This window comes from Rhizophagus irregularis, chromosome 9 (assembly GCF_026210795.1).
Source record: "Rhizophagus irregularis chromosome 9, complete sequence".
Taxonomy (NCBI): domain Eukaryota; kingdom Fungi; phylum Glomeromycota; class Glomeromycetes; order Glomerales; family Glomeraceae; genus Rhizophagus; species Rhizophagus irregularis.
Window position 1 is genome coordinate 4,072,594 of NC_089437.1, and position 205,785 is coordinate 4,278,378.

Below are 205,785 nucleotides of genomic sequence, written 5' to 3' on the forward strand. Positions count from 1 at the left end.
TCCAGAATACAACAAAAACGAATATATTTTTTTACCTCGAAGCCGTATAAGAAGCTACGCAAATCGCCCACAAATTATGCTCGAACATTCAGGAACAGAAGATTTGAGCAATTCTGATTATGAACAACATACTGATACTTCTTCTTCTGATGGCAATGAGTCAGATGATGGAACTTTTGCCGATACTTTTGAAAATTATTCACCGCCAGATTTTAAGTCATATCAAGAGGAAGAAAAAATAACAATAGATGATAAATTTTCATGGATTTTATTGTGGATAATGACCTTTCGAAAAAAGTTCAATCTCCCTGAAACAGCGACCGAATCTCAACTAAAATTCATGAAAATAGTGTTAAAAGAAATCGGTGAAGATATTTACGATAGCTTTCCTGACTCTCTATATCTGGCAAGAATTCAACTTGGCCTGAAAGATCATTTCCATAGTTTCGTGCCATGTCCGAAATGTCATAAATTATATAATAAGACAGACATGGACGAAATTCAAAAAAATGACAGTATCGGTATCATAAGATGCAGTCACGTCGAATTTCCAAATTCTGCGTCTCGAAGGACGAAATCGTGTCAAACGGTCTTGGCTGAGAGAGAGGTTAAAAAGCCAGAATTAATATATCCGTTTGTACCGATTCATCAACAATTGGAAGCTCTATATCATCGGCCTCACTTTGAACGGTTACTTTGACATTGGTCAAATCGTCGACAATTTAATAACATACTGACCGATATATATGACGGTCAAATCTGGAAAACATTCAGAGAAACTGACGATGAAAATTCAGCCAAATTTTTCCGACCAGAAGTAGCCGATTCACATCTAGGACTAATTGATTGATTCCAGCCCTACGATGGTACATTTTATAGTATCGGGGTAATTTACGCGGCTATCTGTAATTTACCCCGTGACATTCGGTTCAAGCGCGAAAATTTGCTGGTTCTCGATCTACTACCAGGACCGAACGAAGTAAGCTTGCACAAGATTAATCATTATATTGCGCCTATTGTCAATGAATTAGAGTTACTATGGAGTGGAATAACTTTAAATCGAACATTTGAGTGCCAAAACGGGAAAAATATTCGTGCGGCTTTAGTACTAATTTCGTGCGATATCCCTGCTTGCTCGGAAAATATGCGGGCATATTTCAGCTTTGGTTTCTTGCCATCGGCGTAGATTTGAAACGAGCAAATTATGAAGACCACCAACATAATTTTGCAGGTATGGAGGATATGGAGAATTGGTTCATTACTCGCGATTCGACCAAACATCATCGGAATGCTCTTGCATGGCGAAGTTGCAATTCCACCAATTCAAGAAAGAATTTCGTTAGTGAAAAAGGGGTTAGGTGGTCGGAGTTACTTCGATTGCCGTACTTTGACCCAATTCATTTTATTATTGTAGATCCAATGCACTGCTTATTCTTAGGAATTGCGAGGTGGATAATGAAGAGGATTTGGATCGACGAGGGTGTTTTAACCCCGAACGATCTAAAGAAGATTCAAGAAAAAATGAATCAATTCAAAATACCGGCTGATTTGGGACGAATTCCCGGAAATATTGAGCGCGGAGAAGGGTTTTCGAACTATACAGCCGATCAGTGGCAAATTTTCTTTATGATCTACGCAACTACCTCATTGTGGGAACATTTACCGTCAAAAGATCGAAAAATCTTGACACATTTTGTTAGAGTTTGTTCTATTTTAGTAAGCCGAATTTTAGAAATTGAATTAATGGAAGAAGCTCATGAGAAGCTAATTAAAATAATTAAGCTTATTGAAGTACACTATGGAAGAGTAAAAATTACGCCTAATCTTCACCTTTCGCTCCATTTGTGCGATTGTTCGAATGATTTTAGTCCATTATATGCATTTTGGTGTTTTTCATTTGAGCGTATGAATGGAATACTCGGTAAGATATTCTTTTTTTTTACTTTTTTTACTTTATTCGGATGTTTACATTGTTAGTCTTATTTTTAATAATTTTTAAGGCTCGTTGCTAACAAGTAATAGACAAATTGAACCGGAAATAATGCGTCAGATAATGAATGATAATCGAATTGGAGATATCATTAGTTCTGACATTCAAACGAAAGGTTTAAAATTGCTTGAAGATCGATCCACAACTGGTTCAATATCGGCTGCGGACCAATTTTCTTCAGATGAACTAAAGCGATTTTGGCTAAATGCTAAAAACATACAGGAATCGACTATTACTGGATGCGAGCCATTTCCTGGAGAAATGCTGAAGCTCTAGTTCCGAAGCAATAATGACCGAATCAATGCTCGAACTGATGGTTGCTTTTTATAATGCTTCTTATATCGAAATGTACAAGTTTCGCAAACCAGCAGATGAAATTATCCAAGATTCTATAACAATTCGAGTAAAGATAAATCAATTTGGAAGATGCCGAATTGGTTCCGAAGTATTTGGCTCCGCAATGTCAGTTCGACATACAAAAAGCTCGTATGTCCTAGCCAAATTTATAACTAGTGATGGGGAAGTCGACAGTTATCCTGGACAAATTCAATACTTCTTCAAACATACAGTCGACTTGCCAAATGGACAAATAGAACATAATTTGGCATATATTCGTTGGTATCGACCAGCTAGTACGAGTGAAAGTCGATATTATTTTCATATTGATGATGAAGACGAGAGCTGTAACGTCAAGTTGTGGAAATCTGAATTTTATGATGAAAGCCGCGATTGTATTATTCCTGTACATAATATCCTTTGTCGATTTATACCATCGAAAATATCGAATTTCTACTCGGAGTAATGCTATTGAATATTTGGCGATTAATCCAATTAATCGCAAACTCCAAATTTGTTAATAATTAAGTGTTTTTAGTAAAAATCGGCCGAATTATTATTATTTTTTTAAAAAAAAAAAAATTTCATAATTACTTGTCGAGAGACACGTTTATTAGACGAAATTTCATTTTTACGAAATTTTTACGAAATTTCCAAATAAAGATTCTTTTGTAGTATTTTTATTATAATTTCTTGACGAAAGACGAGTTGAAATTCATTTTTACAATTAAAATTTTTCGTTAATGATTATGCACTGAATATAAACAATGTAAACAAATATAAATTCGAATTAAAAAAGAACATATTTTTTTGATTTTTTCCATTTGGCAAAAATGTGTCGATTTATATGACCAATCGGCAAAATTTTACTGAACGATCTCAAGTAACCATTTTTCGTATAACAATCGGTATAAGTCAATTTTTCACCAAAAGACTGAACGAGGTTTCGTTTAACAATCAGTATCAGTCGATTTGTGATTGATTTTACCGATTTTTACCATTGGTCAAAAAATGTGACGAATCACATGACCAATCGGCAAAATTTATGCTGAAAGTTCTTAACGGTCGAAAGTTTTGATTTCGACCAGTGATAGACGTATCAAATGCATAAGGCGATTCAAGAACCGATAATGTTGAGTTAAGATTTCCAGATCTTTAGGGACCTTAGGAGTATAATTGTTGCCAATAGTAAAAGAAGGTAAAGTAGCGTTGGCAGACTTAAGGATTCGTAATTGGAGATATTCGCATATTTGATTGATATGCCAAGAGGAAAAGGTTGAAGGTGAGATATCACATAAAACATCAGTTTTGTCAGTGAATTCCGTCCATTGGGTATCAGTAACAGAATCAAATTTGAAGACGCGACGGGTTTGGCGCTTAAGTTGTCGAACGCGAGCCAATTTGGTGGAGGCAACAAGTAAAGACATATCATAATATGAGATGACAGGGTTATGATCAGATGTGCAAATGTCTTGAGCATCAAAGATGCAAGCAGTAAGGGCAAATCCTTTAAGAAGAGGGCAGGACCAAACATAATCAACACGAGTAATTTGGTCATTGCGATGAAATGTACCTAAGGAGCTGGAAAGATTAATAGGAGTATAATCTTCATATCTGTGAGAAAGGAGATGAAAAAACAATCGGTGAATATGTTTTGAAGCAATTTGAGGTTGATTAAAATAAATGGGATAATATTTATCTAGATGCATATTAAAATCACTATAAACAGCATGGTAAAAACCAGCTTGTTTAGTAGTGGTAAGTTGGTGAATAAGCAAATCAATAGTGTCAGAGCGCAAAACACTTTCAGCAGGAGGAGGAATATAAATAACAAATACACGCAATTTAACATTGCCTTTAAAATATAAATCAACAGAAAGTAAACGTGAAGAATGAGATTTAAAATCCTGTACATGTGAAGCAAGAGAGTTTTCAATAAAAAGAGAAATACCACCAGAAGAAAGAATTTGTTTAGAAGTATCCAAAGTAGAAGAGAACACAGTATAATTGGAAAGACGCTAGGATAAAAACTTCATTTGCTTGGGGTGGAGATGAGTATCAATGATACCACCAAAAGAAATATGTTTTAAGGAAAAAAAAGTTGAAATTTCTTCTAATTTAGTTTGACCATACATTCTAAGGCCATTAACATTAAAAGAAGAAATATTAAATGAATTGGGGATAAAAGAAGTGTTACTAGAGGAAGAAAATAACGATTCATGTGAAAAAATTTCAGTAACATCATCAGGGTTGGGAGGGTTCCGTACAAAGGTGTCATAATTAAAATTATTGTCCGACATTAAAACACAATGATAAAAACAGTCGGGAAATTAAAATTTGGAGAAGAAAATTAAACAGAAGAAGCTGAATCAGCTTGTTCCAAGGGAGCACCACCAATGGAGCTAATGAATTGTTTAATATGACCAGTAAGTTAGTCCAATTTACTTTCAATAACAACTCTACTATTTTTGAGATCGTTAATTTCTTCTTGCGTGGAGGAAATAGGGGTAAAAGGAGGAGCATTTGGAGAAAGATGAGAAGGAGAAGGTGACGTGTTAGGAACAATAGTGGTAAAAGGCGGAGGTCACGTCAAAATATTTCTGGGGGTAAGGGAGATTTAACAGAAGGTTGGATGTTAAGCGGAATATGGGATACAGGGGCATCATCTTGCATGAGATCCAGGTCAGGCTCATTAGGTATAGGAAGCGGATCTAGGCCAAGGTGTGATTCGATTCGAGTCATCCGTTGGTCAGCAAGTTCAAGAGCAGAGATGCATTTATGAAAATTAGCAACTTCGCATTGCAATTCGCATAAAAGGTTTAAAATGTTGTTGGCATCATCAGAAGAAAGTGCAGAATTTGGAGTTTGTCGTGGCAAGGGACGTGCTATAGAACGAGAGGAGAAAGAAAAGGAGACTGATCGTTCTTTATTATTATGCTAGGCACGTTGGGAGGTATTGGGATTGGGTTTGTTATGATTATTAACATTATTATTGTGGTCATGAGAACTGTTATTAACACGTCTGGAATTAGAAGCTGATCGATCTTTGGATTTTGAGCGAGATTGGGAGCGAGAACGTGAATTAGCAGCATTAGGATTAGAGCGGCGAGGAGGTTGATTGACATTAAAACGCTCTTTGAATTTTACCACAGGGTCGCGAGTATGACTTCGTCCTCTAGTATGTTTGAGGGGACAAAAATTCAGGGCGCAACCTAATTTGCCACATCTGTGACAAAGTTTATTAGTATTATCTGGGGAGGACCAGAAAAGCACCTTGCCTTGGAAGCTGACAGTTTGTTCCATAGCAGCATCCATGGTTTTTTGGGAATTGAAAGTGACGTAGGCCCATCTTTTAGGTTTGTAAGAATTTAAAGAAAGCGGTATATTGACAGCTTTAGCGCCAAGGTCACGAGTAAGGAGAGCCAAATTGATATCCTTAACATTGAAGTTGGGTGAGAGTAGCGGCAACGTATTCGACGGCGCTAGAGGTAGGCTCGAATCTGGTCCAATCGGTTGGCATCCTGTGATCAATCCGTCTAATAGGCGGATTCGGATTGATCGATGAATCCGTCAAATGACTACATATGATAATGGATATCCGATCAATCCTATACGGGATCAACAAAAAATTTTCCTTTTTAGCAAATTTTATGTTACACGACCGGAAACTAAATTTAGAAAAACTGGTTTTTGTGGAACGGGTATCGCCAAAAATGGAAACGATCGACATACCCGTGCGTCACGTGACAACAATTAAATACCTAATCATAAATTCCGGCTGAAATTAAATGATCGGCAAAATTTTTCCTTTTTAGGATTCTTGTGAACGTCAAAATTTCATTTTTGCTGGGAAACAAAATTGCCTTTTTTGGATTCGTGTAACGTTACTTATACCCTAAAAAGGATAATTTTATACCGATTACTTAATTCCGGCCGGAATTATAATCAATCCGGTCAATCCGCGGATAATCCGATGATCCGATTTTTTTAATCCGGATTGATCGTCAACGATGATCATCGGATGACGGATTGACTAGAGATTCATCCGGGGCGCACCTCTAGACGGCGCGCAGCCTTTTGATCCATGTATAGGGCACGTGGAGTAATCCCGAGACAAAGGTGGAGAAACAGTATACAGCCTCATTGATCGGTAAAATGAGCAATCGAGCGCTACGATCATAAACGAAACAAGTTTCGCTGGACTTTGGCATTCGTGGAAAAGAGGCGGCAAGAGGTAATGTTTCCAAATTTTTTAAAATAAGCCATTAGGTTATCCTTTTTAATGAAGAAAATGATATCGGTAACTTGGATAGCGAGATCTTCATTAGATCGGAGTTGGCGGGGTAGGCCATGCGATGAAAAGATCAAGTCAGGGGAATCGGGATGAGTGGTACCAACGCACAAATTGCGTGCTTCAGCGGTATGGAAGTGAATAATGAGGCGTTTGGCTTCGCCAGAACCAGTCATACGCGCTTTTCCAGTGTAAGACTCGTATGTTTCTAAAAAAAGGTTGTTAATAGCCTCAATAAGAGCTTTATTGGTAGGGAATTTTTAAGAGATTCGGGGGCGGCATTTGGCGCAGTCGCAGCCTGAAAATCATCTCTGATTATGGCAAGGGTCGCGGCTTGATCGGGAGTAAGATCGCCATAGGGCGCTATTGGTATCCAAATTGGGTGACGCGTTAGGGGGTTGCTGTAAGTCTTTGTTAGAAGGTGCATGCATGGACGCGTCCACGTTACCAGAAGACGCGACGTGACTGGGCGCAGTTGGCGCAGCAGATTTTTTCGGGGAGGAGGTCAAAGTATTTTCGCCAGAGATATTTTTTTGAGGAGAAGAGGAAGGTCCATCTACTCCAACGTCAGCCGTCTGGTCATCAGCAACGTAGTCTTCATCCATAGAATTTTCAATAATCATACGGTTACGTTTCTGCTGGACAGTGTTTTCACCATCGGAGCTTGAATTATCGGAGTTATTATTATTTTTTCTTTCTTGACGGGAAGCTTTCCTACTGTTAGTTGGCGACTTCCACGCCTCTCGGCATAGACAGCATAGTGAGGAGCCAAGAGACAGTGATGAGCCCCATACAGTCACACCCTATACAGTCACATTTCTTTATAAGAACTCGATTTTGAGAAACGGTTTTAAATACTATCAAATTACCCCTCTATAATCACAATTTGACTATAATCACTATCACCGCATAATCCCAAACGGATATATCATTTCTATTAGTGATTAGACCTCTATTAATCACATTATAATTTCGGCCAAAAAGCAATTTCGCCCAGAATTACGAAACATATAATTTTTTTCTTTCCTTTTTAGGAATTAATGTTACACGACATTCCAACACAAAATCGGCAAAAAATTTTTGTGGAACGGCTATCACCAAAAAAGGAAATATCCATAGTGATCACATAATTTTATAAATTATAATTTACTAATTTCGGCCAAAATTAAGATATAGTATCTGTATATAAGCACACCCCTATACAATCACTGATTTTATGGGAACCAATTAGGTGACTATATGGGGGTCTGACTGTATATAAAATATAAAATTTTATTAGTAGCTTGTATAATTTTTTTAAAAATAATAAAAATATTATTTTTGTCGGAAAATTTCATTTTGAAAATTTCAGGAGAGAGTCACTACTGGTCAAAAACTAGGCAAACATGGCATAGTAACCTTTATCTTTATTAAATTTATTTGAACTTTACAATTTACAAAAAATAAAAAGAAAAATATAAAAATAAAACTAACTAAAAACAAAGCTATATAGTCTCCTAAAAAAAAATAAAGTAAAAAAATTAATCTAAAAAAGAAAAATCGCATTACACTAAATTTCCCCAGATCTTCCCCCTTGATATATTCCAACCAAAGTAGAAGCAACTATGCTAACAAAATAACGAATAGCGCGCCCACTATAAAAATCGACACTCCATCCCGCAAAAGCTGTTATTAAGTAAAGCACCGTTAGACGGCCATAAAATCCAAAAAGTGATTAAAGCGAAATGCAAACCATATTTCATCGAGTTCTTTAACCAATCGGTTCCGGAGTCACGTGAATCGTGTAGGGTCGGAGGAGGTAAAGATGAATAAGGTATGTACGTTGACAATGGCAAATTAGATGGCTTCAGAGTAGTTTTCAACTTATAGGTAATATTCATCGCGTTTTCCTATCTACATTTTTCATAAGAACACAGATTCCAAATTTGTCTTCTGATTTTTTGGACAAAATTATTATGAATAGCAGTGATAACCTTCATCGCAGAAAGCCTTGGAATGGATAAACTGACAAATAAGTCAATAAAGAGCTTGGGTAAACAACCCCGGACCAGGGCATAGGAGGACCAATTTGTAGAAGAAAAGGACCAGCATGAAAGAGAAGTGAGTTTAGTAATAAATGGAGTGGGATCATTGTCAGCCAATTTACCGGCTTCCAGAATTTTGGAAATCAAATGATTTTGATAAGATTGAAGAATTTGTCGCATAGGTAAATGACGTCTTTTGCACATAAAAAGGTGCATCAGGTCCTCCATGCGGTCGATACAAGAACGGCAAGTTAATTCGTCCATGTATAGATCTGGTCGAGTCCGTTTAAGCTTTTCCAATGTAGGTAAATCATCCAAGAAAAGTTTGAATTTAAAGGTTAAGTGTCTTGAAGCGTGATCAGGAGTAAAGGATGCATCATGAGAAGGCTTGAAATTCAAAGCGAACCAAGTAAGATCCCAATCAATAACATAATCTATATTAGATGATAATAAAGAAGTAAAATGAAACCGTGTTAAATTTAACAAATCCCGCATTAACTGCATTTGATAATATTGTTTGAGGAGGTGTCGCAGATTAGATTCACAGAGAACATTATTGTCATAAATTAAGACAAAATCATGAGCAGAGGCCAGGTCCATTCTGGAAATCAAAATACTAGATGACGCAAGATGAGCAAAGCCACAAGAGTCAGCAAAGTCGTTCAAATAATTGCCAGAATGAGCTTTAACTTTGACAGGAAAAACGGTCAAATTTTTGGAGAGAATAGTTCGCTCGATAATAGCCCAAAGCTCAAAATTTGTAGTTTTGTAGTACAAACGACTATTTGAATAGACAAAGGAAGAGCAACTTTGAAGGCCATCAATGGCAGTTTGCGAGTCAGTATAAATAATAACTTCTGAGTCACGAGGAGAGACGGTTAAAACTGCATAAATAGCAGCAGCTTCAGCTCGAGAAGAAGAAGGATTATCTCAAATAAGGCCGTGAGCATAAGTGGCGATTGAGTTAGAAAAGCCTGCATCTGGAACGATTTGCATCCAGGACCAGCCCATAGAAACATCAGGAGTGCCTAAATTAATAAGAGACTTATTAGTGAAAAAAATATAATGCGAATCCGGAGAAACGACCAACAGGGAGTTTGTAAAAACAGCAGCAGCCGAGGATTCAATAGTGACAGGAGTAACGGGAGCTACAATAGTATCGACAGAAGGGGAATCAGAATCAAAATCCAATCTACTATAGTAAAGACGGACACCATCTTCAATATCAGCCCAAGTAAGGGGCGTGCCAGAAATTACGTGATTTAGTGGGTGGGTGGGGGATCAGGTCCTGCAATCAGGTGTCACAATATACCTTTTATGGTAATAGTATATCTTTTATAGTAAATAATATATAATTTGTTTATTAAGAAGCTTTTTTGCAATTATCTCACCATCTAAAAGTCCAATTTTAATGAATTTTTTTTTGTTTTATAAAGTATAAAGAGAGCTATAAAATAAAAAAAAGTTTATGCAAATTGAATTATTGGATAGTAAAATAATTGTATTATAATATATATATAATACTATATAGTAATTTATTTATTAAGAAGCTTTTTTGCAATTAACTTACTATGTAGCAGTTCAATTTTAATGAATTTATTTTTGTTTTGTAAAGCATAAAAAGGTCTATAAAACAAAAAAAAAGTTTATGCAAATTGGATTATTGGATAGTGAAATAATTGTATTATAATATATATATAATATATGATAATTTATTTATTGACAAGTTTTTTTGCAATTATTTCACCATCTAGCAGTCCAATTTCAATGAATCTTTTTTTATTTTATAAAGCATAAACAGGGCTACAAAACAAAAAAAAGTTTATGCAAATTGGATTATTAAATAGCAAACTAATTGTATTATAATATATATATTAATATAATATATTATATATTATACTGTATATATTTTTTTAGCCAATCAGAATTCAATCACATGGTGGGTAGGGGGTCAGGTCTCTAATTGAGCATAATCACGTGATTTCTGGCACGCCCCTAAAAGGGGAAGTCACTTCAGAAGTATTACTTCTGATCCGCTCGTTGGTAGTGGGCAAAATAAGCGAATGTCGTAAAAAGACCGTAGGTGTACAAAAGGTTAAATCAGCATTCCGCTTTTTGGAAGGAGGTAAAGGAATATGAGCAACACAGCCAGGGTAAGGAGAAAGTCTAATGAGATCACCAGGCGAAGATTCACAATCAGGAGAAACTAAGGTTGCCTGCCGAAACTTATTTGGCCCAATGCCAGAAGTAAAAACTATTTACATAGTGCCGAAACTGCCGAAACGTCGAAACGCCGAAACCTGCCAAAATGCCGAAACTTGCCGAAACGCCGATACCTGCCGATATGCCGATACCTGCCGAAATACTATAATGCGCAGTATAATTTAAAATAAATTTATTTTTATTGTCAAATTATCAAATTGTACGAATTACATTTGACAAGAAATTATTAATTTATAATTATAGAAATAATTATTTATTTTTATTTCACAAAGTGAACAAAATTAAAAAGACTTAAAACTAAAACCAAAAGTAATTCAAAAACTGAAAACCGAACAACTACAAGCGCGATGTCAACTTTGTGGTAAAATGGGAAATGGAGGAGTTCTCAGAGCCCACCAAAGTATAAAGGATATCTGAGTTTTTACTTTATCAAAATGGATACTATACCGTCTATACGTAAATTCTGTCAGGTATAGAATGTTGTATTTATATAAAAGTCCGTCGCTGTTAATTTATAATTTATAAATATATATTAAAAAAAAATCATTTATCGCAAATTTTGATTTATTAAAGTAAAAATTTATTCATCTTCATAGTCTTCAACGTCTTCATTGATGAATTCGTCCAATAACTTCTCTACGTCATAATCATAATTTCCTCTTCCATCGCTTTCTTGTTCTTCGTCATTACCATCATCCGTATTGATATGTTCGTATTCTTCTTCAGAATCATCCAAAATATCATCTGGAATCTCCCCAACTTCTTCAATTACTAATTTGTGTGATAAATCAACAAATTTATCGATCCATATATGTTCTATTAAGACAATACAATTATCCGGAGGAATTGTAATTTGATTAGGTAAACTTTCATTCAATAAAACATCACATTCATCATCATCATCATTAGTTTCTGCTAGAGCCTTCGCAATCCGAAGGTTCATTTCAGTTTCACTAATACGAGTATTATTTTTTTCTATACCGTAAAAACCAAGTTCTTTTTTAGCATTGGACTTCCAATGCATGATCATTTTACCCATGGATTCTAATTGATTTATATTTAAATTTAAACGCTGATCATTAAATAGCCAGCCAAGAGTTGAAAAACCTCTCTCGCAGCTTGCAGAATTTGGACAAATAGCTAATAGATGGCGCGCGATTCTTGGAAGACTATTCGGTTGTGGATCGGTATCAATCAAATTCCACCAATTTAGAGGATCATCTAGAGAGCAAGATTCATCATGATCAAAGGGCGGTTTATTATCATGGTAATCTTTAATTTGTTCACATAGGGCCCTGGATTTTCTGAGATCAGATCCTAAAATTTTTTACCGATTGTAGTGGCGCACCTTACAATTCTCGAATAAGCTTTGTCTTTGAGAGGCCTATTCCTAAATCGGGGATCTAGAAAAAAGCAAGTAATATATTTGTCATCGTCAAATTCTTTGAATCTTTCATTCATCACGGTAAAACAATGATTACGGAAGTTTTGATTAAATGATCTGGGTAATTTTTTCAAAACTGCTGATAGTCGTATTAAACTTAAAAAATAGTCCCCAAGCGTCGCTGATCGGGATTCCAAAGCCAAGACAGCTTTTCTCAGTGGACTCAAAACGAACGAAAGGATTCGTAAATCAGAAAAAAAATTTCGTGTTTAGATAACACGTTTGACCTTATCATTCAACAAATTACTGTTATTAGTAGCAATTTGTTCTAGTACCGGTTCTAATCTAATTATTGAATCTACCAATTCACTGGCAGTTGTCCAACGTGTCTTGCAATAAAGTTTCATTCCTCCTCCGTGAATACTATTTTCTTTGATTAATTGTGTAAGTCTTGCACCAGCTTGATGAGAATTTTTAAAAAATGAACCTAATGTATTAACCTTTCGCAATAAACGATCACCAAAACTTTCTTTAAGAATATCACATGTGATAAGATTGATTGCATGAGCTATGCATCGAACATTTTCAATATTAGGGTATTTTTCTTCGATTATTTTGCGTGCATTTCGAACGTTTGAGGCGTTATCCGACACAACAGCTGATATTTTGTTTGGTCCAATCTTATCAATTACTTCTCCAATTACTTCAGCTACGTAATTGCCTGTATGCGAATAGTCGGACAAATCTTGAAGTTTAAACAAATACTCCTCCCTTGAGGGAGTCATAATAACAAAATTCCAGATAGACCTGTGTGTAGGTGACGTCCATCCGTCAAATGCTAAATTATATAATATTATTTAATTAAATATGCATTAACAGTCAAGAATATCGTTTAAAAAAAAGTGCAGACAAACCTAATGTTAAATTAGTTCCATTTTCAATGACGGATGCAACAGTTGAGTTTACCATCGCTAATTCCCGTTCAAGTAATTGATCTGACAAAAATTCTCTGGTTGGTGGCTCGTATGAAGAATTAAGCTCCTTTACGAAGTTAATTAAAAAAGGATGTTCCACTACTCAGAATGAAATACCACATGCAACAAAAAATTTGGCCAAGGCACAATTAATTCTAGTTATTCTAGCATCAGGAATCTTCGTGGAATCATGATAGTCCGTCATAGTTAATTGATTGTTTCCTACAATCTTTCTTTTTTTATTGATTTTGTCTTCACGTTCTAATACTTTGGTCAAATATTTTCTGACAGTGAGCGCTGGAGCTTCTGAGCAATGGTTTGCAAGGTGCTCCTCAAGTTTTGTGACATCGCCTCGCGACCAGGAAAAATTACAATATTTACAGGTGGCATGATATTTTCCTGAACCAACGTGATTTCCTCTAGTAATGTCCTCCCAAATGGAACTGGGTGGCCTTCCTCCTTTGTTTTTAATTTTTCCTAAGTCTAAAGTGCTGGTCATATTGAAATGTGTTTATTTTTATATGTATTTAAATAAAGAAAGTAATGCGAAATGAACACGAAAATATTTATAAAACATGACGGATAATATCATATGACTTGAGTGAATTACAGGATATATAGTTTTCTAAAGATACAACGGTTGGAAGTTAAAGTCTTAAAAACAGATAAAAAAAAAATGAAAGTAACCTTTATGATTATCTTTGATATTGATTTGATGTGTTCAGATATGATTGGCTGTAGACTTGTGATCATGTGGTAGCTTAGATTTTATATCGTTAGTTTGTTACACTATTAGAAAAAAATGAAACAATGCCGAAACTATATTTGAATATTAATGTTTATAATGCCAAAACCATGCCGAAATGCTGAAACTGTTTCAGCATTTCGGCAGTTTTGCAGTTTCGGCATTTCGGCATTTTTTGTTGCTTGCCGAAACCTAGTTTCAGCAGTTTTGACAATTTCGGCATGCCGAAACTCCCTAGTTTCGGCAAGCAACCTTAGTAGAAACCTAATGAACAATAGAGCAAGTACCACGACTTGCTTGGATCAAAAGTTGTTTGCCAAAGATGGAAGTACCAAGATCGTCTAACGTGACAATCCAATTTTTGGTAGTAGGAGGAGAAAATAAACAAGGTTCCAATTCATAAAATGAAGAATCATTCGTATGTATAGTAATAAATTTATCCAGCAAACGATTATTGGAGTCAGGAACGGTGGTAGATTGTTGGATATCTATGTACCAATAAGGAATACGGCTAGGGCCACGTCGTCCAACCAAATTGTCATAGTAAGCCTTCCAGGAAATTAAATGAGTTCCTTGAGGAGTAACAAGCTGAGATAAATAAAACAGCTATCATTTACGCAGAATGGGAAGATAAGCTTTAAAGGCTTTAAGTGTTATGCATTCAAATAGAGGAATGCGTCCGTCTAACAGGGATAAGTTCGAAAGGTTCGAAAGTTGAGTATGAAGCAAACGAAAATGAGTAGAAGTTAAGAGAGCAATAGTGCATGCGATATAATCTTTCTTAAAGGAAAATAGAGAAGACCATATAAACCAGTCCTTAATTAAAAGAGGAGAAATAGGAATCAAAAAATTATATTGAATCAAACACAATCTATAAATAAAAAGAGATTGAATAAAAGAGGAAGAAGAATTAGCCATTGAAAATAAATTAGTGATATGACATTGTCGTTGATGAGCAAACAAATTAATCAAGCCCAAGGCTTGAGATAAAAATAGAATAGGATTGGGTAAAGAACGAGAGAAATTTGCTTTGTGCTTTACAACAGATCGTATACTTCTCGTTATTAGGTGGCAGTCAGATTCGAACAAGTGGGTAACTTGCATCCGGTATTCAAGTTTTGGTATAAGAACAGCATTATGTAAATACACGACTTGTTTGGGAGAGAGTTTTGCGGGTCAGATGGTCGCAGCAAAGAAGCAGCATTCGCGTTTGAGTTGCTTTTTGACAAAATCACGGGAGCTCTTGATGTTAAACCAGACACCTAAAAAACGAAAAGAAGTTGTCATGGAAATAGGGGTAATAGTAATGGAAGGCACACTATTTAAAGAGGATAAATCCAAATTAAAAGTAATAGGGGATAAAGTGGAATTCGAAGTCAAAAGCAACGAATTAGTAATTAACACATATTTGTTATGATTGGCAGAAGTGTTATTGATTTGGTAAAATTCTTCAGTAATGGATAACATGAATTCCATGCCAGCTTTTGACGAAGAAATAAGAGTAGAGTCATCCATAAATACTAAATTATTAATCTTCAAATCAGAAAAAAGATTTGGAGAATCAATTAAAGACGGTGAGGAAAGAACATAAGGGTCCTTTATTTCATTCTTCAAAACAGTAAGTAAGGGATCTATATAGATGACTCATAAAAGAGGAGAGATAATTTCGCTTTGGTCAATACCAATACGAACCCTATAAGCAGGCGTAGATCCATGAGTAGTGAAAACGCGATTAGTGCGTTTCGTGAAAAGAGAAAGGATAAATTTAACAGCGGAGTCTGGAAGACGTATACGTTCTAGGGCAAAACGTAACATTGTCAGATTGACCGAGTCGAAAGCTTTAGAGATATCTTGGGAAAGAATCCAAAGTGGGCTTTTGTTGATATCAGCATCATGGATAATAGATTCTAGAGTAATGATAGGGTCGCGGCAAGAACCACCAGGAAGACCAGCGAAGTTACCGCTTTTTAGAACATCATGTGAAGCCATAATAGTGGACAGGCGATTATAAAAAAGTTTGACAAGAGATTTCCTAATCACTTCAAGTAAAGTAATAGGACGAGTATTTTTTAATTGACATTTCCATTCGTGAGGTTTGGGGATGGAAAAAACCATTGCTTGTCACCATAAGTCAGGAATATCGGCTTTGGAAAGGCATGCATGAATTAAAATAAGGAGCAAAGCTGAGATACGGGTTCCAAGATGTTTGAGCATTTCATAGGTAATCATGGAAGGACCAGAGGCTTTACCATTAGGAGTGAAAGAAACGGTGGATAGCCATTCATAAAGGGTAGGAGAATTCATTAAAGAATCATAGATAGAGGAGGACACATCATCCATAGGTTGATAGGCAGAAGACCATCTATCAGGTAATGTGTCGATAGATACAGGGAGTCTATTCTTTTGTTTTCTTTAGTCTATTCTATTTGGTTTTCTTTAATACGGCGAGAAATTGGTGTTTAGTAATAGTGGGAGAATGGTACTACCTGGGATGTGCGAGACCAGTATTCGATAGTACGTAAAAAAAAATTATTTTTCGTTAAAAATGTGTCAATATTAAATATTAATTATATTCATAAATTTGGTGCAACTAAGAAACAAAGTCGTGACGAGACCGGAGAGGATTTGATAGGTACAAAATTTTGGAAATGGTTAACAACAGCATCATCTACATCCTTAGGATCAGTTAATAACTGGAGTTGAGTAGGGTGGTCGATAAAGATACGGTCCAAAGTGATATGGCGACAGGAGCGAGAGAGTGCTGAATCAATAAAGGAAGAAAGATCAGTCTCAAAGTTATTATTCCTATCGTCCAAGTGAGCACGAATGGAGGAGTCTTAGAATTCTTTTTCTTGAAGTAAGTGAAATCCCCGTAAGGATTTCGAAATATTAGATAAATCATCAAGAAGCGACTTGAAATTGTCTTGTCGACATGATGAAAGAGAAAAGGGCAGAATAGGAATGAAAGTAAAAACTTTCTTGTATAATTGAAGAATGTTTTGAAGTCTATACAAATGTAGAGACCACTTATGTTCATGAGCAACAGAATAAGTTAAAGGATATTTGCGCAATAGACGTATCGAATGCATAAGGCGATTTAAAAACCGATAATGTTGAGTTAAAATTTCCAGATCTTTAGGGACTTTAGGAGTATAATTGTTGCCAACAATAGAAGAAGGTAAAGTAGCGTTGGCAGCTTTAAGGATTCGTGATTGAAAATATTCGCACATTTGATTGATATGCCAGGAGGAAAAGGTTGAAGGTGAGACGTCACATAAAACATCAGCTTTGTCTGTGAATTCCGTCCATTAAATATCAGTTACAGAATCAAATTTGAAGACGCGGCAGATTTGGCGCTTAAGTTGTCGAGCGCGAGCTAATTTGGTAGAGGCAAAGAGTAAAGATATATCATAATATGTGATGACAGGGTTATGATCAGATGTGCAAATGTCTTGAGCATCAAAAATGTAAGCAGTAAGGGCAAATGCTTTAAGAAGAGGGCAGGACCATACATAATCAACACGAGTAATTTGGTCATTGCGATGAAAAGTACCTAAGGAGTTGGAAAGATTAAGGGGAGTATAGTCTTCATATCCGTGAGAAAGGAGATGGGAAAATAATCGGTAAATATGTTTTGAAGCAATCTGGGGTTGATTAAAATATATAGGATAATATTTGTCTAAATGCATATTGAAATCACCACAAATAGCATGGTAAAAACCAGCTTGTTTAGTAAGGGTAATTTGTTGAATAAGCAAATCAATAGTGTCAGAGCGCAAAACACTTTCAGCAGGGGGAGGAATATAAATAACAAATATACGCAATTTAACATTGCCTTTAAAATATAAGTCAACGGAAAGCAAACGTGAAAAATGGGATTGAAAATTTTGTACATGTGAAGCAAGGGAATTCTCTATAAAAAGAGAAACACCACCAGAAGATAATATTTGTTTAGAAGTATCCAAATTAGAAGAGAACACAGTATAATTAGAGATACGTTTGGACAAAAACTTCATTTGTTTAGGGTTGAGATGAGTATCAACAATATTACCAAAGGAAATATTTTTTAAAGAAAAAAAAGTAGAAATTTGTTCTAATTTAGTTTGACCGTGCATTTTAAGACCATTAACATTAAAAGAAGAAATGTTAAATGAATTGGGGATAAAAGAAGTGCTACTGGAGGAAGAAAATAACGATTCGTGTGAAGAAAATCTAGTAACGTCATCGGGGTTGGGAGGGTTCCGTATAAAAGTATCATAATTAAAATTATTGTCCGACATTAAAACACAATGATAAAAACAGTCGGGGAGTTAAATTTGAAGAAGAAAATTAAACAGAAGAAGCTGAATCAGCTTGATCTAAAGGAGCACCACCAATGGAGCTAATGAATTGTTTGATATGACCAGTAAGTTGGTCCAATTTACTTTCAATAACGACTCTACTATTTTTGAAATCGTTAATTTCTTCTTGCGTGGAGGAGACAGGGGTAAAAGGAGGAGCATTTGGGGAAAGATGAGAAGAAGGAAGCGATGCGTTAGGAACAATAGTGGTAGGAGGCGAAGATTGCGTTAAAATACTTCTGGGGGGCAAAGAAGATTTGGCGGAAGACTGAACGTTAAGCGGAACATGGGATACAGGCGTATCATCTTGCATGAGATCCAAATCGGGCTCATTAGGTGTAGGAAGCGGATCAAGGCCAAGGTGTGATTCGATGCGAGTCATCCGTTGGTCAGCAAGTTTAAGAGCGGAAATGCGTTTGTGGAAATTAGCAACTTCGCATTGCAGTTCGCGTAAAAGGTTTAAAATATTATTAGCATCATCAGGAGATAATGCAGAATTAGGAGTTTGTTGGGGTAAGGTACGTGCTGTAGAACGAGAGGAGGAAGAGAAAGAGACCGATCGTTCTTTGCTATTATGCCGGGCACGTTGTGAAGTATTAAGATTGGGTTTGTTATGATTATTAGCATTATTATTATGGTTATGAGAATTGTTATTATCACGTCTGGAATTAGAAGCAGATCGATCTTTGGATTTTGAGCGAGATCGTGAGCGAGAACGTGTATTAGCAGCATTAGAATTGGAGCGGCGAGGAGGTTGATTGACATTAAACTGCTCTTTGAGTTTTGCCACAAGGTCGCGAGTATGGCTACGTCCTCAAGTTTGTTTGAGTGGACAAAAATTCAGGGCGCAACCTAATTTGCCACATCTGTGACAAAGTTTGTTAGTATTATCTGGGGAGAACTAGGAAAGCACCTTGCCTTGGAAGCTGACAGTTTGTTCCATAGCAGCATCTATGGTCTCTTGGGAATTGAAGGTGACATAAGCTCATCTCTTGGGTTTGTAAGAATTTAAAGATAACGGCACATTGACAGCTTTAGCGCCAAGGTCATGAGTAAGAGGGGCCAAATTGATATCTTTAACATTGGGGGAAGTTGAGTGAGGGTGGCAACGTATTGACAGCGCGCAGCCTTTTGGTCCACAGTATAGAAACATGGAGTAATTCTGAGACAGGTGGAGAAGCAGTATACGGCCCATTGATCAGCAAAATGAGCAATCGAATCGGCATTATCATAAACGATATGAGCTTGCTGGACTTTGGCATTAGGCCTGGAAAATAGGCGGCAAGAGGTAATATTTCCAAATTTCTTAAAATAAGCCATAAGGTTATCCTTTTTAATGAAGAAAGGGATGTCAGTGACTTGGATAGCCCAAAGATCTTCATTAGATCGGAGTTGGCGAGGGTCGTGTGTATGAAAGATCAAGTCAGAGAACTCAGGATGAGTGGAACCAACGCACAAATTGCGTGCTTCAGCGGTATGGAAGTGAATAACGAGGCGTTTGGTTTCGCCAGAACCAGTCATACGCGCTTTTCCAGTGTAAGACTCGTATGTTTCTAAAAAAAGGTTGTTAACAGCCTCAATAAGAGCCTTATTGGTAGGGAATTTTTGAAGAGATTCAGGGGCAGCATTTGGCGCAGCCGCAGCTTGAAAATCATTTCTGGTTATGGCAAGGGTCACCACTGGATCGGGAGTACGATCGCCATCAGGAGCACCATTAGTATCCAAATCGGGTGACGCGTTAGGAGGTTGATGCAATTCTTTGTTTAAAGGTGCATGCATGGACGCGTCCACATTTCCAGAAGATGCGACGTGACTGGGCGCAGTTGGCGCAGCAGATTTTTTTGGGGAGGAGGTCAAAGTATTTTCGCTGGAGATATTTTGTTGAGGAGAAGAGGAAGGTCCATCTACTAAAGATGGTCATCGGTCCTAGAAGACCGCGGTCCTCCATAAAAAGACGGACCGGTCCGTCTTAGTGTAGGACCACGGTCTTTCAGTCCTGTATCACATATAATAAGACCGTCGGTTTTTTTAAGGACCGCAGTCTTTTTAAGACTGATCGGTCTTTTTTCTTTTTTTTGCAAATAAAAAAAGATTTTCTTCCCTAACTTTATTAGGAATAGCCTTGTTTTATAAATGAACACTAATTGGGATAATTTTTAATATAAAATTTTTTTTTTACAAATCAACTGGATATATATCATCAAAATTTAAAGCTTTGAGAAAAAATACTTCAAAACGCAATATCTCGCTATCCAGTGATTATAAAAGGATGATTTTACCACCATTCGAATCGTCTCGCTGCGGCGTGTCGAATGGTATCAAAATCATGATTTTGGAATTGATAAAAAAAAAATTACGTCGGCAAAACTATTTGATAATAAATTCAATAATTACCGACTATCTATCGATCCTAGAAACATGATTTAGTCACCATTTGACGCGTCTCGCTGAGACGATTCGAATGGGTGTGGTTTCATCCTTTTACGATCACTGGATAATAAGATATTCCGCTTAAACGCTTTTTTTGGAGTTTCGAAGTTTCAGCGTTTTGACAAGCAACTCTACAAGTGGGAAGAGTGATTGTCATTATTTATTGGTTTGGAAATGGCTGGTCTTTATATTATTTTATGAAGACCTTTGTCAGATTAATAGGTTTATTTAATATAAAAATCATTTATTATATGAAGACCGGTATGAGGACTGGTCAGTCCTCAGGACCGGTCCTACTGCGCCACAAAAAAATGCAAGACCGCAGTCCAGTCCTACAAGTCCTAGGACTGACCGGTCCAGGACCGAGTAGGACCGGTAGGACCGATGACCATCCTTACCATCTACTCCAACGTCAGCCATCTGGTCATCGGCAACGTAGTCTTCTTCCATAGAATTTTCGGTAATCGTACGATTACGTTTCTGCTGGACAGTGTTTTTGCCATCGGAGCTTGAATTATCAGAGTTATTATTATTTTTTCGTTCTTGATGGGAAGCTTTCCTACTGTTAGGGTTATGACTTCCACAGCCTCTCTTGGCATAGTTACCAGCCATAGTAGAGGGCTTTGAGTTGGGAATATATAAAATATAAAATTTTATTAGTAGTTTGTATTATTTTTTAAAAATAATAAAAAATTATTTTCGTCAGAAATTTTCATTTTTTGAAAAATTCAGGAGAGAGTTACTACTGGTCAAAAACTAATATATTGGGTAGCAGATATGTATCAGATATGTACCTGATATGTATAGTATTAATGCTGAAAATCAGGTACCCAATATGTATAAGATATGTGTAAATATATATATCGTCTACATATCATTTACATATCATATACATATCAGTACCCGATATGTATATGATACACATATCTTACATATATCGAGTACCCGATTTTTAGCATTAATACTATACATATTAGGTACATATCTGATACATATCTGCTATCCAATATATTAGTTTTTGACCAGTGAGTAACTCTCTCCTGAATTTTTCAAAAAACGAAATTTTCGACGAAAAATATTTTTTTTATTATTTTTAAAAAAATAATACAAACTACTAATAAAATTTTATATTTTATATATTCCCAACAAGCTGGCTACTACGCATATAACATTACCAAGAGAGGCGTGAAATCACTAACCCTAACAGTAGGAAAGCTTCCCGTCAAGAACGAAAAAATAATAACTCCGATAACTCAAGCTCCGATGGCGAAAACACTGTCCAGCAGAAACGTAATCGTACGATTACCGAAAATTCTATGGAAGAAGACTACGTTGCCGATGACCAGACGGCTGACGTTGGAGTAGATGGATTTTCCTCTTCTCCTCAACAAAATATCTCTGGCGAAAATACTTTGACCTCCTCCCCGAAAAATCTGCTGCGCCAACTGCGCCCAGTCACGTCGCGTCTTCTGGAAATGTGGACGCGTCCATGCATGCACCTTTAAACAAAGACTTGCAACAACCCCCTAACGCGTCGCCCAATTTGGATACCAATGGTGCTCCAGATGACGATCATACTCCAGATCCAGTGGTGACCCTCGCCATAACCAGAGAAGATTTTCAGGCTGCGGCTGCACCGAATGCTGCCCCTGAATCTCTTAAGAAATTCCCTACCAACAAAGCCCTTATTGAGGCTGTTAATAATCTTTTTTTAGAAACTTACGAGTCGTTTACTGGAAAAGCACGTATGACTGGTTCTGGTGAAGCCAAACGCCTCGTTATCCACTTCCATACAGCTGAAGCACGCGATCTGTGCGTTGGTTCCACCCATCCTGAGCTCCTGACTTTAATCTTTCATGCACATGACCCTCGCCAACTCCGATCCAATGAAGATCTCCGGGCTATCCAAGTTACCGATATCCCTTTCTTCATTAAAAAAGACAACCTCATGGCTTATTTTAAGAAATTTGGTAATATCACCTCTTGCCGCCTTTTCTCCAGGCCTAATGCCAAAGTTCAGCAAGCCCGCATTGTTTACGATCACGCCGATTCTATTGCTCGTTTTACCGACCAATGGGCTGTGTACTGTTTCTCCACCTGCCTCAGAATTACTCCATGTTCTTATTCTGCTGGATCAAAAGGCTGCGCGCCGTCAATCGTTACGCTTGCCACCCTCACCCAACTTCCCCCAATGTTAAGGATATCAATTTGGCTCCCCTTACTCGTAGCCTTGGCGCTAAAGCTGTCAATGTGCCGCTTTCTCTAAACTCTTACAAGCCCAAAAGATGGGCTTATGTCACCTTCAATTCCCAAGAAACCATGGATGCTGCTATGGAACAGACTGTCAGCTTCCAAGGCAAAGTGCTTTTCTGGTCCTCCCCAGATAATACTAACAAACTTTGTCACAGATGTGGCAAATTAGGTTGTGCTCCAAATTTTTGCCCACTCAAACAAACCAGAGGTAGAAGTCGCACTCGCGACCCTGTTGCAAAACTTAAAGAACGATTTAATGTTAATCAACCTCATCGCTCCAATTCTAATGCTGCCAATGCTCGTTCTCGCTCTCGATCTCGCTCCAAATCTAAAGATCGATCCGCTTCCAATTCTGGACGAGCCAATAACGTTTCCCACGACCGCACTAATAATGATAATAATCATAACAAACCCCCTCCCAGTACCTCTCATCGTGCCCGCCATAATAGCAAAGAACGATCGGTCTCCTTTTCTTCCTCCTCTCGTTCTAAAGCACGTCCCTTACCTCGACAAACTCCTAACTCTGCATTATCTCCTGATGATGCTAATAACATTTTAAACCTTTTGCGAGAATTACAATGTGAAGTTGCCAACTTTCACAAACGCATCTCCGCTCTTGAACTTGCTGACCAACGGATGACTCGTATTGAATCACACCTTGGCCTCGATCCACTTCCTCGTGCCCAATGAACCTGAACCGGACCTCATGCAAGAAGATGCCCCTGTAACTCATGTTCCGCTTAATATTCAGTCTTCCGCTAAATCTTCACTGCCCCCCAAAAGCATTTTAACGCGACCTTCGCCTACATTCACTATTATTCCCGACACATCACTTCCTTCTTCTCACCTTTCTCCAAATGCTCCTCCTTTTACCCCTATCTCCTCCACGCAAGAAGAAATTAATGATCTCAAAAATAGTAGAGTCGTTATTGAAAGTAAATTGGACCAACTTACTGGTCATATCAAACAATTCATTAGCTCCATTGGTGGTGCTTCCCCTAGAACAAGCTGATTCAGCTTCTTCTATTTAATTTTCTTCTTCAAATCTTATCTCCCCGACTGTTTTTATCATTGTGTTTTAATGTCGGACAATAATTTTAATTATGACACCTTTGTACGAAACCCTCCCAACCCCAATAATGTTACTGAACTTTTTTCACATGAATCATTATTTTCTTCTCCTAGTAACACTTCTCCTATCCCCAATTCATTTAATATCTCCTCTTTTAATGTCAATGGACTTAAAATGCATGGTCAGACTAAATTAGAAGAGATTTCTACCTTCTTTTCTCTAAAACATATTTCCTTTGGTGGTATTGTTGATACTCATATCCACCCTAAACAAATGAAGTTTTTATCCAAACGACTTTCTAATTATACTGTGTTTTCTTCGAATTTGGATACTTCTAAACAAATTCTCTCTTCTGGTGGTGTTTCCCTATTTATAGAAAATTCTCTTGCATCACATGTACAAGACTTTAAATCCCATTCTTCACGACTGCTTTCTGTTGATTTATATTTCAAAGGCAATGTTAAATTGCGTATATTTGTTATTTATATCCCTCCCCCTGCTGAAAGTGTTCTGCGCACTGACACTATTGATTTGCTTATTTAACAACTTATCCTTACTAAACAAGCTGGTTTTTATCATGCTGTTTGTGGCGATTTTAATATGCATTTAGATAAATATTATCCTATTTATTTTAATCAACCTCAAATTGCTTCAAAACATATACACCGATTACTTTTTCATCTCCTTTCCCATGGATATGAAGATTTTACACCCATTAATCTTTCCGATTCTTTAAGTACCTTTCAACGCAATGACCACATTACTCGTGTTGATTATGTATGGTCCTGCCCTCTTCTCAAAGGATTTGCTCTTACTGCTTGTATTTTTAATGCTCAAGACATCTGCACATCTGATCACAACCCTGTCATCACATATTATGATATGTCTTTACTTTTTGCCTCTACCAAATTGGCTCGCGCTCGTCAACTTAAGCGCCAAACCCGTCGCATTTTCAAATTTGATTCTGTAACTGATACTCAATGGACGGAATTTGCTGACAAAGCTGATGCCTTATGTGATGTTTCACTATCAACCTTTTCCTCCTGGCATATCAATCAGATGTGCGAATACCTTCAATCGCGAATCCTTAAATCCGCCAACGCTACTTTACCTTCTTCTACTGTTGGCAATAATTATACTCCTAAGGTTCCTAAAGATCTGGAAATTTTAACTCAAAATTATCGGTTTTTAAATCGCCTAATGCATTCGATACGTCTATTGCGCAAATATCCTTTAACTTATTCTGCTGCTCATGAACATAAGTGGTCTATACATTTGCATCGACTTCAGAACATTCTTCAATTATATAAGAAAATTTTTACTTTCATTCCTACTCTGCCCTTTTCTCTTTCATCATGTCGACAAGATAATTTCAAGTCACTTCTTGATGATTTATCCAATATTTCAAAATCCTTACGGGGATTTCATTTACTTCAAGAAAAAGAATTCCAAGACTCCTCCATCCGTGCTCACTTGGACGATAGGAATAATAATTTTGAAACTGACCTTTCCTCCTTTATTGATTCAGCACTTTCTCGCACCCGTCGCCGTATCACTTTGGACCGTGTCTTCATCGACCATCCTTCTCAACCTCAGTTGTTGACTGCTCCTAAGGACATAGATGATGCTGTTGTTAACCATTTCCAAAACTTTGTACCTATAAAGTCCACTCCTCCTGTATCTATCGATACACTACCTGATAGATGGTCTTCTGCCTATCAACCTATGGATGATGTGTCCTCCTCCATCTATGATTCTTTAATGAATCCCCCTACCCTTGATGAATGGTTATCCACCGTTTCTTCCACTCCTAACGGTAAAGCCTCTGGTCCTTCCATGATTACTTATGAAATGCTCAAACATCTCGGATCTCGTACCTCGGCTTTACTTCTCATTTTGATTCAAGCATGTCTTTCCAAAGCTGATATTCCTGATTTATGGCGACAAGCAATGGTTTTTCCTATCCCCAAACCTCACGAATGGAAGTGTCAATTAAAAAATACTCGCCCTATTACCCTACTTGAAGTGATTAGGAAATCTCTTGTCAAACTTTTTTATAATCGCCTTTCTACCATTATGGCTTCGCATGATGTTCTTAAAGGTGGTAACTTCGCTGGTCTTCCTGGAGGTTCTTGCCGCGACCCTATTATTACTTTAGAATCTATTATCCATGATGCTGATATCAACAAAAACCCACTTTGGATTCTTTCCCAAGATATTTCTAAAGCTTTTGATTCTGTTGATTTAACGATGTTACGTTTCGCTTTAGAACGTATACGTCTTCCAGCCTCCGCTGTTAAGTTTATTCTTTCACTTTTTATGAAACGCACTAATCGCGTTTTCACTGCTCATGGATCTACGCCTGCCTATAGGGTTCGCATTGGTATTGACCAAGGCGAAGTTATTTCTCCTCTTTTATGGGTCATTTATATTGATCCCTTACTTACTATTCTGAAGAATGAGATGATGGACCCTTATGTTCTTTCTACACCGTCTTTAATTGATTCTTCAAGTCCTTCTCTTGATTTGAAGATTAATAATTTAGTATTTATGGATGACTCTACTCTTATTTCCTCGTCAAAAGCTGGCATGGAATTTATGTTATCCATTACTGAAGAATTTTATCAGATCAATAACACTTCTGCCAATCATAACAAATATGTGTTAATCACTAATTCGTTGCCTTTGACTCCGAATTCCACTTTATCCCCTGTCACTTTTAATTTGGATTTATCCTTTTTAAATAGTGTTCCTTCCATTACTATTACCCCAATTTCCATGACAACTTCTTTTCGTTTTTTAGGTGTTTGGTTTAACATTAAGAGCTCCCGTGATTTTGTCAAGAAGCAACTCAAACGCGAATGCTGCTCCTTTGCTGCGACCATCCGACCTGCAAAGCTCTCTTCCAAACAAGTTGTGTATTTACATAATGCCGTCCTTATACCGAAACTTGAATATCGGATGCAAGTTACTCACTTATCTGAATCTGATTGTCACCTAATAACGAGAAGTATACGATCTGTCGTAAAGCATAAAGCAAACTTTTCTCGTTCTTTACCTAATTCCATTTTATTTTTGTCTCTACGCCTTGGGCTTGATTAATTTGTTTGCTCATCAACGACAATGTCATATTACTAATTTATTTTTAATGGCTAACTCTTCTTCTGTTTTTATTCAATCTCTTTTTATTTATAGATTGAGTTTAATTCAATATAATTTTTTGATTCCTATTTCTCCCCTTTTAATTAAAGATTGGTCTATATGGTCTTCTCTATTTTCTTTCAAAAAAGATTATATCGCATGCACTATTGCTCTCTTGTCTTCTACTCCTTTTCGGTTGCTTCACACTCAATTATCGAAGCTTCCAAATTTGTCCTTGATAGATGGATGCGTTCCTTTATTTGAATGCATGACGCCTAAAGCCTTTAAAGCCTATTTTCCCATCCTGCGTAAACGACAACTGTTTTATTTATCTCAGCTTGTTACTCCTCAAGGAACTCATTTAATTTCCTGGAAGGCTTACTATGATAATTTGGTTGGACGACGTGGCCCTGGCCGTATCCCTTATTGGTATAAAGATATCCAACAAGCTACCACTGTTTCTGACTCCAATAATCGTTTGCTGGATCAGTTTATTACTCTGCATACGAATGCTTCTTCATTTTATGAATTGGAACCTTGTCTATCCTCTCCTCCCACTACAAAAAATTGGATTGTCACGTTAGACGATCTTGGTTCTCCCATCTTCGGCAAACAACTTTTGGTCCAAACAAGTCGTGGTACTTGTTCCATTGTCCATTGGGTCTCTCCTGATTGTGAATCTTCGCCTGGAGATCTTATTCGACTTTCTCCTTGCCCTGGCTGCGCTGCCCATATTCCCCTACCTCCTTTCAAAAACGGAATGCTGATTTAACCCTATGTACAACTACGGTCTCTCTACGCCATTCGCTTATTTTGCCCACTACCAATGAACGAATTAGACGTACTACCTCTGAAGTGACTTCACCTTTTACCTGGGCTGATATAGAAGATGGTGTCCGTCTTTATTATAGTAGATTGGATTTTGATTCCGATTCTTATTCTGCAGATACCGCTATAGCCCCTAATACTCCCTGTCACTATTGAATCCTCGGCTGCTGCTGTCTTTGCAAATTCCCCGCTGGTCGTTTCCTCGGATTCGCGTTATACCTTTTTCACTGATGGGTCTCTTATTAATTTAGGCACTCCCGATGTCTCTATGGGCTGGTCTTGGATGCAAATAGTCCCTGATGCAGGTTTTCCTAACTCTATCGCCACTTATGCTCACGGCCTCATACGTGATAATCCCTCTTCTTCTCGTGCTGAGGCTGCTGCTATTTATGCAGTTTTAACTATTTCTCCACGTGACTCGAAGTTACTATTTATACTGACTCGCAAACTGCCATTGATGGTCTCCGAAGTTGTTTTTCCTCTATTTATTCAAATAGTCGTTTGTACTATAAAACTACAAATTTTGAACTTTGGGCTATTATCGAGCGAACCATCCTCTCAAAAAATTTGACTGTCCTTCCCGTCAAAGTTAAAGCTCATTCTGGCAATTACTTAAACGATTTTGCTGACTCCTTGGCCAATACTGCTCATACCGCGTCAACCAGTATTTTGATCTCTGGAATGGACCTGGCCTCTGCCCATGATTTTGTCTTAATTTATGACAATGATGTTGTTTGTGAATTTAATCCACGACACCTCCTAAAACAATATTATCAAACGCAGTTAATGCGCGATTTGTTAAATTTAACGCGATTTCACTTTATTACTTTATTATCAATTAATATAGATTATATTGTTGACTGGGAACTTACTTGGTTCACCTTAAATTTTAAGCCCTCTCATGATGCATCTTTTACTCCTGAGCACGCTTCAAGACACCTAACCTTTAAATTCAAACTTTTCTTGGATGATTTGCCTACACTGGAAAAGCTTAAACAGACCCGACCAGACTTATACATGGACCGAATTAACTTGCCGTTCTTGTATCGACCGCATGGAAGACCTGATGCACCTTTTTATGTGCAAAAGACGACGTCTGCCTATGCAGCAAATTCTCCAATCTTATCAAAATCATTTGATTTCCAAACTTCTGGAAGCGAGTAATTTGGTTGATACTGATCCTACTCCATTTATAGCTAAACTTACTTCTCTTTCATGCTGGTCCTTTTCTTCTACAAATTGGTCCTCCTTCGCTCTTATCCGTGGTTGCTTACCTAAACTTTTCATCGACTTATTTGTTGATTTATCCATTCCGAGAACTTCTGCGATTAAAGTTATCGCTGCTATTCATAACAATTTTGTCCAGAAATTCAGAAGACGAATCTGGAATCCGCGTTCTTATGAGAAAAGTAGATGGGAAAATGCGATGAACATTACCTATAAGTTGAAAACTACTCCGAAGCCATCCAATCTGCCTTTGTCGATGTACATACCTTACTCATCTTTACCACCTCCGACCCTACACGATTCACGTACTCCGGAACCGATTGGTTGAAGAACTCGATGAAATATGGTTTGCCTTGGTTTAATCACTTTTCGGGTTTTATGGGTCGTCTAACGGTGCTACTTAATAACAGCTTTTGCAGGATGGAGTGTCGATTTTTATAGTGGGCGCGCTATTCGTTATTTTGTTAGCATAGTTGCTTCTACTTTGGTTGGAATATATCAGGGAAGATCTGGGGAAATTTAGTGTAATGCGATTTTTTTTTTTAGATTAATTTTTTACTTTATTTTTTCTTAGGAGACTATATAGCTTTGTTTTTAGTTAGTTTTATTTTTATATCTTTCTTTTTATTTTTGTAAATTGTCAAAGTTCGAATAAATTTAATAAAGATAAAGGCTACTATGCCACGTTTGCCTAGTTTTTGACCAGTAGTTTTTGACAAGTAACCAGTAGTAACTCTCTCCTGAATTTTTCAAAAACGAAAATTCTGACGAAAATATTTTTTTTTTATTATTTTTAAAAATAATACAAACTACTAATAAATTTTATATTCCCAACTCAAAGTTCTCTAATATGTCTGGTAACTATGCCAAGAGAGGCCGTGGAAGTCATAACCCTAACAGTAGAAAAGCTTCCCGTCAAGATCGCAAAAATAATAATAACTCCAATAACTCGAGCTCCGATGGTGAAAACACTATCCAGCAGAAACGTAACCGTACATTTACCGAAAACTCTATGGAAGAAAATTACGTTGCCGATGATCAGACGGCTGACGATGAAGTAGATGGTCCTTCCTCTTCTCCTCAACAAAATATCTCTGGCGAAAATACTTTGACCTCCTCTCCGAAAAAATCTGCTGCGCTTAAGGTTGCTTGTCTAAACCTCCTCAAAATCCTACGATTAGTTTCGTCAAAATTTTACTATAGATTTATTATAGTTTCGGCAGAGTTTCGGCAGTTTCGGCATTTATAATAAGTTTCAGCAGTTTCGCCTTTCTCCAAAGTTTCGCCAGTTTTTTAATATAACTTTAATATAGTTTCGGCAGAATTTCGCTTTTCGGCAAAACGCCATCTTTCCTAAACCCCTAGGTTTCGGCAAGCAACCTTAGTTGCGCCAACTGCGTCCAGTCACGTCGCGTCTTCTGATAATGTGGACGCGTTCATGCATGCACCTTCAAATAAAGGCAAGCAACAACCCTCTAACGCATCGCCTGATTTGGATAACAATGGTGCTCCTTCCGGTGATCATACCCCAGATCCAGTGATGACCCTCGCCATGACTAGAGATGATTTTAAGGCTGCGGCTGCGCCGAATGCTACCCCTGAATCTCTTAAAAAATTTCCCACTAATAAGGCTCTCATTGAGACTGTTAATAATCTCTTTTTAGAAACCTTACCGGTAAAGCGTGTATGACTGGTTCTGGCGATGCCAAACGCCTTGTTATTCATTTCCATACTGCTGAAGCACGCGATTTATGCGTTGGTTCCACCCATTCTGAATTCCTTGACCTAATATTCCATGCACATGACTCTCGCCAACTCCGATCTAATGAAGATCTCTGAGCTATCCAAGTTACTGATATCCCTTTCTTCATTAAAAAGGACAACCTAATGGCTTATTTCAAAAAATTTGAAAACATTACCTCTTGCCACCTCTTTTCCAGGCCTAATGCTAAAGTTCAGCAAGCTCGCATTGTATATGATAACGCCAATTCGATTGCTCATTTTACCGATCAATGGGCTGTATACTGTTTCTCCACCTGCCCCAGAATCACTCCATGCTTCTATACCGTTGATCAGAAAGCTGCGCGCTATCAATACGTTGCTACCCTCACTCAACTTCCCCAATGTTAAGGATATCAACCTGGCTCCTCTTACCCGTAACCTTGGTGGAAACCATGGATGCTGCTATGGAACAAACTGTCAGCCTCCAAGGCAAAGTGCTTGTTTGGTCCTCCCTAAATAATACTAATAAACTTTGTCACAGATGTGGTAAATTAGGTTGTGCTCCAAATTTTTGCCCACTTAAGCAAACCAGAGGATGTAGTCGTACTTGCAATCCTGTGGCTAAACTCAAAGAACGCTTTAATGTCAATCAACCTCGCCATTCCAATTCCAATGCTGCCAATACACGTTCTCACTCCCGATCTCATTCAAAATCCAAAGATCGATATCTTCTACTTCAAGATGTGATAATGATAATTCCCGAGATGACAATAATAATAATAATAATCATAAAAGACCCAATCCTAATACTTTTCAACGTGTTCAGCATAATAGTAAAGAACGATCGGTTTCCTTTTCTTCCTCTTCTTGTTCTACAGCACGTTCCTTGCCTCTAAGGTTGCTTGCCAAAACCTAGGAATTTAAGCAAAATGGCGTTTCGCCAAAAAGCGAAATTCTGCTGAAACTATATTAAAGTTATATTAAAAAACTGGCGAAACTTTGGAGAAAGGCGAAACTGCCGAAACTTATTATAAATGCCAAAACTGCCGAAACTCTGCCGAAACTATAATAAATCTATAGTAAAATTTTGACGAAACTAATCGTAGGATTTTGAAGAGGTTTAGACAAGCAACCTTACTTGCCTCGCCAAACCCCTAATTCCGCCTTATCTCCTGATGATGCTAATAATATTTTTAATCTTTTACGCAAGTTACAGTGTGAAGTTGCTAACTTCCATAAACGCATTTCAGCTCTTGAACTCGCTGACCAACGGATGACTCGAATTGAATCACACCTTGGCCTTGATCCGATTCCTTCACCTAGTGAACCTGACTTGGATCTTATACAAGAAGATGCTCCTATATCTCATGTTCCGCTTAACATCCAACTTTCAGTTAAATCTTCCTTCCCCCCAAAAGTATTTTGACGCGGCCTCAACCACCATTTTCTTCCATTGTTTCTGACACATCGCTTCGCTCTCCCCTAGTGCTCCGCTTTTCATCCCTACCTCCTCTACGCAAAAAGAAATTAACGATCTTAAAAACAGTAGAGTCGTTATTGAAAGTAAATTAGACCAGCTTACTGGCCATATCAAACAATTCATTAGCTCCATTGGTGGTGCTCCCTTGGAACAAGCTGATTCAGCTTCTTCCGTTTAATTTTCTTCTTCCAATTCTACCTCCCCAACTGTTTTTATCATTGTGTTTTAATGTCAGACAATAATTTTAATTATGATACCTTTGTACAAAACCCTCCCAACCTTGATCTTGTTACTGAATTTTTTTCACATGAATCTTTATTTTCCTCTTCCAATAACACTTCCCCTATCCCTAATTCTTTTAATATTTCCTCTTTTAATGTCAATGGCCTTAAAATGTATGGTCAAACTAAAATTGAACAAATTTCTTCTTTTTTTTTTCTAAAACATATTTCTTTTGGTGGTGTCGTAGATACCCATCTCCATCCTAAACAAATGAAGTTTTTATCCAGACGAATTTCTAATTATACTGTATTTTCTTCTGAGTTAGATACTTCTAAACAAATTCTTTCTTCTGGTGGTGTCTCTCTTTTTATAGAAAATTCTTTTGCTTCACATGTACAAGATTTTAAATTCCATTCTTCGCGTTTACTTTCCGTTGATTTATATTTTAAAGGCAATGTTAAGTTACGCATATTTGTAATTTATATTCCTCCTCCTGCCGAAAAGATTTGCGCTCTGATACTATTGATTTGCTTATTCAAGCTGGTTTTTACCATACTGTTTGTGGCGATTTTAATATGCATTTAGATAAATATTATCCTATTTATTTTAATTAACCTCAAATTGCTTCTAAGCATATTCACCGATTACTCTTTCATCTCCTTTCTCATGGATATGAAGATTATACTCCTATTAATTCTTCCAGTTTTCTAGGCACCTTTCATCGTAATGACTAAATTATGCGTGTCGATTATGTATGGTCTTGCCCTCTTCTCAAAGGATTTGTTTTGACTGCTTACATCTTTGATGCTCAAGACATTTGCACCTCTGATCATAATCCTGTTATTACATATTATGATATGTCTCTACTTTTCGCCTCTACCAAATTGGCTCGCGCTTGACAACTTAAGCGCCAGACCTGCCGTGTCTTCAAATTTGATTCTGTTACAAATTCGCAATAGACAGAATTCACCGACAAAGCTGATGTTCTATGTGACGTCTTACTTTCAATCTTTTCCTCTTGGCATATCAATCAAATGTGCGAATATCTACAATCACGAATCCTCAAAGCTGCCAATGTAACTTTACCTTCTTCTACAGTTGGCAATAATTATACTCCTAATATTCCTAAAGAACTGGAAACATTAACTCAACATTATCGGTTTTTAAATCGCCTTATGCATTCAATACGTCTATTGCGCAAATATCCTTTGACTTATTTCGCTGCTCATGAATATAAGTGGTCTATTCATTTAATTAGGCTACAAAACATTCTTCAATTATATAAGAAAGTGTTTACTTTCATGCCCACTTTACCCTCATCTCTCTTATCATGTCGAACAGATGATTTCAAATCACTTCTTGATATCCTATCCAATATCTCAAAATCCTTACAGGAATTTCACCTACTGCAAGAAAAAGAATTTCAAGACTCTTCTATCCGTGCTCATTTGGATGATAGAAATAACAACTTCGAAACTGACCTGTCTTCTTTTATTGCTTTAGCACTTTCTCGCGCACGTCGTCAGATTACCTTGGATCGTGTCTTTATTGACCATCCCACTCGTCCTCAGCTACTTACTGATCCCAAGGATATAGATGATGCTGTGGTTAACTACTTCCAAAATTTTGTGCCTGTAAAATCCACTTTCCCTAGTCCCTACTTCTATTAACTTACTACCAAATACATGGTCAAACGCCTAGCAGCCCATGGATGATGTGTCCTCCTCCATCTATGATTCTTTAATGAATCCCCCTTCTCTTGACGAATGGTTATTTACAGTATCTTCCACTCCTAATGGCAAAGCTCCTGGTCCTTCCATGATTACTTATGAAATGCTTAAGCATCTTGGACCACGTACTTCAGATTTACTGCTTATTTTAATCTGCTCCTGCCTCTCCAAGGCTGATATTCCCGATTTATGGTGACAAGCTATAGTCTTTCCCATTCCTAAACCTCACGAATGGAAGTGTCAATTAAAGAACACCCGTCCTATCATCTTACTTGAAGTGATTAGAAAATCTCTGGTCAAACTTTTTTATTTTCGCCTTTCAATTATTTTGGCTTCGCATGATGTATTGAAAGGAGATAACTTCGCTGGTCTGCCTGGTGGTTCTTGATGTGACCTGATCATTACTTTAGAGTCAATTATCCATGACGCCGATGTCAACAAAACCCTGCTTTGGATTCTTTCTCAAGCTATTTCCAAAGCTTTCAACTCGGTTGATCTAACAATGTTACGTTTCGCTCTTGAACGAATACGTCTTTCTGCTTCTGCAGTTAAATTTATCCTTTCACTTTTCATGAAACGCACTAATCGCGTTTTCACTGCTCATGGATCTACTTCTGCTTATAGGGTTCGCATTGGTATTGACCAAGGCAAAGTTATCTCTTCTCTTTTATGGGTTATTTATATTGATCCCTTACTTACTGAGTTACTGTTTTGAAGAATGAAATGATGGACCCTTATGTTCTTTTTATACCGTCTCTAATTGATTCTCAAGATTCTTCTCCTGATTTGAAAATTAACAATTTAGTATTTATGGATGACTCTACTCTTATTTCCTCGTCAAAAGTTGGCATGAAATCTATGTTATCCATTACAGAAGAATTTTATCAAATTAATAACACTTCTGCCAATCACAACAAATATGTGTTAATTACTAATTCATTCTTTCTATCTTCGAGTTCTACTCTTTCCCCTATCACTTTTAATTTAGAATTATTCTCTTTAAATAGTATTCCTTCTATTGCTATTACCCCAATTTCTATGACAACTTCTTTTCGTTTTTTAGGAGTTTGGTTTAACATTAAAAGTTCCCGTGATTTTGTCAAAAAACAACTCAAACGTGAATGTTACTCCTTTGTTGTGACTATTCGACCTGCAAAGCTCTCTGCCAAACAAGTCGTGTATTTACATAATGCCATTCTTATACCAAAACTTGAATATCAGATGCAAGTTACTCACTTGTCTGAATCTGACTGTCACCTAATAATGAGAAGTATACGATCTGTAGTGAAACACAAAGCTAATTTTTCTTGTTTTCTGCCCAATCCCATTTTATTTTTATCTCAAGCTTTGGGTTTGATTAATCTGTTCGCTCATCAACGACAATGTCACATTATTAATTTATTTTTAATGGCTAATTCTTCTTCTTCTTTTATTCAATCTCTTTTTATTTATAGATTGCGTTTAATTCAATATAATTTTTTGATCCTTATTTCCCCTTTTTTAATTAAAGATTGGTCTATATGGTTCTCTCTTTTTTCTTTTAAGAAGGATTATATCGCATGCACTATTGCTCTCTTGAACTCTACTCCTTTTCGTTTGCTTCATACTCAACTTTTGAAGCTTCCGAACTTATTCCTGTTAGATGGACATGTTCCGTTATTTGAATGCATGACACCTAAAGCCTTTAAAGCTTATCTTCTTATCCTGTGTAAACGATAGCTGTTTTATTTATCTCAGCTTGTTACTTCTCAATGGACTCATTTAATCTCTTGAAAGGCTTATTATGACAACTTGGTTGGAAGACGTGGCCCTAGCCGTATTTTCTATTGGTACAAAGATATCCAACAATCTACCACCGTCCTCGACTCTAATAATTATTTGCTTGACAAATTTATTACTACGCCTGAGATTGGCTCTTCCTTTTATGAGTTGGAACCTTGTCTTTCTTCTCCCCCACTACTAAAAATTGGATTGTTTCGCTGGATGACTTTGGCTCTCCCATTTTTGGAAAACAACTTTTGGTCCAAGCAGGTCGTGGCACTTGCTTCATTGTTCATTGGATTTCTTCTAATTGTGAATCCTCGCCTGGTGAACTTATAAAGCTTTCCTCTTGCCCTGGTTGCGCTGCCCATATCCCTTTACCTGTTTCCAAAAAACGGAATGCTGATTTAACTCTTTGTACACCAACGGTCTCTCTACAACATTCGCTTATTTTGCCTACTACCAATGAGCGGATTAGACGTAATACTTCTGAAGTGACTTCTCCCTTTACTTGGGCTGATATAGAAGATGGTGTCCGTCTTTATTATAGTAGATTGGATTTTGCTTCTGATTCTCCTCCTGCAGATACCACTGTAGCTTCTGCTACTCCTATCACTGTTGAATCTTCGGCTGCCGCTGTTTTTGCGAACTCCCCATTAGTCGCTTCTGTGGAATCACGTTATATCTTTTTTACCGATGGGTCTCTTATTAATTTAGGTATTTCTGATACTTCTATGGGCTGGTCTTAAATGCAAATTGTACCAGATGCTGGCTTTCCTAACTCTATTGCTACTTATGCTCATGGCATTATTCGAGATAATCCTTCTTCTTTTCGAGCTGAAGCTGCCACTATTTACGCAGTTTTAACCATTTCTCCTTGCAACTCAGATGTTACTATTTATACTGATTCGCAAACTGCTATTGATGGCCTTCGAAGTTGTTTTTCTTCTGTTTACTCGAATAGCCGTTTTTACTATAAAACTACCAACTTTGAGCTTTAGGCTATTATCGAACAAACTATCCTTTCCAAGAATTTGACTGTCCTTCCCATTAAAGTTAAAGCTCACTCCGGCAATTACTTGAACGATTTTGCTGACTCCTTGGCCAATACTGCTCATACTGCGTCATCCAGTATTTTAATTTCTGGAATGGACCTTGCCTCTGCCCATGATTTTGTCATAACTTATGATAATGATGTTGTCTGCGAATCTAATTTGAGGCTACTTCTCAAACAATATTATCAAATGCAGTTGATGCGTGATTTGTTACATTTAATGCATTTTCACTTCACTTCTTTATTATCTTCGAATATAGATTATGTTGTTGATTGGGATCTTACTTGGTTCGCTTTAAAATTCGAACCTTCTCACGACGCATCCTTTACTTTTGATCATGCTTCAAGACACTGAACCTTTAAATTCAAACTTTTCTTGGATGAACTACCCATATTGGAAAAGCTTAAAAGGACCCGACCAGACTTATACATAGACGTTTTAACTTGCCGTTTTTGTATCGATCGCATGGAAGACTTGATGCACCTTTTTATGTGCAAAAAACATCGTTTGCCTATGCAACAAATCCTCCAATCTTATCAAAATCATTTGATTTCCAAGATTCAGGAAGTCGGAGAACTGGCTGATATTGATCCTACTCTATTTATTACTAAACTTACTTCTCTTTCATGCTGGTCCTTTTCTTCTACAAATTGGTCCTCCTACGCCCTTGTCCGTGACTGTTTGCCTAAACTTTTTATTGACTTATTTGTTGATTTATCTATTCCAAGGAATTCTGCGATGAAGGTTATCGCCGCTATTCATAACAATTTTGTTCAGAAATTCAGAAGACGAATTTGGAATTCGCGTTCTTATGAAAAAAGTAGATGGGAAGACGCGATGAATATTACTTATAAGTTGAAAACTACTTCGAAGCCATCTAATTTGCCATTGTCAACGTACATACCTTACTCATCTTTACCACCTCCGACCCTACACGATTCACATGATTCCAGAACCAATTGGTTGAAGAACTCGATAAAATATGGTTTACCTTAGTTTAATCACTTTTCGGGTTTTATGGGTCATCTAACGGTGCTACTTAATAACAGCTTTTGCAGGATGGAGTATCGATTTTTATAGTGGGTGTGCTATTCGTTATTTTGTTAGCATAGTTGCTTCTACTTTAGTTGGAATATATCAAGGGGGAAGATCTGGGGAAATTTAGTGTAATGCGATTTTTCTTTTTTAGATTAATTTTTTACTTTATTTTTTCTTAGGAGACTATATAGCTTTGTTTTTAGTTAGTTTTATTTTTATATTTTTCTTTTTATTTTTGTAAATTGTAAAGTTCGAATAAATTTAATAAAGATAAAGGCTACTATGCCACGTTTGCCTAGTTTTTGACCAGTGTATCATATCCAGGGCAATTATTGACAGTTCTAGGGAGATCATATCCTGTTCTACTCATTTTATGTTCAGTTACAAGAATTCTGCCATATTTGTAACAAACTGTATCTGGAGAGATATTTGAAATAAATTTAGACATTTTAGTGTTTTATAGCTGATTTACAGAGTTTATCATAGTATTAGTATTATATGATGATTTACAAAGTTTATACATCATATTAACAGATTCATTTTTGTCCTGCAGTCCGCAGAATTGAAATGGTTAATCTGATAAAAAATTGAGAAATAATTGGCGTAAGATAACAGGTAAGTTTACCACTAACCCTATGCAGTATATTCCACTGTGTAATCCAGCCAAGTATATACACATTTATGATAGGGCAACAGGTTTTATTACAGTCAAGAATATGTCAAAATAGAGTAATAGGCGTGTTTGATTACCCTGAACTTTGCGAATATCTGGAATTCTGATGCTAGAGGTCTGGAGTGACGATCAACAACTAAATGTTTGTTTGAGCCACAGCCCTGTGGAAAATCTTACCACACCACTCTTGGTTACACAGTGATATTTAGCGTCACATTATCACGTGATATCTGCGTTCGCATTTTTTATATTTATCTGAGGGGCAAATGTATTCTTCTTGACCGGTCAGGTGCTATTTTCTTGACCCATCAAAAAATATGCAAGTTTATGCACCCCTTTCACATTTTTTTCTTGACCACATAATAAGTGATAAAATCGCGTCATCACTTTATATTTTTTCATCGTAAAAAAAAAAAAATTTTTAAAAATTTATATTGTAAATCTCTTTACGTTGGTAAAGCAAAGCTGGAACTATTGTGGTGCCAAGCTTATTTTACACCTTAATACATAATGAATAATGAAACAACCGTTAAATATTTTAATTTTATTATTACTAAAAATTATAATGAATATATTTATTCAATAATATGGTAACAGTGTTGAATTATTGAAGAGAATTAGAAATTAGGGTAAGTTACTTCTGTTTTCAACATTTGAGAATGAATTATTGTTTGAAAAAGAATTAATTGAAGAAAATGTAGGTGAGAAAAATGAGTTTTAGGAGTTAGGAGTAAAATTTGACTATGAATGTAACATATTAAGTGAGTTTTGGGAGTTAAGAGTATAATTTGACTGTGAATTTAACATATTAAGTGTTTCGTGGAATTGTAAATTTGTAGGTAATGAACTAGGAAAATTGGTTAATGGTTGTTGAACGTTGGTAGAAAAATCTATATATGATTTATATAAGGGTGGCGAAATGCTAGTAGAAGAAGGAAAAATATATGGTTCTTGCTGAGAGTTTGTAAAAAAATTCATATTGGAATGAATAGAACTTTCGTTATATAGCAAGTTGTTTGTGTTGTAGTAAGGTTGAAGCTGTTGAGTTTCTGTAGGGGTATAAACAAGTACTTGTTCTTCTTTACCTTGTTCCTAATAAAAATAATTTCATTAAGTAATGTAAAAGTGTAAATAATATTGTTATAAAATAAAATGATTGTTACTTTAGTAATTCAGATATTTTTTCTTATTCTTTTAGTGTTTCTTTTTTCTGAAGCAGATGAGTCGGGTTCATTATTAGAATTTGATTGAAGGGTTTGAAGAATTCGTGATGGTTTACGCAGTTTTGCCATAACTTTTGGTGGAACCCCTTTATTAGAAGTATCACGTTTACTCAATTCTGGTGGTTTAAAAGGATCTGAATTGCGTTCAGAAATGTTATTCCTTGGTAAAAAGACTGATCCTCCTAATTTTTAATAAATAAATATTATAAAACTATAAACCATAATTTTTTAAATGAATTTTGACGGATTTTTACCTTGTAAATAATAAAGTCTGATTATTTCATTATATGCTATATCAGTGTCTTCTTCGTAAATTAATCTATTTTTGTTTTCAGCAGCAACCACTTTTTCTTTACTTTTAAAATAAGTGACAAATTTTTCTTTTGTTTGTCTAACAAATAATTCCTTGTTTAAATGTAGATTTGCTTCATGAAAAAGGCGTGCTGCATGAACATGTTTGCAAACATCCTGAAAAGGCCCATTCCAGATATAATCGTAACAAACCATACATTCACCTGTCAAAATATTTGTCAAATAATATCCCTTTCTACACAGAGCTTTATCCAAATGTTTTTGTTCTAATTTTTTAAATAAAGGTTTTAAACTGTCTATTGCTCCCTTATTTAACTCAACATATTTTCCATTATATGGTGATTCAAATATTTGGGAATTATCAGACTTTCGAACATAAAAATAATCTGAATGATTTGAAGGTTCAACAAACTCCAGCAAAAAATAAAGCCTTCCGTGATTAAGTCTTCGAAACTTATCAGATGATAATTTTTTTGGACAATTTTCCTAAAATACATATTTTATTTAATATTAATATTAAATATTAAATAATGCAATTAAAAATAAAAAACACAACAATACTCACTTCTTCAACTGATTTCATATCAAACAGTGTTGCTAAGCCTGCTTCAAATTGCATTTGTCCTGTATTTTCAGTTATATTTTCTCGCTTTAATTTCACTCCATATAATCGTTCAACAAAATGTACAACTGTTTGAATTCCACTATAATTTGCTTCTATTGTTCGATTTAATCTTTCTGTAAAATTATTTGTAGTCATTATGCATTCAAAATTTTGTAAAATACGTCCAGCATTAATAAAAGATAATCTCCATTCATCACATAACCAATTTTGGTTTAAATCAGCTATTAATTTTTGTTTGATATTATTTGGTAATTTTAGTGAGTTAACAAAATTCTGATAAAGTAAACCAAGCTCCTTGGATTTATTTTCAGTTCTACTTCGGCCAATAATTTTAAATGCTAATGCTAAAGGATATCTAAATTTTAAAGTAAATTAATTTATGTTTTTTTAAATATATTATTATATTAATTTAATATAGATATTTACCGTAATGACCATGGAATATTCCATTGATTAAAATTTTCTCCAATTGTTTGCATTATATGAAACCAACACAGTATAGTTCCACGTAAAATATTTGTTACAGCAATTTTAGATGGCCTGTGTTTATCAGTCATAATGAAAGGATTCCAATTAAAAGAATTACATTCTCTTACTCTTTCAAATTCCATTCTATTTGGTAAATTAACGTAATTCCATTTATGTTCACAATCATCCCAATCACATGGAATATTTTTTTTTATTGCTATTATAGATTATTTTATTGTCCATTGGTTTTCTTTATTACTTAATCCTAAAACATAAATATATTTATTATTTTTATTTATTGTTTAATACATTAAATTGTGTAAAAATAATTATTCTTACCAAAAGCAAGTGGTGTTCCAGAACCAGCATTATTTTCAACAACAAAAACCAATACTGGAACCCTATCATTATTTAAATCATGTTTTGAATCCATTCCAATACATTCTTGACCAAATTTTTTACCATTTCATAACCAAAATTCATTAGATAAAGTAAGCTGATAAAAATGCTTTTCATCTTCAAGTTGTGAAAGATCAGGTTGTTGGTAGAATAAAACATATCCCTTTGGTTTTAATATTTCTATTACCAAATAATGCAAAATAGTCCATGGATCAGCATTTTCTTTTAATCTGCGATCATCACGCATTAAGAAAGATCTAAGTTTATCATGATTACATATTTGATGTTGATTTGTTAATGCTTCTTTTAATACATTTTCTTCTGCTCCATTAAAAGGTGCCAATAATTTTGATTTAACTGAATTAGCTGTACGATGATCTGATCTACGATCAACTATAATATTATCTCGAACTTGTCGTGATAAATTTAATCTAGAAATTTTTGGGCTATGTATTGGAATATTTGTTGGTAAATGCAATCCAACTATTTTGATTTTAAGAGGTTTTTCTTTATTTAACCAGGAAAGTTTTGATTCTGAAATAACACGAACTTTACATAAATGCATATCATAATAATTTTTTACATTATTTTTAAGAGAATAATTTGTACATGTTTCTTTACAACTACCAATTCCTCCACATTCATGTTGACAACTATTTCTTTCTCCTGAACAATACTACATGACCCAAGACCAACATATTCTATCTTTTTTTTCTTTATTTTCTATTTGTTTAATATAATCTTCACCTTTAGATGTTAATTTGACGATATCATCAATCCTATGTGTTGATTTTATTTCACCATCTTTCGTATTCCATTCAATAAAATCAACTGCACCTTCTACCCAACATATTTTAATAACATCTGCTTTAATTAATTCTGGAGTTCTTTTTCGACTTTGACATTTCAAACGAATATTTTTTAATAATGGATGGTTAAAAATATACTATTCGGCAACTCTTCCAAAAGGTACATTAACACTATTATCATCATTATATTAAATTAAATGTGCAAAATTTTCTTCCATTATAAAAGAAAATTTTTTGTCTTATTTGAAATTTAAAATACAATAAAATAAAGTAATAAAAATATAAAATAACGAAAATACTAATAACAGAAGGCTTTGTTTAAAAAAAAATGATGAGAGGTTTTGTTTGAAATTTAAAATAAAATATAGAAAAGTTTCGTTTAAGAAAATAATGACAAAAAGTGATAAACAAATAAAAGTAATAACGCGATTTTATCACTTATTATGTGGTCAAAGAAAAAAATGTGAAAGGGGTGCATAAACTTGCATATTTTTTGATGGTATTACGGAAAGGAGTATGGTTGGGTCAGCGTGATGAGTAGAGTATGGTGACATTTGGCGGTGTGTAACATAAGAGTGCTACGGAAAGGAGTATGGTCGGGTCAGTGTGATGAGTAGAGTATGGAACTCTATGTGACAGTTTACTCAAGTGATAAATAACACGACAGGCCAAACACGTGATTTGGAGTGGGCCGAGATGCTATACATTACCTGCGTATGGTTCACACCCCTTATGTTATACACCGCCAAATGTCACCATACTCTACTCATCACGCTGACCCAACCATACTCCTTTCCGTAATACCGGTAACATAAGGGGTGTGAACCATACTCAGGTGATGAATAGCAGCTCGGCCAACTCTTAATCACGTGTTTGGCCCGTCTTGTTATTTATCACTTGAGTAAACTGTCACACAGGGGTCCATACTCTACTCCTCACGCTGACCCGACCATACTCCTTTCCGTAAGAACTCATTTTTTGATGGGTTAAGAAAATAGCGCCTGACCGGTCGAAGAATACATTTGCATCTAAGGGACTTAGTTTTTTTTTTACTAGCCTGATCTCTATTTGTCACGCACCTCAGACATCACACCCCCAACAAATATTTGTGTAACCGAGGGTGGTGTGGTAAGACTACCCCAGGAGCAAAAATTACCTTCTTGTCCCTTCTCGTATTACTTTCTTGACCCAGTCAAAATATGCATGATTATGTATGACAAAAATGTTCCTTTCTTGACCTGAAAGTCTGAAACGCGATTGTGATAAACAAAAAAGAAATTTTATTTTTTATTTATATTTAACAAAAATAGCGTGCAATCTGTCTTTTGCGAGTTGCGAGCATGGTCAATACTTTTTTATTTCTACAATATTGATAAAATTAAAATAATTTTATTTTATTTACAAAAGATAGCTGATAAAAAGATTACATTTAAGAGAAATACATTAATTAGGTAATAAATACTAGCATAAAACTAAATATTAAAATATTAAAATAAAAAAAAAAAATTATTTTGTCATTTAATCATTTAATCATTAATGATAAAAAAATTTAATCTTTGTGTATATCTCTTGAAAAATTATGAAAATAAGAAAAATAACAACGCGTTAATGTTTTTTGCAGGTCAAGAAAAGAACATTTTTGTCATACATAATCATGCATATTTTGATCAAGTCAAGAAAGTAATACGAGGAGGGTCAAGAAAGTAATTTTTGCACCCCAAGATAATCAGATTGTTTAACCATGCGTGATGATCCCTATCAAATGGAGTGTTTTTCCTAACCGCAGTGTTAATCCCATTTAACGTGGGAAAGGGGTATTTTGAAATTTGAAGTATAAATACAAGAGAGTTAATCTTTGCATTGAACTGTTAATGCAAAATGTCGAACGTCATTCGTGATGTTTTCTTGAAGGTGTAGAAGAGCCATTTAAGTATTAGTCGACAAGGCTGATACAATTAAAGGTCTAAAAGAGTTGATCCTAAGCAGGATGAGAAGGGTCATTAACGAAAAAAATATCGCAACAGATGAATTTAGAATTTGGAAAGTGTCCGTTCCTGTCGATAAAGTGGATATTCTACGAGAAGACCCATCCAAGCTTTTAAAGAATATTAAGTTACTTAGAGACGAACAAAATATAACATCCATTGGAAAATTTCTCGATGATCATATTCAGGTCTTCATGGGCCATCCCGATTCGATGATAGAGATTTTTTGTCCTTCGTTACAGAAGATGAGTCCTGGGTAGCTGATTCACACAATAATTTCTTTTCCCTATTCCTCTGTCTAATCTCATTGTTGACCCTTTTCTTATACACCTCACCTAAGAAATTGTCTGTCTCCCTTTCCTCCATTGACTTGATGTTTGTGTTATCACTAGGTGCTCTATTTATAGGCTGATCGATCAGAAGCATCTGGCTGTGGTACAGTTGTTACCTCTGATACCTCTTCTCCAACAGAACATGAGTTCTGCATGTTAGTAACGTGATGTGGTTGCTGAGGCCTCGTGAGATTGGAGGAATCGAAATCATATCTTAGTTTGGCTAATTCAGCTTTAAGTTCAGCATTTTCGGCTGAAATATCTACACTATTTTCTCCAATTCTTCGATTCTGACCTTGTGTTCGGCATTCTCAGCATCACGCCTGGCATTCTCCTCAATAATCTGTCTCAATTTCGCATTCTCATTCTTAAGCTCACCATTCTCGCCCTCGATTTCAGCAAACTTCTTTCTGAGTTTGGCAATCGCTTGGCATTTAATTCTCTCAATGAATCAGTGGATTGCATGTTTGATGATAATTTTTTATATAAGATGGAATAATTCAAAAATTCGTTAGCATAGATAAACCGTGACAAAATGCCACGATCAGAATTACTGATTTATTGATGTGAAAAATAAATTACAAGATTCGGTAATATATAGACTTGTTTTACAAAGTGAAGTAAAGTTTCTATACTAATGCCTGCAGACCACACCAGCTTTTCGCTTGCCTACACTACTAATACACATTATCCCACTCCATGATCCGGTTTCATTGACGGTCGCCAGTTATACTTAGTCTGCAGTGTCAGAAAATAAATCAATGGATAATAACATTAACCTTACGCCGAAATTTTATGTTGTTTGCAATCCGTGATTCTTTACAGAATACAGACCGGTGAGATCGGTGAAGATATCGTTAATCAGATCCAGTGTCGTATAGATCATTCAAAACAAGCCACCAACATAAGAAAAAAAAAATTTAAAATTACGCACGAATTTCAGGCACAAAGGAAAAATACTAGAAAAAGAAATTAACAATTTAATTTTTAGTAAATGTAAGAATGTAAATTATTTTCTATTGATATCCGAATGAAAGTTCCTTTTAAACCTACATCCATTTCTTAACATTAATTTTAAGTCCATAATTGAACGGACTTTACAAAATTTGAATCAGAGAAAAGTGAATTGTGTGGTTAAATACTTAAATTACAAAATAATCGGCATAAATTTTAATAATGTGAAAGACCTTACACATTGTTAAGCAATGTGAACATTAAAAAATATTATTTTACAATATTTATCCCATCTTTAGGGAATAAATATTTGAGAAAATCAATAATGAATTAAATAATGGCAGTTATTTGAACATTACAGAATTCCCACACCTTACACGCCTTCAAACTTTATGCTTGCCATTTAATATCGAAGGTTAATAATTGAAAAATCTGGCGGGAAATTTTAGAAATTGATTCATGTCATTCACTTAAGTTTTTAGACTATCTAATCGTGAAATCAAATCACTGTTCAAAATTTGACCCTAAAAATCTCAAAATATATTTTATAACAAAACCCAATGGAGACAAACTATTAAAAGTTATGAGCAAGGGGCAATCTAATCAAAACTCTGAGTAAATTTGAAATAATTTATGGACCTTTTGGAATACCTACGAATATTACCTAACTTGCCTCTTTCAGTAAGAAAGAAAAACTACTGTTCTTGAAATATATCAATTCCTATAATTCCTATAAAATTTTACAGAAAAGTTAAAAAATACTATTGAATCTACCACTTTTCTTAATCAAATAGTATAGATGAGAAGTTTTTTAAAAGTAATTTTATTATTTAATATTTAACATTTATTTATTCTTTAAAGTACATTTTTATCATAATTCCAAAATACCTTCACCGGCTATTATCACAAGATCCTTTTCATGATCCTGCAATATCACCTAATAAAATATTCATGATCCTAAAACACCACTGCCATCATTTCAAGTTCTCAAAAAAAATTAAATACGGAGCCCGTCAATAAATAATTTTATACTGTATTAAATAAAAAAAAAAAATTTTTATAGTTCTCCTTTATATTCCTAAGTTTCCTAAGTTTGTAAAAAATCTTACAAGATATTTATATTTAATAGAGAAAAAACGCGTTTTTATTTTCAAAACAAAATAGATTACAATATATATTTAAAGACGAAATTACAGAGGTGACAATTGTGAGCTATTTCATCGATACTATTTTTAGACTAGTACAAATTCACGTTACCGAAAATTTTCAACAATGGCAATATCTTGAATTGGCAGTTACTGTTCGGTTATTTTTTTTTTTTTGCATAAATGCATCAGGAAAATTCTGTACTGTGCGTGTTGACCCAATTTTATTAAGTACGAATAAAAAATTACTTTTTCATACAAAACAATTATACATCACTACGGCTTTTATGTTGTAATATTACAATACTGGCACTTTGGCAAATCAATTTTTCCGAGACATTTGGGTCAAATAACAAAGTCTTAAATAAATATGAATAAATAGCTTGAATGTAAGATGATAAAGCTTAATGATAATAGAAATACATGTGACAGTAAACTTTATTAGAAAAGAAACTCTATTCTACAATCACAATCATGCTAATGCTATCTATATAATAACCTTTAGTCTCCGTGCATGTGATCGTGATTCTATAAATATCGATGGTGACCCAGTTTATAAAGCAGATCCACACCTTAATTTTTGTGGAATGTAATCCCAAAATATTCAACATAAAAAGAATTATTTACATTTTAGGAATATGTTTTATAATTGTAAATTACGTATCGAAATGTAAATAATTTCACAAATTACAATAATATTATTATATTTGAGTTAAATTTTCGTTCGCAATTAATATACATTATCTAAAGAATACACTCTTAATTTCAATAATATGAGTAAATTACTACAAAAACCGAAAAAAATGTCGTCCATGTTTTCTACTATATTTTTTTTAATGTGCGCTTGCCTTTTGACGCTTTAGAATCTTCATTCATTTTTCTACTTCGAGTAATTACTTGGATTTCCTCCTCATCCTCGCGTTCTTCGCCATCTTCATTATTATTTTCGTTTTCACTTGAATATACCAGCTCTACACCATTTTCTACATGTCCATTGGCGTCCCCCTCGTCATCTGTATCTATATCACCATCTCCCAGTTCTTCATTATTTCTCGATTTTCTTGCTCTTTTAGACGTTAACTCCTTTTCCATCTTACGAAGGTTTCTATTAAGAGCACGCCATTCTTTCATTAAAGACCTGAGTTCCTCCTCGGCATCATCATACATTTTTTCCTTTGTTTCTGAATCCAATGTAGGATCGTCGAATTTGAATCTGGTAATATTTGTTTGAGCAGCTTCGTTTAACTCTTCTATAATCAAAGGTGGTGATGTCAACGGCGTTGCAGATGGAACATTATCTTCCTCCATAATTTCTATCAACGGTTCGTTGTTTTTTCCCGTTGATGTTTCAATTATTGTTTCTGTTACATCTATAGCCATTTCTACCAATGTTTCAACCATAGTAGACGTCGCATTAGGTGTTGTGGGTGAAGGTACCGTAGGTTCTTCATCCACTAATTCGTCCGCAGAAACACGCTTAATTTTCCGATTTCTCGAATTATCTTCATCTGACTTGTCTGTTAGACTGCTGCGTCTTCTTTTTGGACTTTTATTAGTCTCCACGTTTTCTATCTCCATATTATCTTTTGTTGTACCAGTATTAGACTGAGAATCTTGGGAATCCTGAGAATCAATATTTTCTGTCTCAGATTTTCGCCTACGGCCTAATGATGGTGGACTTGCTATACATATATCTATAATGTTCTCTTCTTCAGATGGTTCACCTTCCTGAGAAGCTTGAGAACTATGGTTCCCACTATTTGTTATTGATGATTTGCTTTTTATTGATGAGCTATTGCGACGTATTGGCGATTTATTTTTTTCCACTTCCGCAGTTTTATAATTGGATTTTGATCCACCTTTAGACGTACTTGTCCTTCTTTTAGTTGAAGACATTGTAGTTGTAACTGGAGTAAGTTCTTGATTCTCCCCTAACGGTCTTTTCCAATAATCCCACTTAAAAGCTTTATTGGGTTCACCTTTAATTTTACATGTCAAAGCTCTACGAACTCCAATATGACTTGAAAATTTATCACAAGTATTTTTAAATGTAAGAAAGGGTTCTGCGTCTGGAATAAAATGTTTAAGACCTTTATATTCGACCACTGAGCTTCATATAATAATTAGTCAGCATTGAAATAATACTACTTATAAGAACATAAAATAACACGTAAAGATTTTAATACATACTACGTCATATCTTCAAAATATCTTACAAGAAATTTTCCTGCAAGTAAATTTTCTTCAAGTTTACCATCAACATCCATCGATTCATCAATTTCGTCGTTAGGAACGATCTAATTTTTTTTAAAAAAATTATAAGTATTATTGGTTTGTATCATCCAAATACAAATTATTAATCGGTACCATTGCCGGCCACCAAAATTCAGCTTTATCATCTAATGGATCAACTAAAAGAAATGAAAATAAATTGCAATAATTTAAATGAGAATAAATTCAAAACTTGTTGCATCGCGAAGCTTTTAAGTAACCATACCAAATACAATGTCTCGACCTTTAAAATCATGATCCGGTTCCCAATCTTTTGACCCTTTTGTTGCCTTTCGCTGAGACTTTCGCGTTTGAGGTTTTTTAGGTGCGATAATTACCCTAAGCCTTCTTGTGCTTCGTGTTAATTTACGAGCAGCGATTACTTAATGCAAAATACTTTATAATTTTAGTAAAATATTTAAAAAAAATAAATATTTTATTGTAAATTGAATTACCTCCTTCTTCCTCTATTTCATCATCGTCTTCACTTTTAAGTGCCTCTAATTTTTCGTTATTCTCTTCTGGGTGTTGTGATTCTTCTTCGTAATTACTTTCATCTTTCGATTTTTTCATATCTTTTCTAGGAGTTTCCTTAGTCTCTTCCAAGTCAGGAAAGTCCGTAATAAGCCCCGGAGAGTCATGCAAAGGTAGTTCCGGTTCAAGTAATTCACCTTCCATGATATGATCTTCCTCTAGCTGAATGTTTTCTTGTTCGACATATTGTTCGTCTTTGTCAATTTGCACTGTTATTGGGTTAGTTTCGCTGTCTTCTTCGGTTTTTGTGTTCTGACTTTTTTGCCTTCTAGTTATTCTACGTCTCATATTCGTTGTTTTTTTGTTTCTAACACTGTAAAAAAAAGGTTATATCAGTGAAATTTGTTATATATGTATATAAGAATAATTATTAATGAAAGTGAATTTATTGTACTTGCGTTGTTAAATCTTCTAGTATTTGATATTTTTCTTGTGGCTTGTTAATCTCGTCGGCGCGTGAGTGAACTGCTCCCTTTTGTCCTTGACTAAAAAACTCCCAGCGTAGGCGTTCGTTTGTACAAAACCACGGTTTGTTAGCACCGTTCTATTATCAAAGTAATATAAAGTAAAAATAAAGTAAAAAGTTTGTATCAATGAGAATAAGTGATAAGTGCAAAAATAAGTCAAAAACAATGAAAGCTCACAGGAGACGGCGACACAGAGGTCATAACTGTGTTCACGAGCTACTTTATGCGGAATAATATTTGAGCAATATAAGTAAAGTAATTCCGCTTGAAACAGAGATGGCGAGAACCTTTGTTTCGTGGCTTCAAAAGGAAGAAGGAATAACTAATGGGAAAGGAATGATGCCAGTTTTTTTTTGACTATTTTATACCATTCGATAAAGATTTTTGATTGGTCAGTTTAATAATTTGTTGTAACACAATTTTGCAGTAATAATCATAAATAAAATTTGTTTGATTATTTGAAATATCACATTTTATGATAAATAAAAAACCGAAATACCCAATCTCTCGTAATTTTGGACGAATTTTTTTTAACTTTTTTTTTTTAATAAAATTATAATAAAAATGATTAATTTTTACCACTATATGGAAAATATTGGATAATGGAAAATGGATATAATATATTTGGTTGGATCAACATCTTCAACTGCGCTTTTGTTACTTACTAGGCGTAAGGTTAAATAAGCCACCGAGATTACTGATGCGAAATATAAAAGGAAGTACCTATCCTTTGTTATTAATTAACCTTTTGAAAAACACATTATTATTTATTTATTTTTTCTTCTAATTATTTCAACTTGAAAATGTTGAAAATGAGTGAAGTACAACAATGTCAAGGAGCTGGCTGTACAAAAGAAGCAAAATTACAATGTCCAACATGTTTAAAACTAAATATTTCAGGGTCTTTCTTTTGTTCACAGGATTGCTTCAAGAAAAATTGGGTACGCATATTGTGAATTGTCGTTAAATCTTGTAATAGTATTGACGCGAATTATTTTCCAGCCTACACATAAATCGGTACATCAAACTTTATATATACCTAATTTTCCATATACTGGAACTTTACGTGCATTATACCCTTTATCTCCAAGAAGACAAGTTCCTCCACATATAGAAAGACCGGATTATGCCGATCATCCCCAAGGTTTTTGTTCTCTTTCAACGTATAGTTATTTATTTATTAAGAGAAATATTTAAACTTTTGTCCTTTATAAATATTACAGGCATTTCAAAGTCTGAAAAGACTGCAAAGGCTAAAGCATTCATAAAAGTGTTGAATAAAGAAGAAATTGAAGGGGTGCGAACAGTTTGCAAGGTTAGAAATATTTAATCACTTATTATAATTATTCTTGTCATGCTTCCGCAACATTAATTTTTCTTGGATTATTAGCTTGCACGCGAAGTTTTAGATATTGGCGCCGCTACAGTAAAACCTGGCGTAACAACCGACGAGATTGATCGAGTTATTCATGAAGCTACTATCGAGCGTGACTCGTATCCGTCGCCTTTGAATTACTATGAATTTCCGAAATCCTGTTGCATGTAATAATAAATTTAAGTCACGTGATTTATTTAAATTGTTTTGGTTTAACATAATATTTCACTTTAGTTCAGTGAATGAAGGTACGCAAAAATCGTGAAACAATTCATCGTAACACAGCTGACGTCATATTAAATAATTACTAGTTATTTGTCATGGAATTCCGGATCGGCGAGAACTAGTGAAGGGAGATATTGTTAATCTGGATGTGTCTTTATATCATAAAGGATTTCATGCAGATTTAAATGAAACTTATCCGGTTGGAATTATCGATGAAGAAAGTATGAAGTTGATCAAGACTGCAAAAGATTGTTTAGATAAGGCCATCGATTGTGTGAAACCAGGATTTTTGTATCGTGATCTTGGAGCAGTTATTGAAAAAAATGCCAAGGCGAATAATTGCTCTGTTGCCCGTACTTATTGTGGCCATGGCATTCATAGGTATGACAACTTCAAAGATTTTTATGTTTAGTTAGTTATAATATTATAGTTGTTCTAACCCATTTTTAAAATAGATTATTTCACTGTGCACCAAATATTCCTCATTATGCGAGTAAGTTTCAACTTTTTTTATAAATATATGAAATGTATAGAATGTATAGAATGTATATTTTATTATTTTAATTTTTAATTATAGAAAATAAAGCCATCGGAACGATGAAACCTGGACACTGTTTTACGATCGAGCCAATGATAAATCTTGGTGCGTAATATTAACAAAATATAATTACATTTTCATTGATTTGTTGACATCGCATGCTTTTATTATAGGTACATATCATGACAGACATTGGCCAGATAATTGGACAGCAGTAACTGAAGATGGAAAACGTAGTGCACAATTTGAGCACACTTTATTAGTAACAGAAACGGGAGTTGAAATTTTAACGGCTGGCAAAAATGAAAGACGATTTGTTCCTGATCCGAATACGGTGTTAAATAATACAGGAATTAAAAGTTTATAGAGAAATGCATTATTCTACATAGTTATTAATAAGCTATTGTTGAAAAATTAATGCTTTTGCTAATAGATAAACTTGCTTTTTGAAAGTTTATTTTCCTGGTAATAAAGATAAAGGATTAGCGTTTTCTAAATTTTTGAATGAATTGGGATAAATTCCCTTATAAGTCAACATGACAACAATTTTTTTTTTTACTTTAAAAAGTTTTAACTGAACATGATTAGTTTATTAATATTAAATTATTTCTTATATAATATTAGAAACAGCAGATCCAGATTTAGTAGGTTTGAGCTTGCATACAATAATCCCACAGATCTTAAAAATTTTATTTCCTTATTAATTATTAGTATTAATTTATATTTATGTAAAAAAAAAAACATTAAAGTCTCGAAAGCACCTCCGAAAGTAGCATCCTTTACCAGAATTATAGCAATTTTGGCCTACATTATGATAAGCATTATATACAAAAAAAGGTGCGACTTTGTGGTATTAATATTTGTTTAGATGCAGATAAATATTAGTACTAATAAAATATTCTACTCTATACTTCTGCTTTAATAATTAACTTTTTTTTTGTAACTTTGGTTATTTTAATTATTTTGAATGTATTCTATAGTGAATAAATTAGTAAATAAATTTACAAGTATTTATAAACTTATTGTACTACATCTTTTTTTTTTAAAAAAAATAAAATAAAATTATTTACGATTAGTATTAATAAATATTTAAATTATTATATATATATTTTTACTTAATTTATATCTTAAAATGTCTTTTACTAAAATATATCTAAATTTTATTTTATATTTAAAAATATATTGAAATAGTAAAAAAAATACCTTTAAATATAGAAACTATCATACCAAAAGGTAGTAATATATTAACTTATTTGATTTTGAGATTTATAATAGTTATATTGCTTATTAGTTTAACTTTTTGAAAACTATATATTTTTTATTTTAATCTATTAGTAAAAAGATGTAAAATTTGGCCTTTTTTTGTTCTTTTATTATAAAAAATTTTCACAAATTTGTATTTTTAATATTAATAAAAAATATAAAATATAACATTTATTTTAATAATAATAATACAAATAATAAATACTATTGTAATTGTATTAAAGAACTAAAAAATACATTTTTATTAAAAATTCAAATTAAAAAATATATAAGATAATTATAAAATAATATTTTAATGAAGAAATTATATCTATTAATAAAAATTTGAAATTTTACAATTAAGTAACTTTAAATTTGCTGAAAATTCTAATAATTTTATTAAAAATAATATCTATAATAATTTGCATTAAAAGTTAAAGAGGTTTTTAAAAAAGAAAAATATATATTAATACTGAAGCCATATGATGAAAAACTCTCTCTGATACCATTCATGTCCATTTTTCACACAAGAAATATTACGCTTTTTTCTTGTTAAATTAATAGAAAAATAGCACTTCAGTATTAAGACAAAAGTGTTTCTTGGTTAAACAACACACTTTTTATTATCACTCTTTTCAGTTCGAACAAATTCACAAGGGCTTAATAGTTCTTTATAGACATAAAAGTTTTGTTTTCTTGCGAAATTTTTTCAAAAAAAGGCGTAAATACGGTGCACCAATCAGATAAAGGATGTTGAATAAAGAAATTTTTATCGGCTATACTTTCTTCTGTCCAGAAAAAGTGAAACAGTACACAGGGGCTGATACGATATATTTCACCAGAAAAGGAAAGTCCTATATCCTTTTGCATGTGGATTCATTACAGAAAGAGAAAGATATGTTGACGATTGTTACCAACAATAGATATATAATTAAGAAATATGAAAGGCCTTTTTTGATAAATTCAGATCGGCCAATAATGAATACTAAATACAGGATTTCAAAATACTTGACAAGTGTATTTTGTGGGTTACCTATTGACATAGAAACTAGAAACAAGTATTTTTTAAGAATACGCCAATTATTATTGGATAAACTTGTTGTTATTAAAAATAGAATGAAGAAACAAGAAAAGAACAGACAAACTACAACTTATATTAAATTTAGTCATGGTCGAACATGGTATTTGGGGTTTTATATCCCATGCTCGTTTTGTAGTAAGTTCTATGCTTATGTTATGTCAAGAAATAAAAAAGTTTGTCAAAATTGTCGTTCGAAGGTGATAGTAACTCCTACACCTCCACCACAAAATGTGTTTAAGAATTTTTGTCAAGTTAAACAAGTAATAAGTAAACGCGTAGGCGTGTCTTATACAAAAAAAGTCTCGATGGACGGTGGAGCTGGAGCAGGTAAATATGCAGTTACGTATTCAAATTTACGTGTTAACAAGCAATTTAAAACGTTGAAATAACAAGAAAAGTATAAAAAGAGGTTTAAAAACAGCCTCAAGAGTAACAAGAATAAATGGCAGTTTACAAATAATGGAATTGAATCAAAGTCTCATTTAAAGCATGGGAGTTGAAACGTAGAACTGATATTCTTAAGAAACATTATATATCAGAAAAAGAAATGGAGTTTCTGGTAAATCAAGTTACAAGTGAAAAAGGATACAATATGTTAAAAGATGATATTTTTATAAATCATTCTTTTAATGAAGAACATTTTTTTGAATTAAGAAAAAAGAAGCTTTTTTTGAACGAAAAGATAGTAAGATAGCAGAACAGTCGAGTAGTGCTGGTCAATGTACTACGATAGACAATATTATTACAAACCTTCAGGAAATGGAAATTAGTGGACAGAATAATGTCGCTCCTTGGCAGGGAAATACTCGGGAGGCGAAGCTTCAATACAAAGCAGAATTTCATCGGGAATTGAATAGTATTAGAGATAAATGTCTTTTAACGACATATTGTAATAGTGTTAGAAGAGGGAGGCGTGTACGTGATGTTACTCATGACTACGTGGTTAATCAATGTGCAATTAGAGCTCGTAAAATAGAGCAAGGTATGTGGTATTAAGTGGACATAAGTATATAATTAGTTATTCTTGTTTTATTTTTCTATTTTCTTTTGTGGGATGACTAATTGTTTAGAATTAAAATTATCAAAATGAAAAAATGAGTAATTATTTTGGTTTTAAACATTCACTATTTGATAATATTTACATAGGGCTATTTAGTTAGAAAGAAAAATATATAGATAGTTTATCTATTGAATTTTGTTATAGTTCTTACATCATTCCATATTTGATTATATTTATATATGGTAAACTATGTTTGAAAGAAAAATATATAGACTTCTTTTAGTAGTTTTAACGAATTATTTAGAAAAATTTTTTCGTTTATTTCATCATTCTGTATTCAATAGTATGTACATACAGCTTTTATTAATAAAGAAAGAATCATATATGCACGTTATTAATAACGTGTAGTAAAGAAAGAAAAGTAGTGCGATATTAGCGGTAAAGATAAAAAAGCTAAGTCACATAGTAAAAAACATACTGAAGTGTGTGTCAAAGATGTTGACTGTAATATGTTAGAAAGTAATTGGAATAAATGGAATGATTTGGCATTCCATCGAGGTGGTTATTATTGGGCAAATTTTTAGGTAGATCATAACAGTCACCTTTGAATTTGAGGTCGCATCATGGTTTTTAACAATGATGTGATCGTTTAGGTGATAGGTCGACTTGTTCTTTATAAAAAGTAGTCTTGTTTCATAATGCTTAATTCTTATATGTATTCGTTTATCTTATATTTGTAAGTTTATATATGTAAGTAAACGTAATTATAATAAAACATGATCGCATTTATAATAAAGTTTAAAAAAAAAAAAAAAAAACTGAAGCCATATGATAATAATAATCCTATATAATCTGATAACTGCTATAAAAGAATATAGGTGAATTTCATATAGGTAATAATAAGACATAGGAGCAATCTATATGATAAGAAACTGGTTAAGAGTTTTAATAAATTAGTTATATACATAGCAAAAATTTCTGTACTTTTATATAACTAATAAATTCATAAATTGCACTTTGCAAATATATATATATATATATTATTTTGGTTTTAAAAAAATTGAATATAAATAGTTTTTTACATGTTAAATAAAATTTATTAAAAGTTTAAATAAAACTATATATTAAAAAATATAATTACTTTTAATTAAAAAAAAAAATTTAATAGCTTAATTATTAGATTGTAAAATATAATAAGTAATAACTATTCAATTTTTAAAATAAACAAAAACAAAAAATAAAAAATAAAAAATAATAAAAAACTTAAATTGTTTAATGTTATATATTAGCAGCAGTATTAATAAATTCCAGTATATAAAGTTGTTTAATATTATATATTAATAGTAGTATTAATAAACTCCAGTATATGATATAGTTTAATGTTATGTAATATATTGATCAATACACTGAAATTAATCAATACATATATACTGATATGAATTAATACCTTTTAAACTTTTTGATGTAATTAATAGCACTTTAAATCTAGTATTCTGCACAAATTAAATTTTTTCTCTGAAATTTAATTTGATTTAGACTTGATTTAAACTTTAAAAAATATTATCTTAGAATCTAGTAATCTAATTTTAATAATTTTTTTTTAATCAATAATTCTTGTTACTCTGATTAAATAAAAAAAAATATTAAAATTGGATTGTTAAAAGATCTCAAACAATACTGATACAACTCACATTTGAGTTTGCATAGAGTTTATATTAAAATTTTTCAAAAGTTACGTATTACAGAAGTATTTTCAAAATTTTATTATCTTACATTCCCCTGTTTTTAATACAGTGATTCGATTTTAATAAAGTTTATATCATTAGGTTTATCTTGATGATAGGATTCTAATAATAGTAAAATCACATCCCTAGCTTCAATGTTGACAGAGTTATATCATAAAATGTATTTTTACTTTAGTATTTAAAATTTACTTGTGAATTATATTAGTATTATTTGGATCTTATTATTAGATCAAAAATTATTTGCAAAAAGTTTTTACCTTTCAGAATTATTAGAATCATACTGTGTTATGAATTGATTTATGCAGAATACTATTTGAATCTAACCTGATAGATCAAATAACCTGATAAATTGATCTAAAATATTTGAATCAAATCATTAAATTTATAATTTAATCTTAAATTAAATTAATGTCAGCTAAATATTTAATTTGACCTGTTAATTTAATATACATTTGGATTAGAAAGAAAAATTTGCATAAATTTTCTTAAAAGTTTAATAAAAAATATTGTAAAATGTTTTTTAATAAATAAAATGAATAATTTAATTAAAAAAAATTTTGCAAAAAATGTTGTGAAAATGTTTTTTAGATATTTAATTAAAAAAATATTTTATTGAAAAATATTATAAAGACATTTTTTATAATAATTTTAATTAAAAAAAATTTAAAATATTTTTTATAACAATTTAATTAAAAAAATAATTTACACTATTTTTTTGAAATTTTAATAAAAACATCATAAAAATATTTTAAATAGTTTAATTTTTTTTTTTTTTTTTTAAATGTTGAATCATGTACCATTTTATTAGAATATATTTGGACTACATAATAATCACAAATATTCTATGAATGATATTTTCAGGACCCCGGATATCTCCAAAACAGGTCATAAGTCACACTTTCGGCAGATTGGCCCATTTTTCAGGGCTCAAAAAATCGTTTTTTGTAAATATCTCGGCATCCAGTAGTCCAATTTTGATGAACTTTTTTTTAAATTGTAGAGCCAAATGAGGGCTACAAAATAAAAAAAAGTTCATTAAAATTGAATTACTGGATGCTGAGATATTTACAAAAAACGATTTTTTGAGTTTCAGCAAAAAGGAGTGTTTTTGGCCAAAAGTCCATTATGACCTTTATATTAGATATCCGGGATCCTATATTTTCAGCTTCAAGCCAGTCTGATCAAACATTAAATATTATATTACTATTACCAATAAAATTAAAATTAAGAATAAAAGTAACCAAAAAGCATAGCAAAATAATATACCATAATCTAAAAGTATAAACAAAAATAAAACATTAAAAGAAAAACAAAAACAAAATTAAAAATAAAATTAAAATTAACAATAATTAATAACTTATATGTTTAAAATTATAAATAAAAATAAATATAAATGAGAAAAGAATAAAAATATTATTTTTGTATCTATTATTCCAATAATTTTTTGCTCATGTATAATGTAATCTTATCAACTTTCTTTTTTATCGGAATCTAATCTTCACATATGTATTTTCTTACAAAGGTGTTCATAGATTTCTTTACCAAAGAGACTGATTTTTGTAATTGATCTACTTTTCCTATTTGTAAATCTTTATAAGTTGATTTGAATTGTCCTTTACTTTGAATTCAGAAAGTTGATTTGAATTGTCTTTTGCTTTAGATTCTGAAGTAATTTTATCTGTTCAAGAAATACCTTCTCTTTTTTCCCATAAAATAACTTGTTTACATCTTGGTATCCATATTAATTTTTTGAATCGAATTAAAATGTCGTTATAGTTACCGCGCCTCAAGACAAGATATCTTAAAGTCTTTTTATAATCTTATTGTTAGACAAGTTTTAACTTTTACTTCTAATGCCAAATGTTGGAACTTTTGAAATTTTTCTGACTTTGCTGTAATTCCTAATATATTTTGTAATACTTTTCTAATAAAATCTTCACCTTGACATCTAATTTGTTTTTATTTTAAACATATAATTATAGATTCTTTTGTTGTAATTTCCAATATTTTTTGCCAAGCTATCTCATATGCCTGACATTCAAATAAATGATTCCAATTTTCCTTCTTATTACATTTCATAATACATTTCATTTCCTTGTAGAGTTTTGGTTTTCTTATTACTAAAATGGATTCTAATGGAAGGATTTTATGAAATAATTTTGCTATAAAAGTTCATAAATAGTTGATTTTCATACTATTGTAGTGAAACCCCTTGCAATAATGAAAAATAAGCCAAGTAATTTTCCAGTCTATTTGATTAACATCTTCATAATATAATTCCTGATTATTTTTTAACAATGACCATTCAGTAGCTTCACCTGTAGCTAATATTTTCAAAATAAATCTTCTAATATTAACTTCAATAGGTTTATCTATAAAAACAGGGAAATAAGATAATATATTATTAATAAAATCTACATTATTCCTGAATAAATTGTTTTCACATTGTCCTTTCTTTGCTAATTTATTAGCTATATCATTGCCTATTATGCCACTATGACCTTTTATTTTAACCAATTTTAAATTTATAGATGTTTCTCTGATCAGCATAATTATTTTAATAATGATTAGATTATTGGTCTTTTTAAGCCATGTTCTAGTTGTTGAATTAAAAGTTGAATTAATTGAATTAATAGCACCTAAGCTGTCTGTATAAATAGTTACATTAGAATTTTCTGATGCTGTCAACAATGCCAAAAAAATAGCTACTATTTCTACTCTGGTTGATGATGGCCATAAAGATAAACATAAATATACTGAAAATTCTCCTAATTTATTACTTGTATAGAATGCTGCTCCTAAATAGGACCCCGAAGAATACATATAATACTGGGATCCAATTTTGTATAAACTTACTATGTAATTTCTTAATAAGTCATATGTTTGGAATTGTATAACCAAATAGCAGTTACGCAAAAAGTCAGATTTTTATTTGTATAACAATAATGATTTTTACAATAAGTAAGATTTTCATTTTGTATAAATTTTTTAAAGTTTTTTTTTATTTTTTGTTTAAGAAATTTTTAAGATATTTTTTAATAAAGAGTTTTTTTATTTGTTTTAAAAAACACTTGAAATATTTTTTAATAGAAATTGTTTTTTGTTTAAGAAGTTTTTAAGGGTTCGTTTAAAGACATTTTTTTAATAAAAATGAAGAAATTTTTTTAAAATTCATTTACAAAATTAAAAAAAATACATTTTATTATATATCTCAGCATCCAGTGATCATAGAGAAATGAAACACAGCTTATTAGATTCGTCTCAATACGATGAGTCGAATGGTGGTAGTTTCATATTTCTAGGCGCGATAGATGCCGAGTTATGTGATAAAATGTAAAAATGCACAGTAGACGAAAATACAAAGTGCCGATGTGTGGTATAGCTCATCATCTATCACACCTAGAAACACGAAACTACTACCATTCGATTCGTCTTGTCAAGACGAATCCAACGAGCTGTGTTTCATCTATTTACGATCACTGGGTGGTGAGATATATAACAAAATGTATTTTCTTTTATTTTGTAGTATACACCCAAATTTTTGCATAAAACTTACTATATTATACATATTGGGCATCAATATCTATCGGGTATTTAAAATTTTAACATGCAATTTTGTTTAAAAATTTTATTTAAGTTATTTTTTAATAATTTTTTTTAATAATTTTTTTTAAAAAAATTTTTTAAGTATTTGTTAAAATTTTTAAATAGTTTTTAATAATATTTATTAAAATTTTCAATAAAATTTATTTGAAATTTTTCTTTAAAAATTTTTTTTTTATATAAACTCAGATTTATAATTGTATAATTTATAATAAAATTTGAACTTATGTGATGATTTTGTATAAAGCTTCTAATAAAATTAGGCGTATAAAGTTATATTAAAATTTTGGGTCTGGATCTGAGTTGTATATGTATTCTTCGGGGTCCTTCCTAAATCTACAGTATTATTATCTGCTCTATGTAAAAGGTCATTATTATCTATAGTCTGGTTAGCCAGTGATCCATCTGTATAATATTCAATGTTTTTCAATAACTTTAGTATATATATAGGCAAATTATTATTAAATATCTATTAAAAAAAAAAAAGTTTTTTATATTTTACTTTTTAAATCTTGTAATAATATCATTAATTGATGTCTTATATTTGTAAATTCTTGTTTAAGTATATCTTGCTTGATCCATCAATTGATCTATAGACCTAAATTATCTCCATTCAAATTAATTGTAGGTGTTTTTTCCAATTGTTGTATATCACTATTTGCTGAAATATTTTTAATTCTATTTAAGGGGAGAGTGTAATCATGTGACTTTTAATTGACTATCATGGTGCAAAAATTTTTTTGTGCTATTCAGAATGTATATGTCTAATAAAACATTTGTAAATTACTAAATATTAAAAAAAATATATTATTTTCTTACCTTTTGGAACCTGAAAGTTCACCAGGTATAGTTTTTATTTAGACTTAAATATATATTTTGGAGAAAATATCAAAAGAAGTTTCAAAAAGGTTGCGAATCGCTTAGTGAAAGTTTAGAATTTCTCTACTGGAAAATATAATATTATTTTTTTAACAAAAAGCATTTTATCATTAATTAATTTAATATATTTGTATTCTATAGATATGTTTTCACATGTCTTTACAAAAATAATAATAAAATAATACATAATTATTCAAACTAAAGTACTTTTGTTCTTGGGCTTTATATTTTAAATTTTTGCGCCATTGATAGTTTTATTATAAATCACGTGACTACACACTCCCCTTAACAATTCCACTATATAATACCAGTTGATATGTGTAATTGCACCTGTTAATAAACGAATAAAAATTGGTAATACTAATGCATTATGTTGGGTTATTGTAATCATCTTGGGACATTCCTGTTTCTGAATAATTGCTTTTTGAGAATTATCTGAACATATTTCAATATTACAAACTTCTATAATTAAACATTCAATTTTTTCCTCATTTTTCTTTATCTGCGTTCTTTTCTTAACAAATCCTACCGAGACTTCATTGTTTTTATTTTTTATTATAACATGGGTATTTTCGCTGTCTGATACCGGTTGTAATATATTATTCAAAAAGTTAAATAAGAAATGTCTAGGCATTTCTGGTGCTGATATTCCCTTAATCTATCAGGTTAATAATTGAAACCATTTGGCTATGCGTCCTTTTGCTGATAGCCTTGCAATGAAATGATAATATGCCCAACTCATAGTATGTCCAAAAGGTAACATCAATTGGCTAGCATATATAAGTGGATATGAATTTGAAATTCCAATTTTTCGTAATAAATTGAAGCATCTATGTGTTATAAATATTTCTCTAATAGGTATGTTTTCACCACTAATAGTCTATGTTGACCTATTTATGTAATCTTGTTGTATGATAATGTTTAATTTCTGGGCTATAATAATATTATGTAGATTTAGGTTAGATTTTGCTTCTTGATGTCCTAGAAATAATGATTCTGATTTATGTTCAAAAATATTGTCATGTATGGCCAATCACAACTGTACAGTCCTACATCTTATCATTATAGATCTAGATACTGGTGAATTACTATTTATTAGATATAAAAAAGCAGTGATCTGATTTGCGTATATTTGATCTCATGAATTATTAATTCCTAAGATGTATCGATAATATATTGCTGATGTTGGATAATTTCGACAAGCCCACATATCTGCTTAACTAATTTGATCACTGAACAAACAAAAATTCCATTTCATTTTCGATAAGTATTAATTAATACATATCCACTCTGGGATAAAGAACGCGATTAATAAGATATGCAATATGTCTTACTGTAATACGTTTTCTTTTAATAGAATTCAAAAATTTTTTAATTATATTCTTGATTCTTTTGATTGATCTTTTCCTTAAATTGGAAGAAGAGAAATAGCATCCTAAATACCGTATTTTTTTATCTGTGGCTTAGATCTTTGAGTTGTCATGTTTAATAGTAATATATAATTCATCTCTAGACACTTTAGGATTTATTACCATCAGCTCAGACTTTTTTCCATTTATATTTACATCATGGAAATGATAGAATTGTGTGGCTATATTAATTGATGCCTGAATTTTATCCCCCCTGAACTATCCAAATAACTCGTATCATCCATATAGGCTATAACTGGTACCCTTAGTCTATATTGTTGCCATATTGATCGATCCTGAATATCTAATGGCCAAGTGTTTACCATTTTATATCCTTGTTGTTGATTGCATGCTTGTTGAATAACTACAAGCAAAGAATCGTAAAAAATTCTTCAGGATAGAGGTGAAATCGCATCATCCTGATCAATACCGTCTCCCACTATGAAGGTTGAACTAGGGTCAAATGCTGTAATTACACTCATTTGTCTATCTTTGAATAATCCTGTAATCTATAAAATAAATTTTTCTGGTATGTCACCTTCTAGTGCAAGTGTAAAACTTCTCTGACTAACTGAATCGTATACTTTCATCATATCTTGGGTTACCATCCAGAGTTCTTTTCCATTTTCCCTTGCATCTTTAATTATATCATTCATTAAACGTAACAGTATTGCTGTGTCTTTTTCCTTAAGACCGCAAAAATTCAATTCACGTAAAACTTTATTATATATCAAAATTGTACTTAATCGGTTTGTCAATAATTTGGTGACAGATTTTCTGATATTATTTAGCAATGCTATGGAACGCATGTTGGCCAAAATATAATCAAATTTCTGCAGGTTTGAAATCAGATGAATAAGTGACTGTTTCTACTGGTCTGGCACAACTCCTATTTTCAGGAACAAATTAATGATCTTTAATATGATAGAGCTGGATTTGTCTGAACTGTGTTTAATTATAGTATATTTAATGCCTGAAGGGCCTGGCGCTGAGTTTGTGTTCACCTGTTCAAGTGTTTGCTGCCATTAACCTAACGTTATACCTAAATTCATTGTTGGCCAGTTCAGTAAATTCACCTTTTGGCCTATATATATTGCTCCAGAAAATGTCTTGCTCTATCAATTTAGTGTTGCGTTTTCATAAAATTCCTGCAAAAGTATCTTTTGCATGAGTTCTAATTGTATTAGGATCAAGCGCTAGTCTAACACTTTCATTCTCATTGAATATTACTGCTCGATCAATAATAATGTATTTTTTAACAACATCTTATATGGAAAGTAGCCACTTAGGAATATCCGAGTGTATAATGTTGCAACATTTTTCTATGCTATCTTAGATCTTGCTTAAACGTTGTGCTTGTAAATAATTTTTGTCTATTTTAACTCTTTTTTTAATTACATTTTTAACAATATTAATCCATGTGTCACTAAAAAGGCTGTGTATAGGAATAATAATTTTCTCATACTTATCTATGAATTTATCATATTCTTTATTTTTATAATCATCATTATATTTATTAAATCTGTTTAGCCAATAATCTATCCAATGGGCATCTTTGATGGCAATAAAGTCCTGATCTTTACAGATTTTCCTAATTAAACTTTCCAATTTAGTAGTATATCGCATAGTTTTATCTGCAAATATTAACTTATGTCTTGTATTGCAACTTTCTGGATATTTAATTAATTTCATGAGAAGTTCTATATTCATCGTTATAGATATAGCACTTATAATATTATCCCAAAGCTCATTAAATCTACGTTTTATTTTTTCTCCATCAGTGTTCTTTTCATCCCCTAATTGTATTTCATAATTAACTTTTACTTGGGTTGTGCCCCTAGTTTCGTTCTATTTCCCTATCTAGTGTTTCGATAAAATTTTCTCATTGCACATTGGTTATTTTACTGATATCCACTATATGTTTATCTTGATGTAAATCTGGATCCTGTAATTGATCTGGAACACAATACCGGAAATTGTTCCTAATATATTTAACATTGTTGATATAATACTATGGTGACTGTTTTTGACTATCTGTGATGAGTGCACCAAAAATTCTACTGGAATCACATTGGATTCATGTGTAATCCAGATTTGATCAATCCTTGATTTTGAGATAGAAGTTGATCTATTTTTGTTTTTATCCCATTTCTCATGTGTGAATAACTTGCATCCAGATAGAGAACTTGGCACACATCATAGAGATCTAACTGCAATAATTGTATTAAAAATTAAAATCCTAGTTGTCCAGTGTTGGGCGATCGATCTATTTTATTATTAATTGTATCATTGAAATTGCCTAATACAACGTGCAGTACTATTGTGTTATGAACTGATCGATTATATCCCTCCATAGCCATTTTCAATTCATTGATCAAACTTTTTCTTTTTCACAAGCCTGATCAGTTAAAGAGCAGCGTATATTGACCATACTCATATTTCTCTCTGTATGAACAGGAATTTAGCTATTATAATATATGGTGATATGATACTAATGTAGCTTTACACGTTTTATCCATCTGTTAAGAATCACACCTGCCTACGTTCCCGATCCCTTTAGTTTTTTGATCGCGTTCACTGAAGATTATCGAATAGACTTTTGACTTAATGTCCTGGTTTATATAATATTCCTGTTGATAGTTTATATTAGTTTCTGATATAGCCATAATATCGATGCTATTTTCATTAATGAATTCCAATAAGTTATGAAGTTTCTGTATAGTGGGACACTAGCAATCCCATTTATATTGTGTACTGCAATGTTCAACTCTAAAAACATTAAATCTTTCATTTCTTGTTTATTCAAATTTTCCTTAACAAATCTTAGCCTTTGTCTTGCTAAGAATACATTAATACTTTCTTCACTTGTCAATAAATTAACTACTTCTTCTATGTTGTTTTGATTCTTTTAAAAATCCCCCCTTTCAACCGTTAGTTTATTTGTTTCTGGGTATATATTTTCTTTTTCTGCTTCATCACCCGCTTTGTATTCTTTTTGTTATTGTTGTAACTGTTCGTCACTCACGTGCTGTGTTGAGGACGCGTTGTTGTCCTGATTACTCTTGTGAAAATTGCCCAGAACTTGGCATTTTTCACTCCCTTCTGTTATTACTACACGTGTAACTTCATTTATCATCTTGTGTAACCTTCGCTTTTGTTTTTTGCTTAGACCGGCTAAAGAAAAACCCCCAGTAAAATAGTTTAATTTTAAAAAATGTTTACAACATTTTTTGATAATTAAATAAAAAATGTTATAATTTCAATATATTTTTAAATATAAAATAAAATTTAAATATGTTTTAGTAAAAAACATTTTAAGATATAAATGAAATTGATAATTAGTACAATTAATTCCTTTACTTCTATTATAATTATATTAGGCTAAACTAAGCAAATAGTTTGTTAACATAATTCTCCTTCTCTTTTTTGTCTTTAAAATAGTTCTTAAACAACACCTATTGATGAATTTAATTGGATAAAAATTGTAAAAAATCTTGTGACTGTTTAAATGTTATTATATTTCAGCCAATCAAAAATTTATATTTAAGCTATCCTCCTTTTCATCTTTTTAACTTTACATGTTATGTTAAACAAACTTTTTAATTGGTCTGGTCTTACTATATAAATTTACAAATAACATTAAAATAAGTAAAAAAAATATATAATACTAAATATTTATTAATACTAATAAATAATTTTATTTTATTTTTAAGGAAAATGTTAATTTTATTAAAAAAAAAATAGTACAAAAAGTTTATAAATATTTATTCACTATAGACTGATACATATTTAAAATAATTAGAATAACCAAAGTTACAAAAAAAAAGTTAATTATTGAAGCAGAAGTACAGAGTAGAATATTTTATTAGTACCAATTGATTTATTTATCTGCATCTAAACAAATATAATAATTAATAATGCAATAAATTTTTAAGATCTTTGGGCTAATATTATTATAAGGAATAATTTAATATTAATAAACTAATCATGTTCAGTTAAAACTTTTTAAAATAAAAAAATTGTTTATATTTATTGTCATGTTGACTTATAAGGGAATTTATTCCAATTCATTCAAAAATTTAGAAAACGCTAATCCTTTATCTTTCAAACATGAATCATATTCAATTTTATTACCAGGAAAATGAACTTTGTTTATCTATTAAAAGCATTAAGTTTTCAACAATAGCTTATTAATAACTAGAATGATGCATTTCTCTATAAACTTTTAATTCCTGTATTATTTGACACCGTATTCGGATCAGGAACAAATCGTCTTTCATTTTTGCCAGCCGTTAAAATTTCAACTCCCGTTTCTGTTACTAATAAAGTGTGCTCAAATTGTGCACTACGTTTTCCATCTTCAGTTACTGCTGTCCAATTATCTGGCCAATGTCTGTCATGATATGTACCTATAATAAAAAGCATGCGATGTCAACAAATCAATAATAATGTAATTATATTTTGTTAATATTACGCACCAAGATTTATCATTGGCTCGATCGTAAAACAGTGTCCAGGTTTCATCGTTCCGATGGCTTTATTTTCTATAATTAAAATTAAAATTATAAAATATACATTCTATACATTCTATACATTTCATATATTTATAAAAAAAGTTGAAACTTACTCGCATAATGAGGAACATTTGGTGCACAATGAAATAATCTATTTTAAAAATGGGTTAGAATACTATAATATTATAACTAACTAAAAATAAAAATTCTGTGATGTTGTCACACCTATGAATGCCATGGCCACAATAAGTACGGACAACAGAGCAATTATTCGCCTTGGCATTTTTTTCAATAACTGCTCCAAGATCACGATACAAAAATCCTGGTTTCACACAATCGATGGCTTTATCTAAACAATCTTTTGCAGTCTTGATCAACTTTATACTTTCTTCATCAATAATTCCAACCGGATAAGTTTCATTTAAATCTCCATGAAATCCTTTATGATATAAAGACACATCCAGATTAACAATATCTCCCTCCACTAGTTCTCGCCGATCCGGAATTCCATGACAAATAACTAGTAATTATTTAATATGACGTCAGCTGTGTTACGATGAATTGTTTCACGATTTTTTGCGTACCTTCATTCACTGAACTAAAGTGAAATATTATGTTAAAACAAAACAATTTAAATAAATCACGTGACTTAAATTTTATTTATTACGTGCAAACGGATTTTGGAAATTCATAGTAATTCAAAGGCGACGGATACGAGTCACGCTCGATAATAGCTTCATGAATAACTCGATCAATCTCGTCGGTTGTTATTCCAGGTTTTACTGTAGCGGCACCAATATCTAAAACTTCGCGTGCAAGCTAATAATCCAAGAAAAATTAATGTTGCAGAAGCATGACAAGAATAATTATAATAAGTGGTTAAATATTTCTAACCTTGCAAACTGTTCGCACTTCTTCAATTTCTTCTTTATTCAACACTTTTATGAAAGTATTAGCCTTTGCAGTCTTTTCAGACTTTGAAATGCCTATAATATTTATAAAGGACAAAAGTTTAAATATTTCTCTTAATAAAGAAATAATTATACGTTGAAAGAGAACAAAAACCTTGGGGATGATCGGCATAATCCGGTCTTTCTATACGTGAAGGAACTTGTCTTCTTGGAGATAAAGGGTATAATGCACGTAAAGTTCCAGTATATGGAAAATTAGGTATATATAAAGTTTGATGTACCGATTTATGTGTAGGCTGGAAAATAATTCGCGTCAATACTATTACAAGATTTAACGACAATTCACAATATGCGTACCCAATTTTTCTTGAAGCAATCCTGTGAACAAAAGAAAGACCCTGAAATATTTAGTTTTAAACATGTTGGACATTGTAATTTTGCTTCTTTTGTACAGCCAGATCCTTGACATTGTTGTACTTCACTCATTTTCAAGTTGAAATAATTAGAAGAAAAAATAAATAAATGATAATATATTTTTTTCCAAAGGTTAATTGAATAACAAAGGATTAGGTACTAACCTTTTTATATTTCGCATCAGTAATCGGTGGCTTATTTTAACCTTACGCCTAGTAAGTAACAAAAGCGCAGTTGAAGATGTTGATCCAACCAAATATATTATATCCGTTTTCCATTATCATATAATGTAAAAATTAATCATTTTTATTATTAAAAAAAAAAAGTTTGTTCAAATTACGAAATTACGAGAGATTGGGTATTTTGGTTTTTTTTTTCATAAAATGTTATATTTCAAATAATCAAACAAATTTTATTTATGATTAAATTGATATATACTGATGAATTTCCTTTATTCCATTTCACAACTAATAAAAAACCTCGATATTATATATAATTTTATGATATAATATATATCGATACAATTCTTTTGTTCTTTTATAGTAATGTATAACAACTTAATTATATCGAGATTTTGGTTATATTGAATTATTGATACTTAATTTTGCCTAGCACTGTAAATTTACGATCATATGAGTTTTGAAATTATTATTGGTTGGCCAAAAGGTTAACTATAATGCTAGCAAGAACTAGATTTTGGCCTACATTATAATTTGCTAACGAATTATTATGTACCGATATTAAAATTATTCACTTCCTTCATTTAGATCAATATAAACTATTGTTTCAGATATTATCCCAACTATTTGTAGTTATAATTACAAATTTTCCATTTCCTTTTTTTTTTGATTACATACTATTTACAATATTTGCTTCTTCTTGTTTTATATAAACTAAATGGATGCCGAGTAGTAGTTCGCTTTACCTGTCATTCAAATTTTTTATCTTAATAAAGTATTAATTGTGCTGCAAGCAAAAAAAAAAAAAAAAATATAAAAAACTAAATGTGAATTTTTATGTAACTATTGTGCTATAAATCTTATGATATTCTCTCTTCATGTAACTTATATTACTAATTACTATACTCTAAAATTATTAATTTCTACTCTTCTAACATCTTATTATTATAATGTCTACAATAGTAATTTGAGTTTATAATTTGATTCTGGTAAAGCTAAGCTAATTTTGGCCCAAGTACTTCTAGTATCATAAAAAAATTTAAGCTATCCAGTTTAGGTTACGAGATTGATTCTCACATGCGATGAACGGAAAATATATAACAATTTTTTTTTTCTTAATTTTCGTATGTTTCTTTCCTTTACACTAGTGAATATAAAATGTTTGTCTTAAGCACACGTTCTTTGAGCACACGTTTTGGTTTTGTTAACAGTGCCATAGCCACCACGTTAACACAGAGAAATTTTAGTGACAGCCGTACGTTGTATCAAAATAATTTTACCAATTCTATTAGGGAAGTCTCCAATGTTATAAAACGTAGATTTGAGGACGGTAAAATGGCTAGAATTGCTGTGAGTTTAAATTCGAACGGTAATGTTTACAAGATAATTTTCTTATAGTATATGGAATAGTAACGTTAACATATTTATGTAGAAACCGGCACCTAATTGGGAAGCTAAGGCAGTTGTTGGTGGAGATGTTAAAACACTTTCGCTTAAAGACTTTGCTTCTAAATATTTAGTCATGGTTTTTTACCCTTTGGATTTTACTTTTGGTAAATAATATAATATACATTTACACGGTTTTTTATCACATTCTTATTAATTTAAATTTATTATAGTGTGTCCAACCGAATTGATTGCCTTCTCGTAAGTATATATTTGCTAGAGATTAAATTAAATAAAGTCATTGACGCGTAATAAAAATTTAAAAATTTTATAAGGGATCGAGTTCAAGAATTTAGAGATATTAATACAGAAGTAGTTGGTATCTCCTGCGATTCACATCACGCTCATATTGCGTGGGAGTAAGTATTTGTTTAGATTTTCTAATCAATTCAAGCAAAATTTAACTTTTTATAAAAATATTAGTAAAATACCAAAGAATCAAGGCGGACTTGGTGGGATTAAGTAAGTTTTATTTTTGCAATATAAACGCGTTATTTCAAGAATAAAAACATTAAATTAAGTGATCTTAAATAAATTATTTTTAAAGGATCCCTTTGAGTAAGTGATGGTGGAAACGAATTTTAACTAAGGAAAAATTGTGATAACATTTTTTTTTCATGGTAGTTGCCGATCTTAAAAAAGAGATCACAAGAAGATATGGATGCTTGTTTGAAGAAACAGGACATCCTTTTAGGTAACTTACATAGACGTGAAAATAACATATTATTCTTTATATATATTGATAATATTTTATATTTTTTAAAAATACAGAGGAACTTTCATTATTGATGACAAGGTACGTGTGACATTTTGAATTTCTCATGAAACACTATTACTAATTTTCATTATTTCTTTTAGGGAACTCTTCGTGTTGCGCATATCAATGACACCGAAATTGGTAATTATAAAGAATAAATAAAATTTTACACCATTACAATCTAAATTATTGTTCAATCGACTTATAGGTCGATCTGTTGACGAAACACTCCGCCTTGTTAAAGCTATTCAATTCGCAAACGTACACGGAGAAGTTTGTCCAGGTATATATAAGTATAATATACAATAATCATGATTTATCATTCATGATTCAACTTATTAATTTATATTGTGATTATAGCGAATTGGAAAAGTGGAGATCGCACAATAATTCCGGATCCAAAGAAATCCAAGGAATATTTTGCGCAATTAAAGGACGATAAATAAAGGTTAACCATGGTAAAAATCTTTTTACAATTAAATAATAGTATGGAAATTCTTTTTTATTATTAATAAACTTCTCAGAATAGTCTTTAGGAATAAACTCGCATTATCATGTCTCTTCGCAAAATTAATAATTTATCCATGAAATTTATTTCAATTTTATATATAACAATAGATTCACTATACACAAATTACACTTCGGATATCCGTTATCCCCTAAAATGTACTTAAATTGTACTTAAATTATACTTAAAATACTTTTACGTTATGGCACATCCGCCAATCTGCAGAATGCATTGGCGCTGTATTATATATATCCAAAGTATATTTTTAATGGATTACTATAACATTACGAAATAAATTGTTAATTGAGTTAGTGATTTGCGGTACTGTAAATCCCGAATGACCATCCAAATCTGTTCAAACTAACGTAAAGTAAAATTAATAAAGTTTTAAAATACTGCCCTAAAATATTTGCATTATGTTGTTAGTACAACTTGGATAGTCGAAGATGATTAAATTCTACATAATAAGGTTTTATTTGAAAATCTAACTATAAACGCTCATTCGGCATTGCAATGAGTGATAAACTTTTTCATGGTTGGTGAAAAATAAAATGACGATGAAACTTAATGTAAATTAGAATACTAGAAAAGTCTCAATTTTACTGTCGTAAATAATAAGACAGATTGACAGTATAATTTAATGATGTAAAATTTGGTGGAGGAATCAAAATATTGTATTATTGGCTATATAAATTGTGAAACAGTAAACTATGCTTTATAATTGTTAAATAATCGTGTGAACTAAGAATTTCCATTTTGAGGTACACCAATAACTTCAAATGCTTAATCTGGATTGTAATCTATATAATATCTACATTTTAGAAGTGTATTTCATACTTTCATCTAAATTATGCATTCAGATGATCGTAGCACAAGATCCGGCAAAATCTAATATAAATTGAACGCCTTAAAGTCCAATTTTTTAAAAAAAATTGAAATTTTTAATTTTTTTTAACGAAATGTTAACTGATTCCACTACTACGAATGGCCATACTGACAGCTATGCAAAAACAGAAATAATAAAAGAAATTGATGGAAATTCTAGTGCCATTAATGAGAAGGAAGATAAAGAATGGACACCGTTGTCATGGAGAACAAAACCTATAAGACAAGGTGTTGTTTATGATGATCAAGAACATTTACAACGAGTTCTGAATAAATTACAACATTTACCTCCAATGGTTACACCTTCGGAGGTATTTTATATCAAATTTATTTATTTACAAAAAAAATTATCTTTTATGGGGGAGTTATATTTAATTTTGTTTACAGATCCATAGACTTCGAAGTCAACTTAGGCAAGTTGCACTTAATAAAGCGTTTTTATTGCAAGGTGGAGATTGTGCCGAACTTTTTGAGTATTGTTCTCAAGAACCAATTGAATCAAAATTAAAAGTATTACTACAAATGAGTCTAGTTTTAGTTTGGGGCTCTAGAATTCCTGTTATTAGAATTGCTAGAATGGCAGGTCAATATGCTAAACCTCGTTCAAGTCCGACTGAAAAGGTTGAAGGAAAAGAAATTATTTCTTTTCGTGGTGATAATATTAATGGTTACGATCCATCGGATAGAAAACCTGATCCTGAACGTCTTTTGCGGTATGTAAACCACAAATTTTTGATTAAGTTGTGCCTATAATTAGTCTTAATAAATATTATTTTTCTAATAATAAAAAAAAAATAATTAGCGCGTATTTCCATTCTGCTGCCACATTAAATTATGTGAGATCAATTATTGGTTCAGGGTTTGCAGATCTATATCGATTATCAGATTGGTCTTTACATCACGTTCGATCGGATAGAACTAGACAAGAATATCAAACAATAGTTGATCGGTTAACTGATTCACTAGATTTCATGCGTATGATTGGAGCAGATTCCCCGTCGAGTCCATTGAATAGTGTCGATTTGTTTATGTCTCACGAAGGATTATTACTTGATTATGAACAATGTTTAACAAGATTATTACCTGATCCCGAAACTGGTGAAAAAAAGTGGTATAATGTTGGATCTCATTTCTTATGGGTAGGTGATCGTACACGTCAATTAGATGAAGCTCATGTAGAGTATTTTAGAGGAATTCAAAACCCTATTGGGATTAAAGTTGGTCCATCTATGGAATCCAACGAATTGCAAAAGTTATTGGACATCATTAATCCTAATAAGGAAATTGGAAAAGTCACTTTAATTACGCGTTACGGCGCTGATCAGGTTGAAAAATATTTACCAGGTCACATTCAAGCTGTCAAAGCTTCAGGACATATTGTAGTATGGGCATGTGATCCAATGCACGGAAAGTGAGTGTTAATTTAATTAAATGATTAAGCGTGACTGTCGGAATTATTTCATTAACGCGCTCTGAATTTCTTTTTTATTAGTACAAGACAGTCATCATCCGGTGTAAAAACTAGACATTTTAATTCAATCATTGAGGTAATCAATTTATGTCAATTCGTAAGTTTAGTATTTATTTTAGGGAACTAACATTCCTTTTTTTCTTAAGGAATTATCTAAAGTGATACGTATCCATAAAAATAATGATAGTCAAATGAACGGAGTACATTTTGAACTGACTGGCGAAGCTGTAACAGAATGCATTGGAGGTTCAATGCAACTAGCTGATGCTGATTTAGCTTTAAATTATAAAACTTTTTGTGATCCTCGTTTAAATTATGAACAAAGTTTAGATGTTGCTTTCTTAATAGCCAAATATCATGAGAAAGAAAGATCTGGACCTAGTTTGTAATATATAAATAAATATATATATATATTTAAGGTAAGAAATTGTCATTACTAAAGATAATTTTAAAGCTTATTTAACGGAAAATGTTTTAAATCTGTTATTTTATTCCTCCTAACCAATAAACATGAATACAACAACAACTGAAAATTATATTAGATATGAGTCTCTTGTTTCTTATTGGTCTTACCGCAGATATTTAAGCCTTAACCAAGATACCATCATTGCTTCACTAACCCAACTAACTAGATCTTCATTAACATTTAACTTATTAAAAACCTGTTTTGTAGAGGCATGTGGACAAAAAATTTGTGAAAAATTCAAATAACTTTATTATTATTTCGTTTTTTAATATTGCATAATTCAAATAATTTAGAGGATTAAATAAAAGACGTTTATTTATACGAACTCGCAAAATGCATGTAGGCATTTTTTTTGAAATCTGTGTAACGTCAGAACGTGTTAAAAATTTAGCAATTAAATCCTGGTACGTCAATTAAAACGCAATCTTTTTCCTCAAATTCAAATTCTTCGCAGTCCTCATCGGCAACTCCAGATTCATGTGTTAAACATACAAAATCTGTAGTCTATAAATCAAATTGTCACATTTAAAATTTTTAGCAATCTGGATTTCTCAAACATTATTATCACAAATATGAAAAAATTGTATAACTTACTTCTTCTAAAGCGATAATAGGATGATGCCAAATACCAGGGTGATAACTGATTCCTTGAGTGCTTGACACAACAAATGCATTAAGTGTGCTCAAATCTGGCCTATCGCCTTCATCATTACTTAAACACACAACAACCAAATATCCTTTAACTTTACCATTGTTTAATGGTACAAACATTTGTGAAGAATAAGGATGTCTTTCCATTAACCGTAAAATAAATGGAAGAGACTTCGCAGGTGAACATTTAAATAAACTCAAATTAGGTTCAGCTTTAGCGATTATATGAGTTTTATTGCTCGTAGAATTATCAGAGTTGCTAGATTGACTCTGGAAGTCTGATTGGCGGAAATTTATGACTGGAGCGATGTTATTATATTTACGTGCCGTACCTTGATTAGCAGGTGTCACCTTTATAGAATGACTTACTGAGATACAATTTTGAGAAGCGGAAGAATGTTCAGGAAATGATTGAATTATATGTCCGTATGGCGAATAAGAGGCATGAGTTAGTGGGGTAGCCGTGATACGTTTAAGAGAAGTACGAGTTGCGCTTTGTGCTACATTATCGGTCGCATTTTTTGGTAACTCTCTTCGCCCAATAATTCTTAATCGTTTAACCCCTCCGTCTATAAAAAAATAGGCGATAAAATTTAGAAAAGATTTTAAAATAAAAAAAAATATCTTTTCTCACGTATGATGTTATTACCAGGGAAAATTGTCATTTTAACGTGTGAAAACTTTTTATTTTTTTCTTTTAACTCGAAATAATGTTGTTTATGAGGTCCAAGTTTATTTCTTTCAAATAAAGTGACCCATTGGTTGGATTCAATATTTTCTAACGATAAATCTTTATCGCAAAAACATCCTTCAAGTAAAACACTATCAGGATAATTTCCTTTAAAAAATGCAGTGTCAATTTCAGCTTTTTCCAAATAACCCGGAGCTCCTAATTTAATTATTACCCAATCCTTATGGTTAGGCTGACGGGAACGTTTTGTTTCCCATCCGTCGCTCATATCCTTTCCACGGCCTGGTAATAAAAGGTTATCTGATTTACCAAAATGCTGATCACTATGGAAAATAACTCGACCTTCGTTTCCTACATATGCTAAATCTATTGGTGTGGAGGGATCTATTGGCCATTTTGCACTTACAACTCCATATACCCTAAATCGTGCTACACCACCATCAGGATAAATATTTAATTTAACATGAGTAAATTTTACGGAAGTTTTTTGTATCCCAAAAAAATGTTGGGAACTTGGACCTAAGTTAACTTTAGACAATACTTTATGCCACTAAAATAAATAAATAAATAAATAAATTAGTAGTAAGTAAAAAATATTTATACATGTATTTTAATAATAATAATAAAAAAATTTTTACATTAGTATCATCCCCATAAATTGGATCTTTATGAGGAGAATAACAAGCTTCAACATCTGCTAAAGGAGCATGATTTCCTACGAAATGCGCAGTATTTATGTCAAATCCTGTTAAATAACCTTCGAAACCCAATTTAATCACGACCCTGTGAGAAATAACGAAAATTAACTTATCGCCAATTTTGAGTGAATTTTAAGCATAATATACGAGTTATTTACCAATCGTAAGAGGGACTGTGACGTTTAGTCTCCCAACCGTCCATCCATGCTCCACGTTCTAATATAAAAAAATTTAATAACAAAAAAAAAAATTTGTGTTACAGTTTTTCTTTACTTACCGGTATATCTACCCCATTCTCTAATAGGTTCTTGTGGTTTAAGTAAATTAAAAGCTTCCGCAAAAAATTCATCATTACATTCAATTACTTTTCCACCTAAGGTAGAACTTGCCAAATCTTTTTTTTTTAAAAGAAAAAAAAAATTATTTTTGTTTTTTGTTTGTAATTGTTTCTATAACGAAAATTTTATTTCATGACAATTACCAACGAATTCCTTATCAAGTTGACTAACACCTTCTATAATATCAAGAATGCGAAAATTAATTTTTGGATTATTAAATTCCTCCATTTTTTAAACGATGTTTATTTGATTTTTTAATTAACACTGGTGGACGGAGGCATTGTATATATATATATATAATTTCCTTAACGATTTGCGGGTATCATGGGATCAAAGTATCTTTTTATTATCCTTCAGATTATCCGGATAATCCACTTATTTAAGTTTGACTAAGGAAATGTATCAAATCTTCATATGCGTATCGTATATAAAAATGTCTTTTCCCGAAAGTATAATGGGTGTACAACATAAAGTTTAAGACTGGCGTCAAAAAAAAATTTTAAGCCAATGAACCTATTGATAAATAATTATGTAATTCATCAAAGTTGGGAATTAGATTCATTTTATGACTGACAGCTTTAATTATTAAAATATTTTCTAGCCTATTCAATACAGAAGTATATTGTTCATTTGTCAGTAAACGAGAATTTAACTAGTAAATCCATTAGAGATTTATATTTTTTTGCTAAATATAATATATAATACTATAATAGAGAAGAATTTTTTTCTTTTACGATACGTTGGTACCAATTGTTACTTCTGTAAGGGGGGGGATTCATTGTGTTCAGCCAAATTTGCAGGAGATAGAATCACGAGAAAAAAAACGCATTATTTAAAAGATATACATAAAAAGGTATGGGGTACGGATATAATCGTGTAGATCTTTCCTTTAGATAATGCCAGAATTTACTAGAATTTGTTGCCTTTTAAGATACAGTACCTTTTTTTAATATTCTTATTCATCGTATTAATATTCTTATCTATCATATTAATATTCTTATCTATCGTATTAATATTCTTATCTATCATATTAATATTCTTATCTATCATATTAATATTATAAATTGAAAGGTGTTAGTAATAATTTAATTGAAACTCATTTCTTTAATTAAAAATACATTAAATAATTAAATTACATTTTATTTACTTATATTATAATAAATTTAACTGGTATTACATGCAATAATTAATAAGAAAATATAATTTTAAAAAAATTTCTTATATAGTGTTTTAATATAACATCTACTCCAATCTTATCTATCTTTTTTAATTTTCTTTTATTAATAATAATAATTTACAGTATTATTTTGCAAAAAAATTTAAATTTTTATCATAATAATACCAGAAGTCTATATTTGACAATAAAATTAAGATGATTAAAAAACTTTTAGAATTATAAAAAATTAAAATTTTATAAATTTAAACTGATAACTTTATTCTTTAAAATGAATTCTATTAAACTACCAGTTAGATTTTGAAAGATGTTTAAATAAAAGGTTATTAATATTTAAATTTGAATTTCAATTTGAAATAAATCACCAATATCATTTAAATGCAATCTTATTGGTTAAAAATTTTCATAATCTGGGCTGAAATTGTAATTTTATAATACTGCTAGCTTAAGTTATAATAATTAAATATTTTTTAAAAAAATGATAGATTATAAAAAATTATTACAAATAATATTAATTTAAATAATTATTTTTTTTTAAAAAAAAAATATATTTAATAATTTAAATATATCTTATTTATTCAAATATATGTATAGTTTAATCAAAATCTAACTAATTTCTAGTTACATAATTAAGGATCGATTTTAAAAAATTTAAATAAAATTATATGATTATCAAGTATAAACTTTTAGTAAGGCCGATCCAATTTGATCATATATTTAACATAACCCCCCCTATCTAATAGCTGAATTTGAAAAGAAAATCAACAGTATATAAAATTCTATTTTTAGGTATATTTGTACTATTAATTTTCCATTTTTAGAATTTAAACATTCGGAAATATTTACACATATTAAAATTAAAAATTGCGCGTACTGCACAGTAATGTTGAGTAAACTTTTTCTTACATCTTAAAATATGCGTTTAATTGTCACAGTCAAAGAAGGTGTTGAAGATATTGTTAAACCAAATCTTATAAAAGTTGATGATTATTATTTTGAGAGCCTTTTTCATAAAATTACACTAGATGCATATAGACAAAAAAATTTGAAATATATTGCCGGGTGGATGAAAAATCTTCATGGGTTTATATTGAAAACTCAGATGATCTTATAACAGAAATGATTCAAGGATTTAAATTTACGGAATTAAGGTTTAAAATTTGTTCATTAGCAGATTATTCAGTTGCACCTAGAAGAAATGCGTTAGACCTTATAATGTAAAATGCATTACAACTAAAATTATCAAATCAAAAGCAACTCCAAATTACACAAAATGATCTTCTATATAATGAAATAATCATTCTTTTTGAAAATAAAAAAGTTGGTTGGACTGGTGGATTACATTTATCAGTAAGTGTAAAATGTATTGAAAGACTAGCAAAAATTTTGTAGTATATTGATCCACATCTTAAGAAATTTGCCAAACATGTGTGCCATTTGCTAAATTTATTTACAGAATTGTTAACGTATGAACAAAATCAAAGTTATAATCAATATTATTCTGTTACACATCATAAACATGAAGAAGTTTCACATGAAAAATTGAATAAGCTAATAAAGTCTTTTGAACTTAGCTTTGCACAACCTTGAATACAAGATACTCTTTGGGCTTTATTAATAGAAGATTTGTATAAGCTAATAGAAATGGTTAAAAAATATATGATTTATCTTGAACAAGTCAATAATTCAATGAATAAATTACATAAATCATTAGAACCAGCACGAAATGGGATAGAAAATATTATGGTTAAAATTATTGAAGCTTGTAACCAATCAGATTCTATCTATGATGACTTAAATTTTGCGATTTCAAATTTGGAGGATTATAAATATATTAATATTGAAAGATATCTTCCAGAACAAGGCATCGGTTTATAAAGAATTTAGAATTGATATTTCCAATAGGTTTTTATCAGTATCATGCTAGTAATTATCTTGGAACTACAACTTTTATATGGAAAATACCAATTGAAGTTAATAATCGTACAGAAATACAAAATGCACAAACATTATTATCTATACAAGACCTTATACCTCATTATTTTACACGTCAAATGCAAAAAATATGCTTGAAAGGATACATTTAGCCAACAACTCAATCAATATGTCCATCATTTTCATCATTTTTTAATGTAACATTTTATTTTTAGTATTCGTTAGTTGCTAAAGTTACTTCAATTTTATTGCGTAATCTATATCATGATTTAACTGGAGATGCAACAATAGCACCAAATTATATCACAAAAGAATTAGATGAAAGACTCTGATGGATGTTAACACTACAGGATCCTAATATTACAGTGGACTTAATAAGAATTAATAATGGATTCAAAGGAACATCATTTAATATTTTTTGGGAAAAAGTTGATTCTTACTTTAATGAAGTAATTCAGATTAAATTACAACTTTATTATTACTAATATTCTGAAAAAAATCTGATCCGATTCGTATTCACAGATCTGATTTGAGACAGATCACTGAGAACCTGGCTTCAGAAAACCTTTAAAAAAATTACTATTAGTGAAACTGCCTTGGATCGAGAACAAAGGCTTCCAAGTCCCATAAAACTAGAACAATCCAGAATTTCAAATCCCAATGATTACTTTGTATGGGTGATCTAATAGATATGTGTGTATCTGGATGGAAATTTTCTCATAATGAGATTTATAATGCAATTCAGGCAATAATTACCTGTATTCAAATGACATCAAGATTATGGATGCTCAAAACAGAAGATACGAATGGTAGACTATATTTTGATATAGTGCTAAAACTAGATTTTGCCAAGTATGAAGTTAACTTAATTGAGCTAGGAGGAGAGCCAGTGAAGTTAATTAATCTAATAGATTGGACGGTTACCAAAGGTCTAATCCTTTACCACAATATTAATTTTCTTCTATATTCGCTAAATACTCCAGCTCATGATACGAAGTTCTTTAATCTTTTCATAGGATTTTTGGCTAAGCCAGTGCTAGAAATTAATAAAGAAATTATAGATCCGATTCTCTAGCATGTAAAGAACGTAATCTGTAGTGGAAATGAAAAACTCGACGAATATATCCGAAACTCTAATAGCACATTTAATGCATAAACCAGATGAAACCCCAGACAATCTTGGTACTAAAATCTACATTACAACAGTATGAGAAAAATATTATTACTGACTTTATTGGTAGAGGTCACATCTCCATTTTGCAACTTCAGATTTGAAAAAAATTCTTAGACATTTTAATAGTGCCATTCAAGCTCGAAAGCTAATTATCATAAATGAGACAGGGATGTCTAGTAGAGAATGGCATAGATTTAATGAAAATCTCAAATCACTCATAATAGAACGAATGGTAGCTATAAAGTGTAAGGGTCTTGAAACTATACGAATAAATGATTATGTTGGATATATGGTTACAAGCAATCAGGATACTCCGCTCAAAATAGACATAGGTGATTCTCGTATAGTCTGTTTTAATGTCTCTGCATGCTGTAGAGATAATATACCATATTTTGACTGGCTAGAGGATATTCTAGACCATCCTAATGCATCTGGAGTAGTCATGTCATATCTCCTTAGCCGTGATTTATCAAATTGGAGTTCAGAAAAAATTCCTGCAACTAAGGTAAAGATAAAAATAATGCGAGAGCAACTATCTAATCCTATTCGATTTATAATTAATTATATTACAACTTGGCCTGAAAATCAGATTAGCAGGTTTGGCTGTGAAAAAGTATACCAGGATTATCTCGAATGGTGCGGGTCTAATGGGAAAAAGCCATTAACTAGTAAGGTTGCTGGTAAGAAATTTTCACTAATTAGTATTGATCAGACATATTCACGAAATAATGGAGTAAAAGTATATCAGTATATTCTCAATCACCACAAAATTGTAGCCAAGCTCCGTGAATCTGGCCTAAGCGATATAGAAGAATTTTCTGATATACCTCAGCCTGACTTATCTGAAAATGAGATAGCAGACATACCCATATTCAATGTGCCAGAAACGGTCCTAGAGGGACCAATTATTCTCCAGAAAATAATCCTGCCTCAGCCAAAAAAAAATCTCCATCCAAGAGGTAAGAAAGCGAATAAACAGGACAATTCAACTCAAGCTCTTTTCGACTATATAGTAGAACAGGCAAAAGTCCCAATCACCTCAACATCTAGAACATTCGAGACTTCTAATTTATTTGAAAGTAACAATCTTTTGAGACCTGTGGTCAAAAAAAGTGCTAGACGACAACGAGAAGAGCATTTCAGAAAATGGGCTATCGATCACAGTCAAGATCCAGATATATTCATGACTATTACAGAGAAAGATGTTAACCTATCCTGAGAATATCAAGACAGGATGATAGCAGACGCAAATGTGATCGACTTTGCGAAAGAAAACAAAATGAACCTGAACAATTTATTTTACATGATTAGAAGGGAAAGGTTAATAAGCAAAGAAATATATCTCTGGGAGTACAAAGATGTGAGAAAGCCCTGGGAGTATGTTTACGATGATGAGGAATGGCAAAAAAATATAAGCATACTCCAGGAGAATGGTATGCTTTGGTAAAGAGCAAATAGGAGTGGGTTATGAAATATTAGTAGGGATGGGACTTTTGTTCTTTACAATTAGGCGATATAAAATCCCAAATTATTATTTTTTTTGCATATTTTATCTACCCGCAATTTTCAAATACTTTGCTGAAACTTGGAGTTTACAATCGATATTGATTAGATATCGCAATGATATCATTACGATATCATTACGATATTTTGATAAAATATAGATTCGACATCGTTAAGTTAGTCGTAACTGTATTTATTCGATATTGATTAGTTTATATCTCTGCGATATCGCTGTGATCATTATGCGATGTAAATATTATCACGTAACCACATCGTAGTGATGTCGTATTAACATTGAATTAATATTACAAAAATATTTGACATTTATTTGATATCGTAACCACATCGTAGTGATGTCATATTAATATTGAATTAATATTACAAAATATTTGACATTTTATTTGATATCGTAACTATGTCGTAGTGATATTGTATTAACATTGAATTAATATTACAAAATATTTGACATTTTATTTGATGTCGTAACCACATCGTAGTGATATCATATTAACATCGAATTAATATTGCAAAAATATTTTACATCTGTTTGATATCGTAGCCACATCGTAGTGATGTCGTATTAACATTGAATTAATATTACAAAATATTTGACATTTTATTTGATATCGTAACCACATCGTAGTGATATCATATTAACATCGAATTAATATTGCAAAAATATTTTACATCTGTTTGATATCGTAGCCACATCGTAGTGATGTCGTATTAACATTGAATTAATATTACAATTTTATTTGATATCGTAACTACATCATAATAATATCATATTAATATCGAATTAATATTACAAAAAATGTTTTACATTTATTTAATATCGTAACTACATCGTAATGATATTATATCAACACTGAATTAACATCACAAAAATATTTTTATTGTAATATATGTTTATTATTTATTATACATTAATAATAATAATTTTTTATTAGTGAATTATTATAGGTGAGTGGAGTACGTTTCTTTTCTTCCTTTTTCTTCTCTTTTTTATTCTTTTCTTTTCATATGTGAGTGGATAGATAAAAAATATATATATATATAAAAAAAACAATCATGATTAATAAAATGTATTCTTTGTAAAATATATTTAAAATTTAATACATAACCTTGGGATAATAGTTAGAGCAGGTAATTCTGGGATTTTGTAAAGAATAATAAAAATGATAATATTTTTAAGTTAGTTCTTTCTTTAAATTTTTTTGAGAGTGTTTTGTTTCTTAAAATCATAATATTGTAAAAAAATGCTGGTTGCTACGACTGACGGACAACGACAAATTGTTAGGCTACCCCCGGACAAAGTAATTGGAAGGCGGAAAATGCCATAAATATCCAGCCCTATTTTACAACATTTTCTTTCAGGCTAAAGCAAATATTACAAAAGAAATTGCAAATATATTTAACAAGCAATAGATACATGGCCATTGAAAAATATATTCACACTTCATATTGTAATACTACAGTCTAACAGAAATTGCAAATATATTTAACAAGCAATAGATACATGGCCGTTGAAAAATATATTCACATTTATACCACAGTCTAACAAAAAAATACTCAAACCACAACATATTGTAAAAAAAATATGAAAAATACGCGTATATCCTATTTTCATACCTTGCTTAACAGCTCCACTATTTATTTAAAAAATGGCTTTTTTCTCTTTTGTATGTGGTTAAGTGGGTACATTTTTCCTTTCTTTTATTCTTTTCTTTTGTATGTGAGTGGTGGGTACATTTTCTTTTCTTTATTCTTTTTTTATTCTTGCTTTTCGTATGTGGGTGTTTTACTATGTTGAATATATAAACTAAAGTGTCCCAAAGTATTGTTAATATTGTAAAAAGATAATTAAAGTATACTTTAAAAAGAGAAAAGAAGAGACGAACAAAATACCGTAAAGTGTTAATATAAAAGACAAGAGAAAAGTGTATTTTTGAAAATAAACAAAAAAATCTCATTAATAAACGCGAATTTTAGCTATTTTTAGATATCACATGCATGTAATTAAAGTGATTTTAATTGGTTAATTTTAATTTATTATTACATCATGCATATGATTTTATTGGTTAATTTTAACCAAAATTTTATACGATACAAATTAAATAATTATTTTATTATATTTATATAATTAATATAATTATATGGCTGTAAAATAAAAATTATTTTTTATCCAAATTCTATTTGTAGTATCATGATTTGGTAGTTGGCACCTTTCTGAATTACAATTATGAATAAAGTGTACTTTTTGAACATTATCTATTACAGTAATTGGAAAAATACGTCTCCATTTATCTCCTGTTGCTTGAAGACGGTAAAGTGGACATTTTAATACTGAATGTTCAACCATAGTATCTTCAAACCAATCTACAACAATAAATGCATAATATTTGTTATTATTACCCTTATGTTGAAAGATACCTTTGATTATTGCATAAGATTCTTCATGATCTTCTTCATAAATTGTGATAAAATCACTGAGATGTAGGTGAACTTTTGAAAGAATACCATTTTTTTCTTCAATTGTATATGATGCTAATTTGTACCAACTAATTGAAGAATTTATAAGTGCCGCCTCAAACTTCATATCCACATAAGATAAAAACAATTCAATTTTAAAATTATGCAAAGTCAAGAGAAGTTTATCATGTTCCTGCTTTGACATTCTTTTTTTTAAGGAAATATTGGAAATAAAACACTGGTAAAAAAATGATTTATTCTACACATATCTTACACATATTGGGTACTCAAAATGTAGAAAATCATACACAAATAATACACATATCATACATATATCAGGTACTAATATATATATCATACATATATCAGGTACCTGATAGGTATACTATATATATAAGTACCCGATATGTGTATGATATGTGTATTATTTGTGTATGATTTTCTACATTTTGAGTACCCGATATATGTAAGATATGTGTAGGATATGTGTAGGATAGACCATTTTTTTACCAGTGAAATTTACTGGTGAAGTAACTAAATTAAAAGATTAGTAAATATTATGCATATGTGAAAAAATAAATATGAAGTACTATAATATTTTGCTATCTTACCTTTTACGTCATCATTTTGAATTTGTTCCTCAATTAAATATTTATCTTCTGTAACATACCAATTCAAAAATAATTGATCAAAATTTGAACTTGTGAACCCAGTACAAGATCTATTTAATCTTGGATCTATACCTCCATCTGCTAAATGTCGAATTGCAAATAAAGTATTGTAACGTTTTAATAAATCCAGGTCTATAGTTTTGCAATTAGTTTTTGGTACCATTCCTTTAAAGATACGATAAACCATCTCTTTTATACCAACCTGAGAGTTGACAAGTGTACCAAAAGTTTTAGCATGCATCAAAAGATGCATATTAATATGTATATTTGGTAAGTTAACAAAACTTGCAAAAACCTATAAAAAAACAAAATATTGTTAATTATTGAATTATTCCATGTTCTGAATTTCAAATTTATAATTATACCTTTGGAAGAATTAAAAACTCTTCTTTAAGACATAGCTGTAATTCCTCATAGCTATCTAACGTAAATTCCTTATTAAAAACTGCTTTCATAGTCTTTGCAACTTGTACCCAACAAGATATAATAGCTTTTAGCACTAAGCTAATTCGAGCCACATCAATCCTTTGTCGAATAGTGGCTGCTTCATTATTTTTGAGGCTTGATTCCTTTAAAAATCGATTTAATAAAAATGGCATAATCATAGCTAGTCTAAGAAGATCAGACATCATAAAGCTATTGTAATGACTAATTGGATTTGGTAGACGAGACCACTTTTTTGGAATTTCAAAATTTTTCCAAATTTTAACAAAATCATCCTCTCCTTCTTGTGAAAATAATTCACAGGTTAGTTTAGTACAATTTTAGCGAAGAATAGGTATTTGCATTAATTCTTAAGCTAACAGCTGGTCAGAAAAAAGGAGGAGTCTTACCCAATATTCCTGATACTCCTGATATCACCCAAGAAGGAGAACCAGACACAGTGAATACATGTCAAATTTTACCAAAAAAGACTATTAGAGATTTGGCTCAGCGTATTATTTGGAATAATCTTGGCTGAAGCAGAAGGTGTTATAGCAAAAGCCTTAGCTGAATCTGCCTCCAATGCTAGCGCTGATTTATCACGAATCTCTAGGCTTCGAAGAGAATTGTGAAACCTCAAAGTCTCAGAAAAAATTCATATCGGCGGATTTGTTCACTTTTGCATAATGCTAAATTTTGAATGATTTTCATAATATCTGTCACCCAAAACCATTTTGTAATGTTATGAAATCACCTGATTGAATATCACTTAACTAAATAATAAGTTGAGTGAAAATCTACATTTGCGAAACTTAAATTATTTAACGTAAAATAGACACAAAAAATCCATTTCATTAACAAAAAACCCATTTCTTACCTGCATAGTATTTTTAATGTGTATTATTAGAAAGTAAGTATGTTTTAATAAAACAAAAAGTAAAATAAAAATTTATATAGACACAATAGCTATGAATATTTATAAAAGTATTCTAAGACTCATTTAATATTTAAAAAATTTTTTTTTATAATAACTTTCATAAAATTGTCCATTTTTTGCATTTTTCAAAACATATTATTAATTCTTATTTATCTTGCTGTAGACAAAATAGGAACTTTTATATTCAAACAAATTGTAAGTATATGTATTATTGATTTTTACACAAAAAAGATTTAGAAGCTATTGTATAAAGTGAGATTCCACAACAGATATTATCAGTATTGCTAAGAATAATATTTATTGTATTTTGGCTTAAAAGAACTATTTATCAAATTTATCTAATAAAACCAAATAAAATTTTTTTAATGTTCATTTCAGGTCCTACTGCGTAATAATTTATGTAACAAAAGTACCTTAAAATAAACATGTTAATTAGAGGGTGAACAAATCCACCGATATGTATCTCAGCTACATTGATTCCAGACATAACCCGCTCAGCTAATAAAATCCAAAAGGAGCATAGTAAACAATGTGAAGATGAAGGGATTGATTATCTGGACCACTTCTCGTTAGAATCAGTTAAGGAGAGTGAGATTGGATATGTATAATGTATCCAAAGCCCTTGGCTTACAAGCCCTTGCTGATGTAACGATAATGCTTTGCATCCGTCCTGCTGAAATAAAAACCTTGCGTATATCTAATGAAGGTGTAACTGGATATGCAAAAAATCGAGGACAACAAGTCATTCCTCGAGTATTTAGATCACTAGAGAAGAATAAGGAGCAAGCTAGAGAATTGCTTGTATAAATTCAGGAAGCAATTTCTTCTGGACAGTTACGAGACTCTAGAAAGCCCGGAGTGTTATGGTTTAATACATTTCTGAAAAAAGATGAGTTCCTTCCTGAAACTGGCAAACCACTACTTCCTAGTTCTTTGCGCAAATTAGGGGCAGTATTTGCAGTCATTTTGAATTGTGCGAAGAATTTATCAGAGGCTATGACTATTGCCAGTGAAGCACTTCACCACAGTCCCGACAACCATGCCTCTCCTGCAAAAAACTATACTATAGTAAATTATTGCAAAAGAGGACAACCTCATGATCAGGCAAAGGCAATCAAGATCTTTGATGAAAACTAATCACATATACTTATCGAGTTCTTGCGGAAAGATCCCAAATTAAAATGCATAGAAGTCGGTGATGGCTTTTTTACAAGGCTTGAGGAGGAAAAAATCACTGGTGATTCATTTCTCAAGTTAACCGGATGGGAATTTAAGGAGTATGGAATGACATTAAGACAAGCATTAGAACTTGAGAATTATATCAAGGGGCTGGGTGAGTGATTAATTTAGCCGGCGCTTTGCATAACGTTATGCTGAAAATTTAATGAGCCTTGTTCTTACAGACATTATCTTTTGATAACAGGTGTTCGAGAAATTATAACAGATTTAACAGATTATATGACCAAAAAATAATTAGTATTTTTATTCGTATCATGTAACGATATAGTCGTGCGAAGCGCCTTAACGGCCAATTTTTTATGTATTATTACCTAGTATCCGGCAACGATTTATTTCATAAATAAAGTATTATTATTATTATTTTATCGAACGTATATGAGAAACGGGTCACGTGTAATGATGCAATGCCTGTGCTACATAAAAACCTATATTAATGCCCAGTATTCTTTTTCCCGAACAGAAAATTTTATCTTACTCCGGAACGTAACACTATTTTTTATCCGAGCCTATTTCCACTATAAAAACGTAACACTATGTCCACCTCAACATCTGAACACGACTCTTACTTGGTTGAGAACTGGGATACAGAAACCCTTATCGATTTTTTGAAAGAGCAGAACCTCAAACTCGATGATAAAAAGCACTATGATATTCTTCGCAAGCAAGAAGTTGACGGCCAGGCCTAACCAAAGAAGAGCTTTTAGCTCCACCATACAATTTTCCCGGTGGGCCCGCAATAAAACTTGCCAAAGAAATTAAGGCCCTCAAAGAAAAGCCGAAGCGTGCGTTCTCCTCGTACCGCAGTTTGAGTGAGGTATTGGCAAAATATGACATCGATGGTAACGGTATAGGCACTATTCGTCAATTTCCGCCGGTAAGTTTATTAAACGCCACATAGACTAAGAATTTATATGTAACCACTAACACCATACATCCTTCTAGGCAACCTACAAACTCGATGATGGTGATGAGGAGTTGGTGCAGTGTATAAAGGAAATAAAGCGTAGGTTGGGAAATATGGGAACCTTACTTGCTGATAGCAACGAAGCTATGCGCTGTGAATATATTTCAACCATCCTCCACGCCTCGCTATATATCGTCAAAAGAATAATATCTGATAAAGAGCTTACCTTGGTTCCTCAGCTCGAAGTCGTTGGTGAAGAAAGTACTGGCCGGGTTGACTATGCAATCAAGACCCTCGAGGAGCTTATTTGTATAACGGAAGGGAAGTTACATCAAGTAACCATGGGCTTTGCCCAGAATTTGGTCCAATGTGAGAGCGCCCTTCAAGTTAATAAAAAGAATAGGAAACGTAAATCAGGCGATGCGTTTGGGGAAGACTTCGACTATATATACGGCATCGTTACAACAGCCTCAGATTGGTATTTTATTCTTTTCGCATCGGATGGAATATCAAGCACGAGCAAGGACCCTATCAATATCCGATTTACCGAGTCTGCCTTGAAGGAAGGATCGGAGGAAGAAAAAGATTTGCGTAAAAATGTGAAGCAGGTTATGGAGGTCATCGTTGGGTTGCTGAAGGATAGGCTGGAGTGCGTGGATGAAGAACCGGATAGGAAGAGGGTTAGGGTAGAGGGTTATCGTTCGAAAAAATAATCATGTATAATAACATAGACGTCATGTATCGCGGGCTACGTCCCGAACATTTGTATTTATTTTTTCATGTATTAATAAAAAATTATCTTGGCAAAACCGTATCCCTAGGATATGATCAGCCGAAATAACCTACATTTTTTTTCTGATTTTGAATACTAACATACAGAACATAAAAATATTATAGGACATGCAATCCGAAATAGATTTATTAAAGCAACGCATTACTGAGCTTGAGGCTAGGAATGTCGAACTTGAGACTGAAAATGCTGAGATTCCTGAACTTAGAAAGAAACTTGCCGAGATACCTGAACTTAGAAAGAAGCTTGCTGAGGTTGAAGCCAGGAATGTCGAGATTGAGGCCAGAAATGCGGAGCTTATGAAGCAGATGATAGAAGAGAATAACCGACGTGATGCTAGAATTGAGAAATTGGAAGAAAAACAGTTGCAAAATGATAATACTCCTAATAACATCTTATCTAACTTCAATTCGGGTGCGGTCCATCATGAAAAACCGTTAGAGGAGAAAGAGATGGATAATTTCTTGCTTGAGGCTCATAAGAAAATCGTTAGTAGTGAAATAAAGCAACGCAATAAGGAAAAGAAGCTTCATACTGAAAGCATGGCATCTTCGGGACAAGAGGTTGCGAAGAAATCAGGCCAAAATAGTCAAAAGAAAAAGGGCACTGAGAAAATTGTTCAGGTGATAACTGATGGTATGATGGCAGAGCCATCCATTCAGGATAATATAAAGCATCAAGAGTCGAATTCCTCCAATTCAAAAAATTCAAAAGCATTGCATATGACTGAAATTTCAGCGACGGCCCGTCGCCCAAAATGCTCTTCATCTCTGCTCGATTTAGCGAAGCTATTTGATAAAGCATCAGATGCCGAATATCGCACTAAAAAAGCCAACGAGGAAGAAATCTTATGCTGGGTTAACTTTGGGAAAGAATTCATGGTTCACTTTAGTGAACTCGTGGAAAATAGCAATGGCAAAATCGGAGAGAAAAAAGCAAAAGGTATAATTTATGATGAGATGTTAGAACACCTTGTCACCATTCGTGAGAAGAGATCAAAAGAAATGGGTATACAGCTTCCAAAAATCTCCCGTAGTTCTCTAACTAGAAGGACTCAAAGGTCTATGAAGCTTGTTAGAATAATCGAGAAAATAGGTATAGATAAAATTAAGTATCTTAGTGAATATAGTCCCAATTCCATTTCAGAGTTGACTAACGATCAAATTCAAGAGATCATAGAGAGGGTCCCAAAGGGACCACGGGATAATTCTGCAGAGCAGGACGATTTTCCAACTCCTGAAATTTCAGCCGGAAATCTTGAGACTAGCGAAAAAATCTTGCCTGAAGAAAATTCATCATTATCAGCCGATTTGGAGGATTATGTAAAAACGCTCACGGGGGATTTTGACGATGAGACTGCTTATTGGGGTACACCATATGAGAACGAAGCTAGGGTAGAGAAAGAAGAGGTGAACGAGTCCCCCAGGGTCCAGTCAAACGATGATGTGTATTTTAATGAGGAAGTCGATCATGATTCCACACCCCATCCAGTGAAAGAAACGAGTGACAACGATTCTGAAGAAGAGATGCCAGACGAATCGGATGATGATGAATACGATAGATACGGTGGATATAATGAATATGGTGAATGTGATAGAGGTTATTATTATCGTGACGGAAGATATGAAAGAAAAACCTCCCCAATGATGAGTCCTATTATCTCTCCGGTAACCGATTGTCCTATAAATTTATTACTACGTTTCTTTTTTCCGAATCACGTGGGTGCTTAGATATCGTACTTCTGAATATATCATGCGCAGTAAGTACGTCATCTCTACTTCTCCGCAGTATATGTTATGCGCAGTAAGACGTCATTGAATTATTAGCCAGTAGATCCTGCTTCTATCTTCACGATTATCACATGACACAGCATGTATTGGCAAACTTTAGAAAAAAAACTAGAATAGATGAATATCGTTCGAAAAAATAATCGTGTATAATAAATAGTCTAAAGTCATAGAATGGCATCATATATTCAGGGCTAGTCCCGCATCATGTAATTTTTTTAGCTTAATGTATTGTAAATAAAAGAGATAAAAGACGTTTAGGCCACTAAGTAACCCGAGCAATGTAGTCAAATATTTTTCTCGTGGCGATTCAATGTACATACAGTACTAATTTTTTATTACTCGCATGTCCTAAATTATTGGGCAATAAGATTGCAAGCGAAGATCCAAGGACTTTTATTCTCAAACTTTCTCGCATATTCTCAAAATTATTACGTATATTATTATTAAAAGGGCCCCTTGATGATCTTTACATACGGACAGCGTAAGGAGAGGCGGTTGATCAGATTTTCGTAATGCGATCATATTATCGTAATTTCCCCAAAAGCGTATTCCAAAATCGATCCTGGAAATTATATAAAAAGGTGAAGTCTCAGTTTGTGAACTATTTTATCCGCCTTATGCAAGTAAAACAAAAAAAAACAAACGAAGCTAATCAAACTTACCGTTATATTCATCATTAATATCTACAATCAATCAAACGAGTATATTCCGTAAAGTAATAATAAGGTGGGTTTGATTATTGATTGGCTAGATTCCGGAAGAACGTCATCACGATATTAATCGATTTTCTCACCTATATAGATGCTCAAAAATAAAACGGACATACTACCTTTCTTGATCCTTTTAATATTCGTTGAGAAAATCGGGATCGCTGACACCGTCTAATCAAATTGCTGTGGCTGATTCTCGAAGTCTAGCGCAGTATATCGAATAAAATTTTAATCATAAAAATAATTCCCCGTGATGGGCATCATCAGCGCAGTGAAATTGTGGCTTTGCCTGATTCTCATCACATGTCTTATATCAAACATCTGGCGCAGTAAATCAAACAACATCCAAAAAACATTAAGCAATAATTTTCTCAAATATTTGGCGGAGTGAAATGCTACAAAAATGAAATATCATGGTAAGAATTAAATGAATTGTAACGTTAAAAATTATGGGCATATACTTATTTCTATTCTCTGATTCTATAGGTTCGAAATTAATATATCATGGAAAAGTTCTCTTACGGAACTTAATCTTTTACATAGTCTATGTGAGTGGGAGTGAAATTAGTGATATAGATAGACGTAGTTATGGGTGTGATAATTTATTTCGGAAATCTAATGTAGTAAAAGAGTATGAGGTGAGAATCTCGTAGTTAGCAAAGTAGATAGGCGTATAGATAGAGAAATAATTTTATTAGCTATAGATATTTTTCGAGCAAAGAAATAAATTGATGCTGGGACTCGCATTAAATGGCCTAGGATCCGCGTACTCCCTCCCTCTTTGATAGCATCATACATACATTTCGTTAATTAATTCTGTAATTTTTAATTTATCTTTTATCAACAAAACTGATTGATGTATAAATGAATACCTTAAATCAATACTATAATCTGAGAACCTTACATTCTTTGAATTCTTGGCGAATTTACTGTCAAGAAACCCTCACCCCTGTAAATTATCACTTGGGGAGTGGTTAGGGACTTAACCCAGTCTTTCAATTCAACATCAGACACGAGTTCTGATGGAAGCATAGACCATAGCACATGTTATTGCCATCTTTACATAAAGCAAAGATGTTGCATCACCGGTTAGGGACTTAACCCAGTCTTTCAATTCAACATCATAACACGAGTTCTGATGGAAGCATAGACCATAGCGACAATGCAAGTTTCTTGACTTCATTGATCAGACATAAAAAATTTTTTGCACGCTTGTTATAACAATGTATGACAATGTTTGAATTCGAACTACTACTGCGGAATCTCTGATTCGAGGTTACATCGGTAATGATTGGATAATTTCGCGACTCGCGACGCGAGCAGTCCTATTATAAGCGTTATAGCCTTATACTAGTAGGGATGTTAACGGTTCGGTCCATCCGGTTTTCGGTCCAAAAACTGGTGGTTTGAGTACAAAACCGAACCGTTATAGGTTTAGAACCAGAGTTTGAACCGAAGTTTGGACCGAAGTTTAGACCGAAGGTTTAGACCGGATATTTATAGTATTTTATACAAAATTGTGTAATGCAGATCATGAATTTAAATATATCAAAAAATTTTTTATTATAAGAAAAAAAATTACCAACAAAATTTCACATAATGTAAAAAAAAGGAAAAAAAAAGACATATTGCAAGTATTGATTCAATTTTCCATTCTTTCTTTTTCTGATATCCAATTTTTCATGCATATAATTGCCCTTGCCGTTTCAGGATCTAACCTATTTCTAGTTTTTGAAATAGTTAATCCCGAAATTGAAAATGCCCTTTCTGATGGAACCGACGTTGCTTGGATTGTTAAATAATCCTTAGCTATTTGAGATAGTACTGGGTAATCCTTTTCATAAGTTTTCCACCAAATTAAAGAACCTGTATTACTATCTACTGGAGAATTTAAGTATCGATCTAATTCATCATGCGATACTTCTTGACGAATATTATTTGGATTAAGTAAATTAAGAAAATAATCACGAGATGATCGTGCTGGTGCTGATGGTATGGTTTGATTATTTAAGGGTAAATATGACAAATATAATTCTTGTAATTTACTAATAATTTCAGTTATATCATTATGACTAAATAATGTGGTTTTGTAGCGTGGATCTAATATTGAAGAACTGAAGTAATGGAAGATTGATTCAAATATTTGTCCCAATAGGCTTTCAATTTATTACAAATTGCTGATGCTATTGCCTTTTGTGTATGGTGATTTCCTCTTTGATAATGATCCAATTTTTTAAACATTCCATTAAAAACCAATCTTATATCACCTTGTGTAGGATTTTTTGATGATGATAATAAATTGGTTGCTTCATACATAGGTTCTAATACCTTTGCTAATTCCTGTAAAAAAAAAAATAATAATTAATAAATATATAATTATAAAATAACATAAATAATAATTTATAAAATAAAAAATACCTTAATATGTTGCCATTCAGATATTGTTGGAAATAAATCTCCAAGTTCTTCAACATTTGTTGTTGCAAGTAATTCTGAAACACCCTGCATTAAGATTTGTCTATTAATCATAAAATATGTGGAATTCCAGCGAATGTCTATATCTAAAATTGGTTTAAGAAATTTAACTTTTTTAAGGGTACAAATTTCTGATAATTTATCCAAAAATAATGGTGAATTCTTGATTTTAACAACAAATTGACGAAGTTTTTTGATTTCATTTCCAACATGACTCATTCCTGCTTTTACTGCTAAATTTATAATATGTGCAGCACATCTGTAATGAGTAAAAGCCATATTATTAAACTCCTGATCTAATTCAGTTGCTAGTTGATTACCACATGCTATCATGTTGCTTCCATTGTCTGTAGTTAATGCAAGAATATTATTACTGATATTAAAGCTTCTTGAAGAATTTGTAAAAGCTTGCTAGTAATTAACCCAGCTGTATGAGAACCATTTACAGGAATTAAATCAAGTAAGAGATTTTTTAATTCCCAATTGTTGTTAATATAATGCATTGTTACTCCAAGATAACAATCTTTTGAGATTTCTGAAGTCCAAATATCAGTAGTAAGAGAGATTTTTGAGTTAATTTGTGAGACTTCATTAATTAACACATTTTTTCTCATTTTATAATTTTCTATGAATTTTTCCTTTAAGGTTTGTCTGCAAGGTAAAATATAGTGGGGATTCAATTTATTAATTAATAATTTGAATTCAGGATTTTCAACAATGGTAAAAGGTTGCAAATCAGTTGCAACAAAATCAACCAAAGAATCTGTAATAGGTTTAGATTTTGATGGAGAGTAAGGTTTAAAACGTAAAGTAGTTTGGCGGGTTTCAGGTTTTTTATAATGTGATGGATGTTTTTTAGTTAAATGACGTCTAAGTGTAGATGTTGGATTACCAGGTGAATAAAGTTTTGCACACAAAATACACTTATAGTTTGTAATTAACCAACTTTTCTCATCTTGAATTTTTTGAAAAAACTCCCAAACATCTGCCGACAATTTCTTATTTATAATTCTTTCATCATCAGATGCTTTAAGGAATCATCTGATAAATTATTATCGTCATTTTCAAAAACTCCCGACATAGTTGTAATAATGCAAGGTGATATAAAAAAATGTAAGAATGTAAAATCCATTATTCTTTTATTGTAAAAAGTTACGTGTGCAGATACACGTAACCGTTAATTGAACCGATCTAAAACCGGTTCACTAAACTGGTTTCTATCAGTTCAGTCTCGGTTTGGTTTGACGTTTGAACTGAACCGAAACCGGTCCTATGATTAAACTGCGGTTCGAACCATCCAATCATAAACTGTTAACATCCCTATATATTAGTGTGTAACGAGTTTCCATCCCTGCCGGTTTTCGTTCTCTAATAAGTTATAATTTACAATGGATAGAACTAAAAAATCAAAAAGTACTCCTGTTAGGTAAATGTTATGGAAAGTTGCTTTACTTTTTATGTGTTATTTTTGTAATTAATTTCATGATTTCTTTCAGTACTCAAAAATGCCGGAAAAAAATACACCAAGAAACTCACAAACAGAAATTGATTCGTGCGAAAAACTATACTCGACAAATTCGCACTCTTGTAAGTATGATGGTCAGTCTATGAAATTTCTCATGAAAATCTGTAACATTTGCCATCCTCTCAACTAGGGCACACATACGAATACTATGCTTAATGATCGTGTAAGTTTACCATGCCGTCGTATTTTGAATTGTTTTGGAGAATAACTTATAACTTGCACTTTTCTCAACTAGACTGAACATGACCGTAGAATGTTTCGTCAATTGGTAAGTTAATTAAACCTATTTATGTTAAATAAAAATAACTATATACTGTACATTGTTTTTATCAATAGCACAATATTGAATATCATCACAATACTGATTTGAAATCAGCAGAATCTCCTTCTCCGGTAAGTCCTAAATTGTTTGTTTTTATTCTTATTTGATACAAAGTTTGTTTGACCTTTTCCATAATTTGTATTGTGCTATAGAATATTTCTCAAGACTTTGATGATTCAACTGAGGTAGTAGTGTATTTTTTTCGTTTGCTTCTTGTAAGCTAGCAGAAACTTGTCATCTTGTATTTTAATACTTAGAGTGATCATAAACGGACAACTAAAACCAAAATTGAGCACTACTTCTCGCGACAACCATCTTATAATGTGAATAATAATGAGGAATTGTCTGGCACCACCTTGGTGCCAGATGATATTTCTAATATTCAAGAGCAGTATCTTCAGTCGGATGGGTGCGTTACACCATCACCATATAGCCAAATGTCAAAAAATTCGACAGTAGAACTTCCAAGAGTAGAACCTAAAAGTGCAATACTTGTTGACATCGATAATAACCCGTTTTTTATAGAGGAAAGCGATGACACTTTAGCAATTGACGACATCTTATGTGATCTGACCTTTAAAAATGAAGTTTCAACCAATGATGTTTTTTTAGAAGAAAACAATATATCTTTGTTATTTCGTAATTATCAAAACCAATCACTGGAGATTGCAAGAAATAAGGGCTTGTTTGTAGAGACCAACGTACATGAAATCTTGACCGAATTATGAGAGGTTTTTTTGATGACCCAAATCGACATATTGTTGAATGGCTGAATACTGCACTGGAAGAAAGTAGGAGAAAGTCTGAAGGCCGGCCAAAACAACCCGATTTCACTAAGGTTGCCTGCCGAAACTAAAAAGGAAATTCCGAAAGGTTTCGGCCAATAAAATCAAATGCCGAAAATGCCAAAATTAGGCCAAAACTCAGTCTTAATTTTGGCCAAAATTAAAATTCGGCCGAAATTATGACATTGTGTCACGTGACGTTACACCGATTTCCAAAAAAGGAAATTTTATTTCCCAGTAAAATTGGTGAAATCAGTTTTACAAAGGTTACATAAATTTCTAAAAAAGGAAATTTATAATGTCGATCATTTTCTGGCCAGAATTATACCAATAATTTCGGTCAAATTTTGGACTTTTGGCAATAATTTCAGCATTATAAATTTTAGCAAATTTATTTTTGATTGCCTAAACTTTTGGCTACAAAAAAGTTTTGGCCTTGGCCTAAATTACCTAATTTTGGCAAGCAACTTTAGATTTCACAGTTTCGGTCATTCATCAGTTACAAAGAAAAGCAGTTTTATTTGTAAGAGAAGTTAGTCTTCCGTCACAAAAAGATAAGGTATTTAAAAATTGTAATGATCTCATCTGCCTTGGTGTTTTCATGAAGGACTGCTTAGATTTGGCGATTGACAAGGGTGCCGATGTGAAAGTAATAGGTTTTTAATGTGTTGATAAGACAAATAATAAAATGGCTTTACTCTTCCATATAATTCTTTTTAATTGATCCTTTTGATTTCCTTTTGTAGACTACAAGATTGATTTTTATATAATGGATTTAGTCAAAGGAATATATACCATGCTTCATGTCGGACAAATAACATTTTCCGCTTTAATAAAAATGCTCTCATTTGTTAATGAAATAGATTTGCTTTTTAGAGTGTGAGAAATATTTTGGGAATCTTTCAACATTTTGTATACAAACCTCTGTTATCCAAGTCCGCCATTAACAAAAGTATCATTTAAACAGGATACTCTAAAATCTTCAAAGTTTCAACAATTGGTTCATAAGACTCATAATGTCAATAGGTCATACCCATTCTGGTATGGACGTTTTTAATGTTTTTAATATTTACTGTACACTAGTGTTCAGACCTGGGTTTTTAATGGATATATAGGTTGATCTGTTAAGAGAAATACAAACCCGGGTTGGTATTTGCTAAGGAAAGTTTAACCCGGTTTCTTATAGGTTAGTTAACAGGTTGATAACGGTTGGCTAACAGTTGGCTAACGGTTTGATAAAGGGTTTTAACAGGTGAATAACGGGTTGCTTAATGGGTTTTAACAGTTGGATAGCGGGTTATTTAAAGGGTTTAACGGGTTAATAATGGTTTCTTAGCAACATTTTTATCGTTTTAACTTTCAATCATTTATTATTTTAATATTTTTATTACTATTATTATTATTTATTTAAGACTTTAAGTTTAAACATCCAATGAATGCAATATTGCAATTAATGCAATAGAATATAATTTTTATTCATCAGTTGGATAAATTGTATCAAAATTTGATGCATTTCTTTTTAAGAACATGATTTTTTTGAATAAACTTGGTTTCATACATGTTCTTTTATTTGTTAATAAATTTTCAGCGTCAGAAAAAAGATGCTCACTTGCAGTTGAAGTTGCAGAAACTGCTAAATATTTTTGTGCAAGGTTACATAAAATAGGAAATTTATCCTGTTTTCCACTTCATCATACAAGTGGATCTGACGCAAAAGGAATTTCATTAAGTTGTAAATATTCCTCAACTTCATCAAGAGCTACTACATTATCTTTAATAAGTCGTTCCATTAGTAATTTTCTTTTGAATGTGCTGGATGCACCAGATGTACTGGATGAATCAGATATACCAGATACGTCAGGTGTATTTTTTTGATTATTTTTTTCTTGTTCAAATAGAGTTCGTAACTGCTGCTCAGTATGAGATTTTTGAATTGATGAAGTAAAATCAAGGCTTTTAAATCTAGGATCAAGTATTGGAGAAATTAAAGCATCAGTAGTAATTGTAGGATAATACTTAATTAAATTTGTATATAAAATTGATTTAATTTCATTAATTAAACCATAAGTATTAACCGATTTATTAATATCATCATTTGGTATTTCATCTTGATTCTCCTCATCAAATGCATCACCTGTTTCTTCTCTATTAATATTTTGTGAATCAGTTTCAAGCATTTTAATTATTTCTATTATTAATCGTGAATGTAAACTGCTTGTCACATATTTACTTCCTCCTAAATCCTAATTCCGTTGTTGCATCTGCAAATGTTGATAATACCTCTATTATATCGGCAAGAAAATCCCATTCCTCATCTGTAATCATTATTTGCTTTAATCTTTTAGCATCTTTTTTTGTATCTAAATCTGTACTAATTGAAAGAGTATTAGATAAAAGCTTAATCCATTCTTTCAAATATATTAAACGTGACTAGGCAAGATAATTTGAATTCCAATGAGTGGCCACATCATTAACTAATCAAAGATATTTGGCTGTATCTTTGGCACTCTAAAAAAATTAAAATTTAATATTATAATTATATATAACTATATAAGAATTTATAAATTATTATTGAAACTTACAATTTGTTCATTGGATTCTAAATTTTCATCTTTATTTGCATTTGGATATTTTTTTGAATATCTTCTAAGTGTTCAGATTGTTTGGGACGCATAAAAAAATCAATTAATCTTTTCACTCGTAAAATTAATGATTTTGCTGGGATTAGCCCTTTTCCAATTATTAGTTGTAAAGTGTGCGCCTTACATGCTTGCCATTTAATTGAATTCATATCTGAAATGGTTTTTTTCATATTGGCAGCATTATCAGTGGTGATTACAAAGACTTTTTCTCGTAATTTCCACTCCTCTAATGTTTCTTCTAAACTTTCTGCAATATGCTGAGCCGTGTGAATATAACGAATATGATTAACTGTTAAGGTAATTTCATTAAGTACAAAATTGGAATCAATATAGATGCAAGTTACTCTAATGTAACCTTGCCCATTTTTTGCGGTCCACATATCTGTGGTTAATAATACACTCTTTGCTTTCACCCTAATTTTTTCAATTAATATTGGCAATGTGAATTTATAGGATTTTGAAATAATTCTCTTAATTCCTTTTTCATCTGGAATTATAAAAGCTGGATCTAATTCATTAATCAATTTACGAAATGAAAGACTTTGTACTATGTATAATGGTTGAAGATCTTCAGTTATCCAGTTGGTCAAAAATTGGTGAAGTTCACGTTGCCGACTTTCTTTATGCTTACGAGTATGAACAATAGATGTAATTGTTGACTGATTTTTCTATATTATAATAAGATTATTAATTAGTTTTAACAGCACATAATCCATATATAATAAAAGATTAAGAAAAATACCAACATTCTTCATTCTATCATCCTTTGTTATATCATGTTCTGATGATAAATGATTAATTGTGTTACTGGTTAAACCATCATTAACATGAATAGCTCCACACTTTTTTCCATCTGTACTTAAAATTTTACACCTCTTAAGTGGTTCTCCTTTATCACTTGTTTGTTCATTAATATCTACTTCTTCAAAATATTTCCACATCCAACTTGATTTTTTTTGACTACTTTTTGCTTTCTTTAATTGTGGCACTTCTTCAGGACTTAAAGGACGAGAATGATCTTGCCTTATATTAGTGATATCACTTATAATTATAAAGAATTAACGATGTGTGTGATAATATATTAATATAAAATGTAATATAAAATTAATAAAAAAAAATTAAAAAAAAAGAGTTATTTTTTTTTGACGATTTTTTTTTATTTGATGTGATCGGGCAAAATACTTTTTCTTTCCAGTGAATACTACCAGAAATAGTACTTCTTCATAAACTATTTTGAGATAATCCAATCTGGTTTTTAACCTAAGAAAGTTCTTTACTTTATTGCACAATTTTTCCATTATTTCCATAGTAATTTTGACCATTTTGGTCCAATACTCTTGTTTTGAGATTACGCCTTTTTTAACATCGTAAGATAAATTGCATTTCTCATAATAGAAATTTGGGCAAGTAAGATATAGGGAATCTGTATCACCATATTTTATCCCAAAACCTTTCTTTTTCACAAATTCTGCAACGAGTTTGATATTTTCTTGTCCAGCCAAAGTAACACCTCCGGCTAGTTCAAGTTAGTGTTTGGAATCATGTAACAGTTATTCGAATAACTCGAGTATCATATAATGGGGCCACAGTACCCCGGATATGATACAGATTTCAGAGGTTTTGACCTTATACCCCCCACCATTGTGTGAGTTTTTATTATTAGTAGATATGTATAAAACTTATATAATAATTGGGTATTTATCATGAGTAATACCTAGGTATCTATTAAATTATTTTAAATAATAAAATCGGTAGAAAATGGGAGTTCTTTTTTGTAGGGTACTGTGCATAGGGGGGTACTGTGGCCCGCAAAATACGGTATATTCGAGTATTTGAATAAGCATAGTGGTTATTCGAGTATTCATTTAGCCAGATATAGTATAGTTAAAATTCTAATTGCGTATTAAATCCTTAAATTTAACTGAGTTAAAATCATAATTCAGGCTAAAAATTATGTAAATCATTACTATAAAAGGAAATTTAATTTATTCGAATATTATTCGAATACACTTTATAAATTTAAATGAATACTCAAGTATATTTGAATATATTCGATTCCAAATACTAGTTCAAGTATGTAAAATGGGAAGTCACTTTGGCCAGTTACACCATAGAATGAATTCATATACAATTTAATGGCTTTCTGCTTTAAATTTAGAGAATTATAATTGAAGCAGGTGGAATCATATTCTTTCCTAAAATCATCATATGACAAACCAATGAAAGGATTCAGGATGCTGGCTATTTCGGCACGCTTCTTAGGTTCGCTTTGCGAACAAACATCTTCGATTGCACTTGCTATTAAGATAGATCTGCTGGCATCCATTCTACTTTTTAACTAATCCCATATATTCCCTTTTCTTTTCAAGAGGTTTTAGCCGGACCTTTAGTTCATTCTGTATATTGAGTAAATTTTCCAATATTTTTGGAAATAAACCTTTCTGATCAGATTTATTTTCATGCCATATGGTCCAGGCTCACACAGGTTTACCGTCATACTTGAACTCAATACTGTAAAGCACTTTATTCTCTCTCTTTAGTTTATCTGCTTCCAAAAGTGTTAAGATCATCTTCTCGGTGAGAAGTTGTAAATCATGATTATGCTAGGGTATAAGGAAGCGAAGTCTAAACTCGTGACAGGACATTTATTTTCAAGACCTTTCTCTGGCGGAAACACATACGCTCCTGGAAACTTTCCAGATGCTTTCTGATTGAAAATTTTTGTAGTATATCTGTATATAGAATATCTGGCGCCCAAGTTTCAGCATCTAAGAAATTAAATACTTTTGTTCCTATAGCATAGTGTTTCGATCCGGATAGAAACCGTTATCCGGATAAATTAAAAAAATTATCCGGTTTTTATCCGGATAATCCGGTTCGGATAAAAATCCGGATATATCCGGATAGAAACCGAAATCCGGATAAAAATTATACAATTTTTTTTTTGTAAATCAAGAAATTTATAGCATATATTAGATTTAATTCATAGCATAGATTTAATTAAATTCGTGGCATTTTGATTAATTTTGTGGCTTAAATGTGTGGCTTTGTTAATTAGTTTCGTGGCACCTATTTAAATAATTTCGTAGAATTTATTTAATTAATTTTGTGGCTTAAATTTATGGCTTTATTTAATTATTTTCGTGGCATTTGCTTAATTAATTTCGTAGTGTTTATTAGTTTAATATCATAGTATTTTCTTAATTAATTTTGTAATTAACTTCATTTATGTCTTTGTTTAATTATTTTCGTGGAATTTGTTTAATTATTTTCGTGGAATTTGTTTAATTAATTTCGTATTATTAATTTCATGGAATTTATTAAATTTGTAGCAATAAAATTTTGTAAAATTTTACAATATTAATCAGGTAAATTTATTATTTAGACCTATTGATTTATGACAATTATTATTTGTTTATTAAAACTTTTACAAATAAAATCACAGTTAATTCAGTTCTAACTTCTAAGCCATAATAAAGATTAATAAATACTGTACATTCCCTTGTTGAATTTTTCATAATTTCAATTAAAGTTTATTTTATTGAAAGCTAAAATAATTCACAAAATTATGGAAAATAACAATGATCAAGATTACATTATTACCTTAAGTGAAAATGAAGGTTCTAGTGATGAAATTGTTGAAATTACTCCAACACCACTAGCAAAGCAAAAAAGAGGACGTCCTGCAAAATTATCTAAAGCCCTTGGAAAACAAAAAATGACAAATACTACACTAGAATCAACAGATCGAGCACCAAATGATTCAAATCCCTTTAAACAAACTGCTGCAATAATTAAACCACAAACAAAAGTAAGTTGGGTATGGGATTATTTTATTAAAAAACAAAATGATAAAGGAGAAATACGTGCATATTGTCAGTTTTTATTAGATGATGGAGAAAAATGCTCAAAAAATTACAAATATGATGGGTCTACAGGAAATCTCAGTTACCATCTTGTTAAACATGGAATTATACCACCTCTAGAAAGCGGCATTATATCACCAATGCATACTCAATCTGCATCCAATAAAAATGGACAAAAAGAAAAAGAATTATCAACACTACGGTGGATTTTACTTACAACTCAACCATTATCAACCATAACTCAAAAGGCATATATTGAGCATATGTATATTATAGATCCACAATTTACAGTTCCTGGAGAAAAAAAATTAAGAATGATGATTGCTCGCAGTTATGGGTATAATAAAGAAAAATTGAAACTGCTTTTAAAAACTGCTCAATCAATATCTTTAACTACTGATTTGTGGTCTTCTCGTTCAAAACATGGATATTTAGGCTTAACAGCAACTTGGATCAATAAAAATTTTGAAATAATGGATGTTTTGCTTGAAATATCCTATTTTCCAACACCACATACTGCAAAAGCAATTACTGAAGGTATTAAAAATGCTATGCAAAAGTGGGAAATTGAAAATCTTGTTGTATCAATAACAACAGACAATGGAGCAAATGTAGTAGCTGCTATTCGAGATTTAACACCAATTAAAAGACTCTCATGTGCTGCTCATACTTTGCAGCTGGCAATTAGTAAAGGATTAAAAGTTGTAGAAAATTTGGTATCACGTACAAAACAACTAATAAATTTTTTTTCTACTCAAAAACAAATTGAACGATTGATTAAAGTGCAAAAAGAGATTGGTTATGAAGAACCATTACATTTAATACAAGATATATCTACTAGGTAAATATTTTAATTCAATTTAATTATTTAATAAATTTTATCCTAATTTATATAATTATTGTTGTTTAATTACTTAAGGTGGAACTCTTCATATTTGGCATGGGATCGGCTGATTTTTCTTCAATATGCTGTGCTTCAACTTAGTGTAAACTTGTCTTGTTCTCTTATATCTGAAGAAAAAACTGATGGAATTAGATTAAAAAAAATTATGATAAAAGATAATGAATGGGAGTTATTAGATGAATTATGTAACATTTTGGCACCATTTGAGAAAGCTACACGAGATTTTTCTGGAAATACTTATGTTACATTAAGTCAAATGTTTCCTATTATTACAGATCTCACAAATTCTTTAAAACCATCTGATAATTCATATGAAGTATTAGAAGATTCTGATGATAATACTATTAATTCTGATATAGTAGAAGAAGAAAGTTCACAAATTGAAGTAGATTATAGTAATATTTCAGAAGTATTAAAAAATGTAAAAAATAAAATTTATTTAGGTTTGAAACATTATTGGGCAATGCCAGATGAGTTTGGCATTATGGCAGCACTTTTGGATCCAAGGTATAAAGATCTTAATTTTATAACTGATGAAGAAACAAAAGTAAAAATTCATTCAAGTTTACAAATACAATATGATCAATTAAAGAGAGAAATGCAGCAACAAACTAGTACTCCACCATCACCCACAATTTCAACAATTTCAACTACCTCAACAAGTTCAACTCCTAGCATGAGATCTTTACATGAGCATCAAGAAAGACGTCAACAAAAAGTAAAAAAAGTGTTTCAAACAAAAGAAAGTTCTACTTCATCATCAGCAATAGCTGATGAAATTACTACTTATTTTCTTTTACCAGTTGCTAGGGAAAATAAAAACCCATTAGATTGGTGGAAATCAAAACAGGAAATTTTTCCAGTTCTTTCTATTATTGCACGAAAATATTTAGGAATTCCTGCTACTTCTGTAGCTTCTGAACGACTTTTCTCAGATGCGAAACAAACACATTACAGCAAAAAGAAGCTTATTGGATCCTGCTTTATTAGGTAAAATGGTATTTTTAAAACGTAACATGAAAACTATGGATCATATTAATATATTTCCACCAGATTTGGATGTGGAAAATAATGATTATGTGGAAGATGAACACGAATTGGAAGAATTATTAGATGAATGATATTACATTTTTCATTATTATTTTTATTAAATGTATTGAATTTTATTCTATTAAATATTTTTTATTAAATGTATTGAATTTTATTTTATTAAATAAAGAATTTTATTATAAGAATATTTACATGTTTTTAATTATTAAATTATTCTATCATATACTTTGAAATAAAAATGAAAATTAAAAGAACTATTATTTAAGATATTTAATATTAAAAAATTTTTTTTTTTATATTTTTTATCCGGATACCGGATCTGACCCGGATATTTTTATCCGGATAATTATCCGGATAAAAACCGCGTTTATCCGGATATCCGAAAAAAATAAATTATCCGGGTCCAACCGGTTGGACCCGGTCACGGATCGAAACACTACTATAGCATAATAATGTGAGTCGAATAATGATATATGAGCAATTGAGGCCACCTCTCTGTAATCATTTATAACATTAGATTTGACCATGAGCTCCTGGCAACGTAAAGCATCTATAATACAATAATTTGTGATTTCGTGCATATGTTTTTTGAAAGAGTCAGAAGCCCTGTCTTTTGCTTCTGAATAATACTTCCATAATTTGCTCATAGGCATATCAGCTTTGCCATTGAGACCATATTTTTCTAAGAAATATCTGAGTAACCTTTTCTCAGAGCGAGAGTGGAGTTGTAAGAAGTTCGTACAAACATCGATCGGTACACACCCTGAAAGTTTAAGAAATAAAGATTCGAAAGTCAAAGTGGGATTGATTTTGATATTGATGGATTCTCATCCTAACGCTTTTTTGGGATCTCTGTCCTCTTTCTTTATGTACTGGTCCCTTCTGAAGAAACTATTAGTTAGTGGCTCCCCTTTTCCACCAAAATAATTCCAAGTGAAGATGGATTCGACATCAGCTTTCTTATATGGGTTTGCCGACATTTGCTGAACCATCCACTTAAGAACATTTAATTTGGTGGCCTTTTCTACAATGAAAGGCCAATCGTATCCTGAATCATTAAAACTGAGCTAGATATCTGGGGCAAAAGATTTTCAACATAAAGCGAATGCCTTTAAGAGATTGATCTGATTCCTGCATATGATTGTGATCAACCGCAAGTCCAGTTTTGTTTCTAAATCGACTAAACATATTCTCTCTAGAGGAATTGGATTATCTTTCCAGTGAAATAAGGTCATACAGATCGTAAAAACTTGGAATATGTCATTTTTCACTTCTGAAAAGTTCTCTGATCCACGTGAATCATGTATTTCTATGTCTCATGTTAGAACCAATGCTCAATTGTAGGTAAAGAGAAAAGATGGAAAGATTTTATAAAGTGGTTCAAAATTCTCTATAGGGTGAAAATTATCAATGTGGACATAAAATGCATGTGGGCAGTGATAGGATCTTACATAGTAAGGTGCACTGTAATTATATTTGTAGTTGCTTATAGACCCCACTCAGAAAGTGGTATCCTATATTCTCTCACAACTTTACGATAATATGTGCCTGTATCATCTGAAGCTGTCTCTATTTCATATTCAGAATCAACCTTTGAATTGTAGCTTGAGATGATATTGAGAGTAGTAAACCTTTGGTCTTTATTAGATGTAACAATACGGAGATACAGCTTTTTTTCTGCATGATAACCATGGATATGGTACGCCTTTATACATTTCTTTCGGAATAGACTCATATTTACGGTACTTCCATTTTTGTCTTTCCCAGTGATAAGTATGTCCTTTATTTTGGACCAGAATTTAGGAATGCTCGTATTGTCAGAAATACAAATATCGAAAAATACCTTGATGCCAGTAATAGTGACAACTGTTTTCTGGCCATTAATAAGATATCCATAGAGGCGAAGTATATAATGGGAAATTTGATTAATATATTCTTTAGCTTCTTCTACAACGGCTGGCATGAATAGAAAATCTCGATGATTTGCTATTTCATCATTGAGAGTTGAAGTCGACCCCTCATCATTTCTAAGAACTAAATCATCACGAGTTGGAATACTCATCAAGTAATTCTCGCTGGAGTATTGGATAACTTGGCCAGCTATTTTATCTTTTTCAGCCTCTGAGCGAAAAGGGGCGGGCGCATCAGAGAGAAACTCTGAAAGCTCAGTTTGGATCATGGTATTTTTTTCAGAATATGGTAACTAAGTATACCCTGAGTTTTAGTATAATACCCCAACAAAAAAGTTTAAAATAAAAATTAATATTATTATAGACATTAAAAAAATTAACTGACTGAAGAAAGAATAATATCAATAGGCAGTAAATACATTTGCCAGTATTTCTCTGATAAAGAAATAGTTTGTGAGAATAGAAGTACGTGACCAGAAGGGTGTAATATTCACTGAAAAAGACAAGTCCAACACCCCATCCGTAAATAAAGGTATAGGCAGAAGACCGACAGCATCAAAATATAGATATTGTAATTTGCATGTAAATAAGTCCCATTCAAAAGCAAATTATCACCAGAAGAAGTTGGTTAAGATGCTTCAGAATGGGCAGATTCCAGAAGCATTGAGGTAGACTCTCAATAAAATGAAAATGCCTAATGCTATAAGTTGGCCCTAATGACTTATCGAAAATTTGGCCTCATGAAAAATTTATAGAGACGGCAAAAAAATTTAACAAGGATGCCGTTAGTATAGCAAACTGGGAATTTTAAAACTCTGGGAAGGCATTTTTACTACTTGTCTCTATGACCCTATGAGTCCCTATGAATTTCTGAACTCTTTACCTTTTTATTTTTTTTATACCATATATCAATCATATATCAATTATATCAACCATATATATGACTATATTTGCCCAAGTGGTATACCATAGAAAAATTTCAATTTTTCCTAGAACTTTTATATTTCATAGGGACTCATAGGGATATAGGGAATTAGGGATAAGTAATAAAAAATTCAATAAATCAAATTAAGAAGCCCAAAAATAATATTAAGATTGTTCCTATGAGCGTCCTCATGAATTTTTCTCATAAGGATAGTAAATTTTCATAGGGATACTAATACCTCACCACTTCTATAACACTACTATGATGCCATATTAGATCCTAAAATTAGGGGTTCAAAAATTGGCTAGAATTATTATTATTATAGTACTAGCTGAACTAACTGAATTTACTATATGAAAGGGGGTGTTCTGACACCAGAACAGTATCATGTGACCATGACGCAGTAAGAGGACCCCAGACAATTATAATTCAGGTTATATCTTCTATGCTAAAAATTTACCCTTGTCATCCTAAACTTACTTTTAAAGCTATAAATACAAAACTTTGTAATAATAATTGCCCTCCTATTATCTATAATTTTGTTACTTAAAAAGTAATATTTAATAATAGTAATTTTATTTTTTATTTTTTTGTATATTTCTATGTATACCGATAGTGAAAAAGCATATATTTTTTTGCCAAATTTTGCCTGTGTAATGATACTTATCTCAAATTCTAATCAGTAGTATACTTGTATCTGAAATTATTTTAGTATTACGGAAATACGTAATTATGTAATTCTGTAATTATTAAGTAATTTATTAGAAAAACTCCGTATTCCGTAATTAATTTCGGACTCCGTAATTAATTTTGTATTACGAAAATATTTGGCCAGAATTAGCCTTAATTTTGGCCAATTTATATATAAAAACTTTAACAAATAATAAATCAGCACCTAGTGATCCGTTTTGGATGATCTTACTACCATTTGATTCATCTCGATAAGACGATTCTAATGGTAGTAAGACAATTTAAATCCAATTCATTCAAATTTAATCACTAGATTGTGCTCTGATACCAAAATTCATTAAATGTTTATAGTAATTTTACTCCATCAATATCGGTGCTATAGAAATGAAACACATATCATTAGATTCGCCTCGATGAGATGAATCGAATGGTAGTAAGATCATTGAAATCTGATCACTAGATCCCAAGATATTTGCAATTTCGCACTATTATGCAAATTTTAAAATGTAATTAATTTTGTAACACGTAATTAATTACGTAATTACATAATTAATTACGATTTCATAATTTCGGATTTCAGATTTGCCAATTGAATTTTCAGAAATAAACATAATCAGTAGATTTACAAGATTTTGGTATCAAAAGATTCTTCTCTTCAAAAGAAACATTATTAACTATATGGGCTGATTTGTCTACTCTACATTAAAAAGAGTTATTGAATTGATTTTCACAATTTTCGTTACTCAAAATTGTTTTGTAATACCAAAAAATCATCTGATTGATGATCACTTGACTAAATAATAAGTTGAACAAAAATTTACATTTGCAAAACTTAAATTATTAAATGTAAAAGAGGTGTGAAAAACCCATTTCACTAATAAAAAACCCATTTCTCATATATATGGAATTTTTAACATATATTATTAAAAAGTAAGTATATTTTAATAAAATATAAAGTAAAATAAAAATTTATATAGTCTTAGTAGCTATAAATGTTTATAAAAGTATAATAAAAATATTATATAAAAAATGGTATCATAATAGATATTTTCAAACAATAAAAATAATTATTTTATGTCAGAATTTGTATTACCATCTTTAGATGCAAATATATCAAGATTCACTGATCCGTTTTCTATAATTTTAGGCTCGTTGGAAAGCCCTTGTTCTGGACTTTATAGGCAAAAAAAGAGCTCACCGATTGAATCATTAGATCCAGAGATATTTACGTTTAAAGTTGAGGTATGAACTTTTTAACATGCTTAAATGCAAATATCTTGGGATCCACTGATCCGTTTTTTATAAATTTAGGCTCTTCAGAAAGTCTTTGATCTGGTCTATATGAGCGAAAAAAGAGCTTGCCGATTGGATCATTAGATCTGGAGATATTTACGTTTAAAGTTGAGATACAAATTTTTAATATATATAGTAAGTATACTTCTCCGCTAATTAATTACGTCGTATTTCGGCAAACGGACCAATTCACTATTTATTATAAAATTACTATGAATTAATTACGTCTGTCAAAATACATTACGTCTGTAAAAATAAATTTAATTAGTATTTTGTCATTTTGACGAAAAGTATAATAGTAAGTGCTAAGAATTATATTAATTTAAAAGAAATATTTACCAATTTAAAGTATAATAACATTAAATAAAAGTTTTTTAATACTCACCCCCAATTTACTGTATATTATATAGTATTTTGTATAACAAAATCAATATTTTAATTAAAGGTAGACAAATCAGCTCATATGCTTAATAAAATTACATGTTAAAAGAAAAATAAAGTTTAAAACATAGTAAGATATGACCTCAATTATAATTATTCGGGATCCTGCAGTAAGGTACAGTTAAAATTTGCTCCATAATTTTGGCCAGATCTTTAAACATAATATTTCAGCATCCAAGCTGGCAAACTACCAGTTCCATAATACTTCTATGATAGTTCCTTACTAGTTCCATGACAGCTCCAGGATACGGTGCAGAACCTCTATAATAGGAACTTAAAAAAATTTAAATAAAATTTGATTCTATGATTGAATTTTAATTTTATAAAAAGAATTAAACTCTATTTGTTAAAAGGAATTTATTTAAAAAATAAAAAAAAAGTCTCAATTTTTTAGATTATGTAAGCATCACGTGATACATATATTAGCCAATCAGAAATTAGGATTTTATTAATTATATGATATAAAAATTTATATAATATATTTGTTTATTGTATTTCATTATAAACTGATGATTGATGAATCAGGTACACTGATAATGAGATTTATATTTTATTATATGCATTTTTTGATTAAATTAAAGTAAAATTACTTAATTTTTGAATTCTTTTGTTTATAAATTTATCATCTGAACTGTCTTTTAAATATCATTATTTATAACATTAAATTAACCTATACTTAAATAATTTTGTTTATTAATTTTTTTTTTTTGCAATATTAGAACTTTTTTTTCTTTTTAGCATATTGAAAAAAAAATCTGAAGTAAAATAATAATTAATATTACATTAAATGTGGTTAAAAAAGATCTGTAATGCAAAAATTAGACTAGTCTCAATTTTAACTAAATTTTGTCAGTATATTTAAATTACAGATTTTTAAACAGCTAAAACTTAGCCAAAATTTAATTTAGAAAAAAAATAACTGATAATTTTTAAAGCTAATGATCATATCTATAAAAATTATCGGTTAAATTTTTTACTTTAATATAAAAAATTTTTTTTTTAGAAATTTATAATCAATCAATTGTTACTATACATAAGTAGTTGAGTATAGAGGTTCTGCACTATACTACCAGGTCACTGTTATAGTGCTAGGCTGGATCATCAAATTACATACTCAAAAGATCGGCCAGAAATTACACTAACTTACATTAAATTACCAGATTTTAGTCATGTGAATGATCGCACTTGTATTACAATTGGCATTTTCTTCTTATCGTACATAAAAAAAAGAAAAAATTTCACATGTTGTTTCTCCTCCTCTTTTAAAAAGAAATGCGTGAAAACGAGTTGTCTGAAGTTCAACGTGAAAGAATTATTGGTGCATACCTGAGTGGCACTAAGCAAACGGTCATTTTAACTCAACTTGGTATTTCTAGTTATACATGCTGCCCAAATTATTTTGGAATGCCATAATTATAATTTGGGATGCCATAATTCATTCGGTTTATATATAATTTACTATGTAAAGTGCCAAAATAATTTGGGATGCCATAATTGAATTTGGGATTTTACTTATAATTACGGCAGTCCAAAATAATTTGGGTGGCATGTATATTTCTAGTAGCACTATAAATGACACTATAAGAAGACACAAAAAAACAGGTTCTGCAATACCTGAGAAACGTCCTGGTCATCCTAAATCACTTACTCAACGCGATAAACAGACTTTACAACGTATTATTCGTGATAATTGGTTTTCTCCTCTTGGTGACATAACGAACAGACTAAACTTTAGCTTTGACATTACGTTACATAATAATACTGTAAGAAAATACCTTACGACAAAGGCTTTCCGTAGTTATGTTACTCGTAAGAAACCTCTTTTAACCCAAAAACAGCGAAAAGATAAGTTAAGATAGAGTAGAGATAAACGAAACTGGAGAGATGAATGGAAGCAAATCATATGGTCAGACGAGTCTAGATTTGCTCTTTTTGAATCAGACGGAAGGGTAAGAGTTTGGCGAAGTCCTGGAGAAGCATATAATAAAGATTGTATATTACCTACAGTTAAGTTTGAAGGTGGTTCAGTAATGTTTTAGGGTTGTTTTGGATGGAATGAGGTTGGCCCTTTAGTTGTAGTGAAAGGAAATATGGATTCTGACACATATATCAATATCCTTGCTAACCACAGTTAATAACTATCCTAACTCTGTTTTTCAGCAAGATGGAGCTTCATATTATACATCAAATTATAGCATTTGGTGGATAACAACGCATAATATCCCAATTTTAGATTGGGTGGCGCAAAGTCCTGATCTTAACCTGATCGAGAACTTGTAGAATCATTTGGATCATCAGGTTAGAAAAAGAAAGCCCTTACCTAAATGTAAACAGGAATTAATAAATGTTATACAAGAAGAATGGAGAAAAATTAGCATTGAAACGGTACATGGTTTAATTTCAAGTTTATCTAATCGTGTTAATGCAGTAATTAAGGCTAAAGGTGGCCACACTAAATATTAGCCCATAAACTCTAAATTTTTCATATAGTAAAGTATCATGTCTGCGGTTTATTTTGACCTAATTTTTTTATTGGTTAAATAATACAAAAATTTTTTTTATACAATGATATAATAATCGTAATTTTACATATAATTTTAATATATATAAAAAAATCTGGTAATTTAATGTAGGTTAGTGTATGCCATAGTGCCAGCTGAAATTAATCGCAGATTCACATTGAATTACTGCGCCAACTGACATGATATTTTTTTACCATATTTTGGCATTTTGATGGATAACAAAATAGGTGAGAAAGAAAAGCACTCTCGAACCCTTAACAGGCAACCAAAAAGGCACAGAATGGCAGAAACTTTGTCATAAAACTTGGGATCATTGCAGACAAGCCAGACCTCCAATATAGAATTCAACAACCAATCAACTATAGAATTCCAATATCATAAATTATATTAGAAAATGATTATTGACGCACAGAACTAAATAAAAATAGGTACATTTTGATTATTTAGTAATAGTAATATTTAGGTTATTTAATCATATGATCACAAATAATAAATAGAAAAGGCTAAAGAAAAGCGAATTCAAAGGGAAGGAATATAATAAAAAAAATAACTAGGTATATAAAATTGTCACAAACAGGTTATTTAGTTAGAGTATTTAATCATATTTAAATTATTAACTTTAGATTATTTAGATATATTTAAATTATTTAGTTATATTTAGATTATTTATAGTCATACTTAGATTATTTAGTTATAGTTAGATTATTTATAGTCATACTTAGATTATTTAGTTATAGTTAGATTATTTTATTACTAAATAACCTAGTCTAAGCCATTTATGACTAAATAATATAATTATATTATTTAGTCATAAACGGCTAAAGATAACATCAAAAAAAAACTTAAAAATACTTATAACCAAACAATTAAATAAAAATGAAAATTTAATAAATTATACTTAAATTTTTTAGTAACCAAAAAAATCAATGTAAAGACATATTGAAATGCTAATTGTTGATGTAGTTAATATATACTGCTAGTATGTATTAAAATATAAAAAAATTTATACATGAAATGGTTTTAATTTAAATTTAAATTAAGTATTTTTATTTATTTATTATAAAATTAAACTTATTAAACTTAAGATTGGTATAGTAGAACTTTCAGAAATTTAAATACAATTATAAAAAAATTTTTTTTTTTTTTAGTAAAAATAGTTAATTTTCCCGGCCAAGCCCCCAAAAAAAACATCTATACCGTTTGGTAACAGTGCACACGTGGGGTACTACCGGTATGACGAGTGGTTTGTAGTTTAATTATATTAGAGTAGTTATTAGGGAATTTTACTTTGTATATATTTTCTTCATTTTTTTACTTTAATAAAACTGCAAATGCGCTGCGGAAAAAAAAAAAAAATAGTTTAATTATAAATTTTATTAAACCAATTTTAATGAATTTTTTTTTTTGATTTTATAAAGCTTATAATAAGAATTATAATTTTTTTTTTAAAAAAAAAAGTACAGTATTTTATGTATTTTGTTCAAATTGGATATAATGTTGTTAAATTAATGTCACCATTGAAATTAGGGTTGGTTGTGAGATTTATAGCAATTTTCTAATTTTTTAATTAGGAGTTGGTTTGTCACGTGGGATTTCTGAAAAACAAATTCTGATATCACTAATTCACTAAACTAATTTTCAATTATTTGATTTAATTACGAAATTTATTATATTTAATCATTTTTATATTTTTTTTTTTTTTTTCGCCATTTTCGTTTTCTAACATACTGCGTAACCCATATAAGTATATTGCATATTTACCCTATCGAACATATTTATTTTATTAAAAAAAAAAATATTTATTTCAATATTTTTACAACTGGTAAAATTATTATTATATAGTATAAAAATTAGAATTAATTAATTCAATATTTGACAAATTTTCTTAATACCTTGTGTAAAGCATAGTTTTAAGTTATAAATAATAATAAAGGAAAGAATTCCGAAAAGCTACTATATATATATAACTTTCATAACATATTCTTGGAAAAAAATTTCCAGATTATTATTTGTATTTATAGATTCCTTTTTTCATCAGTATTCAAATAAACATCAATTAGAATATATATGAAATAATAGACTTAAATCTTCAACGATTTTATATTTAATTTTTATATCATATCTTAGATTTTCAAGCTATTGAAGTAAAACTTCACTAAATTTTCTAAATATTTGCGCCATTGGATTGATACTTAATTGTTGCAAGATTCTTTCATTGGAAAATGCTTATATTGTATTCTTCATAATTTTCGTATTCATATTCATCAAAGAAAGTTTCTCGACATCGTAGATATTATTATTAAGATTGCAGTGGTACTACTATAATCTACACAGCATAAATATGATACTTTAATATTAATACCTTCACGTATTTTATATCAATAAATTAATCAAATAGACAAATACTACAATTTTAATCGAAACCCCACGGTTACGATAATGTAACCATATATTGTACGTAAGTTTTAATTCATTTACTAGGATTAAATAAATTAAATATTATAATTATTATGCTTAATGTCAAATCGATTCTAATCACATGAGATTCATGAGACCTGAACGTTAATAATAATTTAGTAAGTGTACATGTTACAATTATCACAAAATATTTTTTTAAACCCCTCGGTCAAGCCCATTAAACTATTGTTAAAAATTTTATTATTTTTCTCTTATTTGTAACATTTGTAACAATCATATCGATACCCATAAACAATATAAAATTATCAAATATTGTGCAATGGCCAAAAGTTATAGAAAAATCTTTAAAAATTTAGTCTATATAATTTACCTTATATGTGTTAATGTCGTACTTTTAATCTAAGATCCAATCTGAATCTGAATCTAATTTTGCATTGTTTTTAGATTCTTACTAAAATATAAAATTAGAAAATATTTGTATAAATAAATAAATAAATATATATATATATAGTATATATAGAGGTTATAAAAAAAAAGAAAAATTCAACTTACGTATAAAAGGCATAAATTCTAACCAACTTTTAAAAAATTCATTATTTAAAGTTCCTAATTTTACATATTTCATCATAATGATTTCATAATCATTAGAAAATTCTTCAATATAAAAACCTAATGATAAATTTCTGATTCCATTCATAAAACAATTATTTAAAAATTCTTCCAATTTTTCTTTTGAAATATTTAAATAAAATTGTACCCCAAATTTTTTTAAAGATATTGGAAAATAATTTCCTAATAATAAGATTTTCTCATTTAAATCATTTGATTTATTAGTATTTAATAAATTTAAATATTCCAATTTTTTACATAATTGTAAAATAATTTCCAATGATTGAGTAAATTTAGGAGTAGATAATTCCAATTGAATTAAATTTGAACAATATTTAGCAATATTTCGAAATAATTCATCAATTAAATCTTGATTATCTTCTTCATCTTCGCTCCATGCTAATTCAAGTTTTTGAAGTGATGATAATTCATTAAGAAAAATTCCCATATATTTAAAATTTTTAATATTACATTGTATTTCCAAATTTTTCAAATTTTTGAATCTAATAGAATTATAACGAAAAAAATTATTCCATTCATCAATATCTGCTAATTGATCACAAAAATTATATATACTTAATTCAATTAATTGATCACATCTTTTATTATTGAAAATATTCAACGAAATTTGACCAGTTGAAATAGTTAAAGATGTTAATTGTTCCAATTTAATTTTAATAGCTTCAGATATTTTAATTAAATGAAAATTATTCATTGACATAACATAAATTTCTCGTAAATTCATTTGATTCTTGATAAATTCAGCTAAATAATGTTCATCACAACATCCACAATATATGCCAATACTTAAAATATTTTTACAAATATTATCAAGTTCTTGAATAAATCTTGGTTGTATACAAGTATTTAAATTAAATTTCTCTAATTTAGATAATGATTTCTTCATTTGTGGTAATTGACTTGGTAAAGGAAAGTTTGAACCCCTTTTATTACAACTTCCAATCTGTTTTGGATTATAAGCATTTAGAATGAATTTAGGATTAATTTTCTTATCTCGATTATTGGAAATGACGCATTTATCAACTAAATGATTACAAATTTCTTGAAATACGATATAATGACATGTTTGATCTATGAATATAAAAATGAAGAATTCATATTATTATTATTATTATTATAGGTAATTATTAATTAATATATTTAAAAGTTTTATTAATTACCTTTAATAATGCTTTTTTCTACAAGAGAATTAAACAAAATATTAATAGCATTAAGAATCATATCAAATGATATCTTTTTTATTAATGAACAATAATCAAACATTGGTTGACTTTCTTCTTTCAATTCATCAAAATTAATCCCATAAGTTCTTATCTTAATTTTAATTTCAAAAGGTAAACATTTAATCATAGTAGAAATAATATTTAAATATGATTTATCTTTTGATAATTTAGAATTTATTAAATTTAAATTTATAAATTCAATAGGATTTTTCCATAAAATGCGTATAGCGTTTGCACTCCATTTTTTATTTACTAAAATACATTTAAATAATTCAGGGATTTGAAGATTTTCAAATATTTCGGAAAGAAGTTCCGAAGTAAAATCATTTTCTTTCATCGTCAATTTCGTCAATTTGTTAAAACTTCAAAAACGAAAAAAAAAAAAGAAGAAAAAAAAAAACGGTAATACCTTATGATATTGTACATATATATAAATAAGTTACTAATTTGATATAATCTAAAATTCCAAGATTCCAAATATTTGTGTCATTACATCATATTTTGTTTTTCAACAAATATTAATTTTAGTAAAAAATCGTGAGAATCGCGAATAAACATGGATAATAAAGATCCTTTCACTTATAGGATCTAAATTACAGAAGGTAAAAAAGAAAAAAATATCAAATCAAAAAAAGATTAAAGATACATTTTTTAAAAATAATAATAAAATGTGATTAAACCGCTTAAAACTTAAAAGAATAATGATAGACATTATTAAATATAAGAAATATAATGTAGTTTTAAAGTTATATCACTGGGACATCAATTAAACTTCATTGGTGATGTAAATAATTGATAAATTAATAAAAAAGCAAAATATATATAATAATATCAAATACGCCAAGCTTACTAGTGTACATCTAATCACTTGTTTGATATACTGATTGATAACTTGGAGCAATATCATTGGTGAATATCACAATAATAATAATAACAATAACGCGAAAAAAAAAAATTTTTAAATTTCAGACGCGAATTTTTCGCGATCACGTTACACGTTACCAAATCGAATACCATAACCTAAAAATATCAGAATTTATTAGGATACTTACATTTAATTTAATTAACGCTTGCTCGGTAATTAACCAAAATAATGCGATGTTTACATTTAATATAGTATAAATCATCTCCCGAAAAATAGTGTTATTTTTTTGGTTCGGAAAATCAATTCATTGATCCAATCGATTATTAACTCCGTATTACTATATAAATCTTAGTCTAAAATTGTTTAAACTGGAAAGTTTATCTAAAATTTGACAAGTTTTCGGACGGATTTGTAACAACTTTTTTTAATGTGTCCAGTACCCCAATTATATTATAGTTACACCATTGACAAAGATCATTAATACAGTACATGGGTTATGATAACTATGATAGCCACCAGCGATTATTTACGGATTGACAGTGCATATTGGAAAAGATCAGGATCCTTTCCACAACAAATATTTTTAAACCAGTATAATAAATAAATAAAAATAATAATTTATATTTATATATTGTAAAAATGCGGTGACATTCTCTGTAATATGAATTCACCTTATTTATAAGATAAAAATCGTTATCATAATATGTTATATTACATCCATTCTCCCATTTTCGTCGTTTCATTTGCTTTCTTTTCTTTTTTTTTTAAAAAAAAAGGTCCTTCGCGGAAAGTTATTTCTCTTTTAAGAAATTATTATCGCAATCTCTTTTCGGATCTTATTCTGAAATGATGGTAAAGAAAGTTACGAAATCTACCGTAAACGATTACTTAACAGGTTTCATTTGTAAAGTTTTTCACAAATCAATCGATTCATTTAAAAATAATGCATGAAAAGAAAATGAAGGATGAAAAAAAAGGGGTAAAAATTACAATCAAATAACTAAATGAAGAAAAATCAAATGAAAGCAAACGAAAATTTACGTCATAATCATCAACAATGCACAAAATTTTTTTTCTACTACTTCCCATTTGTAAATTTTAAACAACGCGTTTTGGTGGATATATTTTAAATAATAACTAAAAATGGTTCTCCATTTAAAGGAAATAAAATGAAAACAAAGGATTTATAAGATGATTACGTGATCTTAATGATAGATTAAATAATGATTTATATATCTTATTTGAATCTAAAAATTTACGCGTAATCTCGGTTATAGAAGGATCTAGTTTTTTTTTTTTATACACTCCATTCTCCATTTATTTTACTATATCTAATTGTCAAAATTTTTACTGTCGATTTTCTTAATTATCACATGAACAAACCATGTTTATGTCACGTGATAATGTACGCAAATTTTTTTTTTTGTGGCGAAATTTTCCGTATTAAGGGTCACAAAAAACCAAATGAAATTTTCGAATTTAGGAATGTTTGATTAAACATGTGATATATCCTTGTTATCTGACACTAAGGAAACGGAATTCGGCAATTAACGTACATCTTTATTTACTATTTATTTTTAGAGTAAAACATTTTCCGCCTTCCAAGATAAATAATAACCACTAACCATTTAAAAATGTTCATTTGGAATTCATGCGTGTGACACAGGTTTACTTTTTTACTTTTTTTTTTTTTAAAATATAATCACATATCTAAATTTAATATAATTACTATTTTTGTTTTAATAATTAATTCTTTTTTTTATTTATGAAATTTCTTCTATATTATCACTTCATCTCGCAGTATTTTTTTCTATTCTTCACATCCCAAGAGTTTTTTTTTTTATATTACGTATTACATTATATTAATATATAAATAAAATCATATTTGTATAAATTGTATGTGAACAATCTGACTATAAATAACTTACAAATGAAGTAAAAAAAAAAAAATGTTCCATTTTTCCAAGAAAAATCACATATAAAAAAATACAGTTTTTCCATTCATTTCATTCTTTATTTTGGAATAATCTTTTTTATTTTTTTTTTCCTAATTTCTTAATCGAAAACGTAAACGGAAACAAGTATTATATTAAAATTCTTGGCTATAAAAAAAAAAGCTGTTTGAAAAATATAAATATATATAATTGATTTATTAATCCCTTTTTTTTTCACGGCTTAAAAAAAACCTCTTAAAAAAAAAAAAAATCTAAATTTTTTTTTCTTATTATTATCATTATTTATTTATTTATTTATTTTATTACAAATAACCATTTTTTTAACATATGGCAACGATTTATTATTGCCAAATTTGTGAAGAACTTATAGTTGATGAAGATGAATTACCTACAGTAGGAGATTTTTGTTCAAGAAAATGTGGAAAACTTTTTGATAAATACGGGTAAATATCATCGTTATTTTTTTTTTCTTTGCCTCTATGCCTCTATGCTTCTATGTCTCTATGCCTCTATGCCCCTAATTCTAATAATTCTAATAATTCTTTTTACTTTTTCTTTTTTATTTTTAGTTTGGAAGGGGGTAAAAAAGAATTTAGAAAGAAGGGAAAAGATAATGTAAATCGAGTAGCAAATGATGTTCCTGTTAGAAATTTGCCAGCAGAATCCATTCCAGAATTAACTAATAAAAATTCATTAAAAAAGAAAAAATCTAATGTTGATGATGATAAAAATGTTGTTTTTAAGAATAATAATTCTTTTTTTACTTTTATTGGTAAAAATAAGAGTAAAACTGATCTTAGTAAACAAAAGGATTATGATGATTCTTTGGAATATTTTAGAAAACAAAGTGAAATTGAACATTCAATGAGAGATGTTCCTGATAAATCTAACATACCTGATAATACTATTAATAAACAAAAAGAACAATTAAATAGACCATCACCTTCTCATGTATCAGAAAATAAGAGAATTGCAACACCGCCTCCACCTCCCCGTGTAGAAAATAAGAGAATTGCAACACCGCCTCCACCTCCTCGTGTAGAAAATCAAAGAATCGCAACACCCCCTCCTCGTGTAGAAAATCAAAGAATCGCAACTCCTCCTCCTCGTGTAGAAAATCAAAGAATCGCAACACCCCCTCCTCGTGTAGAAAATCAAAGAACACCAACACCCCCTCCTCATGTAGAAGATCAATTACAAGCAGAGGACCAATCATTATTATATCCAGATATAAAATCAAATAGGCCACCAATAGAAGACTTCGAAAGTCTTGATATTAATGAACCTCCTCCATCTTATGATGCACTTTTTCCTGATCCTCCACCTCAACCTGTAAAAGTGGAAAAATCGTTACCTATTCAACCTACTGAAAAGAAACCTATTGTTACTGATCAAAAGAAGCCTATTGTTACGGATCAAAAGAAGCCTATTGTTACGGATCAAAAGAAACCTATTGTTACTGATCAAAAAAAACCTATTGTTACGGATAAAAAGGAACCTAATACCAAAGCAGTACCCCCACTTTTACCTCCAAAAGTTCCTCCAAAAGTTTCTATTCCAACTGCAACGAGAGATATCACACCACCACAACCACAAACAACACACCCTTATTCGAATCAATTCATCCCCAATAATTTCTCTCCAGATAGTAATAGTTATCAACAGTATTATTTTCAACAATTTCAATTTCAACAACAATTTCAACAACAATTTCAACAAAATCCACATTTTCAACAAAATCCACACTTTCAACAAAATCAACATTTTCAACAAAATCCACACTTTCAACAAAATCCACACTTTCAACAAAATCCACACTTTCAACAATCACAAGGTACTCCAAATGATACTTTCGTTAAAGATCAGGAATCTCTCCCTTCTACGGTTTATCCTCCTCCATTTTACACTACTAGATTTAACAAAAATAATGGTGCATAAACATTTTTAAACTATTTTTGAACTGGTCTATATATATGTAGTCAATACAGTATTTGTTATTCTTACATGTAATAATTAATTAACAAATAAATTATATAAAGACAAGTTTCAATCATAATTATTGCGTGGCGCAGTATTCCGTCTTCCAAAATCAGCTATAAATCAAATATTTATTTATTTGTAAATAAGATCACGTTTCAATTTATGTAAATTCGATTTTGTATCACACAAATATATTGAGAGTACGTTGCCTGTCGTTACTCCTTTTTCATCTATATTAATTAATCATTTCATAGATTGCGCCTACTCTTTCTTTCATTATCACCATAAATAGGTTTATTTCATGCCCTTTTGATATATAATAACAAAAAGAAAAAAAAATTGACACTAAAGTTTTTCTTAATATTTTTACTGGTGGTATCTTTGAAATTATTGGTAGTATAAATTAATTTTAAGGATAGAAGAGGATTTGTATAAAAATTTAACAATAAATTAATAATAATAATATTGTAATTTTATATAAATATCATTATATATTTTAATTGGTACAGCGAAAATGGTTTAAACCTGTTAAAAATATCTCAAAAGTTATGATGTCATTCATTCATTTACATAATGTAAAACTTGTGTTATCAAATTTATTATGTAAATTAGAATTAAAAGAAAAAAACAAATAATCTAGCATCGTATAATATATTCTTTGTCCCATTTTTGTCATTACATTTTTTTTTTCTTTTAAAAAAAAAATTACTTATTATTCATTGGTTTAAAATAATAATAAAATAATAATAAAATATAATAAATTTATAAACTTGAAACACAATAATAATTAATTTTCTAAAATGTACATTATTATGCTTATGTAAAATGATACATTGTATGATATGGTGATTACTTGTACCGTATAGTTGACAATTGACTATACCATACATACAAACTAGATACTCATTATCGTCATGTCATAAGCAGGCTAATTTAATATCCTTCCACTACACGCGTATTTAAAATTACCCATAAAAAAATTTCTGTGAAAAACTCCGATAAATCTAATTTTCATTCCAAAAAAAACTCCGACATTTTCTAAAAATTTTTTTTTTTTGAGATAATGCCACATGTTACATTTGAATTCTCAATTCCAAATATCGCTTTATTTGATTGGGACTACCATTTATCACACTACATGTTGAATTTCTTTCATCACAACAATTAATCTGCAAGAAAGCAATTAAAAAACTTTAATTCAAAGTATAGTTTACATTAAAATACATTGTATTGTTTATGATATGCAAGACCTTCAAAGACCAAAGGCTATATGAGCTGCAATGTAACCCATCAGGGTTTCGATTATATCTAGAATCAATATTTTAAACAAAGAGATATAGTAATAACAAAAAAGAGGTATCCGAAATCGGCATCTTCCGGTAAAAGAAATGTATATCTTCCATACGCACGAATTGTCTTAGCTCTTGGGTAGTTCTTGGTAATTATATGCTAACTTAATTGTATTAATTAACTATGCTGCACAACAATAGTGGATATTCCTATATATAGCGAAATTACAAAGAATAATGTATCACATGAAACGGATTTATTATTTGCATGTATTACATGCTCAATTTTAGGTAACATCGCTTAGAGGGAACATACATATGTTAATCTTTAAATTAATTAATGGTTTATTAAATCTATTATGATATTTAATATATAAAAATTATTATAGTTATAATAAAAGATGAAACATGATATATATATAATATAATTAATTCTAATCAAATTCTAATTTAAAAGTAGTATGATATTCTTCGTCATTTTGTTTGTTCTTTGCCGTAGCTCTAATCTCCATTTCACCGAATCGAAGAGTATATAACACTGATCGGTTTAGACCAAGATGAGTATCTAAAACGAAAAAAAAAAATTAATTAATAAAATTAAAATTAAAAAACTTTAAAAATTTCATAAATAAATTAATTATTAGTTTACCTGGCATGTGAACACTGAAATTACCGAGTAATTCAACACCTGGTTCATCACAATATTTTGCGGACTTATCTCTCGATACATAAATATCCATATCCATGCTTTTTTGTTCTGATAATGTAAAAAATAGTTCATTAAAATTAAAATAATAAAATAAAATAAATAAATAAATAAATAAATTTTCAAGCACGTACCTGGTCGTGCAACAGTAAAACTATGAGAAACTTCTTCATCGACATCAATATGCTTTCCTTTTTCTGCCAAGGTATAAAATTTATAAATTCTTCCATCTTTTCCTTTACGTTCTTTCGGATCACCAGGTTGCCAAAGAGGAGAGGTTTTTGTACCATAAGTATATTTTAATACACGTGATTTAATTATTTTAGTATTGAGACCGTAATCAACAGCTCCACGTACAATAGCAGCAATTGGTTGTTTTGGTACAGAAATATTTGGTACTCTATTTTTAAATTCTTGTTTAACTCTTGTTTGTAAATATTTTGATTCACTAAATCCTCCAACTAAAAACATTGCAGAACATTTATCACTGGTAGAATTAAGTTGGTCTTTTATCAGAGTTATAATCTTGTTTACTACAGGATCAAACATTTCTTTAACATCCTTGTAATTTAATTCAATAGACCAATCAATATCTTCTAATTTATCTTTAAGTGAATCTGAAACATATTGTTTTATAGCTGGACATACGTCTTCTAAATCAAAATCATATGTTCTAAAACTTGATTTTTCTCCATTAAATAACAATTTAACATGTCTACAAAATTCTTGTATCATATATTGAAATTGATTATAATGCTTCTTTCTTAATAGTTCTATTGCATTTGCTCCTACTTTTGTTGCAAGGAATTTTATAAATTCTTGATCTACATATGCTCCTCCACAGAATCCTCCTGTACGTTCTGTAGTTTCTCCTAATTTATTCGTACTAACTACTTTACGTCTTGTTAAATCCACCGTTCCGCCACCACAATCCACAATTAAGAACGATGCTATTTAAAAAAAAAAAGAAAAAAAGAGTGATTAAATAATTATTCTAAAATAATGAATTTTTTTTCTTTTGTTTTTGAAAATAATCCATACTTCCTACAGGATTGTCGAAATGTTCAGATAAAGTTCTCATACAATAAATCGCAGCAGCTTCGGCTAAATAAAAAAAAATTCGGTTTAAAAGGTTATTAAACTAAACCAGTCGAATTAACTAGTCGAATTTAGATTATTTTAACTTACGTTCGGTAGTGAACTGTAGACGATCAGTGTGAAGTTCATTAATTAATCCTGCATTATATGTACATTCTCTCATAATACTTTTGGATTTCTCTGAAAATTCCGCAGGGACCGTAATAATAATTTTAGCTTGTGTCATAAAATTAACACCCGGCCATCTTGTTGTAACTGTTTCTTTTATAAGCTGTAATTATTTTAAGGAAAAAATTAAATATGTTGTGAATTTTGAAGTAAATTTTAAATAATTCAAATTCTTTACCTTGCCTATATGTTTACATAAGAGAGATATATATTAATATTATATTAATTTTTAAATAATTCTTAAAAATAAAATTCTTAAAAACGTTTAAAACGGTTAAATTTAACTTACCCATTTCACGAAGATAATCACTGATGGCCTTTTTATAACTCAAACTAGGAGGTAAAATAGGTTTTTTTTCTTCGGGTATATCACCTAAATGTAATTTGAATAATTCTATAGGTTTAGGTGGATTACTAGTACGATCCTTTTTTCTTTGACGTTTTGCCAATGCTGGACTTCCCCATGCATCAATTTGAAGAAAATCTTCATCATATTGTAATACTGTATTAGTTTTTAATACACCAATATGTTCTGGCCATGTATCATTTGTTATAATTTCAGGATTAGCTCTATTAGCATATGCAAATCCCTATAAAAAAATTTTTCGAATTGTTAGGAGTTATATATAATATAGATAATCGGAAATGAAATATTCTATAAAGATGATTTCTTCTTACTGAATATGTTGTTCCAAAATCTTTTTTTTGATAATTTTCATTTTTATAATTTTTTTTTAAAAAAGAAAAAAAAATAAAAGATTAATTGTTAAAAAAAAAATTTGTTTAATATATGTATAAAAATAATATACGACATTTAATTATCAATCATTATGTACCTATACCAACGACCACACGAGTATCGTCATAAGCCATGTTTTAACTTATAATTTAAGGGAAAAAAATAAAGTTTTTTCTAGAATCGGATCTGAAATGGAAAAAATTTTTTTTTTAAAAAAAAAAAAGAAAAAAGAAAAGAAGAACCGAAACAATTAAATTTATGCAGATGTTCTATATAAATAAATTTATTGAAAGTCCATGTACTTGTATTTCATTTTCATAGTTGCTATTTTTGTAAATAATAAACTGTACTGCTGTACGCCAAAGATTGAAACAAACGTCGATCGTCGAATTTCTTTTTTTTGACCGCATCGGAGCAAATGAATTCATTCTCCGGAAAGAATGTTACCTATCACACCGGCGTGAAATTCAACGGGATTGTGCTACGGTTTATCACTAAATAATTGAAAAACAGAATGCTTTTTTTAGGCACATTAATTTCTTTTGTGAACTATAAATAGGAAGGCTGATGCTAATAACAAACCACAAATATTTTTTAAAAAAATATGGACATTCGTGTAGTGGTTGCTATAGGTAAGAAATTTTATAAGTTTTTTTTAAATATAATAAATATAATGAAATATAATGATACTAACAAATAAATGAACCGTTCATTTTAACAATCAGACTTTGGAACCACATTTTCGGTAAGATTGTCATAATAATCCGAGTTAATAGAGTTAATTTTATAAATAATTTTATTTCAAAAATATTATTAGGGTTTCGCATATGCTAATCGATCAAGTCCCGAAATTATTACAAATGATACATGGCCTCAACAAATTGGTCCATTGAAAACTAATACAGTTCTTCAATATGATTCCAATTGTCAAAACGTTATTAAATGGGGAAATCCCGCTTTGGCACAAAGGCAATCTCGTAGAAGAAGTAAAGATTCATCATCTTCAAAAACTGTGGAACTTTTTAAACTTCATTTAGGAAATATTCCACAAAATGAAAAACCTCCACTTCCTAGTCAATTAAATTATGAAAAAGCAATAAGTGATTATTTACGCGAATTAGGTAAACAAGTTAAACTTACAAATTACGTAAATAATAATTTTTGATTCTTACTTGTAGTATGATAAAACATTTATTATGTAGGAAAGGTATATATATAAATTTTTTTTTTTAAAAAGAAAATTCAAAATAGTTAGATATTTATAATTTTATTTTAACAGTTGATTAAGGAAACTATTTCTACTCGATGGCAAGGGATAAAATTCTTTAAACATGTTCTTCTTGTTATAAGTATTCCAGCGGAGTTCGATGATCATGCGAAAGATACTATGAGAAAATGTCTTTATAATGCTGGATTGACGGACTGTAAAGAATCAAAGAAAGTTGAATTTACAACTGAACGTAAGTCAACGATAAAATTCTATTTTTTTAAAAAAAAGGTATTCACCATTTTTATCTAATATTATACTCATAATATTTAGCTGAAGCTGCTGCAATTTATTGCATGCGAAATCTTGAAGAACAGAATAAAAAGATCCCAATTAATGGTTAGTACTTTCTTTTTAGCATTTAATGTGAAAGAAAAATACTCTTGTTGACATTATATAATTAATCTTTAGCGTCATTTATGGTTGTTGATTGTGGAGGTGGAACTGTAGATCTTACAACACGTAAATTATTGAGAGATAACAAACTTAGTGAAATTACTGAACGAACTGGGGATTTTTGTGGTGGAGCTTATGTCGACAGAGAATTTATTAAATTTCTTAGACGTAAACTTGGTGAATCGACTATAAATCTGCTTAAAGAAAATAATTATGGTCAAATGCAATACATGATACAACAATTTTGTCAAAAATCGAAATTTCATTTTACTGGAAATATAAATGATTTTAATTCTTATGAATTTGATATTGAAGAAAATTGTCCCATTTTGAAACAATATTGTAATGATGAAATTAAAGAAAAAATGGAAGATGATGATTGGATTATTGACATAAATTTTGAAGATATAAAATCTATGTTTGATCCAGTTATTGGAAAAATTATTAGATTAATTCGTGGGCAACTTAATTCTAGTAAGAATAAATGTTCTGCTATATTCCTTGTCGGAGGATTTAGTGAATCAAAATATTTACAAATGAGAGTTAAAGAAGAATTCGGAAAATTAGTTCCATTAATTATTGTCCCAAAGCAACCTATTTCAGCTATTGTTCGCGGAGCTTGTGACTATGGACTCGAAATGAGTACGATAGTGGATCGTACTTTGAAATATACTTATGGAATTAAAACTCATAGAGAATGGGAATTAGGAGATCCAATAAATCGATTGGAAAATGTTAAAGGGGAAGATAATCCTCTGATTGAGATATTTGACCCTATGGTTACACGAGGTACAAATGTAGAAGTTAATCAGGAATTTTCTGAAACTTATATACCTTTTAAGCCAAATCAAAATGGGCTTACATTTCGAATATATATTACAACTAAATTAAGTGCTAAATTTTGTGATGAACCTGGTGTGAAATTACTTGGTACATTAAGAATAGACTTACCAGATGCTCATCTCGGAAAAAGTCGTGAGGTCGAATGTTCGCTAATTTTTGGAAAAATGGAACTTGTTGTTAAGGCAAAAAATTTACTGAATGGAAAAATCTATAATACTTGTTTTGATTTAGATTTTAAAAATTAATGTAGATTTGTTAGTATCACAACTGTCTAACATTATATACTAGTGTTAAGACTCCTTTGGATAATTTATTGTAACAAACACTAACCGCGATGTTCTTTCATTTAATACCCGGACGAAAAATATTGGTCCGTTAATGTATAATTAGATTTTGTAATAAATTGCGTGTTAATATTTATAAGTGAGAATAAAAATTTAAAAATTGAAATTGGAAATTAGCTCCATCAATTATATCGCGATAAAGCACTTATGGAGTATACTTATGAAACTATGTAAAATAAGATCACAACTGCGCAAGTTATACATGGTAGAAAAGTATAAGTTGACAAGACTCGTCTTTCTTGTATATATCGATCGATATATCGTAAAACATTGAGTTGTGTACAATTTCCGTACATTTACTTCACATTTTTTTTATTATCTATCTATCTATCGCGTGAAAACAAATTAACGCAAGCAATTGTGAAGGTTTAACATTTACTAATAATTTCTACTGTGAAAATCATTTTCGTACATACATCGTTGCACATCAATAAGTGAATATTTACGTGAATTAGGTAAAACAAATTAAATTTTACGAATTACATGTATGTAATTAAATTCTTTTTTCGTAATAAAATAGATTTAGGAAAAGAAAAATCAATTATTTCTTTTTAAAATTTTTCCAAGCAGATTTTCTTAAATAGCTGATCAAGCATTTATTTCATTTATTTATTATATTATTCATGTGAAATCTTAAAGGACAGAATGAAATGATCTCAATTAAAAATAATGGTTAACATTATCTTTTATTATTAGCGTCATTTATGATTGTTGGTTGTGGAGGTGGAACAGACCTTGATTATTATATCAAAATAACAAACTGGGATTTTTGTAGTAGATATTATGTCGACAGAGAATTTCTTAAATTCCCTGTTTTAAAACAATATTGCAAAGATGATATTAAAAAAAGGCATTAATTGTGAAGATTTAAAATTTATTTTTAACCAGCCAACCCTTTATTGGAAAGATTATTTAATTCTAGTTGCCCCCATGTTCCTTATAGAAGGATTTAGTTATACAAATGAGAGTTAAAGGAGGATTCAGAAAATTGGTTTCATCGATTATTACGCCAAAGCAACCTATCAGCTATTGTCCGTGGAACTTGTGGCTATGAACTTAAAATGAGCACAATAGTAGATCGTACTTATACTTACGGGGTAGAATTTGGAAGGAAGGAATGGAATTTTCTAAAACTTATACATCAGTTACCACTAATCTTTCATTCGTGATATTTTAACCAACTGAATTAAGTGCCGAATTCTGTAATGAACCCGGTATGAAATTACATTAACCAATAACCATAGATTCATCTCGAGAAAGATCGTGAAGTTGAATTTTCGCTAACTTTTGGAATAATGGAACTTGTTGATGGAAGAATATATAATATATATAATACTTCTTTTGATTTAGATTTAAACTAATAATTCTTAATTTAGTAGTCATAATATATATGCTTACGTTACTTCTGGTTATATTGTTTTTCGCGCGAAACAATATTTCATTTGCTTTTCGATTTCAATATTAGAAATCATTTTAATACATATTTTAGTATATTTAATAGGCTTAATTAAGTGAAACTTTGCGATGCAACTATTACAATTAAGAAAAAAAAATGAAAATTACACCGCCGGTGTCCGGTAGGTAAGGTAGGATGCCTAGTTAAATAATGGAGAAATTACTTTCAGTGTTTGCATTGATGTAATTAGTTTGTATTTCATGTAAACTATGTTAATAATAAAGATTTGCAATCAATACGCACGAATTTAATGAAAAGAAAGTAAAGAAAGTCTACCATTACTATTTTCTGTCGCATCGGAACAAATAAATTTATTTTGCAATATTCTTTCGGATATAGTAGTTGCGATAATGTAAGAAAGTTTAAGAACCTATTATTAAATTGTATTGTAATATTATTTTAACCGTTTTATCTGTTATTTTTATAACAGATATTTTATTTATTTTATTTTATTACTAAAAGAGTAGTAGAACCCAGACTATTACAAATAAAAGAAGAAAGAATTTCAAAGAAAAAACTTAAACCCAATATATTTTTATAACAGATATTAAAATATTATGGAACAAAGAATTGAGCGCAGAATTCATCACGTGATCATCGATTTTCATTAACTCTTTCGCTCCGGACAATAACAATCACTTGCTACAAACCATAAACTTATAAGATGCTCATAATCGTAATTTGAATTTTTTTGTCAAAAAATGTATAATCTAGTTCCAAATTGGATTTTTAAAAATTTTATTACAATTTGGCAAGAGATATTAATGCAATATCTTCACGTGTCGCCGAAAATTCTCCCACTTCAGATCCAAAGTATATTTTATAATTTGATGCAACCAAATTCTTGTCTATCATTACTAAAATGGTGGAACACAAACAATTATTTAGTTATAAATAGGAAGCTTTTGGTTTTTAGTAGAATATTTTTAATGCAAACTGGTTAAAAAGTTTGTCAACAAACCAAAAAATTTTTTTTTTTATGAAAAATATGGATATTCGTGCAGTAGTTGCAATAGGCAGGAAAATTATAAATAACCTTTTACTAATATTTAAAATTGTAAAAATACTAAACAATAAACTAACTATTTATTTTACAAACAGATTTTGGTACTACATTTTCGGTAAAAATAATCATAATACATAGTTAATAGAATTAATTTTATTAATTTTATAAATAATTAATTTTATTGCAAAAACGATCAATTATTAGGGTTTCGCATATGCTTATCGATCAAGTCCCGAAATTATTACGAATGATTCTTGGCCTCAACAGATTGGTCCATTGAAAACTAATACGGTTCTTCAATATGATTCCAATTATCAAAATGTTACTAAATGGGGAAATCCTGCTTTGGCACAAAGACAATCTCGTAGAAATGGAGACTCATCATCTTCAAAAACTGTGGAACTTTTTAAACTTCATTTAGGAAATATTCCACAAAATGAAAAACCTCCACTTCCTCGTCAATTAAGTTATGATAAAGCAATAAGTGATTATTTACGCGAATTAGGTAAAACAAATTAACCTTACAAATTATGTAATTAATTCTTACTTGTAGTAATGATAAAACTTATTTATTATGTAGGAAAGGTACGCATAAAAATTAATTTATCTTTTTATAAAAAAAAAAATAGTTAGATCTTTCTCATTTTATTTAACAGTTGATCAAGGAAACCATTTCTACTCGATGGCAAGGGATAAAATTCTTTGAACATGTTCTTCTTGTTATAAGCATTCCAGCGGAGTTCGATGATCGTGCGAAAGATACTATGAGAAAATGTCTTTATAATGCTGGACTGACGAACAGTAAAGAATCAAATAAAGTTGAATTTACAACTGAACGTAAGTCAAAGATAAAATTCTATTTTTTTTTTCATACCATTTTTATCTAATATATTACTTTTAATATTTAGCTGAAGCTGCTGCAATTTATTGTATGCGAAATCTTGAAGGACAGAATAAACCGATCTCAATTAATGGTTAGTACTTGGTTTTAACATTTAATGCGAAATTTGTTGACATTATCTATTTATCTATAGAGTCATTTATGGTGGTTGATTGTGGAGGTGGAACTGTAGATCTTACAACACGTAAATTATTACGAGATAACAAACTTAGTGAAATTACTGAACGAACTGGAGGTTTTTGCGGTGGATTTTATGTCGACAGAGAATTTATTAAATTTCTTAGTCGTAGACTTGGTCAATCGACCATAAATCTGCTTAAAGAAAATAATTATGGTCAAATGCAATACATGATACAACAATTCTGTCAAAAATCGAAATTTCATTTTACTGGAAATATAAATGATTTTAATTCTTTTGAATTTGATATTGAAGAAATTTGTCCCATTTTAAAACAGTATTGTAAAGATGATATTAAAGAAAAAATGGAAGACAATGATTGGATTATTGATATAAATTTTGAAGATATAAAATCTATGTTTGATCCAGTTGTTGGAAAGATTATTAGATTAATTCGTGGACAACTTAATTCTAGTAAGAATAAATGTTCTGTTATATTCCTCGTCGGAGGATTTAGTGAATCAAAATATTTACAAATGAGAATTAAAGAAGAATTCGGAAAATTAGTTCCATCAATTATTGTACCAAAGCAACCCATCACAGCTATTGTTCGTGGAGCTTGTGACTATGGACTCGAAATGAGCACAATAATAGATCGTACTTTGAAATATTCTTATGGATTTGAAACTTATAGAAGTTGGAAATTTGGAGATCCAATAAATCGAAGAAAAAGTATTAAAGGGAATAATAAAACTAAAATTATGATATTTCACTGTTTAGCTACACGAGGTACAACAGTTGGAATTGATGAGGAATTTCGCACAGTTAGTTGTCCTTCTATGCCAGATCAAACTGAAATTTCATATCCGATATATATAACAACTGAATCAAGTGCTAAATTTTGTGATGAATCTGGTATGAAATTACATGGTACATTAACCATAGACTTACCAGATGTTCATCTTGGATTAGATCGCCAAGTTGAATTTTCGCTAATTTTTGGAAAAATGGAACTTGTTGCTAAAGCAAAAAATTTACGAAATGGAAGAATATATAACACTTCTTTTGATCTAAATTTAAACTTTTAATTTGTAATTTAGTCGTAATATACATGTTTACGTTACTTCTGGTTATATTGTTTTTCAGTGTGTGTTTGCATTGACGTAATTAGTTTCAATTTTTTCTTTCTTTTTTTCTTGATTTTGTTCTTTATATTATTTTTGCTTTTAAAATTAAATATAATAAGAAAAGGTTGATCGTATTTGTATTGCATGTAAACTATGTAACTGGTAAAGTAATAATAAATACTAAATTTTACCATTATTATTTTCTGTCGAATCGGAACAAATAAACCTATTTCGCAATATTCTTTCAAATATTAGTTGCGATATAAGAGAGTTTTAATAACCTTTTATTAAATGTATTAATTAATTTTAATATTACTAATAATAATTTAGCATTATTTTATTAAAATTATTTAAAATCTTGTGGGACAAGAAACAAAATTGATTAATCCGCCATATCACTAACTATGTAACGTTAAGCGCTGAATTTCATGATGAAATCACCATAAGCTTATTTGAATTTTTGCCAAAAAATATTTATAGAATAAAAAATCTATAATACTAGTAATACTAGATTTTAAAACACATGTCGCTCCCACTTCGTGTATAGTGAACAATCAACATTCTTTGTATATCATTACTATTTTCTTAATTATATCGCCATCGGAATAATAACTAAAAATGGTAGAAAATATTTAATTATAAATAGGGTGCTTTGTTTTTGATAGAATATTAAACCGGTTAAAAAGTTTGTCAACAAACCATAATAAATTTTTTTCTAAAAAAAATATGGATATTCGTGCAGTAGTTGCGATAGGTAAGAAAATTATAAATAACCTTTTATTAAATAAATAAAACTGTAAAAATACTAACAATAAACCAACTATTTATCTTTACAAATAGATTTTGGTACCACATTTTCGGTAAGTTAATCATAAAAATCCGGTTTCAATTTTATAAATAACTAATTTTTATTGCGAAAATAATAGGGATTCAATTGCATATTCTAATCGAGCAGATCCTGAAATTATGTTTGGCCTCAACAAATTGGTGTATTGACAACTAATACAGTTCTTCAATATGATTACAACTATCAGAATGTTATTAAATGGGGAAATCCTGCTTTGGCCCAAAGACAATCCGTAAAAGTAAAGATTCATCATCTTCAAAAACTGTGGAACTTATTAAACTTCATTTAGGAAATATTCCATAAAATGAAAAACCTCCACTTCCTCGTTAATTAAGTTATGAAAAAGCAATAAGTGATTATTTACGCGAATTAGGTAAAACAAATTAAACTTATAAATTACGTAATTAATAATTTTGATTCTTATTTGTAACATGATAAACCATTTATTATGTACTGTAGGAATGTAGGAAAGGTATGTACATTAATTTTTTTTTTTAAAAAAAAATTCAAAATAGTTAGGTATTTATAATTTATTTTAATAGTTGGTTAAGGAAACTATTTCTACTCGATGGCAAGGGATAAAATTCTTTGAGCATGTTCTTCTTGTTATAAGCATTCCAGCAAAGTTTGATGATCGTGCAAAAGATACTATGAGAAAATGTTTTCATAATGCTGGACTGACGAACAGTAAAGAATCAAATAAGTGGGAAAAGAGGAAGTAGGATACCTAATTAAGTGTTTGCATTTGGTATGATTTGATTATTTTTTTTTTCTTGTTTTTTGTTCCTCTTGTTCTTCTTTTACTTTTATTTTAATTAAATATTAATAAAAAAGATGCTTGGTAAAATTTTTGTATTTGTATTGCATGTTAGCCATGTAACTGATAAATAAAATGAAAAATACTTCAATTAATTTACGTTTTTTTTTTTTAATATTATTTAATTTTACTAATTTCGCATAATAACAATCAATACGCACGAATTTAATAGAAATAACGCCGTTCTAAAATATACGATTTTAAATACAAAGCTTTTTGGAAGATTTATCAACTTCAAAATCTGTAGAACTTTTAAACTTCATTTAGAAATTCCTCAAAATGAAAAACCTCCACTTCCTTATCAGTTAAGTTATGAAAAGACAATAAGTGATTATTTACGCGAATTAGGCAAATGAATTAAAATTTACAAATTACGTAAAAGATTTTCTTATTTTATGATACAATTGTTTATTTATGAATTTAGCTAGGAAAGGTAAAAATTACGCCGTAAAATTTATTTTTTCCTAAATTTTTCAAATATGTTTAACATGTTTTAATTTTATCTTAATAGTTGATTAAGGAAACTATTTCTATGGGATAAAATTCTTTGAATATGTTCTTCTCGTCATAAGCGTTCCGGCAGAGTTCGAAAGATATTATGAGAAAATGTCTTTTAATGCTGGATTGACGGACAGTAAAGAATCGAAGAAAGTTGAATTTACAACTGAGCGTAAATCAAAGATAAAATTCTATTATTTTTTTCCATCTTATCTAATATATTACTTATAATACTTAGCCGAAGCCGCTGCAGTTTATTGCATGCGAAACCTTAAAAACCTTAAAGGACAAAATGAAATTATCCCAGTTAATGGTTAGTTCTTTAATATCTAATGCGAAGAAAGACACTTTGTTGAATTATCTATTTATCTTTAGCGCCATTTATGATTGTTGATTGTAGAGGTGGAACTGTAGACCTTACGACACGTAGATTATTACGAAATAAAAAAGTTAAAGTTAGTGGAATCACTGAACTGAAAATTTTTGTGATGGATCTTATGTCGATAGAGAGTTAAAAAGAATTATGTTAAAAAATACAAAAATCATGAAAATCATGAAAAATTATAATAAAAAACGACTTTCACCACGTGCTCAACGCATAGTGTGCGTTTTCTCAAAAACTATGGTCATTATACTAATTAAAATTGCTCCCCTCGAAAATGATTAATTATTTTTTATATTGCAAATAATGTTAAAATAAAAAAAAAATTGAAAAACTTATAAGAATATATGCTGCAGTATCAAATACTGCGAAGTGGAATATAATTATTATATTAATAGAATCAGCTTAGCTAATCTACTAATAATATAGAATAAAAAAATCAAAAATAAATAAATAATGGTTCCAGTGTTCCACATGGAACCGATCTAACTAAAAATTTCATGATGTTGTTGCATTATCGTCACGTGTCGCACGAAAATACAAATATTATTCCACATCGAACAAATCGGGATGAATAGACCTTTTCTCCGGAAACACTGTTATAAATAGGAAGCTTTTTGAATATTTCTGATGTAAACAGGTTTGTTAACAAACCGCAGTAAAATTTTTTGAAAAAAAAAAAATGGATATTCGTGCAGTAGTTGCAATAGGTAAAAAAGTTATATATAAATAACCTTTTATCAAAATATATAAAATTGTAAAAATCCTAACAATAAATTAACCGTTTATCTTTACAAATAGATTTTGGCACCACATTTTCGGTAAGTTAATCATAAAAATCCGGTTTCAATTTTATAAATAACTGATTTTTGTTGCGAAAATAATAACGATTGTTAGGGATTCGCATATGCTAATCGAGCAGATCCTGAAATTATTACAAATGATGTTTGGCCTCAACAAATTGGTTCATTGAAAACTAATACAGTTCTTCAATATGATTCTAATTACCAAAATGTTATTAAATGGGGAAATCCTGCTTTGGCCCAAAGACAATCTCGTAAAAGTAAAGATTTATTAACTTCAAAATCTGTAGAACTTTTTAAACTTCATTTAGGAAATATTCCTCAAAATGAAAAACCTCCGCTTCCTCATCAATTAAATTATGAAAAAGCAATAGGCGATTATTTACGCGAATTAGGTAAAACAAATTAAATTTACAAATTATGTAATTAAATGCCATTTTTAATTCTTACTTAAAAATTATTATTTATTATATTAGGAAAGGTATATATGTAAATAAATAATAAACAAACAGATAAGATAATTCAGAATAATTAACTTTTTAATTTTATTTAAATAGTTGATTAAGGAAACTATTTCTACTCGATGGCATGGAATAATATTCTTTAAACATGTTCTTCTTGTTATAAGTATTCCGGCAGAGTTCGATGATCGTGCAAAAGATACTATGAGACAATGCCTTTATGATGCTGGATTGACAGATAGTAAAGAATCAAATAAAGTTGAATTTACATCTGAACGTAAGTCAAGGATATAATTATTTTTTTTTTAAGGACATTCACACTATTTTTATCTAATAATTAGTACTTTAACACTTAGCTGAAGCTGCTGCAATTTATTGCATGCGAAACCTTAAAGGCCAGAATGGAATGATCCCAATTAATGGTTAGCACTTATTTAACACTTAATGTGAAAGAAAGTTAGTACTTTTATTGACATTATCTATTTACATTTAGCGTCATTTATGGTTGTTGATTGTGGAGGTGGAACTGTAGACCTTACAACACGTAGATTATTACGAGATAACAAACTTAGTGAAATTACTGAACGAACTGGAGATTTTTGTGGTGGATCTTATGTCGACAGAGAATTCCTTAAATTCCTTGGTCGTAAACTTAGTGAATCGACTATAAATCTGTTTAGAGAAAATAATTATGGTCAAATGCAATACATGATACAGCAATTCTGCCAAAAAGTGAAATTTCATTTTACCGGAAATAGAAATGATTTTAATGCTTTTGAATTTGATATTGAAGAAATTTGTCCCATTTTAAAACAATATTGCAAAGATGAAATTAAAGAAAAAATGGAAGATAATGATTGGATTATTGACATAAATTTCGAAGATTTAAAATCTATGTTTGATCCAGTTGTTGGAAAGATTATTAGATTAATTCGTGGGCAACTTAATTCTAGTAAAGATAGATGTTCTGCTATATTCCTTGTTGGAGGATTTAGTGAGTCAAAATATTTACAAATAAGAGTTAAAGAAGAATTCGGAAAATTGGTTCCATCAATTATTGTGCCAAAACAACCTATCGCAGCTATTGTCCGTGGAGCTTGTGACTATGGACTCACAACGAGTACAATAGTGGATCGTACTTTGAAATATACTTACGGGATTCGAATAGGTAGAATTTGGAAAGAAGGGGATCCGCCAAGTCAAAAAATGCCAGATCTTTATGATCACACTTTTACATTTGATAGATTAGTTATGCGTGGTACAAGAGTAGGAGTTAATCAGGAATTTTCCAAGACTTATACACCTTCTAAGCCGGATTACACTGGTCTTTCATTCAAAATATATAAAACAACTGAATTAAGTGCTGAATTTTGTAATGAACCTGGAATGAAATTACATGGTACATTAAACATAGACTTACCAGATGTTCATCTCGGAGAAGATCGCGAAGTTGAATTTTCGTTAATTTTTGGAAAAATGGAACTTGTTGCTAAAGCAAAAAATTTACGAAATGGAAGCATATATAACACTTCTTTTGATTTAGATTTATAATTCATTGTAAGGTAGGTTATATTTTATGCAATATTTCAACATTCGCTTTTCAATTTCAATATTGTGATTATTAAATAGGCCACAAAGATAAACTACAAATAGTATTCATTTTAATATATATTAAGTGAAACTTTTTTTTGCAAAAAAGCAATAATGACAATTGCACTGGTGGACATTTGGTGTAATTAGTAATTAGTTTTATTTTTTATTTCTTGTTTTTTTTTATTATATTCTTTTATTATAAACAATAAAAAAATTGGCAAAATTTTTGTATTTGTATTGTATGTAAACTATGTAACTGATAAAATAAAATACGTATTTTTTTAATAATAATATACTAAATTTCCGATGCTGATTTGGTATAATAGCTATATTCTGCTGCACCGGAATGAATAAACCCTCTTCCGGAAAATGTACTCATCAGTTTATCAATTGAAGTGCTTGGATTAAATCGTAATTTGAATTTTCGCAAAAAATTTTACAGAATAGAAAAATTTATATTAATGTAGGATTTATTTATACAATTTTATCATAGAATATTATTGCAGAATCTTCGCATGTCGTACAAAAATAAAACATTTGAATATTATATTCCACATCAGAACAAATTAATTTTTTCTTCGAAAAATGTAATACTGTCATTACTATTTTTCTTTAATATTATTATGTCGTATCGGACTAAAAATCCTTTCTCCGGGAAAATACTAAATTGGCTATAAATAGGAAGCTTGGTGGAATATTTTGGTGTACCGGTTAAATAGTTTTATCGCTTTAATAATAAACAGCAGTATTTAAATTTTTTTTTTTAAAAAAAAAAATGAATATTCGCGTAGTAGTTGCAATAGGTAAAAAAGTTATAAATAAACTTTTAAAATTGTAACAATACTAAAAATAAGTTAATCGTTTATTTTTTACAATTAAACTTTGAAACTGCTAGTTAATCATAATAATCCGAGTCTAAAAAATTTAATTTTATGAATAATTAAATTGTTATGAAAATAATAATGTCAGGGATTCGCATATTCTAATCGAAATAATCCCGAAATTATTACAAATGTTGTTTGTAGTGCTTCGATCCGGATGGGATCGATCCGCGGTTTACTACGGGTTGGCATCGGTTTATTTGAATTGGAGCTATAAGTTTGGCCAAAATTAATAAAATTTGTGGAAGAATAATTTTTTTAAATCCGACAAAAATTATAGTTTGACAAAAATAATAGAAAAATGTTGTGATGCTAATCAACGGATCAATCCGGATCGAAGCACTAGATGTTTGACCTCAACTAATTGGTTCATTGAAAACTAATACAGTTATTTAATGGGGAAATCCTGCATTAGCCAAAGGCAAGTAAAGATTCATCATCAAAATCTGTAGAACGTTTTAAACTTCATTTAGGAAACATTTCTCGAACTGAAAATCATCGTAATCAAATGCAATTTCTGAATTCTAAGTATTATAAATCTTGGTAAGGTAATAATAAAATGTCCTGTAAAAGTTAATTCTTTTTTTCTTTAAAAAAAATGATAATAATTGTAATCCTTTAATGTAGTGGAATTCTTATAAAAAAATTTTCCAATTTTTTCAAAAATGGCTCAGTATTCTGTAAACAAACTTTCTCTATTGCTAGTTCAACTATTTCCAAGGTATGAAATCGTTTAAATTCAGAAACAGTTTATGCTTTATTATGCTTAAAAATCTGAATTACTAAAAAAATTGGCAAAGATAATAATAAGAATGAGAAAAAATCATATAAAATTTTTTATTTAAATAGTTAATTAAGAAAACGGTTACTACTCGTTGGCATGGTATAAGATTCTTTGAACATGTTCTTCTCGTTATAAGCGTTGAATCAAATAAAATTGATTTACAACTGAAACGTAAGTAAATGATAAAATTCTCTCTTTTTTATAAACGTATTATTCAATCTAATTGATAATTTATGTATTACTTTAGCTGAAGCTGCTGCAATTTATTGCATGCAGAACCCAAATGAACATAATAATGGAATTATTCCGATAAATGGTTGGTATTTGTTTTTGAGTAGCGTCATTTATGGTGGTAGATTGTGGAGGTGGAACCGTTGACCTTACAGCACGTAAGATAACAAGCTTAGTGAGATTACTGAACGAACTGGAGATTTTTGTGGTGGATATGTTGACCAAGAATTTCTTAAATTCCTTAATCTTTAGTCGTATACTTGATGAATCAACTATAAATCTGCTTAGAGAAAATAATTATGGTCAAATGCAATACATGATACAGCAATTCTGTCAAAGAGTGAAATTTGAAATATAAATGATTCTGATTGATATTGAAGAAATTTGTCCTGTTTTAAAACAGTATTGTAAAGATGATATTAAAGAAAAAATGATTGTATTATTGACAAATTTTGAAAATCTAAAATTTATGTTTGATCTAGTTGTTGGAAAGATTATTAGATTAATTCGTGGACAACTTAATTCTAGTAAGGATAAATGTTCTGCTATATTCCTTGTCGGAGGATTTGGTGAACCAAAATATTTACAAATGAAAGAATTCGGAAAATTAGTTCCAGCAATTATTGTGCCAAAGCAACCTATCGCAGCTATTGTTCGTGGAGCTTGTGACTACGGACTTAAAATGAGCACAATAGCGGATCGTACTCTGAAATATACTTACGGTATTAAAGCTAATAGACACTGGAGTTATCCAATAGATCGAAAAATAACCTGTGGGAATGGTGATCAAAATTGAGGTATTTTGATAGCCTAGGTACAAAAGTAGGAGTAGATCAGAAATTTTCTAGGATTTATCATCCTCCTGAACCAAATGTCACTTTTCTTACGATTCATATTTTTAAAACAACTGAATTGAGTGCTAAATTTTGTGATGAACCTGGCATGAAATTACTTGGTGTATTAATCGTAGATTTACCAGATGTAAATCTCGGATTTAAGTCGTAGAATTGAATTTTCGTTAATGTTTGGAAAAATGGAAATTGTCGCTAGCAATAGTTTGAATTAGATTATTAGCTAGATTAAATAATGTAGACCTTTCATTATTTATTACAAATAGAGTCAAATTTTAAAAGTTTCGCAAGAAATAAAATATAAATGCTATTATTAAGTAAAATAGTTTTTAAAATAATGTCGTTGTTGCATATCGAAAAATTAATATTATGTCAACAACGATAGTTCCCAAATTTATTTATCCACTTTTAAAACATAGTATAATGATATAGATTCTTGATAAAAATATGGTTGACACGCTTTATATTGGAATAGCATTTATTAGTTTAATTCATGATTTCCCTATATAATAATATTCTGGTAATTTAAACCAATTTGTTTAGGGCAACTATAATATTCGAGATAAAACAGTTGGTGTGTTACACCAGAACCTTTTTTTTTCAGGAAAAGTTGTATTTACAAATCACAACTGCCGTTTTTTTTGTTTTAGATAGGCGAATATTAAAAGTTTATTTTATTAGATACTAATATTTTACATTTTGCAATAATGCTACATTATATTGTAACCATACTGGTCTTTAAGAAAAAAGAGTATGGTAGTATGAAATAGTTATTAAAAAGTTCAAATTCACCATTAGCTTTTCGCTTGTAAGATATACGGGCGTTTACTATTTGATGAGTACTAAGTATTCGGCACAAGTGATTCGTGACTGCGGCACTATGATTGTGCCTCACATTAAATAGTTATTTTTTATTAAGAAAGGGTAAAAAAAGTTATTTTTTATTAAAAAAAAAAATGTACGTGGTTTTACCAAATTTTAGAAATCGCACCGAATTGACCGAAACGAATAAACCTTTTATTCCGGAAAATGTACTAAAAATGTTTTGACACAGACATATATACAGTTATCGTTCAGCCCAATAGGATCATGCATATTTTCATAGACCGATATTTTTATTAGCCATAGCAATAACGCATGATTGATATAATAAAGTGGAGTAAAAAAATGGCGTAAATGAATATTTTGTAGGAAAAGTTTAAATAAAGCTTATAAAGTGGATTAAAAATGATTAATTAATGCATGATCAAAAACGTCATAACGATCACACTTATTTGATGTGGGGCTATATCGGTCACAGGGACCTTCATTGATTGGTGAAAATGGCCACTACGTACTCCCCCATCCAATAATATGTATTTATAAATAGGAAGCATTGATTTTTATTAAAACCGATTAAGAAGTTTCTCTGAACAACAAGCCGCAGTATTCTTTCCGCGCAGTAGTTGTAATAACCTTTTATTAAAATATCATTGTAATAATGCGAACAATCCGTTTATTTATAATAGGTTCTTTTAGTCGTGAAACAAGATGGTGAAAATTTTCAGAAATCATCACATGTCTAACAGTACTGAATTTTATGATGAACCTGTTATGATATCACTTGGTACATTAACTATAGACTTACCAAATGCTCATCTTGGATTAAATCGTGATGTTGAATTTTCGCTAAATTAAACGAATAGAAAGAATATATGATACTGGTTTTGAATTAGATTTTAAGATTCACGAGAATTTATCATTTATAATTTAGCTATAGAAATGTTATTGCAATATCGTCACGTATCCGGAATAAACTTAAAAATGTATGTTAATTTATGGATAGTTTGACGTAGTAACAATCAATCATTATGTACTAAAAATGGTTGAGAGTATATAATTATAATATTTTTTCATCAGTATTCAAATTTTTTTAAAAAAATGGATATTCGTGCAGTAGTTGCAATAGGTAAGAATTACAAATAACCTTTTGTTAAAATGTTAAAATATATAAATACTAACAATGAATTAACCGTTTATTTTACAAATAGATTTTGGTACCACATTTTTCGGTAAGTTAATCATAAATAATTAATTTTTATTGCGAAAATAATAGGGATTCGCATATGCTAATCGAGCAGATCCTGAAATTATTACAAATGATGTTTTGCCTGTGCAATAAAAACTAATACAGTTCTTCAATATGATTCTAATTATCAAAATGTCATTAAATGGGGAAATTCTGCTTTATCCCAAAAACAATCAAAACACGATCGTAAAAATAAAGATTTATCATCTTCAAAAACTGTAGAACTTTTTAAACTTTATTTAGGAAATATTCCACAAAATGAAAAACCACTACTTCCCTATCAATTAAATTATGAAAAAGCAATAAGTGATTATTTACGCGAATTAGGTAAAACAAATTAAATTTACAAATTATGCAATTTAACAATGCAATTATTAAAACTTACTATAGCATGATAAAACTTACATATAATTAATTTTTTTTTTAAAAAAAAGAATAATTAGGTCGGTTTAATTTTATTTTAAATAGTTGATTAAGGAAACTATTTCTACCTGATGGAACGGGATAAGTTTCTTTGAACATGTTCTCCTCGTTATAAGCATTCCAGCAGAGTTCGAAGATCGTGCAAGATATACTATGAGAAAATGTCTTTATAATGCTGGGTTGACGGACTGTAAAGAATCAAAGAAAGTTGAATTTACAACTGAACGTACTGTAAATTAAAGGCAAAATTCTTTTGTTTTTTAGCATTTATTTCATTTATTTATTATATTATTTGTAATATTTAGCTGAAGCTGCTGCAATTTATTGTATGCGGAACTTAAGGGACAGAATGAAATGATCCCAATTAATGGTTTGTGGTTTTATTTTAAAAATTATTGTGGAAGAAGGATACTTCATTAACACTATCTACTTATTCATTTTTAGCGTCATTTATGATTGTTGATTGGGAGGTGGAACTGTAGACCTTACAACACGTAGATTATTAAGAGATAACAAACTCAGTGAAATCATCGAAAGAACTGGAGATTTTTGTGGCGGATCTTATGTCGATCGAGAATTTCTTAAATTCCTTAGTCGTAAGCTTGGTGAATCGACTATAAATCTGCTTAGAGAGAATAATTATGGTCAAATGCAATACATGATACAACAATTCTGTCAAAAATTGAAATTTTGTTTTACAGGAAATCAAAAATGAATTTGATCCATTTGAATTTGAAATTGAAGAAATTTGTCCTCTTATGATTGTAATGATAATATGATTGGGTTATTGATATAAATTTTGAAGATTTAAATCTATGTTTGATCCAGTTGTTGGAAAAATTATTAGATTAATTCGTGAACAACTTGATTCTAGCAAAGATACAGTAAATGCTCTGCTATACTTCTTGTAGGAGAATTTAGCGAATCAAAATACTTACAAATGAGAGTTAAAGAAGAATTCGGAAAATTGGTTTCATCAATTATTATACCAAAGCAACCTATCGCAGCTATTGTTCGTGGTGCTTGTGACTATACAGTCAAACCTTTATATAACGATATGTCGGAACATACAGTATATGAAATTTTCAGAAAATATCGTTATATCAAAGTTATACCGATATTTATATGTCCTCACATATAGTAGGAAAATAAAATTTTATCGGTATAACAAGTTTTTAATAGTATATCGGTATATCGAGGTTAGACTGTAGACTCAAAACGAGCACAATAGTGGATCGTACTTTGAAGTATACTTATGGATTAAAACTCATAGATATTGAGTAGACGGAGACCCGATAGACAGAAAAAAAATTTTAAGGGAAATGATAAAACTAAAATTACGAAATTTCATCGTTTCGTTACACGAGGTACAAAAGTTGGAATTGATGAGGAATTTCATATAGTTAGATATCCTCTTGAGCCGGGATGTCATTCGAGATATATAACAACTGAATCGAGCGCTGAATTTTGTGACGAACTTGGTATGAAACTACTTGGTACGTTAAGTATAGAATTACCAGATGTTCATCTTGGATTAGATCGTAAAGTTGAATTTTCGCTAATTTTTGGAAAATTGTACCTTGTTGCTAAAGCAAAAAATTTACGGTATAGAAGAATCTATGATACTAGTTTTGAATTAGATTTTTAATAATTAATGTAGATTACCTATTTCATTTCGAATTTTAAAGTGTCGCACGAAATAAAAATAAAGGCTTTTATAGTAGTTATAATATCATTGCGTAACGTATGCGCTAATGAAATTTTATACTATTCGACTTCTGTGATACTTCTTCATTTGGCACTCGCGTAACTAAAATTATTATTTTAATTCAATATATTAAATATAATAAAATTTACTAGAACGTCTAATCATTCTTTCACTTGGATATTGATCGATATACGGTTAAACAACTGAATTTAGTTTTAAATAGGAAGCGTTTTTTCAAAGTGAACATGTATTCTTTTACTAAAAAATGGGTACTCGTGTAGTAGTTGCTATAGGTAAGAATTAATAAAGTTTTAATTACTTTATTGAAATGAAACGTTACTTAATTCGTTGGTTTTATTGTTAGATTTGGAACCACATTTCCTGTAATTAATTAATTATTTCGAGTCATTAATTTATTTAATTTATTTAATGAAATAATTGAATTTATTGCGAAAAATAATATCAATTATTAGAGTTTCGCACATGCTAATCTAGCAAGTCCCGAAATTATTACAATCGATACTTTGCCTCAACAAATTGGGTCAAATTATCAAAATGTTATGATTAAATGAGGAAATCCCGCTTTAGCGCAAAGACAATCTCGTAGAAATAAAGATTCATCACCAAAACCTGTAAAACTTTTTAAACTTCATTTAAAAAACATTTCTCAAAGTAAAAACCTCTACTTCTTCATCAATTTATGCGGATTAAATTAAACTCATAATTTTCGTAATGACGTAATCAAATGCAATTTCAGATCTACGGGAGAACCCGAAACATCTCTCATCTCTGTCAACTAAAAAATCACTTCGTATTGTATCTTAGTAAATATTAAAGTTAGAAAATAAAATCATTACCATTAGATTCCTCTCATTAAGACGAACTCAATGGTATAAATTTATTAAATTTGGATTATTAGTTAGCTAAAAAACAGTGGTATGTAGTTTAAAATTTTTGAAAAATATTCCTGAAATAAGCAATTTTTTGAATATTTTCTCGCAGTGCAGTGCGGCATGTTGTATTTCCGGACATTTACAGATATTTCCATATATTATCTGGTTATTTTTCGGTGTTTTTTTTTTTGTTTTTGTCCAAAAAATATATTGAAATGTCCGGAAAAGATAACATGCACTGTAATGACTGAATAATAATTTTAAAAACTGTATATTCGTTTTTTTGGTAGTTTGATGTAACAAGCAATCATTACTATTTAATATTATATCACATCGGGATAAATAAACCTTTTCTCCGGAAAATGTACTAAAATGGTTGATAGTAAATAATTATAAATAGGAAGCTTTTTGAAATATTTTTGATGTAAATTAGTTAAAAAATTCTATCAAACAACCGCAGTATTTATTTATGATTTTTTTTTTTACAAAAAAAAAATGGATATTCGTGCAGTAATTGCAATAGGTAAGAAAGTTATATATAGCCCTATAAAAAAAGAAAATTCGGAATTTGTCCTGAAAAGTATGGAAAATGTCCGGAAATTTTCCGTGCGTCCGGAAAACATTCGGAAACGGTCATGTTTTGGAACATTTTCCGGACGCTCGATTCTGGACAAATTCTGGACAAATTCTGGAGTGTCAAGAAAATGTCTGGAATTTGTGCGTCCGGAAAGTGTTCCAAAACGTGACCGTTTCCGAATGTTTTCCGGACGCACGGAAATTTTCCGGACATTTTCCATACTTTTCAGGACAGATTCCGAATTTTCTTTTTTTATAGTGTAGTCTTTTAATAAAATATATAAATACTAACAATAAATTAACCGTTTATTTTACAAATAGATTTTGGTACTACATTTTCGGTAAGTTAATCATGAGATTCCGAATTTAATTTTATAAATAAATAATTTTTATTGCAAAATAATAACGATTGTTAGGGATTCGCATATTCTAATCGAGCAGATCCTGAAATTATTACAAATGATGTTTGGCCTCAACAAATTGGTGTAATGAAAACTAATACAGTTCTTCAATATGATTCTAATTATCAAAATGTTATTAAATGGGGAAATCCTGCTTTAGCCCAAAAACAATCAAAACACGCTCGTAAAAATAAAGATTTATCATCTTCAAAAACTGTAGAACTTTTTAAACTTCATTTGGGAAATATTCCACAAAATGAAAAACCACCACTTCCCTATCAATTAAATTATGAAAAAGCAATAAGTGATTATTTACGCGAATTAGGTAAAACAAATTAAATTTACAAATTATGTGATTTAAAAATGCAATTCTTAATTCATACTTATAGCATGTTAAAACTTATTATGTAGGAAAGGTACATATAATTAATTTTTTTTAAAAAAAAAAAAATTCAGAATAATTGGATCGTTTTAATTTTATTTAAATAGTTGATTAAGGAAACTATTTCTACCCGATGGCACGGGATAAGTTTCTTTGAACATGTTCTTCTCGTTATAAGCATTCCAGCAGAGTTCGATGATCGTGCAAGAAATACTATGAGAAAATGTCTTTATAATGCTGGGTTGACGGACTGTAAAGAATCAAAGAAAGTTGAATTCACGACTGAACGTACTGTAAATTAAAGGCAAAATTCTTTTGTTTTTAGCATTTATTTCATTTTATTTATTATATTATTTGTAATATTTAGCTGAAGCTGCTGCAATTTATTGCATGCGGAATCTTAAGGGACAGAATGAAATGATCCCAATTAATGGTTTGTGATTTTATTTTAAAATTAATGTATATACTGTACTTATATGTAAGAAGGATACTTACTTCATTAACATTATCTATTTATTTTTAGCGTCATTTATGGTTGTTGATTGTGGAGGCGGAACTGTAGACCTTACAACACGTAGATTATTACGAGATAACAAACTCAGTGAAATCACTGAAAGAACTGGAGATTTTTGTGGTGGATCTTATGTCGACCGAGAATTTCTTAAATTTCTTAGTCGTAAGCTTGGTGAATCGACTATAAATCTGCTTAGAGAAAATAATTATGGTCAAATGCAATTCATGATACAACAATTCTGTCAAAAATTGAAGTTTCATTTTACAGGAAATCAAAATGAATTTGATCCATATGAATTTGATATTGAAGAAATTTGTCCTATTTTGAAACAGTATTGTAATGATAATATCAAAGAAGAGATGGAAGAAAATGATTGGGTTATTGATATAAATTTTGAAGATTTAAAATCTATGTTCGATCCGGTTGTTGGAAGAATTATTAGATTAATTCGTGGACAACTTGATTCTAGCAAAGATAAATGCTCTACTATATTTCTTGTAGGAGGATTTAGTGAATCAAAATATTTACGAATGAGAGTTAAAGAAGAATTCGGAAAATTAGTTTCAGCAATTATTGTACCAAAGCAACCTATCGCAGCTATTGTTCGTGGCGCTTGTGATTATGGACTCGATATGAGTACAATAGTGGAACGTACTTTGAAATATACTTATGGACTTGGAACTCATAGAAATTGGGAAGACGAAGATCCAATATATAGAAAAAAAAATTTTAAGGGAAATGATGAAACTAAAATTGCGATATTTCACCATTTCGTTACACGAGGTACAAAAGTTGGAGTTGATGAGGAATTTCGTACAATTACACGTCCTGCTATGCCAGATCAGACTGCAATGTCATTTCCAATATATAAAACAACTGAATTAAGTGCTGAATTTTGTGACGAACCTGGTATGAAATTACTCGGTACATTAAGAATAGAATTACCAGATGTTCATCTTGGATTAGATCTTGATGTTGAATTTTCGCTAATTTTTGGAAAATTGGAACTTGTTGCTAAAGCAAAAAATTTACAGAATGGAAGAACCTATGATACTAGTTTTGAATTAGATTTTAAAAATTGATGTAGATCTTATTATTGTTCGTTTCGAATCCTATGAAATAGAATAAAGGTTTTATTTAAATACATAACCTTAATATCGTTTAATATCATGGCGCAACATATGTGCAAATGAAATTTATACTATTAAAGACTTCTTGGATGATAAACACTAATTTCATTTGATACCCGCGTAACAGTTTGAGATAAAATTATTGGTCCGTTAAAGTTATAATTAGTTTTGTAATAATTATCCAGGGATTTACATATACTACGTTAGCGTACCAAAATGAAAAATCGAATTCGAAAAATCACTTACACAGTTATTTATTACACTATCATGGAAATGTACTTATAGAATTTAAGTAACAGATAGACTACCAAATAAGTTCACAACTGCGCAAGTTATACGTGGTACAAATGAAAATAGTTAATAGAAATTACCAGCACGTCTAAGTCGTCTAATCGTCTTTCATTTGAATATTGATATAACCGAATTGTTATTACTTGGTACAATAATCGTGTATTTACTTCACATTTTTTTATGGCTATCGCGTGAAAATAGATAAATGCAGCCAATTGTGAAAATTTAAACCCCTTGCTTTTCAGTTCATTCAATCTCTAATTTCTGCTTTTGTGCAAATCATTTTCATATATACATCGTTGTATCACTAAAATGCGTGGTGTAATAAAGTAATAAAACAAGTTTTTTGAACCTTATTTTGGTTATAAATAGGATGCGTTTTTTCCTTGAAAAAGAACACGCAGTATTCTTTTACTAAAAAATGGGTACACGTGTAGTGGTTGCTATAGGTAAGAATTGAGAAAGTTTTAATATCTTTTATTAAAATGAACATTATTTAATTCATTAATTTTATTATTAGATTTTGGAACCACGTTTTCTGTAATTTATTTATTTATTCAATAAAACAATTAAATTTTATTGCGAATATAAATAATATAAATAATATCAATTATTAGGGATTCGCTCATTCGCATATGCTAACCGAGCAAGTCCCAAAATTATCACAAATGATGTTTGGCCTCAACAAATTGGGTCATTGAAAACTAATACAGTTCTTCAATATGATTCCAATTATCAAAATGTTATTAAATGGGGAAATCCTGCTTTGGCCCAAAAGCAAACTCGTAAAACTAAAAATTTATCCGTTTCAAAATCTGTAGAACTTTTTAAACTTCATTTAGGAAATCTTCCTCAAAATGAAAAACCCCCGCTTCCTCATCAATTAAGTTGTGAAAAAGCAATAAGTGATTATTTACGTGAATCAGGTAAAACCAATTTAAATACGTAATTTCCTATTTTATTCTATAATTAATTTATTATTTTGTAAATCTAGGAAAGGTATAAAATTACTTCATAAAAATTATTTTTTTTCAAATAGTTTTTATTTTAATTATTTTTTAAATAGTTGATAAAAGAAACTATTTCTACTCGATGGCATGGTTTAAAATTCTTTGAACACGTTCTTCTTGTTATAAGTATTCCCACAGAGTTTGATGATCGTGCAAAAGATACTATGAGAAAGTGTCTTTATAATGCTGGATTGACGAACAGTAAAGAATCAAATAAAATTGAATTTACAACTGAACGTAAGTAAAAATAAAATTCTTTTCTTTTTTTTAAGAGTATTTATTTCATTTTTATTTATTATGTTATTTGTAATATTTAGCTGAAGCTGCTGCAATTTATTGCATGCGAAATCTTGAAGAACAAAATAAACAAAATAAACAAAATAAAAGATTGGTCCCAGTTAATTGTTTGTATTTTACTTTACAATTTAATATGAAAGAAGTAAACTTTTGTTAACAAAATCTCTGTTTATAAATAGCATCATTCATGGTGGTTGATTGTGGAGGTGGAACTGTTGATCTTACAACACGTAAATTATTAAGAGATAACAAACTTAGTGAAATTACTGAACGAACTGGAGATTTTTGTGGTGGATCTTATGTTGATCGAGAATTTATTAAATTTCTTAGTCGTAAACTTGGTCGAGCGACCATAAACCTGCTTACAGAAAATAATTATGGTCAATTGCAATATATGATACAGCAATTCTGTTCAAAATTAAAATTCCATTTTACGGGCAATCCAGTTGGTTTTGAACCTTTTGAATTTGATATTGAAGAAATATGTCCCATTTTGAAACAATATTGTAATGATGAAATTAAAGAAAAAATGGAAGACGACGATTGGATTATTTACATAGAATTTGAAGATCTAAAATCTATGTTTGATCCAGCTATTGGAAAAATTATTAGACTAATTCGTGGACAGCTTAGTTCTAGTAATGAAGTATGCAACGCTATATTCCTTGTGGGAGGATTTAGCGAATCAAAATATTTACAAATGAGAGTTAAAGAAGAATTCGGACCACCAATTATTGTGCCAAGGCAACCTATCGCGGCTGTTGTTCGTGGGGCTTGCGACTATGGACTTAAAATGAGTACGATAGTAGATCGTACTTTGAAATATACTTATGGAATTAAAGTAGCTAGATACCGGAGAGCAGGAGATCCAAAAAGTCAAATAGTACCAGAAGCTCAATATTTGACTTATGAGTTTGATAGGTTAGTAACGCGTGGTACAAAAGTAGGAGTTGATGAGAAATTTTCCGATACTTATATTCCTCCTGATCCAAAACAAAAATCTATTTCATTTCCAATATATACAACAACTGAATTAAATGCCAAATTTTGTAATGAACCTGGTATGAGATATCATGGTGAATTACAAATAAAATTACCAGATGTTCATCTTGGAAAAAGCCGTAAAATTGAATTTTCGTTAATTTTTGGAAAACTGGAACTTGTTGCTAAAGCAAGAAATGTTAATACTGGAAAAAGCTATGAAACTATATTCGAATTAGATTTTTAATTTAATACATAGCATCATGAATTTTTATTTGTGTCACATGAAAATAAAATTAATGATTTACTATATGGTAAAAATGAAAGCGACGAATACTCTTTAATAGTGACATACAATCTAATCGGAATGTCTGATCAATATTATTATTTGGACGAGCTGTCCTAAAGTTCCATTTTAAATTCTGTATGCAGCAAGAGTATAACTTCAATTTTTATGAGTTAACACTCGCTAAACTAAGTGATAAAATAAAAAACGTACTAATTGTACAGCTATTATATAACCTTTCAATTTTAAATATCCTAAACGGATTCTTTATCAGTTTAAATCACGTGACTAAAAAAAAAAGATAAAATTGGTTGTTAATACAACGTGGTTCATTTTTTACTTTTTTTAGACGGCTGGTCGTAATGTGCTTGATCATGATATCTGATATATTAACTGTACATATAAATAACGATCTTTTGAAAGATTTATTCCTCACTTTCTATATACTTTTTGTATAGACTTTTAGGGTTTCTAATCTAGGCGTAATTTTAGGCAATCCAATTCGTTAGTTAGCATACGCAGAAATTCCTAAATTCTAAACTCTTCAACTCTATTTTTAACACGCGTTTCTTAATCTAATAAATTATTTTTATTAATTATCTACGTAATAAAAGGGATACGCTCTATAAATATCAAAATTTTTACTTAGCTTATTGGGTTGAAAGTGAGATGTTTTAAAAAACACGATTTTAAGTGTTATAGAATTTATTTTCACATAAATGTGTATCAAAAAATATACGAGCATATAATCCTTACATACGCGCAAGTTCTTTGGTTTAATCCGATCATCGTCTTGTAAATGAACTTTTAATCTTGAATCGTACGGTATATTGCATTTTCTTAAAGTTTAAAGGACAATAAATTTATTTTTATAAGCATTTATTTAATAAAAAAGGGTTTACATTGGTTTCTAAAATCTAATTCAAAACTAGAATTATGAAACTTCTATTTCGCAAATTTCTTGCTTTAGCAACTATTTCCGTTTTTCCAAAATTTAACTTTACGATAAATCCGAGATGAGCATAATTCATCAGGTTCATCACAAAATTTAGCATTTAATTCAATTGTTTATTCTCAAATGAAAGATGAGTTGTACTTGGTTCAGAAGGTATATAAGCCATAGAAAACATATCGACTTCCGATAATTAGTGCGACTAATTTTCCGATTCTTCTCTAACCCATATTTTGATTCATTAAACCCTCTGACAAGGAATATAGCAAAACATATCAATTATCCTTGCTAGAACCAAGTTGCTCAACGAATTAATCTAATGATTTCCAATAGTTGGATCAAACATAGACTTTAAATCTTCGAAATTTATATCAATAATCCAATCTTTTTCTTTCATCTTTATTTTTAATATCATCTTTACAATGAACGGGGCAAATTTATTCAATATCAAATTCGAATTTGAAAAGTTCAAAAACAATTGAAATTTTTGTAAAATGAAATTTTAATTTTTTGACATAAATGTATCATGTTTCTCTAAGCAGATTTATGGTCGATTGACTAAATTTATGCTAAAAAATTTAATAAATTCTCAATTTTCTGTCGACGTAAGATCCATCCCAGTTTATTATGTTTTAATGATTTTTAAGGTCAAAAGTTCCACTTCCACAATCAACCACACTATTTACAAACAAAGATAATATAAACAAGATATTTTATTTCATGTTATATTTTAAAAGTAATCATGAACCATTGGAATTGGATTACATATTTATAATTTGGCCGCAGCAATAAGTGTCGTACGAAAATAAAATATATTTTCGTCTATCATTACTGTTTTATAATATTATGTTGCAACCGGAACGAACAAACTTTTCTCCGGAAAATGACTAAAATGGATGATTCAAAAATGAATTTTGCACAGTTATAAATAGGAAGCTTTTTCCAGAAAAAAGGATGAAGCAAAGAATTTGGTGTAACAATTGCCCAACTTTCAATGGATACACGTGTAGTAGTTGCTATAGGTAAAGATTTAAGAATTAAGAAATTTATTGACCTTTATTGAAACAAAAAATAAGTTATTATTAATAAAATAATTGTATCTTAATTTATGATCAGATTTTGGAACCACATTTTCAGTAAGTTAATTTGATTGTCATCAATTAATAATAATTTACTCTTGTATGTAATTATAATATTAATTAATTGTTAGGGATTCGCATATTCTAATCAAAATAATCCTGAAATTATTACAAACGATATTTGGCCCCAACAAATTGGTTCATTGAAAACTAATACAGTTCTTCAGTATGATTCCAATTATCAAAATGTTATTAAATGGGGAAATCCTGCTTTAGCCAAAAAAATAAATCGTAGAAATAAAGATTCATCATCAAAATCTGTAGAACTTTTTAAACTTCACTTAGGAAATATTCCACAAAATGAAAAACCTCCACTCCCTCATCAACTAAGTTACGAAAAAGCAATAAGTGATTATTTGCACGAATTAGGTAAAAAAAAGTATAAATTTATAAATTTCGTAATCAAATGCAATTTCTGAGTAAACAAGATTAGTTATTTAAAACTCCCAATTTATATTATGAATCTAGGAAAGGTAATAATAAAATGTTCCGAAAAGTCGATTTTTTTTTAAAAAAAAAATTTCGTATAAAATTTTTTTATTCTAAATAGTTAATTAAGGAAACTGTTACTACTCGATGGGATGGATTAAGATTCTTTGAACATGTTCTTCTCGTTATAAGCGTTCCTGCAGAGTTTAATGATCATGCAAAAGATACTATGAGAAAATGCCTTTATAATGCTGGTTTGACGGACAGTAAAGAATCAAAGAAAGTTGAATTTACAACTGAACGTAAGTTAAAAATAACTTAATTCTTTCTTAAATTTATTTCGTTTTATTTATTTGAACATTTATGTATTAATTTGTGCTCTATTAGCTGAAGCTGCTGCAATTTATTGCATGCGGAACCTTAATGAACATGATAAAGGAATGATTCCAATTAATGGTTTGTATTTTACTTTTAAATTAATGTGTAAAACAATATATTTTATTAATATTATCTTTGATTGTGAATAGCGTCATTTATGGTGGTTGATTGTGGAGGTGGAACTGTTGACCTTACAATGCGTAAATTACTAAAGCATAATAAACTCAGTGAGATTACTGAACGAACTGGAGATTATTGTGGTGGATCTTATGTTGACCGAGAATTTCTTAAATTTCTTAGTCGTAAGCTTGGTCAATCGACTATTAATATGCTTAGAGAAAATAATTATAATCAAATGCAATATATGATACAACAATTCTGTCAGAAATTGAAATTTCACTTTACGGGGGATCCAGCTGGCTTTGAACCTTTCGAATTTGATATTGAAGACATTTGCCCTGTTTTAAAACAATATTGTAAAGATGATATCAAAGAAAAAATGGAAGAAAATGACTGGATTATTGATATAAATTTTGAAGATCTAAAATCTATGTTTGATCCTGTTATTGGAAAAATTATTAGATTAATTCGTGGGCAACTTAGTTCTAGTAAGAATAAATGCTCAGCTATGTTTCTTGTCGGAGGATTTAGTGAATCAAAGTATTTGCAAATGAGAGTTAAAGAAGAATTCAGAAAATTAGTTCCACCAATTATTGTTCCAAGACAACCTATCGCGGCTATTGTTCGTGGAGCTTGTGATTATGGACTCAAAATGAGCACAATAGTAGATCGCACTTTGAAATATACTTATGGTATTACAAGGCATAGAGATTGGAAAGTAGGAGATCCGACAGGCCCAAATTATCAAATAAAGAAAGAGGGAAATGTAGACAGAATTAGAATATTTGATTGCTTCGTTACACGTGGTACAAGAATAGAAGTTGATCAGGAATTTTCTAATAATTATAAACCTCATAAACCAGCTCAAACTGTCATTTCATTTCCAATATATATAACAACTAATTTAAATATTACTGAATTTTATGATGAATCTTGTATGAAACTACTTGGTAAATTAACTATAGATTTACCGGATGCTCATCTTGGAAGAAGCCGTAAAGTTGAATTTTCATTAATTTTTGGAAAAATGGAAATCGTTGCTAAAGCAAAAAGTTTACAAAATGGAAGAACCTATAATACTAGATTTGAATTAGAATTAAGTTAATATAATGTATATTATATTTATAATGTACAAGCATTAGCGACTCATTTTTTAAATAAAATTATAATACAGTCAATAAATAGAAAATCAGAATTTGTCTCAAACAAATCGATTAAGGTGGCGTTATTCATCCCTTAATCTGGATTTAAAGATTCTAGTCGCAGTTCTAATCGTAATCGCAACACGAAATAGCAATTTGTTACTGTATGTTTGTACTATACTATTTTATTGTATTCGTATGTTTCTGCAACAATTTATTAGGGAGAATCCATCGTTCTACTGAAATTAATCAAAAATAACTGCACAGTTTACCAATGATTTGATCTTTCGACAAAACTTGGTATGAATGCCATACTAATATCAATATCGGCATAAATATTATATTTTATTTTGTCCAATCAAAAAATATTTATTGTTAAAAACTTTAATGACTTTGTTCACATAAATGTCTACCAGAATCAATTCTAAAATTGCTTATCTTGGCCGTAGAGTTGCAATCCGTCAATCCGTAAATAATATCTATCAATGCATAATATAATAAAAAAAATTGTTTTCAAAAAATAAAAAAGAGAGAAAATTAAAACGGATTGAAAATTCACCCGGATCGGATAAAAATCAATTCGTTTTTATTTTTATTTTTTTTTGTATTAAATAGTTACCAGATTGTGCATTGGGATGCAGTCTTATAATATATAAAAAAAATTTTAATCTTTATTAATTAAAATCCGTGTATAATTGCCAAAATATGCTCATTCGAATTCATTCCGTGTTCAGCACTTTTCTAGGGAATGCTCACTCTACGTTATATGTTTGCAAATATTTCTTCAATTTAGAATGATCTCATCACGGAAATCTGAATCAATGATATTATGCTTATAATTATTCGTTCTGACAAACACAACCATGAGTGGTTATTAATTTCTTCTTGAGGAAAGAATGAAAAAAATTTTTGTGCAGAACAACTAACACACAATATTCTTCCATTAAAAATGTATATTCGCGTAGTAATTGCTATAAGTTTTAACGACTTTAAAAATTTTAAATCTCTATAATGGTATATGATACGATATTAACGCTCATTAATTTTAAAAATAAAGTTTCCACACTTTCTGTAAGATAATATTATTTGAGTCAATAAAGATTTATTTTATATATAATAATAATAATAATATCAATTGTTAGAGATTCGCGTATTCTAATCGATCAGATCCTGGATTATTACAAATAATATCTGGCTAACACATTGGTTTATTCAAAACTAACACAATTCATATTTCTAATTATTAAAATCTTATTAAATGGGGAAATCTTACTTCACCCCAAACAATTTTGTAAAAATAAAGATTTATCATCTTCAAAATCTGTAGAAATTTTTTGGAAATATTCTTCAAATAAAAACCCTAAGTATTTGCATAACAAGTTATTAAAAAAAAAAGATAAAGCTCAGAATAGATTTTTCAATTAGGAAAGTTGAAATTACAAGTTTACAACTGAACGTAATTCTTTTGTACGTAATTCTACGATCAGACATATCTCGGTTAAATTGGTTGATTAGTTATTTATACGTCATTTAATATATATAAATTGATCAAGTGTTAAAATTTGTATAGTTTTAATTTAGATTTATATTAATATAAAGTTGTAAATTGGACACGTATAAATATACTCGAAAATAAATTAAATGTAAAAAATTAGTTATGGATAAACTAATAAACTAATTTCATAATTACAAATCAGAAGAGTGTATTAAAAAAATAGGAATTTGAGAGTGGTGGTGATGACATCATCTATTTGCTTTAACATATTCTAATATTGCTAAAATCATCAAATGAGAGTTACAATATAAATATAGCTAAGATTGTGATTATGAACCCAATAATAAAATAGATCAAATACCACTCGGATATAATTAAATTGCTAATTTTGGAGAAGATAGGGCTTGTTTCTATATACTAATATAAATCCTTTAAATATAGTTTAGATTTCTTAGAAGTTTATTAATATAAAATTTATATATTTAATAAAAAGTGTAGAAATTGTAAATACTTATCTATCGAAAAAAAAGACCCAAATATTTAAAATCATCACGTTTAACTTTTTGTCAGTTACTAATGTCCATAGAATTCTTTTTGGTCGGTTTTCCAGCTTCATCAGCTCCTGGTTGTTGCGATTTGTTATTGTTATGAAATAAACTTAAATTTTTTATTATTTTAGACCCTAATGATTTTTGTTCAGCTTTAACCGCTAGAATTTTTGCAGGAACAAGAACTTTACGATTTGTTTCTGAATTCGGTTCTACACATATTAATGGAAAGCTACATAAATTTACGACCCAATCATCATAATTATCATCTTCTAAATTTCCTACTTCCATTAATGTTGCATCAACTTTCGTATCTTTTTCAATCCATATAAGTTCAGCTGGCGGTTCTAAAACTTTTATACGGAAAACGAACATTTTAATAACATTTCTAATAATTTCTGCTAACATATCTTCATTTTCTTTTCTTTTATCAGCTTTTTTAATTGTACGAAATTGGCTCATATACTTAATAATTTCATCGTTGAGTCCCTGAACGAATTCATGTTCTCTTTTATCACTGCTTAATCCAAATCCACGATCCCCAAGAACCGCGTAAACAAGTTGTTGAATTTTTTTTGGAGCTGCAAAACTAACTTCGTCTGTACCAGTTCGGGAATTGATTAATGTATTTATCTTTGACAAATAATTTTTTGTTGAGTTCATAATATCTAATTCAAGATATTTGTTCAAGATTCTGTTATCATTAATTTCTGGTTGGAATCCTTTGGTCAGATATTCATTAGTTCTTGTAATAATAGTTTCAACAATAATTCTTTGTAGAGCAGCCTTAGGAAGAACTTTATCTCCTTCAGAATATTTACAATTGAACTGTTCCGATAAAAGTCGTGCTAAATTTTGTTCATTTATATCAACACCCCCCTTTATTTTACAAAATTCATTAATTTTATCTTGTATAATCCCGATCTCTATTGTAAGTTGAGTAGGATTATTGGCGTCATTATCACCCAAACGATAATTCCTAGCATCTCCTAAAGCTGACTGATATTGGGATGCTTCATTTCTTAACTCTTCATTCTTTTTGTAAAGCTCAATATAATCCTTCCTTTTATTTTTCAGTTGTTCTTCTAATTGATCGTATCTTTCATTCCAAGCGTTAATAGTATAAATAGTATGCTCAAGTTTACTTTCAAGTTTCGATTTTTCATTACTCAATTGGTTTACCGTATTAGCCCATGCTTTTTCTTTATTATCCCATCCGATTTCACTTTCTCTAATGCATCTTTTTAATTTTTCTTCCTCTTTCTCTTTCTCTTTGAGTTCTCTTTCTCTTTTTTTGAGTTCTTTATCTTTCTCTTTTAATTTTTCTTTTAGTTCTTTCAAATCTTTTGATTCCTTTGATTCCTTTGATTCCTTTGATTCTTTTGATTCTTTTGATTCCTTATCATTATTATCCTTCTTGTCTTTAGGTGGTTCATTGGATCTTTGTTCGAAATTATCAGTTGATTGAACTGTAATAGGAAATGCTTCCCCAGGAAGATGTTTTACGTTGACTTGTATCATTTCTTGAGGTTTGGTAGAATTTTTGTATTCATCGAGTAAACCGGAAAGTACTGTTTGAATATCTTGAGGGTCCATATTTGAAATATCTTCTTCTATAAAAAAATTTTGAATAATAGTCTTAATACTCCCAAGAGTAATTTTCCTATTAGGATTCTTTGTATTATTTGGATAATTTGGATAATTTGGATTATTTGAATTATTTAGATTATTTGAATTATCTGGATTATTATCTGGATTATTCGAAGTATTTGGATTATCCGGATTATTTGTAGTATCTGGATTTTTAATATCTGGATTATCTGAATGATTATGCGTATTTTCAGGAGGAGAGCTCATAGAGTTTTCCATTTCATAAAAGAAATCTAAAGAAAAAGCTTTATTTGGTTTTTTCTTGTAAAAAAAAAAAAAAAATTCAAACCCGAGATACAAATCTATAAAAAGTAATTAGTTTTATATTCCAATATTTCTTATCAAATTGAAAATCTTATATTATCATTTATTGATTGATTCAGAAAAAGATACAACAAACAATATAATAATGTTAGTGTTGTGTAATTTTCTACTTGCATATTGGAAATTGGAATAAACGTATGAAATTTTTAATTTTGGGTATACAAAAATCGTCTTTTGTAATTTTACCATTTTAGGAAAAGTGGATAGTGACATTTGATTAGTGATTATTCTTAAAAACTGTTATTTGAAACATAACGTGACGATTAAAGTATTAAACAGACTACCGATTCCGCTTAATTACCATTTTTTGAAAGACGGAAATGTTGTAGTACATCACTTGCTGATACTTACCGCTTTACTTTTTGTTTATATAACACGGAGACAAAAACTTGGTTTTTTTAATAGCGGGTATAATGTGACACGGAACCACAATGTGACAATTGAAAAGAATGTACGTAAATCAAATTTATAATGGCTTTTTTTTTTTCCTTCCGCTTTGAATTCGTTGGGACTTCTTCATTTCCGTTTTTCCTTTTCCTGATAGAATTCGTTGAGCTTTTTTTCATATCTACTTTGGTAGAATTTTCTGAACTCTTTTTTCTTCATAGAAGAAATCATGGATGTTCGTGTCGTTATATCCATTGGTAATTATCTAAAGTTGTTTTCTTTAAATACCGCTATTATTTAGAAAATCATTGCTAAAAAAATTCATTTATTCAAACCAATAGATTTTGGGACAACATATTCTGTAAGTTATTCTTTTTAATCTTCTTATTTGAGCTATTGGATTTTCGTTAAATCATCGCAAAATTTTTAGGGATTCGCATATGCACATAAAGTAAATACCGAAATTATCACGAATGATACTTGGCCCGACCAAATCGGTCCATTAAAAACAAATACAGTATTACAATATGACAAAAATTTTAAAAATGTTGAAGAATGGGGGTTTCCGGCGTTAGCTAAAAAACCAAAAAAAAGTAAAGGAAAATCAAAAAATCAGAATGCTTCAAAACCGATCGAGCATTTTAAATTACATTTAGGTAATATGCCTGACAATGAGAAACCTGTTATGCCTAAAGGCATAAATTATAGAAAAGCCATCGTTGATTATTTGAAATGTATGGGAAAAGTAAGAATTTTTGTATTTATTTAAGTATGATCTTCCTTGTTATGATTAGATTTTCTCATTCTTATTTGATTCTTTATAAATAGTTAATCAAGGAGACAATAGGTACTCGATGGCCAAATGTAAAATTCATGGATCAAGTTTTGATCATATTAACAGTTCCTGCAGGATTCTCCGATCAAGCAAAGGCAATAATGAGGGAATGTATTTATGAAGCAGGTTTAATTAACACAAAAAGCTCCGAAAAATTACAATTTACTACTGAACGTGAGTATATCTCAATGCTAACGCCTTGTGTCCAATTTTAATTTATAAATTAATCAATTAATCTTTTTTCTTTTTGGTTTTAATAGCTGAGGCAGCTGGTAAGTAATATCAAGTTCAACTACAAAATTATTATTTGGAATTTATCTAACGTTTTTCTTTCAAAAAAAAAAGCTGTATATTGCATGAAAGTGCTAAAGGAGCATATTTTAGATATCGTGGGAAGTATGTATATTTAATTTTTTCTAATGCTTATTTCAGAGTATGAATTAATTACTGATAAATTTTATAAATTTTTGATCTAGCCAACTTCTTAATTGTTGATTGCGGAGGTGGCACAGTGGATTTAACCACGCGGCAATTATTGGAGAATGATAAATTAGGAGAAAAAACTATTAGAGCATGTGGATTTTGCGGAGGAGTTTATGTTGACAAAAGTTTTCTTGCTTTTATCGGAGGGAAAATAGGACCTTCGGTTTTGACATTGCTTCAAGAAAATTATTACGGACAACTACAATATATGGTTCAGGAATTTTGTAAAAAAGTAAAGTTGTTGTTTACAGGGAATAAGGAAGAGTATAAATCTTTCGATTTGGATTTGGAAGATGTTTGTCCAATTATAAAACAATATGTCACGGGTGATAAATTAGAACAATTGGAAGAAGATGAATGGATCATAGAACTTAAATTTGAAGATGTTAAAAGAATGTTTGATCCTGTAATTAACAAGATTATTAAATTAATACGTGAACAACTTAATAATAGTGGCACCATTTCTGCTATGTTCTTGGTCGGAGGTTTTAGTGAATCCAAGTATTTACAAAAAAGAATTAGAGAAGAATTTTCGAGTAAAGTCAAGAACAGTAATATTTCCGTACCATCCCAACCAGTGGCTGCCATTGTCAGAGGAGGTAATTAATAAAATTGTATATAGACGTTGTAATTTTTGTTTATTGATAAGAACTAAACAATTCATTATAATATTAAAAGCGCTTGAATATGGTCTTAATATGAAGAAAATTAAGTCCAGAAGGCTACCTTTATCATATGGAATCGAATTGGCTCCACTATGGTATGAATTTTTTTTTTTCGTTTTTTTTTAAAAAAAAAAATTAAATATTTTAATTAAAATTTATAGGAAACCTGGCGACCCACCGGAAAGACGTCAAACGCATGATAGAATCTTTAAATTCAGACGTTTAGTTGAAAGAGGTATTGAAGTCGACACTGATGAAGAATTTGGATTAGAATTACACCCTAGTTACGCAAATCAAACGGAACTTTCGATAGAAGTATATTCTACGACCGCGAACGAAGCAACTTATTGTGATGAACCCGGGATGAAAAAAGTCGGGGAATTAAGATTGGATTTCCCGGATCCACATCTCGGATTCCAGAGAACAATAAAATTCACTTTAACGTTTGGTCAAATGGAAATTCGTGCTTATGCTAGAAATCAGCAAGGAAAATCAACAAATGCAATATTTGAATTTCTCATTTAAATATTTTCCTTTGTAAAATATTATTTAGATCAAACAATGTTTACATTATTATCAGATAATTTATTTATATATATATATGTATGTGTTTTTTAATCTTAAATTATTTAATTTTTAAATTCATGCTGATATTAAACCTTTTGAATCAAAATTTATAAATTATATTTACAAGAAAATTAGTAAAAGGAGCGAGCGGACTAAAAAAAGTTCGAAATTGAAAATGATGTTATCGTAAACATAAAGAATTAAATAAAAGAGACAATATGCGCATTATTCGCGCAGCAGTTTATATATTCTGTAAATCTTTTCCTTTATAGCTTTTTCATGTAAATAAAAGGCTTATTCCTTCCTAGTAAGGACTGTGATAATGTCAATAAATTTTATAAATAGAGGTTCATTTTGAAAATTTTTTTTACGTAATTTTTCAGAGTTAGTTAGTTAGGTATATTGTAATAATAGAAATAGTTAAACAGCATCCCCAGTTTGTTTTTTTTTTTGAAAAAAAACAAATATCATACATACATCATATATTAAAGAACAGAAAATCATGTCCGATAATTTAGATAATGATATTCGCGTTGTCGTCGGCATAGGTAAAAAAAAATTTTGTAATAAGAAAAAAAATATTATATAATCGCCGCAGAAATCGAATATTAACCGTTGCTTATCTTTTTTTTATTTTTTATTTATTTTTTATTTTATTTTGTTTATATAAAGATTTCGGCACAACTTACTCGGTAAATCACATAATTTATTAATTACTTTATGTATATAATTAATTAGCTTAAGAATAAGTCGTAAGTTATAACGACTTTTTTATCATTATGAATTCGATTTATTTTTTTTTCTCTATAAATCACAGGGGTTCGCATATGCGCATGTAACGAATCCTGAAATTATAACTAACGATGTTTGGCCGAAACAAATAGGACAAATGAAGACAAATACTGTCCTGAATTATGATATTGAATTTATTGATGTTGAATGTTGGGGATATCCAGCATTAGCTAAAAAACCAAAGCGAAAAGAAAAAAATTCTTCGACCAAACCAGTTGAATTATTTAAATTGCATTTAGGTGATATGCCCGAATCAGATAAACCTTACCTTCCGCCTAATTTAAGTTATAAGAAAGCCATTACCGATTATCTTAGAGAAATGGGTAAATAATAAATTTTTGATGTGATCATACGAATAATTTGCACAGTTAATAATCCAACCTTTTATAATTATATTTATTATTATAATTATTATTACAGGAGAGGTGATTAAATTTATTATTTTATCTTTTTATTTTTATTTTTTTTTAAAAAAAAAGGACCTTATTTTAACGATTATTCATCCATTTATATGTGTATATAGCTAATTAAAGAGACTGTGACCACTCGCTGGCCTGGAATTGATTTTATGAATCAAGTACTTTTGGTTCTTTCAGTACCCGCTGAATTTTCTGAAAAATCAAAGGGAATAATGAGAGATTGCGTATACAGGGCTGGTTTAACAGGCAGTTTAAATTCTCCCAGGCTACAATTCACTACTGAACGTAAGTTTAAAATAAAAATACACATACATATGTATATCTTACATTTATCTTTTTTTTTCAAAAAAAAAAAAAAAAAAAAAAAATAACCCATAATTTTGTTTAAATTTATTCAGCCGAGGCGGCCGCCATATATTGTATGAATGTCGTCTCAGAAAATTTCGATGATTTTGTCGGAAGTAAGTTACTATAATATTTAAATTCTTTTTATTTTACTTATGATTAAAATTCTTGAATTGAATCATTATTTTATTTAATTTTATTCCCAGAATCTTTCTTAATTGTCGATTGTGGTGGTGGAACTGTTGATTTGACGACTCGTACACTATTAAGCGAAGATGAATTGGGTGAAATAACTATAAGAACGGGAGATTTTTGTGGTGGATCTTATGTCGATCAAGAATTTATAAATTTTCTTAAAACAAGAGTTGGAGAAGCTGCAATCAAACTTTTAAAGGAAAATCATTATGGGCAATATCAATATTTAATACATGAATTTTGCAGAAATGTTAAGTTGCCTTTTACTGGTACCGAAGAGGAATTTGAAAATTACGATTTAGATATAGAGGTTAATATTTTTAAATTAGATACAATTTTTATAATAAAAAAAATTTTTTAATTTTTTTTTTTTTTTTTTGCAGCAAATATGCCCGGTATTAAAACAATATGTCACTGAACCGGAAATAGATGATTTGGAGGATGATGAATGGATTATTGAAATTAAATTTGAGAATGTTAGAAAAATGTTTGATCCGATTATTAACAAAATTATTAGATTAATTAATGGACAACTTGATGCCGATAATGACTGTTCTGCAATGTTTTTAGTTGGAGGATTTAGTGAATCGAAATATTTACAAAGAAGAATTAAAAAAGAATTTAATAATCGAGTTAGACATATTTCAGTACCTCGTCAACCAATTGCTGCTATTGTGCGTGGGGCAGTAAAATATGGAATCAACAAAAGACATATTAAAAGTAGGGTATTAAAATATAATTACGGAAAGTTTGGTCTTAGGAAATTTGAAAGCAATGATGATATTCATAGAAAGAGACCAAGTGGTTATGTTCAATATTTTGAATTGTTGGCCAGAAAAGGAACAGTCGTTGAAGTTAACGAAAGATTTTCTGAAACTTATTGTCCGGAATACAGGTAATTATTATGGATTTATAATTAAATCTAATTTGTAAACTAATATATATTTATATATATATATTTTTTTTAATGTAAATATAGTGAACAAAATTCTATGCTTTTCCAAATATTATTAACAACAAAAGATAATATAAAATATTGTGATGATAAAGATGTAACAAAATTAGGTGAATTTGTTACTGAATTACCAGATATTCATCTTGGAAAAGATAGACTTGTTTATTTTGAATTATGTTTTGGCGAAATGGAAATTAAGGCGTACGCGAGGAATAAATATAATGATCAAGAATATAATACTACTTTTGAATTAGAATTTTAGATTGTGAACATTTAGTTAGCAAGATCATCATTAAAATATTAAAAATATTATAATAATCACATATGTATTTAATATATAAATTATAGTATATTGTTTATGTTTATCAAGAAATAAACTATTAATCTATTCTATTATTTACTATTTTCACGTGATTAATACAACCTAAGTTGTTTGATAATGCAGAGATTGTACTACTTAAGTGGGAAAATGTGATATATATATATATATATATATATATATATATTAATAGACAATTTTTTCCCCTCATTTTTATTGAAAAAAATGCAAGGAATTCGTGTTGTTGTTGGTATAGGTAATAAAGAATTAACAGTATTTAAATTTAAAATTTAAAATAAAAAAAAATTAAAAACAAAAAAAATCCAATACTTAAAATTTTATAAATCTTATATCTACCCCGTATTTAAATAATTGTGGTCTTAAAGATTTCGGTACAACATATTCGGTAATTAAAAATTTCCTTAATTCGTTTAGTTTTTTCGAAATTTGATTATTGTAAATAATCAGAATTGTTTTTATCATAATAAAATAGGGTTTCTCTTACGCGCATTTATCAAACCGTATAATTGCAACCAATAATAAATGGGCTGATCAAGTTTCAAATACAATAGACGATGAATATTTGGATCAAATAGAAAACTTAAAAATAATTACAGCTTTAGGATATGATAAAGATTTTAAAGAGGTTGAATGTTGGGGGCAATCAGTATTTACAATTGAAGAAAAAAAATCAGTATATCCTGTCGAATTATTTAAATTACATATGAGTGATTCGGATAAAGATAAAGACAAATCAAAAAATGCTCACCTTCCGGATAATTTTGATTATAAGAAAGCTATTACCGATTATCTTAAGGAAATGGGTAAACAGTAAATTTTGAACTCAATGAGCTTATATCAAATAAATAATTTTAACAATTTTTTTTGTTCATTAAAAAAAACTTACAGGAAAGGTGATTTAAAATATACAAATCATTATATATATAATATATTTCTTTAAGTAATACTTATTTTAATTATTTATTTCTATCTGATATAGGAAATTAAAAAGACTATAAAAACTCGTTGGTCTGGTATTGAATTACACCAAGTGCTCTTTGTTCTTGCAGTTCCAGCGGGATTCCCGGAAAATTCAAAAGCAATATTGAGAAAATGTGCATACGATGCTATGATAATAAATAACCTAAAAACATGGAAGCTACAATTCACAACAGAACGTAAGTAATATGAAAACTTATTTATATTTTAAAAACACTTTTTATAATTTTTCATTTATTTTTTTTTATTTACTCATTTTAGCTGAAGCGGCAGCAATATATTGTATAGACAATATCCCTAAAGAAAAAATCAGTGAATATATCAAGAGTAATTAAATTTTGTAATCTGCTATTCTTCTTATGGCTTAGATTAGTGTGTTCTAATAACTAATTATTTATTGTTAGAATCATTCTTAGTCGTTGATTGTGGTGGTGGTACCGTTGATTTAACAGTTCGTAAACTATTAAATAAGGATGAATTAGGCGAAGTGACTATAAGAACAGGAGGTCTCTGTGGGTCGACTTATGTCGATAATGAATTTATAAAGTTTCTTGAAAATAAACTTGGAAAATCCGCAATTAACAGTTTAAAGGAACATCATTATGGGCAATATCGACTTTTGATACATGAATTTTGTAAAAACGTTAAATTTCTTTTTACTGGTGTTGAGGAAGAATATAAAACCTATGAATTGGATATTAAGGTTAGATTTTATTCTTAAATATAATTTTATTTTATATTTAATTATTATTAATTTATAACTATGTAGAAACTAAGTCCAAAATTGAAACAATACGTTACTAAACAACATTCAGATGAAAATCGATGGATGATTAAACTTGGGTTTGATGATGTTAAAAAAATGTTTGATCCTGTTATTAACCAAATAATTAAATTAATTCGTGGTCAAATTGATCAACTTGATAAAGATGACACGTGTCCAATCATGTTTTTAGTTGGAGGTTTTAGTGAATCGAAATATTTACAAAAAAGGATCCGAGAAAATTTTAAAGAACAACAGATTACAGTGTCTCCTCGACCAATTGCTGCTGTTGCAAATGGAGCAGTAAGTTATGGAATTAACGAAAAGTTTATTAAGAATAGAGTATTGAAATATAATTTTGGAAGGTCAACCCTTAGACCGTATGATGAAAATATTGATTCGATTGATAAAAGGAGAGAGAGTGGACATGTTTTAGTTTTTAAATTATTGGCCAAAAAAGGAACAATCGTTGATGTTGATCAAAAATTTTCTCAAACTTCTCATCCGGAAAACAGGTAATCTTCCTTATTATAAAACAATTCAATTGAAATTCAAATAACACTTTTTTTTAAAAAAAAAATTAGTGATCAAGAACAAATGTGGTATCAAATATTAATAACAGAAAGAGATGATGTAAAATATCCTGATGAAGATGGCGTAATAAAATTAGGCGATTTTATTATTGATTTACCAGATGCACATCTTGGTAAAGATAGGAAAGTTCGGATTGAATTAACTTTGGGCAAAATGGAAATTCAAGCATACGCAAAAAACGAATATAATGGACAAGAATATGAAACTTCTTTTGGTTATCATGATAAAGATCTCGTTGAAAAAATCTTAAAAGAAGAACCTTAATATAAAATCGCGTAAAACAATTCTTTATATTTCGTAGAGGAAATATATTATTTTATAAATAAAAATTATCTCAAATATCTATAAAAATTTCTTTTCGTGACTTATATTGATGTTGAAATCGTGGCGGAAGACGGAACACAATTGTCACAGTTGTTTAGAGCATATTCTAACTTGGACGTAATAATATTTGCGGTTTTATATTTTCACCAAAAACGTATAAATGCTCACTTTATTATGCGTAAGCTTTATTGACTTATAAGCATTAATACTGTATTAATAATACAAAATACACTAGTCTTGTAAAAAATACTGTTACAAAAATAAAATAAAAAAATTTCAACCCTTATCCTATTATAATATAATTCATATAACATAAATAAATACATACTACAGTATAGCATTTATCAAAAAGCTTTAATAGTCTGTGCGCACGTATACGAAGAATTTTTATATATATACCCGTCATCAAAATAAATATTAGTATGCCATTAATGTCAATATCGACTTCTTGGACCTGGAGCGTGTTTACTCTATCGAAGAGTTTGAAAGCCTGTTCACCACTTCGAGCTGGAAAACTCATCCCCATACCCCCACAAGAAAGTTGTTAATGGTTCTTCTTTTTGTTCAAATCTCTTCACCGTATCGCGCACTTCTTTCTTTTATCATAGTTGCCTAGTAATTTATGGATCAAAATGTAGACACTTAAAAAATTATTCTAAATTCATATTGGTGAATAGCACCTTATTCTGGACTTTGAAGGGTATGGATATATACCCAAAGCCCAGGATATATTCTTAACAAGTTGAAAAATTGCGTCTCTGCTCTGCTCGAAGATTGGAATGTCACTACTCGACAAAAAGAGATGGTAACTACCTCGCAAGGAGGGTTTCGAGTTTCAGGAGATAAAATTGTTGCTCCAGACGTGACTTTTACGCCAAGAAGTGCATTAAAAAATTGAGCAAGAAACAAATTACAACTTATAGAGGCCGACCTTGGATCCCCATATTTGTCGCGGAGGTTGACGATTTCGAGGACATTTCAAGCAAGAATAAAAAGTAACCAGACCTAATAACTCGAATACTTACCTCTTTCTACTATCATTAGCTCAAAATTTGTTCAAGCTGACTCGAAAATGAAAGATATATATTTTGCGTAAAATACGTATGTACAACTCGGATGGTTGATCGACCCAGTTCATGAAAATATCTAGGTTTATAAGAGGGACAAGGACAATCAACCTTTTCGTCGTAAGAAACCATGGATCGATCTCAGTGAGACAGTTTTCTGCCGGAATTTACTTTAAAAATAAATCGTATTAAAATGGAGAACTTGAGGTACGCTGTTACTGTATTATTTATTCTCTATAACTTCTCTGCTATAAACTTATTATAATATTTCACAGGATGCGCCGTCATCAGAATCAGAAACATCATCGTCATCGTCATCGTCTTCAGGTTCGTCAACGGCATCATCAGTGGAGCAACTTGTGTCTATTGTGACCCCTGGTTTGCGAGCAAATATCTTCTCGTGGACCATCTAAAGTCTGATCATGATGGAGTAGATAGCACATCTCCCTTCCCCTTAAATAATCCACCAAATAAGCTTAGTAATTCAATCAAAATTTTTCTTGTAATTTTTATTGTGTTTATTATATTGATGATCTGCATTGCAAAAATTGTTCCGTTTTTATCATATATTGCCCATAACATGATTACCATGGAGTAACATCTATATTGATGCAGTATATCATGATAAGTTTCTTACCAAAAATCAGGACAACCACTTTCTAACAAGAGTGAGCAAAATTACAGTTCTTTAGAGAATGGAGCATGGCTATAAGGGTCATCCTATGATGTTTTCGTGGTAGGAGTATACCCTCCTGTGCTGATACTGTCCTACTGTCTGTGCTATAATCTGTTGTGATGTTTGTTATACTGTTGGTGGATATTTCCAAGTTTTGAGACATTGCTATATTTCATTTTTAATAGAGTAAGGAAGCTGATTAAGTAGTATAAGTGAAAATTAAAGATGTTGCCTAAAACTATTTTCCAGTTTTCAAAACTGAAACTGAAATTAAAACTAAAACAGTATTTTTAAAAGCCTTTTTATGAGGTTTAACTATATGATATACCAAATCTTTTTCCAAAGATTTAAATTTAGATCTAGTTAATTTTATATTGATATATTTTGAACCTGTATTATTAGCTGTTATAAAGATCAGTTTGTATAGTAAAAGAAAGTTTGATTTTAGCTTTTTGGCAGTCTTATAAATATGATCTATTAATAAAATTTTAAACAATAAATTTTAATATTATTTTTCAACTCACTTAGAAAGCTGTTCTTTAAAAAAAATAAATAAATATAATTTATTTTTTTCAGCTTATTTTATATTTAATTTTATTTAAAAAACCATTTTCTAAAAAAAGACAATGAAGAATATTATTAGTAAACATTTTTAACAAAAAAAATTAAAAAATTATTTTTTTATCTTTTAGTTTATCTTGTATCCAATTTTATTTGGAATAGCTATTATCTAAAAAAAAACAATGAAAAATATTAGTAAACATTCTTAACAAAAAAAAATAAAAAAAATATAATTTTATTTTTTCTGATTTATCTTGTAATTCAATTTCATTCAAAAAGCTAAGGTCTAAATTAATGTTGTTAAGTACAAGTCAAACTGAACCAAGCCAAACCAGACTGATGGGGTTGACTCAGTTTGACTTGAAGATTTTTAAGTTATGGTTTGGTTCAATTTGACTTGACTTGTCAAGTTGATGGGGTTAAACTGATGGGGTTGATAGGGCCAATAGGCAAGTTAATGGGACTGATGGAAAGTCAATGGGACCAATATTAATGATTTCATCAGTTCGACTTGAAGGTCTAAGTCAATCAGTTTGGTTTGGCTTTAGCTCCAAGTCAGACCAAACCAGACCGTTAACATCACTAATCTAAATATCTCAAAACTTTTACAGTTATTTTCAAGTAAGATAGTTAAAGCGACTTCTATTAAAATTCCTGTAAAGGTTTTTAGTAGTAAACCCACATTAGTAATTACTAAAAATGATATCCTAAAAATTCTGAATTTATTTATATCATATAATCAGTATTTATTTTACGCAAGATTATGTGAATAATATCACACAGATTTATTATATAAATTACATATCTGAGCTTTTTTTGATGGTTATATTTTCTTAAAAAAATAATAAAAAATGTATTCTTAACAAAAAAAAACAAAAAAAATTAAAAAATTATTTTTTTTTTATTTCTTAATTTAATTTATAACCAATTTTATTTAAAGGGTTGCTTTAAAAAAAAATATTAAAAAATATTAATAAATATTTTTTAAAAAATCAAAAAATTATTATTTTTTTTATTCTTTGAACTTCAGTTTGTTATTTTATATTCAATTTCATTCAGTAAGTTTTTTAAAATAAAATAATAAAGAATGTTAGTAATATTATTAATAAAAAAAAAATAAAAAAAAATATTTATTTTTTTTGACTTACTTTATGTTTTATAATTTTTAAAAAGCTGTTTTTTAAAAAAATAATAAAGAATATTAATAAATATTTTTAATAAAAAAAATTAAAAGATTATTATTTTTTTATTTCTAACTTATATTATATCCATTTTTATTCAATAAGCCATTCTCTAAAATAAGATAATGAAAAACATTAGTAAATATTTTTAATGAAAAAAAAACTAAAAAATTATTATTTTTTTTCATTTTTTAATTTACTTTATATCTAATTTCATTTAAAATGTCTTTTTTTTAAAAAAAATAAAAGAAAAAAATTGGCTGTAACTAATTTTCTTTTTTTTTTTATATTAAAGAAGTTGGTATATACTTTATTTAAATGAATTGAAAAGAAGTACTATATCAATTACAAAAATAAAGCTTTATATCCTAAAGTCAATTTGATTATCTTTTACTCTAATTAAAGTATAATAATATTAAAGATAGTTTTTTAACAATAAAAAACTTATATAAAGAATTAATAACAAGTAATAAAAAATTTTAAAAGAAAACTAAATTCCTATTTGTAATAACAAATAAAAAATAAAATAATGTAAACTATATAAAGTAAACTAACTTTTTATATAGTAAAAGAATCCAGTTGTTTATTACTTTTAAATCCTCCTATCTGTTAATTTCTTTAACATCTTCTTTAATTCTATAACTTCTTTGTAAAGTTTTTTTTGAAATTCTAAAGGTTTTCTGTTTCTTATCTTTACTTTATTTAAAAATAAACTTGTGGTTTTAATTAAAAGAACCTTTTTAGTTGTTCTTTTTCTTTTTCCAATTTTACTACTTTTGAGTATTCAAAAGGATTTTGTTAAATATTTGTAACTTTATTTATAAAATAAGATTTTTTTTAGAAAATGGATTTATAAATTTTAAAATCTTTTATTATTCTTTAAGCAATCCTTAGAAATCTGATTGAAATAATATTAAAAAGCATGATGATAGTATTAATTTAATTTCTTGTCATTAATCTTGAACATTTTATCTATTAATTTATTTAAATATTTTCATATTTTCAGATAGATAATAAGTTTGCACTTTATTTTTGTAATAAGAATCTTAAAGATTTTGTAATCAGATATAACTAATAAAAATAAATAAAATTGATTGTTGAAGTATAAGAAAGCTATTGAAATCTCTTTTTTTTCCATTTATAAAGAGATCAGATAGCAGAATACTAGTTATAACTAATTTTCAATAGTATTATACTACTAATTTTGGCTATTACTCTTAACTTAAATACAAAAAAAAATTGGAATGTAAAGCTATTTAATATTAATAAATAATGCAAAATTAATAAAATAAAATCAGCAACCTACTTTAAATGATTAATAGGATGATACTATAAAAATACTTAAATATAAACAAAAAATAATTGATTAAAATAAACTTGGTTAAAAACTTTTATAAGCTGTAAGAATCTTTTTTTAATAATTAAAAATCCTTTGCTATTAAATCTCTTTGATCTTCATATAATTCATCTTCATATAGTAATTTATCTGGAATTTTATTAAACATCATTTGTATAACCTAATAAAGTTAATTCAAAGTTTTTATGGTAAACTAGGGAACAGCCAAACAGCCAAACAGGGCCACAGAGGAGTCTAGAACATAAGATAGTGTATTAATTTTATTTACCACATGACGAAAACTGATAACAATGGTATTACTACTTTCTTTATTGAGATATAACGGGAACCAATCAGTAAATCAAAAAATAATAAAAGTCAATTCTAAACTTTAGAAAATATGAATAATCTCATATTAAATACTAAATTTGAAATCTTTTTATTTAATATTTACCAATATATTTTATTTTATATTATAATTAAATGGTTAAAGTTCCAAGTTCTCTAAATTTGCAAAATAAAAATACAGTTCACCCTAGAGTTCCAAACAGGTTGACCAAATTCAGGTAACCTGACAGGTTGACCTGAATTTATCAGGTCAGGTTTAGCAATTGCAATTCAGCATCAGTTCAGGTTGTAATATCAATATAGCCTGAATGACCTGTTGACCTGAAACTATGGTTTTATATAATATAAGTGATGGTATTATAATTCACTTTTTATATTGATTTTATATAATAAAAGTGAGTTGCGATATTAGGATTCACTTTTTTATATTGATTTTATATAATAAAAGTGAGTTGCGATATTGGATTCACTTTTTTATATTGATTTTATATATAAAAAGTGAATTGCGGTATCGGAATTCACTTTTTTATGTTGATTTTATATATAAAAGTGAATTGCGGTATCGGAATTCACTTTTTTATGTTGATTTTATATATAAAAAGTGAATTGTGGTATCGGAATTCACTTTTTTATATTGATTTTATATAAAAAAAGTTAGTTGCGGTATTGCGATTCACCTTTTTGTACGATTTTAATATAAAAAAGTGAATCGCAATATTTTCAAAAAAAAATGTTTTGCACCATTTTTTTCGATATAATTAATAAAAATCCTGAAAATTTTCAGGTTTCAGTTCAGGTCAGGTCAAACAGATAACCTGACCTGACCTGACCTGAAAAAAAAATTTCAGGTCAGGTTTATCAATTAACCTGACCTGACCTGACCCATTAGGAACTCTAGTTCACCCTCACTATAGTGAATCCCATGGGCTGGAGATTAAAATTCATTATAGTAAGAAATTCACTATACTGAGGGTCATTTTATTATATATAAAAAAATCTGTATCCAAACTTTTCTTCATTATAGCAAGTTATTCACAATATAAAAATTCACTATAGAGAGGGTGAACTGTACAGATCTTTTCCTTTAAATATATTCCAGTTTCTTAGACCAAAAAATGATATCCAAAGTATAGAGATATTAATTTTCAAAAATAATAAACAAAGATATAATGAATTTGTTTAACTTAAATTTTTATTATTACTATATTATATATATATAAGTTTTTTCAACTTGAAAAGCGGCCAGATAATTCTGATTACTTTCTGTAGTTCATTTATTAGTAAAAACATTTTAGGTAAATATAATATTATTTATAGTCTTATTAATTATTAATTTTGCAACTGAATTTATAAAAATTTTTAATATATAACAGGTACTAATATTTTATTATTTTATAACTTAATTAATTATTTCTTAGAATATTCTTTACCAAAGTATACAAAAATATTAAAATTGGTTAAGAAAGCTAGAAAATCTTATTAGTATGATAAAATTAGAAATTACGATTTTTTTTTATAAGAAAAATGAAAATAACATTTAGGTTTTAATTGAAATTTTCTGTTAATGTAAGATAATAATTCTTTATGCTAAAAGTTTCTTAAGTAAATCAGGAACTAAAAATAAAGTAGTGGTCTGAATCTTCATATATACTCTATTAAGCAAAATGCTAGAGGCTAGACTAAAACTAAATTGTATTGAAATTTAAATAAAAAGCAGCAGCGATTTTCTAATTTTATTAATTTATTCCAAATCTACTATGATTGCATAATATTGAAGTATAACTATTTATATAGATTACATACTGATTGAAAGAGAAAATTTACTTTTTTTATATTAAATGGTAATGAGAAAATTTTAAATGAAAAATTTTGATAAGGCGTAATAAATGCGCATAATACATGCAGGCAGTTTGTCAGTTTTGGTCAGGTATTGATCAGGTTTTGGTCAGGTTTTGGTCAGCCCTAAAAATCTGGCCAAAACCTAGCACTGCATGCAGGTATCTTCTAATTTAATACCATTGTTTCCAAAAGAGAAAAGTAATTTTTTTAGATATAAATGAATCTTCTACGAAAATAAACCAAAAACAAAAATGCCCATCAGTAATAATATTCGTGTTGTCGTCGGTATAGGTAATTAAAAAAATCAGCAAAGAAAATCTTTTTTTTTTTATAAATTACAGTAACTAAATTTAGCTGTTAATTTGTTAATAAAAGACTTCGGTACAACTTATTCGGTAATTCAAATTTTTTTTTTAAAAAAAAAAAAAATTTGAACGTTTTTAACAATCACAATTATTTTTCATCATAACAAATTAGGGATTCTCATTCGCGCATTTATCAAATTCTATAATTGCATCTAATGATAAATGGCCCGAACAAGTGCCAAATACAACTAAAAATGATAAAATTGAATATTGGGATCAAATAGAAAACTTAAAAACAAATACGATCTTAGGTTATGATGCCAATTTTGAAAGTGTCAAATGTTGGGGACCGTCAGCGTTAGTTAATACAACTGAACGAAAAGACATAAATCCTGTCGAATTATTTAAATTACATTTGAGTGATTTGGATAATTTAGATAAGGATAAAAAATCTAACAAACCTTATCTCCCTTCTAAGTTAGTCTATAAGAAAGCTATCACTGATTATCTTCGGGAAATGGGTAAACAAGTAAAAATAAATTTGGACTCAATGACTTTATATCATATAAGCAAATTAACAATATTTTTTTTAAAAAAAAAACGCTTACAGGAAAGGTGACTAAATTTTACCTAATATTATATAATATATATGATTCTTTTTTAAATAGAATTATTATTCCTATATCTAATATAGTTAGTTAAAAAGACTGTGACAACTCGTTGGCCTGGTATTGAATGGCACCAAGTGCTTTTAGTTCTTGCAGTTCCAGCGGAATTTCCGGAAAAATCAAAATCAATATTGAGAAAATGTGCATACGATGCTAATTTAATAAGTAACTTAAGAACATATAAGCTACAATTCACTACAGAACGTAAGCAATATGAAAAATTCTTAAACACTATTTATAATTGTTTAATAATAATTTTTTTATATTTTACCTATTTTAGCTGAAGCAGCGGCCATATATTGTATAGATAATATTTCTGAAACTGAAATCTATGATTATATTGGAAGTAAGTTCTGTAATCTATTATGGTAGCTTAGGCCGAGTAAATATTTATAATAATTAATTATTTATTGTTAGGATCATTCTTAGTTGTGGATTGTGGTGGTGGTACCGTTGATTTAACAATTCGTAAACTATTAAGTAAGGACGAATTAGGAGAAGTAACTATAAGAACTGGAGGCCTTTGTGGTTCGACTTACATCGATCAAGAGTTTATAAAATTTCTTGAACGAAAACTTGGAAAATCCGCAATCAACAGTTTAAAGGAACATCATTATGGGCAATATCGACTTTTGATACACGAATTTTGTAAAAACGCTAAATTGCCTTTTACTGGTGTTGAAGAAGAATATAAAGCCTATGAATTGGATATTAAGGTTAGTGCTTTAATAATTCATTTTTAAATATAATTTTATTTTATATTTAATTATAATTAATCTACAACTATGTAGAAAATAAGTCCAAAATTGAAACAATACGTTACTAAACAACACTCAAATGAAAATCGATGGACGATTAAACTTGCGTTTAATGATGTTAAAAAAATGTTTAATCCAGTTATTAACCAAATAATTAAATTAATTCGTGATCAACTTGAAAAAGATGACACATGTTCGATCATGTTTTTGGTTGGAGAATTTGGTGAATCGAAATATTTACAAAAAAGAATCCAAGAAGAATTTAAAGAACAACAAATTTCAGTGCCTCCTCGGCCAATTGCTGCTGTTGCACGTGGAGCAGTAAGTTATGGAATTAACGAAAAGTTTATTAAGAATAGAGTATTGAAATACAATTATGGAAGGTCAACTCTTAGACCATATGATGAAAATATTGATCCGATTGACAGAAGGAGAGAAAGTGGACATGTTTTAGTTTTTAAATTATTGGCCAAAAAAGGAACAGTCGTTGATGTTGATCAAAAATTTTCTCAAACTTCTCATCCGGAAAACAGGTAATCTTCCTTATTATAAAACAATTCAATTGAAATTCAAATAACCTTTTTTTTAAAAAAAAAAATTAGTGATCAAGAAAAAATGTGGTACCAAATTTTAATAACAGAAAGAGATGATGTAAGATATCCTGATGAAGATGGTGTAATAAAATTAGGTGATTTTATTATTGATTTACCAGATGCACATCTTGGTAAAGATAGAAAAGTTCAGTTTGAATTATGTTTTGGCAAAATGGAAATTCAAGCGTATGCAAAAAATGAACACAATGGACAAGAATATGAAGCTACCTTTGATTATTATGATAAAGATATTGCTGAAATAAGTGAAATTTTAGATGAATTTTAACATACTGTAAAAGTCATGTAAAGTAATTTTGATATTTGTAATTATATTTATTTTAAAAGAATAAAAATTGTAATATTGCAATTTATTATATATTTTAAAATTATTAAATTAACTAAATGATTTATAATATTTTTAAAGTCAAAAATTCAATAAACAATAATAAACATAGTAATTATAGTTCAAGCATTAGACTTGTAATTTCCAATCCATATATTTTAATTAATAAAATGATAAATATTTATTTCCAATACATTTCTTTACATTATAAACTTTTGATTCTTTTTACCTTTTTCTTATAATGAAAAAGTACTTCCTTAATTATTAAATTAAGAAATAGTGAAAAAGGAAAATTATTTTAGTTAAAAGATTAAGTAAGGTAAATAAAAAGTAATAAATGGAAGTATATAGAAAAAATACCAAATTGGATAGTAAATAAAAATTTTGGTACATATAATTTGTTAGCAAATTATAATGCAAGCTAAAATCTAATTTTTGCTAACTTTATGGTTAACTTTTTGGAACTCATATATAATTATATAATTATCTGAAAAATTAATATGCAGTAAGGTCAAATTCAGCACCTTTTTATAACAAATAAGTACAGTTAAATTTTAATATATCGATACTGTTAGTACAAGAAAAAAGTATCAGTACATTGAAATATTAATACATTGTAAATTATAATGTGAGTTAAAATTTAATTCTAATTTACATTATACTTAATTCTGAAAAATAAAAAAATATGATTTTGGTGAATTATAAATTACAATTTTTTAATTTATATTAAACCTATACATGTTTCCCAAATTATTTTGGACTGCTGTAATTATAAGTAAAATCCCAAATTCAATTACAGCATTTCAAATTATTTTGGCATTTTATATATATAAACTGTGGTATTCTAAATTATAATTATGGCATCCCAAAATAATTTGAGCAGCATATATAGCCAAACCTATAGTATTAATCCAAATTAAAACCAGTATAACCTAAATTATTAATACATCTTTATTATATATTACTATAAAGGAATAAAGAAAGAATATTATTATATATTATATCATAAAACTATATATAATATCAATATAACAAGGTTTTTTTATTAATTATAAAATGAGATAATTAAAATTTATCAGTATAAACCATTTATTAGTATATAAAATATCGGTATATCAAGGTTTAACTGTAATACAAAAATAATATAAAAGGAAATTTTTAAAATTATATAATATTAACTAATATATATCAAATTAATTTATCATTTATGTATCAAACTAAAATGTATATTTTATTATTTGTGCATCAAATTAAAATACATACTTTAAAATTTATAATATTAGTAATTTTAGAATCTTTGTAAATTATATGCAGTGTTGTCATGGGACATAGACAGGGACATGGGATGGGACAGGACGAGACTGTCCATGTCCTGCATTTTTTATGTTCCAGACATTCTGCGAATATTATATATAATTCACGTGACCTACAATTAACTTATGTGCTGTTTAATTCCAGAACAATTACTAGTAATTACACAATTGGTTTATATTTAAAATAACTAATATTGGGAAGAAGTATTCATTTTTTTTAAAGAAATTTTTTACTTTTAGTAATAAGTAACGAAAAATGTGTAATTTTTTTATGTTATTATTTTTTAATAAAGTTGTTTTTGTATTTGATTATAATTGATCGGATAATTAGTTAGGCAGAAAATTAAATCAATAAAAATAAAAATTCTTAGTTTTTATGATTATATTTATACGATTGTTTATTATTCTGTGGGATAAAACTTCAGAGTCACAGACGCCCAAAAAATCTAGAATGGTAAACTTATATATATCTATATTATTATTAAAAAGAGTTATCAACTCCCATTTAGCACTGGTATCATTAGTGGGATGAGTAATATCATCTAATGATGTATTGCTTTTTTCATCAACTTCATCAATTTCAGCATTTTCCTCCTCCTTTAGCATTTCCATCCAACCTTGAAGATATTCACCAAAAGCATTTTCTAATTGAGGTTCAAAAGCTTCATCATCCGAATCATAATCTACTTCTATTGGTTTAAAATTAGTTTCTAAATTAACAGCTGGATCATTACTTCTATTATTCTCCAGTCCATTTAAATTACCAGGATTTTGATTAGTATCAGTTTCATTTGCATCATCAATATCCAATGTAGGTTCAATAAGTATTGGATTATTATGAAGACGATGGCCATATGTAATATCAGCTCTTAATTTACTCATTTGAAGAACTTTGGAAAACTGTATAAAAATTTGAATATTAGAATAAATTATAAAATATCTTTATAATATAAAAACCATACCATTAATCTATTACATCGTTTTGTTTGTAAAAAACTCATGCAGCTTCAGAGTCTTTCTACTGAAGCTGCATTTACATATATGCTGAAAATTCTACAAGCTACAAGGCCTAATTCATTTGTAGATACACTAACGTAACACCAGTAACGCCAAATATCATCATTGAATTGTCTATATGATTCAAGATCAAATGGATACTTGGCCAGCCAAAAATTATCAAATTCACGAAATATACACTTTGGCTCTTTTTCAGACCATGCACGATAATAATACATCAACCACTTTTCAAATTCTGAATAATTAATACTAGTTGCGTTATTAAATTGATTCATGCGATATTCAGAATGTAATAAATAAGATAGCAAAAGCAGAGGCTCTTTCCAATCTTTCCAACGTTTTTCTAATTGACTAATTATTCGTGTAGCAAGAGTATCATTTGAATAATTTAACCAAAATCGTACTAAATAATTCATACTATGTACTACCTGAAATAAACGTACCTTATCACATTGTAATACATTAAGTAATTTGCAATACGGTTCAAGAATGTTATTAATAAGTGTAATGTGATCCCAGAATATAGAGGAATCAATAATTTCAAAGATTTCGCGTGGTAAAGTTAGTGCTTCTTCTTGCTGCCGACGAGTTTCAACAATTGGTGGTTTGAAGTTAATAGCTAATATCTAAAAAATAGGATTAAAATTTATATTTTAATATTAACATTTAATTAATAATTAAATCTACTTACTTGTAATGCTTTAAAAAACTAACACACATATTATAAAGACTGTTCTATCATGTTTCTCCTGGAACAGATATTGCAATACATTTTTTATATGTTTTATATTGCTGATCCCGCAAACACGCAATAAAGTATTTGTGATTTGAATTTTTAAAATAAGTAGCAAGCTTAATAGCACGATCAATAGTGGTTTTGAATTCCGTAGATTCTTTGAAAATTTTACCCATACAGAGATTAATCTGATGGGCAAAACATGGTAGAAATATTATTGATCTATTTGAAATTCTCATTCAACGCCTATACAAAAAAAAAATTAAAATATATAAGTTTTCAAATATTTAAGATTTAAATAAATAAAATAAATAATAGTAAGAAGTCAATACAAAGCTGCTGCATATGCTGATGCACTATTAGTAACTATAGCACAAACAGTAATTTCTTTATTTCGTAACTCAGTAAGCATTGCTTCAGTTTTCTCAATAACTGCTGTATAATTTTTACGTTCAGAACTAATATCAACTGCTTTTCAAACATATGGTTTTCCATTAGAAGCTAATAAAACCGTTCCTAACAATTGCTCATTTTTTACATTTGTCCATCCATCAAAAGTCAGTGTCACACCAACTGGATTTTCTTTAATCGCAATTTCCATTGCCTTATCTGAATCAGCTACAACTAAGGTTGCTTGCCGAAACTAGGGAGTTTCGGCATGCCGAAACTGCTGAAACTGCCAAAACTAGGTTTCAGCAAGCAACTGAAAACAGTGTTGGCAAATAACCTTGAAATGACCTTTAAATGACCTGATTACATCATGATTTTACTATGAATATATCACGTGATCATATACGAAATGACCTAAGGTCATTTTAAAAAAGTGAAATGACCTCAAAATTTGCCAACACTGACTGAAAATGCCGAAATGCCGAAATGCCGAAACTGCCGAAACTGTTTGGCGTTTCGGCGCAGTATATCATATGATATACATATAGTTTCGGTATTTCTTAATTCAGTTAAGCTCTGATCAGTTTTTTAACTGATCATTGATAATCTAAAACGTTTTTTAAACCGTTATCGTTATTTTTTTAAAAAAAACTTTTTTAACGTTAAAAAGATAATTTAACGTTGAATTTTATGATCGCCCGCCCACCCTTTATTTTAACGTTAGTATATTTTACTAACGTTAATTTTTTTTAATTTTTTTCTTGAATTGTATTAAAGAAACGTACAAACGTTTCTATTTTCTTGTTTTTTAGGATACCGGACTCCTAGGAACTTGAAAGAACCCGGACTTTGGTAAGTATATGGGGTACTGTATTTAAATTGTGTTAAAGAAACGTATTAACGTTTCTTTTTTTTGTTTTTTTAGGTTACCGGACTCCTAGGAATTTGGAAGAACCGGTCTTTGGTAAGTATATGGGGTATTGTGTTTAATTGTGTTAAAAAAACATACTAACGTTTCTTTTTTCTGTTTTTTTTAGGATACCGGACTCCCAGGAACTTGGAAGAACCGGTCTTCGGTAAGTATATGGGGTACTGTGTTTAATTGTGTTAAAGAAACGTATTAACGTTTCTTTTTTGTTTTTAGGTTACCGGACTATAGGAAGCTTGGAAGAACAGATCTTTGGTAAGTATATGGGGTACTGTATTTAATTGCGTTAAAGAAACGTACTAACGTTTCTTTTTTCTGTTTTTTTTTGTGATACTGACTCTTGTGAACTTCAAGAACTGGTCTTCGGTAAGTATATGGGGTACAAGTGTTTAATTGTGTTAAAGAAACGTACTAACGTTTCTTTTTTCTGTTTTTTTAGGCTACCGGACTCCTAGGAACTTGAAGAACCCGAACTCGGGATACTTGGTATGTAAGCTTGACAATGGAAGGAATCTTTTTTTTTAATATATTGAAGAAACGTTATAACGTTCCTTCTATTTTTTTTGTTTTTTTTTACCGGACTTTTTTATATGGAAAGTTTTATTTAATTGCTTCGAAGAAATGAGTGTGTTTCTTATAGTATACCATTATTTATAAAAATTGGTTTATTACAATAAAATAAATAATATAATAAAATATTTAATTACGTATATATATATTGGAATTAAATTAATGAAAAAAAATTATTATAGAATGCCAAAATTATGCCGAAACTATATCAAGATGTTAGTATTAGCTATGCCAAAACTATGCCGAAACTTGCAAATAGTTTCAGCAGTTTCAGCATTTCAGCAGGTTTCAGCGTTTCAGCGTTTCAGCAGTTTCGGCACTAATAAAAGAGTTTCGGCTTTCGGCACCAGGCCAAATGAGTTTCGGCAGGCAACCTTAGGCCTACAACTTATTTTAAAATATCACCTCTAAGAACACGACGATCAGGTAGTTTGAAAAACGGATTTAAAAAATCAAACAACTCTTTTGCTTCAGGCTTATTTACCCATAATAATGCCCATCCACAGGAAACTGTGAGCTGAAGCAGTAACATATAAAACTTTTGTAAATCCTCCTTGAACAAAAATCAGACAATATAATTATCCATAGGTCCATAATATGAAGAACGATTAATTACTTTGTGAGATGAACTTGATGCCAAAAAGACTTGACTGGTTTGAAAGAATATGGAATCTGAAATTAAAAAATAAAATTATGAAACATTTTTAATTGCAAGTATAAATACTATTAAAAATTTAAAAAAACTTACATGATCTCTTTTGAGGAATTATACTCAGAACATCATTATTATTAGGTTGTAAAATTGCAAAGATTTTTTCTCGTTCTTCTTCATTTGTTTTTGCAAAAAAATTATCACATTATTTCTTAAAATGTTGAATTATTTGATCTTTTTTATTTGGAAACGATATTTTTTGTCTTTCTTCTTCTCCCAACACTTTTATACATGGTTTACAGAATGTTTTAAGATTGCTTTTGTTAATTTTAATATCAGTTCTAACAATATATTGATTTAATAAAGAGAAAAGCGGCGGCATATTGAAGTTATTTTTTTTTTTTGTGGCTTAGATTGTGAACTGCCAGACTGCCCAGACATATAAAATTGTTCCAAACAATTTGTGAAAATTTTCGGACATGTCCGTATGACAAGTATTAATCAGAACATTTTTTGGGACACAGATGATGGACATGGGACACAGACATTGATGTCCAAGCAAAATGCTGCAGACAGTGTCCATGTACAACACTAATTATATGTAATTCTAAAGTAATATAATAAATTTATTTGGTATATATTATATATATATTATTAATTTCAACTTTTAAGTTTTATTATTATATAATTTTTCATTATAACATTTACTTCCACATCTAGTACCAGATTTTTGCACTTATATATATTATTCTAATTTCATGCAACTTTTTTAACAGATATATTATTTGTTGAATATAATCTAATTTCAGATATTCTTTCATTTCAAATGAATATAAATTATTCAATATTTCAGTTTATTAATATATCTAAAATGACATTTAAATCTATATAATAAAAAAAACCTGTCCCATTTAGATTATCTATATAAATAAATTTAAAATATATAACATTGCTCTATTTCTTCAAAAAAAAATATTATTTTGAAATAACTAATTAAATATAGTAAAATAACTATACAGTCAACCCTTGTTATAACGAACCTTAGGTTTCAGACCTCAACTTCGCTATAGGGCTATAGTGAAGATTTTAAGAGATTTGATTGGTTAATTCGTTATAGCAAGGGGAAATTTATTATAGTTGTCTGAAAAATTCACTATATCAAGAGTTCGCTATATCAAGGTTTAACTATATAAAGTTTAATTTACCAAATATTTTATACATACTATCCAAATTATTTTAAGATGTCATAATTATTATAATTTAGGTATTGCTAAATATCACCAGTGGTGATCGTCACTATATATAAAATATTTTTTGAATTTTCAAAAATTTTTGACTGAAATATTATTCTAATTATAATATAAATATCATTACTATATGTAAATTTATGGGTAGAACAAATTTACCTTAGATTATAAAGGCTGTTGTTTAGATAGTTTTTGAGAAAAATAGGAAAGTTTGATTTTATAAGCAAAATACAATTTTTTGTTTTAAAAGAAATTTTTTTTAGTCAAATTTTCAAAATTTTAGTGTGATTAGTATTTACTCAGGTTTGTTTTACACATTTATTATTTAAATTGAAATTTTTGAAAAAAATTTACAATGTGTTTTTTAACTCTGGCCAAAATTATAATTTTCGGCTAGAATTAAGTGATGTGGTGATGATCACCACTGGTGATATTTAGCAATACCCTTATAATTTATTCAGTTTATATGTAATTTACTATATAAAATGGCAAAATAACTTGGAATGCTATAATTGAATTTAGGATTTTATTTATAATTACAGTAAAAATAATTTGAATAACATATTACATATATAATAAGTTATATAATTTTTTATTATGTACTTTATAAAGAATTATTCATTATAAAATTACAAATTTTAAATCAAATAATTAATTTTAGCTAGTATTTTGAATGAGTCAATTTGAGTTAAGTTAAAGAATAACTTATATTTAATTTAAAAAAATCAAGTTGATTTGAGTTGAATAATTATTATAAATTTTTTTGAATCAACTTAAATTAACTCAAAAAAAATTAATTTAAAATTAACTCAAATTGAAAAAAAATTAATTTAAATTAAATGATTAAATTTGATTATTTGATCTTTTTTAATTTCTTTAAAAATAAACTGAATGATTCCTAAAGCTCCGAACGGGTCGGTTTGGTCCGGATTATAGATGGTTCGGATTAGAGCTGAAATTCGTAAAAACCGAACCAAAAAACCAGTAGTTCGGTTCGGTTTAATCTGATTTTTATAAAAATGCAAAAAATCGAATAGCCGGCCATCTAGTGATCGTATAAAGTCAAGCTATATATCATTGGATTCGTCTCGACGAGACGCGTCGAATGGTGGTAAGATCATGTCTCTATCATCGATAGAACACACGTTAACCCACGCTAAATGATTTATCAATAATTGGAATTAGCAAGCTATCTATCGGTGCTAGAGACATGATCTTAGCACCATTCGACGCGTCTCAGTGAGACGAATCCAATGAATATAAATTCGTTCGTGTACGACCACTGGATGGCGAATATCAAGTTTCGCATTTTTTTAAAAATTTCGAGCGTTAAAAATTAAAAATTCCGATACATGAATTTATTCGTCGTCCAATGGTCGTACAAATATGAATTAGGACTCATTAGATTCGTCTCGATGAGACGAGTCGAATGGTGGTGAGATCATGTCTCTAGCATTAATAGATCGTAAGTTAATTCATGCTAAATAATTTAAAAAAATTGGCATTAGCAAGCTATCTATCGATGCTAGAGACGTGATCTTACCACCATTCGACTCGTCTCATCGAGACGAATCCAATGAGTCCTAATTCATATTTGTACGACCATTGGACGACGAATAAATTCATGTATCGGAATTTTTAATTTTTAACGCTCGAAATTTTTAAAAAAATGCGAAACTTGATATTCGCCATCCAGTGGTCGTACACGAACGAATTTATATTCATTGGATTCGTCTCACTGAGACGCGTCGAATGGTGCTAAGATCATGTCTCTAGCACCGATAGATAGCTTGCTAATTCCAATTATTGATAAATCATTTAGCGTGGGTTAACGTGTGTTCTATCGATGCTAGAGACATGATCTTACCACCATTCGACGCGTCTCGTCGAGAGGAATCCAATGATATATGGCTCGACTTTGTACGATCACTAGATGGCCGGCTATTCGATTTTTCGCATTTTTATAAAAAATTGGATTAAACCGAACCGAACTGCCGGTTTTTCGGTTCTAATATCCGAACTGAACTGAACCGAATTTTGAGCCGGTTTCGGATCGGTTCCCCGGTTTAGCCCAAACCGTTCAGAGCTTTAATGATTCCTTAACTTTTTTTAAAATAAACTTTTAAAAATGTAAAATATATAAAAAGTTAATATAATTTATTTGTTTTTTATTTTTTACTTATTTCTTTAAGAACAGTTATTTTTAAAACTGTAATTTTATGAATATTAAAAATACAAAAGGTTAATATTATTTTTTTTTCATTTTCATTTTTTAATTTTATTATTTTTCTTTACTTACAATATTCTTATTTTTTAGAAATAGTTTCCTTTTTCAAAATTGCAATTTCAGTAGACTTTTAAAATATGAAAAGTTATTATTTTTTTTTTAATTTTATTATTTTTTTTCTTTACTTATAACATTCTTATTTCTTTAGAAATAGTCTTTTTTTTGAAATTGCAATTTTAATAGGTAAACTATTAAGAATTTGAAAAACTTTTTTTTATTTTTTTTTAATTTTATTATTATTTTTTATTTATGCTACTTGAATAAAACTCATAAAAGTAGCAGAAATTTATCATATTTTATTAATTACTCAAAACATACATATTAAAATTTTAATATATAATAATATAAATAATGTTAATATCCGAATAGGATCCCGCCTACTACTAAGATATGTTACTGGTAGAAATTTCACTTTCATATGAAACCTTACCTTAGGATTTGCTTAAATTCTATTGGTTAATTAACTAAAAAGGAAAAAAATCATAACAATGTAACATAAAATTTCCTTTATAATAGGATCTTTATATGTAAACTTTACTTTAGGCCACAGGGTGACCTATCTTAATAATAGGTGAGGTCCTATCTTAATATATATTTAAATTTCATAGTTCTAGTTTTCATATAACCTTGTTAATTAAAAAAAGAAATTTAGTAATTAATAACAGTACTATTTAATAGTTTTTTTAAAATTTAATTTTTCTCAATTTTTTTTATAATCCATATAAAAACAACTAGAAATAAGAAATTAGATGTACTATATATATACTAATTAAGATTTTGTACTACCACATATTAAAATTTCTACTATTATTATTATGTATAATTTCAAATAAGCTGACAGTATCAAACTATTTTGTTTATTTTTATAATATAATATATAGATAATTGTTAAAATTTTTTTCTGATTTTTCTTTAATTAATATAGTTGTATGAATGCTAGAATAGTGAAATTTTGAATATATATTCTGTATTGTCTAAGGTTGCCTGCCTAAACCTCTCCAAAATTCTACGATTAGTTTCTCCAAAATTTTACTATAATTTTATTATAGTTTCGGCAAGATTTCGGCAGTTTTGACATTTATAATAAGTTTTGTCAGATTTCGCTTTTCTCCAGAGTTTTGCCAACTTTTTAATAAGACTTTCATATAGTTTCAGCAAAGTTTTGCCATTTCGGCATTTCGCCAACTTGCCAAAACCCCCTAGTTTCTCCAGCAACTTAGTATTGTCAGGTCTACATTATTATATATTAAAATTCCAGGTATTATTATTACGTAAATTTTTAAGTACTAATTAATAAATATGAATTTCTGCTATTTTTGTTCAAGTAGTATACCTTATTCTTATTTTTTAAAAAATGGTTTCTTCTTTTAAAATAATGATTAGAAATAAAGGTAAATAGAAAGCAAGTATATAGGTTAGTAAGTATATTTATTATAATTAAAAAATGTTTTAATATTTCTTTTTTTTTTTGTAAAATACTATTGATCAAATTGCAAAAGCTGTTCCAAATTAACCTAAATCAAGTCAAGTATTAATTTAAATTTAGATTTGATTTAACTTGACTTATAATTAAACCTGAATCTACTTAACTCATTTAAAATATTAATTTTGATGATTATTATCTTCTATTTATTTTTTTAATTATAAATAATTGATTACTTTAAAACTAATTTTTTTAAAAGTATACAGAACTCTGTTTATTACTAAAATATATTACTAGTAAAAATTTTACTTTTATATGAAATCTTATCTTAGGATTTGCTTAAATTCTATTAGTTAATTGACTGAAAAAGAAAAAATCATAACAATGTAACATAAAATTTTCTTTTATAGTAAGATCTTTAAAGAATTTTATATATAAACCTTACTTTAGATTATAGAATGACTTATCTTAATAGTAATAAGCAGAGTCCTAAATATACATAAGATTAAATTATATTATAATTAGATAATTAACAAATTTTACATAAATATAAGATAATAAAATTTCTTATCAAATTTTTTAATTTATAAATTTAATTCTTTTAACACAATTTTTATTTGGCTAATTCAAATATTTAATAATATATATTATCTAATATCATTATGATATTATTTAGATATTAATAAGATAAATTTAATGTATTAATCTTATAATATAATTATTTTAAAAAAATGGTAACTTTATTTATATTAATTAAATACTATCAGCAATATTATAATCTTTTTAAAAATCATTTGATTCAGGATCATTTGATCAGAATTCCAGAAAATATATAAATAAGTAAAATCTCAAGTTGCTTAAAATTTGCCAAAAAAATTGTATAAATCTTTTCTTTTTAGATAATACTGGTCAGAAATTTAATTTTCTAATTCAGAAACTAGTTAGTATTATTATAGTTCTGGTTTTGAAGAAATGCTTAGAGCTCATAGTAAAATTATTTTTGCTGGACCTTACCTATTTATCATGTATTTTTCAGAGCCCTATTTAATTATTTGGATGAAAATTGCAATTAAAATTAATAATAATTATGATTTTGCTATGATGATCTACATAACTTTTTACAACAAATTAAATAATAGATTTTAGATAGAAACTTAATTTTATATATATTACTATTTGCTGATTTATTAAGTTTATATAGTTTGATCTTGATATAACAAAAACAAACTTTTGATTTACTGAACTTTTTTTAAAAACTGGTTTCATATTATTTAAAAATTTTAATATATCAAATTTCATATAAAACTTGGATATATATATATATATATAACATATACTAAACTCTATAATTTACCTTTATAATAAAGCATATAAAAAAATTTCTTAATATACTAAAACCTGATCATATGATTGAAATTTCACATAATTTGTATTGTTAAATTTTAATTTCTAGCCAAAATTAATATTCTTTAATCATATAACAACTTTATATACTGAACTTTTACTATATATTAAACTTTTACTTTTGAACTGCAAATTCAGTATATTGAGGTTTAACTGTATTTACATTTTTTTAATTATTTTAAATATAAAAAATAAATAAATGAATATATAGATATTATGAATGTAAATATTTAAAATTTCAAAATAAAGAAAAAGTAGTAGTAGTAAAGAATTGGGTTAATCAAATTAAAATCAATTATGATTGATTAAGTCAAATGATTTAACTAATGATTTTACATATTAAGTACTATAATTGATCATAATACTCAACTAAATATAATCAATTAAAATATTAAATGATATAATTGGTTATATAAATATAATTAAATCTTAAAAAAATAGTAATTAGTTTACCTTATAAAAAAGGTTTTTTTTCACTCTTCTCTACTTGAAGATTAAATTCTTTTAATATTAACATGCTTCCAAAATGTGCAAATAGTTCTACTGATTCTTTACATACATTAAAATATTTAACTAGTGATATTACAGATGAACAAGAGCCACAAATTTCTCAGTAATTATTTTTTCATCATAATAATTTACTATAAAGTACTATAACCGATTAATTATTTGATTAATTATTTGATTTTATTTGATCAAGTGTACTTAATCAAATTTTAATTGATTACTACTTATTAGTTAATTTTAATCGATTTTACCAAAAAATTTTTAACCAATGAATCGAACAATGATTTTTGGCATCAACTCAATTCCCTAAATAGTAGTAGCAGTAGTAGTAGTAATTGTAATAATAGCAGTAACAATAAAAGAAGAAGGAGAAATAAAAGAAGAAGTGATAGAAGAAAAGATAGGAGAAGAAATAAAAAAGAAATAGAAAAAGAAATTAAGGTAAATCATAAATTTATAATTGAATGACATATAAAACTAAATTTTACCAAGTAATTTAATTATGATTTTTATAATATTTAAAATATTCTAATAAATTATTAAATGTAAGTAATTGTAGTTGATATTGTTGTAGTTGTTATTATGGTTGTTATTGAAGTTGATTTTGTGGTTGATATTGTTGCAAATATAGTTGAGAATTTCTGCAGTGATACATTATTTAACTATATATTTTTTAGTAAAGTACATTTTTTAGTGATATATTTTTTGATGTTCATATAAATATAATACTTCAGATATTCCAATAGTTCCTATTACCTAATTAGTAGTTAGTAATGAAAAATATAGTTAATTCTTTTACAATATATTTTTTTAAAAAAAAATTATATAATTAACCAATAAAAATAGCTTGCATTTAACTTTATATAATATATTAAACTTGTTAGTTATATACTTCAATTTATTAATTGTTTATCAGTTATTTTTAATTAAATTGGATAAAAACTGCATATATTAATAGATAGATATATAAAATTTTGAGTGGATAGGCAGGTTGCCAAGCTTTAATATAATTTTTTGATAATAAAAAACAAAAATCTGGATATTAAAACCAAATTTTGAATATAAAAATCGATTTTACTACTTTATATTGTTTAAATTTATTTCCAATATGTTTAAATTTCTTTGATATATCAGATTTTTCTAATGAAATAAATGAATAGGAATAATTAAAAAAAGTCAAAAATAATAGAAAAAAGACATTTTATAATCTTGCATTTTTAAAATAAATAATAATAAAGTTAACCCTTAATTTAGGTAATTTAATTTTATTTTATCATATTCAAATATATACATAAAAGGAAAAAAAAAGCTTATTGCAACAATGACCTTTTTATGTTCGTCAAATAAAAGTCATCAGTCAATTAGATAGGGGAATAAATATGATATAATATATATGGTTATATGGTATGATGCTAAAAAATTGGTTATGGTTAGCACTTTTTCTTTATTTTCATATTAAAATTCTATACAGTGTAACTGGAGGTCATATCATACATTATCGTCGTATCAGAGTAATAAATCACAATTATTAGAAAAAACGTGCTACTACGCATCCAATCATCAAGATCCAGTGATTTATTGCAAAAATTGTTTATGGCTATATGCTATATAAATAAAAACTTTTGTGACATTATAAATACTGTTGGCAGGGATTTTATATTGTAGAAGAAATTACTATACCTTAAGCACCACCCAAAAGTAAATAATCTGGCCAGAATTATGAAGATTTGAACCATGGTCGGCATTTATGCTTAATCTCGGTAATCAACTTTACTGTAACATTTTATGATTTTATGTTTAAAAAGTAAATAATTCAATACCTATTATTCTCATTATATTGATTATTGACTTTAAAAATCTAACCTGAATAATTGATTATTTTGGTGATGAATGGCTGATAATAATCTTTTCGTGTTCAGATAACACCAATTAATTATTTTTGACCATGTGACTACCGAACAAATTACTGATAAAGTAGCAGCCTTTTTTAATTTATTTCTCAAAATTTACTATGATAGCTTAAAAAGAGTTTAGAATATTAAAAATACGCTCATTGGGCGGTTTTCAATTTATTTGACAATGAGAAGGTTTTGAATAAGAAAAAAAACTATTCATGTGGTACCAAATGTAGTGGGAAACCGAAATCATGATTAGATACATCAATTATAATATGATAATGTGTTTTTTTAAAGAACATATACATGCAGATATCATCCTAATCCGTTAATCTAAAGTTTTGTTTAACAAAAATAATAAAAATCAGTCCTAATTTAAACCATTGTTTCCAAAATTGAAAAGATTTTTTTTTATATAAAATAAAATCCTCTGAAAAATTTAGAAAAAAAAAGAAAGAAAAATGTCCATCAGCGGAGATATTCGTGTCGTCGTCGGTATAGGTAATAAAATTAACAAAAACAAAAAAGAAAAAAAGTTATACTAAAAAATTACCGCAGAAATCAGTATTTTTAATTGAAGTTTTAATTGAAATTGATTTTTTTTTTAGATTTCGGCACTACTTATTCGGTAATTTAAAATCAACATATACGCGCATTTATTTATTTACATTTTAAACATTTATAATTGATTATTTTTTTCTTGAAATAAAATAGGGATTCTCGTACACACATATATCACATCCAATAATCATAACCAACGAGGAATGGCCTGAAAAAATTGGACAATTAAAGACTAATACAGTATTAAAATATAAAGATGAAAATTTTGAAGAAGTCGATTGTTGGGGATATCCAGCATTGTATAAATCTCCTATTGAATTATTTAAATTACATTTGGGTGATATACCAGAATCAGAAAAGCCTTATCTTCCATCTAAATTAAGTTATAAGAAAGCTATTACTGATTATCTTCGAGAAATTGGTATATAATATTATTTTGGCTTAATGGCTTTTAATATATAAATAATTCAAAATAAAACTAATAAATTATATATATATATTTTCCTTTTTTTAAAAAAAAAACTTATTACTTACTATAGGAAAGGTAATCAATATATATTGACCTTTAAATATCAAACGGTATTACGTTTTATATCATCTTAATTTTATGATTTGTTTTTATATGATAATAGTTGATTAAAAAGACCGTGTCAACTCGATGGCCTGGTATTGAATGGCACCAAGTACTTTTTGTTATGGCAGTTCCAGCGGAATTTCCAGAAAGATCGAAGAAAATATTGAGAGAATGCGCATACGATGCTAATTTAATTAGTAACAAAAAGACATATAAACTACAATTCACTACCGAACGTAAGCAATAAAAAAACTCTTCAAAACACCATTTTATAATTAAAACATTATTTAAAATAATAAATAAATGTTTTGTTTTTTTTTTCATTTATTTACTTTTAGCCGAGGCAGCGGCAATATATTGTATAGATAAAATTCCTGAAACTGAAATCGATAATTATATCGGAAGTAAGTAACATTTTGTAATCAAATATTTTACAACGGTAGCGAGTTTCGATAACGATTAATTTTGTTGTTAGGATCATTCTTGGTCGTTGATTGTGGTGGTGGAACTGTTGATTTAACAATTCGTAAACTATTAAAGAAGGATGAACTTGATGAAGTAACTATAAGGACAGGAGATTACTGTGGTGGTACTTGTATCGACCAAGAATTTATAAAATTTCTTGAATCAAAAGTTGGAGAATTAGCAATTAGTCGTTTAATTGAAAATCATTATGGAAAGTATCAATATTTAATACAAGAATTTTGTAGAATTGTCAAATTGTCTTTTACTGGCATTGAGGAAGAATATAAAAATTATGAATTGGATATTGAGGTAAATTTTTAAATATATTCTTATAATGTAATAATAATTATTAATTTTAATTTATACTGTATATTTATAGCAAGACTGTCCAATATTAAAACAATACATTACAGGATCAAAGAAGAATCGTTTAGAAGATGATGATTGGCTCATTGGACTTGGATTTGATGATGTTAAAAATATGTTTGATCCAGTTATCAGTAAAATTACTAAATTAATTCATAATCAACTTGATCATGATAAAACATGTTCAACCATATTTTTAGTTGGAGGATTTAGTGAATCAAAATATTTACAGGAAAGAATAAGAAAAGAATTTATGGTTCGAGTTGATAACATTATAATACCTCATCAACCAATTGCTGCTGTTGTACGTGGTGCAGTAAGATATGGAACCAACAAAAAGCTTATTAAGAATAGAGTATTGAAATATACTTACGGAAGATCAACTCTTAGACCGTACAATGAAAGCATTGATACACTTGATAGAAAAAGAGATAGTGGATATGTTTTAGTTTTTAAGCCATTAGCCAGAAAAGGAACAACCGTTGAAGTCGGTCAAAAATTTTTTCAAACTTCTCACCCAGAAAATAGGTAATTGTTTTTAATATTTATTAAAAAAAAATGTATATTCAAATAACATTCTTTTTCTTATAAAAAATTAGTGACCAAGAAAAAATGTGGTGTCGGATTTTAATTACAGACAATGAGAGTGCAAGATATTGTGATGATGATGGTGTAAAAGAATTGGGAGACTTTATTATTGATTTACCAGATAAACAACTTGGTAAAGACAGGAAAGTTTATTTTGAATTATGTTTTGGAGAAATGGAAATTAGAGCATATGCAAAGAATGAGTACAATGGGAACGAATATAGTGCCACTTTCAATTATTTCGATGAAAATATCGCTAAAGTAGCAGATGAAAAATTTTCTTGACACTAGGGGGATTCGTAGAACAGATCTAGTGCGTGAATTTTGAGAAACATATCTACCTGTCACATGACTTTGCGATTAATATGTAAACGTAACCCTTACATGATGATAACCTTAATCATATTAATATACAGTACATTCTTATCAGAGCAATTTCGTTGAATACCATTATTTACAAATAGAACATGGTTTCTTATTCCTTTTTCTTCTTGTATCCAAAGCTTCTTCCCGAACATTTTCATTTCAATATCACTGGGTTCATTATAATTTTCGTCATATATGATATGGGAGAAATCATGTATCTATTAATAAAATTTATTTTTGCTTAAATTAAAAAGAGTTAAAGGAAAAAACAACTTACATTAAAATCTTTTAAAAGAAAGAATATTTATGAACGCTGTAAATAATTTAACATCCCAAATAATGTTATTATTTGCGTAAAATTCACATGATATGCACAGCAAGTCACGAGTATTTACTTTTTACATCTCGAATAAATATTTATTGCAGCAATGACAATATCGAGGAATAAAATTTTAAAAACTTTAAAAGTTGTGAAAGATAACAAATAACATAAGTTAACAGTTAAGGAAAATAGTGAGATTACAAAACAACTCGAGAAAAATGATTATTGGTTATTCAATTAGATAGACAAAATATTATAAATACCTTTGTAAAATAATCTTCCTTTGGAAGAACAAATATATGTATAATTAATTAATATTTTTATGGAATCATCATTTTGTATAAAGTTATTACATAGAAGGTAATAAATGCCAAGTTACCCCAATAAGGTTTCTGTATCAATTTCTTCCAAATCATCCGAAGCATTTTTATGTGATTCAGCATTATTATAAGGAGGGTATTTTGATATTGCGAAGGTTGGGAGGAGATGTAATAACAGAAGAAAGCTCTTCAGATGGTCGTTTTTTGGTATTTGCTATGTTATAGGATTCTTCCAATTCTGACTTTAATGGATAGAAACACCTGAGCTATGAATTTTATTCAAGATACTCACAAGCTTTTGTTTTTTCCCTCCATTTGTTGGTATCACTTCTGCATTATCACTGGTAGCATTGGCAAGCACATCTTCTAAATCTGTTATTTCAATCACATCATCAGACTTTGAAATAGTAGATAGAGCGATGTAATGAATCGCTCCTTAGTTTCTTAGTTACAGTTCCTTCGTTGTAATCCTCATAACCTTGAAAATTTCCTGCGTGAGCTAAGGCCTAGATATTATGAAAAAAAAGAAAAAATTTGCTATATAAAACATTACATTCAGAAAGAAATAAAAACATCAATTTTAAATACTCACTAGCCTGCTCCTCAGTGTACAGATCTTTGATCCATGAATCTGAGATTCTCCCGTCAATTTTAGAAATTTTGCTCAACTTCTTACTAACATTGAAGACACCCATTATCAAGCACACCTTTGACTAATATCTATTAAGATAATAATTGACATTAAATAATTGTGAATCATTAAAATTTCTATAAAGCTGGATATTTCAAACAACAAACCTGATTTTGTTGATTAATTATCGATGTTTAAAACATTTGTAGGTACAGTCAACTCTCTATAAATGCACCCTCTATAAATGCATACTCTCTATAAATGCACCTTTTATCTAGTCCCAACTTGGGCCTTAATGCTAAATGCACGGTTTTTATATATATGTATTCTGTAAATGCACCCTTTATAAAAAAATTTTATATAGTTTATTTATAAAATTTTTGTATTACCTTAATTTTAGATTAATATCATATGTATTCTATAAATGCACACCTATCTGGTCCCAAGGGGGGTGCATTTATAGAGAGTTGACTGTAGTTCGCACCCTTAAATTCGAGATTGATCTTTTAAAAAATGTCACTAGCAATATTAAAGTATATCGTGGTTTCAAGTTACTATAAGAAGCTTAGGAGCACGAAGAAAAATGGGTCACGCATAGTGGAACTAAGATTTCACTTATACTCTATCTGTGATTTACATACATGTTAAGAGTTATTCATACCACCACTTGGGCTGGAGTTTCAATTAGATTCATGATTTACATATCAAAAGTTGTCTTTCCGCAAAAAACCAAACCTAATAAGAAATATGTTTACCTTTTTTATCACTTTATTCCCCAAATTTTCTATTTCTTCTAGAAAGCGTTAACTCCATGAACTGTGATTAGCAATTCCAAAGTCTTCGCGCATGGCAAAATCATTAAAGTTCAGAAAATGCAAGTAGGATATATTTTCTGGAGTATTAGAAATATAGTCAAAGAATTATAAAGACGAAAATAATTTATATTTTTATACAAACCAATAAAAAAGATTATCAAAAGATTAATAAGAATGAATGTTACGTTACATAATTACATTACACGTAAATTACATTGTAAGTTACATGATCTTTGTGTAAGTTTACACATATAATTGGGCCAGAGTTATGACTTTTTGACCAGCATTACAATAATTTATCTAATTTTGGCTTAAATTACTATTAATTCTTTAATTTTTATTGACGAACAAATTTTTTTATTTTCTTAGTTTATTTACTTTTTATTTTAATTGTACTAAATTTTATTATAGATAAACAATATAAATTAGTACTCATTTATCTTTATTAATAAAAATTAATAAAACTAAATAAAATACATTTATTCTTCTTCAATTTCTTTGGATAAATCTTGTTCTAAATACATTTCATTTAATTCTTCAAAATCATCTAGTATTTCGATATTATCTTCTGTTTCTTTCTCTTCTGAATTCTCAATTGTTACTCCATTTTTAACTAACTCTTTAATTGTTAATAGAACTAAGCAATGGATATCTTTTTTCTAACAAATGCCACCAATTAATTGGTTTATTTTTTATATCGCCCATAAATAAGATTTAGAAAAACCACCACATTTTCTAATAAATTCACTATATTCTTCTAAAACTAAATTTTGATTTTCCTTACCCACTAATCTTATCAGTTCTTCTTCAATAATGTCATCCCAACGCTGGTTATTTAATAATTCTCCATTGTACCTCAGATCTAATCTGTATGCAACAAAAACTGCAGGATTATATAAAAATTCATTCTAATAATATTTAGCTTTTTGAATTGCATATACACTAAAATCATTAGAAATTTTGGTATTATTTTTGATTTGAATTTCAATTTTACGCAAGTTAATAAATGCAGTAGAAAGATATGGGTCATCTTGTTCAAGCTGTTAAATAAAAATAATAAATGGCAACAAAAAATCTCGCAAATCTTTAAGATTAGTCAAAAGATAACATCTAAAATCTTAATTTTTATTTCACGATCTAAAGTTATATCTTTCCCTAATAAAGCCATCATTGTCATCTTAGATTTGAAAATACTATCTAAACACTGATATGCTGATAACCACCTTGTTTCAACCGGTAAATTAAGGCCAATTTCCTTCCTATATTTATCCTTTTGAATTCTACGAAGTGCTGCAAGTGGAATTTGATGATTACGAAAATATAAACTTAATTTTTTTGCCATATTTAAAATTTTATTAGCCCAATTATGCTTTATAATATCTTTTACCCAAAGATTTATACCATGCGTCCAACATCCTAAAAATATTTTATTAGGGTATTTTTCTTTTAAAATTCTCCAAGCAGCTTTCATGTTATTTGCATTGTCTGTGATAACAGCAACAAACTTATTGATTCCAGCTTCTATCATAATATCCTTAATATCTTTAGCTATACAGTCAACTCCCTCTATAGTCACTCCCGTTATAGTCACATTTTACTATATAGTCACACCAGTTGAATGTTCAAAACACTTTATTATTAAAATCTATCCTATATAGTCACAATCTATCTATAGTCACTATCACACCTATCCTCAAAAATCTTATATTAAAAAGAACTGTTTATAATCACAGTTATATAAAGAATATATTAAATAACTTGGCATCTAATAATCGTACAAAGATGTATCATAGCTTGTTAGAATCGTCTCATTGAGACGAATCAAATGGTGGTAGTTTTATCCTTTTCCTTTGGGGCTAGTTTGTTTACGGCCGTACCACCCATCATTTCATGGCACTAATCTCGGGTCTGTGTCCTATCATCTTCAATGGGCAACCATTATACCGAGTACTTAATTCCTTAGGTAACAGCACCACTATAGAAGACATCCTCCATCGGGCCATTATAGGCTGATCTGAAGCTAGGTACACACCGCCTACTTATCCTATACCCATTGCATGATACCGATACTCAATTTATTTTAACGACCTTTAGAGAAAGATCTACTTTCATGGAGGACTTTCGACAGGTAACATCAACCATCTAGTCACCCTTCCATACCACCATTTTAAGTACTAAGTCTTACTCAAAGCCACTACAGCCCGCGATTACCCAGCACCGATAGTACAGTTGTTTACCCCAAGTGGTATACTTTGTAGCGACCACTCAGACAGGAAGTAGCAGGCGTCCGTCATCACCCCTTATGCGGTATCAACCACCATGTGATTACCAACTTATACCCAAGCAAGTGTATCCGAACCCCGATAACCACGCTACCTGCTTCGCGCATAAACACCTCTTGGTTGGTCTAAGACTTAACAGAAGGTCTAACTACCACCTAAGACATCGCACCCTCAGCTTTACCATCTGTGACGACCATCTAGCCCATTACTCGACCCTGCTGCAGACGCGGAGCCGACCACCCAGTACAGGAAGGGCCTCCCCCGGAAGGTATAGTAAAGTGACCTCAGCGGACAGGACTGCGCACATGCCAATGGCCTCATAGGGAACGTTAGAAGGACACTACGAACCCTTAGTTGAAATGTGCGGCCTAACCGTACACACTAATTCACCATGATGCAGTCTAACTACACTAATTCCTGTACCTTCACGCTATTGGTTGTAGCGTCCGCAGTAAAATTCTTTTTATTTCCGTGGTCATGGGAATCGAACTTGCGACCTCACCATACTCAGGCTTAATGAGGGTCTCAGTGACTAACCACCGAGACAAGGGTGACCGACCAACCGTAGTTTTATCCTTTTCCTTTGCAAGTGTTTATGGCCAGACCACCCATTGCCTCTTATGAGACTAATCTCAGGTCTGTGTCCTATCATCTTCAATGGGTAACTATTAAACTGAGTACTTAATTCCTCAGGTAACAGCACCACTATAGAAGACATCCCTCATCTGGGCCATTTAGGCTGATCTGAAGCTAGGTCACGCCGCCTACTCATCCTATACCCATTGCACGATACTGATACTCAATTTATATAACGACCTTTAGAGAGCATCTACTTTCATGGAGGACTTTCGACAGGTAACATCAACCATCTAGATTCCCTTCCATACCACCATTTTAGGTACTAAGTCCTCACTCAAAGGCCACTACAGCCCGCGATTACCTAGCACCGATAGTACAGTTGTTTACCCCGTGGGTATACTTTTGTAGTGACCACTCGGACAGGAAGTAGCAGGCATCTGTCCAGGATCACCCTTTATGGTGGGTATCAACCACCGAGGATCACCAACCAGGCAGGCCGAAGGAGTAGGGAATCCGAACCCCATAGCCTACGCTACCTGTTCTGCGCACGAACACCTTGGTTGGCCGACGACCTAACAGAAGGTCTAACTACCACTAAGACATTGCACCCTCAGCTTTACCATCTAGGACGACCATCTAGCCATTACTGACCCCAAGCGGTATCGTAGAGTGACCACCTGGACAGGAAGTCCCCCCCAGTATAGTAGTGACCCTGCAGAGCAGGACTGCGCACATGCCAATGGCACCATGGGAACGTTAGAAGGACACCATGACCCTTAGTTGAAATGTGCGGCCTAACCGTACACACTAATTCACCATGATGCAGTCCAACTACACTAATCCCTGTACCTTCACGCTATTGGTTGTAGCGTCCGCAGTAAAATTCTTTTTATTTTCGTGGTCATAGGAATCGAACCTGCGACTTCACCATACTCAGGCTTAATGAGGGTCTCAGTGACTAACCACCGAGATAGGGTGACCAACCCTATAGTTTTATCCTTTTCCTGTGCAAACAGTCTTATGACTTTATCTTTTATTTATACTTTAGACTTCGAAAAGTAATCAAACAATATTACAAAAATAAGAAAATAAACTAATAAAAAATAAAAAGAGTAGCTTCACGACTCATACAAGTAAAGAAATCTAAACTAAAAAAAATTTAAAGCAAAGAAAAACTGAACTATTACAGAATCGCATACCCCAACTTTACCCGAAGGCCAGTGTGAGTCAACTATCCAACATCCAAAAATCCAGTCCGTTACCAGAAAGAAATCCTAAGAGGTTGAACTGTTAAGCGGCGCAGAAAATCCAAGTGCGAGATCCAAGATCCACCCCGAATTATAGAAGAGGATATCCAAGAAATCCAGGAATCCTGAGAAACTGACGCCAAAGAAGAGTTGTGTTGTTGTGGAGAAGTAGTATTAGGGAAAGAATTAGAAGATGGGCCACGTAATTTGGAAGCAGCCGAGATACCCTGCGACTCCTCCCAAGCATGGAAAAGAACATTCCGACACAGCCAAATTTCACCATATAATGCGACTTGGAAGTCATTAAGAAGGGGAGAGTTTTATCCTTTTCCGATCACTGGCTGATGAGTTATTCAACAAAATGTTAAACATCGGCATTATAATATTTCTTGATTTACGTTTACTACGCCATTTAACATTTTGCTAGATTTCTCAGTACCTAGTGATTGTAAAAAGACGATTTATAGCTCGTTGGAATCGCCTCATCGAGACGAATCGAATGGTGGTAAGCTCATCTCTCTGTGATCAATATTGACGGAGTTATTACTTAAAAACCATTTAATATTTTTTAATTTCGGAAATTGATCTAGTGATTGGATTTCGATGTATCTTATATCATTAGATTCGTCTCATCAAGACGAATCGAATGGTAGTAAGATCGTCTTTCTAGGATCAATATTGGCAGAGTTATTACACAAAAACCATTAATATTTTTTTAATTTCGGAAATTAATCTAGTGATTGGATTTCGACATATTTTATACCATTAGAACCGTCTCATCAAGACGAATCGAATGGCGGTAAGATCATCTTTCTACGATTAATATTGGCGAAGTTACGATACAATAAAGCTTTAAGTATAATTCTGGCTAAAATTATGTTAATTTTTGGCCGGAATTATGATATACAAATATAAGAAATTTTTTATATAGTCACATCTCTTTATAATCACCAAATATGGACTGTCCCAAATGTGTGACTATAAAGAGAGTTGACTGTATTCTCTGCATTATGACTTTATTCTTTAGTATTTACTGATTTATAAAATATTGGTTTTGGTGTGGTAATCATATAATTAATTGGTGGTTCTTTATTAATATTTGACCAACCATCACTCGTTAAACAAAAATATGGTGTTTCGTTCAAAACATTTTTTGTTACAACTCTTATATTTTTGTAATCATTATTCAATAAATTTACAGATAATGATTGGCATGTAAGAATCTTGAATGATGGACATGCTTTTTTTAAAAAAATTTGAAAGTCTTCATTATCAATAGTATTAAAAGGAATTCCAGTAGGACCCAGAAATATATATATAGGGGTCAGGTGACGAAAAATTTTTTTACTATGAGCTGTACGCAGAGAATTTTTATATGAGTAGTACGCATAATTGACACCTGATATTGAAAATCCTGCAAAAATACGCAAATAAAATTTCAGACATTAAGTTATTAATTATTTTATCATGGCTTCTATATTATAAATACTAATGTGAAAAATAGAATTTACCATTTTTTTAATAATATTTTTCTAAAATTTCACTTTTTAACCCTTAGAAATTTCTTACAATTCGGTTAATTAAATAAGTACGTACAGTAAATATATT

The 205,785-nt window shown here is 29.7% G+C and overlaps 40 protein-coding genes across 42 annotated transcripts; 28 read left to right on the forward strand and 12 right to left on the reverse strand.

Moving 5' to 3' along the window:
* Positions 1 to 40,111: 40,111 nt before the first annotated feature.
* Positions 40,112 to 42,000, reverse strand: OCT59_029956 (uncharacterized protein; the record flags this gene model as incomplete). Its single annotated transcript, XM_025329748.1, has 5 exons — positions 40,112 to 40,344; positions 40,417 to 40,960; positions 41,040 to 41,454; positions 41,526 to 41,784; positions 41,907 to 42,000. 5 exons carry the CDS (start codon positions 41,998 to 42,000, stop codon positions 40,112 to 40,114), a joined length of 1,545 nt encoding a protein of 514 aa, XP_025188876.1.
* Positions 42,001 to 42,033: 33 nt separating this feature from the next.
* Positions 42,034 to 42,959, reverse strand: OCT59_029957 (uncharacterized protein; the record flags this gene model as incomplete). Its single annotated transcript, XM_066146332.1, has 3 exons — positions 42,034 to 42,632; positions 42,714 to 42,862; positions 42,940 to 42,959. The coding sequence occupies 3 exons, from the start codon at positions 42,957 to 42,959 to the stop codon at positions 42,034 to 42,036; spliced, it is 768 nt and encodes a 255-aa protein (XP_065994986.1).
* A 1,803-nt stretch (positions 42,960 to 44,762) lies between these two features.
* OCT59_029958 (uncharacterized protein) lies at positions 44,763 to 45,020 on the forward strand (the record flags this gene model as incomplete). The annotated part of the gene is made up of 1 exon (XM_066146333.1): positions 44,763 to 45,020. The coding sequence occupies one exon, from the start codon at positions 44,763 to 44,765 to the stop codon at positions 45,018 to 45,020; it is 258 nt and encodes an 85-aa protein (XP_065994987.1).
* Positions 45,021 to 49,185: 4,165 nt separating this feature from the next.
* Positions 49,186 to 50,787, reverse strand: OCT59_029959 (uncharacterized protein; the record flags this gene model as incomplete). Its single annotated transcript, XM_066146334.1, has 8 exons — positions 50,641 to 50,787; positions 50,395 to 50,540; positions 49,918 to 50,309; positions 49,689 to 49,844; positions 49,559 to 49,602; positions 49,382 to 49,488; positions 49,282 to 49,301; positions 49,186 to 49,211 (listed from the first exon to the last, which is right to left on the reverse strand). Exons 1-8 carry the CDS (start codon positions 50,662 to 50,664, stop codon positions 49,186 to 49,188), a joined length of 915 nt encoding a protein of 304 aa, XP_065994988.1. The 5' UTR covers positions 50,665 to 50,787.
* Positions 50,788 to 51,174: 387 nt separating this feature from the next.
* On the forward strand, positions 51,175 to 53,097 carry OCT59_029960 (Methionine aminopeptidase 1). The gene is made up of 9 exons (XM_025312775.2): positions 51,175 to 51,404; positions 51,466 to 51,607; positions 51,687 to 51,778; positions 51,854 to 52,005; positions 52,073 to 52,086; positions 52,150 to 52,444; positions 52,519 to 52,556; positions 52,641 to 52,706; positions 52,775 to 53,097. Exons 1-9 carry the CDS (start codon positions 51,267 to 51,269, stop codon positions 52,966 to 52,968), a joined length of 1,131 nt encoding a protein of 376 aa, XP_025188878.2. The 5' UTR covers positions 51,175 to 51,266; the 3' UTR covers positions 52,969 to 53,097.
* A 1,724-nt stretch (positions 53,098 to 54,821) lies between these two features.
* On the forward strand, positions 54,822 to 55,920 carry OCT59_029961 (uncharacterized protein; the record flags this gene model as incomplete). The annotated part of the gene is made up of 3 exons (XM_066146335.1): positions 54,822 to 55,251; positions 55,401 to 55,483; positions 55,579 to 55,920. 3 exons carry the CDS (start codon positions 54,822 to 54,824, stop codon positions 55,918 to 55,920), a joined length of 855 nt encoding a protein of 284 aa, XP_065994989.1.
* Positions 55,921 to 64,892: 8,972 nt separating this feature from the next.
* On the reverse strand, positions 64,893 to 65,558 carry OCT59_029962 (uncharacterized protein; the record flags this gene model as incomplete). Its single annotated transcript, XM_066146336.1, has 2 exons — positions 64,893 to 65,356; positions 65,531 to 65,558. The coding sequence occupies 2 exons, from the start codon at positions 65,556 to 65,558 to the stop codon at positions 64,893 to 64,895; spliced, it is 492 nt and encodes a 163-aa protein (XP_065994990.1).
* A 2,217-nt stretch (positions 65,559 to 67,775) lies between these two features.
* OCT59_029963 (Methionine aminopeptidase 1) lies at positions 67,776 to 69,538 on the reverse strand (the record flags this gene model as incomplete). Its single annotated transcript, XM_025323360.2, has 9 exons — positions 69,343 to 69,538; positions 69,140 to 69,281; positions 68,969 to 69,060; positions 68,742 to 68,893; positions 68,659 to 68,672; positions 68,300 to 68,594; positions 68,188 to 68,225; positions 68,039 to 68,104; positions 67,776 to 67,969 (listed from the first exon to the last, which is right to left on the reverse strand). Exons 1-9 carry the CDS (start codon positions 69,469 to 69,471, stop codon positions 67,776 to 67,778), a joined length of 1,122 nt encoding a protein of 373 aa, XP_025188880.1. The 5' UTR covers positions 69,472 to 69,538.
* Positions 69,539 to 70,652: 1,114 nt separating this feature from the next.
* On the forward strand, positions 70,653 to 72,635 carry OCT59_029964. Of its 2 annotated transcripts, XM_066146338.1 has the most exons (12): positions 70,653 to 70,928; positions 71,011 to 71,131; positions 71,198 to 71,225; positions 71,300 to 71,383; positions 71,448 to 71,486; positions 71,572 to 71,582; positions 71,649 to 71,718; positions 71,796 to 71,820; positions 71,883 to 71,922; positions 71,990 to 72,064; positions 72,142 to 72,239; positions 72,311 to 72,358. In XM_066146338.1, exons 1-11 carry the CDS (start codon positions 70,737 to 70,739, stop codon positions 72,225 to 72,227), a joined length of 771 nt encoding a protein of 256 aa, XP_065994992.1. In that variant the 5' UTR covers positions 70,653 to 70,736; the 3' UTR covers positions 72,228 to 72,239; positions 72,311 to 72,358. The 2 variants fall into 2 exon arrangements, with proteins under 2 accessions (XP_065994992.1, XP_065994991.1); XM_066146337.1 differs by having other exon boundaries at positions 72,142 to 72,635.
* Positions 72,636 to 73,248: 613 nt separating this feature from the next.
* On the forward strand, positions 73,249 to 75,034 carry OCT59_029965 (uncharacterized protein; the record flags this gene model as incomplete). The annotated part of the gene is made up of 5 exons (XM_025312777.2): positions 73,249 to 73,485; positions 73,562 to 73,887; positions 73,977 to 74,585; positions 74,667 to 74,721; positions 74,792 to 75,034. 5 exons carry the CDS (start codon positions 73,249 to 73,251, stop codon positions 75,032 to 75,034), a joined length of 1,470 nt encoding a protein of 489 aa, XP_025188882.2.
* A 464-nt stretch (positions 75,035 to 75,498) lies between these two features.
* On the reverse strand, positions 75,499 to 77,717 carry OCT59_029966 (uncharacterized protein; the record flags this gene model as incomplete). Its single annotated transcript, XM_025312778.2, has 7 exons — positions 75,499 to 75,615; positions 75,706 to 76,331; positions 76,412 to 77,003; positions 77,092 to 77,236; positions 77,310 to 77,367; positions 77,429 to 77,545; positions 77,633 to 77,717. 7 exons carry the CDS (start codon positions 77,715 to 77,717, stop codon positions 75,499 to 75,501), a joined length of 1,740 nt encoding a protein of 579 aa, XP_025188883.1.
* Positions 77,718 to 81,271: 3,554 nt separating this feature from the next.
* OCT59_029967 (uncharacterized protein) lies at positions 81,272 to 81,673 on the forward strand (the record flags this gene model as incomplete). The annotated part of the gene is made up of 1 exon (XM_066146339.1): positions 81,272 to 81,673. The coding sequence occupies one exon, from the start codon at positions 81,272 to 81,274 to the stop codon at positions 81,671 to 81,673; it is 402 nt and encodes a 133-aa protein (XP_065994993.1).
* A 268-nt stretch (positions 81,674 to 81,941) lies between these two features.
* On the forward strand, positions 81,942 to 82,991 carry OCT59_029968 (uncharacterized protein; the record flags this gene model as incomplete). The annotated part of the gene is made up of 1 exon (XM_066146340.1): positions 81,942 to 82,991. One exon carries the CDS (start codon positions 81,942 to 81,944, stop codon positions 82,989 to 82,991), a length of 1,050 nt encoding a protein of 349 aa, XP_065994994.1.
* Positions 82,992 to 86,484: 3,493 nt separating this feature from the next.
* On the reverse strand, positions 86,485 to 87,047 carry OCT59_029969 (uncharacterized protein; the record flags this gene model as incomplete). The annotated part of the gene is made up of 3 exons (XM_066146341.1): positions 86,485 to 86,499; positions 86,579 to 86,713; positions 86,784 to 87,047. 3 exons carry the CDS (start codon positions 87,045 to 87,047, stop codon positions 86,485 to 86,487), a joined length of 414 nt encoding a protein of 137 aa, XP_065994995.1.
* A 1,331-nt stretch (positions 87,048 to 88,378) lies between these two features.
* On the forward strand, positions 88,379 to 88,915 carry OCT59_029970 (uncharacterized protein; the record flags this gene model as incomplete). Its single annotated transcript, XM_066146342.1, has 2 exons — positions 88,379 to 88,531; positions 88,592 to 88,915. The coding sequence occupies 2 exons, from the start codon at positions 88,379 to 88,381 to the stop codon at positions 88,913 to 88,915; spliced, it is 477 nt and encodes a 158-aa protein (XP_065994996.1).
* Positions 88,916 to 90,547: 1,632 nt separating this feature from the next.
* OCT59_029971 (uncharacterized protein) lies at positions 90,548 to 92,441 on the forward strand (the record flags this gene model as incomplete). The annotated part of the gene is made up of 1 exon (XM_025308312.2): positions 90,548 to 92,441. Exon 1 carries the CDS (start codon positions 90,822 to 90,824, stop codon positions 92,439 to 92,441), a length of 1,620 nt encoding a protein of 539 aa, XP_025188887.2. The 5' UTR covers positions 90,548 to 90,821.
* A 4,633-nt stretch (positions 92,442 to 97,074) lies between these two features.
* On the forward strand, positions 97,075 to 98,261 carry OCT59_029972 (uncharacterized protein; the record flags this gene model as incomplete). Of its 2 annotated transcripts, XM_066146343.1 has the most annotated exons (8): positions 97,075 to 97,112; positions 97,183 to 97,273; positions 97,342 to 97,374; positions 97,447 to 97,479; positions 97,548 to 97,604; positions 97,686 to 97,718; positions 97,791 to 97,924; positions 97,990 to 98,014. In XM_066146343.1, 8 exons carry the CDS (start codon positions 97,075 to 97,077, stop codon positions 98,012 to 98,014), a joined length of 444 nt encoding a protein of 147 aa, XP_065994997.1. The 2 variants fall into 2 exon arrangements, with proteins under 2 accessions (XP_065994997.1, XP_065994998.1); XM_066146344.1 differs by having other exon boundaries at positions 97,791 to 98,261.
* A 1,748-nt stretch (positions 98,262 to 100,009) lies between these two features.
* Positions 100,010 to 100,643, reverse strand: OCT59_029973 (uncharacterized protein; the record flags this gene model as incomplete). Its single annotated transcript, XM_066146345.1, has 2 exons — positions 100,010 to 100,463; positions 100,549 to 100,643. The coding sequence occupies 2 exons, from the start codon at positions 100,641 to 100,643 to the stop codon at positions 100,010 to 100,012; spliced, it is 549 nt and encodes a 182-aa protein (XP_065994999.1).
* A 3,885-nt stretch (positions 100,644 to 104,528) lies between these two features.
* OCT59_029974 (uncharacterized protein) lies at positions 104,529 to 104,946 on the forward strand (the record flags this gene model as incomplete). Its single annotated transcript, XM_066146346.1, has 2 exons — positions 104,529 to 104,771; positions 104,851 to 104,946. The coding sequence occupies 2 exons, from the start codon at positions 104,529 to 104,531 to the stop codon at positions 104,944 to 104,946; spliced, it is 339 nt and encodes a 112-aa protein (XP_065995000.1).
* Positions 104,947 to 117,373: 12,427 nt separating this feature from the next.
* On the reverse strand, positions 117,374 to 119,169 carry OCT59_029975 (uncharacterized protein; the record flags this gene model as incomplete). The annotated part of the gene is made up of 3 exons (XM_066146347.1): positions 117,374 to 117,426; positions 117,532 to 118,680; positions 118,770 to 119,169. 3 exons carry the CDS (start codon positions 119,167 to 119,169, stop codon positions 117,374 to 117,376), a joined length of 1,602 nt encoding a protein of 533 aa, XP_065995001.1.
* A 2,574-nt stretch (positions 119,170 to 121,743) lies between these two features.
* Positions 121,744 to 123,706, forward strand: OCT59_029976 (uncharacterized protein). The gene is made up of 2 exons (XM_025309832.2): positions 121,744 to 122,095; positions 122,222 to 123,706. Exons 1-2 carry the CDS (start codon positions 121,980 to 121,982, stop codon positions 123,588 to 123,590), a joined length of 1,485 nt encoding a protein of 494 aa, XP_025188891.1. The 5' UTR covers positions 121,744 to 121,979; the 3' UTR covers positions 123,591 to 123,706.
* A 1,538-nt stretch (positions 123,707 to 125,244) lies between these two features.
* OCT59_029977 (uncharacterized protein) lies at positions 125,245 to 127,766 on the reverse strand (the record flags this gene model as incomplete). The annotated part of the gene is made up of 8 exons (XM_066146348.1): positions 125,245 to 125,486; positions 125,571 to 125,678; positions 125,762 to 126,577; positions 126,669 to 126,731; positions 126,816 to 126,986; positions 127,183 to 127,483; positions 127,572 to 127,591; positions 127,730 to 127,766. The coding sequence occupies 8 exons, from the start codon at positions 127,764 to 127,766 to the stop codon at positions 125,356 to 125,358; spliced, it is 1,647 nt and encodes a 548-aa protein (XP_065995002.1). The 3' UTR covers positions 125,245 to 125,355.
* A 470-nt stretch (positions 127,767 to 128,236) lies between these two features.
* On the forward strand, positions 128,237 to 130,383 carry OCT59_029978 (uncharacterized protein; the record flags this gene model as incomplete). Its single annotated transcript, XM_066146349.1, has 6 exons — positions 128,237 to 128,264; positions 128,358 to 128,377; positions 128,450 to 128,779; positions 128,912 to 129,092; positions 129,173 to 129,238; positions 129,311 to 130,383. 6 exons carry the CDS (start codon positions 128,237 to 128,239, stop codon positions 130,381 to 130,383), a joined length of 1,698 nt encoding a protein of 565 aa, XP_065995003.1.
* A 2,256-nt stretch (positions 130,384 to 132,639) lies between these two features.
* Positions 132,640 to 135,223, forward strand: OCT59_029979 (uncharacterized protein; the record flags this gene model as incomplete). Its single annotated transcript, XM_066146350.1, has 7 exons — positions 132,640 to 132,751; positions 133,040 to 133,059; positions 133,149 to 133,449; positions 133,498 to 133,529; positions 133,601 to 133,781; positions 133,853 to 133,918; positions 133,979 to 135,223. 7 exons carry the CDS (start codon positions 132,640 to 132,642, stop codon positions 135,049 to 135,051), a joined length of 1,785 nt encoding a protein of 594 aa, XP_065995004.1. The 3' UTR covers positions 135,052 to 135,223.
* A 593-nt stretch (positions 135,224 to 135,816) lies between these two features.
* OCT59_029980 (uncharacterized protein) lies at positions 135,817 to 136,659 on the forward strand (the record flags this gene model as incomplete). The annotated part of the gene is made up of 4 exons (XM_066146351.1): positions 135,817 to 135,844; positions 135,931 to 135,950; positions 136,125 to 136,175; positions 136,480 to 136,659. The coding sequence occupies 4 exons, from the start codon at positions 135,817 to 135,819 to the stop codon at positions 136,657 to 136,659; spliced, it is 279 nt and encodes a 92-aa protein (XP_065995005.1).
* A 701-nt stretch (positions 136,660 to 137,360) lies between these two features.
* On the forward strand, positions 137,361 to 137,767 carry OCT59_029981 (uncharacterized protein; the record flags this gene model as incomplete). Its single annotated transcript, XM_025323931.1, has 3 exons — positions 137,361 to 137,424; positions 137,491 to 137,565; positions 137,628 to 137,767. 3 exons carry the CDS (start codon positions 137,361 to 137,363, stop codon positions 137,765 to 137,767), a joined length of 279 nt encoding a protein of 92 aa, XP_025188896.1.
* Positions 137,768 to 138,316: 549 nt separating this feature from the next.
* Positions 138,317 to 140,449, forward strand: OCT59_029982 (uncharacterized protein; the record flags this gene model as incomplete). The annotated part of the gene is made up of 7 exons (XM_066146352.1): positions 138,317 to 138,344; positions 138,436 to 138,455; positions 138,532 to 138,832; positions 138,919 to 138,926; positions 138,995 to 139,175; positions 139,255 to 139,320; positions 139,392 to 140,449. The coding sequence occupies 7 exons, from the start codon at positions 138,317 to 138,319 to the stop codon at positions 140,447 to 140,449; spliced, it is 1,662 nt and encodes a 553-aa protein (XP_065995006.1).
* A 1,431-nt stretch (positions 140,450 to 141,880) lies between these two features.
* Positions 141,881 to 142,534, forward strand: OCT59_029983 (uncharacterized protein; the record flags this gene model as incomplete). The annotated part of the gene is made up of 4 exons (XM_066146353.1): positions 141,881 to 141,915; positions 142,000 to 142,093; positions 142,222 to 142,327; positions 142,404 to 142,534. The coding sequence occupies 4 exons, from the start codon at positions 141,881 to 141,883 to the stop codon at positions 142,532 to 142,534; spliced, it is 366 nt and encodes a 121-aa protein (XP_065995007.1).
* A 211-nt stretch (positions 142,535 to 142,745) lies between these two features.
* Positions 142,746 to 143,392, forward strand: OCT59_029984 (uncharacterized protein; the record flags this gene model as incomplete). The annotated part of the gene is made up of 2 exons (XM_066146354.1): positions 142,746 to 143,109; positions 143,202 to 143,392. The coding sequence occupies 2 exons, from the start codon at positions 142,746 to 142,748 to the stop codon at positions 143,390 to 143,392; spliced, it is 555 nt and encodes a 184-aa protein (XP_065995008.1).
* A 1,766-nt stretch (positions 143,393 to 145,158) lies between these two features.
* On the forward strand, positions 145,159 to 147,377 carry OCT59_029985 (uncharacterized protein; the record flags this gene model as incomplete). Its single annotated transcript, XM_066146356.1, has 9 exons — positions 145,159 to 145,186; positions 145,269 to 145,289; positions 145,412 to 145,633; positions 145,854 to 145,955; positions 146,035 to 146,055; positions 146,174 to 146,199; positions 146,431 to 146,493; positions 146,604 to 146,801; positions 147,003 to 147,377. 9 exons carry the CDS (start codon positions 145,159 to 145,161, stop codon positions 147,375 to 147,377), a joined length of 1,056 nt encoding a protein of 351 aa, XP_065995009.1.
* Positions 147,378 to 148,825: 1,448 nt separating this feature from the next.
* Positions 148,826 to 151,285, forward strand: OCT59_029986 (uncharacterized protein; the record flags this gene model as incomplete). The annotated part of the gene is made up of 6 exons (XM_066146357.1): positions 148,826 to 148,853; positions 149,228 to 149,247; positions 149,323 to 149,632; positions 149,876 to 149,977; positions 150,057 to 150,122; positions 150,213 to 151,285. The coding sequence occupies 6 exons, from the start codon at positions 148,826 to 148,828 to the stop codon at positions 151,283 to 151,285; spliced, it is 1,599 nt and encodes a 532-aa protein (XP_065995010.1).
* Positions 151,286 to 152,045: 760 nt separating this feature from the next.
* OCT59_029987 (uncharacterized protein) lies at positions 152,046 to 154,159 on the forward strand (the record flags this gene model as incomplete). The annotated part of the gene is made up of 5 exons (XM_066146358.1): positions 152,046 to 152,073; positions 152,242 to 152,550; positions 152,701 to 152,871; positions 152,952 to 153,038; positions 153,111 to 154,159. The coding sequence occupies 5 exons, from the start codon at positions 152,046 to 152,048 to the stop codon at positions 154,157 to 154,159; spliced, it is 1,644 nt and encodes a 547-aa protein (XP_065995011.1).
* A 1,952-nt stretch (positions 154,160 to 156,111) lies between these two features.
* On the forward strand, positions 156,112 to 158,321 carry OCT59_029988 (uncharacterized protein; the record flags this gene model as incomplete). The annotated part of the gene is made up of 6 exons (XM_066146359.1): positions 156,112 to 156,172; positions 156,267 to 156,286; positions 156,361 to 156,687; positions 156,840 to 157,020; positions 157,106 to 157,174; positions 157,246 to 158,321. Exons 1-6 carry the CDS (start codon positions 156,145 to 156,147, stop codon positions 158,319 to 158,321), a joined length of 1,701 nt encoding a protein of 566 aa, XP_065995012.1. The 5' UTR covers positions 156,112 to 156,144.
* A 1,119-nt stretch (positions 158,322 to 159,440) lies between these two features.
* On the reverse strand, positions 159,441 to 162,362 carry OCT59_029989 (uncharacterized protein). The gene is made up of 2 exons (XM_025323933.2): positions 159,799 to 162,362; positions 159,441 to 159,718 (listed from the first exon to the last, which is right to left on the reverse strand). The coding sequence occupies exon 1, from the start codon at positions 162,268 to 162,270 to the stop codon at positions 160,420 to 160,422; it is 1,851 nt and encodes a 616-aa protein (XP_025188903.1). The 5' UTR covers positions 162,271 to 162,362; the 3' UTR covers positions 159,441 to 159,718; positions 159,799 to 160,419.
* Positions 162,363 to 162,854: 492 nt separating this feature from the next.
* On the forward strand, positions 162,855 to 165,555 carry OCT59_029990 (uncharacterized protein). Its single transcript, XM_066146360.1, has 9 exons — positions 162,855 to 163,019; positions 163,104 to 163,123; positions 163,193 to 163,507; positions 163,591 to 163,771; positions 163,858 to 163,869; positions 163,943 to 163,993; positions 164,074 to 164,679; positions 164,759 to 164,840; positions 164,907 to 165,555. The coding sequence occupies exons 1-9, from the start codon at positions 162,992 to 162,994 to the stop codon at positions 165,268 to 165,270; spliced, it is 1,659 nt and encodes a 552-aa protein (XP_065995013.1). The 5' UTR covers positions 162,855 to 162,991; the 3' UTR covers positions 165,271 to 165,555.
* Positions 165,556 to 165,814: 259 nt separating this feature from the next.
* Positions 165,815 to 168,434, forward strand: OCT59_029991 (uncharacterized protein; the record flags this gene model as incomplete). The annotated part of the gene is made up of 8 exons (XM_066146361.1): positions 165,815 to 165,860; positions 165,985 to 166,004; positions 166,130 to 166,427; positions 166,638 to 166,808; positions 166,922 to 166,984; positions 167,075 to 167,373; positions 167,447 to 167,958; positions 168,043 to 168,434. The coding sequence occupies 8 exons, from the start codon at positions 165,815 to 165,817 to the stop codon at positions 168,278 to 168,280; spliced, it is 1,647 nt and encodes a 548-aa protein (XP_065995014.1). The 3' UTR covers positions 168,281 to 168,434.
* Positions 168,435 to 168,546: 112 nt separating this feature from the next.
* OCT59_029992 (uncharacterized protein) lies at positions 168,547 to 171,039 on the forward strand. Its single transcript, XM_066146362.1, has 8 exons — positions 168,547 to 168,593; positions 168,724 to 168,743; positions 168,831 to 169,161; positions 169,408 to 169,515; positions 169,598 to 169,663; positions 169,741 to 170,039; positions 170,106 to 170,614; positions 170,684 to 171,039. The coding sequence occupies exons 1-8, from the start codon at positions 168,563 to 168,565 to the stop codon at positions 170,955 to 170,957; spliced, it is 1,638 nt and encodes a 545-aa protein (XP_065995015.1). The 5' UTR covers positions 168,547 to 168,562; the 3' UTR covers positions 170,958 to 171,039.
* A 7,237-nt stretch (positions 171,040 to 178,276) lies between these two features.
* Positions 178,277 to 180,635, forward strand: OCT59_029993 (uncharacterized protein; the record flags this gene model as incomplete). Its single annotated transcript, XM_025323935.1, has 8 exons — positions 178,277 to 178,316; positions 178,401 to 178,420; positions 178,503 to 178,859; positions 179,025 to 179,202; positions 179,279 to 179,344; positions 179,416 to 179,714; positions 179,790 to 180,289; positions 180,359 to 180,635. The coding sequence occupies 8 exons, from the start codon at positions 178,277 to 178,279 to the stop codon at positions 180,633 to 180,635; spliced, it is 1,737 nt and encodes a 578-aa protein (XP_025188907.1).
* A 1,718-nt stretch (positions 180,636 to 182,353) lies between these two features.
* OCT59_029994 (uncharacterized protein) lies at positions 182,354 to 184,359 on the reverse strand (the record flags this gene model as incomplete). The annotated part of the gene is made up of 5 exons (XM_066146363.1): positions 182,354 to 182,905; positions 183,043 to 183,162; positions 183,466 to 183,648; positions 184,138 to 184,229; positions 184,329 to 184,359. 5 exons carry the CDS (start codon positions 184,357 to 184,359, stop codon positions 182,354 to 182,356), a joined length of 978 nt encoding a protein of 325 aa, XP_065995016.1.
* An 11,163-nt stretch (positions 184,360 to 195,522) lies between these two features.
* On the forward strand, positions 195,523 to 197,900 carry OCT59_029995 (uncharacterized protein; the record flags this gene model as incomplete). Its single annotated transcript, XM_066146365.1, has 8 exons — positions 195,523 to 195,562; positions 195,670 to 195,689; positions 195,776 to 196,043; positions 196,325 to 196,432; positions 196,535 to 196,600; positions 196,672 to 196,970; positions 197,041 to 197,555; positions 197,627 to 197,900. The coding sequence occupies 8 exons, from the start codon at positions 195,523 to 195,525 to the stop codon at positions 197,898 to 197,900; spliced, it is 1,590 nt and encodes a 529-aa protein (XP_065995017.1).
* Positions 197,901 to 205,785: the final 7,885 nt, after the last annotated feature.

Coding starts and splice junctions, on each gene's coding strand:
- OCT59_029992 (XM_066146362.1), top strand. CDS start 168,563: ATGCAAGGAATTCGTGTTGTTGTTGGTATAG. Junction 169,516..169,597: donor GCTACAATTCACAACAGAAC/GTAAGTAATATG, acceptor TACTCATTTTAG/CTGAAGCGGCAGCAATATAT. Junction 170,040..170,105: donor CCTATGAATTGGATATTAAG/GTTAGATTTTAT, acceptor ATAACTATGTAG/AAACTAAGTCCAAAATTGAA.
- OCT59_029964 (XM_066146337.1), top strand. CDS start 70,737: ATGTTTGTCTTAAGCACACGTTCTTTGAGCACACGTTTTGGTTTTGTT. Junction 70,929..71,010: donor GTAAAATGGCTAGAATTGCT/GTGAGTTTAAAT, acceptor ATATTTATGTAG/AAACCGGCACCTAATTGGGA. Junction 71,923..71,989: donor TATCAATGACACCGAAATTG/GTAATTATAAAG, acceptor ATCGACTTATAG/GTCGATCTGTTGACGAAACA.
- OCT59_029960 (XM_025312775.2), top strand. CDS start 51,267: ATGTTGAAAATGAGTGAAGTACAACAATGTCAAGGAGCTGGCTGTACA. Junction 51,779..51,853: donor GGGTGCGAACAGTTTGCAAG/GTTAGAAATATT, acceptor TTGGATTATTAG/CTTGCACGCGAAGTTTTAGA. Junction 52,707..52,774: donor CGAGCCAATGATAAATCTTG/GTGCGTAATATT, acceptor CTTTTATTATAG/GTACATATCATGACAGACAT.
- OCT59_029976 (XM_025309832.2), top strand. CDS start 121,980: ATGGCAACGATTTATTATTGCCAAATTTGTGAAGAACTTATAGTTGAT. Junction 122,096..122,221: donor AAACTTTTTGATAAATACGG/GTAAATATCATC, acceptor TTTTATTTTTAG/TTTGGAAGGGGGTAAAAAAG.
- OCT59_029989 (XM_025323933.2), bottom strand. CDS start 162,270: ATGGAAAACTCTATGAGCTCTCCTCCTGAAAATACGCATAATCATTCA.
- OCT59_029990 (XM_066146360.1), top strand. CDS start 162,992: ATGGATGTTCGTGTCGTTATATCCATTG. Junction 163,124..163,192: donor ATTTTGGGACAACATATTCT/GTAAGTTATTCT, acceptor CAAAATTTTTAG/GGATTCGCATATGCACATAA. Junction 164,841..164,906: donor ATCGAATTGGCTCCACTATG/GTATGAATTTTT, acceptor TAAAATTTATAG/GAAACCTGGCGACCCACCGG.